The sequence below is a fragment of the Podarcis raffonei genome, chromosome 11 (assembly GCF_027172205.1).
Source record: "Podarcis raffonei isolate rPodRaf1 chromosome 11, rPodRaf1.pri, whole genome shotgun sequence".
Lineage (NCBI taxonomy): Eukaryota > Metazoa > Chordata > Lepidosauria > Squamata > Lacertidae > Podarcis > Podarcis raffonei.
This window is the reverse complement of record NC_070612.1, coordinates 42,339,677-42,590,453: the sequence shown is the minus strand read 5'-3', so window position 1 is coordinate 42,590,453 and position 250,777 is coordinate 42,339,677. Positions and strand designations below refer to the sequence as shown.

The 250,777-nt window shown below is 42.1% G+C and overlaps 3 protein-coding genes and 1 long non-coding RNA gene across 9 annotated transcripts; 1 reads left to right on the top strand and 3 right to left on the bottom strand.

Annotated features, from left to right (window-relative positions):
• Positions 1 to 10,203: 10,203 nt before the first annotated feature.
• WDR36 (WD repeat domain 36) lies at positions 10,204 to 42,832 on the bottom strand. Its single transcript, XM_053408020.1, has 23 exons — positions 42,596 to 42,832; positions 38,861 to 38,888; positions 38,245 to 38,345; positions 37,571 to 37,688; positions 37,336 to 37,468; positions 36,455 to 36,509; positions 34,148 to 34,280; positions 33,535 to 33,710; positions 32,532 to 32,652; positions 31,016 to 31,081; positions 30,511 to 30,594; positions 28,970 to 29,124; positions 27,421 to 27,535; positions 25,866 to 26,031; positions 24,640 to 24,748; positions 23,069 to 23,148; positions 19,723 to 19,830; positions 18,782 to 18,879; positions 15,671 to 15,813; positions 15,242 to 15,361; positions 14,374 to 14,455; positions 12,233 to 12,420; positions 10,204 to 11,218 (listed from the first exon to the last, which is right to left on the bottom strand). Exons 1-23 carry the CDS (start codon positions 42,758 to 42,760, stop codon positions 11,069 to 11,071), a joined length of 2,694 nt encoding a protein of 897 aa, XP_053263995.1. The 5' UTR covers positions 42,761 to 42,832; the 3' UTR covers positions 10,204 to 11,068.
• A 32,069-nt stretch (positions 42,833 to 74,901) lies between these two features.
• Positions 74,902 to 89,738, bottom strand: SLC25A46 (solute carrier family 25 member 46). Of its 2 annotated transcripts, XM_053408209.1 has the most exons (8): positions 89,372 to 89,738; positions 87,241 to 87,283; positions 83,434 to 83,491; positions 82,791 to 82,868; positions 82,446 to 82,546; positions 79,810 to 79,866; positions 78,058 to 78,115; positions 74,902 to 76,024 (listed from the first exon to the last, which is right to left on the bottom strand). In XM_053408209.1, exons 1-8 carry the CDS (start codon positions 89,607 to 89,609, stop codon positions 75,446 to 75,448), a joined length of 1,212 nt encoding a protein of 403 aa, XP_053264184.1. In that variant the 5' UTR covers positions 89,610 to 89,738; the 3' UTR covers positions 74,902 to 75,445. The 2 variants fall into 2 exon arrangements, with proteins under 2 accessions (XP_053264184.1, XP_053264185.1); XM_053408210.1 differs by lacking the exons at positions 87,241 to 87,283; positions 89,372 to 89,738 and adding an exon at positions 85,640 to 85,742.
• Positions 89,739 to 94,172: 4,434 nt separating this feature from the next.
• TMEM232 (transmembrane protein 232) lies at positions 94,173 to 239,977 on the top strand. 5 transcript variants are annotated; one of them, XM_053407638.1, is made up of 14 exons: positions 94,173 to 94,298; positions 111,056 to 111,203; positions 113,434 to 113,545; positions 116,717 to 116,822; positions 124,838 to 124,992; positions 130,345 to 130,444; positions 134,905 to 135,074; positions 139,541 to 139,719; positions 150,799 to 150,922; positions 151,414 to 151,633; positions 173,277 to 173,455; positions 188,146 to 188,393; positions 229,501 to 229,594; positions 234,158 to 239,977. In XM_053407638.1, exons 2-14 carry the CDS (start codon positions 111,070 to 111,072, stop codon positions 234,416 to 234,418), a joined length of 2,082 nt encoding a protein of 693 aa, XP_053263613.1. In that variant the 5' UTR covers positions 94,173 to 94,298; positions 111,056 to 111,069; the 3' UTR covers positions 234,419 to 239,977. The 5 variants fall into 5 exon arrangements, with proteins under 5 accessions (XP_053263613.1, XP_053263615.1, XP_053263610.1 ...); XM_053407640.1 differs by having other exon boundaries at positions 124,835 to 124,992; positions 130,399 to 130,444; XM_053407635.1 differs by having other exon boundaries at positions 124,835 to 124,992.
• On the bottom strand, positions 107,488 to 108,529 carry LOC128423008 (uncharacterized). The gene is made up of 2 exons (XR_008332644.1): positions 108,285 to 108,529; positions 107,488 to 107,815 (listed from the first exon to the last, which is right to left on the bottom strand). It is a non-coding gene; the product is annotated as an uncharacterized LOC128423008 (long non-coding RNA).
• Positions 239,978 to 250,777: the final 10,800 nt, after the last annotated feature.

Genomic DNA, 250,777 nt, shown 5'->3' with positions numbered 1-250,777 from the left:
GGACCTCCAGAACAAATTAAGTATGTAACCAGAGGTACCACTGTATTTAGGAATTCCTTTGTATTGATGAGGCAATTTATCGTTATAGCCCCAGAATTCCAGATAAGCTGAGACACATTTATGTTGGAGAGGTCAGCTGCCACCCCCAGTGTGAGGTGCCGTCACCTTGTACGTCGTAGACATACAGAGCCGCGTGTCACAACATCAAATAGGGAGAGGGTTCTGAATTTAAATGGTGCCCACAATCTGCTGTGAGATTAAAGGCAACAGTGACCACAGTGCTGACAAATCCATCATATATATAAATGGGCGATCGCAGATCATGAACCTGAGTTTCCTCCATGCTTCCTCCAACTTTCAAACCAAAACTGCAGAAAAATGCTTTCAGGTTTAAAAGTGGCATATTAAGTCAGGTTTGCTAAGCCAAAACTAAGCTTAGTAAGTGTGAAGAAATGTGGGCTTCTGGATAGATTATGGCCACTTTTCCTACTGCACTGAGCTGAGACATAGTTTGGCTTACTATATCACCTGAATCTGGACTCGTGTTTTTGCATTCCCAGACAAACAATGAGCAATTAACCATAGCACAAACCACGTTACAGCTTGTAGTTTGTTTGGAGTGAGACACTTCCATATACTGGCTGAAGAGAAGCAAGAGAGTTTTCCGATTGCTTCTCCACCCCATAGCCGATTGTTCCACCCGAAAAGTTGCTCTGGAGAATCTTCAGGACACCTGTAAGAAGTGGTCCTGGAGGGTGCAGAGGGAATTGCCTCGGACTGTATTTTCATTTCATTTTTTAAAATTATTTCTAACCCATTCCAAATCCCTCTTGTGCGTTCGCACTTTAAAACCACATAACAACAACAAACAGTGGGGATGGTTCAGCGATACTAATCCGCACAGTGGATAGGAATAAAAAGATTCGTAAGTTCTCCCGTAATGGCAGAACACAAAGATACACCACCAGAAGAAACCCGTGCTGCTGAACTGGCAGGCAATGGCACCAGTACTTAATTACCACTGGTGGAGCAATATCAGCACAATCAGTAAGAAGTGAGCATTGCAGGTGAATCTCCAATAGCCCATGTGGAGTATTATTAAGAGTGGAGAACTGACAAAGGCATACAGAATGGAGGAGTATATGGATGGTGGCACCTGTTCACATTGTGAATAAGCACCCAATCGCAACTCTTTATTTTCCATTCTTCTCACACTCGGTCCTGTGTCGCTGCCACAATAACCCATCAGAGCTTGGCGTCTGCATGTTGCCCATGGCTTTGCCATGAGGAACAAGCAAAGTTGGGGCAAGGGACCATTGCTCACTGTCTTCTGACTCTGCTCACGGCTACTACTGGTGTATTAAACCAAGCACAGGTCTACATTAACCAAACTGATACTAACAACAACAAAAAAACCCAAATGAAACAAATGTGAAGTTGATGGGATGAAGGAGGCAGTGGCAAAACAAAAGGCATTCTAGGAAATGGTTGGTTCTGTTACCTGAAATAATAGAATTGTAGAGTTGGAAGCGGACCACATGGGTCATCTATTCCAACCTCCTGCAATGCAGGAATCTTTTGCTCAACGTGGGGCTCAGACCCACAGCCCTGAGATTTAAGAGTCTCATGCATAGGCCATTGGTCCTTGAACGACTCCCTATGGTGGCAACACTGTAGGCTTAATGGCTATGCAAGAGCCTACCACTCACCCCAAGCAGTGGCAGTCATTGTCACCCGTCTTCTCTGTATGATTACCCAGGAGCAGTGAACTTTGGACAAAAGTTTCCAAAAATTTGCTATGTTTAAACTGCATCACCTATTCATTGCCAGCAACAGAATGGCCTTGTTCTGCACTATTATGTTCCCTGAACTGAAGGCTGTATGAAACAAAGCTGTGAGAAAACCAGCTTTCTCAAAGGTCCAATGTTTATTTCCTATATAATCACAATCACAACAAAGGAATTAGAGCGATTAAAAGAGATTAAACATTTCCTGGTAATAGCATCACACCGATGGCTTAAACACTGGCAAATGGAGTGTGCTATCAGTTGTAGCTAGCCTGGTGTGTAAGGGACAAATAACAAACTGCTTTTATAAACCATGAAATGGTATTGTTTGTGTTTTGACACATTGAGGTCAAGCTGGAATATAAGCATGCAGTAGCTAATAGATACTTCAACTCTTTAGAAATTATATAAAGCAGAGGTGTCAAACACATTAGCAGGAAGGCTATCTTCCCCATGCTGATACAGACATAAAATCTTCATCCGCAAAAGGCAAATGTCTCATTCCAGTTGAATTTTCAAGCACAGCAAAGCTAAAGAAACTATTACCGTGTCTTCATGTGCAGCAACTATTTGTCTGAATTTTCTCCCCCATTGCCTGTGACCCTGCTCATTTTTTATTACTATTCATTGCCTTGCATTGCAAACTTAAATATATAACTTGGAAGCATATCTCATGAGTTTCATTGGGGCAAACTTCCAAGTAATGGGCTGCAACCAACACTCCCATTCTGCTAGTGCAAGAGACACGGGCTAATAGAACCAAATTTTCCTTTTCTTTCCCTTTTAGTCCTATATGTATACATTTATTAGTGATTTGTATTAATGGATTTATGGTCTATTTTTGTGATATTTGCTGCTGTTCTAATTTTATGTACACTGCTGAGAGATAGGGTGTAGAAATGGCCTAAACAAATAAAACAATGCATTTGTGCCTGGAAAGGAAAATGAAATGTTTCGTCCTGTATGAAAACCTCAGAATGGCACTACCTTGGCTAAATACCCATAGCTCATCGATCCTTGCAGAACCTGAGCCAGTACAGTGATCTAAAGCAATTCCTCATGTAGGATGGAAGAGTATTGGCTTATCCAACCAGGGAATCCTCAATGCATGTCGTTCAGCAGTTGTTCATAGAGATTTTTGAAAGGACAAGACTGGCGCAGGGCAGAAGAGCTTCAGGCCACACAATCCTGGGCTCATTTACCCAGAAGTCAGTCCCACTGTGTACAATGAAGCTTGCAGCTTGGTCAGCTTAGAGTTGCAGCTTTCACTCTTTTGCAGCTTGGGCTACAAAGAATAATCACCACTTCCGTTGATTTATGCAGAAGTCATATTTGGTTCTTGCGCCAATAGCTTAACAACTGACTGTGGATCAAGAGGTAAACCACTTCCATCTTGCACCTGCCCTATTATTTTCCTGTTGAAAGTCCTGATTCCCCCTTTGGGGAGAATATACAATTATCCATACTTTCTTCCTTTTAAAATCCTCATCATTCTTGTGATCTTGCACTACTGAAAAGATGGGGGAAAATTTTTTTCTGGCTTATCAGTGAAACAAAACCCACCCATTTATTTTCAGAATAGACTACTTTTAAATAATTTAAATGCAAATTATTTCTTTTTCAAAACCAGAGCTTATAAAATATGCAGTATCTTTTCCTGGGCTTATTATGCACAATGGCAGAGAACAGATAAAAATACTGCAATTTTTAGTGTTGGCTTCTAATGATTTTGGTAAATGACTTTAATTGTATTTGTGTAATGCATCGAAAACCATTGCTAAAAGCCACTTAAATATATATTACATCAAGCCAATATTTATTTCTTCCATTTATTTCCTGTCTTTCTTCAGTTTTAAAGGAATCTATTTTTATAAAGGGGGGGTGTTAATTGATAAAAACATTTCTATACAGTCACATGATAACATATCAGGGTGGTGTACAACAATAAAATACAAATCTCATATGTGCACCCCACTGAAGAATTAGTTATTTTGTTGCATGATATAATTGTTCGTATGTTTTGAGGAAAGGGACATGGGTGGCACTGTGGGTTAAACCACATAGCCTAGGGCTTGCTGATCAGAAGGTTGGCAGTTCGAATCCCCACGACGGGGTGAGCTCCCATTGCTCGGTCCCTGCTCCTGCCAACCTAGCAGTTCAAAAGCATGTCAAAGTGCTAGTACGGTATTTTTCGCTCTATAGGATGCACTTTCCCCCCTCCAAAAATTAAGGGGAAATGTGTGTGTGTCCTATGGAGCGAATGCAGGCTTCTTGGCTTCAGCGATAGCAATGCGAAGCCTCCGAAGCGCAGAGGGAGTGCTCCCTCCGCGCTCCTTGGCTTCGCGTTGCTTTCACTCAAGCCTGGAGAGCGAGAGGGGTTGGTGCGCACCAACCCCTCTCGCTCTCCTGGCTTCAGGGATAGCTGCCTGAAGCCTTCAGAGCGCAGCGCGAGTTCCCACTGTGCTCCACAGGCTTCAGGTTCCTTTCACTGAAGCCAGGAGAGTCTTGCTCTCCCGGCTTCAGCAAAAGGAACCCGAAGCCTGCGGAGCGCAGCGGGAACTCGCGCTGCGCTCCATAGGCTTCAGGAATAGCCGCACACAGCCAAATCTGTGCATGGCTTCCTCTTTAGCCGTGCACAACCTCTCCAGCTGGGAGAGGCTGCACGGGGCTAAAGAAGCTATAGCCGCGCGCAGCCTATCCCTGCCAGAGGGGCTGCGCGTGGCTAAAGAAGCCAAGACAGCGAGCGGCTCCAGCCCCAGCAGCTCTGGGAGAAGCGGACAAGATTCCCCCCCCCTTGATTTCCCCCTCTAAAAACTAGGTGTGCCTTATGGTCCAGTGCGCCTTATGGAGTGAAAAATACGGTAGATAAATAGGTACCGCTCTGGCGGGATGGTAAACGGCATTTCCGTGTGCTGCTCTGGTTCGCCAGAAGCAGCTTAGTCATGCTGGCCCCGTGACCCGGAAGCTGTACGCTGGCTCCCACTTGGGGGCAGTGGTGTATGGTTTGCTTCTTATCTTCCTTCCTAGTGCACATACAAAATTAACTTGAAGAAGAAGAAGAAGAAGAAGAAGAAGAAGAAAGTGAAGTGAATCCTTAGTTTCAGTGCTTGTATCACATGGTCAAAACACACAGCTGTGAGCACTGTTTTGCATGCTACTACAATGGCATATGTAGAGCAACAGCAATTCAGTCAACCAGATAGGGTTGAGGACAACAACACAGGCCATGATCTAGCAAATATGACTTTGGGGAGAAGGGTATGGCAAAAAAAGTTGGGGAAAGGCATTGGGTGGGGAGAAGTCAGCTGATGGAAACAAAGGAAGAGTTGGTTATGTTGTTGTTGAGCAGTGGCGAGCTGAACTATTTTGCTGAATCAGCACCTCATTCCAGTTGAAGGAACGCCAAGGAAAACTGACCCGAACTTCAACAACTCAAGATTTCTAGCCAATTTCCCCATCTGTCCTGTTTCATTTGATTTTTTCTTTTTAAATGAATAGCTGCACATTTCTGTTTTAAATTTATTGCAAAACAGCCTTTCCAAGTCAGAATCATCTTTATTTAAAACTAAAATCAGAAGAATATTCTCTTTTCTTGAAAACTAGCTTTGGCAGAGCCCTCATTTGGCTAAGCCCTGCATGTTCTGCCTTTCTGAACGACACATATTAATAAACGCTGGGTTTTAAAATCTTGGCTTGGACAGAGAGTAAATAGAGAATAAGGGAGAATCCAAGAACAGCATTTACTAACCGCTGGGTTGTTTGCTTGCCAGGCCGTCTTCCGAACAAGATTTATTCATTCAGGTCAAACCTAATAAATTAAATACATATATGAAGAAGCAAGAATAGTTCAAATATTTGAAGTACAGGCAGATCTGGCTTTTCCATTAAAAAGTCATTTTCAGGCTCCTGAAACTGAGTCATTGATACTGATTATTAAAGAGGGGGGAGCTATGTAATAGTGGGGAATGTATTATCAATGTATGTACAAGTGGTATCCAAAAGTATTTCAAAGTCAGAAATGGTGGGAATGAAAAAAAAATACTGCTATTCACATAACAGCTCCATATTAATTTGCACAGTAATATTCTATATGCTGCGATTAAACCTTTTGGTAAATTATTATCATTCTGGCCTTCTGATTTCCTCCTGCCCAGCTACGCTGGAAAAAGGAGTGTACAAGCCAGTGGCTCATCCAGGTGTTGAATGGTGACTTTAAAATGTGAAGGTTCATTATTATTTCACAAGTTGTGTATGTCTTTAAGGGCCAGGGCCAGGGCAAATAACGAGACCTAGTCTTACAGCTGTGAAACATAGCAGGTGCTGCTGAGTTGTATTAATCAAGCTGTGTCAGCAATTGGGTATAGTATATAAGGAGCAGCACCTAGCTCTCCCATTACCCTGGGGGATGGGTTGGTGGTTGGGTCTGGTTTGTTGTTGATGTATTTAGTGTATAAGGGGTTTTTGTTTTTGTTATTAAAACCCTGTTTAAGTTATTTTTTAGTCCCTTTTTAATGTATGGTCTCCCCAGCAAGCTCTCTGCAGTGCTACTATACTGCAAATAGCCAACACCAGGTCCATTCCTGTAGCACTAAACTATGGTTTTAGCACATCATACAAATGCAGACCACGGTGTTTAATGAAAATATGTTAAAAGCCTATTTCATTCTATGTCCCTTTAATATTTGTTTTCATTTTGACATCTTGACTGGCACTCTCACATTGTGTCAGCAGGAAGAACTAAATCCATAAAAGATGCAGTCAAGTAAAACAATAGCAGTAGTCGTACCTCAGCTCCCAAACGCCTTGGAAGTCGAATGTTTTGGCTCCCAAACAATTGGAAACTGGAAGCGAGTGTTCCGGTTTCCGAACTTTTTTTGGAAGCCGAATGTCCGACGCGGCTTCCGCTATTGTTTCCAGCGTGCCTGCGCAATTGGAAGCTGTGCCTTGGTTTCTGAACTTTTCAGAAGTCGAATGGGCTTCTGGAACGGATTCTGTTCAACTTCTGAGGTGTTGTTGTTTAGTCGTTTAGTCGAGTCCGACTCTTCGTGACCCCATGGACCAGAGCACGCCAGGCACTCCTGTCTTCCACTGCCTCCCGCAGTTTGGTCAAACTCATGCTGGTAGCTTTGAGAACACTGTCCAACCACCTCGTCCTCTGTTGTCCCCTTCTCCTTGTGCCCTCTGTCTGTACTTAACTAACTGACCAATCACGTTGGTTCTGCCCCCCAAAAAAAATCCTGGTTACGCCCATGCAGTGAAGGCTGTTAATCAACCCCTACCTTGCTCAATCAACTGGGAATGGGAACAAAGTCTACGGAATCAAGTCAAAATGGAAGATTGGGTCTATGTGTGTACCACATGCCTTAAGAACGTATATCTCAACTCATTTAAACAAATTGTGCCCTTTTTGCATTTGCCCACTGGCTACACTCTCTTGAGCAATGAATGGACAGCCTGTTCAGCCCTCCTTCCTTCTGATTCATCAGGTCCGGACCACACCTTTCAAGTTTTTATTTTGTTTTGTTAAAGGACTGATTCCAAGAGTCCTGAATTCTATGCCAGACACGCCTTCTGTGCTTTCATAGTCCAACCACATTACTGTGGAACACACCTGGTCCTAGCAACCGCTTTCAAGGAGAGCTACTTGGATACCAAATGCAACCAACTTCAAATTCAGCACATGACCCCGCTATTTTAACAAAGATACTACTTGCTGTCATATTTGGCGAGATGGGTTATCACTTTATTCACAAATTAGTACCCATTTTAAAAAGCACTGTTTGGAACATTCCCTTCCCCTCATAATTGCCTATTCAGTTCCATAATGGCATTCGCAAAGAGATTCCTTTGAAGCCCAGATAAAGATCTTGTCACCATGATACTCATTTTCACTCAGTGATGAGAGCACTATAGTCAGCCTTCACTTTTAGGATATAATGGAAATTTAATTTCCATATCCATTTAGTGTGTGGCCTTTCCCTAAAGACTACTCATAAAAGTATTTTTGATGTCCTGAGGGAAGAGCTCTTAAAGCTCTTATTCTCAACTCTGCACTTCTGTACCGCTCAATTTGTACTTTTATTGCAGAATAGCGGGCACCTTTCCAGAGCCAAGGAAAAAGACAAAGGAGAGCTAACAGTACACAAGGGTTAGAAATTCTTAGTAGCCGCAGTGGAAGAGACTCAAATCATTCAGTTTGGAAAGAAACTGCTCAGGGGGTTGACATATGAAGTATGCTAATACTTTGCTTTTCCCTCGATGAGCAGGCTTTTCTGCTTTCTCTAGTCTTTAATTGACAACACTTCAAAGATTCCTTTTGTTCGATGGCGGTGCATTCTGGGATTCAGGGCAACGTTTTGTTTAGATTTATATTCCACCTTTCATCTTTTGTGATCCCAGAGTGGGTAACCATTTAAAAAGGTATAGCTAAAGAAAATAATTTACCATTACTATTAAAAATAATACAGCAGCCAATGACAAAAGTATATCCAGCAACATTACTCCCCATAACAATAAAAACGTTTTTAACTGGCATCAAAAGAGGGCCAAAGATGATGCCAATCATATTTTAGAGCCCTCCATTACACATTATGGCTAAAGAGCAGAAAGAAAGTGAAGCCCAGAGAAAGCAGCCATTTAAAATGCCCAAATCAATTGCTAGGTAAAACCAAATCACAAATTATTTCATTTTCTACATGGTTGGTGAAATTTTCAGATTCTCACACCAACTGCTTCACCCATCATGCAATACCAAACCATCGCTAAGCATGCAGGCTCCAAGAGAGACCATTGTGGCCACTTTGCTCCTTTCTCAATTGTGCTACTGATGTGCTGCACTAAATCAAAGTATGGCTTAGTGTGTGGACTAAATCTGGGTTCACGGTTTAGTTTTCCCAAATTGTGACTCATAAACCACAGGACAAACCTTGGCTACAGCTCACAATTAGTCTGGAGAGAGCTGAACCACAAGGTTGGGCTAGAGTGAAACACTAAGCCAAACCATGGCTAACTAAGTGATGCAGGGCTATCCATCTCCACCCCCAAAAAACATATACTGATGCCAGACATGTTATTTTTATGTTCAAAAGTCACTCTGGGCATGCCAACCTATGCCTTGAGATGATCAGGCTGACTTTCAGGATTTACAAATATTTTTGCATCCCTGCCAAGACACAGTATTATGAACTGGCAACCAAGTGAAAAAAACAACAACCAAAATATTATTTCCCTGAAGGGAAATACCATATTATGGTTTTTATAAATACCATATTAGGTTCAGATCTGGTTAACTGCAATAGCAATTTTCCCCCTTTTTGTAATGTATACATTATACTTTCGTTTGTTCTATTTTGGTTTCTACCTGGCTACTATTTCTTGTTTCTTCTCCTTTGTGTCTTCTCTTACTCTGTGCACTTGCAATTTTGTACTTTTTATAAAGAATATAAAATTAAAAAACCAAAATATCATTTTCCTGAGCCATTCATCCCTCGGACAAGATTCCACATATTTCTTCATAAAATGTTGAGTAGGACCACCAACACGCGTTGAGCATTGAAGCTGCTGTGCTCCTGATGTTTATCACTGACATATAGTTGAACACAGGACACTGAACCAAAATTGTAGCTAAAAGGATAGTCTAAGAAAGTCTTGCCCCTTCAACTGTAACAAAATGGCACAAAATGTAACAATTTCTAGTTACAAGTTTCACAGAGGCCTATTTCCAAGTTACTATTCTGAAGGTAAAGTATTAAAATAATGGCCCTCACCAAGTACTTCCTAGAACAAGCGCCTAAATATGATTAAAGTTTATTCAAAGAATTATGCACAAGTTTTTCTTCTTCTTTATTCAACATTCGTCTTATCAGCTTACTACAATTTGTAACCATTGGCTTAGATCCAAACTTGGTCCAGTTTAGAAAACAGCCCTTGAAATTAAGCCTTGACTAACAAGACCCATTTATTTCCAGGTTCTATTCACAAGCATGACAATCCAATTTGTTAGGTGCAAAAAGATCTAAAGACATTTGATCAAAGTTTGTGGCTACTCTAATCTGGTTAGTATTGGCCCTGCCTGAGAAGGCTCTTCCCATGGTGTCTGGATTATAATCAGTGCTTTGACTTAAACTTAGGGAAAATGCCCTGGGCTCCACACTTTTAAGGACCCCCCAAATCTTGCACAAAATCCTGTCTGCCTTGCCATTAAATTTTAAATGTAGCAAAAGTTGTTTTTCCACTGTAAATAGAATTCTGTGTAATTCTAGAGCTGGGTTTTCAATATTGTTTCCAAACAGTATTTTTGTATTACTAAATCAATATCCAGTGAAAAGTTTAAAAAGGCAAAGTACCTTCCATGGTTGAAATTCTAATGGCCTTTTTAGTTTATGAATAATGGACTGAATTAGTAAACACACAAGAATAATAAGAATAATAATTTTATTATTCGTACCCTGCCCATCAGAACGGGTTGCCTCAGCCACTCTGGGTGGCTTCCAACAAATATAAAAGCAAAACAAAACATCGAACATTAAAAACTTCCCTATACAGGGCTGCCTTCAGATGTCTTTTAAAAGTTGCATAGTTATTTAGCTCCCAGACATCTGTTGGGAGGGTGTTCCACAGGGTGGGTGCCACTACTGAGAAGGTCCTCTGCCTGGTTCCCAGTAACCTAACTTCTTGCAGTTATGTAACATTTAATTGAAACTTGCATAATATAGCTTATATGGCAAGTTTATGCTGCATTCTGTGATGTCTAGAATTCATGAAAACATCCAAATTGGTTTAAGGTGATGCACAACATTATATTTGTTAGTCGTTAAAGAAAATTAAATTTTGCAGCTATTGCAGACATCTTTTCAATATACAAAAAGTGTTTTTCAGCACACAGAATTTTGCATCTTTACCATTTTTATTATCCTACTCTTACATGGTCTACCGCTAGGTAGTGACTAGGACCACACCTGTCCAGCATCAATGTTCCCAAATAATTCATCAGACATCACCTCTTAAAATTTATTTAGATTTATAACTGCATATTGAGTGTTTTACCATATTGAATATTCTTAATTTTTGACAGGGAACTTTACTGTTTCAGCAGTCATTTACACAATAATAAAAGCACACTTTATCTGTGAAGGTAGCACAGATTCGTGTTTGAATTTGTACAAAATAAAGTTATCAAGTCAAGCTGTACAGTTACCTTTTTGAAACTTAAGAGAGAAAATATCGATTATTAAACTTGATTTGTACATTAAACTGGGCATTCTTATAGAACAAAAGGAATGTTACAACAAAGCAGTCTTCATGTAATTTAAAATGCAAAGGCTTTGGTTGAAAAGAGTCTGTAAATGCACCCACATTTCTTCAAGCTGGGGTGACAGTCTGGATAGTTCTGCCAGCAGATCTGGTTCTGATGAAAGGATTTTTAAGTGCAACTGAAATGGAAGCATAAAATGAATTACATAAATACATGAATCAAATTTGATGGAACTCATTTCTTAAATTTCTTGATTAGTGTGTTAAACCACCACATCACTTTTTTATTAGTTAATAAAAGTTGGGAAATATCCACCATAACACGATGCCAATGTTTCACAAACTGATCAAAGTTTTTTAAAAAAATTCCTTCCAGTAGCACCTTAAAGGTAAAGGTACCCCTGACCATTAGATCCAGTCATGACCGACTCTGGGATTGCGGCGCTCATCTTGCTTTATTGGCCAAGGGAGCTGGCGTACAGCTTCTGGGTCATGTGGCCAGCATGACTAAGCCGCTTCTGGTGAACCAGACCAGCGCATGGAAATGCTCCCGCCGGAGCAGTACCTATTTATCTACTTGCACTTTGATGTGCTTTTGAACTGCTAGGTTGGCAGGAGCAGGAGCAGGGGCCGAGCAACGGGAGCTCACCCCGTTGCGGGGATTCGAACCGCCAACCTTCTGATCGGCAAGTCCTAGGCTCTGTGGTTTAACCCACAGTGCCACCCGCGTCCCTAAGTAGCACCTTAGAGACCAACTAAGTTTGTTATTGGTATGAGCTTTCGTGTGCATGCACACTTCTTCAGATGAAAGCCCATACCATGCACACGAAAGCTCATACCAATAACAAACTTAGTTGGTCTCTAAGGTGCTACTGGAAGGAATTTTGTTTGTTTGTTTGTTTCGACTACAGCAGACCAACACATCTACCTACCTGTGATCAAAGTAAGTAACATATTAGTAACTCCCCTCAGATGAGCACTGTAAGGCCAAGCAGTGCTATCACACAGCAATAATGAAAGTTTCAGTAGGGGGAAATGCTATTGCAAAAAGGAACGGATGCTGCCAGTCATTCTTTATTCAGTGCCAAGTGTGTCTCCCCGCCCCCCCAGCGCATTCAAATTGGGGGCTTCTACAGTAAGCAAACTGTGCTGCACAGAATGTCACTAGCAATTGTATCAAATGATACACCTACCTTCAGAAACAAGGCAAGGTATGCCTGAGCCAGTTCAAAGTCACATTTTGTAGTCAGCATGGCCTCAATCATTCTTAGGAAGCTTTGCATCACCCTAACAGAGCCACCGCCATCGGGGGACATGCCTCTCAGTTCCGCCTCTGTGTTAGATGGCCCCATGTCCTTCAGAATACGGAGTGGAGATTTATCTGTCAAAACAGGAAGAGTATGGCTACAAGTTCTAGAAAGTGTTACAGAAATGGGGTGTGTGTGGGTATATATGTATGTGTGTGTGTGTGTGTATCTCTCTCTATATAATCTATATATCTATCTATATCTCCCCCCCCTCTATATATATCTCTGTGTTTTAAATAGTTATCCTATACCCTGCATCATTCAACAATTTGGTCATAATCCAAATCGTTCATTTTATGCAATTAAGAGAACAGCACAAGCTGGTGGAATTTTATTTGACCCTTTTTTGTGTGGGAAAAAGAAGATCCCTATTTCCCAAAGTCATGCCATTTGGAGGTCTTTAAGCAGAGGCTTGACAACCATATGTCAAGAGTGCTCTGATGGTGTTTCCTGCTTGGCAGGGGGTTGGACTCGATGGCCCTTGTGGTCTCTTCCAACTCTATGATTCTATGAAACCTTGCCTCTTTGGTAGCGGGAGGCTCTAGCTGTGCATATGAGCCCCTCTACTTATCGTACTTTTCCGTGTATAAGACTAGGATTGTTTCCTGAAAAATTGCGTTAAAAATCGGGGTTCGTCTTATACACAGATATTGCGTAGCGGTGACATGGGATTGGTTGCTGCTGTGAGTCGGAGATTGTCAGTGGCTATTTGGCGTGTTATTGGTGGCTGCGGCAAGGGCTGGCATTGATTGGCTGTTGCTACAGCAATATGGAAAAACAATGGAAACTAGCCAGTTAAACATCTGGCTGGTTCAGATGACAACCTTGAGCTAGGTTAAGAGCTTTGAGAACTTAAAGAAGGAAAGTCACTTGATCCAGGGACAGCCCACATATATATTGGCCTATTCCAACCTCTTTTTCTTAATGGTGACTGCTCCTGCTCAGGCTGCACAGAGAAAAAGCAACTGGGTTCCAGAAATCCATTCCGATTGTGCAGATAAAAAAATTAATCTGATACAATTCTACAGGATGGGGTATTAGTGTGTGAAAACAGTCCAGATCCAATGGTCTCAAGATGGTGGAGACAGCCCAGGCATTTTCTCTTGGTCGCAAGTGGTCAAAAGCCAAGTGCAAAATGAGCCTGGGACCAAGCTGCTTTCAAACACTGGTCAGAACAGTAGTAGTGGAGTAGTTCCAAATTATCACTGACCAAAGAATCTTGGTTTGCAAACTGCCCTAAATAAAAAAGTTTTATGAATTTATTCTCTGCCATGTCATAGTAACCTAGGTTTTCCTTCCTATCTGGCTTTCTTGATTAGCCCTTTAAAACCAGAGCACTTTACACATTCCAGTTCCCTGCTATTGCTTGCCTGCATTTTTTATAAAAGGCCTTCAGCTAACCTTTCGTCAGGGCAGAAGTTCTGACATAAACAATGTCAGATCTATACAATGGAATTCTGATATGCCCTAAAGGAATTTCCTAAAGGACTGAATGTTTCAAAAAGTCAAATTATTGTGAAATTGGCTCTGGGGTATGCTAGGTGTGTATTGCTTTGAAAGACTTCTGTAACTAGCTCGACTGTTACCACAATTAACAGGTCAACTCTTTCCCAAGGCATCCCAGGAACCGATGATTTAATAAGGATCAAAAGCATAGTAGCAGCACCATCACAACTTAATGGGAGTAATGGGGATTAAGAGGACCCAAGATATTTAACCTTTTTGTAATGTGTAATACCGAGTTCAACATATTGGGAGAATTTGTAATGCTGATGTCCCCTTAGGGGAATGCTCTTTTAAAGAAGCTAAATTGTTCTACACACACTGTACCATACTGAAATTGCATCCCCCAACAAGCCAAGATAAGGTATCCTTTCTCTCAATATCTATTTTGAAGACACGTTATTCCAGCCTTAAGAAGCCCAATTCACTACCACTACAATATATGGAGAAAAAGGAAATAAAGTACACCTTCTCCCTCCAACCTTGTCAGGATGCAAATTTATTCATTTCATAGTATAACTTACAGTCACTGTTTATCAGAGCTTCTTCAAGCTTCAGGTAGAACTCAGATTTTTGTGCCAGCACTCCAAGGTTTACTACTTTTGACTGAAATATAAAAAAGGTTGTCAATTGAATTGCATGAAAGACAACTTTTACAAATATATGTAGATGAAATTTTAAATGTAACACCCTTATGAGAATTAAAAGGGGGGATTTTGAATGTTGAATGAATTTAGTTCTGTACTCTTTAAATTACAATGCCATATTGAAGAATGGCATAATTAGGAGGAATCTCACCCAGGAAGATGAATATCCTTACACAGGCACTTCTCCTTTGAAGACATGCATGTGTACATGCATGCACATGGGAAAACATGCATCACATAAAAACAATGGAAGAAAGGGCATCTGGAGAAATCAAAACAAGGATTTCTATGAGGACTCTTCAGAAAGCTAAAGATAAATGAGGACTAGAGGTTCATCTATGTAATATTTAACAATGTATTTAGGATTAAACCTCAGTGAGAAAGCGGTCTTAGATATGACAGAACAGCAAGTTCTTTCTATATATGATGAAGCTGCCCAATATTTAAGTACCAGTTTCAAGTATTAGATTGAGGATAATTATCTACATACATCACTTTAATACCCAGTAATTGTGCAGTTGAGGTGCCAAATCTTTGTGCTTTTATCAAAGATGTTGTAAGTGGGAATAGAGAATCAAAGGGGGGGAAATGCTATAAAATACAGTAGGACCAGTTACTGCAATTCACCAGTGATTTAGCACCCATTACATAAGAAATTACTTCCAAGAAGCAGTCATAAATCCAGAGAGAGAGAGAGAGAGAAGTACTACATGCAGATGTTTTGTATCATCAGCTTTCTCTTTACCTGTTGTCCACCATTTTCATGTTCAATGGAAGCATATTGTGGTATGAGGCCAGGAATTGTGGGGATGAAGAACGGTGCAGATTTTGGCACTTTTGGTGGCTCTTTGGGTTTGTTCTTTTGCTGTGGATGGGAGATTTTATATCATCAGACAACTTCCATATTCACACTGTAACCCTAAGAACACCAAATGTATTAACTTTCCATCTGGGAAAGCGCTAGAATCTCAGCTGGTGTGTTAAATCTAGGTTGACTATGTGTAAAATACTTCTGATATTTGTATACCCTAAAAACAACCTAGATGTTATCCCAAACTATGAAGACATTTTGTCAAGTCTTTGTTGCATTCAACATAACACAACCACGTAAGATGTAAAATGAGAGCAACAGGTCCTGGTCAGAAACCTTTTAAAAATAGCATGAACACACTACCTTTATAATATCAAGATTGAGGAGGTTCTTCCATCTAGATTTTGGCAACATAGAAAGGGTCACTAATGCTTCTCCCAGCTGTTCTGGAGAATCGTATTCTATCATCTCATCACTTATTTCTTCTTCTTCTGTGACATCTACATCTTTAAAAACGGTAACAGACGGGGGGGAAAGTTTAGCAACGTTGGGAAATGTTCGAATGACAGTAGATCCTGAATGACATTCAGATAAACACAGCTGGTTAATTACACAAGCACATTGGGATGATATTAGATTCTGGTAGGCAGCCGTGTTGGTCTGATGCAGTCGAAATATAGAAAAAAATTGTCCAGTAGCACCTTAGAGATCAACTAAGTTTGTTCTTGGTATAAGCTTTCGTGTGCATGCACAAAATTGCAGTGTATCTGAAGAAGTGTGCATGCACACAAAAGCTTATACCAAGAACAAACTTAGTTGGTCTCTAAGGTGCTACTGGACAATTTATTTATTCTTTAATATATTTCGACTGGGATGATATGATAATGTTAAATCTGTGAAGAAAATACAACAGAAACAATTCAGATGCAATTGAACATAACAAGATGAACACAGCCAGAGACGATGGCCAAGGAGGCACATTCCTGTAGCATGAATGGAAAGCCATGCTTGAAATTCCTCACAATGGATGGTGTCCCCTTGGCTAAGGGTTTCGTACCTGCACTATGTATCAGGTTGTCTAACTAGCTTTCCTCCTACCCCCAATCTGTCAAAGTTGGCCTTTCAGAGGTCAAGGGGAGAAGGATCTGGTCTTCTTGTCAGAAAAGGTTGACCACCTCTCTTTAAGAGGCACAGTTATTCAATTGTACAAGAACTAGAATGCATGTGTGGGGGCTGGCAAAGGGTATCTCATCTGATTTAGCTGCTAAATCTTAGCTGTGGGAGCTCCCCCAGTGCTCTGAACGACACAGAATCGGCAGCAACGAAGACGTCATTTTCATGCCTCTTTTGAAAGGTATTACTCACAGAACATACAGCTGCCAATCTGCTTCAGGGAATGAATCAAAAGTAGTGCCTACACTTGAATCTGCAGGGTAGATAGGAAACTGGATTGCTTCCAGTTTCGTTACATATTTTGTTTGTGTCATTTTCTCACCATTACACAGTCAGATGATTCAGGAGAAATCATCCAAGTTATCGGAATGCTGACTGCACCATCAGCAACTGGAAGCACTGCCAGACATCTGCATGGACTCTAGACATCAGTGTCTCACCAGTGTCTCGCCTATTGCATGGGAACGCCTCTTGCATAATGTAGTTTCTGTAGTGTTTTGTACCAAATAAATATCTAAACGTGGCTCATTTTGTCCATATGTTAGAAATATACTTAAAAGCAGGGCCTGGATCGCTGCAAGACTGAAGTTCTGAGTTGACAGATCCTCTGACTAGTGGAAGGGAAGCCCCTTAAGTTTGCACTCTTAGCATGCTCTTGGATCTGCAGCTGGGCCTGGAAAAGCAGCCTGTGACGGGTTCAAAAATACCCTCTGCTAACATCAGCAGCTGAGGACTGTGTCGTCATTTTCTTTTATCTGATCTGAAAGCTTACACACATAACTGCTTAATACTAGATTACTGCAATGCACTCTCAGAGGAGGCTGGCCTTCGTGGCTGTGAGCTGGTACAGCTGGCTAGCTCAGTTGGTTAGAGCGTGGTGATAACAATGCAAGGTTGCAAGTTCGATCCCTGGGTGGGACAGCTATGTATTCCTGCATTGCGGGGTTTGGACTAGATGATCCTCAGGATCCCATCCAACTCTATGGGTCTCTGATTCTATGTTCTGCTTATGAGCTTCCCATAAGCATCTGGCTGGCCACTTTGGGAATCCAGGTGCTCAACCAGATAAGCCTTTGGTATGATTCAACAGGGCTGCCTGTCATAGAATGGACACCAAACATACAGCACATCAGTGTTGATGCCAGCTATCATCTTCCTAACACAATCCCATGCATGGTTTTAATCTGACAGCTGGAACCTTCATGGTTCAGACGATGCCTTTGCTATCATAATCGACAAGAGAAAATGAGAGCACCACCTTGACTGCATCTCTGCCAAGTTCCAAGACAAATTCCTCTCCCTAGAGGGTTGCCTATATAGTCTAACGTAAAATATATATACTATTGTTTCTCTATGTTGATTTTCAGGTTGTAGGCCTGTCCTATATTCTGTGAAGTGCAAACTGATGGCTATATTATATTCAGGCTGGCCTTTTGACAGTCGAGGCTGAGAGGATGTGGACCAATCAATTTTATAGCACATTTTACTTGGCTATTTTCAACTCGTTTTATGTTTTGAATTATTATCTGACCCATCCTAGTTGATGGAGAAAGATAAGGCATAATGAAGCAGACAATACTTCACAAGTTACTGTGATTTTTTAAAATATTGGATCAGATAGTTGCTGTTAATTTCTGATATGTTTTATCATGTTTTTATGTGTGCTGGAAACTGCCCAGAGTGGCTGGGGCAACCCAGCCAGATGGGCAGGGTATAATTATTATTTTTTTAATATTATTTATCATGATGCTACTCACTATCTGGAGTGAAAGCTTTCTAGATAAAGAGTGAGAGTCACCAAACAAATCGCGTCATGCACTCTGTGAAATTGGCTCTATGCGGGTTGGAACCCCGCCCCCCCCCCCAGAACAGAACATATGGGGAGGGCTTCATATACTGACATGCTTACAAACAGAATGGTAAACGTAGCATGACATTAGATCCACCCATGGCTTCAAATATATGGTCATTAGTAAGGACAACTGGTCACACACTCTAGTGAGGGTGAGGAACCTGTGGTTCTCCAGATGTTGCTGGATGCCAAGTCCCATCAGCCTCTGCAGTCTTGGCTGCTGGTCAAGACTGGTGGGAGTTGTAGTCTAGAAGCATCTAGGAAGCCATAGGATTTTCAAGTTGAACAATATGTCAGAACACAAGGGAGCGCAGAATCTTTCACAAATTCAACTTTGCACTGGCCTAGGAGCAGTATGCAAGCCGTTCCTTTGCGATTACACAAACAAGAGATTCAGAAAAAGTACACTAACGGCCAAAAAACCCCTCAGCAACTCCCTTCTCTAGTACCTTGAGCTGGACATGTTCCAGGAAGCGTTACTACAGAAGGCTCATAATCGGGTGGAAGCGGATGCAAAGAGACAAGCGAATACAGCGAACGGTTAGACCTGTAAAATCCAAGATGGAAGACATTGTTATTTTGGCTTGGGGGTGGGGGCAGAGGAGAAAGAAATCACGCCATGTTCTTTGTGGATCTATCTGCTATAACGATGAGCGATTAATGTAAGCTATAGGACTGAGTTGTTAAGAGTGAGAGATGGTAGACCAGAAAGAGAACATTTTGAAGTTAAATGCAATCGTCATACTGATATTTATGTAGAATATAATGCAAATGTTGATTAATATAACAGCTTTTTCTATGTTGTAAAATGTTAATGTATGTATACTGTATTTATTATGTATTTAGCTATTTGGTATGATTACTGTTTTCGATTTAATGTAGTTTAAATTAAAGTTTTTTTGTTTTTGTTTTTATGAACTAAATTGTTCGCAGTCCTAAGAATATTGATCCAAAGAACAACAACTACCCCGATGCCCCTAATAACGTTTTGAGCTTACTTTCTGGACAGCAGAGCCCCACCATGTCATAAGGCAAGCTGGTTCTGAAGATAAATACAATTTCAGAAGTCGTTTTTGACACAGGATAAAGATTACAGTTAAAAAGTGGAGGAGGGAAAATCTTACTTGATGTAAAGCAAGTTCAACTGACATAAACAGAACTCGCTTCCAAGCAAATGTGTCTAGAATTATATCATTATATTAGGAAAACAGTCCCAGTACACTTAACTGATTGGGAGGCAGGGGCAGTTACAGAGGAATTTTCCAAAGGGCAGAACTTGCACCTTTTACTCAAGTGCCATGGAACAATGCAGCAATAGAAATGGGCAGTCTGATGTCTTATAGTTCTGCTCTAAAAATGGAAATGCTCAGAAGACCACTGGAAGACTTACCACAGGTAAATTCCAATATCATCTACATGGGAAGAAGCTAAGAAGTCTCCCGTAGGAGACATAGTAATGCTTACTGCTGCTGAATCTAGCAGGAAACAGTCGACAAGGCTGCAAAGAGGAAAACAATACATCACATAACAGATGATATACAGTTCAGTTACCAGTTATTAAATGCATGAAACCACTACCAGTCATTATATTATTAGTCTTCTTATTCTGCTTTTCAGACAAATGTATAGTCTTCCCAAAGACGTTCACTTCAACGTTTTAAAAAAGGAGACAGGGCAAGTTCTTGTGTTCAGGATTACAAACTGGGGTGGGGGGGAGGAGAAGCCATATTAGGGAGCAAGAGTGGGGGGGAAGGGAGAGATGGGAAATCAATTTGAAAATGTCAGAATAAAGGGGCATTTAAATCTAGCTGGGCCAGGTTTGATCTGATGCTGGTGATCTCGCTTGGACAGAGGTGAGGCAACTGATCCAGCAGCCCTCAGTGCTCTGGATGATAGAAGGTGCCAGAACATTATTCCCTTCAGTTCTCCAGACAGTTGGAGCAGAGCGTTCAGAAGGTTGGATTTAAGAAACATGGACATCTACAAAAAACACACAAGGATAAACACATATGGTCTTTTCTAAGTACGACTGGGTTGACTGTCCTACATCATGGTTAACAAAACAAAAATAAAATATAATGATTAAACTAAAAACCCTGAAAAACACTGTAAAAATGACTTATAACTTCAAAAAAAAAGTTATCCAGTGTTTCTCTTTTCTTTTGCTTTTATACAATGCTTTAGTTTAGCTACTAGCATCCCCACAGTCTGTCAATCTTTTTACTCATTGTGGGGATAGTTTGTAATGTTTGATTTTTAGCATACAGAAATCAATCTGTAGGGATTGTGATGAATCACAATTCGTTCCCTTATGTTCCCAATAGACTAAACTGGCCATGTAATGTGATGACAAAAATATTTGGTGGGGGGAAAATACTGGGTGGTATTCAACGCAGGAGACTTTTATCTCCTCTTCCCTGCAGCTCTGTATGGTTGGGGGACCCTCTGGAGCATGTTTTGGGGACACAGAGGAGGAGAATATTGCAGAAGCAGAGTTCTGGCCATGGAGCATTGGATACACTGGGTCTAGTGGAGCCTCATAACTCAACTTTATCAGACGTGCCATTGCTCATTATGAGCAGGATGAACACAGGACTGCATGACTGGCAGCTACAACTGTATTCCAGACAATCTGGAACCAAAGCTACCCCTTTACCCTTTGTCGCTATGCCAGATGCCTCAAAGGAAGAAAACAAAGAACCAACTGTTGTAAGACCAAATGAAAGCAAATCATGGTAAAAGAGTTTAAAGTGTGTCCACTTGGTGGGCACGCACGCTCAATCTGTCAACTCAAGAAGTGTGCAATTGCGGTCAAGAATCAAATCTGCAACTGCTCATCAGGCCTATTCTTCCTGCAAATTGGCTGAAGTTCCGTTTGAACTTTAAAACATCTATCCTTTTTCCTTCCTGCCCTAGTTAGGCACAGAGCATCAAATACAAGGGTGAAGGGAGAACCAACTCAAACTGGACTCTTCAGCAGGGAGACACACACAATAAATCTGAATGAAAGCTACATTGGAAGTCCAAGTACAGGTAAATTGAACAAACCGCAATGTGTGTGTGGTTGTGTGCTCTGGATATTATTATTATTTTTAATTTATGAAATGCCTTTTACATATATCTCAAGGCAATGTACACTGCAGGCATAAGAAACCTTAAATGTTAGTCCAATTATGTCATGCTAGTTAACGTAATTGGTTTAGTATTGCAGTACATTCCTATTAAAATTGAAGTGCTATCAAACTAAATCAAGAGTTGCATCATCAGACTGTATAGTTTCAATGTATGCATAAGGAAATGGAAAAACAAGTACATTATGTACTAATCTGCATATGGACAACTCCTCTGACGTATGAGAACCATTTTGTCATTTCCATTTGACATCCATACTGATATCTGGAAAATGTTATGATAACAAGAAACTCTGAGACTTTTTTGGTGGGGCAATGTTGCAACATTTAAATGTCAGTGCATTCTAAGGTGAATGAGAAGAAACACAAGTTCAAACAAGACAGCCTGACATAAAAAGTAATGGCTCAGATGGCTAATTACTTCAAAGAAATCTGACAAGTCTAGGTTATGCTCATAGGCAAGATTTCAAAAAGGCAACAACACAGGAAATTTGAAATGGAAATGGGATGTAATACATCTGACAGAGGAAATTAAAGGAATACGAGACATGAGAAATTACACAATCTTGGGGCACCTAAACTGGGATTGCCAAGTAGACAAGAGAAACCATTTTAACGCAAATGCTTCATTAGACTGAAGTCTGTCCTGTTCCAGTAAAAAGGATGGAAATGCATTACAGGTTGTATACAGAAGAACTACAAAAACTAGTCAAAGACTACTAGCCATTAAATCTAAGCCATTAAAAAAGTCAAAGACTACTAGCCATTAAATCTAAGCCATTAAAAAAGTCAAAAACTACTAGCCATCATCTAAGCCATTAAAAATTCACTTTCAATTAAAGAAAGGGATTTTAAAAATGAAACATGTATTAGTTAGCATGATTAAAGTCAAGTTCTGCTGAAATTCAGGGGCTGCCCATTCTAACTTTAGTTAGAAGCTTTACCATATAACATAAGACATAATATTCTGTTTGGTCGAGTGGGCTGGATGCCCCTTCTCCTCCCCGCACTCGGAGCCTACACGTGATTAGCATCATGATAGAATTTTTCTTCGGAAAGAGGGCACTGTATTACATCTAGATGCCACTTCCCCACAGCAGATGAAGCACTGGGTTATTTGGGTGGGGAGTCCCCCGCTCACATGACTTCTCTTGCAAACTGCATCAGCCATTGCAAGCACCATTTTCTATTAAAAAAAAAAAATTTAAGGAACTCAAGCCCTCATCTACCTATGAAGCAAAGAAGTGCCTCAATATATTGCCAGCTGAGACTGGAAACAGAGTATGACAAGATATCATTCTTGTGTACTTTTGGAAGGCCGATTCAATCCTCAGGCATAAAGGCAATAAAACACAAAGAAATGAAGATATTTGCAAGTAGACCAGTTCATTTCTGTTCTTGCTTATTATGTATTTTGTGTTTTCATTTTCTATTTTTATGTTGTGAACCACCCAGTGATCTTTGGGTGAAGGCTGCTATACTAATTTAATACATAGTAAGAATAAGATAGAAAGGTGTGTTTTAAAACTGATTGTGCTCTTTTGTCAGTACACACATGTAACGTATCAAAGTAGCAGTTTCTCTGCAATCTCTAAATTTACTTACCACCCAGATGGCAGATCCCAGGTTCTAATGGTGCAGTCCATAGCTGCCGTTATTAGCCAGCGGCCATCAGAACTGAAAGCCTACAAAAAATTATGATTTGTCTTTTGAGTAACAGCTGCACAGATTCCCCTGACAATGTTACTAGGATATTTGGATGAATGGGTCAAGCGTAAGGAGCTAATATAGAATTTATCACTTGTTGCTAGTACAGTGTTACCTCGGGTTAATAACTCAATTCGTTCCGGAGCTCCGTTCTTAACCTGAAACTGTTCTTAACCTGAAGCACTACTTTAGCTAATGGGGCCTCCTGCTACCGCTGCATGATTTCTGTTCTCATCCTGAAGCAAAGTTCTTATCCCGAGGTACTACTTCTGGGTTAGCGGAGTCTGTAACCTGAAGTGTCTGTAACCTGAAGCGCATGTAACCCGAGGTACCACTGTATGTTTGTTGTGCTGCAAAAATGGAATAATAAAGCCACCAGCAACAGTGAAAGAAAGCCTGGCAAAAAGCGAGGTTGGCATAAAGAATTAATATGGCTGAAATATGGTAAATAAGAGAGAAAACTTGAATAGAAATGGAAGCCCTTAATTGAATTCATGAAGACTAGATACAATATAATACAGTCATACCTCGGGTTACAGACGCTTCAGGTTGCGCCAAAACCCGGAAGTACCCGAACGGGTTACTTCCGGGTTTCGGAGGTCGTGCATGCGCAGAAGCGCCGAACTGCAACCTGCACATGCTCAGACATGGCGCTTTGGGTTGCGAACGTGCCTCCCGCATGGATCACGTTCACAACCCAAGCGTCCATTGTATTGATTACAACCATTTATCTATGGAGTATATTAATATGTTATAATTTTTGGATTTATAATATTGGTATTTGTAGCTTCATGATACACACACAACCTCACACAAATATATATGGTATTACAGGAACAGGTATTTACTTGATAAATCCTTTCAATCATTGTATTTTATATTTTATAAATTATAATGAATATTTTAAAAAAAGAATTGGGATGATACTCTAAGCTACACTAGCAACAAAAAAGCATTTCAATGTTGAGTTGTTGAAACACTGGATATATTCAAAGCTGAAGACTACTTAGGAAAATGTTTATTCCTAAGTAGTCTTCAGCTTTGAATATATCCAGTGTTTCACACACTAAGTTAGCACATAGCAACTGTATCCATTCACATCATTTATTATAATTCATATTCCTGTTCTTCTTTTAGAAAGTTCAGTGTCCTCCATGGGACTCCCAGTGGTCTTCCATTCAGGTCCACATGCCCTTAGCTTCACTCTTGCTAAAGGATTAGGTGACCCCAAATCAACTGACCCACATACAAGAATATGCATTTGTTTCGGCACAAACCTCAAAGATCTAACATGATGGTTAGGGTAGGCAGCATAGTACCCTGTTGATACTGTGGGCTGCAACTTCCATTCTCCCTAACCATTCGCTATGTTGGCTGGGGATGATGGGAATTACAGTCTACAAAATCTTAGATGAACTCTGGCGGTACGTAACCTCTACACAATTGATAGTAAATAGATACAAACTTACCAGGTCATTTATCTGGCCTTGGTGCCCTGAAAACTTCCTTACGATTTTTCGTGTTTCTATATCCAGGACGCTAATGGTGAAGTCGTCCGTAACAATTCCCAGAATGCAACTGGTAAAAATCAAGAAGAATATTAAGTAGAATATCAAACACATGTTAAGGAAGAGGCAAAAAATTGCCTTCTTTGTTATTGATATTCTTGGAACACAAACTTCAGGGGAAACCCCCAATAGATGTTTAGAGTAAGGCTACCCTAAATGTTTTGACAGGGGAAAGGAAAGGCAAAAGCTGGATATAAGCAGGGCATAATGAGCAAAATGGACAGGTGACTGTGGGGGTTGGATGTGTAAAGGGTAAGAACCTAATTACAACAATAATTTTGTTATTTTCATCAGTTAAGATTATTCCAGTTATTTATTTGTTGCTTTTTACAAAGCAGCATAGGGAGAAATAAAAACAATGGAACGTAAGGCAAAATACTAAGCACTGAATGCATACAGACAACGAAAATGGGACCCTTTCTCTTAAGGAAAGGCCACAGTAAAGATTTTAAGGCAGGAGTGGCTCCAGATCCAGCCTGCCAAGCCAATGCCAGCTGTCTGCTAGCCCCTGGCAGACTCAGGCACCTCTTCACTTTGCAAATGTGTTTCCTCTTCTTCTGGCATCACTGTTAGGTCTTACAGGCCAGTGGGGCGGGGGCAGGGAAGGAAGGAGCACACTCTCCTGCTCATGACTGGCAAGATCTCCTAATAGTAGTGCCATGCCAGCGGGAAAAGAGCCATCTTTGAAAGATAAGCTGCATCACAGCAGAAGGAAATGGTTCTATTCATCACCTGTGTGCATGTGGTGTGTGTGCATGGATGTCTGGTCTGCATGTCTGGGTTGTTGTGTACTGTATCTGCACGAATGCATATGCTTGTGTGAATGACTAACCTTCAATGCAGCCCTTGGACCAGAAAAGGTTAGCCACCCTCTTTCTAAAGCCTTCTCGAGTGTCAAAACTGAAGAGGCCAAGTGAATTTTAATTGGAAGGGAGGCCTGCAGCTGCAGGGCCACCCTCAAGAAGACCCTGACTAAATGAAGAAACTAAGGAGGTGGCATGTATTTCAGAAATTAGGAGGGGTGAAACTCTTTTAGTATAACTGTGCTCTGCAAATATGAATTATGAAAATATCACCACTGAAGTAAGAGAAGTTATTAAAAAGAATACATCTTGCAATAATCCCACCTGTCTCTGTGAAGCAACATTTTACTTGGAGAAGAAGGGAGGTTAATAGAGTGAACCAATTTTGTGCTCTTGAAGTTCCAGAACTTGATCAATCCTTCACTTCCTGCTGTGGTTGTCAGCTGGTTTAATCCATCCACGGCTACTCCTCTTATAGAACCTTCATGGGCTTTAATTGCGAAGAAAAAGAGTCAATTAATAATCCACCACCTTAATTTGGCATCTTCCAACTATTTATTATTATAAAGTTATATACAGATCCTTAGCACAGCTCACAACCTAAGCACAATATAACATCCTTCAGGAACAGATAGATACCATACCACGGCTAATCATATTCACTTTCTGTCATATTTTTCCTGTAGTGCAGTACATTGTGTCCACCGTCGAACTGAGATCCAGAGTAAAGCTTCCTTCCTCATTCTGCATGGCTAAACCATGCCACCAAATGCACAAGGGACACACTATCTTATGAAATTGAAATCCCAAATTTGTTAATGCAGAGACGACTTAACTCACCGTGCATACAGAAGGCAGGCATGTGTATCAGAAGCATCTGCCTACTCCAGCGTGAAGTAACAATATGCACCTTTGTTATTGCTGGTTTATTGCCTTCATAATATACAGGCATGCAATGATCCATCTAGCTGTTGTCTGACCATAGCACGGTTATTTAACCTGTGGGCCTCCAAATTTTGCTAAACTACAACTTGCTCCATCCCTGACCAGTGGCCATAACTGTTGGGGCTGATGAGAATTGGAGTTCAACAGTATTTGGAAGGAGACAGGGTACCCACCCCTGAGCTATAACCAAGGGTCAGTGTTTTGCAAAAGCTTCCTGCCTCTTCTCTGCAGCACATCAAATCCAAAGGCTCAATTTAATCTGCTGGCAACATTCATACATTTGAAAATGCAGCCGGAAATTTGTCACACAGTATGTGCCGAAGAGGGCTCATTGGCTTATGCTCACCCCCTGCAATACAAAAGATTGTGCTTGCAGTCGGACATGTTCTCCTACATCCCTATATGCATATGCTTTCCTGGTGTACACGCATATTCCCAATCACATGGCAAATACTACAAATGATGTTCAGCGTAGGTGAGCGCAAACACAAGCCAGCACATCCCATTCTCTATATAGCAGTAATAGCCATATTGTTACAGGAGAGCATTCTGAGGATGTTTTTCTGATCCAGACTCTCAACAATACTGAAACTGTTGTTAAGAGGGTAAACTCTGATGCAGCTGTCCGCTCATGGAACAGCTTTTGATTCAGCTGAGGCACTCACTAATTTAAGATATGGGGAGGGAAATTTCACTGACACCCTGCCTCTCACTTGTGCAATCTTCCAAACTGTTATACAGGGTCCTCCAGCCTTCTAGAGCAGACTTTTGGTGGCCACAGAGAGCTGCAGCAGAGAGTAGGAATTGGCAAAAATCTCTGCCTCCCCCTTTTTTTTACACTAGCAGGTGCCTTGGCTGGATCAAAAGACATTTCGTGACAGAAAAGGCAGCACTGGATTTCAACCAGAATGTTTTCTAAGTGCCGTATTTTCACCTTTTTCTTTGCCATAACGCCCTCTGTGAATGCCAGACTGCATGTTGTATACATCCACATGTCCTGTTGAAAGTCCAATTACAGCAAAGTTTCCACAGGAACTGATATCTACTGCCTTTTGGGGAAAGAGAAAGAAACAAGTTTTTTTTTATAGAAGCAAATATTTGAAATCTTACTTCCAATATTTGTGATTAACAATGTCAGATTCTTAACAGACATTATTCAATACAAACTGATTCTACTTTCAAAAAATTACTGAGATGTTCAGATAAAGAATAATTCTTGCTATTATTTTTTAGAATACAGTGGAACCTTGGTTTCCAAACTTAACCCATTCTGGAAGACTGTTTCAGCTCCCGAAAAGTTCAAAAACTAAGGATCAATGGGCTGGCTGCAAAGTCAATGGGAAAAAATGAAAAGCGCATCCAAAAAACGTGTTCCAAAAATCGTTCAAAAACCAGAGCAGTTACTTCTGGGTTTTCGGCGTTTGGGAGCTGAAATGTTCCAAAACGGAGGTTCAACTTTACTTATTTGCACTTTATACTTATATTTAATACTTTGGCCACCTCATGAGAAGAGAAGACTCCCTGGAAAAGACCCTGATGTTGGGAAAGATGGAGGGCACAAGGAGAAGGGGACAACAGAGGACGAGATGGCTGGACAGTGTTCTCAAAGCTACAAACATGAGTCTGACCAAACTGTGTGAGGCAGTGGAAGACAGGAGTGCCTGGCGTGCTCTGGTCCATGGGGTCACGAAGAGTCGGACACGACTAAACGACTAAACAACAACAACAAATTTGCCACTTTACCCTAAAGTGTGTCAGAGCAATTTACAATGTAATAACAGAAGTTACCAGAAGTGGTAACTTTGAGGCAGGGGAAGAGACTGACCGTCATTGCCTTCCCAAGCATTTGCCTTTTGCTGCCGCCAGTCTCCTCTGGAGTTAGCATATGAGCGGCAGTTGTATGTCGCTTAGCCTGGTGAGAAGTCCCTTCCTCTCTGAGCTGTAGTTAAGCCAGGCTCCCTGATGTGCACGAAGACCAGAACGAGAACCCTTCTTGTCAGTTAACACTTGCTTTCTTTGTATTTATGTACTTAAATCTAGACTGCTTTTTTCCTTGTAATACCGAATTTAACAATCAAACAGCAGCAAATTGTTGATTTTTGTCATTTCTGAATTTACTGACATGCTCTCTGTATTTTGTATGCTTGCATTTGACATTTTGTATGTTTCCTGTAAGCCGCTTTGTGGAAAAGTGGCATGTAAGTACACTCAATCAATCAATCAATCAATCAACCCACCACAGACATACCAAACTGCCTTCCAATTAAGCCCTAAAGTCTTAGGTAAACAAGAATGGGCCCTTTCAGTGATGGCTCTCTGTCTGTGCATCTGGTTTATTGTATTTTAAATATATTATTGCTTTTAACAACAACAACATCAACCTATCTTGGTTATGTCATTCTGAATGATGAGCAGGTTTTTCAGAACACTTACAAACAACAACAGAACTATATCCTTCAATCGGTTTTTAAAAAAACCCTTACTGTTGCATATACACCAAGAGGTCTATTTTTGCTGAAGTTTTGTGGCGTCAGTTTATGAATTCCCATTGACCCTTTCTGATAATTCCAGGTAGTACAGGTTACAAATCCTTGATGGCAAGCAATGATCCCATCCCAGTCACTTTGACGGGCGACCTCTGTAACACAATCAAAATATGTTAAAAGGCACAACTCTTAATCAAGAAGCAATTGTCCCATGGAAAAATAGCTTTGCACACATTTTATAACAATTGTTTAGCAGTTGTTTAATTTAATACAGTGGTACCTCGGGTTAAGTACTTAATTTGTTCCGGAGGTCCGTACTTAACCTGAAACTGTTCTTAACCTGAAGCACCACTTTAGCTAATGGGGCCTCCTGCTGCTGCCGCACCACTGGAGCACGATTTCTGTTCTCATCCTGAAGCAAAGTTCTTAACCTGAAGCACTATTTCTGGGTTAGCGGAGTCTGTAACCTGAAGCATATGTAACCTGAAGCGCATGTAACCCGAGGTACCACTGTACATGGTTACAGTACAAGGGTTCCAGGTCTGCCATTATCCTAACTGTAAAGAGTCCGTCCAGCACAAGGAAGTCCGTCAAACGATGGAAGTTGCCCAGGAGGCCACCAACTATGGATGGCTTTAAAGGAGGACTGTACAAATTCATGGTGGACTAGCCATGACGACTATACTCTATCCCCTGCAGCTAGAGGCAGCAATGCTTCTGAATACCAATTGCTGGAAACCACATGGGGGGGAGTGCATGAGTGCTCATGTTCTGCTCCCTAGTTTCCCACGGGCATCTGCTTGGCCCCTGTAAGAGCAGCATGCTGGACCAGATGGGCCACTGGCCTGATTCAGCAGGCCCTTCTTATGGGAAACTACCCACTTAACATTTAACAGAATGAATATTGTAAGAACAACCTATAGTACTATTCTGAGGCTTGTAGAAAAAACAACTTAAGAGCAGCACTGTGGAATCAGACTAGTAGTCTATGCAGTCCAGTGTCCTGCTTCCAACATCTAATTGCAGCACACTGCCACTAAGTCTAGAAGTCCCATTTAATTGTCATAGCCAACAGCCCTAGATAGTTCCGCCCTCCGTGAATTGGTCTATGCTGCTTTTAATGTGAGGTCAGTCAACGCCCATCGCAGCATGACGTGGCAGCAAACGCCATAAATTAAATATACAAATAGGCTGATAGGAATTGCACTGTAGATTTCTGTACATATCCATTATCAGAGGAGCCTTTCATTTTCAATCTCTTCTCTATAATCACCTCCAACATGGGATTTGACCTTTTCAACACAACTGCACAGTGAGTTAGTGTTTTCACTGAGCCATCCACCAATTACTTTTCTGGATAGTCACAGCCACTTTGGTTCCCATCAGTGTGCATTGTTTTCCCCAATGCACGTCATTCTAGATTTACTCGGAATCTCATCAGCCACGTAAGATGCTATTCAATGGGGGCAGGGGAAGGGGGGGGGAAGACTTGATGTCGTATTACCTCATTCATTCAAGACAAGCGAAGAATTACGCACCTGTAGCAAATGTTGTAATAGGTGGAAGAGCCATTGTATCATACCGGAGTCCTTTCCTTTTTGACTTCTTTTTATTTATGGAACCTTCAAGAGATGAGAAACATGACACAAATGTACGGCAGGCACTGGCAGTTTGAACATATTAAGTCTTAGGGAAGGCTGTTTCCTAACTCTGCCACACCACCACCCAATACTACGTCAAAAGAAAAATTACACTGAAATTAGGATCAGGTGTTAAGTTTCAAAAGCACAAACAAACAAAAATTATCATAAGAAATTTCACTCATTTCAATAGAACTTTCTTTACAGAATATTATTTCCTCTGGTTCAGGATTGTTTACCAGTCATTAAACAACAAGAGTCTGAGCGCAAACAAAGAGCAGCTAGAAACTATAAGTAATCTGGGTTCACCGAGCAGCTACACAATATTTTAGCACCCGTACAGGTTCAATACACCAAAATACCTTCACAGACATTTGATTATGCATTGCATAGTCCCACTCACCACGTCCTAAGCTTTTATTGAATCGCTCATGCACCGTGGAAAATGATTGCAAGGTACTATCTTGTCCTACAGGAGAACATAAAAAAAAATATGTAGGTATACCTATGCATCAGTTCATTTTAGGCAACTTTTAAATGTAAACTGTCAGGGGCTCAGGAGCAGAAGCACAGGAGAGAGAGGAAATGGAGAGCGAAGGGGAAGAATCCGAGGGCAGCGTAGGGGAGTATGACAGTGACCCGAGAGATTCCATGAGCTTCTCCAGCGAATCAGAAGATTCCCAGAAGGGGGCGCCGATGGTCAGGGCAAGGGGGGTCCCAGGGGGGACGCACCAGAAACAAGGGGCCAGCGGGGACTCCCAAAGCAGCAGCAGGGGATCAGGACCAGCTTCCCCACCAGAGCGTAGTGGGGGGGGGAAGAGTCACATGTGTCAGGACCAGCGTCTCCTCCAGCGGGGAGAGAAGGTGAGTCAGGGCTGACCACGCCTCCATCGGAGAGTGGGGGAACGGAGGGGAGGTCAGTTCCAGCTAGCCTCCCCGAAGGGGGGAGCAGTGACAGCAGCAGTGCAACGGTTAGGAGGAAGGTCGCAGGTTGGGCACACGCGCCAAGTTCAAATGTACAGGCGCGCGGGACAGCAGGAAACCCGGATTGGGAACCAGGTCCTAAAGCCCGCCGGAGGGAGGGGGAAGACTCACGGGACTCAGCGTCAGAAGAGTCTAGGAAGGGCGAGACCCCGACGGACAGGCGGAACCAGAGGAGGAGAGAGCAAAGGAAGAGGTGGAGCAAGGCTAGAGTCTTAAACTGGTGTCTGGGGGGAGGAGATTCAGACGGAGCTTCAGCGGTCTAGAGTTTGAGACGTAGAGCTGCACGCTGCGGCTGTGAAAGTGCAACTGAACTTCAATAAAGACTTTTGTATTTAACAACGAAACGGCGTTGGTCCTTTGTGAGCTGGGACCTCGGGCAGCTCTGACATAAACCATTATAGAAATTGTTGGAGAAAACCTTGCTTTTGCATCCAACGTCTCACCACTGACTTGCCTCCCCCTCCTCTCTTCTCTGGAGGATCGTCTAACCCTTCTGAGTATATTTTTTTGGGGGAGGAGATGGGCTGCAGAGGAGAGGGAGGAATTCATTCCGCCAGCAGTGTGTCCTATTGGTTAATAACCAATCAACAAAGCTTGAAATTATCTCCTAATGCAGTGTTAAATTACATGGGCCCACAACTTGTGGGCTTATTGTATTACGTTATTTTGGACAGGGGCCAACTTTTACAAGAAAACCAAGACTTTAATTTGAAATCGAAACTCCTAGTATTTTTGTGAACTTAAGTAGCAGCAATTGAAAAAGGTAAAACTATGTTCAAGATCCAACCTGCATACTGGACCAAAACCAAACAAGTCAGAGATAAATTGGCTGGCCTATGACTAATCCTTAATCACGAGAAACTGAACGTCACATGACTTGATCCAAAAACAGTATTACTCATTTCAACATAACAGGAAGCTGGGAGAATTCCTACCGGCACTGAGAATTTGCTGCCCATTTTGTCCATGATATCTGATTTTCGTTGGAGGTGCACTGTGGCCCATTCGGAATCTCAGCAATCTACCACTTCCTCCAGGGCCATCAAAGATCCATACCTATTCAACAAGTAAACAAACACAAGAAAACAAGCGTAAAGGAAAGCAAGACTTGAAAATAAGCTTGAAGCAAAATAAATGCACAGTAATAAACCAATAAACTAGTAATATTCAGAAGCTCTGTATGTGGCCACACTCAAGGACATACAAAACCTTCTCCATTATTTTTTGCAAATAATAGACACTGCATGCTTCAGAATACCTGATTTTAGCATAGACGTATTTCCTAATGTAAATACTTGGATCCTAATCTTTGTTTTTTTTTGTAAGAACAGGGAACAATGCACACTAAGTGATTTTAAAATTTTTATCCAAGAACACAAATATGCCCTTTCTTGTTAAAAGAAAACTTGTAAAAAGACTGTTCTAGATTGGGGACAGGGAGAGAAGGAGGAAGTGATCCTCAACCAGATTAGTGATAGTTATATCACTAGTAATGACTGGTTTGGCAGAACTGTGCAGATTGCCTGCTGTTTCTCAAGAAATGAAACCTAATTCTGCAACAAAGAACATAAGAGGGCATCTTACAGACGCACCATAATGCTCTACCCGGAACAGTTTTGCACAACTACACAGTATTTTTGTTCCCAAGAACAAAAAGAAGGAGTATACATTGTGTTTCTAGGTGCATGAATTAAGTAATTAAGTATTCTATGTATATGTTTAAATCTACGTTTGGTTTTTGCTCCTATTTATTTAATAATTATTCGCTTAGATTTATACTGTTATGCTATTTATTCAGATGTTTTGCTTATGCTGGTCTATGACTGTAATAAAATAAAGTACTTGACTAGGTGCATGAATCATCTTAGGATCATCAGAAGGGGCAGGGGAAATCATTTTGGAAATGGAATATTAATTAGTTAAAGCCATATAACTTACCCTTATTGCATTGTCCGAACCATTGGTAATAAGAAGTGGTTCCCCTTGGACAAACGTCATACCCGAAATTGCTGTAGAATGGGCACCTCTCATCTGGCCCTGAAGTTTCTTTTCTTCTAGATCCCACAACCCAATATGCCCAACAGGACTTCCAGCAGCCATAACTGGGTGTCCATCTGATCACATGCAGAAAATAAACAAAACATAAATACAGATACCTTAAATCAAAACAAGTAAGACCGAAGAGCATACAACTGGGAAAGAAAGCCAACTAACATTAAAATAGATTGGGAGAGGGTGAGTGATTAAATCACTCATGCCACAATTTTCCTGTTCAGACATAACAATAAACTATCGTTTGATTAGACCAGAAAAATTTCCATAAAAACTGTGCATGCAAGGGGAGAACAGAACGTTCAGAATCATCTGTGATCTTCAAGCCATAGATTGGAGGACTGTCTAAATGCAACTACAGCAAGACCAATTACCTGTACATTTCAGTCCTGGCCTTATGATAGCTTGCAACAGGTGACAAGTAGCTTATACTTAAATTTGTATTTCAACTTAAGGCTTTAACTCATGTCTCAGGTTTCTAATAAGTGTTGAAGTGTACCTGTACGGAATGATATTGCTGTTATGGGACCCCAGTCTTGTTGAAATTTCATCAGCGTTTCATCAAATTTAATATTGTGCACTATGATGTAACCAGACACAAGACCTACTGCAATGACATCCACTGCTGGGGCCTGCAAAGAAAGTTATACTATTAAACAACAGCAACTTTTGATATTTTGCAACTGAGCATAAATAACCTATTAAGATTGGTAAGATTGGTAATGGTAAGATTCCATTAGAAACTTTTCCTGGGCACACCTGAATGAAATCACCAAGTTCTGAGTAAGCACACAAGTTCATTCTAATGAGGCTTTTGTTACTTTTTAGACAAGAATGAGCTTGCTGCATCAAAGACATGCTTTTCCAATTTCAAAGCTTGTTTACTGTCATGCATTTTTATTATTGCATACTGAACAGAATGAGATGCATGTAATCATTATTCCATGGCATTATTTCCCAGTCATCTTCTAATATTTCCAAAATGGAAGGAGCCTCAGAGTTCAGACTAGGTGAGATGCTAACTCCAAGATCTTGCCTGTTTCCTTCAACCTCCACAGAAGCAGCAAGAGAGGCTATCGGAGACTTCGGGTGATACAGTAGGTTTGGTCAGCTTTCATCAAAATATTGTCATTGTGGAGGAAGTGCAAACAAATTAGTTCTACACATTTTTCCACCTACTTACATCTTTATTTGGAGTGCGTTTCACCATCTGAAGCCAGGGCAAAAGAAGCTGCGGAAGCTGTAGACTAATACTCTCTAATAATACTCTCTTTAGCCAACTTTCACTTGGATTCAATGGTGTTCTGTGCACATACTCTGCACTAGTTTGGAGCGTGAGAGGGGAAGGGGGGGGGGGAGAAAGAGATTTAATTTGACTCCCCCTCCCAACTACAGCCCACCACTCCAGAGGGTCGTTCAGAGGTCTTGGTCCATGAGCATAAGTTTGCTTGTTTCATATGATTCAACCCTCTACCTCTAACTTAACACACTCTTTGATTATAACAGGCCACAGAACTTACTAAAGCCCAGTTTCCAACACCTTGCAAGCCTTTCTCACAGGCTTGTGCAAACCTTATTGTCTTTCATATCAAATATATGAATGCACAGCAAGGGAACATGCATTCAGGGCCACACCACTCACAGTACACATAACATTTTAATTACAACTCTTCTACCTAAGATTGGGTAAAACCTGCTAGTATATACAGGTGAAACTCAGAAAATTAGAATATAGTGGAAAAGTTCATTTATTTCAGTAATTCAACTTAAAAGGTGAAACTAATATATGAAATAGACTCATGACATGCAAAGCGAGATATGTCAAGCCTTTATTTGTTATAATTGTGATGATCATGGCGTACAACTGATGAAAACTCCAAATTAACAATCTCAGAAAATTAGAATATTAAATGAATTCAGCAAAACAAGGATTGCAAGCTATTTCTAATTATGTTCAAATAGAAGTGTTTAGAAGCAGAGCACAAGTAATGCACTCCATACAGGTTGAATTCTTAAAAAAAAAAAACCCAGCTACAATACACTGTCTCAAGATTACTACATTTTAAGAATATGTGATTTGTGGACCATGGTTTAACAGTCTAAACCCAAACATACTGCATTAATTTTAAAAAATCCATTAAATGGAACAGAACTTACTTCTAGATAAGGGTGTGTAGACTGAAGCCTGCATGTGACCGTTCCATTTCTATTCTAGTGCTAAGTTTTAGCATAGACTTTTTGAATGAATTTCAGATTGGCAAGAGCTAGGTTCATTTATTTAAAGAAAAATCCCCTACATATATATTGTTTTTGCAACGCCACTAGCAATATACTACAGCCCAAGTATACAGTGTTTTCAAGAGTACTGACATGTACATTGACTTTGCTTACTACAGTCTGTCATTCAGAATCCTGCAATAGTAGTAGTAGATCTGCTAATATGAACTAGAAATTAAGGGACAGGCTTAGCATTGTGAGCTATACTTATTTGATCTAGCAGAGAACATTAATAAAACAATCTGAAAATAACTATCAAGGAACAGTATGTAATTGTCGCTGGGTTGAAACCAGAGATAAGCCAGCAGAAGGTTAATTGCAGCTGCCACTCACAGAAGGTGTTTTCACTTGATTTTCCATCACCTTCCCCCTCGGTCCAAACTATTTAGAAGGGTTCCCCAAACCTAGGAAAAGCCTTTTTAGAAGGGCAGACCGGCAGGAAGAGGAGGTGCCAGCAAGCTCATTTTTTGCTCACCACCTTCTGCAGACTGATCTCTGGATCCAACCCTCTATACATTCACACGCTTACCTGTTGAAGGACTGTCACTCCTGCTCCCCAGCCAGGAAATGTATATAAAAGTTTGCTTGGGTAGTGGGGAGAGAAAGAGGTTAGTGAATTTTAAAGCCACGAAACAAAACTACATCAGAATGGATGTTAAACACAAAACCAGCATTTGCAGAAAAAATACTTAAAACTTCTGGGGTGCTATTTATTGGGGGGGATACTACTAGCATTGTATTAGACCCCAAGACTTAGACCCCAGGAAACTCCACTCATGCAAAGTGCCTCTGCCCAATCTTAGCCAATTCCCACTTCCCCAGGATCCCTCTGTCCTCATAGCATTCCCTTCAGGAGAGCTCCTTTCTGGTAGAGACCCAGGAGCCTGCATTGGGAAACAAGGGAGAAGAAAGCTACGGCGGTTCCATCTTCTCAAAGTTGTCAGGGCCATTGTCTCTATGCAAAGACACCCCTAAAACAATACTCATCAATGTCACCAATAGGTGCATAGTGCAAGTCTCATTTAAATAAAACTAAACAAGGAAAATAGTGCTCGTGACTTTGGCCCATATTTTTTAGATCAAAACTACGTAACCCTTCTACTGTCATAGAAACATAAACAAATTTCATGCTGACTTCAGATATTCTCAGTTATTTGAACAGGCTCATTGCTAAACATGTCCTTCAGTATAGCTTTAGTTTGAGAACCACTAGCATGCGATTGTTTCACTTATGGCCATATTTACAATTTAGTCTGTTAGAATCAAACAGCATTGGAAAATTGTCCACCTCCAATCCATCAGCGCTCTGCATTAATTCCACATTTTATGGGAGTAAATGACTGATAACCAGGCTAATACATTTGTAATTTGGGTCAGGAAGTTGGTTGGGGGAGAGAGAGATGCTCTTACTTGGATTTTACATTCCACAACTGTAGATTTCCTTGTTCACTACCAAGAAGAATTTTATTCAAATAGGTACTTGGGTGCATAATTGCAGAAACAGCAAACACTGTCTTATCAAAATTCATCTGCAAGTATTCTTCTGCAGGAGAAAGAAGAGCATTAGCTGCCATATATGCTACAAATATGTTTTAAAAATTTATTTCTCTGAATAGTTATTACTTTAAAAATGGTAAAATATTACCTTCTGACTGTACATCCCAAATAATGAGAATGTTATCACGATCAACAGAAATCAAATGATCCCCAAATGGCAGTATAAGGTGAACATCTGCTCTGTGACCTTTGTAAGTGTGAACCACCTGCAATTCAAAGTATCTCAGTTATTTCCTTAGAGGTATGAAATCGTATCTGGACATGAAGTGCCTTCAGCACTATTTAGCACAGGTATAGGAAGCCTGCGGCCCTCCAGATGTTAATACTTCAACTCTGATCAGTTCCAGCCATAGTGAGGGATGAAAGGAAAGGCACAGGTTCCCTGACATTGATTAGGTGGAAAGGTAGAATACAAGCATAACATACAGCCCAAACTAGATTCAAGTCATAATATGACCCATACAACATCCCAGCTGTACCAATTTCAGAATTAATATTTTAAACAATTCCAAATGTAAACCAGATATTGACTGTAACATCATACTAAGGTTTCAGAGCAACTCCAGCCCACCTTTGAGATATGCAGGGGCAAATCACCCAGACATGGGTACAGCACCCATATCCTGAATACAAATGTATACTCAAAAGCAAGTTCTATAGAATTCTGTGAACTACTCCCCGGTTTGTGGATACAGGTTTGCAGCCTAAACACTTTCAGGATCAGATACAAATTGGTATATCTTGCATAGTAATTATACAAACCTCTTTGTTCCGAGCAAAAGCATGGAGAAGACTGCCACAAGATGCAAAGATCAACATTCTGTCGGCTGCCAAACAGGTAATGTCCTGTGGCAAAGCATTGCCTAAAAGATAAGGGAAACAAAAAGAGCAAGCTCTGTCAATTTTAAAGTATATACAGTAAAGAAGACACATTGTGATGGATTGATAATTTCCCTCAACGTTGCAGTATACTGAGTATCAATTGCTACTAGAAATACACACACAAAATGTTGACACATGCTTAGAACTAAAACACACAATTTACTGTGTGCTCCATCAGTAAGAATGACCAGAAGGCACATTCATTTGAATGTTCTAAGATAAACAGGACTTAAAACACAAAGATTACTTGGACACAAGTTCCTCCAGTGCATGGTGGAAGGGCAATAAGTTTTAATTTATTATTATTACTCCCAAGTAGAGTCAGTTAAGATGTCCAATTAAACTTGGGTACAAAACACCCCATTTTGTAGTGGATTTTACAACTTTTAGCATGATTTTTGTACATAAACAGTATTCACCGCAACTTACAATTTGTAAAGAAAGATACAAAACTAAACCGCATATTAAATGCACATACATAGAACAATATACTTACTAACAGCAACTAAGCCTAGTCTCTTCACCTGCAATAAAAGCATAATATTTTTTAGAAAAATAGTTCAGTATTACAATTATTAGACAAGCTATAAATGTTTCTGGAGAAAGAGACTAATGTGCATGGAAGATGGGCATAGTTATTCATGAAATAACTGCTGTAGTTAGAAAAGTTATAATAGTAATGGAACTGGCCTCTTGTTAAATCTGTGGAAAAACACCCCTTTAATGAAATTCAGCTGCACTCTTTCAGATTTACACGCACCATGATATGAAAACATTTTATGTTACACAACAGCTGCAGTCCCATTCATTTTGGAAAGGATGTGAAAATGAGGATTATCTTGAGTGATATAGAATAAATTATTTTGTATAGCTGCAAGTCAAATGTTATGCAACAGCACAAGCCCCACTCCTTCCGTAAAGGATGTGAAAATGAGGATTATATTGAGCAGCACAACAACAAAAATCCAAGTCACATTTCTCGCTTCCGTTCTCAGTAATGTATTTATGTTCCCACTCCCACTCCTTCCTCTTCATTTAGAAATTACAGCCAATTTGGAAGTGCATCAAGTTGCTATGAATGAATTAATCTTTATTTGCGTCAGCCATCGGCCACAGCAATAAAAGAACAATGCAATATACAAAGAACAGAAATAAAAGTCAATTATATAAAACACACATTATGGTCCTTAATCAACAGTCAAAGAGTGGACCTTATTTTGATTGCCCCAGCTAAAAACCTTGCAACCTTTGCTGTCATCTGCTCATCTTGATCTGCCAAGAGAAAGGACACTGTGGCAGTGGTTGGGTGACCCGGAATGGACAATAAAAGAGGGGTGATAATCTCACTCTTCAAGTCTTTATAAAAAGTGCGTGCCACTGATTCAGTACTGCCATCTCCACAGGGACATAAGCGTTTTTCATGTGGAATCTGTTGGAATCATTCCACAAGAACTGCCGAGGGCTATATTTTGGAATTGCTAGGTTATGCAGATAGGGTGCCAGAAAGTCGAAATGGGAAGGTGGAAAATAGTCATACCATGGGCAAAATTTCCTTACTGTGGCCAAGTTGTTCTGACACTTGATATCATTAGGCACTGACAGATTAGACTGTTTGCTTTACTAAAACCCAAGGTGAGTGAGTAGCTATTGTGGTGATAAACCACAAGAGTGAAGTTTTTGACAGACAATTTTAGACCAGGCACTCTTGTGACAATCTTGTAGCACTAGGGATATTAGACGGGGGATTTGAGTGTCCTATGCCAGATCCGTAATTCTACCGATGGAAGATTAGCCTCTAGGCCAGGGGTCAGCAAACTTTTTCTGCAGGGGGCCAGTCCACTGTCCCTCAGACCTTGTGGGGGGCCGGACTATACTTTGGGGGGGGGGAGATGAACAAATTCCTATGTCCCACAAATAACCCAGAGATGCATTTTAAATAAAAGGACACATTCTACTCATGTAAAAAAAAAAAAAGCTGATTCCTGGACCGTCCGCAGGCCAGATTTAGAAGGCGATTGGGCTGGATCCGGCCCCCAGGCCTTAGTTTGCCTGCCCATGCTCTAGGCGCAATGACAGAAAAAATTGCCTTAAGAACTTTTGATTGGACAGCTTCCGTAGAACCAAGGTAAGTGCCAGTCCAAATCTGAGCCCCTTATAATAAATGTGCTAGAGGTTTAGCTTGGAACACTTCAAGGACTGTTTGCCACCTTTTGTGTGGAAAAAAGTGTCAGAATTTTGGTGCTCTTTCTTTTGTACATTTCTGGTTGCTAATGAAGAATGGCATGATGAAACAGCCTTTCACTATGGTTTCTCCTTTGTATCGGATATTAAGAGGTATGCAGCATCCAAACATGCAGGTTCCGTGTAGCCATAACCACTTTCACACTTTTCTCCTTTATGATTTTTGTCTAACCTTCCATAAAGTTGTCAGCTGAACGACACCATGCTTTGAGCAAACTACTACTACAAGTAGAACAAAATCCTTTCACGCCTGGAGCAGGCAAAATGCACTGGGTGTGCACCCCACTGAATCACGAAGCTCATTGGGTGACCTTAGGTCACACGCAGCTGCTTAGTGTAGCCTACCTTACAGGGCAGGGACGTGGGTGGCGCTGTGGGTAAAACCTCAGTGCCTAGGACTTGCCGATCGTATGGTCGGCGGTTCGAATCCCCGCGGCGGGGTGAGCTCCCGTCGTTCGGTCCCAGCTCCTGCCCACCTAGCAGTTCGAAAGCACCCTTAAGTGCAAGTAGATAAATAGGTACCGCTTTATAGCGGGAAGGTAAACGGTGTTTCCGTGTGCTGTGCTGGTGCTGGCTCGCCAGCTGCAGCTTCGTCGCGCTGGCCACGTGACCCGGAAGTGTCTTTGGACAGCGCCGGCTCACGGCCTCTTGAGCGAGATGAGCATGCAACCCTAGAGTCGGACACGACTGGCCCGTACGGGCAGGGGGTACCTTTACCTTACAGGGCTGTCGTTGAAGGTAAAACGGGGAGGGGGAAGAACCGTGAGAAGCCACCTCGAGCTTCTTAAGTGGAAAGGTAGGATGCAAATGTAAAAAATAAAAATAAAAGGTTTTCCTTACAAACTTCCCTTATTTGAGACTTTACTTGGAGGTTTCCAATTCTCTTATGAAGCTACCGAGGATAAGAACTGCCACATTTAGTGGCAGTGAACCCCATAAGGTAAATCGGCATTCGGTGACAAAGAAACTCTCATTTTTTAAGCTTCCCTTATAGCTGAACTCGAAGGGATGCAGGTGGCGCTGTGGGTTAAACCACAGAGCCTAGGACTTGCCGATCAGAAGGTTGGCGGTTTGAATCCCTGTGACGGGGTGAGCTCCCGTTGCTCGGTCCCTGCTCCTGCCAGCCTAGCAGTTGAAAAGCACGTCAAAGTGTAAGTAGATAAATAGGTACCAATCCGGCGGGAAGGTAAACGGCGTTTCCGTGCGCTGCTCTGGTTTGCCAGAAGCAGCTTAGTCATGCTGGCCACATGACCCGGAAGCTGTACGCCAGCTCCCTCGGCCAATAAAGCGAGATGAGCACCGCAATCCAAGAGTTGGCCACAACTGGACCTAATGGTCAAGGGTCCCTTTACCTTTATAGCTGAACTCAGTTGTTTGACTCTAAACCAGTGTTTCCCAACCTTTGGGGGGGGGCTATGCCCAACCTAAGCATCTCTAAAACCCATTTCACTGGGTGCCCAAGAAACTCTCCTCATTTTTTAAGCTTCCGTATGGCTGAACTCAGTTGTCTGGGCCTAACCAGTGTTTCCCAACCTTTTTTTTTTTTCTGGCCATGCCCCACCTAAGCATCTCTAAAACCCTGATGCGCACACACACCTGGTGACATATAATTCCTATTGTTCGAAAAGCAAACTCCTATTCTCGTGAAGCCTAAAAGGCCACTATTCACTGTTAATAACTCATTCTCGAATTGCCACCAGACCCCCCGCCCTTAAATATCAAATTCCCCCCCCTCTGTGGGGCGTGTGCCCCACGTTGGGAACCACGGGCAGCCTAAACAAAACACCTGCAACTCTTTCAGCCTCTCAACGAATGGTTTTTTTTGGGGGGGGGGTTAAGGGAAGCATGTTCAATTTATGCCCATCGACCCCGCCCCACTCTCCCCACACTTTCTGCCCCCACTTTCTGATTTCTGCACTTTCTGCACGCAGCAAGCAGGTTGAAACACGAAAGATACCCCCCGTGTCCGGTGTTTTGGGGCGGGACTCACGTTGTACGTGTGGAAGCTCTTCCCCACCGCGGTGACCAGGTAGAACTCCCGGTGGCGGCGGTGGAAGCGCACCACGTGCGCCAAGTGGTTGGAGTAGAGGCCGAGCGCGCGGAAGCCCGCGAACAGAGCGCTGCCCCCCTCGCGGCTGCTGCCCTCCGACGACATCGCCTTCCTTTGCGGGGCGGGGGGGAGGACGACCACCGGCACGCGACCACCAACCGCCCCGGAACACGCTCCTCGCTGCGCGCGCCGCACTCTCGGCGCGGGGAAAAAGAACCCGGCGTCCTCCGCTACTTCCGGCCCTTGTGTGCGTTTGCAAAAGTGGCTCGGCTTGGCATCACGCGCTGGGCACTTTAGTTCCCACCCCGAGGCGAGCGGGGTCCCCTGCTTTCCTAGGCAGTGCTGGGCAAGGATGCAGGGCAGACACGTTGCGTTTGGGTCCCGATGGCTTTTCCAATAAAGAGGAGGAAAAAAAGGGGGGGAGCCATTTACGCATAAGCTAAACAAGCTATAGGTTAGGGCCCCACTCTCTTGGGGGCCCCAAAAAAAATTAAAAGGGGGAAAAACTGGATGTACATTTCCAAAATATAAGATAAAAAAACAAAATAAAACCTACATGCAGCAACAGTGTTTTGTGTTGTGTAGGCTCCTGTGATGTACATATTTAGTTATGTGCAAATGGCTTTAGATACCTATTAAAGGTAAAGGGACCCCTGACCATTAGATCCAGTCGTGGCCGACTCTGGGGTTGCGGCACTCATCTCGCTTTATTGGCCGAGGGAGCCGGCGTACAGCTTCCAGGTCATGTGGCCAGCATGACCAAGCCGCTTCTGGTGAACCAGAGCAGCGCATGGAAACGCCGTTTACCTTCCCGCCAGAGTGGTACCTATTTATCTATTTGCACTTTGACGTGCTTTCAAACTGCTAGGCTAGCAGGAGCAGGGACCGAGCAACGGGAGCTCACCCCCTTGCGGGGATTCGAACCGCCGACCTTCTGATCGGCAAGTCCTAGGCTCTGTGGTTTAACCCACAGCGCCACTCGCTTCCCTAGATACCTATTATAGGTCCATAAATTACCATATAGCATATATTCAACACAAAAAACCAGTTGCAATTTGTTGTTGACAAAGGACAGCTGGACATATAAAGGGCCCCATTACGTTCAGTAGCTTAGGGCCTCATCAAATCTTAATCTGGCCCTGTAAATGACCATTCAGTCTTTCCAATGAGTTTTCTCTCTTTAGAATAATTCAGCCCATTGATTACTGAGTCAATATATACTGGGATCAAATCAGAAACTGGGACAGCTTCTGTAAATCCAGGAGTGTAGCAGGATGATAAAATAAGTTTTAAAAAAATTCTTACCTGCACTGATGATAGTCATTGTTTGGATGGGGGGGGGGCTTTTATCCATTTCCGCAGTCACACAATCAATCAAGCAGTAGCTGAGCTGAGTTCCACACAGTCACAAAAACAAATTAACCGAAAAAGCCTCAAAAACAAAAACGCAAAATAAATAGCAAAGACAAAAGCGCCAAACTTAATCCATTCTGGAAGTCCATTTGACTTCTGAAATGTTCGAAAAGCAAGGTGCGGCTTCTGATTGGTCCAGGTGCCCCGGAAACCATAGCCGATGGCTGCATCGGATGTTCAGCTTCCGAAAAGCATTCGAAAACCAGAACACTTTCTTCCGGGTTTTCAGCATTTGAGAACCAAAGTGTTTGAGAACCAAGGTACCACTCTACTGGTTTAAAGCCCTATATGGCTCAGGACTGAATCTCCCCATATGAACCAATCTGCATCCTGTGCGCTTCACTAGAGGACTTTCTCCATGTGCCCCTCTTTAAAGGAGTTGTGGAGGGTGGCCATATTACAGCAGGGCTTTTCACCCGTGCTCACCCCATCTGTGGAACGATTTCTGTGGAAAGATGTGCCTGGCACCATCATTGTCAGTCTTTGACCTTGGAATCTTTTTCTTCACTGAGACTTTGGTAATTAAGTTACCTCCTACACTGATGTTCATCTTTTAATGGGGTAAGTAGGGCTTATCCTTAGTAAATTGTTGGATAAACATTTTATTCATTTTGCATTGTTCATTGTTTTACATTTTTTTAAAAAAATAAATGACTTTTATTTATTGCATTTTATCTTGTTAAATTGTTTTGAGATGTTGTAGAAAGAAACTGACAAATGTAATAGTAATAACAACAACAACAGAGTCAAAGAATAGTTGAGTTGGAAGGGATACCAAGGGTCATCTAGTCCAACCCCCTGCAATGCAGGAATAACAGCTAACAATAATAGTAATAAGACAGATCACATGCACCAAGTGACGTAGAATGGAGAATACTACTACTAAACTCAGTGCTGGATTTAGGCATCTAAGCAGAAGCTCTATTCAAAGCACACTGTTTGATGCTGATGTCCACTGTTTGATCACAAAGACTAACCTGTAAATTTGTTTATTTGTTTTGCCTTCAATGGGAAGAAGCTGGTTTTAAAAAGGTAAATACAGGCAAAGTGGTTTGATTGACTCCATGGGTTTCCTTATTCCCTGACACAAACTGCACAAGATTATTCACAACTCAGTGTACTGTACATTGCAAAACATTTCATCAAAGCATTTTTATTTATAAAAATATAGACCTCTGACTCATACAGAAAACATTTAAGCAGTGTACAGCAAATATAAAACCACAACATAAGGCAAATATAAAAGCAAGAAACAAAAACATAAGTAGCTGGACACTCACATAAAAGTTATCCCACTGAATTGGTTGTTGTAACAGTAAGTTATCAAAAGACATCTAAAAATGGGTAACAACAGTGCCTGGAAAATTTCTATTAGCAGAGCTTTCCAGCTGTGGTAAATGCTCAATTTCTCATAGATATCATTTGGACCTCATTCACACATGGGTAAATTAACAGCATTGCTCCAGTAGATCTCAGTGATCAAGCTGTTGTTAAGGGCTTTGCACACTGATACAAGGACCTTGAACCTAGCCAGTAATTTACTGTTTGAAATATTACTATAAAATAAATTAACACCATCAAATATAAGCCTTGTAAAATGTATGCTGTCTATAAAAAAACCCCCACAGTTTGAAATGTTCACAAAGAATAAATTAACAGCATTAAAAAAATAAACCTTTATAATGCATAAAGTCTGAAAGCTTGCAGAGTTTAGTAGTGATTCATTCACTCAAGGTGATGTATTAACATTTCAAATCCGCATATAGCTGTTCCACATTTCCTCAAGTTCCTTGGATGTGTGAGTCCCACATTTCTCTTTTCTCTGCATGATACACTTTGTGGTGTTCCGAAATCTGACTTCAACATTCCGAGATCCATTGCTCTGTTGGGCAAAAAATCATATAGTATTAATTACTCATTTTTAATGACAAATGTAGTTCTTAGTGAACAAGTAGAACTGGATCCAGGAAGTGCTAATTTCTTTTTGATTCAGTAATGATTGATGGTGTACTGGAATTACATGATTGCTCTATCAGGTTCTCTTTGAAACCTTAATTGATATTATCCCCCTGTCAGTTTATTGTTAATTTAATAAAACATTGAGTAAGCAGCACATTCTTCTCTCCCTGGATATAAAATTATATATACAGTGGTACCTCGGGTTACATATGCTTCAGGTTACATACGCTTCAGGTTACAGACTCCGCTAACCCAGAAATATTACCTTGGGTTAAGAACTTTGCTTCAGGATGAGAACAGAAATCGTGCAGCGGCGGCGCAGTGGCAGCAGGAGGCCCCATTAGTTAAAATGGTTAAGAACAGTTTCAGGTTAAGAACGGACCTCCGGAACGAATTAAGTACGTAACCAAAGGTACCACCGTATCAACTTTGTCACAGTTTCTATGTTACAAACTCTTTCGGCTAATGGCTTATTCAACTATGGTTTGTGCTACTCTTTCTGGTGGCTAATATACAGTACAGTATGCAGAAAAAAAGACATCTCAAGTCCTTTACACGTCAATGTACACTCACTGAAAAAAGAAGAGGGGAAATGAAGTAAAGGAGGGTGCTGTCAAGTTTGTATACGACTTTTTCACCAAGATGAGCACAGTGACCCTTGTGGCACCTTAAAAGGTAAAGGTACCCCTGACCGTTAAGTCCAGTCGTGTTTGCGGCGCTCTTCTCGCTTTACTGGCCAAAGGAGCCGGCGTTTGTCCGCAGACAGCTTCCGGGTCATGTGGCCAGCATGACTAAGCCGCTTCTGGTGAACCAGAGCAGCACATGGAAACTGTTTACCTTTCCACTGGAGCGGTACCTTATTTATCTACTTGCGCTTGACGTGCTTTCGAACTGCTAGGTTGGCAGCAGCAGGGACTGAAGAACAGGAGCTCACCCCGTCGAACAGCCGACCTTCTGATTGGCAAGCCCTAGACTCTGTGGTTTAGACCACAGCGCCAGCCACGTCCCTGTGGCACTTTAAAGACTACCAATTTTATTATGGCCTAAGTTTTCATATTTATTATTCATTAATTTATATCACAATGCCAAAAAAGGCTTCTAGGCATTTACAAGGCAACGTGCTCAGGTGTTCCTTGACTACACTTCATCAGATGCATAAAATGTTACCCTGGTTTGTAAACAGTAGTACTGTAGTTAGCAAGGTGGAATGTTCACCTGGCTTTCCATCGGTGAGCATCATTGCCAGTTACCAAGAGGGAGAGGCAGTCAGGAGCTCAGCATGGTTTGGGCGCAGCAGTGAAGCCAATCCAATGTTCCCGCTGCCACACCCATGCTGCATTGAGCTCCCTGCTTCCTCCTTCTCAGTAACCAGCTGTGACGCTCAACATCAGGAAGCCACTTGAGCAACACGATACCACTGACAGCTACTGGTTGCAGGTATAATACCTGATAGATAATGCTGGAGAGGAAGCAGTGTTTGTGGGGCATGTTGGCACCAATGACATGGGGAAGGTTTGAGAAATAAAATTTACGTTACTAGAGAGAATGTTGTCAGCCAAGACTTTCAAGGTAGCTTTCCCTGGAATGCTACTGGATTTAGAAAGGTGCAGTAGTGTAGTCTCAATACATGGATGAAACAGTGGTGTTGAGTCTAGAGGGCACTGAGTCCAGCAATCTAGAAATTCAAAAAGGGGCAGACTTCTCCACTTAATTGTTGTGGGTGGTGATAATTTAGTACTGGGAGCATGCTATCATCCAGCTAACCAAAATGTTCAGGGGAGATTCTGAGAGGAAGAATGAAACCAAGGAAGCATCCAAAAGAGGAAATGTAGGAACATAGTGTGTGGTAATCACCACAAAGAGATAAAATGTCTACATATCCACAGTGCTGTGCCCTAGAACTGACTAGCAAGCTGTAGGTGCTTTTGAACTGATTGGGAACAATGAACAGAATGGACAATTGTCCCCAAAATCCAACATAGCCACTTTTGACTTTAAAAGCGGAAACTTCCCCCAAAGGGCAGGCCATAGGCCTGGGCCCCAGTTTTCCTATAGGCACCAGTTTTCCTATACTGTAACTTGATATTGCTGAATATGGGCAGGCCTATTCACTATGATGTGGGTGAATAGGTGCCAATGCCCAGGATGCTCGATCACCCACAAAATTTCCCATGTGAAGGGGCCACAAATTTTGGTGCCAGGGCCATGCACGCTGCATGGCACCCATGGATGCAGGGCCAAGCTGGCACTCCTGTGTGAGTGTATCACAAGCATACATACACTTGCATTTTTTAAAAGAGCAATCTAAGAATTAGCAGTTGATCAAAGCAGAAATTATAGAACACCAATCACACTCATAGCTGTCAACGTTTTCCTTTTTTTAAAGGGAAATTCCCTTATTCCGAATAGGATTCCTCGCAAGAAAAGAGAAAAGTTGACAGCTATGCACAGTAGATTAGAAAAGTGGTCTGTCGCTGTTGCGTGATTGTCCCTGGAGGGCTTTAACGCTCCTCCACCGCAGTGTATTTGCCCAAGGCAATCGCCGGATCATGCATGAGCAAACGTGGGTTAGCACGTTTCTGTGGACTTTATTTCCACGATTGGCATCAGTTACGCCCGGGCTCAGCCCTAACGCCCGCAAGCCAGTGGCGTAGCATGGGGGGTGCGGGGGGGGCCGGCTGCACCGGCCGCAACATCTGGGGGTTAGGGTTAGGGGGTGCACATCCACGGGTTAGGGGGCGCAAATTACTTGCCTTGCCCCGGGTGCTGACAACCCACGCTACGCCACTGCCGCAAGCACAGCTCCAAGCATCTTTGAAAAGAGAAAGCTTTTTCCCCCCCTTCCTCACCACAAATATTCCCTTTCCATCTGGGATTAGGAAGCAGGGCTCCTAGATCACACACCGTCACTTCCACGCAAGCCTTGCGCACCCGCACCTCTCGAGTCAGAACTTAAGCTCCAGCCAAAGCCCGGTCCGGTGCCAAGTGCCGTCTAAGCAGGGGGAAACAGCGAAGAACCGCGCGCTAGGGAGCGCGAACTGCAACCCCGCACACCTGCTTGCCCCAAGCGGAGTGTGTGTGTGTATGTGCCTGTCTGTCCCGTTCCCTGTTCTTACCTCGGAGTAGCCTCCGCAGTTTCCCTCCAGGAGCGCAACAGTCCCTTTCCAGAGAACTAGGTGCTGCTTGGAGACGCACGATTTCGTAAAGCTGTGGATGCAAGCCAGCAGTGCGCCCCGCTGCTTCCAGCGGCAGGAGAGAAAGCAAAAGGGAGAAAATTTGGCACGTTAGTGACGCAACGCCTTGTCGGGAGAAGGGAAACGGCTCATAGCTGCCAGCCGGCACCGCCTCCCGTCCGCGCCCTGGGTGCAGATCCTGCCAACAACTGCAAAGAGAGGTCCTTTCCCGCGGCGCATTGGAAGAGAGGGCGTCGAGGGCGCGTCATTCTGCGGGTTCAGGAAGAGGTCGGCGGTTTCAGGGCAAGGAGGGGATGCTTAGGGAATGCGGAGAAATGTAGACCATTCCCCCCCGTTTCTGAAGCTCGCATTTATTGCTCAGGTATTATTTCTGTTCTTAGAGGACCATCGAGGTGCGAAACTAATCTGGATACTTAAAGATGATGGCTGGGTTTACCGAACTGGAATCACAAGGATGGAGCACGTATTTTTCCTGCAGAGGATCCCAGGTGCAAGCCCGGGCATCGGGTGCAGTACGAGGACGATATTGAACAAGACTAGACGGACCAGTGAAGAAGTCTAGGCGTTCATAAGGCTATGCTTTTATCTTCGTGAAATGAAAACGTCATGCTGCTGAACTCTGGAGTTTTTCCTGTTTCTGTATCTTCCGCTCTATCTCATTGAGAGTGCAAGGAGGGGGGAGCTCTGATTCATTATAATCTCATGCTTTTAGGATTATTTTGAGATTTATTTATTTTTAAATATTTGACAGGGACTTTAATACTGAACCAGATAGATCAGGTTTGGCACTTGCAGCAACCTTTCAGACTTTTCACTCAACGAATATAAATACAGTAATACTTTCAACATAAAAAATTCCTTCCAGTAGCACCTTAGAGACCAACTAAGTTTGTTATTGGTATGAGCTTTCGTGTGCATGCACACTTTTTCAGATACACACGAAAGCTCATACCAATAACAAACTTAGATGGTCTCTAAGGCGCTACTGGAAGGAATTTTTTTAATTTTGTTTCGACTGCGGCAGACCAACACGGCTACCTACCTGTTACTTTCAACATATATAGTCTATTGTGCCTTGAGGCATAGTTGGAAGGAGAAGAAAGGAACAAATGCAGTATGTGTGTGGAGTCTCAATGGTTAGCAGTGCCATTTTCCACTTTGCCATTATGCCCTCCAGGTTGCCATAAAACACAATACAGTATTAGATTTGCAAGCTACATCTAAACATAGAGAACTACTCACCTCCAGCTCTGGGCAGCAATTCATAATGCGACCTGCCTGGAGAGAAATAATAGACCAATTTTGGCATTTGGAACAGCCCTAAAGTAGACTTTAAAAAGAGATAATTTTGCATGTGCATTATAAAAGTTTACAGACACATAACTTCACCCTAAAGTACGAAAGTATCCTGTCAATCTAGGTCATGGGGAGCCTTCTGAAACCTTTTAACTCAAAATTATTAATAATTAAATGATAAGATGCAATCAGAATCAATTTATTAATAGTTATCACTTCTATTAAATTGTGAATACAATGCATATGCATGAAAAAGTTTTATCTTGTTAGCTGCTTCTGTCCCTTCTTCTCCAGAAACAATTCCTTGCTCCCCCCCCATTCAAATGCTTTCTCAGAACAGTGGCTTCCATTGGATATTACACACACACACACACACACACACACACACACACACTGCAAAATGCTCACATTACAACATTGCACCCATAAAATGTCCACTATAAATTTGATCCAATTTTTGAGGGGGTAGGAGAGAAAAAGGAACAAAAGAAAACAAACCTTTATTTTATTATTGTTTCCCTTCAAGATAATCTGAATATCTTTCTGAAAGAAATTAGAGATGAATTTTTTTAAAAAGAGATGCTTACTGAACAGGTTAGAAAATGTAATAAATTCAACGCACTACAACTGAATGCTTTAGTTGTTCAAACTCCATACTTGTTAATTAGGGAATAAGTCCCTTGGGTATTGATGAGACTTATTTCCAAGTAAAATATATATAAGATTGGGCTGTTAGGCTGCAATCCTGTGCTCAATTCATAGGACTTACTTCTGAGTAAACATACATAAGATCAAACTACATTTCCGGGTTAGGGAGTGAGGGATCCGTTTTCAGCCATCCAAAATTTTCTGTGTCCCTACAGAAATAAACTTACTACATTTCAGCATTATAGTTTCACAGTGCAACCTTTATAAACAAGTCTAATAAAAAGTAAACCAGTTATCTTAGGTAAGTGAGTGTAGGATTGCAGCCTAATTTATTAAGAATTGATCAGTACATTTTCACTTCATAATAGGAAATGTCTTTGAGAGTAGAGGCATCGTTCTGTTCTTCTGAAAATACAACCTGAAGTTCAGAACTCTACAGTCTTTAATACGTTTCTGCCTTTTGGTTTATAATTACAGAGCTTGCCTAACACTAGATATTCTACCATCAAGCTCCCCCCCCCCACATACACTTTACAATCAAATGCATTTTAGTGCAATGCTATACAATACCTGGAGCAGACTCCGGTAGCCTCTGATGATATCCGTGTGGTTACATCTAGTAAAATTGTAAGCTCCAGTGATGTAGGAAGACAAATGTGCCAAGGCAGTGCATTGAAGAAAGAAAATAACCTTGGAAGAGCCTGTAAGGAAGTTGCAAAACATTAAAAGCTGTATCATGATGCTCTTTTGGCAGCTAAATTAAACTGAAATACCAGGCACTAAAAGCTTATTAGAGAGGGATGGAGGGATGAATGAATTGGTGCTCTGAGGGCTAACGCATTAGAAAAGCAAGTCCATATATTTACCCATGGTGTCCCTTGAGAACAGACTTTTGCTTCCGAGTTCCTTGCCTTGGTGTCTCCCTTTATATTTACCTTTTCACAAGCGTTTCCCCATTCCAAGCTTGTCAGATTGAAAGGATGCATCACCTGTCTGTAAATAAGTTACAAATTTCCTAAGAAGGAGATGGGGTGGTGGGTGGTGGGAACCCTTTGAAAAACACTCCCAACCTTGGAATCTTATCAAACATTTAGATCAGACTATTTAAAACATATTCCCCCAGGATCTAAGCATATATTGCCAAATTACATCACTAGCTTAAAAGAAAAAGCTAGGCAAGTATTAGACATCCCTACACCATAACAAAACCTCCATAAATTAGAGTAAAATGCCACACAAACAAAACTGACATATTGCATCACCTGTTACTCATTTTGGATTTTCCTGTTAAAAGTGGGTTCAAAGTTCACTTTGTCACTGAATCATACATTTTTACTACATTGTTGTGTGATCACCTAGCACATGGTTTCTCTTTTTATTTTAATTTTTTTTATTAACAATTTCAACATAACAAATTAGCAAAACGTATCATATTCATTATTTCCCCCCCTTTTCCCCACCCCCATCAAACCCTCCCTCCCTCGCCACCCCAAGACTTCCCTCAGCCCCTCTCTCTGATTTCTCAGCACATATTATTCTCTGCATACTGTAAAGTTGTATAAATCCTTATATTATCTGTCTACTATGTTAACAATCAATAAATTTGTGTATGTTTATTCAAAACCTGCCAAGGAGTCCAATTCATTTTGTTTTCTTTTTAGGTAATTTATAATAAGTTCCCATTCTTCTCTGAAGTCACAGTTGTCCTTATCTCACAGTTTGTATGTCAATTTAGCCAGTTCTGCATAGTTCATCAATTTCTCTTGCCACTGTTCTTTTGTCAGGGTTTCCTCATTCTTCCATCCTTGTGCTATCAAGACTCTTGCCGCAGCACATGGTTTCTAACATTTTCCCACGTGCTGCTTTAAAATGTACTTTCATGTTCTTAAAAATTACATATTGCATCCAGCTTTGCATGTGTCTATTAGTGGTCATATCTTTCTTAAGAAATTAACTAGAAACCAGGAAGGCAAACAACTATTACAGAAATCAGAATAATTACAAAAAGATAAAATTATCCACAAAAAGTGTCAACTAAGAACATTGATTACACTTCCATGCAAACTGTGCATGTTTTTATCGCAGAACAAACTCCTGCAATCAGTAGCATAACCCTGTACTGCCTAATTGGTTATTTACCTATTTATTTCAGTTAGTCATATCTCTCAATAGGTTACATCAGTTCAATTATAAATGTCAATAAGCATCGCACACGTTAGTCATGTTTTAAGCAGATGGAGACTTTCCCCTTTCACTAGCTAATGAAGCATGCCTCTCCAAAAGCACCAGCACCACAATGGCGCACCACCAGGCACTCTCAGTTCCGATTAATAGCTGCTGCTCTTGCTTTGTTTGCTACACAAATCAGTCTTCATGACAACACACTCCACCTGCTATTTTGCTCTTTAACTCAAGGCTAGCCACACCAGCACGACTGACATATGAGACAACTCAGACCACCAAGGATGGGTGAGTTAACAGAGATGTCTTTAGGGACCAACTCCCCCAACTCTTGGATAGTTAAAAAGACAAAGTCCTAGTTGAGAGCAGAGAGTCAGAAAGCTGGGGAGCCACAGAAACAGAACAATGCTTGGATTGAAGGCTGCAGTTGTGGGGGAAGCAAGGCCCCCTTGGGGTGTTAATGCTGTGAACCCATCCATCGTAGGCTCAGGTTGTATATATGTGTAAATAAGCCGTATATCCTAAAGACACTACAGTCTCCACTGGGCCTCATTCCAAAGGAAACACGAACTCTGGGTAAGTGCATGGAACCCCTGGAATCTCACACCACTTGGAGGTTGGGATGGCATGCAACAATATACTGCTGTAAAAGAGGAGACCTTACTGAATAAATTATGTTAAGTGTCATGGCTATCATTCTAGGGAGCAGTGCTGTTTTTCTAGAAAAAGAGGTTCTGGAACTCACTATGAACACCTCCCTTGTTCTCTTATAATGGCAATGGTACCCACCTGAGAAGGTGTTGGAACTGTGTTCCAGCGAGTTCTGGCTTAATACAAGCCCTGCTAGGGAGTAGGTATATTACAGGCACAGGAATATGAGAATATAATGGTATGAGAAGGAATGGTAGAAGGATATAAGGGAATGACAATAGTAGTTGTGTATACCCCAAAATTTTCACAGCGGGATTCCACTCCCCTGAAATTGGTCAAAGAGAGTGAAAAATTTAGGGAAGGGGAATTAATCCTTGCAGGAGGTTTTAACTCTGTGTTGGACCCCTATGTGGACAGCTCTACAGTAAGAGAAGTAAATATTAACAAGATTTCAAGGATTTTTTAAATTATGGTTAAATCGGTTTAGTGGGTGTATGGAGATTTGTATATCATACTATAAGGGTTTACACTTGTAACTCCATAAATCGTAATAATCCATATTCTGCAACAACTATATATTTATATTTTTAAGGTTACAGTGGTGCCTCGGGTTACAGATGCTTCAGGTTACAGACTCCGCTAACCCAGAAATAGTACCTCAGTTAAGAACTTTGCTTCAGGATGAGAACAGAAATCGCGTGGCAGTGGCGCAGCGGCAGAGGGAGGCCTCATTAGCTAAAGTGGTACCTCAGGTTAAGAACAGTTTCAGGTTAAGAACGGACCTCTGGAACGAATTAAGTTCTTAACCCAAGGTACCACTATATATGATTTAGGTATATGGAAATATAGATGAAAAAGCTGTCTCAAATCATTCTCCAGTGAGTATTGTATACACACAAGCAGGTCAAACTAAGGAAGAAAATATGGTGACTATTATTTTACCAAAGAGTTAGTTATTCAGGATATAAAGGCTGATACTGAACAATGGAAGAAAAACGTGGTCTTTGCTGGCCAGGAAAAATCCAGTTAAAATGAACACCTTACCCATATTTTTGTTAATATTTATTGCATTGTCAGTGGTTTTTAGCAGAAAATTTTGGACTGTTTCATTGTACAAGATAAACATACAAGAAATGACTCAAGTACTATGTGGGCCCCAAAACCAACAGAGAATTTAATAATTTATCATGAAACATTTGTTAACTTGGCTGAGGTTTTGCCTTTAGCATGATGAAAACGAAAGGATACATTGTGGGGGGAAATAGCAAAGGACAAGCCAAAGTGAATTGTGGTGGGGAAATGCTATCATGTTGCGGGAAATAGAATTGAGGAAACAACCTCTGAATGTCAGGGACTGGGCAGAGGAGGAATGATGGACATTTCCTCCCCACCCTGACCCTTCCAGAGAAGAGGAAGATAATTTAGAATTACAAAAGGGGTTTGAGGGAGGTCACAGCTCAGAAGCAGATGAGGGGAGAAGTTGGGAAATATTGGGGGAGGAGGAGGAAGAAGAAGAGGAAGCACCAGGCGGGGCGACAGCTGACGGACACAGAGTCTTTAGAAAGCATTCCAGACCCTCCCTCTCCAGAACCCAGCAAGCCTTGAACGTAGGAGAGCAAAGAGCTCAGTTACAGAGGGCACTCCTCAGCACCTGTAGGAGAGACGTTGAGCTTGACAAATGAGGAAGTGGGAGAGACGGGGGTGAGGGTGGAGATTCACTCGGGACAACGCCATTTTCCAAGAGGCTGGGTTTTATAGCCTCTCTCTGTAAATATTGAATAAAAAGCGGACGGTAAGAACGTTCCTCGTCTTTGTACGTTCCTGGGCAACCAGCCGTGGGAGTCACTGGCAGCAGCCTGACACCGAATCGCAATGGTTGAAATATACCAGTTAAGTCTGACAGTATGAGTGGTTCAATATAAATTATTAGTATGATGGCATCTAAGTGCTATGGACTGGCTGGATGCAGAGGAGGGGTGGGAGGCAACAGCTGGGGAACCCCCAGGAGAAGAGGACTCAGAGCCAGGGAATTGGTGGTGGGACAATGATGAGTGGTCAGAGGGGGGAAAGGTGCAGACTGGAAGGAGGACGTGTCGGAACCAGAAGAGGTATCAGGGTTGAGTGAGCAGGAAGAGGCTATGGCAGAGAGCAGTTCAGACTCTAAGGCTGCAGCAGAGGTTAGAGAGGAGTGGAGCCAAGAAGTTGAGGCTGCTGAAGAATCCAGGGAGTCTTCCCCATTTGCTGTGACCAGCTCCCCTCTCCCCGGTCTCCTAGAACACGTAGAGAAATGAAAATAACAGAACAGATGTTGATTGTGCACAGACTCAGTTTTCAACTGCTTGGGGAAGACAGTGGTAGGAAGGCAGAGACCTTCAGTCCTCGCAGTTGCCTCATTGGAGCGAGACCTACAGGGAAGAGTTGTTGAGATCACTAGGCCTGCGCTGGTTTGGTTTCTTTGAATAAAGAGTTAACAGCACTGACACCATACAAGGCTTAATAAACTCGGTTTAAATACTGGAAATGTTTGGCAGAGAATGTGGACATCTTGCACATGTAGTGGAACTGGTTTTAATTTCTAGATGTGATTAGTATTTCTGTTAATATTTGGAATACTTTGAGTTTAATCCAAAATTCATCATGTTTCATCTGACTGAGGAGAACATTCATTTGGATTCAAAATAATTGATTTCAGTGTTGTTGACAGCATAAAAATTGTGTGGGCTAGGAAATGGCAACTAATCCCAACACAATGGAAATATTCACTGAAAAGCCCAGAACTGTCAGTGATGAATAGCCTGACTGTATTGGTCCAAGGGAGAGAAGGAAGATTATGAAAGCCGAGAGATGGACTTATTTTGTTAATTATTGGAACGCAAGAATGTAAGGCTGGAAATAAACCCTTTGTGTAATGTTTAAGGAGGATGAATAAAATGAAACTAAGGGGAAATTCATATATTTTGACATTAGCTGAAATAAGTGATCAAATAAATTCAAGTGTATGTTCATAGAATCATAGAAATGTAGAGTTTCAACGCCCTGCAATGCAAGAATCACAGCTAAATATTCCCTGACAGTCGACCATCCAACCTCTGTTAAAGAAACCTCCAGTGAAGGAAAGTCTACCACCTTCCAAGGCAGTCTGTTCCACTGTCAAACAGGTCTTAACAGTAGAAAGTTCTTCCTAATGTTTAGTCAGAATCTCCTTTCTTGTAATTTGAATCCTAATCAAGACCTGCTCTCTGGAGCAGCAGAAAGCAAGTTTGTTTCATCTTCCATGTGACAGCCCTCAGATATTTTAAGAAGGCTATTACATCACCAGCCTGGGCTGGATGAATCCCAAACCGGAATTAAGATTGCCGGAAGAAATATCAACAACCTCAGACATGCAGATGACACAACTTTGATGGCAGAAAGTGAGGAGGAATTAAAGAACCTTTTAATGAGGGTGAAAGAGGAGAGCACAAAATACGGTCTGAAGCTCAACATTAAAAAAACTAAGATCATGGGCACTGGGCCCATCACCTCCTGGCAAATAGAAGGGGAAGAAATGAAGGCAGTGAGAGATTTTACCTTCTTAGGCTCCATGATCACTGCAGATGGTGACAGCAGTCACGAAATTAAAAGACGCCTGCTTCTTGGGAGAAAAGCAATGACAAACCTAGACAGCATCTTAAAAAGCAGAGACATCACCTTGCTGACAAAGGTCCATATAGTAAAAGCTATGGTTTTCCCAGTAGTGATGTATGGAAGAGAGAGCTGGACAATAAAGAAGGCTAATTGCCGAAGAATTGATGCTTTTGAATTATGGTGCTGGAGGAGACTCTTGAGAGTCCCATGGACTGCAAGAAGATCAAACCCATCCATTCTTAAAGAAATCAGCCCTTAGTGCTCACTGGAAGGACAGATCCTGAAGCTGAGGCTCCAATATTTTGGCCACCTCATGAGAAGAGAAGACTCCTTGGAAAAGACCCTGATGTTGGAAAAGATGGAGGGCACAAGGAGAAGGGGATGGCAGAGGACGAGATGGTTGGACAGTGTTCTCAAAGCTACCAGCATGAGTTTGACCAAACTGTGGGAGGCAGTGGAAGACAGGAGTGCCTGGCGTGCTCTGGTCCATGGGGTCATGAAGAGGTGGACACTACTAAACGACTAAACAACAACATCACATCACCTCTCAGTCTTCTCTTCTCCAGGCTAAATATATACAACTCCCTCAACATTTCCTCATAAGGCTAGGTTTTCCAACCATTTATCACTTTGGTTGCCCTCTGCACATGTTCCAGCTTGTCAACCCCCTTCTTAAATTGTGGTGCCCAGAAATGGGCACAGTATTCCAGATGTGGTCTGACCAAGACAGAATAGGGTGGTACTATTACTTCCCTTGAGCTATACATTAGACCTCTGTTGATGCAGCCTAGAATTGCATTAGATTTTGGGTGGGTGGGGTGGGGTAGCTGCTGCATCACACTGTTGTCTACTGTTAAGGCTGTGGTCTACAAAGACCCCCTAGATCCTTTCCACGTGTACTGCTGCAAAGCTAGTTGTCCCCATTCTATATTTGTGCATCTGATTTTTCCTGTGTAGAACTTAACATTTGTCCCCATTGGAATTCATGTTGTTAGTTTGGGCCAAGTTCTCTACCTGTTAAAGTTATATTGAATACTGATTATATATTCTGAAGGATTAGCTACCCCTCCCAGTTTGGTATCATTTGCATACCTGATGAGCAACCCTTCAATTTCTTCATCCAAGTCATTATGAAGATGATGAACAAGACTGGGTCCAGGACAGAACCCTGCAGGATTCCACTCGTAATCTGGTGAACTGGGTTCACGTCTCTGCTCCTCCACATGCAGCTGTTGGGTGACCATGGGCAAGTCACACTTCTCTGAAGTCTCTCAGCCCCACTCACCTCACAGAGTGTTTGTTGTGGGGGAGGAAGGGAAAGGAGAATGTTAGCCGCTTTGAGACTCCTTCGGGTAGTGATAAAGCGGGATATCAAATCCAAACTCTTCTTCTTCTTCTCTTCCACTTGCTACTTTTTTCTAGGATGATGAGAAACCATTGATGAGCACTTTTAAGTTTAAGCCAGTCAAGCTGAATCCACCTAACAGTAACATGGTCTAGCCTACATTTTACTAGCTGCTCTGCAGGAATATCATGGGGGACTTGGTTGGAAACTTTACTGAAATCAAAATACATTACATCTACAGCATTCCCCTGATCCACCAAACTCTATCAAAAAATAAAAAAGATTAGTTTGTCATCTCTTGATTTTGAGAAACCAATGCTGGCTCTTTGGGCTGATCCACATTTTCTCTGCATTTTCCACACTTCAAATCTTTGCGTCTAAGCACTCTCTCCTGTGCAAATCCTCTCTTTAAAGCTGAATAGAAGCAAGGGGCACTCCACGAAAAACCCAAATTGCCGTTTGTTGCACTTCAGCTTTAAAGAAAGTGTTTTGGGGAAGAAAGCTGGGGGCAAAAAAAAAGAGAGACCTGGGTGAGAGAAGTCACCAGAATTCCCAATCTGCTCACAGGCCCCCAAAGACTGGCAGCTCTGGCTATATACTAATATTGAACACATTCTTCAAGTCAGGCTCTTAATGTAACCAAAGCACCATCTTCCATTCCATACACAAGAAGGGGAAATCATCAGGTTTGAGGGAGCTCCCAAGGTTTGCAGAATTACAAAAATATTTGTTCCCTAAGTTTTATGGCAGTCGCACAGAATTTGGCCACCCTTAGCGTGATCTCTAGATCCTTGGCCTCTACCAGGAATTTTAGACATTGGAGTTCGGACCCATTTGGAGATTTTTGTAGAACAGGGGTGATAAATACTGAGCGTATATCCCCGTTAGAAATGGCAGCGTAACAAGACATGAGAGACAAAATGATTACGGTTTTAAATGGCAATTTTAGGTTGTAAGTTAGTGATCAAGATTTAATGTATATTTTTAACTGCTGTTAAATCTGAATTGTCTCTGTTAAACCCAATTGCAATTCAATGTATTTCAGTTGTGTTTTATGATTTTTTCTGATATTGTAAGTGAGCCAGAACTGGTCTGTGACCGTAATAATTAAATTCATTCATTCAAAAATATTTGGGGGGATAACCTTAAAGATCCTGCAGAAAGTCCAGTGAAGAAGAAGAAGAAGAAGAGTTTGGATTTGATATCCCGCTTTATCACTACCTGAAGGAGTCTCAAAGCGGCTAACAATCTCCTTTCCCTTCCTCCCCCACAACAAACACTCTGTGAGGCGAGTGGGGCTGAGAGACTTCAAAGAAGTGTGACTAGCCCAAGGTCACCCAGCAGCTCCATGTGGAGGAACGGGGAAGTGAACCCGGTTCCCCAGATTACGAGACTACCGCTCTTAACCACTACACCACACTGGCTCTCATGCTCATAAGAATGTAAGAGCATGCTGGATCAGGCCAGTGGCCCATCTAGTCCAGTATCCTGTTCTCACAGTGGCCAACCAGATGCCTGTGAGAAAACCTTCAATCAGGGCCTAAGCCCAAGAGCACTCTTCTTTGCAAGCTTTTCCCACCCTCTATATTTAGAAACATCACCTCCTCTTAGCGTGGAGCAAGTTAAGCAATCACGGCTAGCTACCATGGCTAGCCTTTTCTTCCACAAATTTGTCTAATCATATTTCAAAGCCATCCAAGTTGGTGGCCATCACCGCCTCCGGTAGAAGGAAGTTCCATAGTTGAACGATGCACTGCATAAAGAAGCACTTTCTTTTCTCTGTCCTGAATATTCCAACGTTCAGCTTCATGGGTGGGCCCAGAATGCTGACTGTTGTGTGGGTGTGCAGAATCAGGGAGAATAATGGAGTGGCATTTCCTGTAAAAGGAAATGCCTGGAATTCTGGACAGGAGCACTCTGTCACGGCTAAAAATAGGCTGCTGTTTCTTTAATGCGAAAAGAACAAAGTCAGAATGAGTCCCAGGCCTACAATGACTCATGCAACCTTGCACCTAATTGTACCTGTATATAAAGAGTGGTCAATGTTAGTGTTGGGTGGTGGGTTGCTGGATGGTAGAAAATTGGCTGAGTTTGGTGTGTGTAAAAGCTGTCAGTCATAATTGGAGGAGAAGATTATTTTATGAATAAAAGCAGTACAGTGGGACCTCAGGTTAAGTACTTAATTCGTTCCGGAGGTCTGTTCTTAACCTGAAACTGTTTTTAAGCTGAAGCACCACTTTAGCTAATAGGGCCTCCTGCTGCTGCTGCGCTGCCGGAGCCCGATTTCTGTTCTTATCCTGAAGCATAGTTCTTAAACTGAAGCACTATTTCTGGGTTAGCAGACTGTGTAACCTGAAGCGTATGTAACCTGAAGCATATGTAACCCGAGGTACTACTGTATTCTGCAAAGTACTCTTTCTCAAGGACTCTTTGTGCTGACTAGGGTCCGAGGACCAGGCAAAGGAGATCAGAACCCTTTTCCTTTTCAAACACTGACACACTCTCTGCCACAACATACCTTGTAATGAATTGCAGCCGCTGATAGTTCTGTCCTCCGCCAGGTCATCCTCTCCTGAAGCTGCCGGAGTCAGCCTTCATTGCCACATTTTGTCACATCAGATTTTCAAAGTTTATTACGCACAGTATAATGAAGTACAATGGTACCTCTGGTTATGAACTTAATTCATTCTGGAGGTCTGTTCTTAACCTGAAACTGTTCTTAACCTGAAGACCACTTTAGCTAATGGGGCCTCCCGCTGCCGCTGCGCGATTTCTGTTCTCATCCTGAGGTAAAGTTCGCAACCCGAGGTAATATTTCTGGGTTAGTGGAGTCTGTAACCTGAAGCGTATGTAACCCGAGGTACCACTGTACTTATGTGTTACACAGAGAACCTGCTCAGAGCACTTCCTCACAACCGTACGCCTTCAGCATCCTCTTTGTTATAAACATTCTAGTAGGCAGTGCAGGTTATTATTATTAGCTTAATAATAAACACACAATAAAAGTTTCTGATCCCTTGTCTTCAATGTGGGATGAGCCGGCAGGTGGGTCTGGGGAGGTCTGCTGTGGGAAGAGGCTTGGAGTCTAAAATGTTCACAAAGTCTTGCATCTCCTCCCATCAGAACCCGGTTTTCCACCCCACGTTGTTCAGGCCTCCCCACTCCATGACCCCCCAGAGGCCTTTCAAGAGATACCTTTATAGGCAGCTGAGGGAGGAAGGAGAGGATAGGAAGCCTTTTTCCCATTTGCCTTCTTAATATATATTAAGATTTCATTTCCTCAGTAATGGCATTCACAGGCCTGCCAAATAGCATGCTTTCTGAGGGTAGAACACAGGAAAAAGTAAAAAAAAAATTAATTGCAATACTTAAAAATGAAAAAAAACACCTGTTCTTTCTGGCAGAGAAACATGTAAAATAATGGCACAGATTTACAGTAAAACATACACAGGGAGACCCAGATTATTTAAATAAAAAAAATGAATTGTTTTAAGGGCTGGGTGAATCAAATGGTTCTGTTATCAACATTTGTCTTTCCATGCTTTCTTATTCTTTACTTGCAATCAATTGCTTCAATGCCGCCAGTGCTGAGAATCACAGAAGCTGAATTCTAGTTAAACATGACAAAGGGTGACTGGTGATACCAATTCTTGAAAAGAAATAAATATATTTGTTATTTAAAAAGAAACTTACCTTTGTAAAGATGCTTTTTTCCTTCATACAGGACTAAGGTTACCAGATTTTTTTCAATCAACCCGCGGACACTTTTCAACTTCAGTGGATTTTGTATGCTTTGTACATCCGACGATTGTTCCGGAAACAGGGACATTTGGTACCGTAATGCAGGATATCTTGTGATTCTAACCACTTAGTCATTGGACAGTTGTGATTCCCAGCATTATTTTTTAAAAAAATGCATAGCAGTTGCTGTAGGGGATGTGAGTCAAGGAATGGCAGTGGGGCTTGGTGAGAGGTTGCTTAACTCTGCTCATTTCCCTACTCTAAAACACCCTCCTGTACTGCCTTTTCACCAGAAAGAGAGAATTGGGGAAATACAGAGACAATAGGCGGACCTTCTGATTTTGAACTGAAATGTGCTCTGATCAATTTCCTGCAAAATATTGTTAGCTTGGAGCCTGGTCTTCCCCTTCCCATTAATGTCAGAGTCAGGATGAGGTCCAGTTATCCACCTGCAGCCTGTCCTCCTGCCTTCTACAGGTAGTTCTGGATCCCTCTGAGGATCCCTTCCCACTGCTGCCTTCCCTGATCCCAAAGGCCTCTCTCTGCCTGTGGGCAATCTGCAATGCATGATGCAGGGACCAACAGGCTCTGTGAAGTCTGAAAGATAGACTTCTCTGCCTGGGAGGGGCGAGGCCATTGCCAGTTCAAGCCAAGGAGGAGGGAAGGAATGGAAGAGACTTGGGAGAGCTTGCTTGCCTAGTCTATCTGCCCCAGCTGTCTCCCCCCCCCCCACTCACACTCTCCTGCTGATTAAAGTGCAGCCCGTACCACTACTGACCTGACCCTTGAGCTGGGGAAGGCTGTGCAACTGGTTGTTGACTCTGGGTCTGCTGGCTTTGGATTCTGGATGGAAAATTCTGGGAGGTGAGGATACTCAACAGCCCAGCACGTCAGAAAGTCCCTGCAAGTCTCTGCAGTTAGCAGAAGAAGGAAGTTCCAGCCAAATACAGGAGCAAAACAGAGGTCAGTAGACCACAATCTTTATTGTAGCGCAACAGGTCTCCACACAGAGTAAGAACCCTGAACATGGGTTACAAACTCTTTGAAGACCTTCCCTCCCTACCCAGAATACATTTCCAGAACCATCATTGATTCATCGCTGATACATCATCATGGTGTCACAAGGAGGGAGGGGTGTGCTGGTTCCGGGGGGAGGTTACCGTGGGGCAAGGTCCAGGACCTGAGTCGAGGGTCGGCAGACAGTCCTCCACAGGCGAAGTGGGGTCCAGAGCGAGGAGCCGGGCAAGGACAGGAACTCTGGGGGAACAGGCCTGGGTGCTGGCCGAAACAGCTCTTCAACGACGTTGCTCCTGCAACCTGGGACCGGGCTGACTGGCCTTTATCTTCTCTGAGGCCAGGGGCGGTCCCCAGGAGACCCGCCTCGCCTGGCCTTAAGGCGAGCACTCCTCCTGGGAGAAACCAGTTCCCTCCACCTCTCTGCCCTGAGCCTCTGCAGCTCAGGAGAGGCTGGAGGGTTACTGGACCCAGGGGAAGACTCACCTTACCCTGACAGGGCTGGGGGAAGCGCACCTGTAGGCACTGTGTCCTCATCCCCCTCTGGAGCCAGAGTGGATTCACCTGGTCCCTGCTCCTGAGGATCCGGCACAGGTGCAGGCGCTTCAGAATCAAGGCCCTGCCCCAGTTCAGCCGGCCCTGGAGGCGGGGACTCCTGTACAGGCTGGGATTCCTCCAGTTCAGCCTCTGAATTGGATTCCCAGGCCATCACAAGGGGAGTTGTGAGGTTACCCAAGTTCATCAACTTGTCCCAGTTATCAGATCAAGTTCCTAACACCTTAAGTACCCGCCACCTAAATAAAACTATCTATGCATATCTTTGCCTTTTGGCCTTCCTGAAGATGGGCTGTGGGAACACCTGGCCTCAGGAAACCCATCAACAGATTTTAATTGTTCCCCTCAAGGGAGGGGGTGCTCTGTACTTGACTGTATATCTCAAGATTATGGAAGAGGGTGGTATCCAAGTTGAGTATGTGACCTCTCCCTTTGAGGATTATGGAGGAAGGAGATGTCCAAGTCCGCCTTTCCTTTTGAAGCAAAATGTCATTGAAATGGGAGAATTGGTTATGGCATTGATTTTATGTGATTTTCAAAGGTTAGTAGTCCAGCATGGTCAAGTACAAGGGTATACAATTTTGACACTTTCTTGCAACAATGCAACAAGTTTTGCCAATAGAAACCAGAAGGGATACAATTTGCCAGCTTTCTACATTAACAGTGCAAAGGCTCATTGTCCTGGGGTTTTGAGGGAGGAAAGGTGTTGAGAGGTGACAAAAATGATTTTCAATAAGTGCCCTCCCTTTATTCCCCTCCCCCTATTTCCATAACAAGTCCTTGAGTCTGTACAGTCATACCTTGGGTTGAAGTAGCTTCAAGTTAAGTATTTCCAGGTTGCGCTGGTATCCATGAGATAGTAAGACAGGCAAAGCTGGGAAGGAAGTGGTTGCAGCACTATGGACAGCTCCCGGAGAACAACTTGCTCCAATGAAGACTGGAGGTGATGTGAGACCTCAAGAGCCTCTGCCTTAAGGTCTGTGCCTTGCTTGAAAGGTGGAAGTTCTTAAAGGGCCTCCTGGCTGGAAGATGCTAGTTCTCCTCTTTGTGTCCTCTCATCTGGAGTACTCTATGGGCAATAGGTAGATGCAGGAGTGCTGGAGGCACTTTATCTCTTAAGTGCAGGAGAAAGTGCTCACGAGGGTCCTGGATTTGGTTATTCAAGGCTTGGTGCTGGTTATGTGAGCATTGATTCTATGGAAAGGACATTTTTTATTTTTTAAAAATATATATACATATAAGTAGAATTGAGTTAGAAGTGCCTATACACACACAAGAACCATAGTCAATTTTGCCTTACAGTGTATGCACTCACACACTATAATGCAAAATTGACTCTCTCTCTCTCTCTCTCTCTCTCTCTCTCTCTCTCTCTCTGTATGTTTGTGTGTGTGATGTTGTACATTTTTGGTTCCTAACCAAATACTTAGTGTACTTAATGGAGCAACAGTTGAACTGCTGTCTATAAATAAAACATCAGTTTTTGCATTTGGCATCTTAACAACTGTTCTTATCAATCCAAACCTAGTGAAAGGTTAAAGAGCACAAAACTGTGGTTAATTTGAGCCATTATTGACTACTGTATAATCATAAATACGGTAATTTCTCCAAGGGGCATGGTGAGAATCCCAAGTATGTTTTAGGAGACAGAGGCTTACCAGAGTGCATGGGGGGCGGTTCCTCTGCCTTTAATCCCCCCCCCGCTGCTTTTCCAAGTGGCAGCATCAGCAGAGATATTCTCCACATCTCCAATAGTGCACCCCTGGAATAAACACTCTGTCATGTCATGCTGTAGCATTATTCCAAGGACATTGCTATTGGGCTAACCTGTGGGGGTGGAGAGAAGAACAACAATCAACACTGGTGTCTCACTACCCTTCAGATTTCTTCCTCTGTTTCAAAGAATCTGAGGCAGCAGAGCTGGAAAAACTGTGAAGCAGTGCTGCCAGGCTGAGTAGACCAGGGCTAGGCAACCTAAGGCCCATGGGCTGGATGTGGCCCAGTCGCCTTCTCAGTCTGGCCCACGGACAGTCTGGGAATCAGCATGTTTTTACATGAGTAGAATGTGTCCTTTTATTTAAAATGCATCTCTGGGTTATTTGTGGGGCCTGCCTGGTGTTTTTACATGAATAGAATGTGTTCTTTTATTTAAAATGCATCTCTGGGTTATTTGTGGGGCCTGCCTGGTGTTTTTACATGAATAGAATGTGTTCTTTTATTTAAAATGCATCTCTGGGTTATTTGTGGGGCCTGCCTGGTGTTTTTACATGAATAGAATGTGTTCTTTTATTTAAAATGCATCTCTGGGTTATTTGTGGGGCCTGCCTGGTGTTTTTGCATGAATAGAATGTGTTCTTTTATTTAAAATGCATCTCTGGGTTATTTGTGGGGCCTGCCTGGTGTTTTTACATGAATAGAATGTGTTCTTTTATTTAAAATGCATCTCTGGGTTATTTGTGGGGCCTGCCTGGTGTTTTTACATGAATAGAATGTGTTCTTTTATTTAAAATGCATCTCTGGGTTATTTCTGGGGCATAGGAATTCATCCATTTTTTCCCCTTCAAAATATAGTCTGGCCTGCCAGAAGGTCTGAGGGACGGTAGACCGGCCCATAGCTGAAAAAGGTTGCTGACTCCTGGAGTAGAGAATGCTACTGTCTGCAAGGGACTGAATCAGTTGCATCTGTTTCCTGATGTGCACTATTGTTTCCTTCTTCCACCATCATGCTACTACTCATTGCAGTAATAAAACAGCACAAAGGGGGAAAGCCAGATTGTGAAGCCACAGAAAGAGTGTTGTCAAGCTTCTTGTTGCAAAGGAATCAAATACTGTACCCTTCTTGCTGTTATTTGCAAAAGCAGCACTAATTCTTCTTTGACTGGCACTCAGGACAAGCTTCAGGTTTTTGCAGACCTCCTTCCCCCACCCACTCCAATAATATCAGAGCCAGCCTTCACAGCTCCTGCCAACAATTTCCAGACAGCTTGTGGTTCCTCCTTGCTGCTGCTGGGGAGGGGGCAGAAATGTATTCAACTTGCCTTTAAACCTACCTAATTCACACTCCCAAAGCCCTGAGTGCTCACTGGAAGGGCAGATCATGAAGCTGAGGCTCCAGTACTTTGGCCACCTCATGAGAAGAGAAGACTCCCTGGAAAAGACCCTGATGTTGGGAAAGATGGAGGGCACAAGGAGAAGGGGACGACAGAGGACAAGAGGGTTGGACAGTGTTCTCGAAGCTACCAGCATGAGTTTGACCAAACTGCAGGAGGCAGTGGAAGACAGGAGTGCCTGGTGTGCTCCAGTCCAGGGGGTCACGAAGACTCGGACACGACTAAACGACTAAACAACAACAAACAATGGTTTTCCCAGTAGTGATGTATGGAAGTGAGAGTTGGACCATAAAGAAGGCTGATCACCAAAGAATTGATGCTTTTGAATTATGGTGCTGGAGGAGACTCCTGAGAGCCCCGTGGACTGCAAGAAGATCAAACCTATCCATTCTTCAGGAAATCAGCCCTGAGTGCTCACTGGAAGGACAGATCCTGAAGCTGAGGCTCCAATACTTTGGCCACCTCATGAGAAGAGAAGACTCCCTGGAAAAGACCCTGATGTTGGGAAAGATGGAGGGCACAAGGAGAAGGGGACGGCAGAGGATGAGATGGTTGGACAGTGTTCTTGAAGCTACCAGCATGAGTTTGACCAAACTGTGGGAGGCAGTGGAAGACAGGAGTGCAGGAGTGCCTGGCGTGCTCTGGTCCATGGGGTCACGAAGAGTCAGATACGACTAAACAACAACAACCTTGTTGCCAAGGGGCCAGTTATTGTTGGCAGTACTGAGCTATTTTGAACAACGGTCTGTCTTGCTGTAAGGCAGCTTCCTATGGATAAGAGTTTTCCTGTATGAGTCAATTCCTCCCTCAGGATGCCTCTCTGCCCCTGTTCGCACTTGTTCCTGAGGCTGGATAAGTATTTGGAGAGGATGGAAAGTTTTCCTGGTTTCTTGCCCAGTCTGTTGCTTATTGATGCTTGGTTTTTACCTATCCATGACAGTTATTATTTATGTTCTACTCTGAGAAGAATGCAACACAAAGCAATGAACATTCATCAGAGTGGATGCAACCATCATTAAAACCAACTCACACTATCTTGGAATGCCTGGACACATGAAATATTAGGCTTGTTTGAAGAGCCACATAGACTGGTTGCCATTATGTACTAACTAGTGACGCAAAGAGAGGGAATGTATCCAAGAGGCAAATGTTTCATTTTTTACTATCACATGTGAGTAATAAATAAAATGACAGGTGATGCTGGAACAAAGGAAATTTCCTACTGCTGAGTCACTCCACTGGTTTATTTAACTCAGAATAAATAACAATTGCTCTCTAGGATTTCAGAAATGGGGCATTTCCAACCCTACTTGGAAATGCTTTGCGTCGAAACTAAAGCCCTTGGGTTTCCCTTGGGTTACAGACAGGAATGTTTGCTCCATTCTTCTGAAAACTGACAAGGGTGTTTTCACATCCCAAGAATGCACAGCGACTGAGGACTCAACACCCTTGGCAGAAGATGGGAAGAGCTTATCAGTCTGGGACGCTGGAAAAGTATGGTCAGTGCAAGTGTGGTGGATAATGGTATGCTTTGTGGTGAGGGCCCACCTGCATGCCTCCACTTAGCTGTAAATCTTTCCATGCATAACATTTCTTTGTCAGCCTTTATCAGGAGAGGGCATTATTACAAAAGTTGGGTGCCACCCCCACTCTCTGATGAGAGATAGCAAGATCCCAGGGGGTTCTTGGCACTTACCCAGGGTCTGTGTTCCTTTGGAGAATCGAGATACGGCGGAGACTATCGTAACTTTAAGAAATATGATTTATTCACCTATTTACACCTTCGTTCTGCATGGAGGGAGTCCAGATCTTATAGCACGGTCATTTCAAGAGGAGCTTGTCCCCCACAGTAGTGCAGCCATGGAGTCCAAGGCATCTCTCCCAGGCAGCCTTCAGCCAGCCTGCCTAAGATGGATCCGTGTCTTTTCTTTCTGCTTCTTCCCATAACACCTTGCTAACAAACTCTCTTTTCCTGCCACTTAAAGCACACACCCTATCACCTTGGCAACATCTGTCTCCCCAGGCCATACAACACCTTTTGTCATGTTAACAGATGTGATCTTCACGAGGCTGGTTTGCATAAGCCAGCCCAGGTATTCCTTGTCCAGCACAGTTCTGCAGCTTGTGCTTTCATCCATATCCCAATTAATCAAAATCCTACCATTTATTAATTTCTAGGGTTTGGGGGGGTCCCCTCAAATCTAAAACAGTATTTTTCAGTGCAGAATCCATCTGCAAATGGGGGGGGGAGGCAGACAGACTGAGAGTATTGAGTAAATTTTGCTGTTTTCTCCACTGTTCTTCAGTGTAACAGCAAAGGTACTCTGCAGATGAAAAGGAGATACGTATAGTTTGGCTCAGAGGTGTCTAATACATTTGAAGCAAACGACTTCCTCTAAAAAATATTGGGATTTGTATTTTGTTAAGGGTACAGGGAATTACAGTGGTACCTCGGGTTACATACGCTTCAGGTTACATACGCTTCAGGTTACAGACTCCGCTAACCCAGAAATAGTGCTTCAGGTTAAGAACTTTGCTTCAGGATAAGAACAGAAATTGTGCTCTGGCAGCATGGCAGCAGCAGGAGGCCCCATTAGCTAAAGTGGTGCTTCAGGTTAAGAACAGTTTCAGGTTAAGTACGGACCTCTGGAACGAATTAAGTACTTAACCCAAAGTACCACTATATAGCTCTATAAGGGGTAATTGACAGATCCTAGGATTTTGCAGGGGAAGCAATGAGCTTTAAATGTGCTTTAATCGTACGGTGTGTACGCAGCCTTAAAAACCGGGAGGTGAGGGAACAGGTGTTTTCAAACATACTAAGGTGGCCTATAGAGGCATGGGGGGAATTCTGACTGGGGGATGCAGAAGGGGCAAATTATATTTCTAGGTGGGTGAGCTGTGTCCCATGTGTTAAGATCTCTGGGGGAAAAATAGCAGCATATGTTAATGATAGGAGCCCAGCAATAGGTGGAGGGTGGGGAAAGCAAGTTCCATGTTGATAAGGGGCTTGACCCCATGCCCCCCTCCCTCTGGCACATGGTGGGTCATGGTGGCACATGGTGGTGGGTCATAATGTCACCGTTAAGGAACTGGGTGAATTGTCTATTGGCCTCAATCCTCATTAATCAGACATCCAAGCCCATCAGTCTGATCAGTATTGATGAAAAGGGCAAAACTGAAAAACAGACCCTCACATGAGTCAATAACCTTTTATTATGCTGATTCATCAAGTTTGTTTTCCTGCTGACTAAGATGGTGATAAAGAATTCTGAGTGTGCAAGAGAACAATTGGCCTGTTTCGTCAGCCGCTTAAGCAGGTGCATCACAGGTGCAGAATGAAGGGTTTTTATTGTATCCTTTATATACATCCTCTCAGTTATAACTTTGTACAAGGCATTGATGATCGATACTCAAGGTGCAGAGGGCAGAAATGACGCAGTAATGAAACAATGCTTTGTAACCTTTTCTGCCAGTCTTAGGAAAGGTGATTCATACTCCCACATGCTACTGATCAACTTTTCCCCCGAAATAATATTGGAAACGCTAAACTTCCCACTGAAAGCAACTTAGATGGCTATTTAGATCTATAGATACATAATATTTTACTGGGTCAAGGGCCCTGTTTGATTCATGTTGATTCATGTCCGCTCAGTTTATACAGTGGTACCTCGGGTTATGTACTTAATTCGTTCAGGAGGTCCGTTCTTAACCTGAAACTGTTCTTAACCTGAAGCACCACTTTAGCTAATGGGGCCTCCAGCAGTTGCCATGCCACCAGAGCATGATTTCTGTTCTCATCCTGAAGCAAAGTTCTTAACCTGAGGTACTATTTCTGGGTTAGCGGAGTCTGTAACCTAAAGCGTATCTAACCTGAAGCGTATGTAACCCGAGGTACCACTGTATTTCTTAGAGTACATATATGAACCCCTAGTTTCTCTTACAAAGAAAAAAAAGGAATAATCTGTTAGGATCTCATATTCTATCAATCATTTTAACAATTATGGTGCATCAATAAAACTGTTGGCACCTTTGCAAAGTCAAGCAGGGTCTGGTATGGTTTCAAATTGGATGGGACACAGTGTGTTTGGATGGTTGGACGAGATGTCCCCTGGAGCCCCTTCCAATTCTATGATTCTCTATGCTGCCACACCTCAAGATTTAGTGGTCCCAGGGGTTGTGAATCACAGCCTTCCCTCTTCAATGAGAAATAGTTTGATGGTTGTCTGCTTTTGTGTGTGTGTGTGTGTGTGTCTCATGGAGAAAGATTATTTCATAACCATTTTGACTTCAGAAAATCACACACCCATTCCATTTAATTACTGTTTCCAGGTCCCTTGCATCCCAACAGTATAGACAGAAAGTCCACTCACAATTAGTGCTTCCTTAGAAAACGAATGACAAGACAGAGTTGTCACATGAAAACCACGTGCCAATAAGACACGTGTATGTCTCCTGTTTCGGATGCCAGTCTTGTTCTGGTGATCACTTTGTGATTTTTTTCCAGTGTCTTGGAAACAAAGGGTTGGGGACAGGGGAAGATTCATGTGACCAAAAAAAGTTAAGACTTAACCACCACCACCACCACCTCCTGTCCTGGCCTGAATATACAGCAAGAATTTCCTTGCTGAATGAGACCAAGAGTCTGCAAATAAACCCACACACCAGAGTATTTTCAGCAACCGGCTCTCCCTCCTCTGGGAAGTGAATGAGGTGATAAAAAAGATTTGTCTTGCTGCTGGTTACAGTAACTGTGGGGAGAGGAGATGTGAAGCATCTGGCTCCTCATTCTTCACCTCTCACCCCCTTTCTCCACTAGCAAATCCATTGCTTTTCTTTCCAGCTGGCTAGGAACTCCAGGAATCTCTTAGAGACCAACGCTCCAACAGGCAAACTCAGTCTGTGGTTGAGTTTTTACAATTGTGGCTGAGTTTTTACAAAGAGGCTGGGCAGTCGGTTAGCTGATTGCTATCCCTGACAGTCATTAAAGCATAGCTGCTGATCCTGAAGGGGCGAAACCAAAGGGTGTTGGTCCCTTTGGGGCTGTTAACTGTTGCTGGTTCCGTGAAGCTACTCCACCCAAACTCAAGACCAAAGTTATCCGAATCAGGCATGTAAGGTTGTTGGCTGTATCTGATTGTTTCTCTGCTGATAGGCTATTTGATGCAGCAGAAGTTTCCATGAGCAGGTGGTGATTTTCACCAATTCTCCTCCCATCTGCTTTTCTCTCCCCATGTTTTCCAAAACATTGAGAGACCCTACAGAGCAGCATGAGGAGGCACGGCAGAAAAGATTTTGTGTGTGTGCAAAAGTCACCTTTTTGCTCACTGCATGTTCTACTGGATTAAGATTTTCAATAGCAGGCCACAATATCATATGTCGTGTCTTGCACTGTTTGGATAATTCAAAATATTTCATTCTCATTGTTCTTCCTCTTTGAGCTGAGTGGGCACATGTAGAACTGCCGTAATGTAGGCAGCCTAGCAATTGTTTTGCTTTAAAGCACATGTATTTAGTTCAATACTGCCTTCAAATTATTTTAAATGAAAATAAGGACTAAGTTTCCTGTCAGGGCTGTTTTATTTTATATTAAACCATATTTACTGTTGATTTGCTTTAGCAATGGTAGATTTATATATTTATTTTGCTCTTGAACAGCATTCCCCCCCAATGCACTTTGAGAATGCCGAATATAAAGGCAATTTCTGAAACACCAACAGCTATAACAATGCTTGTATCCTGAGAGAAGCTCTCATTGTACAAAACTGAGAAATTATTATGAACAAAAATCTGATTTCTGCATACAACCCCAGGAGTCAAATGTGTTCTTGTTGAACTTTAATTAGGGCTACCTCACATGTTGCAAAAGTCTAACATCCAAGAAAAAGTACAGTGGTACCTCGGGTTAAGTACTTAATTCATTCTGGAGGCCTGTTCTTAACCTGAAACTGTTCTTAACCTGAAGCACCACTTTAGCTAATGGGGCCTCCTGCTGCTGCCATGCCGCTGGAGAACGATTTCTGTTCTCATCCTGAAGCAAAGTTCTTAACCCGAGGTAATATTTCTGGGTTAGCGGAGTCTGTAACCTGAAGCGTATGTAACCTGAGGTACCACTGTACTTCCCTCTCCAATGATGAACCCAAATTAGCCAAATATGCATTGCACTCTCAGCTTGGGACACCTCTAATGTACACACAGTATGTATAAAGTTTAAAAAGATGATATGGCTCTCAACCAACAATTTTTCTGATTCTCCCCCTAATGTCATTAGCATCCTGTCTAGGTGAAACAAATTTATTGTGTTATCAGGACCCATGGCTCATCACAGTATTATGTTTTTAAAGTTTTATTTTAGTGCTACTAGTGCACCATCCTTTAAAAGCATTCAAGATCCCTTTAAAAGCATGAAGATATTACATCTACAACATACATTTAAAAGTCAATTCCCCCCTAAAATTCTTCTTCTTAGGTAATTTGTTTGCAGTATTTGCTTTGTTCTGCCAAACAGTCCAGATGCAGAACAGCTGAAGTTTTCCTCTGTCTTCCATCCTTATATCCAAGGGCTAAAGACACCCCCAAATGTTTGCTAACAGTGAGCAGAACAAATGCTTTCTTTCAGTGCTATTTTCATGTGTGTCAGAACAGTTCCATGTGTATGCAACAATTGCTTTCTATTAAATAAGAACATTTATACATAGCCTAAATTTGCACATTTACTAGATTCATACAGCTATACCAATTCTCTAATACCACTTGTTAATTTATGAGGTAAGCAGGAACTTTTCAGAACTTGTTTTCAGCATGCTAGTGAATTAGAAACATCCTTCTAAATACTTCCATTATCAAAGCAAAATAAAACATTTAATGATCGGAATTGGTTTTTAATAAAGCCAAAGTTTTAAGTTTAGTGGTGGTATATTATACTGACAAGCAACAGAGTGCTGCTCTACAACTACAACCACCTTTTCCAGAAGAATAATTAAGCAAAGAATAAAAAGCTGAAGTCACAAGTGGAAAGGACACTGATTGATAAGACAGGCAAACCACAGATTTCAGCCAAAATTCTTTAAAAAGAACTTCACTCTTTAGGGAGCTGGGGATGAGCAATGTTAAAAGGCAAGCTTTTTTATTATACTAGAATCAGAATAATCTTTATTTATTATTACGAGCCATAGCAATAAAATAAAATAAAATACTTTTGACTGGTATTTGAAAACATGATCTAATTAGGGCCATGATTGTGCTAACATAGAAAAAATAATAACACATATTTTGGGATAAGACATATCTTATTTAGAACACATTTATTTAAAATAAAATCCATCAGACTTCAATGGAATTTGTTTTCAAGTGTTCTTATGGTGTTTGCCTAGTAGTGGTCAGGCAATGTATTTATAAACTGCTTATAATATTTTAGAATCTTCACACTTTTCATTACCCATTAGCCTCACTGTCATTTGTAAATCAACAAGAATACGATGTGGAAAAACTGGAATAGCAACCACTTCTACATTCACATTCGTAACCATAGCAATTTTAATCCTTGTTACAGCAGTTATATGGCAAAACCCTTCAGCAGAGTTGTCAAAGTTCATTGGTTTTTGAGAGCATTCAAATGTAGTCAAAATAATTCTACAGACAGAAGCAAAGGCACACAGTCCTCAGTGCAAGTCCCTTTGAGAAGTGACAAGACTTTAAGAACAAGATCACAGCTATCATTCATTTCAAATTGAGTTTGTGCAGGATTTATCAGCAATCGGAAAATCACACTCTACACAGCAGATACAGATTTACAAAAGATGTTGCAATCATTTATTTACATTTCAATATTGAAAAGCCCTGGCCTGTATAGACTTCCATGCTTCATTTATCTCTCTCTCTCTCTCTGATTAAGTATTTCATAAAGGGCCTGGGACAACGCACATCTATTTACACAGGAACATTCTAGGTGGCTGGCAAGGAGAAAACCATTACTGTAGATTCTAAACTTGCAGCTTTCACTTGCTGACCTACTGCCTGAATACGTGGACTTTTGAGTGGCCACACCCATCACCTTCTAAGAAACATTCTGGAGCAGCGTCGAGTAAAGAATTTTAGTGAACTGCAGAACAGCAACGTGTAAGGTGTACTGTACAACTACAGCCCCAAACCCTTTGTAAAACCCCAATATTCCTTCTTCGCGCTTTATGGTATTGATACAGTCTCTCATTCCTTCGTACTGGGTGTTGATGGGGAGGACTTCGTATCCCAGGTCCGTATTGTCAATGATGGTGCGTGTCCCTTGGATATGAAGACGGTGCAAAACTGTCTCCAGAGGGTAGAGCATCACATCAGCGCAAAGGCTGGCAGCAAAGCTGGCAATAAGTTCGGGGAAATAAGCATCCAGCATGTTTTGCACAGAACTCGAATTCTCAGCTGGAAGGCTGGGGGAATTCTCTTTCTTGAGGAGGAGCAGGACTAACTTTTGAACAATGGAACTGATCACATAATGAAGAACTCCGTGTAGAACAGTCGGAAAAGCCAGGGCCAGGAGAGGGAGGAGCCGCTTGCTGTGGGGCACTCCAAAGCCCATTGCTCTGCCGATGCCCTCTTTCAGACAATCTAAAATCCCAGGATTATCCCGAATGATTTCGCTCTGTAAAAAGAAAAGAAAAAAGAAAAAGCACCACAGTGTTTCCAATGAACAAACGTCCAGAAGTTGTGACTGTTGCCATTTTTAATTTTTTTTTACTTATAAACAAATTATGCATAACCAGCTTCAGCAACAGGATCATAATATACATTTGCAGGGATACTCTCAGCATAGTCTCCCTGCAGCAAGAGGCATCAAAAAGGACAAGGAAGTGGGGGACTGACCACCTTTACCTCACTGGATCTGGCTGGGGAAATTAGTGTTGTGGAGTCAGATCTCCTTTATGAATATTTCTTGCCACTACAGTTTAGTGCAGTGGCAGGAGGCCCATTTTTCTGTATTAGCACTTACCTCCCACCAGAACGCACCCTAGACGTGGTAGTTAAGATTTGGACCGACCTAACAAGTCTAGACAGCATCTTAAAAAGCAGAGACATCACCTTGCCAACAACGGTCCGTATAGTTCAAGCTATGGTTTCCCCAGTAGTGATGCATGGAAGTGAGAGCTGGACCATAAAGAAGTCTGATCGCCGAAGAATTGATGCTTTTGAATTATGGTGCTGGAGGAGACTCTTGAGAGTCCCATGGACTGCAAGAAGATCAAGCCTCTCCATTCTGAAGGAAATCAGCCCTGAGTGCTCACTGGAAGGACAGGTCCTGAAGCTGAGGCAGTGCATAACCACACTCCCTTATCTCACTCACACGTAAATATACAGATACACGCTAACCTCTCCATATGTGTATTGAACAGAGCAAATTAGATGCCAAACAATTTAGGTCATTGGAAACAGTATGAACTAACGTTTCCTTGAAAACCTATGGGGATTTGCCAATACGTTAGTAGGTGTTTCCAATTATATCTTTGCTAAATGGCAAAGGAAAGTAGCGGTTTGAAGCTATTCCTGCTAACTTGACATTATGCCTCTAAAAGATATCACACCCATTTCGGAAAAGGAAGGGAGGGAGGGCTGTTTCCACCCACTTGCTATTTTTTTTAATGAACAAAGGGTTTCTTGAACTCTACTAGGCTGTATAAAACACAAACAGAAATTCACCAGTATTAATAATTTTAAAAATCCGTGGTCAGGATCCCAAGAACCTGACTAGTTCTGTGCATCTAAAGAGACTACGGGCATTTATCAAAATACACCACGCCACATGAAGGGGTATTTTTTAAAATCAATAGGAGTTTTCCATGTGGCACAGGGGGCTGCAGAAAAGACTGAGCGCGTGGAACAAGTTGCACAGTTCTTGGTGTCCTGGGCTCCAATCCTGATCACAAGCATTTCTCATGATACCAAGAGCCATTTCATTCCTCGTTTAAGAGAACGCCAAGCAGAAAGAAATAAGCACGTGCAGGTTTTTAATTTCACGTTGTAGTAACAAGGGAAGGTGATTTTTCAAAATATGCAGACGAAAACCTCAAAGGAAATATCACACACACAGAGAGAGCTGCACTACTGTGGTTAATTGAACACAGAAATGAACCAAACCAAGTGGCTCAATTTCATCCTATGCTTCAAACCCCCAAGCCAAAATTTTTTTGAAGTAACTGGTGCGCCACCAAGTGGCTTGGAATGGCACAAACTGAAAAGCAGTAAACTAGAAAATAAACTTACTGAGCGATGAAATGTGCAAGCTCAATCAACTTTGACAGGTAGTTCAATACATTAAGAGAGTTTTCCTCACCATACAGTTCAGATGTCATTCCCTGCCCATTGATACAAGCTTGTGGCACCTGCTAAAAACCTTTGTGTTGGATTTTCCAGATCCAAATAAAACCATTTAAAGAAATTAGCTGAAATCAGCTCTTGAGAGGTAGGAATTATTTGCTGTGAATTTAAAAATAACTAGTAATACAAAACATGATATTGCTGTGTATCAAATACTTTTAATAAAGCAGAATATCTCTTCTTCCAGGGACAATGCAAATAAAGACAGAATACCAAAGCTCGGGCCAGCTGATGCTAGGATACTTTCACCTCTGATTCCCCAAATAATGTTACCTGACAGCAGACAATAAGCATTTAACTTACCTGCACTGTTTCAATCAGACTTGCAGAATAAAAAGGCATTGCTATCAAGCAAGTCAGCCTAGAGGAAAGCACAAACAAACACTTATCATTTTGATAATGACATGTTTTTTTTGCTACAGTTTCAAACAAACAGCTCAGTCAATAGTCCATCTAAACCAGGGGTCAGCAATTTTTTTCAGCAGGGGGCCAAGTCCATTGTCCCCTCAGACATTGTGGGGGGCCGGACTATATTTTTTTTGGGGGGGAAACCCCAATTCCTATGTCCCATAAATAACCCACAGATGCATTTTAAATAAAAGCACACATTCTACTCATGTAAAAACACGCTGATTCCGGATCCGGCCCCCAGGCCAAAGTTTGCCTACCCATGATCTAAACTGAGGCTTTAATTTAAATCAGTTTAGCCCTGTTTCTAAGATTTAAATTATTTGGCTTAGGTGGGGGAACATGCTGTTAAAATCCTCCTAATGGTAAGATGAATCCACATCCAAGATTAATTTAGTAGTTACGGATTCTTATGGCATTACTTCTCAATATGCATATTAAGTGAAATATTGTGGTACCTCTGGTTGCGAACGGGATCTGTTCCGGAGCCCCGTTCGCAACCTGAGTGGAACGCAACCCGCGTCTGCGCGGGTCAAGATTCGCAGCTTCAGCGCATGCGCGTAACGTCATTTTGAGTGTCTGTGCATGTGCGAGTGGCGAAACCCAGAAGTAACCTGTTCCGTTACTTCCAGGTCGCCGTGGGACACAACCTGAAAAGATTTAACCTGAAGCAAACGCAACAAGAGGTATGATAGTAGATCATATTCTACAAAACCATTGGTATGATATTTCTGTGCAAATTCATTAGTGGGAGTCTTACAGAAATGACAGTTCAATTCCAAAGGCCTCATTTCTAGACATTAATGCAGCAATCTCCTTAGATGTACTCCTCGGAGCAAGATGGAGACACATGATAAGACTTACATATATAAAGATTAGGCGATTTGAGAGTTCTAAAATTTAACTCAATTTGAAGTTGTAGATTCATGTATGCTAATCATCTGCATACTATCCCTTGCTTTTTCCTGTAGGACTAATTAAGTCATTACCAGACGTCAACAGGTTTACCAACAGGTTTACCATACCCACTGAGTCAATCACCCATCTCCTACTACCCTCCTGAGAAAAACCCCACCCCACCCTCCCACTACAGTGGTACCTCAGGTTACATACGCTTCAGGTTACATACACTTCAGGTTACAGACTCCGCTAACCCAGAAATACTACCTCGGGTTAAGAACTTTGCTTCAGGATGAGAACAGAAATCGTGCTCTAGCGGCGTGGTGGCAGCAGGAGGCCCCATTAGCTAAAGTGGTGCTTCAGGTTAAGAACAGTTTCAGGTTAAGAACGGACCTCCGGAACGAATTAAGTACTTAACCCGAGGTACCACTATATATATATAAGGGTCTGGTGACTTCTGTTTCAGTGTATCTGAAGAAGTGTGCATGCACACGAAAGCTTATACCAAGAACAAACTTACTTGGTCTCTAAGGTGCTACTGGACAAGTTTTAAATTTTTTTATATATTACAATATGAAGTTGACATACTTCAGATTGCTAAAAAAAGAGTTATTGCCATGTTTCTAATTAATCTTTTTTTTTTTGCATATTTGAACTATTAAGTTGCTCTTGGTTCTTTTTTCAAGTAGTATAACAACATCCTTCTGTACTAAAAAAAATGGGAGTAAATTTAACACATGTACGTACCCTTTCAGCATAAGATGTCCTCCTATCTGCTTGGGACTCCACTTATATGAAAGTTCTCTACAAAAAATAAAGCAGTAATTGGCAATAAATGGTTACTAACCAAAATTCAAAGACTCCTTTATATCTTATGGTGAAATGACTTGCACAACAGGCAACACCCAACAGCAACAGTCTGCTTGCGGAACTGATTTCTGCTCATGTGATGGAAATTCTTCTCCTCTTCTGCCGGCAGCCCTCCTTGTGCAATGGCAAAAATCTGTTCCAGAGGGTGCAGGGGTGAAGGGGAGATGGCGAAGTTGTTTGTGCAGGGTTGGATAGTGCTCATAATCTACAGGTTTTCATAGACACAGGTGCCTACAAAGCTCTGCCTGAACAGTGCTATGTTATGCATTTCTACATCAGAGATTAGAACACATATAGGAAAGCCACTGCATGTACAGAACATTTCCCGCAAAAGAAGAAAATCTTCAATAAAAATACATTAAAAAAAGAAGAAGAAAGGAACAGAAGAACCTGTTTCTGTGCCTTTTTCAAGTTGAACCACGAAAGGCTACAGAACCTAAGAACTTAATAAACCTAAGAATTTAATAAATTTAAACTTCTGTAATATAGTGGTTTTGTTCCATAAGTAATTTTTAACAGTTGTTTTGAATGACACCAAAACTATTAATACAGATTTCATAGATTTTTAAGACACTATCAGTGTTGGCACCAGGTACAATCTAAAGCCAAAATGTGCAGATCCTTATAACTAGCTGGGCAACTGACTGGGGCGCAAGGTAAGGGAAGAAAATGGCTTGAGCAAACCTCTGCAAGGATAATTCATTACCTATCAGTAGTAACAGGCATTTATACCTTTTTGAAGAGTTTTATAGCTTCCTACTGAGGATTCCTTTAAACCCAATCTAGTAAATTAACAACTAAAACAGTGCAATGACTGTGTTTTATGGCTATCAGAATATTTTTTAATGCAATGTTTTTATTGTATTGACTTATTTTCATTCATTTTTCAATAATCAGCATGTCAATGAGTCTTCCTTTACTAACTACTGGCTAGTTACATTTAAAATATTGCTTTATGTTCCTTGAGGTCATGCAGATCCAAGTAGTGACTCTCCAATACAGCGAAGCTCATACTCTCAAATGCTTTACATAGTTTGTAATGCCAATTTCCATTCTGTTATTTCAGTAGCAAAAAGGCAGCAGACTTGGATCTCTACTTTCGCTAAAAGACTACAGTTACTTTACTTTGGGCTTACGCCTGGATTTCAAAATGCTACTGCCAAGATAACAAGCTTACTCTTTGAATGACACACACAGTAATCAGCTTGTATCTACTTAACAGCTAAAACAGCTCATCTTAACTGGAAGAGACACTGGCCAACAGGAAAAAAAAACTACTAAGAAATGGTATCAGCTGCTCAAGGTCAAATAGTCTTCAATCTGGAAACATAGGGAGCATTTGAGACTCTTGAGGTGTATTTAGCTTCCAATAGGAGAGGAAAACAAGTGTTAAAGAAGAGCTCTAATTCACAGGAAGACTCAGTTACTGTTTATACAATTAACACCCCACCAGAAATATATCCAGTTTCTTAAAGAGGTACACAGATCAGTTTACAGTGCAATCCTAACCGTGCCTGTTCAAAAGGCAGCTCCACTAAATTCAGTGGAGCTTACTCTCAGGACTGGGACCAGATAAAGGGTCTATTGAAGACACCATAGTCTAATTTTGGGGCTCTTTAGCAACCATCTTCTATAGGCAAACGTACCCCACAGCTTCTTGGCTGTTGATCTCACCCATGTCATCATGCTCATTTCCTTTCCTGCTCTTTATGCCACTATTTTCAACAATGCCTTCTATAATTCTACAAGGAGGTTCTACTATTATTCCAGGAATATTCCCAAGTATATCATCACCTCTGGCCATTCAGATCTGCCATAATAGGACTAATCCAAGCCAGCTTTTATATGTTCTTGGAAACATAAGACTTGCAAACAGAATTGCAATGCCACGTGCGTGGCACAAAACAGGTAACTAAGCATATTCCGCTGCACAGTTCTACTAATGCAAACGTTGCAGCAATTGGTCAGACCTAAAGTGGGTGGATGAAATCCATCGGTGTCTGTCCATTAGTAGAACAGATACTGTTGGCAGAACCGTGCGCCTTCCAGAGGGTTGGAACAAATATTGCCTGGAGCAGAAAGGGGGTTGCTGAGGGAAGAGAGGAAGGAAAAGGCTGCTGTGTGAGTGGAAGTCCACTTGCATGACATTAAGAACATAAAAAGAGAGCTGCTTGATCAGGCCAGAGGCCCTTCTAGTCCAGCATGTCATTCTAATGCTGTATTGTTTTTAACACTTGATTGGGAGCCACCCAGAGTGGCTGGGGAAACTCAGCAAGATGGGCGGGGTATAAATAATAAATTATTATTATTATTATTATTATTATTATTATTATTATTATTATTATTGCAGTGGCCAGACAGATGCTTATTGGAAGCATGAAGGTGGGACCTGACTGCAATGTCGCCCACTTAGTTTTACTTTAAACTGATGCAATCAACTTCTGAGACGATCCCAAAGAGGTATGATGGACAAATACTGCTTTTACTTAATGTAAGAGAAAGATGAGAATTACCTGGGCAAGGGTGTGAATTCACTGATGATGCCCTCTGCTCCAAGGGTTATGCCTTGAACAATGAAAGTGCTCCCCATTCCTTTCCAAAGAGCTCTGGGCCCCTGAAATTTAAAACGATAGCTTGAAGAAAATATCTACATAATCTAACCCAGTATTTGATGTTTCCCTGCAACTAGTATTTCTATACAGTGACTTCTATGCGTATCTGCAGTTATTATCTGCCATATTTTTATACTGGCCAACTGCATTTGGGGGACAGGGGCAGGAATCAGACTTAAAGTAGTATATAACTGGTAGTTTTATTTCATTTCTCTTTAAACAAATCTGTAGACACCAAATACCTACCTGGGCCTTATTGATGCTATACATAATGTTGACAATTGTAAATGGAGTGAGATGATAATTCCTGGCATGGTAATTAACCTGCAAAAACAAACATACATACATACAGTTACAAACGTTTGTAAATGGTATAATTAACATGTTATAATAACATATTGTAATTGACTCCACAACACTATCTCAATTGTTTTCCTAAAGACTTACAGGATCACTCAAATACAATCCATGCTGAAGTGCTATTCAAATATCATATTTTAACTGCAAGGAAGTGTCTAATCCAGGAGAGGGTAACATGTTGGACCGTAAATCCCACTATACTTGCCCACTGGCAGGAATTGGAGTCCACATTTGGAGGGCCACTAGTTAGCCAATCAAATCCAGTATTTTCTGTGACATTAAAATTAAATGGGCTGTATCCAAATACACCAGAAATTAGTGCTTATGACAAATGTAGGCCCAATAACTTCATCAGGTCTACTGTGAGTAGAACTTAGTTGGATACTAAAAGCAAAAGCCTATCCATGTTTACTTGGCAGTAAATCCCATTTCTGTTCAATGGTGCTTACTCACAGAAGCATATGCTTAGGACTGCAGCCCAAGTGAGGCCAACAAGACACATTTGAGAGAGCAACTCACAACAACTTACCTGGCACTGTCGACGCAGAACAATGCAAGGATGAGCCAGCACATTTTCTGTAAACAAACTTTGGAAAAACAATTATGTTAAACACAGAAGTTTCATCCACTTATTACTATTTATTTCATTTATGAACCACTTCCTATGAAGCACCTCAAAGCAATTTCGCAATACAATAAAGCATACATGAAACAATTGCATATATAAAACCCACTATGTATATAAAAAATAATTTTAAATTCAGTACAGATACCAACTGGGATAAAAATCTCTACTTAGAAAGCTTGTCAAAAGAAGAAGGTCTTCAACAGATGCGGAAAAGACAATTGAGATGGCACACTAAATAAGTGTTATTATTATCTTGTTTTAGTAATCAACATAACTCTGAAGGGTTATTAAGTTACAAAATGTTATTAAAATGCTTTAGTACTCTAAGGCAAGGTGGTTATCTATCAGAATAATTTGTATAATAGCAAGAACTAAAAAGATAAACTTTACAGAATATCTTGAAATCACTCAGATCTCACGAGGTTGGATGTAGACTTGCCCTTTCAAGAGAAGGAGATCTTTGCAAAATTTCCCTTCCTCCTCTAGTCCACAGTGCTATCTCCCATGGTGTTCCAGAGGGTCCCACAATCCTCCGAAATAGGTTTTCAGGGGACTATGGGAGGCTGCAGGGCAAACCATGGAAAAGAGCCTCCCGCTTTCTACCAAAAGAAGGGTCAAGTTAGCAGAGTTCCATTCCTGGCAAGTCTGGATCCAACCCTCCAAGTTCACTCACAACTTTTTATAACTAGCATCTATGAGCTGCCCAAGCAACTGAGACAACTTATAACAACACTGATACAATAAGTCATGAATGACACTTAAGCAGAAATTTAAACAGCCTAAAACCTCATTTAAAGCATTCCATTGATAAAAACAGAAATAAAAATGTATGTGTCTGAATAATAAGAATAATACTCCTTGCATCTGGATGGGGTAATAGGCAAGCGGGAAGGAAAATAGTAAAGGCAGCAGCACACCCAACAGCAGCGATACGAGCAACAAAACAGAACAGCTGGACTATACAATTCTACCCAACGTCAGCAAAAATGTTTTGAAAGAAAGCTGTAAAAAGCTGGTGGAAGACAAATTAAAGGCATGACTAGGTGGGCTTCCTTGGCAATTAATTCCACTGTGTGGAGCATGGATGGGAAAGGACTTTTCCCTTCTTCATACATCTTTTGGGGGCAAAAGGCAAAGCATGCCTCTTTCTCCATTACCAAGGTATGCTGAACTCAGGCTATTCAGGACTTTAGAAAAGATCACCATCACCTTGAATTGGGTCTAGAAGCAAATAGGCAGCAAATGCAACCAAGTTAGAGCTCTCTATATAGCCCGGTCTTATCAATAAGATAAGCCACATAATTCTGCATTAGATTAAGCTTTCAATCCATTTCTACATCTCCAATGTGGTGCATATAGTTGCAGTAATTTAGACAGGAAGTTAACAGTGCTTGGATAGTGGCGGCCAGATCCTTATCTAAGAGGAAGGGAATGAGTTAATGAAGCTCATAAAAAGCTCTCCTTGCCACTGTTATCACCTGAACACCAAGCAGCACACGAGTTCTGCCACTGTAACAGCTATTTAGTACAGAAGCCAAACAGTAGAGCCAAGTCTTCACAATATTTACTATAAAGGTAAAGGGACCCCTGACCATTAGGTCCAATCGCATACGACTCTGGGGTTGCGACGCTCATCTCGCTTTATTGGCCAAGGGAGCCGGCGTACAGCTTCTGGGTCATGTGGCCAGCATGACTAAGCCGCTTCTGGTGAACCAGAGCAGCTCATGGAAATGCCGTTTACCTTCCCACCGGAGCAGTACCTATTTATCTACTTGCACTTTGACATGCTTTTGAACTGCTAGGTTGGCAGGATCAGGGACCGAGCAACGGGAGCTCACCCCGTCGTGGGGATTCGAACCTCTGACCTTCTGATCGGCAAGTCCTAGGCTCTGTGGTTTAACCCACAACGCCACCCGCGTCCCCAATATTTACTATGCAGAAACCAAATCTGACAGATACACGTGGCTTGAGCTTGGACCTAGAGAAGATTCTGATGACGTGACGCATTCATTTCCCATGCAGCCTGCGGCAGTTATGCAATAAGTTATAAAGAGGAAACAAACAAATTGGCAGGAAACATTTAAGGCCTGGAGAGCAGACATTTTACATTAGGATCCGTTGCCGAAGCTTCATCAGTCACCCCTGCCCCTGAGAAGAACCAAGACCTGCGGAATGCCTTGACCAGTAGGGAGCAAAACATCTTGTGTTACCTGATGCTGGTTGCTAGGCAGCACACTTTAAGGGGGAGGGGCTACTCTCCCTTAAGGTAATAGTAGAATCTTTGAGGAGCAGAAGTTAAACAGCCACAATGATAGTAGGCAACTGGAAAGGCCCACCTCAGAGTGCCTGGTTTGCCAAGCTTCGCCAAAGAGGGAATTCTCCCAAGTTTTATTCACCAAATAACCAAAAATCCCCATACAATGAAGGATTCTGTGTGTCAGTTCTATCGGACCAATATACTGGGTCCTTTGTAACTGCGTTTCAAATGAACGATACTGTTCTTGTTTGTACAGAAAATTCTGGCTCTATTTAGAGCTATACCGCCAAAGAAATAGAGTTATATAACATCGCAATTTTCTGTCCTTGTGCTTCATACAGCTGTCAAGTTTAGTTAGGGGAAGCGCATGGGGAACCAACTTGAGAATCGTGGCAGAAAACTTATGCTAAATCTGTCTGAGCACACAATAAAGCTCATTTGCAGGTCTATGAGGAGGTGGCGGTGGTGGTGGCAGCAGCAAATAACTCTTTTTTCTCACCCTCAATTGAATCGAGAAGGGTCAATTAAGCCCTAAGGTAGAGTCTCTGGAATGCAAACCAACAGCGGTTCACTGCAATGCCTCTGCCAGATGCTTTGCTAATAAAAGTTGCTCACATTTGGTCTGACTTAGACACAGTCACTAGGAGAGAATCTAAACCGCAAGCATCAGATTCAACTGCATGTCACTACTGCTTGGATCATTTTGTTCTACCGTTCCTGTAAAAGCAACAGGAACTCTGTCCATTAAAGCTTGTAGCTTGTGGAAAAGAAAGCCTTTAATGCTTCTTTTCAGGAAAGTGAGCTTCCTCCAGTTCCGAACAAAGTCTTGTGGCACCTTAAAGACTAAGTTGTAATTGTTTAATCTTTTGTGATCAGGCTACAAATTTGCTTCTGTACTCATTTCAATGCACTGGCTTTCATTTATAAAGCCTTACTGAAACCCTCATATGACAATTACTCTTCCCACCTCCTATATAAGCCCACTTGTCTGACATGAACAAGTTGTAAGGCTTTGCTTCCTTTATAAGAAGTGTAAATATTGATAGCTTAGAATAGAGATGTTGTACTTCCAAGTTATGGAACTTTCTATCAGTACAGGTTAGGACAACTACTCCATACATTTCTTCTTGTAAGAGCTGCAACACCTTTTTTAAGAAGTTACCTTTTGGCTGAACTCTTTCGATGGCTACTGAGTTTGATAACTGGATGCTGCTGATGTTGCCTTTGTATTACGGTATTTGTTACTTGCTTGTAAAACCACTTTGGAAAGTATATAAATATTGTAATGAATACATTTTTGAAATGTGGTAGCAAACTCTGCTTATGCTGAATGACAATATTAAAGCATTTAGTTGCATGTGCCACCTTAACACACATACAGATATATGGATTTGGAAAAAGTGGTTTTGTGTTTATTAAAAATGTTATGAATTACATAATTGTGATATTACCTTGCCAGGCCAATCCCAAAGCCTGCAAACCTATTCAACTGTTCTGAAAGACAAAAGACAACACAAACAACTGTTAGTTTTAATCAGCTACACAACAAAACACAGGGAGAAGGACCCTACTCAAAATTTGCATTAGCCTGGTAAAGGCACAAATACAGACATAGATATTTACAAAATATAATAAATGAATAACTGATTGCCTTAAATTTCTCAAGTAAGCTAATATAATTTGTTCTAAAAAGGTAAAGGTAAAGGACCCCTGACAGTTAAGTCCAGTCACGAATGACTCTGGGGTTGCGGCGCTCATTTTGCTTTACTGGCCGAGGGAGTTGACATTTGTCTGCAGACACTTTTTCCGGGTCCTGTGGCCAGCATGACTAAGCCGCTTCTGGTGAAAGCAGAGCAGCACACGGAAATGCCATTTACCTTCCCGCCAGAGCAGTACCCATTATCTACTTGCACTTTGACGTGCTTTTGAACTGTTAGGTTGGCAGGAGCTGGGACTGAGCAACGGGAGCTCACCCCATTACGGGGATACGAACCGCTGACCTTCCAATCGGCAAGCCCTAGGGTCAGTGGTTTAGACCACAGCACCACCAGCGACCCTATAATTTGTTCTAGTCTATGACAAATTTGTTCTAGTCTATGACGCGGGTGGTGCTGTGGGTAAAAGCCTCAGCGCCTAGGGCTTGCCGATCGAAAGGTCGGCGGTTCGAATCCCCGCGGCGGGGTGCGCTCCCGTTGCTCGGTCCCAGCGCCTGCCCACCTAGCAGTTCGAAAGCACCCCCAGGTGCAAGTAGATAAATAGGGACCGCTTACTGGCGGGAAGGTAAACGGTGTTTCCGTGTGCTGCGCTGGCTCACCAGATGCAGCTTTGTCACGCTGGCCACGTGACCCGGAAGTGTCTCCGGACAGCGCTGGCCCCTGGCCTCTTAAGTGAGATGGGCGCACAACCCCAGAGTCTGTCAAGACTGGCCCGTATAGGCAGGGGTACCTTTACCTTTACCTATGACAAATTTGGGACATACATTTGCTTAATTACAACTCTCACTGAGCCATGATCCTAATTTGGTGACCTTGGGCCAACATTTCCTGCTTGGAGACATAAATAGAAATATAAATAGACCTAGCATCATAGGGTCAACACTGCTGGACAGCTGCCAAGACCACAGTACCTTTACCCAGCTTCCCAAACAGAAAGGTGTCAAAAAGCAATAAGAAGTAACAGCCTTTTCTTACAACTACCACTTGCCTAGTTCTTTGCGGTTGCACCACTGAGAGGTGTGGGATGAGTGATTATGCAAAGACTTCAGAGCATTTACCTCCTCATCTCATTGTCAATCTCCCTCTAGCCTGTGTGGCAATAAATATTGGGCCTATAGGGGACAAACCACAGGTGGGCCCAATCCCCATTTTTGTCTCACCCAGAGGAAAAGTATAGGCAAGTAAGTGGACTAGCTGCTTTTCTGAGCAGCATTTGAGTGGGGTGGAGAATATATTGTTATAGATTGCTAATGTTTTCCTAACAAGCACTATTTTTTCTAGAGAGTAAAAGGAACACGTACCACTTAAGAAAAGAAAAAACTGGTTCTAGAGAGACTGGTTTGCAAAAACTGGGTAAAGGGAAGGATTGTACAACATCCTGAGCTCTTAGTGAACAACAGGTTAGGAGAACACTTGTTCTGGGACTCACACTGATTGCTTTAAAAACTCCAAATCGAAATACAGTATGAACCAACCGTAAGGAGGAAGAAAATTAAAAAGCATACAGTACTAAGCATGCCTCTGGCTCATCACTCTGGCTAGGAAGAGCCTCACTTACAATCCAGCACCCTCGGAACAGTCCGCACTCCAAAGAATGCACAGCACCAAACTGTTGCGGGCCCAAAATTTGCCAGAAAGAAGGGAATTCTGTTTCTACGACAGGCGAACAAAAACGTCCAGGAGCGTAAGAATCTGCACGTTGGCCTTTTGCAAGCAGAAAAGGCGATTTTTTGGGGTGGGGTGGGGGGGACATCCAGCGTGGGAAGCAAGAATATATGCGACCCACGGAAGATGCTGGGCTTTCCTGGCCCCCTTGGTTTTGGGGCCCGGGCCCCGTCTAGCCTCTCCTGCTCCCCGTTATACGCACCGGAGCCGGCGGCCACGCTCCCTGCGTAAGAGTCCTCATTGAAGCCCGCCGCCCCCAGCGGGGTCCCTGCGGCGAACTGCGGGGTCTTCTCCCCCCAGTGGAGGTTGCGGCTGCCGGGGATGTCAGGCGGGGTGCTGACCCAGTGGCCGAGGTCCGGCTTGGCCACGAAGCCCCCCGGCTCCTCTCGGCCGCCCCGGTAGCCCAGGCCGTCGAAGCCCTCGGGGCGCCGCGGATGCATCGGGCCACAAGCGAGGAGAGAGCCGGGAGACCCAGGAACGTCAGGCGGCTTTGACAGCAACAACAGGGAAGACCTCGCCACTGCGCCCTCAGGTTCCCCCACCAGGCTTCACTTCCGGGTGCCAACCGGAAGCAAACCCCGCCACCCCGAAGCATACTCGTCTCCATGGTGTGTCATGTGACGCGGGCGGGTTCCCGCCCCTAAGCCTGATGTTATTGGGGGGCGTGGCTCGTTTTGCCAGCCCGCTTCCTGCTAACCTAGAGATAAGAAAAAAATAGAGCGTTTCGTTGTCCCTATATTCTCCATATTTACTGGGAAAAGCTGTTTTTAAATCCACCGGACAATATTAGGACCAACCAAAATATTTTTGTTATTTATTTATTTAATTTGTGTACCGTCCAAATCCACAGGTCTCACCTGCTGGAAATGTAAAGAAAAGTAGAAGTTACCTTTTACCATATGTGGCAGTAGTGTAAGGTACTAAAAGCATTCTGGGAAATGATATACAGTGGTACCTCGTGTTACATACGCTTCAGGTTAAGAACTTTGCTTCAGGATGAGAACAGAAATCGTGCTAAAGTGGTGCTTCAGGTTAAGAACAGTTTCAGGTTAAGTACGGACCTCCGGAACGAATTAAGTACTTAACCTGAGGTACCACTGTATAATGAATTGGAAAAAAATGTTTAAAATAACTTTGGTTAAAAAAAAAGAAGAAGCCTTTTTATTAGGAATTGTAGGTACCGACATCCCAAAGGAGCTGACTTTTTATGTATGCGACAACAGCCATATGGATGCTACTAGCCCAGAGATGGAAAGAAGAAAAGTCCCTCCCAGAGAGGAATGGCAAAGCAAGCTGTTGAACTATACCGAAATGCCAAAACTGATTGGAAAACTCAGGAACCAAGAAGACAAAAACTTCAAGAAAGAATGGGGGAAATTTATAATTTATTTAGGAGACCGCTGTAAGCAGATGAAAACATTAGCAGGAGTCTAATAACACTTGTCATGTAACAAACACTATGGACAATATGGACGGATACAAAATACAGATTATGAAATAATATGCAGTTGAAAATGTTGACAATATTACCCATGAAGGGGATGATGGGAAGTCTCGAGATTCAAATAAATCTGTTATGTATGGATATGTATTTGATATTGTTATAACTCTACACTTGTAAAATCAAATAAAAATGATTTCCAAAAAATAAAAAAAAATCCACATGTCTCAGGGTTGTTACAACATAAAATCACAATATGAAAACAGCATGCAATAAGACCTGCACCAGAGGCTGGAGAAGAGACTTGTCATTCTTGCCTTCCCTTACATTTGCATTTTGTTGCTGTCAGCCTCCTCTGGAGTAAGGACTTTGCTAGGTGTTTGCAGGTATTCAGGTTACATGCTGGGATGAAGAAGCAGTGGTACATCCCTGTCTATGGAAACATAAAGCTTAGCTATTACTCAGGTCGGCTTCACACTTTCAGCAAAACATACAGGCTCCTGGCTGGGTAGAAAAGAGAAACATGGCAAAGCCCCAAATTGACGGAGCAAAGCAGACTCCTAATCCACCATGCTAGAGGGGGTTCGGGTGAGGCAAAGGTGTGCCTTTGTTGCAAGGCATCAAACCCTATTAAAGATCCCTAAGTCTGGCCAATGAAATTCAGGAGCCGGGAGATGATAGAGTTCAGTCATTTTATTACTTAGGAAGCAATAGGTTACAGTCGGATCGTTCTGCAAGAACTGTAACTGCATGCCCAGTGGTCTGGGCAGTAGTATTTATAAAGTTTCAAACAAAGCATTTCAATTTCCACCAATCATATACATCACCTTGGCCTGGCCTGCAATCTGCCTTTGCCAGTGAGGGAAGCCGGTCATCAGTGGAGCGCCTATTGCAGGAACCCAAAGCATGGGTGGAAGTTACTGCTGGCCCACTGTATTTTCCCCAATGGTAAAATAAGAAGAGGCTGCTGGATCAGACCAATGGGGTATCTAGTGCAACATCCTTTTCTCAAAGTGGCTAACTGGATGCCAGAAGCTGGACCCAAGTACCAGAATATTCTTTTTTCCTGCAGTTTCCAGCAATTGGGTTTCAGAAGCATTAAGGCCTCCAATCACCGAGTGAGAGGATACATAAGGTAAAGGGGACCCCTGACCATTAGGTCCAGTCATGGCCGACTCGGGTTGCGGCACTCATCTCGCTTTATTGGCCGAGGGAGCCAGCGTACAGCTTCCGGGTCATGTGGCCAGCATGACTAAGCTGCTTCTGGCGAACCAGAGCAGCGCACGGAAACGCCGTTTACCTTCCCGCTGGAGCGGTACCTATTTATCTACTTGCACCTTGACGTGCTTTCGAACTGCTAGGTTGGCAGGAGCAGGGACAGAGCAACGGGAGCTCACCCCGTTGCGGGGATTCGAACCACCAACCTTCTGATCAGCAAGTCCTAGGCTCTGTGGTTTAACCCACAGCGATACATAGCTGTCAACTTTTCCCTTTTCTTTTGAGGAATCCTATTCGGAATAAGGGAATGTCCCTTAAAAAAAGGGAAAAGTTGACAGCTGTGAGAGGATAGCTGTCATGGCTAGTAGCTATTGGCAGCCTTATCCTCCTTAAATTTGTCAAATCTTCTTTTAAATCCAACCAGGTTGGTGTCTATCACTGTGTTCTGTTTGAGTTCCATAATTTAACTATGGGCTGTGGGAAGAAATGCATTCTGCCTGAATCTTCAACAGCTGGTGTTTGGTGGTAACACTCAAAATGGAGCATGGGAGGGAGGCAAGATTTGCTGGATCCTGATCTTCCTCTGCTGTGTGACATGAAGGCAATCGGCCTGATCCACCCAGGCCACACTGCTATAGCAGCCTAGGAGTTGTATGGGGGAAAGGCATTCTTCCTGCCCCATACTTTTTGCCCTGGTTGGCATGAGAAATGGAGCTTTGGGTGTAGAGTGAACAACACCATTAAGCCCTGCTGCTTTGCGTGTCAGTGAAAGAGTCAACTGAAGCCAAATTGTGAAGTTTTTGGTTGGAGGGCAGTTAACCTTAAAAACGCTATGTCACTGTTCAGGTGGTATAAAAGAATCTTCCTCTGGTAGTAGATTCCACCCTGAATGGCTACCTATGATATCTTCCAGGCTCAGAAGAAGAAATAAGTTCAGAAAGCTAGCCATGTTAGTTTGTTTCAGCAAAAACAGTAGTCTTGTGGCACCTAAAGTCTAGCAAATCTATTATTGTTTACTAAAGCTCGCACTAAAAACAAGCTAAACTAAACCAAAGCTTTTTGGTCCAAAATCCACAAACCAAAATGTTACAAGATAATGAGCACAACATTACAAATCCTCCAGAACACTTTTATCAGGCTAGACGGTACACAAAACATGTTACAGGAGGGAAGAAAGAGGTGTCTAAAGAAATTAATGAAGAAACCCAATATTTTAGTTGGGGCAGAGGCAAGAGAAGGTTAAAGGACCACTGTGGTGCAGTGGCTACTGAAATCAACTCTATTGCTGCACTCTGTATAAATTTAAAGCACATGCAGACACCTGAGTGCCATAATCTACTTCTCCCCCCCATTTTTTAAAATTGATTTTCCAAATTAATAACAAACACAAACAAACAAACAAACAAAAATCCTAACTTGTAATAGTTCCACTTTTGTTAACATTGTTAAGTGACTTCCTCGAATCCCCCTGGCTGAGTTTCAGTGTATATCATTATAACAGTTTTCCAAAACTTAATTCCTCATAAAATTTACTTGTTCAATTTACATCTTTCTTTCTTTTCATATTTAACTTTCAACATATTATTCTACAACGTCACATATTAAAATCCTTAGCCAATCTGGTACTTGCAAGTATTTCTATTTAAGTTATCTTAGCATATTTAGCTAAAAAGTCTTTAAATTTCATCCATTCCTCGCCATAATCTACTTCTCGCAGGGAGCTACAATTCCCGGCACCCTTAAACTACCATTCCCAGAATTATTTTGGTGCTTCACTGAGCGATAATTGGGAATCAGCTTAATTCACCTCCCAGGGTTGTTAAAAGGATTAAAAGGGGTGCAGTGTGCTCCTTGTCCTGGGATGAAAAGCACCACAGTGGTCCTTTAACCTTCTCTTGCCTCTGCCCCAACTAAAATATTGGGTTTCTTCATTAATTTCTTTAGTCACCTCTTTCTCCCCTCCTGTAACACGTTTTGTGTAACGTCTAGCCTGATAAAAGTGTTCTGGAGGATTTGTAATGTTGTGCTCATTATCTTGTAACATTTTGGTTTGTGGATTTTGGACCAAAAAGCTTTGGTTTAGTTTAGCTTGTTTTTAGTGCGAGCTTTAGTAAACAATAATAGATTTGCTAGACTTTAGGTCCCACAAGACTATTGTTTTTGCTGAAACAAACTAACATGGCTAGCTTTATAAGGAATAGAGAAGGCGCTTTTAAAATAACCCGCTTCTCCCCCAATTATTCAGCGCCTTTTCCTTTCCCCTTCTTTGGTCTCATGAAAGGGGATGAGGCGGGAGGCACGGCATTATTGCAGCCCAGCCGAGGGGCCACTGGGTGGAATCCGGGCCTGGCCGCGTCCATAGCAACAGCTGCCAGTAGAAGCACCTGAACGCCGAGACAGAAAGAAGGCGGCCGAGGCGGGCAGGGCGCGCGCGCTGGGCACCCATTTGTCCTTCCATCCAGCAAGCAGGGTAAGCGCGGGGCTAAGGCTGCTTCAGGAGGCGAGGAGCAGAGAGAAGCCGAAGTATTATTAATTACACGGGAGTTTCTCAATCTTCTCAAGGGGCCCCTTATTGCCTCGAGAAGCCCGGAAACGGGCCCTGCCTGGGCAGGGAGTTTGTTGGCTGCGCCTTCAGCTCGGGTTACTTAACTGTAGGAACTGCAATGGTTTTACTGTAATGGAATTTGGGGACGAATTTCAAAAGGAAAAACTGGCAACATAAGAACTGGATCAGGCTGAAGGCCCATCTAGTTTCTCCTGTGTGTGTGTGGAAAATGTTTAGGGGTACTCTCATTTTGACTCAAGAAAATCACCATTTTATAGTTCATATCGGGAAAAATAAATACAGTAAATGGACAAAAGTACAAAGATTCACAAAATGTTTAGGGGTATGCATACCCCTGCGTCCCCCCAGAAAAAAGCACTGTATATATGTTTGTGTTTGCGTGTGTTTGTGTGTGTTTTCTATTTCTGTTTAATCACTTTTAAATCACTATCCTATGTTTTTAGCTTTTTCTCTTTTTTATATTTTATTTATGATTTTCAGGTTTATACATTTCAGTAATTTTACAGTCATTTTAGCGTTTCAAAACATGACTTCCTTCCCCCTCTTTCTGCAGTTCCTTAAATTTATTTTTAATATTTTCTGCATATCCAAATCTACTTACTATGTTCATTTATTCAGTCCCTTTTTTCTTAAAAAATGTTTAGGGGTACTCTCATTTTGATTCAAAATTTTATAGTTCAAATCAGGAAAAATAAATACAGTAAATGGACAAAAGTACAAAGATTCACAAAATGTTTAGGGGTAGGTGTACCCCTGCATCCCTCCAGAAAAAAAGCACTGCATTCATTCATCTACTTTAAATATATGCTCTTATAAAACTGTTGCAGGTTACTGTATTACAATAATCCCACCAATGTTCTTACCAGTTTACAATTTGTTTGTAAACATTCAATAAACTATTTCCATTCTTTTATAAAAAGTTTGTTATGTTGATTTCTTATTTTTCACCATTTCTGTGTATTCCATTAGTTTTTGTATTCATTCTTCTTTTGCTGGGACGACTTCTTCTTTCCATTTTTGGGCAAGTAACAGCATTCTTGCTGCTGTAGTAGCATATAGGAATACATTTCTGTACAGTTTGGGTAGTTCTGTCCCTATAAGTCCCCAAAGGGAAGCTTCTGGGTCTTTGTTATAAGCGTTATTTTAAACATCTTTTTCAGTTCATTCTATATCATTTTGCAGTAAGCTTTAACCAGTAAGCCGCCATGAATCCTGGTTCCTGGAAACTGTGGGATGATGATGATAATGATAATAATTAGTTCAGCATCATGTTTTCACAGTGGCTAACCAGATGTCTATGAAACACCCACAAGGAAGACCTGAGTGCAAAAGCGAGTGTGGTTAGGGAGTAATGTTAACCTGGGGCGCGCTTTCAGCCCCCAAAACTGTTTGGGAACCCAATCCTTTTTATTTTTATTTTAAAAAACCCATGTATATGGATTATTACTGCTGTTGTGAGTGACCCACGTAGATCAGGCTGCAACCCTGTCATGGGGCTGGTCTTACTCCAATAGATGGATTGGCTAGGGTATATACAGGCAACCCCCCCCCATTTACGTGTGTTGATTATGTGTGTGACTGTGTACAGTGGTACCTCGGGTTACATACGCTTCAGGTTACATACGCTTCAGGTTACAGACTCCGCTAACCCAGAAATAGTGCTTCAGGTTAAGAACTTTGCTTCAGGATGACAACAGAAATCGCACGGTGGGGGTGCGGCAGCAGCAGGAGGCCCCATTAGCTAAAGTGGTGCTTCAGGTTAAGAACAGTTTCAGGTTAAGTACGGACCTCCGGAACGAATTAAGTACTTAACCCGAGATACCACTGTATACCTTTCCTCGCATTTCCTTTCAAGCATTAAGCAGAGGTCGCCAATTATTCCCAAATTAATAATTGTGGGATGTGAATGTGGTTTTGTGTTTGTAACACCCGAGAAAGACAGAGGCTCAAATCTTCATTTCTGAGTCCTTGGGGCCAATATTCCTTATCCTGCAGGGCACTTCAAGATTTAGTTTTTATTTTATTCAATGAAATTTATATGTTGCTATTCTAAGAAAACCTCTGAACAGTTTATAGAAAACCGACAAAACGTATGTAATGTTACGCTAGCTTTAAAGTATTTTTCCTGTTCTCCCTGATGGGTTTGAACTGTGCAATGTAATCCATTTGGAAATGTTTCTTGCAGCGGCGTAGTTAGCTGCTTGGGTGCCTGAGGTGTAGGGCAGCTGAGGGGGAGGTGGCGGGCAGACACAAGCCCCACACTGCCGCTTTGGGCAGTGGGGAGCCTGCGGGGGCCTGAGCCACTGCGTCACTCCCAGTTACCAGGCCCCAGGGTAAGCGCCACCCCTGCAGTGTGGCACCCAGTGTGTCCCACCCCCAACTCCCTAGCTACGCCTCTGGTTTGTTGGTTGTTTACAATTTTGCATAGATTTAAAAGATTCTTATATCAAATGACCCATTGACTCTTGTTCCCCTGCAAAAAAAGAAAAAGAAAAAGCCCTATTATCCAAGCAACTCTCATTAGTTTCAGTGGAACTTGTGGACTTTTTGGTGGATAGTTCCCAGAGTCAAATAGGTTATTTCAGTAAAATTGATTCATACAGCTAATCAAATCTAACACAGCTTTCAAGCAAAGATAATTTGCTCTTTTCCACATCTTCAGTTCTTCTGAAAATATCTTTTCTGGCATTTTCAAAGTTTTTTCCCCCTTTTTTTTGCGGGGGGGGGGGTAAAGTTGCTTAAATGGAGCTAGTCCAAGTTTGTTGGGCTAAAACAAAAATGCAATCTTTTTTAAAACAATTGTTTTGCAGTATAAGGGCTTGGTCATAAAACAATTCTCCACTTCTGTCTTTTTTTGTATCTTGTTTTACCAGAGCCACTGGATTGATGTATATAAATACTGTCATTGGGGAGGGCAGCTTATGATAAGTTATGTGAGGTTGTGTTTGTGAAACATGAATCTGGAAACACTTATGTGTCAAGTTTGCTTCATTATCTAATAAATTGTGTCATTTGAAACCCCCACCCCACCTCATTTATAAACTAGTGGACGGAGGGACTGTTTCTGCCTTATTGAGTCATGGTTTCTGTACTATGAAAAGTTAAGCATAAAAAGTTTTTGGGAAGCTGGTGTAGCACAGTGGCTTAAGAGACTGAGCAACAAACCAGGAATTTCCTGGTTCAAATCTAATCTCTACCTTGAACTGATTGAGGTGCCCTTGCAAGGTGAACTCATTAGGTGGCCTGCAATATATGGGAAAATAAAACTGACCGTGCTTATTACAAGGCTGATACAATTGTTACTATTTTTAAGACAACAAGTTATAACACAAGCAATCTGTTTTCTTCTGCCTATACTAGGAGCTGATGCGCAGCTTTTCTCATTACTGCAGGACAGTAGAAGTAGCATCTGTTGAGCTCACCCCTATTATAAAAGTTATGAGAGCCACTGTTGCACTTCTTGGGGGTCATGACTTGACATCTTTCCTAGCATGCCTTCCAGTGACATTGTCCATATATAATTTCCAGAAGGGCCAGCCACTCCTTATAGTTGCACAAAAATTTGCAATACGGCAAAGACTTAACTATAAACGGACAGTAGATGGAGCACTCTGCCAAGCATATTGAGTCTTTCGTTGGGCTACTACAGATACGTACAGTATTGTGATATCTGTACGCCTGCTGCATATGCTTCCATCTACTCTTACCCCTTAATCAAGAAGTGAAAATGCCATGCTTGTGTTTTAATTTGTTAGAAAACCTTGATCTCTGCATAGTTCCTAGAGCAGAGAGCTATTAATTTTGGTATTTCGAGCTACGTACATGGTTATTATTTTAGTTCTAGGGGCAACTTTCTTATATACAGTGGTACCTCGGATTACATACACTTCAGGTTACATACGCTTCAGGTTACAGACTCCGCTAACCCAGAAATAGTACCTCGGGTTAAGAACTTTGCTTCAGGATGAGAACGGAAATTGTGCTCTGGCGGTGCGGCATCAGCAGGAGGCTCCATTACCTAAAGTGGTGCTTCAGGTTAAGAACAGTTTCAGGTTACGAACGGACCTCGGAATGAATTAAGTACTTAACCTGAGGTACCACTGTACATTTATAGACTTGGCCATTATGTACGGCTTTATATTTCAACAGGGTGTTAAATCCAGGTGAGAGGAGATAAGAAAGGGCTTGTGCTAGGGGTGAGAGCAACAGAAGGAGTGGCTATGCAGAACAAGGGGGATTCTCTTAGGAGGAATTTTGGGTTTCAGACTATGTCCCTATCACTGTGTGTGTCTGTATCTATCTGTATATCTCTGTGTGTGCATATATATATATATATATATATATATATATGCATATAGATACAGATATAATGTTACCTATCCAGATCTAGAAGGATGAGATACCAGCCCCTTTCTATTGAGACAAACTTTAAAACATTTCACTATTTTTCAGTGGATGTAATTGCAAGCCAATTTATTTGTGACATTAATCATGTGATTTGCCCTTGAGTGCAATATTTCTTTCACATATAGCCAGAGCAGCACCCCAATCCAGATCAGGACTCTAGTTTGGCAGGTGGGTAGGTGACTCTAACCTTTTGTCTCTGCTGCATTCCCCAGTGTCTGCTATTTGCTTGGAGAAAAAAAGCTCCCATTAGCTTCAGTGCATTTTGGGGGCATTTGGGGATCATGGGGAGGGGGGAGGGGGTTACAGACTCCTACTTCCAAAACCGAAGTCCACCCACACCAGACTTGGTGGCAAGTATTGGTGGCTATTGGTGTAAGAAAAATCCTGCACTTGAAGGTAAACCACATTCAGCTTGGCCCTGATTCTGGTTGAATATGAAGCAAAACCACCCCGTTTCCTTTTTCCTCCCACTTTGAGCACTGATCCATGTCAGCATTTGCTTATGTGCATATGTAATATTAATTCTCAGGCTCAGTTATGCATCTATAAAATTGAAATAATAGTTGCCTCCTCATGGGAGTTTAGATGAAAGACTTGCAAAATGGTTTTATGTATAAATAAATACATGGTTCTTATTCATAATGCTGTCACTCCAGATGCCTCTCTGCAGGACAGTCTTATTGCAGATGCTATAATTTCCAGTGCTCAGATCACTGGGTACTCTTCCCCCTGCAGTTATCTTTACCGTTACGCTTGCTGTTGCAGCAGGCAATGATCACACTCTAGGTATCAAGTTGAGGCTCGCATGTGTTTGTGGGAGAAATCCAGACTCTTATCAACTGTAAAGACATTTAACATTGCAAAGAACTTTGCATAGCAAACATTTTAAGGACCTTGTGACCCAGCCAAGTGAGCTACCATGGGCTTATGCCAGGCATTCTCAGAGAGTTGCTGGTAGGAATTGTGGGGAGGGGAGAGATCCAGTTCAGTTCACATTTAAAGGGCAAGCCCACCTAATTTGCCCATTTTGAAACCTTCCAAATTCGCACCTGTCCCATGTTTGCAATGCAGCTCTCCGACCAGGGTTAGAGAAGATTGTGCATAAATTAAAACTGCATAAATTACTGAAAATAACATACAGAAATGCATTCTGTTGAGAGAAATTGCTTGCAAAAATGTGTTTATTAGAAATTCACCTGAAAAAGCTAAAAAAGTTCATGAAGATTATACAGTGTTTTCAAAAAGTGATTATACAGTCGTACTTTGGATCTCGAACACCTTGGCTCCCGAACAAATTGGTTCCCGAACGAACAAAACCTGGAAGTGAGTATTCCAGTTTTTGAACGTTATTTTGGAAGCCGAACGTCCAACAGGGCTTCCACGACTTCCAATTGGCTGCAGGAGCTTTCTGCAGCCAATCAGAAGCCGCACATTGGTTTTCGAACATTTTGGAAGTTGAATGGACTTCCGGAATGGATTCCGTTCGACTTCCAAGGTACGACTGTACATCTATGGACAATACCTATATTAGGTGTATAGTTACTTTTCAAACACCATAGGTGAACTGAAAAAACTTAGAGAACCAAAACTAACTGATCATTGCATTCCTAGTTGCTAGTGTTCCCAGTACCTTGGCAGAGCTCACACATTCTCATATCTCACCTGGACCTATGTGCCAGTGTTTTATATTTCCCACAGTACCCCTGATGTACTGTCAATCTGGAGCATTGTGGCAAATTTGAGACAACAATCTACTACAGCTGTCAGATAAGTTTGTAATCTGCCAGTGTATAAGGGACATGGAGGGGGGGCTTTGAGTTGCATGGTTAGATGAGATATAAGAGGTTGTATATTTTTTCTCAACCCCCTCACCCCTGGTTTTAATGGATAAGCTGTACATTTTAGTGAAGGAGCAGGTACATGGGGTCATGAAGAGTCAGACACGACTAAACAACAAAGTATGGGAGGAGATGGGGTTGCATCTTGTCTCTGGCAATGAAGATCCTGTTTTGCCAAGTTTGTGAGGTCCTTGAGCAAGATGCCCTCCACGAGCCCTACATACTGTCTGTCCGTTCCTTTCCCTGATGCCTGCCTGGCTGATCTCCTGACATCCCCTTCCCCATCTTTCTTACAAAGTGGGGAAGCAGTAGAAGTCTTCATGGTTTTCTTTCTATCTTTCAAATTAATTTGAACTATTTTTACCCAGCCTTCATTGCAAATCAGTACCAGTGCAAGATACAGAAAAATGAATAACTGTGCCCTCTGTAAAATGTACAGATTTCAGGACAGTGGTTGTGGCACCATTGATACCCAACCCCAGTGGCTGCAGGGCCTCTGACCTGCACCATTAGATGTTGGGATGGCTTGGACACAAACAACTCTCTTTATTGATACAATCCTTCATACAGTTGTTGTCTCTTTTTGGTCTTCTTACTGTTTCCCTCTTGCCATGCCTTCCTCTTCCTCTTATCTCTTTCCTCCAGGGTTCTCTGTGGACAAACTTGTAGGGGAGAAGAATAATATGGGAAAGGACTACAACTACAAGAATATGAGAACTGTGTACCTATAGGAATACAAAAACAGCTCTTCACTATTTTTCACTTAAAATTCCCTCTCCCCCCATATGCATTTTCTCCTGGAGGGAATAAGATATGGGTCCCTCTCAATATGGGGGAATAAAATTGGGGGATGATTTTTAGTGGGAAAACAGCCAGAGAAGAAAGGCAGTGCTCTATTCCTGAGAGTGGTAGTGAAATTATTAATGATTTTCTGAATTAGGATGATAATCAGAAACAGCATGCCTGCATGAATAAAATATACATTTATGTTATTCAGATTCCATTGAAGTTCTTATAATCAAGGAGAAATACACAAGATTTTGGCAGGGGCAAGAAGACAGAACTGAATGAGGTTTGCATGTGAAACAATGCTACAATTGTTCATTCATTACGCTTTTGTCAGAAGTGCAAAGATTTAGCTGATGGGAACCTCAGACCTGATTAAAAATTGTAAATTGCCACTCTACTGAAGCATTTTATAAGGAATAAAAATTTAGATGTATTTGGAATTAACATAGGCAGAATGGTGATTCATCATCCTCACATTGCAAAGAAATCAGACTGATATTTTCAGAAACTCAAAGTAATCTGCTCTTTCATTATGTAGAGCTTTTCATTCCCATTTGCTTATGCTTGCAATGGGCGAAGATCGATGGTAGATTAGATTTGGTAAAAATTTAGTCCTTGAATATCTTAACACCTAGATTATTCACCAGACTTGTTGGAGCAGCTCTGTCTTAACACAATGTCATAACCGCCAGAGCTCAGAGCACTATTCTGTTTGAGTTCTGTACTGCATTTGAACATGCTGCAGAATAAAGTGATGAAACAGGCTTTGTTGTTGTTGTTGTTGTTAAGTGCCCTTAACTGTGATAACATAGTTCAAGTAGTTCAAGAGTTGTGTGTGAGCTATAATCTGCATAAGAAATTGATGAATATGAGAAGAAGAAGATGAAGAAGAGTTTGGATTTGATATCCCACTTTATCACTACCCTAAGGAGTCTCAAAGTGGCTAACAATCTCCTTTCCCTTCCTCCCCCACAACAAACACTCTGTGAGGTGAGTGGGGCTGAGAGACTTCAAAGAAGTGTGACTAGCCCAAGGTCACCCAGCAGCTGCATGTGGAGGAGCGGAGACGCGAACCTGGTTCCCCAGATTACGAGACTACCGCTCTTAACCACTACACCATACTGGCTCTCTTGAGAAACAATACCATTCTGCAATTTCATCTATTTACTATTTGTGGGATGTTTCAACTATCTTACTAGAAAAAGACACACCAGAGATAAGATATATTGATGGAGAACACAAATTGGCCCAGTTCAGACACAACAGAAAACCATGGTTTCCTGTGTTGTGAATTGGTCTGCTTGAGCCTTATTAGAAACCACAGTTTGATCCTGCCTTGTTCTTAGTAACTAGCTTTATGCTACTGTATTGAACCAGGTTTGTGGCTTTACTGTTAGTATATAAACTCCTAAACAACTTGGAACCAAATTACCTGAAGGACTGCTAGATTACCCCTGATGTAGCTGCCTTGTCTATACAATGACTAGGCACGCCCTTCTAGTAAGTACCACATGCTCCTGAGGTCTGCTCCATGGTTACCTGGAGCAGGGCCATTAGCTTTGCAGCACCATCCCTCTGGAACTTTCTTTTGCCGTAGTGGCCTGTGCAGTACGTAATGTTGATGGATGTGGTCTATAAAATACTGGTTTGTGGTCGGGAGCCCTCCAGTACTTTATTGTACAACAAGGAAGGGCCATGGGCTGGGGTATTTGTGTAGGGCAGACATGTTCAACTGGTCGACCGCGATCAACAGGTAGATCCCCGGTTGATCTTGTTTGATTGTGGGATCCTTCTCGATCACAGGATTAAAAAAAATAGCAGAATGAATATCTCCACCCCCTCCCCCCTCTATTTGTTCCTCTGTTGCGTCTAGTGGGCGTTGTTGTTGTTTTTTTGCGTTTGTTGATTCGAAAGGGGATACAGTGGTTGGTTTTAGCGGTGCGTGCATTTGTAAGCTGTGGATTGTTCTGCAATCCTTCCCCCCAAAAAACTCAACAACTCTGGTCAGTCTTCCCCTTCCACCCACCCACCCAAGTCATCCTCCCTCCAATGGCAATGGGTAGATCACTGCCAGGTTTTCTTTTTCTTTTAATACTGGGAATAGATCACAGTCTCTTGGGAGTTGTATGGGAAAAATGATTTTATTATCCGTTCCCCATTTCTGAAGATTCTTCACACCCTTGAAGGGTCCTAACAGTGCCACAAGACTTATGTTGTGGCTGCTTGTGGCGTCAGCTGATGCACCCTGCAGTACCCTATCTTGGAATAAAAATTCTCACAGAAGTGGGCCCCAGGAAAAACAATCTGAGAATGACTTTTCTTTGGACATATCCGGTAGCTGTTATTGGCTGAAGGAACACTTTAACCAAAGCATTAAGTTGGAAATACTATTATTTTAGCTAATATCAGTAGGAATTCACTTACCTAAGATAAAAAATGTGGTGGGAAGCTGTTTAGAAAAAATACACTATTACCTTGATAAGGCTGAATTGGATCAGCTTTTAGAGCTTTATGTAATTATAAGTTTTATTTTCTCAAATTAGCTGTTTCTGTAACAAACTAAAATTTGTGAAATTATCTATACCTATATCTATCTACATATCCCCCTTCATGGATCACTGCCTTGCCGTGGCGAAGGGGCTTGAAGAACTCAGAGAAGCTATGAACTACGCCGAGCAGGGCACACAAGATGAACAGGTCATAGTGGAGAGTTTTGACCAAACGTGATCCACCTGGAGGAGGAACCGGCAAGCCACTCCAGTATCCTTGCCAAGAAAACTCCATGGACAAAGACAACAGGCATATAAAAGTTATGACGCTGGAAGATGAGCCCCTCAGGTCGGAAGGCGTCCAACATGCTACTGGGGAAGAGTGGAGGGCAAGTACAAGTAGATCCAGAGCTGATGAAGCGGCTGGGCCAAAGCCGAAAGGACGCTCAGTTGCGGATATGCCTGGAAGTGAAAGGAAAGTCCAATGCTGTAAAGAAAAATATTGCATAGGAACCTGGAATGTAAGAACCATGAACCTGGGTAAGTTGGAGGTGGTCAAAAATGAGATGGCAAGAATAAATATTGACATCCTGGGCATCAGTGAACTAAAATGGACGGGAATGGGCGAATTCAGTTCGGATGACCATCACATCTACTACTGTGGGCAAGAAACCCGTAAAAGAAATGGAGTGGCCCTCATAGTCAACAAAAGAGTGGCGAAAGCTGTACTGGGATGCAATCTCAAAAATGATAGAATGATCTTGATACGAATCCAGGGCAGACCTTTTAACATCACAGTAATCCAAGTTTATGCACCAACCACTGGTGCTGAAGAAACTGAAATAGACCAATTCTATGAAGACTTACAAGACCTTATAGAAGTGACACCAAAGAAGGATGTTCTTCTCATTATAGGGGATTGGAATGCTAAAGTAGGGAATCAAGAGATAAAAGGAACAACTGGCAAGTTTGGCCTTGGAGATCAAAACGAAGCAGGGCAAAGGCTAATAGAGTTCTGTCAAGAGAACAAGCTGGTCATCACAAACACGCTTTTCCAACAACACAAGAGACGACTCTACACATGGACATCACCAGATGGGCAGTATCGAAATCAGATTGATTATATTCTCTGCAGCCAAAGATGGAGAAGCTCTATACAGTCAGCAAAAACAAGACCTGGAGCTGACTGTGGCTCAGATCATCAGCTTCTTATAGCAAAATTCAAGCTTAAACTGAAGAAAGTAGGAAAAACCACTGGGCCGGTAAGATACAATATAAGTCAAATCCCTTATGAGTACACAGTGGAAGTGACGAACAGGTTTAAGGATTTAGATTTGGTGGACAGAGTGCCTGAAGAACTATGGATGGAGGCTCGTAACATTGTACAGGAGGCAGCAACGAAAACCATCCCAATGAAAAGGAAATGCAAGAAAGCAAAGTGGCTGTCCAATGAGGCCTTACAAATAGCGGAGGAGAGAAGGCAAGCAAAATGCGAGGGAGATAGTGAAAGATACAGGAAATTGAATGCAGATTTCCAAAGAATAGCAAGGAGAGACAAGAAGGCCTTCTTAAACGAGCAATGCAAACAAATAGAGGAAAACAACAGAATAGGAAGAACCAGAGATCTGTTCAAGAAAATTGGAGATATGAAAGGAACATTTCGTACAAAGATTACCATAATAAAGGACAAAAGTGGTAAGGACCTAACAGAAGCAGAAGACATCAAGAAGAGGTGGCAAGAATACACAGAGGAATTATACCAGAAAGATATGGATGTCTCGTACACCCCAGGTAGTGTGGTTGCTGACCTTGAGCCAGACATCCTGGAAAGTGAAGTCAAATGGGCCTTAGAAAGCACTGCAAATAACAAGGCCAGTGGAAGTGATGGTATTCCAGCTGAACTATTTAAAATTTTAAAAGATGATGCTGTTAAGGTGCTACACTCAATATGCCAGCAAATTTGGAAAACTCAGCAGTGGCCAGAAGATTGGAGAAGATCAGTCTACATCCCAATCCCAAAGAAGGGCAGTGCCAAAGAATGCTCCAACTACCGCACAATTGCACTCATTTCACACGCTAGCAAGGTTATGCTTAAAATTCTACAAGGAAGGCTCAAGCAGTATGTGGACCGAGAACTCCCAGAAGTGCAAGCTGGATTTAGAAGAGGCAGAGGAACCAGAGACCAAATTGCAAACATGCGCTGGATTATGGAGAAAGCTAGAGAGTTCCAGAAAGACATCTACTTCTGCTTCATTGACTATGCAAAAGCCTTTGACTGTGTCGACCACAGCAAACTATGGCAAGTTCTTAAAGAAATGGGAGTGCCTGATCACCTCATCTGTCTCCTGAGAAATCTCTATGTGGGACAAGAAGCTACAGTTAGAACTGGATATGGAACAACTGATTGGTTCAAAATTGGGAAAGGCGTACGACAAGGCTGTATTTTGTCTCCCTGCTTATTTAATTTATACGCAGAATACATCATGCGAAAGGCTGGGCTGGATGAATCCCAAGCTGGAATTAAGATTGCCGGAAGAAATATCAACAACCTCAGATATGCAGATGACACAACCTTGATGGCAGAAAGTGAGGAGGAATTAAAGAACCTTTTAATGAGGGTGAAAGAGGAGAGCGCAAAATATGGTCTGAGGCTCAACATCAAAAAAACGAAGATCATGGCCACTGGTCCCATCACCTCCTGGCAAATAGAAGGGGAAGAAATGGAGGCAGTGAGAGATTTTACTTTCTTGGGCTCCATGATCACTGCAGATGGTGACAGCAGCCACGAAATTAAAAGACGCCTGCTTCTTGGGAGAAGGGCAATGACAGGCCTAGACAGCATCTTGAGAAGTAGAGACATCACCTTGCCAACAAAGGTCCGTATAGTTAAAGCCATGGTTTTCCCAGTAGTGATGTATGGAAGTGAGAGCTGGACCATAAAGAAGGCTGATCGCCGAAGAATTGATGCTTTTGAATTATGGTGCTGGAGAAGACTCTTGAGAGTCCCATGGACTGCAAGAAGATCAAACGCATCCATTCTTAATGAAATCAGCCCTGAGTGCTCACTGGAAGGACAGATCGTGAAGCTGAGGCTCCAGTACTTTGGCCACCTCATGAGAAGAGAAGACTCCCTGGAGAAGACACTGATGCTGGGAAAGATGGAGGGCACAAGGAGAAGGGGGCGACAGAGGATGAGATGGTTGGATAGTGTTCTCGAAGCCACAAACATGAGTCTGACCAAACTGCGGGAGGTAGTGGAGGACAGAGGTGCCTGGCGTGCTCTGGTCCATGGGGTCACGAAGAGTCGGACACGACTAAACGACTAAACAACAACAAAATCTACATATCAGCCGAGCTAATTATGATTTAAATGTGTTCTTAAAAAATTCATGCAAGACTGCTTATTGGCAGACATTAACACAGTCTTCTAATAGCCTTTTGTTTGATGTATTATGGTAATGGTTTCATACATCACATTTATTCTCAAATCCTTTTTATTTATTTCGTTCCGAGGCAATTTATAAACCAGAGACAGAATGCCAAGAGTAATAAAAAAAGAACAGGTATAAATCAGCTGTTAAAACATATGGCTCTATTTCATCACAACAAGGTATTCATTATTCACCAGCTTTATCAGTTGTCACTGCAGTTTACATGTCTTCAACTTCATTCTTCCTGTCACTGGCCTTCAGAATTGTTCTCTCCTCTTCAGGCTTCCTTGACATCTTCTCTAGTTTCTCCTTCTGGCTCTCTGATGGGTAGAGCAGTCCAAACTCCTGATCTCATAGAGGTTGGTATGGATGAGGTGGTGTCCCTCTGTCCAGCTCTGCTTGGCTTGGCTGCTCTCCATTGGTGGGGAGCTCCTTTACTGCAGAAGTCCTTAATGCGCCTGCCTAAACTGTAAAAATATAAGTTTTTTTCTTCTGTCCTCCTTCCTCCCTGTCCAGAAGAAGCAGTGGAATGAAGGAAGCTCCTCTGCTGCCCTGGTGGGGTTAGGATTGCTTTCTAATTGTCTCCTTAAATAGATATTATTTTCCCATCTTCACAATTGGACCAAGCCTTAGACCTTTCTTACTCTACACACATATTCACTTGGGATAGTTTCCTTCAAAGGTACAGTGCCGAGGGCCTTTTGGCGGTTCCCTCACTGCGAGAAGTAAGATTTCCAGATGTCGAGGAAATACACAACTATCTGACTTTTAGAAGACATCTGAAGGCAGCCCTGTTTAGGGAAGTTTTTAATGTTTGATGTTGTCACTTTTTAAATTAATATTCTGTTAGCAGCCACCCAGAGTGGCTGGGGAGGCCCGGCCATATGGATGGGGTATAAGTAATTTATTACTATTATTATTACTGCACATCAATACCTGCATTTATTTTTGCAGCTCAGAAGTTTTGCTTTCTGTCCTGCTGTCCAGGCCTGATATTTCCTGCTGGATGTCCTACCACTAGTGTGAACAATGGCAATTATAGTAACTGACCCATTATAGAAATGGGAGGCAAGTGCTAGGATCCATGCTTCTTCCCTTGCCTGTTCCTAAGTGTTTCTCTAGTTTGCAATCCTAAACACACTACCAAGGGAGTAAGCCCCACTGAATGGTACCTGCCCCACTGTCACTAAGCAACACTGAATGATGCCTGCTTATGAGTAAATATGCATTCTGTTCTCACAGTGGCAAACAGATGCCCAGGGGCAGTCCACAGTGTGAATGCAGTAGCACTGTCCCACTCATGACCACCAGCAACTGGGATTCATACTGCCTCTGATACTGGGGGTAAAATATACTCTTCATGACTACTAACAATAGATAATTTTATCCTCCGCACATTTGTCTAATCCCCCTTTAAAGCTATCCAAGTTAGTAAATGTAAGGGTAAAGGGACCCCTGACCATTAGGTCCAGTCGTGGCCGACTCTGGGGTTGCGGCGTTCATCTCGCTTTATTGGCCGAGGGAGCCGGCATACAGCTTCCGGGTCATGTGGCCAGCATGACTAAGCCGCTTCTGGCGAACCAGAGCAGCGCACAGAAACGCTGTTTACCTTCCCGCCAGAGCGGTACCTATTTATCTACTTGCGCTTTGACGTGCTTTCGAACTGCTAGGTTGGCAGGAAACCAAGTTAGTAGCCATCTTCTAATAGTGGCCACAAAGACTCTCCTCCCTGGAAGAGAGGGGAGTGGTTGTGGGCGGGAGCCCGAGCTCCGCCCCTGGCCGGGGGCCTTAGCCCCCGCCCCTCCTCACCTGGCTGGTGCCCACGCCCACCGGAGGCAGCCAACCAGGTGTCTCCGGGGGGCGTGTTTAGCAGCTTAATGCTGCGGCTCCAGCTCCGCCTCCTCCTCAGTCGTCGTCGTCCCGCAGCGAGTCACCCACCCTCCACTCCCATTTAGCTCAGGGTCTAGGTTTTTTGGCCTTGCTATGGACCTTAGGTTGGTCGCCCCGGTTGTCTGGGGGGCCTGGTAGGAATTTTTCCATTTGGCATTAGGCTTTTTGGTTTTTTCGCCTACCTCGTAGCAATCGTCACAACTTTTGTGGTATTGGTGGGTAGGTTAGGCATTGGATTCATGTGTGTCAAGGGCTAGGTGTGGCCATCGCCTATGCTATCTACCGTGGGTTATTCCGTTAAAGGAATCTGGCGGTCGTGTATTCCGTCCGATGCCTGCTTGGCGGGAGGCCATGGCACGACCCTCGGTGACATCAGGGGGTGAGCCTATAGTTGGATTAGCATCAACAGGCTCCACCTACTGTTGAATAAACCCACCTCCTATAGTCATCCAATGCCTAAGCCAATACCTTTTCACTGCTGTAATCAATAAAGTTGTGGCCTTTTCTTGCCCATTAACCTTATATCACGTGTCCTTGTGTGTTTATTTCACATAGCGGGGGTCGGGCCCTCGATCCACAAACTACTACTGTAAAGGTGTTATCAAAAACACATTTACTAGTGAGTAAGTCCTGTTGAACTCAGTGAGGGTTGCTTCTGAATAAGCATACTTCAGATCGCTTTGTACACCCTTAGATAATAACAGCCTATTAACAGATAATGGAACATCTGTCATGCAGTGAGTTTCTATAACAACTGAACTTAACTAGAACCTCTAACTTCCTGCACTTTATAGTGATTTTTTTCCATTTTCACACGATCCATTCTTATAGGAATGTTTGTAATTTCAAGTTTTATTACAGTATTCATTGAGAAGCCTTATGAAATGAAGCATGAACACTACATTGATTTGCTAAGGTTGCATGACTAGGAAGTCACAGTGGGACAACTTCTGTGTAAACAGTCTTAGGATCCTACTACATGAGCATGGAAAAGAGAACAAGACTGAAAGCACCTGTGCTAATGAAAATTGACTAATTTCAATATATCCCTGCAACTAGGGCAGTTATGTTTCTTCATGCAGATTATGCCTACAGTATTCCCTTTAAAGAAAGCTATTGAGGAAGAGTGTAAGCCACATTTTCATCTTTGCTTCTGAACTTTCATTGGCCAATAACCCTACATCTGTTTACTGATATTTAGAATTTTAGTTCATAATTTCTCAGTTTTATTGATGTTTCATTATCTTATTAATGCTGTTTTAAGGTTAGTATATGTTTTTGATTTCATATGGTCAACACAATTCCAATAATTAATACAATTTGATTTGATAAACTTGGATTCGGCTACTCCAGGCTGTGAGTTTGGAGAACTGCTGCATAATTCCCTGATCAATAAGTAGTTACATTGAAGTAGTGGGAGTGAAATCAATGGAATAAATTGGCTTGAATCCAAGTGCTTTCACTTAACTGTGCTGAGGAATGGTGTGTAAATCAATAAGCTTAACCATACTGCAATTATACTTCAATTATTCTATTTTGATTTTATTTATAGCTTATTATTGTTATTCATTATTGTGATCTAATAGAAATGGACTTTCCCCAGTAGAACCATTTAGATTGCATATTCAAGGTTGTTACACAGAACTTACCATCCAGGGGCCTCCAGATTACTTTTTCCTGTAAGGTAGAAGAGAAAAACATGGCAGAACACACTTTATCTTGCATTTTGACTGTATATGGTGGCTTTCTGCCTAAGGTAAGAAAGACTTAAGATTACATTTCTATTAGGCTGCAACATTCTGTCTTTTTTTTTTTAGATTGATTTTACAACATGCCCATCATAAAGGTGCCAGTGGTCCACAAATTTGGTATTGTATGCCATGATGAACATAAAAAACTTCAGCAGAGACTCTTGGCTAAATATCTGAAGGAAACATTACCTGCAACCAAGAAAAAGAAACACGTGTAAGTTTAAATAAACACAAAACAATATTATTATATAATGCATACTGGCAAGCGGACAAAGATTTTCAGTGTTTCTGGTGAAACCTGCAAACATGTTAATGAGAGACTTGGGAGCATGGAGGAAGATATAGATAGGAAAAAGTGGTTTATGGGGAACTCTAACGGAAATGACAGCAGGAAATAACCATTTGACTGGGTGGGTACACAAGGAGCCAAAGATGCCCCCCAAATTAAAAGATTGTTAGACAGAACAACAGAACAAACAATACTTCTCTCAAAATAGTATGAGCTAGGTTACTACCTGCCATTCTGTGACTTACTGGAAACTGTTTGCTTAGTTGATAAAGGTAAACGTAAAGGACCCCAGGGTGGTTAAAGTCCAGTCAAGGGCAACTATGGGGTTGCAGCGCTCATCTTGCTTTCAGGCCAAGGGAGCTGGCGTTTGTCCACAGACAGCTTTCCGGTTCCAGTGGCCAGAATGACTAAGCCGCTTCTGGCGCAACGGAGCACCGTGATGGAAACTAGAGCCCACAGAAATGCCATTTACCTTCTCGCTGCAGCACTACCTATTTATCTACTTGCACTGGTGTGCTTTCGAATTGCTAGGTTAGCAGGAGCTGGGACAGAGCAACGGGAGCTCACCCAGTCGCGGGGATTCGAACCACTGACCTTCCAATCAGCAAGCCCAAGAGGCCCAGTGGTTTAGACCACAGCACCACCCGCGTCCCTTTTTTGCTTAGTAAGTGGAGATTAGATGTATCAAAGGCATCTGTCAATCTTGCCTTAGGCCTGCTGCTGACTAACGTGATATCAATTGGTTGCTCAAACGGTATACTATTGTAAAAGTACAATCCATATTAAGTCTCTTTTAACTCAAATCCATATTTTTGGATGCAAAATAGAAGATGTGAAATAGTGTAAGTCATTTTTAGCAGTGTCCTATTTTAATTTAAAGAGATTTTATCATTACTGTTTTCCTTTTTAATATTATTATTCCTTTCATCATGTCACATTAAGTTTTTCAGATGCATTAATGCTCTGATTGGGAATCTTTCCTATGAAGCTTAAAGGTAAAGGTAAAGGGACCCCTGACCTTTAGGTCCAGTCGTGACCGACTTTGGGGTTGCGGCACTCATCTCGCTTTATTGGCCGAGGGAGCCGGCGTGCAGCTTCCGGGTCATGCGGCCAGCATGACTAAGCTGCTTCTGGTGAACCAGAGCAGTGCACGGAAATGCCATTTATCTTCCCGCTGGAGCGGTACCTATTTATTTACTTGCACTTTGACGTGCTTTTGAACTGCTAGGTTGGCAGGAGCAGGGACCGAGCAACAGGAGCTCACCCCGTCGCGGGGATTCGAACCATGACCTTCTGATCGGCAAGTCCTAGGCTCTGTGGTTTAACCCACAGCGCCACCCACGTCCCTATGAAGCTTAGTTCTAGAGAAACTAAGACAGCAGATGTTTAAGAGGCCAATTTAGAGAAATATCAGGTAGATTTCTATTTAAGGGAGGGGTAGTAATTTCACTTAAGTAATCAGTTCCAGCTCAGAATTTATGTTTACCTGCTAGTATGTATTGATTAGTCTAATTCAGGCATAGACAAATTCCGGCCCTCCAGATGTTTGGGACTACAATTCCCATCATCCCTAGCTAACAGGACCAGTGGTCAGGGATGATGGGAATTGTAGTCCCAAACTTCTGGAGGGCTGGAGTTTGCCTATGCCTGGTCTAATTTCTTCACCAACAATCATTCAAAGGGCTAATATTGTGAAGAGTTAACTCTTTCCAACATGATGAAATTCTTATATGGAACTGTCTTGTAATGTGTTGTGTATTCAGTGAGTAAATACATGCAGATGTTTTTGTAAAGCATGATGGTTTATACATAGATTATTGGCTGTTTCTTACAAAATACTGCATTCCATGAAGAAATGTCAATAACTTGGAAACAGCATAATGATGAACCGTAAGTGCAGTGTTTAATAATCAATATATTTCTGTAATATTCATAGTCTATTGGCTGCTATTGAAACAGTCTTAATAGCATTATCCAACAGATAAAGTATTGTAAATTAGAAACACAGAACAATGATCTACACTGTACATTGAGTCAAATAGGACTTTAAAAATTAAATTAGCTGTCTATAGTTATCTTTCATACACAAAATTTTGATTTCATTTACTGATGATGTGTCAATTAAACTGAAATTCTTCACTGGATTCTTTATCAGAAACCCATATGAACTTACAGAACAATTCGTTGAGGATTTCAATTACGCACTACAAACAGAAAGTAAAGGAAAATTCATAGAGCTGGCTAAAAAAATGCTTGCAAGATGCAAGGTCTGTATACGTAAGGATTACTGGATTTCTAAAGAGACATTTCTAAAGGCTATCTCTTGATCTTAAATTTCTACAGTGGTGTTTAATAGTTAAGAATTAATTTAAATATTTCTGATGCAAAATGTTCATTATTTACTTTTTGAAAGTGACCTTTATATTACCATTTTCATAGTGTTTTCCCCCCTGTTCATTTTGCAGAAATAACGCATTAGCTGATAGAAGTCAACAAATTCAACCTTGGCGCAGTTATATTGATACCACAGGCTCCTAGTGAGGGTTGGCAGATTTTGGATAGAGATTGTTGAGATTATTGGTAACATCCAATATCTGTACTGATAAAAAGTCAATAATGAACACATAAAAATGCAAAGGGCAATATAGTTATTTATGTTTAGTACAGTTGTTTATGTATGCTTATGTTTACATAACATGCCTTCAACAAAATTCCAAAGTCTCACTGAAAGGTTGAGTGAAGAAGGTTTTGAAATATTTTGTAGAGGGAGCTTGGCTCAAGCTCATAAAGGCTGCCCTTGGGTACAGAACTGCATAATGTGAGAGATGGGACTGAAATGACCCTTCTGTGCCACCTTGTATTATCTGAAGGTAATACCTTGTGAAGCTAAGCAGCTCTGGGTCTGGGTGGTACCTGGAATGGTAACTTGATGACGTCTTGGGTTCCATGAAAGGTGGAATAGAAATGTAAGAAAACGAAACAATAAATAAAGTTGTCATAATGCAGAAATCACAAATGGTCCTTTCTCATCATTTATCAGAGGAGGAGAAATATATGGCGATTTGCTCACATTTATTTAATAAACTCCCATTACTGCTTGATTGTAAACCCCACTTCCACTTACCTGAAATATTTTTTCCAAATATTTTGTTCCAATGGTAAGTTGGATGGAGATGAGAGATGCACTTGTAGCCAGCAGTTTCTACTGGGTGAAATCAGATGCTAGAATACAAAAATCAACCAATGGATTAAGCATGTCCCATTGTTCATACTGAGAAAAAAGGACCTAAGCTCAAAGTTCTTTCGTAATGGAAGCAAACAACTTCATCGGAGGATTCTTGTAACAGAATCTCTTTAGGGCTGATATTCATCAAATGGTTTGTACAAGACATATAAAACCATTAAGAAATTTTTTAATGAAAATGATTAAAGTATTTGATTTCTGGGATGTTTTTGTGGAAGTGGTAGGAGAATCAGACCTACATGCTTACAGTTTTCTAAAAAGAAGTTTAGGATTGGAAAGACCATCCTTTTTTCCCATGCAACCTTTGCTGTTTTTAATCTTGCTGCCTCTTCTGGTAAATTGGGGGAGGGGTGCACAGAATGACCTGACGGAAATGATGTAAGTTTACAAGGGAATTTTCCATTGATCATTTGGCATATGCTAATTTGTTTAAATAAATAGAAATACAAATGAATAGTACAGAGTCCGAAAAGGAGTGTTTTGCATGTTGATGTCCCCAGGCCACCCCAAATAACTCACACAACACACAGAATTTTTGTTTAAGGTTTTTGGCATAATTTTGGCCACTTTATTAAAATACAAAAAATGTGAGTGGTTGCTTAGGCATTGGTTGTGACTATCTGCCCCCCAGTGGGGGACAGACTGACATTTCGCAAGCCTGCGAAAGTCAGAAAAGGGGAATACATTTTGGGGTAGCGACGGAGCAGGGAACCTGCCCTCAAGCCTTCCCCAAATGCAACCAGGGGCTCTTGTGTGGCCCTAGCCTCTTGACAGGGTTCGGACAAAAGCAATAGCGAGCCCCTGTGTTCCTTTAATGGAATCCCTTGCAGCAGCAGCAGCATTAGAGGGGCAGGCACAGCTAATCCATGCCCCTCAACCAACCAAACCATAAACCAATGCCTAACTGCAACCTTACAAGTTGTGACGATTTGCTACGCAGTAGGCAAAAACCAAATGGCCCCAACCAATCAGCCAGATGGACAAAATTCCTACTGGGCCCCTGCCCCAAGAGCAGACGACCCCATGACAGGCATAGCAAGGTCAAAGCGAACCACCCTAAATATAGGCAGGGGGGGGATGGGCAATCCGATGCACGGAGCGAAAAGAGGAAGCTCTATGCCTTGTGCAGAGAGTTTTAACATTTCTGGCTGTCAGTCATCAAATGGCAGCATTAACATCTTCCCAACAGCAAGGGAAGCCCAATTACAACAGTGGCCAGTGATCAATTAGCCCGCCCCACAACTTTGGAGGGTCCTGTCGGCCCCCACTGCAACACGTGCTCTCCATGAAGGAGAACACGCTTTGTCTGAGTGGTGACATGCTGTGCGTGTGACCAAAGAAGAGCATCTGTGAGTCCAACCAAGTTAGTTTTCAAACTGCAGTCATTCAAGAGTTGCCTGTAGAACAGGCTTCCTCAGCCTCGGCCCGCCAGATGTTTTGAGACTACAATTCCCATCACCCCTGACCACTGGTCCTGCTAGCTAAGGATCATGGGAGTTGTAGGCCAAAAACATTTGGCGGGCCAAGGTTGAGGAAGCCTGCTGTAGGACATGAGACACATTTTGGTGGGATTGACTAATTGGATTCTATCCTACTGAGATGCTAGCACAAGAGTTCTCTTCACAACTTGGCTCAATTTATTACTGTGATGCGGAGCTAGTAATTAATTGCTTTTGTTGCAAGGTACTTCAGGTGGTAATAACAGTATAATTAGACCTAAGCATTCATCTTCTTATTTAAGTGTTAACCTGAGGGATTAAACATTGCTACCTTGTTTTGTTGTTGTTGTTGTTTAGTCGTTTAGTCGTGTCCGACTCTTCGTGACCCCATGGACCAGAGCACGCCAGGCACCTCTGTCCTCCACTACCTCCCGCAGTTTGGTCAAACTCATGCTGGTAACCTCGAAAACACTATCCAACCATCTCATCCTCTGTCGCCCCCTTCTCCTTGTGCCCTCCATCTTTCCCAGCATCAGTGTCTTCTCCAGGGAGTCTTCTCTTCTCATGAGGTGGCCAAAGTACTGGAGCCTCAGCTTCACGATCTGTCCTTCCAGTGAGCACTCAGGGCTGATTTCATTTTGCACCAGCAATAACACTTTCTTTAAATATGTAGAAACGTCATTCTAAGTATATTAACTTTTGAAAGGATTTTTAAATCTCAAGTTTTGTCTTATTATCTTTTATGTTCCAAACAGAGGCGATCAGGTCTTAGCACATTAGGTATTGGGAAGTATGTAAATCTCCCTGTGGCATGGGCTGAGGCAATTCTGTTATTACAGTGTAAAGGAGAAATTCACGAAGGTAGGTTTCTTTCAGATTCTTTTTTTGGTGCCCCTTTCTCTAAGCAAGCACTGCAAAATTTATAGACACTGGAAAGAAAATAAAGCTATTCTCACAAAGAGACTAATTACACAATATATATAAAATACTATTTTTGTTTCTGCTTTGATGCCATTCTGTGTCAACTGACTTGGCTTTTGAAATTATTCTTATGGATATAGGCATGCAATAACATTGGATGAGTATAACTAAAGTTGAATATCCCTGTCCTATAAGACCATTAGTGCAGTGCTGTTGCAAAATTTTAGATCCAGCCTGGACATTTACAAGAAAAAGCTGATAACTACATGGTATTTCCATTTGACAGCTGTGATTAACATCCTGAAAGCTGAAGCCTCAATATTGGAAAATCACAGATTTCTCTCTGGTTAGATAAAAGCAGGGTATCTCTGAAACTGAAGAGGCATGCTGGAAAGTAAAGAACCAAACTGAATGTTCTTGTACTCAGAATCATCAAAAGAATACAGAGAACAATTTTTGATGGGATTTTAAAACCAGAGATATTGGAGTACTTCTGTGTTTATCATGGCCATCAAAATAGTACTACTTGCAATTCAGCTTTCAATTCTAAATGTCTGGGAGAAATGCTCATTTCACAGTTTGTTCTAAACTGTTTTTAATGTTGTATTTTATATTGCTGTACCCTGCCCTAGGACCCTCTGAAGAGCAGATTATTATTATTAATAATAAAAATAATTGCTCCTTTATATTTTATAACCTTGTTCATTTCACCTTATTAACTTTAGTCATGTTTCATAGATGACAAGTCAGTAATCTAAACACCAAATTGCCAGATGAGTCATTTCCATGGTGCACAGTAGCAACCCAGACATGGCGCTGGAATATCTGGGATTCCAGGCCCCATTGGGACCTGAAGGTCTATATGCAAATGAGCAGATTGTGTTCATAAATGCAGGAGGGACCCCTGTTGAGCAGCTGAAGACCCAACAAGTCACCAGCCTGAGACAGCCAGGAAGCCCTATTATCACTTGCCCCAAATCGACTTTTCTTTGCCCAAGACCGGTCCAGGAGAATATATAATGTGAAAGGAGTGCTAAACTCTGCCAAAGCAAGTCTACTCTTCATGAAGCTGGAGGCAGTTTTGAAGATCATGTATCTGATGGACATCTTAGCCCCGTGCAGATGATTAAACTAGAAATGTGTGTGTATGTATCTGGAGAAGAAAAACAAAGATTATGTGAGGCATGAATATCAAAGTTCTATGAAGAAAGGTTGAGGGACTTGGGCGTGTCTAGCCTGAAGAAGAGGTGATTAAGAGGTGATACCATGCCATCTTCATATATTTGGAGAGCTGTCACATATATGATGGAGCAAATTTGTTTTCTGTTTTGCTCCAGAGGGTAGAACCTGAATCAATGGTTCAAATGACAGAACAGAAAAAAGAAAAAGATTTAGTCTAAAAATTAGAAGGACCCTCTGGATGGCATGAGCTCTTTGACAATGGTCACGCCATTACTGGTGTTGTAGTAGTGGATTTCCTACATTGGTAGGCAGTTGGAGTAGATGACCTTTAGGTACATTCAGACTCTGATTCTATACCTGCTGGTCCCGCCCAAGCTGCCGCACATTAACTGCATTTTTTGCACAATGCACGTAGCTGTTGAAGACACAATCTGTTCACTCCATTTTTGCAGCATATGGGTTGCATGTTCAGAGTCGTTGCACACTGCAGTGTGTATATATAGACCCTTGTGTAGACAAAATGATCAGTGTGTGAAGGCTTGTGGGCACAACCCTGACCCTCCCCCACTCTCAATTTCTATGCCATTTAACAATTTTCACAGGCCTTTTGTCTTGCCTCTTGCTATTTCTGTTGGACCTCTGCTGTTGGCTGTTGTTTCCAGTTTGCAACTGCACGGCTGTGCCCTGTAGGCTTCAACTGAGCAAGACAGACAGAATTTGGCTGCTCAAATTATTCCAGAAACCACTTCACAGATGAAAAGCCTGCAGTAGAATTAGCACTTCACCTAATGCCTTGCATTTCGATACTTAATTTTGTGCAATTACAAAACCATGTATATTCAGCATTCTCATGATTTTTTTCCAAGTAGCACTGCTTTATAAGCTCTTTCTAAATTTAGACATTAATTGGGTGTAATTTAAAATGACATTTAAACTTGTGAAGTAATTTGCCTTCAATAACGGCATGTTTTAGGTTTCCCCAATTATTTCTATGAAAAAGCATGATATTGTTAGTTTCAAAGATTTAGGAATAATGGAACAAGGTTTAAAGTGTCCCTCCTGCAAATCACCCCCCTCAAAAAACCCAAAGAATGAAATACCTCGCTTTATAAAATTTGATGAGGATAAAAGGATAAATGGACCTTGCATATTATCAGGGCTTTTTTCCAGCTGGAATTCAGTTACGGCACCTCTCAGGTGGGCACCATTGCCATTCTAAGAGAACAAGGGATGTGAGTTCTGGCACCTCTTTTTCTAGAAAAATAGCACTGCATTTATTATTATTCAATTCATCAAATATCCTTTATTAGGCATAGCAAACAAAACATTATCAAACAGACACCGTATACAAATTGTGCAAAATACGAGCTCAGCATAACAAGGTTTGTCCCATATTCAATTATTATTATTCCTTTCTATCTTTTGACTTGAGTGAATGGCAAGTGGAATGATTATAGAAAGGGTCATACACGAAATAAAAATGACAGACAAAGATCAGTGATCTGCAGATTAACATGACTGATTCAAAGGTTGAAGCAAAGTCATTTAATATATGCCCCCATTTTATATATATGGATGCTACTTTAGCGCCCTTCAGCCATTATAATTGGCCATGTGAGTTTTCAACCAAGAGGCCCCCTCCCTCCTTTGTTGCCTCCCTGATTTTGCAGGGCTCTAAATCTCATGGGTATTTACATGAGTACATAAGAAGCTACTTGTTTCAAGAAGTTATCCCTTGTACCCACCAAGGGTGATGGGGAGAGTGATGGGAGTTGGAGCTAGTCTGCTTACCCCCCCATATTTCCCTTTTGCATGTGGATATAATACAGAAGTATAACATCGGAAGAGAGCTTAAGTTGATGGCCGCCAGACAACTTGTGGAAGCAAATTCCACAAATTTAGATATATGAAGCAGTGCTTCCTTTAGTCTGGATTTCCCACCATTCTGCTTCACTGGGTTACATTGGGTTCTAGTATTATGAGAGAAAGAAAAAACTCTGTTCCTTTTCTCCACAATGTACATAATTGTATGCTTCTCTAGCGTGTCACCCTTTGGTTGTTGTTGTTTAGTCGTTTAGTCGTGTCTGACTCTTTGTGACCCCATGGACCAGAGCACGCCAGGCACTCCTGTCTTCCACTGCCTCCCGCAGTTTGGTCAGACTCATGTTGGTAGCTGCGAGAACACTGTCCAACCATCTTGTCCTCTGTCGTCCCCTTCTCCTTGTGGCCTCAATCTTCCGAACATCAGGGTCTTTTCCAGGGAGTCTTCTCTTCTCATGAGGTGGCCAAAGTATTGGAGCCTCAGCTTCAGGATCTGTCCTTCCAGTGAGCACTCAGGGCTGATTTCCTTAAGAATGGATAGGTTTGATCTTCTTGCAGTCCATGGGACTCTCAAGAGTCTCCTCCAGCACCAGAATTCAAAAGCATCAATTTTTCGGCGATCAGCCTTCCTTATGGTCCAGCTCTCACTTCCATACATCACTACTGGGAAAACCGTAGCTTTAACTATACGGACCTTTCTCAGCAAGGTGATGTCTCTGCTTTTTAAGATGCTGTCTAGGTTTGTCATCGCTTTTCTCCCAAGAAGCAGGCGTCTTTTAATTTCGTGACTGCTGTCACCATCTGCAGTGATCATGGAGTCCAAGAAAGTAAAATCTCCATAGGTAAATTTATCCAGACCCCATATAATTTAGGTTGCCCTTCTCTGCACCCTGTTATTATTGTAAAATGTACATGTTGGACAGGTATTAGGAAAATTCAGCAGCAAATAGTACATGCAAGCTAGGTACACAATATCACTATCATATCCCAACATTCTTGTACAGCAAAATGCAGATTCTGTTTGGATGAGTTCTTTAAGCCCTTTCCTCACTCCACCCGTAGTAATTTGGGCATGACATCTGGGTAAATCTCAGATAGCTGGCCTTTCAAATCTCATTGCACTGATTGCCTGCTAATTTGTATTCATTGTCGTTGTTAACCATAAGGTTATAAAAAAGAAGGTTGTCTCTCTGCTGTGCACAATGACTGTAACAGATGGAATAATAAGTTCAAAGGGTTTATTTGAATTTTAGTTCCATCAGTCTCATCTGTATTGTTCTGTGAGTTCAGCTATGAGAATTTGTCCAAAACAAGCAGTTTGGTCAGTTAGCTCTTTTAGCCTTGATGTTGTTTTTTGTTCTTGATTTTGGGCCAGAAATGGTCCCTAATGGTGGGTTGCGCAAAATATTAAAACGTGCTGAAGAAACGCTTTAATTCCAGGCACATGCCCATACCTGTAAATGACTCATTTGCATCCATGCAAACAAATCCATACTCCCAGCTCTTTATATCGAAGTCTGGTTGACCCGAATTAGTTTTCCACATCATTTTAATTTGCTGGATAAATGTAATTCTCAGGGACAAGTCTAGTTCTGAACACCATAATGTTGCTCTTATTGATCATAAAGCCATATTTTGACTGCTTGGTATATTAATTATGGCATTGATAAACAAACCCTTTATAGATAACAGCCCTGTTTAGGGAAGTTTTTAATGTTTTATGTTTTATCACATTTTTAATATTCTATTGGGAGCCACCCAATAGAATAAATAAATATTAAAATACACAGAGAAATACTGGGACAATATAACATCATTTTATCCAAAAATATGAATTCATGCTTTGTCAATCAAATTATCCCCAAATCAACAAAAATATACCAATGTTACTAAAAATTAAGTCTGAGAATGTTTTATTTATTGTTTGTGTATTATAAGCTTATGTTCAGAAAAGTTGTAATGACCACTTCATAATACAGTACATTATAGTACACTATGATGAGCTATGAGTATTATAGATAAATAATACAATTCTAATTTTTAAAAATTATCTAATGCTCTCTCTTTTTTCTGAATGTCATATAAAGTCTCTTCAAATATGCATGTTTGTGCTGCTTGCTTAGAGAAGTAATTTTCTCCTTTATTGTTTGCTAACATTTCCCCTATTCTTTGTACACGTTTCCTGCTTAATCATAAATTATTTAGTATGAGCCTTATGGAATGTTAATAAAAGTTTAAACATTTAAAAAGTTCACAAGGCTAATTCTCTGTGGCTTTTACTATATACTCTGGTTTTGAAATATAAGATTATCTACCTTCCATGTCAGTGGGCTAAATCTTCCGTCTTCAACTTCAGACTTTAGTGCTATATTGGAGAATTCTGTGCATATATTTTACAGTCAGCTAAAAGATTTTTTTAAAAAGCAAAATATATTGTTGAGAATTTTTGAATAAAAAGGTTTTTTTTTAAAAAAATATCGATTCAGGTTTTGTTTTTTTTTAAAAAAACCATCAATTCAGTTATCAAAATAGTTTGCAAGCTTAACTTAACTGTTAAGTCCCACTGAACTCTGTGGGACTTATTTCTAAGCAGTCATGTAGGGTTGCATTGATCCATGATGCCACAACTAAGATTAAACTTAATTCTGTAGAAAATAATTTTTGTCCAACAATAGGAGCACTGATTGATGGTAAACTATTCGCTCCCCCGACTTATATTTCCATTTTGTCTGCATGCATCTGTATGTACATGCAGCCACTTAGAGACTATTACTTGAAGCTTAATCCCTATTGTTAATTCCTCAAGTTTTTACAATTGGTGATGCAACATTAAGTTCCTGCTTAATATTACTATCTGATTACCGTATATGCCTGTCTTCTATATGCACATTTCTTGCAGAAATGTGTCACCTCTTAATTAAGAAAAATAAAAGTATTTTTCCTGCCTTTTAATAGTTATAGTCTGTTTAACTGAGATTAATTTTAATAATATTGTCATTCTTTATTTTAAGTATTACTAAAATTCAACCCACCTATGAAACGGTTATCACCTACTATGAAAATGAAATTATGCAGTTATGGTAATAATTCTGTGGTAATTAGTTTAGAATTTTTGAGGATGAGGCCCGTGCATCAGGACTTTAATTACACTTGTAATTTCTTTAGCTTTCTCAACAGTTTTAACTTTATTTCCTTTTTTTCAATAGATAAGTCATTCAAATGAGATAACCAATTCTCTTCATTTAAGCTTAACAGGAAAACTTGGAGCTAATTACATCATTATAGTAAACAAAGTATCTTGGGGCACCCTGTAAGACTTAACAAATTTATTATGGCATATGGTTTTGATAGTCTTTAAGGCAGGGCTTTGGGTCTCCAGCTGTTTTTGGACTACAACTCCCATCATCCCTAGCTAGCAGGACCATTGGGCAAGGATGATGGGAACTGTAGTCCAAAAACAGCTGGAGACCTCAGTTTGGAAAGCTCTGCTTTAAAGACTCTTTGGTTTGCTTGATTTTCGGATAACCCTCTGGAAGTTATTACCGTATTGGCCCGAATATAAGCCGCACTCACAAATAAGATGCACTTTTAAAATTCAAGGGGGGGAAAAGAAAAAAAGACAATACCCGAATATTACCCACTCCCTTCAATTCTGCAGGCGCTCGCACCCATAAATGGCAAATGTAGAAGAAAATCCTATGGATACTAGAGAGGACTCCTGGCACTGTTTGCCTGCAATCCCAGCTGCATTCTGGGTGGGAGGGGGGACGAGCCTTGCTGTGTTGCCGGCGGTCTTCCCCCTCCCCCATGTTCTTTCCTACCCAGCTTTGGGGGAGTCTGGGAGCGATATTATAGAAGCCAATTTTTGTAAGGTCGCAAATTTAAGCCACCCTTTAACTTTTCACGGTCGGAATTTGGGAAAAAAGTGTGGCTTATATTTGGGCCAATACGGTATATCTTTACAGTAGTCCCATTTACCATTAGCCACGCGGGTCCTGGATCAGAAGGTCGGCGGTTCGAATCCCCGCGACGGGGTGAGCTCCCGTTGCTCAGTCCCTGCTCCTGCCAACCTAGCAGTTCGAAAGCACGTCAAAGTGCAAGTAGATAAATAGGTACCGCTCCAGCGGGAAGGTGAATGGTTTTTCCGTGCGCTGCTCTGGTTCGCCAAAAGCGGCTTAGTCTTGCTGGCCACATGACCTGGAAGCGGTACGTGACCCGGAAGCTGGCTCCCTCGGCCAATAAAGCGAGATGAGCGCCGCAACCCCAGAGTCGGCCACGACTGGACCTAATGGTCAGGGTCCCTTTACCTTTAGCTTTAAACTGAATAAGCATGGGAGATTGAACTGGCAAGAGAGAACCTCTAAGCTTCCACATCACCCCAAACCTTAGAGATTTAATGCATCTTTGTCTAGATTCAGCTTCATTTGGTTTATATGTTTCTTGGTAGTTGGAGACTGAGGATGCACAGGGATTGTAGATTTGAAAAGCGCAGAATACAAAGAGACTGCAAACCTGCCTTGTACACCCTTCTTCAACTTGCAGTATGAAAAGCAAAACCATCAGTTGCACTAAGCAAAAAACTGGCAGGAGAACAAATGTTACAGATTACCTCCATCATCAGTGTACATTGCACATTCTTGGTAGCTTGTTTAATTTTATTAATTTAGATGGCTTTATTATGCAATAGGATTTAATTCATAGTCTAGCATAAACATTTCAGCAACTGTTGAACAAAATTATGAAAGAGACGAGCCTTAATTACTTTTTCATCAAAGTGATAATCAGAGAAGGCAAACAATCTGGGGAAAATTTGATGTAACACTTGTTTTATTTGTTCATTACTTGGCAAGCGTTGTGTTGCAGGTGCGATGAGAGTACCGTATGAAATATTAAGGCTCTGCAGAGGAAGCTGTTTATTGAATTTATCTGTCATTTTCTTTTCACTTCAGAAGCTGTTGAAATACTTTTAATTTCCTTGGACCATGCGCCTCTTGTTCCAGACCATATCCCCGTTTTATTTTTCCTCGCGGAATCTGTTTTGTATAGACTCTGTTATGATACAGTGGAGAAGCCGCATCTCTTCTCATGTGAAATCAAGTTGTCCAAGGTATGTTGTATTTTTCTTGAGAGTAGCTGTCCGCATCCTGATACCCTGATATATACCGTATTTTTCGCTCTATAACACACACCCGACCATAACACGCACGTAGTTTTTAGAGGAGGAAAATCCGTAGGCATGCCACCCGTAGGCATTCCTTCCATAACACGCACAGACATTTCCCCTTACTTTTTAGGAGGATAAAAGTGAGTGTTATGGTGCAAAAAATACGGTATGTTGTTTCATTTCATGGCTACTTAAGTGCCACTCTAGGCCTTGTGTACCAATCTTGCTATACTGTGATCTTATGCCATGAGATTCTTTGCTCTCTTCTGACAGTCTGTGACCGCTCAAGGTTGTAGATGTGGAATGCTGCCCCATTGGAGGTCTTCTAGGCTACAGCTGCATCCATCTTGAGACAGCCATTAAAGATTTTGTCGTCCTTTTGGCCTTTAAGAATATGTTATTGTTTTTTTGGAAGGGGGATTAAATGTTTATATTGATTTTTGGTTTAGCTTAATGGTGTATACTGCTTTTGGTGATGTATAGCATAAAGTTGATGGAGGGAGGGAATAGTCATAAAGGTAGTAACATTTAAATACTTCATTTATAAGATCCATAGGGGCGCTTTCAGATCTATGGCATTGTTGACAATTTACATTACCGCAAATAAAAGCAGATGTTCAATTTGCTGGAATGCATGCCGTGACTGTACTAACGACAGACAGCTGTTTCTTCTAGATCCCAACTCATAATCTTTGCCATGGAAGCGAGTTATGGGAGCTGCAGTTTATATGGTCCACCTTTTATTGGAGAAAGTAATTTGCATCAACATGTTCAAGTGAAAGCAGTGCAGTCTTCTTTTATGCTATCCTCATTATAACTCATTTTATCTTGAATTTTTATCTCTCTGAATTCACTGGTTTTGAGTATTCCACAGTTCAGCTTTCAAGTGACGCTTTAATGAGATGCTCTAAAATACATACAAAAATCATCGGGAGGTTTTTTTTTTTTTTGTTCTCAATACATATGGATAGCTTGGATTTTCTAATAATTTCCATGATCATCTTGCATAATGTTCTTCTCACTGCTTAAATGATGTGACCTTTTTATTCTCCCATATGGATTATCATTAACTAAGATGTATTATGTTAGGTCACATAATCTTAAAGTACCAGCAAGAGATTTATGCATTCAAGAGAGAGGACGAAATTGAAGCCATGTAAATGAAAATGTCCAAATGAGAACCTTTTGCTTCTGAAAGCTAAGTAAGACCTGCAAGATAAATGATGGTACCAAATTGGACTTCAATCTTGTACCTCTTTCCTATGATTCATAGATCCCTTTCAAACAACACATTTTTGTCTTGATCACAGTGATTTCTCTGCTAAAACTTTATGATCTTTTGCTAACCACTGAGCACCATTTTTTTTACACAACACAAGCTGTCTATCACTAGGGTCCTCTTCCTCAGTTCCCTAAATTGACACGTGCACACACATGTGAGCGAAGTTGTTGCAGTGCAAACACACCCGATGAGCCAATCCAGTGCACCCGCTGGTGTGTTTGCACCGCAGTGACCTTGCTGATGCATTGCCTATTCCTCTCTACCTTCCAGCAGGCAGCAGTGATGTGACTGAGCAGATTTTGGGTGAGTGGCGGTGCTCCATCAGGTCTTTCTCTACTGGGGAATTGAATCTGAGCCTCAGGAAATATGTGTTGTGACTATTATAAAAGTTAGCATTGCGCAAAAGAAAAAATTAGCTGTAAATGAAGGAGGTTGAACAAGCACAATCTTTAATGGGTGCGGGATGAAATGATAGGGAGTTGTCCTCCTACATTAACCTTGCACAAAAGTTGACAGAAGTTACTAGCCCACAAAACAAATTACTGGCATATCCATTCACATATAGTTAAATTAATCACTTGTGGCAAATCAATTTCCTGAAAGAAAAAAAGAACCTTGTATCTTCCGATTTTCTCTTTCTTTCTTCCTTCCTTCCTTCCTTCCTTCCTTCCTTCCTTCCTTCCTTTCTTAGCTTTATTAACCTTTATTAAAATTCTTCTGTAGTCTTCTGGAGGCAACTTTTTCCACGGACAAAGTAGCATTACTGGAGCAAACCTGCTCTAGTAATTTTTGCATAGATCCCGCCCCCCCCCGGATTTAAAAAAATCCTTTCTGTGTATTAAGAGACTATATTGTATTAAATATTTTCACTGCACTCAGGCCTGTTTCCAAGAAAAGCAAAGACGTTAAGTATTCCACCTAGTCTGGTGAGCCCAATTATTTTGACATCTCAAGTTCTAATATAGTCCCCAGGACTTCTGTTGTCTTGTTTACCACTTTATTTTCTTTAATGATGGCTGTATAGAGAATATTAACTTTCTCAGGCATTATTGGATTCTTTCCACCAGTTCTTCTGGTTTGGCTGGTATATTAAATAAGAGAAAAACAAAACAAAACTGATTTGCCAAGCAAAAGATTTGTTGAAAATTGGTTTTCGGTTAACGAGCGCATCATGGACAATATTAAAACACATTTCATATGAATATCTGGGATGATTCCTTCAGCTGTATCTGTTCTCCAGCCTTCTTATTCCTCTGTAAGGTATACTGCAGCTCCTATAATTAACTTGGGTTGTTATTAGGTTTTCGGGTTCAAAGAGAAAGGACCCCCCCACAAGCCCCTTTCGCTATAAAGCTTGAGGCACACTGAGTTGGATCCAGACTTCAATTCGCTTTGGTGCAAGGGAGCAAGCAGGCAATTTTCACTTCTTCCTTTCCTTTGCGGCTTCTGGTGCCTTCTGAAAATCTGCTCCAGAGAGTTGTGGGACAATGGGGCAATTGATGTTTATTGCCTCCCCTGTTCCTTCAGAGGGAGCCGCCTCCAGATTTTGTTGCCTGCCGTGAATGGTGTTAACGGAAAAATCCAAGGGCTCCCTTGGACAAAAACAAAGACACCAACCAGGATTACTTGGAGCAAAACAGCAGCCTGTAGGCTTGGCCTTTATTGATCTGTTGCAACAGGGTGCTCCCCTCACCTGCAGGAGAGAGGAGAGACCCAGAAAAATGGTGTGCAAGGCCTTATAAAGACCTTTGAAATTGCCACCCTGTAGATCAAGACCACCCCTCAGATACATCACACCTACATCACAGAAAAGGCGGTCTAAAACAGAAATTTGAATATTGTTTTTCTCCTGTTGTTGTTTATCTCCTGTCTGGCAGGTTACTTGATTGGATTGCCTGGGGAGCCTGGCAAGTCTTTTGTAGTGATAAATACTTATTTCCTGGGCCATGTCATAGGCTCACACCCTATTCAAACACAGACATACCCTTAAGACAGGATTTGTGAAGGAAAAGACAATGGGGAGGCTTTTCCAGTTTGACCTTGCAGAGAAAACATTTGCTCAGTTTAGGAATCAAAATGGTTCCAGGTTGGCCTTCCTGTGCTGATCTATGTATGTGCTTGGTTGGTACACTTATGAACATTACCATATATCTAAGACCATAAAAGTCCTATCACAATGGAACTGGGCCCTTTCATTTGCCGAAAGAACCCCACCCTCTCATTCGCCTCTTGTAAGAAATCTGGCAACTGGGACCAGCCACCTCTCACCCTGCACCACTATAGCAGCTTGCAAGCAGGGGACACTGTGGGGCTGAATGCTTCTGCAATGCAGTGCCAGTACTGCAAATAGCTGGAGAGTGTCCTGTACTTCTCTGCCCAGCAGAGATCAAATAACACAAGAAGCCAATAAGATTCCATTTAGACCTGTAAAGCTACTGACTTTGACCTGGCCCCTAAGTCCTTGCTTGATTCCCCACCAAACTTCTGCTTGCCTCTGTATTGAAACAAATGCTTGACTCCAGGCCACCAGTCCCGATAACTTTATTTTCACTCCCCACCTCTTGAGATGCATTTGGTAGTAACCCAAAACAGCACTGCTACTCTTTTCTCCCCATCTAAGTTTTTTTTTAACCTGTCTCTATACATTTCCGCAAGCATGCAGCGTAAAATATTAACTTTTAACAATGGCATCACCATGTGGTAAATGCAAGGGAGGCCTAATAGGTCATTGGTGCACATTCCCCTTTGTCAGGAAGGCAGCAATAACTAATGTTCAAAGGTGTTTAGTACAATTTCGTTTTTGAAAAAGGCTGGCAGATATCCAAAATGTTTAGATAATTGAGGTTTAAACCAGTAGAAGTGTTATATTTATACAAAACAATGCCTCTGAAACAATGCCTCTGAAACCGCCTGGAGGCGGTTGGAGGTTGGATGGCGGCTAACAGATTGAGGTTGAATCCTGACAAGGCAGAAGTACTGTTCTTGGGGGACAGGAGGCAGGCAGGTGTGGAGGATTCCCTGGTCCTGAATGGGGTAACTGTGCCCCTGAAGGACGAGGTGCGCAGCCTGGGAGTCATTTTGGACTCAAAGCTGTCCATGGAGGCACAGGTTAAATCTGTGTCCAGGGCAGCTGTTTACCAGCTCCATCTGGTACGTAGGCTGAGACCCTATCTGCCTGCGGACTGTCTTGCCAGAGTGGTGCATGCTCTGGGTATCTCCCGCTTGGACTACTGCAATGCGCTCTACGTGGGGCTACAACTAATCCAGAATGCGGCAGCTAGACTGGTGACTGGGAGCGGCCGCCGAGACCACATAACACCGGTCTTAAAAGACCTACATTGGCTCCCAGTACGTTTCCGAGCACAATTCAAAGTGTTGGTGCTGACCTTTAAAGCCCTAAATGGCCTTGGCCCAGTATACCTAAAGGAGCATCTCCACCCCCATCATTCTGCCCGGACACTGAGATCCAGCGCCGAGGGCCTTCTGGCGGTTCCCTCACTGCGAGAAGCCAAGTTACAGGGAACCAGGCAGAGGGCCTTCTCGGTAGTGGCGCTCTCCCTGTGGAACGCCCTCCCACCAAATGTGAAATAGAACAACAACTATCAGACATTTAGAAGACATCTGAAGGCAGCCCTATTTAGGGAAGCTTTTAATGTTTGATGTATTAGAGGATTTTAATATTTTTTTGGAAGCCTCCCAGAGTGGCTGGGGAAGCCCAGCCAGATGGGCGGGGTACAAATAAAAAATTATTATTATTATTATTATTAAGGAATCTTGATTAGTATGTTACCTGATTGCAGGTTAAAAGTCTTAGGGAAAATGTTACAGAAAGTGTAGAAAGAAAATTGCCTTTCTGGGTCATAGATTTGAGGTAAAGACAACTTCTGGGTCCTGAACATAAAGTTACGTTAATGGATAGAAAAATTTCAAGTTTTGCAAAACTTTAGGGGGCAACAACAAATGAATGGAACACACATGATACTAATGGACGTGTTTTGTGTTTCTTTTGCCAGCTTGGATTTTTGGTCTTTTTAAGGCTTCTCCTGTTCTATTTCTTTGGTTACCAGGGGTTTTCTGAAGAACACAGATCCCGGCTTCATGTTGGCTTGAAAGGTAGCAATTATTTCTTTCTAGTTATCTAGCTTTACATATTTTAGATTGTAAGCCTGAGGGCAGGGACTGCCTCACCACTGATCTGGGAGCTTTTTCAGTTAGAGAGCAAGGTAAAAATGTTTCGGATAAATGCGCTCATAAAATATTTGTGACACAGTTGGGAATCCGGAGCATTTAGCCACCCCATTTAACTAACCACCCCAGGAGTGCTGTAGAAAAACCTGCGCTGGATGAGAGAGGCTGCATCCAGAGTTACCTCTCATTCTGTTTCCCAGCTTTGCTGCTGGCTATGCACTAACTGTAGAGCAGCGCTGCCACTGTATTTATTTACCCTTTATTTTAAACCAGGACTGCTTGCTGTTCCTGAGTGTCACTTCTACGTTTGCAATCCCTCTTCAGTCTGAAAACAAGTATAACACCTCATATCATTAACTTTTAACACAAGATTCCAATTGTCAGAAACACTGTACTTAAATCAAGTGTTTGTTTTAGGGAACAATGTAATGGTTACTGGTGTGAAGCACAAGAAATCGTTATCTAGCTATTTTAAAGCTCTTTCCTCAGATGGTGTCTTAATTAAGAGCAGGCTGTTTAGCATCCTTGACTTATGTAAAGTTCACATGAACTGTTCTTCATAAGTAGTCTGGGGCTTGTGATAGGGGGCTGTGATGCCTTTTTTGTAGCTCAACGTTTGTGGAAAATGTTAATTGTATTCCATTCCTAAGGAGAGAGAAGTACTTATATATCAAGCTACTCAGTACTTTTCCTGGTCATCTCCCGAATGCTATTAATGGGGAAGCGAAGCCCAGAGGGTTCTCAAAATCAATTAGAAAATGTTTCTCAAGTATGCCCATAGGCAATCTTTCGTTTGCAGGGAGGGCTGGGTGAATAGGCAGAAGAACAGAGGGAAAGCCCTGTTGGCCCTGTTGGATCACATGAAAGGCCTCTCTAGGCTACGAGTTCTTACAGTGGCCAACCAGATGTCAGTGGGAAGCTCACAAGCGAGACATGACTATAACAGCACTTGCGGCACTTAGGAATCTCAGAAACAGTAAAGACAAAAGATAAAGGGACCCCTGAACATTAGGTCCAGTCGCGGCCGACTCTGGGGTTGCGGCACTCATCTCGCTTTATTGGCCGAGGGAGCCGGCGTACAGCTTCCGGGTCATGTGGCCAGCATGACTAAGACCCTTCCGGTGAAACCAGAGCAGTGCACAGAAACGCCGTTTACCTTCCCACCGGAGCGGTAGCTATTTATATACTTGCACTTTGACATGCTTTCGAACTGCTAGGTTGGCAGGAGCAGGTACCAAGCAACGGGAGCTCACCTCGTCGCAGGGATTCGAACCACCGACTTTCTGATCAGCAAGTCTTAGGCTCTGTGGTTTAACCCACAGCGCCACCCGCGTCCCTCTCAGAAACAGTAGAAGTAGAATATAACCATTATGTAACCTTTCTTCATAGGGGAGTTGCTCAACCCCCTTGGTCATTTGGGCTGGCCTTTTCTGAACCTTTTCAAGCTTTACAATATCCTTTTTGAGGCAAGACGGCCAGAACTGTACATAGTATTCCAAATGCAGTTGTATGGACTTGGGAGCATATCTCCTCTAAACTGGGTTCAGCGGAAACAGGTGTCTTTCATTTGGCGTTAGGCCACAAGAAACAAACTGGCTAGGTTTCTTGAGGGCTGGATAGCAGCCAATGTAACACCATGAAAAAAAAAAAGGATCCGGGGTGATCTGGAAAATTATAGGCCAGTAAAGCTTAACATCTGTTCTGGGAAAAGTAGTGGAAAACGTTGTTAAAATATGGTCATTTGATCACTGTTTCTGTTTTTACCTGCAACTACTCATTATGTTACAGACATCTGAACTAGGCAACAAGCAGTTTATACTTGAAACATGGAGATTTAGGTGAATAACACCTAATCACAAGTTTTTGGTGAAAGTAGATGGCATTTAACAAGCAAAACAAATACAGACGTGGTCTGTTTATATTGGGTTAAATCCTACCTCAAAGGCAGTGGGATTGTGCCATTTCTTTTAATATGGTAGCAAAGCCAAGATGAGGAATCTTCACACTGCTTCTAATTCCCACCTGCAGTGGATTTCAGGGAGTTCACTTATGTCAAAAGTAAGCCTGTACTGCTTAGCCAAGCTTCTTCTATTTCCATTTGCCAAGGGCCTGCTGGTTCACATACCTTAACCCAACTACTGGAATAAATACCGTCCAGAAAAATGTTGGAAGAACATTTCTGCTACGGAGTCTGGCTCTCATTGATTCGAAAGCCACCCGTTATTGTTCCTAGGCTCTTGACTAACTAGAAATAAAATTAGTGAGTGTTCAAAACATATGGCAGAATCTATAGAATCACTTCTAAATGGAGTTTGATTAATGCGAGTCATTCCTGAGGGCTTCACGCTGCCACGACTTAGTATGTGTTTCAATAGAAAGAGGTTGTTCCAACAAACCTAACGATTTGGCACTGCAAAGTCTTCCTGAAGATTTCCCTCAAGCGTGGTTCCGATACACAGCCTGATTCTGCATCAGAATGCCTCACGCAGGCTATGATGTACAGAGAGTGAGACTGCAGAAGAAGACAAGAGTGCTTGATATAATCAGATCATTTGTCACTCATCCACAAGGCCACTGTTTCTAGCAAACCAACCTAATGTCAAACGCCTTCCCAGCACACGCTTTTCGGCATATATGTACACGGTATGCAGTGACTCAGCAGGCTGTTGCTGTGGTGGTAAGACTGCAGAGGTATTGCAGTCTTGCTACTGTTATTGGTTGTCATGGCCACAAATTCATATACAGAATGAAGAAAACAGAACCAGACAATTAGAAAAATCCTGATATTATATCTGTATCCTTTCCTTTTTGAAAACATGACTCATCTGCCGCATCCAGATTTAGAAAATATATCAGCTTCAGAAATAAAAGAGCCTCTCTGATTCTCATTCTTAAGGAATGCTGCAATAATATATTGTAAAACTGCAATGGAAAAAGCAACCTGATCCTCAAAATTATTTCTTTGGCAATCCCAACTCACTCATTCCAGTGGGAGAAATAGGATGGGTTTCAGGCTTTGGCTGTTACTCTCCTGTTATTACACCTAGGGAATCGGTGGGAGATTGCTGTTAAAACAGTATAAGCTTGGAACACTTCACATCTTACAATGTTTTTCGAGTATACTACACAGAAAAGAAAATTCATATCCGCTTTGCAGAACAAATGATCCAAAGTGTGTCAAGTCTTTAGACATCTGGTGTTTAAGATGCATTAAGGAAGAGGCCATCAACCTTTTTGGGGGCTTGGGCATATTCGCAAACCAAGAGGAACTGTTTTGAGCACTGCATGAACTCCACAACCAAGTATGCACTGCAACCTATTCTATTAGCTACAATAGAATGCTTCTTTGAAGCCTAATTTCTGTGGGGAGAAGAGGACCTTTGGATGTGTATGTGCCCACCAGCACTATGTTCTTTACTTCCATTAAGGCACAGTAATCCCACAACTTACATGGGGGTTACATTCTGGGGATCACACCTAAAGCAAAAGTTGTGTGTAGTCAAAATCCATTGGGTTCAAGGTTGGGTGGATTGCCAAAGTCGTTTTTCCTGGAACCCTGCCCACTTCCCACCCCATTTTAATTTATTTCAATTTTTTTTTTGCTGCGCATGGAAAGCTGAATGTGCACATTTAAATGTGCATGAGTTGCGGGTTTACTATATATAAAAAATATTTCTGTTTAAAGTTAATATAAATGTTTGTTAGATGAAATCAGCTGGCTTACTGATGGAATTCCTCCTAATTTTGTGCAAATATGCCTATATCTTCTTATAGCATCATGTTAGCCATCATGTTTGTATCTGTCAGGGATAGTTTATTTTTCATTTATTTAAGAACAGAAAATTAATTAATTGCACTTAATCAGGAATACAGCCACCACAGAAAACTTCTCCATACGTAGTGTGTGGGTTACCGTATTTTTTGCTCTATAAGACTCACTTTTTCCCTCCTAAAAAGTAAGGGGAAATGTGTGTGTGTCTTATGGAGCGAATGCAGGCTGCGCAGCTATCCCAGAAGCCAGAACAGCAAGAGGGATTGCTGCTTTCACTGCGCAGCGATCCCTCTTGTTGTTCTGGCTTCTGAGGTTCAGAATATTTTTTTCTTGTTTTCCTCCTCCAAAAATAGGTGCGTCTTGTGGTCTGGTGCGTCTTATAGAGCGAAAAATACGGTACATCAGCTCTTGCCTTAGAATCATGCCTGTAGTCTTTTGTTACACCACAAGGGGTCACACAATATTTATAAATCTGCCCTGGAAAACTGCTCTGCTGAAGCTAAACAGTAACAGTAGACGTTGTGTAAAAAACGAAATAAAAACTGTACAGAACAAACTGTAAAACAGTATGATAAACGTAACAATTATTTTTTTGGGTGTGTGTGTGCCATAGCGCTAGCAGCTTCCGAGGTCAGCTACCAACCGTACCCAAACATCCTTTTCATGGTGCATTTTATGCTGAAGGCTGGAGAAGTCATCTGTGAAACATCTGTACTTTCTCAAACATCATTGGCCTCTGATGCAAGTTTGCAAGAAAAGCCGGCTAAGTCTTTTTCTGACACAGTAGGTAACACATGACTGAATTTTATATATAATACACCAAATAGTGTCCTGTTATTAAATAAGCAGGCTTGGTGATTCAGGCATAATGACTAAAGTTGAATTGAACTAGATAGATTGACATGTGCTGTTGATAGTGGGTGTGGCAGCATTGCTTTAATGAATCACTTTCAGGGGAGGGAATGTTAATTAGAACTGTAGCAACTTTTTCCTTTCAAGCAATCCTGTACCTTTCAACATTCTCAAACTTTGTTAAGGGAGTTGAATCCGACATTTTCCTTTCTCCAGCAGAAAAACCATAGCTCACTGATATAGCATATGCTTTGCATGCAAAATACCCCAGGTCCAGTCCCTGGTATCTGCAGCTGGAGCTTGGGAATCCTCTTGTCTGAAACCTTGCAGTGCTGCAGTCAGTCATTATAAACCAGGCATAGCCAAAGTGATACACCCCAGATGTTGATTCCAACTCCTATCAGCTCCAGCCAGCACGATCGGGAGTCAGGAATAGTGAATGTTTGTAGTCCAGTAACATTTCGAATGCGGGTGGTGCTGTGGGTTAAACCACAGAGCCTAGGATTTGCCAATCAGAAGGTCGTCAGTTCGAATCCCCGCGACGAGGTGAGCTCCCGTTGCTTGGTCCCTGCTCCTGCCAACCTAGCAGTTCGAAAGCACTTCACAGTGCAAGTAGATAAATAGGTACCGCTCGGGCGGGAAGGTAAATGGCGTTTCCGTGCGCTGCTCTGGTTTGCCAGAAGCGGCTTAGTCATGCTGGCCACATGACCCGGAAGCTGTACGCCGGCTCCCTCAGCCAATAAAGCGAGATGAGCGCCGCAACCCCAGAGTCGGTCACGACTGGACCTAATGGTCAGGGGTCCCTTTACCTTTACCTTTAACATTAACATTTCGAAAGCATCGCTTTGGCTACCTTGATTGAGAGGGACAAATGGTCTGACTCAGTATACTCCCAGTCTACTCCCAGTTATAAACTGGCAGTGATCTACCCCCTTTTAGGGAGGAAGCCCCGTTTTGGGGGGTGCAGAGCTTTTTTTAGGGGAGCCGAAGTTGTTTAGCTTCTTTGGGGGGAGCCAGTGATCTCCGTCCAGTGATCTACCTGTTGAACGTGCCTGCCATAATGGCTGTTAATGATGATTATTAAAAAGTAGGACATACAGTTTCATCATCAGTACATCTATCATCAATACAGCTGAAAAATCATAGCTGTGATGGGGTAGGCTACCCTTTTAAACATTGCCAATGAACCATCCAGTTTGGTTGGAAATTGAGGTACTCGGTGGAAGCAGGCAGTGTCATGTCAAAGTCAAGAGCAGATAAGGACAGGACCTTGGAGAGCTCCTAGGGGACAGTGGTGGCTGAAGCATTATTGTCCTGAGGTATCTACATGAAGAGGCCTGGATCGAACTAACCCATTAGATAAGCAAAAGCAGGGGCTCCCACTAGTGTAGTGAGGCTTCCTTCTCCTTCCCCTGAACGCTCTGTCCTCACCGCAAACCTGCTCCAGGGTGTTTGGCTCAGGAGAAGCCCCAGATTAGCACATCTCAGTAATGGCTGCCTCCAGGGGGGCTCCTGAAGAACTGTCCTACCCTGAGGTAAGTGGAGAAGAAGCAGATATGGATTATTCAAGGGCAGCTGCTTGTCCTTTCTGTTTTATTGTACAGTTGATGCTTTTTAAAAAAATGTAGAAATGGTATAAACCACTTTGTGAGATCACCCCTCCTTGCTATACTCCTTGTGCACACTCACACACAGGCGTACTGGGCATTGAACAAGAATACTATATTTCAGGGGTGGCCAACTCTCAAGAGACTGCCATCTACTTTCAGAATTAAAAACTGACAGCGATCTACCCCCTTTGGGGGGTTCAGCTCAAAATTGTAGAGCTTTTTTATGGAGGAGGAAAGCCTCATTTAGGGGGGGGGGAGTTCCATTTTTTGGGGGGTTAAAGGCAAGGGACAAAGGGGCAAAGTCACTCACAAAAATATCACTATGGATCAAAACAGCAGCACAGAGAAAGCGCCCTCTTCCCTTCCAGAGATCATACAACAATGGAGGGTGGGGTGAGGGGGCGTGGCAGGAGTCAGTTTTAGCACGCAAGGAAAGGGAGCCAGAGATTGACTGCGACCTACCATAACCTCGCGGGGATCTACCAGTAGATCACAATCGGCCTGTTGGACATCCCTGCTATATTTAATAAACACCGGCATTGCAACTAGCTTGTCCATTTCGTCAAGGCCATCCTGCCCTAAATATTTCCTTTTGGTAAGTGGAGTGGGGATGGTGCGGAGGGTGCTACTCAGAGAGCAAAGAGTGAATGCTAATGGGCCAGCTTGCGCTCTTATTGTCCTCTCTTTCTGAGCCCCTTGAGTCTTCTCTTGGCCCCACTGTGCATGAGTTAATGCAGCTCAAGGGCTGCAGCAACTCTCCTGCATATTCTGAGCATGAGCCAGAAAGAAAAGCTCAAGGGGGTAGGATATGGGCTGGAATTGATTTTGTTTTAAATTACCCAGGGCTCCTCTTAGAGAGCTTTCACTCATCTTGGTTTGCTGGAGGGTGCTATAGAGATGTACTCCTCAATTTAGAAAACCTTGAGGAATAATTTATTGCACGGCTCAATTAAATATATTATAGAGACTAAGCTCCATTAATAGTAATTGAATCACCACCCTGATATTTTTAGCTGTCTCTTCTATAATGTCTCTGAAATCTTTTTTTTCTGCTCTGTTACTTTTTATGGAGAGATTCATAGCTATGCCACAGAATGGCAGCTCTTGAAATAAGGAAAATAAAAATAGGCATATAAGGAGAGACTGTAATGTGTGGCTGAAATGTGTAGGTGGATATCATCTATAATTTACTCAGTGTTGCTGTAAGGACATGCAAAAGCTTCAGAAGTAGCTGGGTTTGAGAAGACTTTCCTTTGTGTGCTGAGCATTAGAACTCTGTTGGAATCTCTTGTACAGGATGTGTCAGCTTTCCAAATTCTAGCACTTTTTAAAAAAGAAATTGGTTTCATAGGACAAGGAGGAAGCCTTTGTATCAATTCAAAGGCCCTGTTTCCCCCTTAATTTCTTTTCTCCAGTGATTCAGACACACCTTGTTGTCTAGTAGACATCATTGTTATGACAAAGGCTCTATCTTCTTCTTGTCTCCCTACTTGAGGCGAGAACTTACTTAGAGTTAATGAGCCAAATTAAGAATTCTGGCATCATCTTCAATCACAGCTTTTCCATATGTTGGCTGTGGTCATGATGAAGTGAAGCCAGAGTCTGTTTTTCCCATTCATACACACACACACACACACACACACACACACACACACACACACAGTATTCAGTATTCAGTATTCAGCAAACACATGAAAAATGTAGGGAGCAAGGCTGGACCACATAAGGGGGAAGGTCTGCCACTGTGTGTGTGCGCGTGTGATTGCAGGTCTTTTATATTAGTTTCATTTCATTCATCATTTGTGTTGCACTTTTCTGTTGAAATAATAATTGAAGTGGCTTACAGCAAAATCAATACTGTCTGATTGTGCTGCTTGGTTTGAAATGCTTGCAGCTCAGAATTTGTCTTACATTATTTGTAAAAGGAACTGGAGGGAATTGTACCCATAATGTAAGATAAGTGAATATGTGATGTTGGAACTGTAAGACATACACTTGGCATATCTCGAACCCTCATATATAGCCTAAGTAGTTGCTTGAGGTGGCGCTGTGAGTTAAACCACAGAGCCTAGGACTTGCCGATCAGAAGGTCGGCGGTTCGAATCCCCGCGATGGGGTGAGCTTCCGTTGCTCGGTCCCTGCTCCTGCCAACCTAGCAGTTCGAAAGCACGTGAAGTGCGAGTAGATAAATAGGTACCGCTCCGGCAGGAAGGTAAACGGCGTTTCCATGCGCTGCTCTGGTTCGCGAGAAGCGGCTTAGTCATGCTGGCCACATGACCTGGAAGCTGTACGCCGGCTCCCTCGGCCAATAAAGCGAGATGAGTGCCACAACCCCAGAGTCGGTCATGACTGGACCTAATGGTCAGGGCTCCCTTTACCTTTACCTAGTTGCTTGGGGTGCAATATATTTAGGAAAAGAAATGAAGTACAGGGTGTTCTGAGAGTTGTGCTCCAATAGCCCATGCAATATTGCAAATATTGCCTAGGATACACTATGCAGCTGTTTAACATGGTATAGTATCTTAGGACAAAGATCTTGCAAGGATCTGTACAACAAAGCCACTTGTCAGCAGTGGCTCTTCTCTTGACTGTGTCCCAAAATGTCTTCCCTTTTTAAAAAAAACACATTGTGAGAGCAAAATGACATGTACTCTGCATGAAAATGTAAAGCTGATAAAGTCTAATATTATGATGGAAAAAATTGAGATGCAAGTCTATGCAGAAAATTGCCAATTAACTTTGTATTCACAAGGTCTTATTAACGGATTTAACTTATTTTTTTTTTAGTCACCCATGGGTACTGGCGGATCAGTTGAATTAAATCCTGAACAAAAGCAGTTCAAAATTAAGCCATTTCTTTGGCACAGCCTTCTTGTTTGGGTTTGTGTACAAAACAGCTGCTCTAATATAGATGAAGTACTCAAGCATGTACTATTCTATAAGGAAGAGCTTCATCAGGAAGACTGGTAAGGACAACCTCATAACTTGATATAATCTTTATGGAAATAACCTTTGTGCTTAAATGTTAAATAACCTTTATGTCTAAATGTTAATCACCCCAAAGTTGCCTGTCAATGAGATTTATATTTTTTGTACCAGAAGGAGAAGCAATTCATGTACTTTGTATCGCTTCACATTATCAATAATTGTTCTTACCTTTTTGGCAAGGAGCACATATCAGTTTACTTTTATTAAATTATGCCTGTTACGGATAGGAACTTCATTTCAGCATTTCAAGACAGAGTAATTTTCATATAACTAAACAGCTGCAATGAAGTGTGCCATCCTTTTGGGACAGGTACTTGGCTTAAATTTTGGGTGCTCTTTATATGCAAAGTGCAATACATTCTAATTTTGAATGCCTATAATTAATTTTACATTGGAGCTGTCTTCTTGATAGCTTATGCTAATTGAAGTTTCAACAGGTTTCAACTGCGGATTGTACTCATTGCTGTTCTACAGTATGCTTAATTTTAAGTAATTTTTGCCAGGAATAAAGTTCTTGGATAGAGACAACATACATGCATTTAGATTACAGCTAATGATAGCCGTGTTAGTACTACAAATTTGGCCTGAAGATCAGATCAGGATCTTCTTGAGATTTGCAGAGGTTCAGTTTGTGTAATCCTAAAGGTGACTAGAATAACGGTGAAAAAACAAGCAAAATTTGGCATTATTATGTTTAGCAAATGAAATAATGCCAAGCCTGGGTTATAAGCTGATTGATGATCACTGGAATCTGGAGTTGACCATGGAAGAAATTAAGGCAGCCACTCATTGGCCCAGTTCTAAAGCTTTGATTAAATTATGGTTTGATGTGAACGAGCAGCTTCCTTGTTCTTTCAGTGCTTTGGGGTGGGGATTGGGTTGGAAAACAGAGCCTGACTTACTGTTATGTGGAAACCACTTCTTGTGGTTTGTTTCTCCATCAACAAACAATGGGCATTGGTTCACCTACAACGGAAAGCTAGTCTCTGGTTCGTTTCCTCCACAGCACCCTGGAGGAAGGAGCACCCTTTGAGTAGCATGCACCGACATGTTGCCCTTTCACTTTTAGTCATTGTTTAATTTAAACCATGGTTTAAAGTCACATGCAAACCAGGCCATTGTGTTGTTTTCATTTTAAAGCTTCCTCCACAGTGATTGTAGCTGTATGGGGAGGCTTATGGTTTCATCTGCACTGACACAGAAATGTGCAGCTCAAGTCCATTTTCACATGGTTAGAGCCACCAGAGGAACTCTTCAAAGTGGCAACCATTTTTTCTATACTTGGTTTCAAGTCCAGTGTAAGGAAAGTGTAGAATGAGGTGAGCAGGTCTGTTGGAAACACCTCAGCTGTTCGACTCTCTCTAATTTCAAATCCTATAAATCAGCTTAATCTGTAGCATTGCTCAGTTGGCTAGAGTGCTCAGAAAGCTCAGTTGGCTAGAGTGTGGTGGTGATAATGCCAAGGTTGCTGTTTCGATCCCTGTATGGGACACTTGCATATTCCTGCATTGCAGGGGGTTGGACGAGATGATCCTCATGCATGATCCTCATGCTCCCTTCCAACTCTATGATTCTATGATATCACCTGAAAGAAAGGACAGAGCTGGCCAGTTCATCTTTTAGGAAAGGCTGACCCGCTTCCTCGCTTTCAGTTTCTGTAACACTCTTATCCTAAACCAGTGATGGCCCTCCAGCTGTTTTGGGACTACAGTTCCCATCATCCCTGACCACTGGCCTTGTTAGCTAGGGATGATGGGAGTTGTAGTCCCCAAACAGCTGGAGGGCCAAGTTTGGCCATGCCTGTCCTAAACATTTGTGCCAATACATTTGCTTAGTGTTGATACAACACCAGTGTAATTCACGCTGTTTGTCAAGGTGAATAGTTACAAAGTATCATGGAGCAAGGGTAGAAGTGGGATGTGAAATCTGGTCCTGTCATTCCAGTTGTTTGGAAAATTCAGAATATTCTGACTTAAACTCTGGTAGTTCATCGCTATCATGGAGAGACTATTCCTGAAACTGCCGTGTGTAACTTGGAGTAATGTATGAAATTTATGTAGTGATACGTTACCAGTGTATATTTAAGGCACTGTTGACTTGGACCAGAGACTCTGGAAGGAAGCCCAGAGGCCTTAGTCACTATGTCAGTGTCTTGGCAGGAGGAGCTGCTGGCCCAATTTCATTGCAATGCAGCATCACCGTCTAGGTGGTCAGAGGTCAGAACTACAGCTATCAGCCCAGCAGGGATAAAGTCACGCAAGAAACCGATAAGGTCCCATCTGTTCCTATAAAGCTGCCAATTCTCACAGAGCAACTTGTTGCTCTGGTACAGACAGCCTACCTCTGCTTGACCACCTGCTAAACCATCTGTTGCTTCTGGGCCACCTGCTCTATAGGGTCTTATGACAGTAACACCTAGGAATCCATAACAATAGCGAGCATTCTTAGTAAACACAGCTTCAAGATAATAAGGTAGTTCTCATGCTTCCCCCATATCATGTCTTATTAGACTGTAAGCTCTTGCCTTACAGTCTTTTTGTTACTTTTTTGCTTTGTAAAGCACAATGAATACTGGTGGTGCTATATTCATATATTTATTTATCTATTGAGCTACATATGAGAAATATTTTATATACAACAAACAATTCAGAGAGTTTTTATTTATGTTAATTTGGAATCTGTAAGAATATACTCTCACTCATTCTGATCTGCTGCCTTATCAGTACAATGTTATATCACTGGTATTTTGCTGAAATAAAAATGATGGACCTTGATCTGTTAATCTGCAGTCTTAAGATGATGATTCTGAAAATGATAATATTCATGTAGTGTTCTGAAATCAAGGGGTCTAACCATGAATGGATGTTTTCAGGATCTTGCGCCTAAGGATATCCTAGGGGTTATTAGATTATTAATAGGAATTCTTCTTATCTGGGGCAGTGAGCTTAACCGTAGGCAGCAGCATAATAGAGCAGATTTTTTATATATATTTTTGCTAAATACGTGAAATGAAATGAGCTTCAAAAATATAACCATTTCACTGCATGCCTCTTCTGTTTTTCTTTTTCTTTTTTTGTTTTTCTTTGCTGCCTTTCAGTAAGTGCTAAACCCTTAGGGACGGTGTTTGAGCTGTGGTACCCTTTTTTCTTCTTTTCTGCCTGTGAAGCCCAACTTAAATCTGCTTTTTAGTGAAGACAGTGCTAAAACTCGCTTTTAATGTGAGGTTCACTAAATCAAACCGTACGTCTGGTTTTTATTTAACTTTTCAAAGAGTATCGCTTTTGATACTTGAATAGGACAATGAATGGGCAAAGAGAGTGGAGAGCCTGCTCCAGACAGAACTGATGAAAGTTTAATAGAATGTATTTCCATTTTTCCTTAAGCGTTCTGCATAAATTATTTAAAATTTTTAATATTATGGAATGCCCCTTTGCCCAATCAGATGACATAGTGCTTGATGAAGCTATAATTGTGCAGTTCCCTTTTCCAAAACAGTACAGTACAGCTAATACACCATGAAACATAATGTCATTTCCAAATATATTGTCTTTGGTAAAACTCAGTTGAATACCACCCATCATTTATTGTTATTGTTTAGTCATTTAGTCGTGTCCGACTCTTCGTGACCCCATGGACCAGAGCACGCCAGGCACTCCTGTCTTCCACTGCCTCCCGCAGTTTAGTCAAACTCATGCTGGAAGCTTCGAGAACACTATCCAACCATCTCGTCCTCTGTCACCCCCTTCTCCTTGTGCCCTCCATCTTTCCCAACATCAGGCTCTTTTCCAGGGAGTCTTCCCTTCTCATGAGGTGGCCAAAGTATTGGAGCCTCAGCTTCACGATCTGTCCTTCCAGTGAGCACTCAGGGCTGATTTCCTTCAGAATGGATAGGTTTGATCTTCTTGCAGTCCATGGGACTCTCAAGAGTCTCCTCCAGCACCAGAATTCAAAAGCATCAATTTTTCGGCGATCAGCCTTCTTTATGGTCCAGCTCTCACTTCCATACATCACTACTGGGGAAACCATAGCTTTAACTATACAGACCTTTGTTGGCAAGGTGATGTCTCTGCTTTTAAGATGCTTTTTAAGTTCATTTATTACTAAATAGTAAACTACTACAGTGGAACCTCGGTTTTCGAATGTAATCCATTCCGTAAGACCGCTCGATTTCTGAAACTTTCGAAAACTGAGGATCAATGGGCAGTCTGCAAAATCCATTGAAAAAATGGAGAAACGCGCCTCAAAAGTCGTTGGACTTCCAAGGCGCATTTGAAAATGAAAACGTTCACTTCTGGGTTTTCAGCGTTTGGGTTCCAAATTGTTCGGCTTCCGAGATGCTCGAAAACTGAGGTTCCACTGTATATGGCTATGTGCGCATGTAACACTCAGCCAAACTATGCTTTACCCCAAATGTGCTGGTTCCCCAGGAGGAGATTGCAGCTGCTTTGCTCCACCCTGGTTCTTTTGGCAGAGGAGCCGAGGTTTGGCTTAATGTGTTGTCCAAACACTGGGTCACTGTTAAACCCTTTCTGTGATACGCAGACCAGACCTGTATCTGTTGCTGTCATTTGTCTGAGGCTGAAACTTGGAACAAAGTGTTATGGTTCAGAATATGACGCGGGTCCTATAATTTATATCATTAAATTCAGTTCTGATGTGGCAAGCTAAAATACAGGAGTTCTTGTTGGATTGGTAAATTAATGCAAGACAGAAAAACACACACAAATGCAAATCTGGCAGATATGGGCTGGGCTGGGCTTTTTTTCTTCAGTCAGATAGGGTGTTTGTTTGTTTCTTTGTTTGAATTGAGAGATTGTCCTGTCCATTTTTAAAGAACCCAGTACTTTCCCCTCAATAATCAAAGCTAGCTGCATATCTAAAATAGAATGTATTTACCCTCCTCAAGTGAGAAACACAAATGTGAAACACTGCTTTTATCCCTTGACTGAAATAATAAGGGAAATAGGGAAATGATCGTTATACTTCCAGTGTAAACACCCTTATTCAATTCAAGTTTGAGTGATGCACAATTTTAACCTAGTGGTCTTGGCTCATACCGTATTGCCAATTTCAGCAAGCTGTGTTCTTATGTTAAACTACATTAAATGAATGCATCTAATTCTCTCTTAGAATTTGATGAGTGTTTTTCAGCTGGCTCTAAGAGCTTTTCAGGGGAATATGATACAACATTTTTGTGTCGCTTGTTACATTTTCCAGGACATTGGCTAAAGCTGTATCATATATCCATTGTTGTCAGTGAGCCCTCCTGGAATCATTTTTCATTTCTTCACACAGTCAGAGTTCTGTTATTTCTAAAACATTCCTTTCTTAAGTCTATATGTGAGCTAATGAGATCTGGTTACTATTTCTGAAAGGACATTTCCCCCCCTGGATTCTCAGCCATATAACTAGGTCTGAAAGAAGAGAAAATGTTGCCAAAGAACCAATAGTTTGACATAAGGTTGTTGACATTGATGAATCATTTTTATTCATATATCACAGAGGTAGCCTTGGGGTAAACTAGCAAAATGGAACTGAAAGTCATTTAGAAAGAGGCCGTTTTAGGGTTGCAGATAACGTCATAGCAATAAAGAATATCATCTGCATTTTCTTTGGGCTGACGAGATTTTTGAAGGCAGCTGTCCCTAGAATTAACGTGCAAATTGGATATTTAAAGATCAGCTTTATTCTTCATAATGTCATGATTTTGTGAAACCCAAGACATCCCTTTGAACATAGTTTTAATGCCATTTTGCAGGAGTAGACAACTTATCTATTGTTTGCTTAAGAATCATTAACTTAGCTAATGCACAGTATTTTGTATAATTTTATTAAAGTCATGTGTTACTGCTATGCTCTGTCGATGTTTTGATGACATTTCTGTACAACTATATTACTGTATCTCGGGGTTTTTTTAAAATTTGAAACCAAAAAAATGTATGTTAGAAAGAGTTCTGTTTTATAAATACCACAGACCATTGTTTGTTACAAGACTTACATGATTCGGATTGGCTGTAGCTTACATTATCCATTAAGATTTGAGTTTAATGTTCAAAATATGGATATCTGAAGAAAATTCTCATATATGGCCCATCACCTGATTAAATAAATCTTAGTTGTTGTTTTTTGTCCAGGGGTTCCCAAACAGTGGTACAAGCTTCATTCATGTGGTCTTTTGTGTGTCTGTGGATTTGTGGTTGAAGACAGGTGACGGCACATCCAGTGCATTAAATATTTATATTGATTTTTAATTGTATTTATATTGCTTCTTTTATTTCTTACATTGTACGTGCCAGTTTGAATTTTATGAAATTCATATTGCAATACAATAAACTATGATATATAAGAAATAAAAGAAGCAGTAAAAGATATAATTAAAAAGCATAATGCATCTAGCACAGTGCATTACAATTGCTCCAGCGGGTAGAAAAACATAAAGCTGTGAGCCGAGACCCTCAGGGATTTTCAAGTGGTCAGTGAGAAAAATTGTGGGTGAATCACTGTAGTAGAGAACTATTGGTGCCCCGCTTTCCACTGTAGTTATGTCTGTGAGACGCCCAAATAGTCCCCAGCTTGGAAGGATCCAACCTTTATTTTATTTTTCTACCTCATATTGCAGTCAATGGGAGGGAAGTGGTCTGTATTGCTGACCTGGTTTAGTTTTACACTCTGTTTCCAGGCCTCATTTAGAATGTTCTTGCCACCTGCAGTTTTTATAAATACTCGTTTGACCTTTTTATTTAAAAAATCTGCAGCTTTTAAAGTTTGCAAAGGCCAAAGTTTCAAAAAAAAATCAAAGGTATGGTAATTGATCTAGCCAATTAATTTTCGTAAATGTTGTACTTAGTTATTTAAATGTTGTTACATAACTTTGACAAATTATAATTTTCATATCCTGCAGCCCACTGGTCACATAAAATTTGCCAGGAACGGCCTTAAGAGCAAATTAGATAGTCTAAGACTTATATAAGCAAAACCAAGCATCTGCCATGAGTACAAAGATATGGAACTGGGGCAACTTCTTTGGCCTTGTCTTTAATAAGACCATTGGCATCTCCAGCCTCTAATACTGTACTTGACTCTTGGCAGCTTTCCAGAGCTTCCAAGCACTGCTACCTGTGATCTTTTAACTGACAGTACCAGGGATTGAGGGACGCGGGTGGCGCTGTGGGTTAAACCACAGAGCCTAGGACTTGCCGATCAGAAGGTCGGTGGTTCGAATCCCCGCAACTGGGTGAGCTCCCGTTGCTCGGTCCCAGCTCCTGCCAACCTAGCAGTTCAAAAGCACGTCAAAGTCCAAGTAGATAAATAGGTACCGTTCCGGCGGGAAGGTAAATGGCGTTTCTGTGCACTGCTCTGGTTCACTAGAAGTGGCTTAGTCATGCTGGCCACATGACCCGGAAGCTGTACACTGGCTCCCTCGGCCAATAAAGCAAGATGAGCACCGCAACCCCAGAGTCGTCCACGACTGGACCTAATGGTCAAGGGTCCCTTTACCTTTACCTAGGCTACACTTTGCTTCTAGAATGTGTGGTTCCCTCCAACTAGGATGGAGACTAAAGCCTGCCCTTACCGGGGATTGAACTGGTGGGTGGGGTGCTTATACGTGAAACGAATGGCCGCTCACCCCTTCTCGGGTGGGTGGTGGTTGTGGACCTTACCCCTGTCCACCATCCCCAGCAGCTAGGGCCTGGCAGAATTAAGGTGTGGGGATTCCCCACCCAATGCCAGCTTCAACTGGGCCAACCAGAGGCCCTGCTGGTTGAGCAGTGCCCTGCAGACTGGCTGGGCATTGTCTGCAGGCTCTCTCTGGTCAGCTGGCAGCCTATAAAAGCCACTTGAGCCTGCCCTCTGCAGCACAGTTGGCTGAAGAGTACTCTGTTGCTGAGTGTCAGCAGTCAGAAGGGAACACACTTGTCAGGGAACTGCCATCGGAGCTAGAGGCGGAGGGAAGGCTCCAGAGGGATGCTGGAGAGGGTCCCAGTAGGGAGAGAGGCAGCCCATCTGCTGGGGAAGGAAATCAGCGTAACACCAGTGGAGAAGGGGGGGCAGATGGGGGAATCGGAGAGGAGGCTCCAAGACTCCTCGCCGGAGACCATCGGAGAGAGTACGGGTACTCCGCTGCCCACACCCTCCCTGCGCAGAAGACTTCCGCGCAGGGAGAGTCGGAGGAGACTTGGCGTCAAAGAACTTCTTTGCTGGAAGAAGTTCAAGAAACGCCCACTGACGGATTCTGCCAGTGACTGAGACAGCCACAAAGCGACAGGCTGTCCAGACAGAAAGGGCTCAACCAGGTAACCTAGCCAGGAGTGGCGGCAACTTATGCAGCAACCCCTATAACCATTACAACACTGAAACAAAGGTGAGGCTGGAAGACTGTTATTGTTCAGGCAAAGTCTCAGCCCTTGTCTAGGAGAGGCCATTGGGCAGCCTGAATCTTCTGGGCCACTCCATAGCACCAGAACTCTTCACCAACTTGAAAGGTGTTCCACCTCACACTTCTGATGGCTCACCACACAGGGCAGCTGCTCACAGAGCCAAGAGCCCTTGGTTAGCTCCAAAGGGTTCTGGCACCAACCATACTTTATAATGTTATCAATACAGAAACAGATGGAAACCAAACCATAGCATCTAGAACATAGCTCGGTATTATGCAATCTGCTTTTCTCATATTGCATTCTAAAATCATAATTACATTTGCTGATTTTCCCTTTCCCTCATTCCTTATAATAGCTCTCTCCCCCCAACTCTGACCTTATTACCAAATGACTAAAATATGTATTATGTGAATAGTCTTTCTATTAAGTGAATCTTTGCTGATGTTTTGTGAATTTATTAGCTTGGTGTGTAGTTTCTCCCTAATGGACAGGCGGAATTAAATGTAATAGCATTGATCCCACCAATGTCCTACTGGTCACCTTCTCCTGTGTTCTTCTCAGTGAGCACTAACTTTTGATTATACAATTATTCATTTAATTATGGCACATCCTCACTTTACTTCCCATCTAATTAGCTAGATAACTCCTCTGTCATCACATGAATAGTATTAGGGTTCATAGATATTTAACCTAATGTTTTCCATTGGCTCTAGTGTCTATATGACTGCCACATCACGTTAATTAAAAAATAGCATTAGGCACACAGTAAGTAAAATGGAGGAAATAGACAGAAGTGAAAAATAAACAAGATTATTGAGAGTTGGATCAGACCAGAGATTAATGCAGTCCACCATTTTATTTCTAAGAAGAACCAGCCAGACGCTGGCTTGATAATAAGGCAGTTTAGCCCTACTAAACTACCTGCTTGCAGCAAAAGCCCACCCCACAAATACTTGTGATGGAGTATATCTTTTGTCAGTACAGTTTTGCAAAACATGATGCTATCCAATAAAGTTTTAGATAGAATATTCCAGTATGGCAGGCATTTACACTTGTACCATGATATGAATGAACCAAAATCCTTCTGTTGTGACATAACTGGTTTATCCCTCACAGTGTTAAGTTTCTGTTTTTTTGAACAAAACACAAATGGTTCAGATACAGCAGTGCCCCAACCATCGAGTCTTTAGGAACAATATCATAGTTAAATAGAGCCAGTGAGGTAGTTCATCTGGAAGAATTTGTGCATATGCTATATATATTTTTTTCATTTCAGTGGAAACTTACCCCATCTAAGTGGCTTGGTGAGATGTTGTTACCAACATTTTAGAGCACAGAAGCACTTCTATATAATCCTATCTTTGGAGGGAAAGGACCAACTAAAATGCCACATGAAATTAAATGATACACTGAAATTGAGATCTTTTTCTAGATGCTGCCTTTTTCTCATTGGAGCACTACTTTACCACTACTCCACCCAAACAACCTCACCTTGCATCACTGTCTTATTGTGGGTGAATTACTTTTTACCAGTGCTCAAACTTCTAACTGGAGTAGCTGATAAATATCACTTCTTGCCCCCAACAAGCACCAACAACTCCAAATGCCAGATTTCATAACCTTTGGTGTGCCTAAGTTTCACCAGTGGGGATATAGGAGCAAGGGTCATCCATACACCATTTTGAATTACTTGTCCCAGTCCCACTTTTTTTTCTTTTTGGAGGCTATGAACTCACTTACTCCATTAATCAAGCATCCATCTCCTACAGTTTTTTAAAAAATGTTTTGCCCTACTCTTCCTAATAGGTTTTGTAATATTGCTCTTCATTCATTCATTCATTCATACTCCACCTGTTATCCAAGGAGCTGAAGGTGACATACTTGTTTCTCCAGTATAGGCTGGAGCTGGGACAGAGCAATGGGAGCTCACTCTGTTGCGGTGATTCGAACTGCTGACCTTCTGATCGGCTAGCTCAAGAGGCTCAGTGGTTTAGACCACAGCGCCACCTGTGTCCTGCCAACCTAGCAGTTCGAAAGCACGCCAGTGCAAGTAGGTTAATAGGTACCGCTGCGGTGGGAAAGTAAACGGTGTTTCCGTGCTCTCTGGCTTCCGTCACGGTGTCCCATTGCACCATTGCTGGCCACATGACTTGGAAAGCTGTCTGTGGACAAACACTGGCTCCCTCAGCCTGAAAGTGAGATGAGTGCTGCAACCCCATAGTTGCCTTTGACTGGATTTAACCATCCAGGGGTCCTTTACATTTAACCTAGGCTAAGAGATAGTGACCGGCCCAAGTTTTCCCAGTGAGCTTCTTAGCTGAGTGGTCCTAGTCCAACACTCAAAGCATTACACCACACTGGCTCTTGGCAAGCTCTGATGTAGTGGAGTGGCCTCTATGGAAAAGAACCCTTGGTCTGGCAATCTAAGTCTTTACATTTAATGCAGGTATCCGAGACCCAATTTAGCAGAAGCTATGCCACATGAAAATATACTCTGTATATGTTCATGTTACTGGTACCTCTCCGAAAGAAGTTAGCATTTATGAATAAAAAGTAGTTGGGAGTAAACACTGAAAACAACTGATCCTAATGCGAATATAGTTTTCCCGTTGGGGAAAAATATCAATTTATTCTTCTAATTTGGACCAATGTTTTTCTTTCCTATCCTGAAACATCTAGGTTGGAATCAGTGTTGGGCCTGATGGTCCTTGGAGAGACTGCCAAATTAAACATGTCCTGCCTGAGAGTTTTAATGGACCTAGTGAGAGATTTTATTTCAAGCTCTCTGCCTCTTCAGAAGCAGGTAACACCCAAGCTAATTTAGATGCAGGGAGGGAATGTGTTGAAAACCCTAAATGGAATAGAAGCAAAGCATTTATTTTCTTTACTGTTTGTCTGTGAAGTTTATGTTGGCGCCAGTATTCCCCGTTGGGCAACTGACTAAGCAACCAGCTGTTCTAGTCGAATAAACCTGAAATCTGTAGCCCAAAACACCAGCAATGTCTGATATGTTCAACAGAGGAAGCCACTTGTAATACTTACTTGGGAATAAGCCCCATTGAACACGATAGGGTTATCTGAGTAAGCATGTATAGAACTCAGCTGAGAGGTGCACTGTAAAAAGTGCAGTGCATTTATCTGCCTGATGCATAAAATGTATTTGGTTGTTTAAATGTCTATCTACCACTGTTCAACCATGTTCCTGGATATATGTAGTTCCTTTCTTCCTTTAGAAATGTAATCTTGGTGTCACTGAGTTGGTACATGATAGAAATTTCACATTTCCTTCTACAGAAAAAGATCTACAAGGGAAACTTCTCATGCTGGCTTTGGCCTGTGGGATACATATATACCAATCTACTCAAAGAAGTCTGTTTACATGGCACTAGTGCAGATTTGCAAAAAACGGCTTTTCTTGGATTCTGTGATTGTGTCAAGGAACATAAAGGTGACAAAAGATTAAGAGGGGCAGGTTTACTAGATCTCTTGAGCTACCGCTCTTCACCTGATGACCGTAAGTACCAAAGATTCAAATTTCCTCCTTCATGTTGAGTGTATGTAGACATAAGGAGCTGTATCCTTAAAGCATCATGTTTCAGTTGATCTAATATAAATGAGCAAAGTTACTGCATTTGCACTGAAACACCTAATTGTCACCTATGCATTTATGAGTGATAGTTCCTCCTTCAGAAAGTTCCAGAACAATGTCTTATTAAAGGAAAGGTTGACTATAGAACTTTTAAACCAGAAGAAGCTGAGAAATTTCCTGATGTATCATACCACATGAATTATGAACAATGGCTTTCATTTTTCGTCTGTTAAATGTAAATACTGTGTTGTATATATACCTTTGGCCTACATATTACTTGTAATTATAATGATAAAAATACATTTTTAAAAAAGTGCTCCAAATTTCAGGATTATAGTAAAAAGGTATTGGTCTTGTTGGAAATCAATATTACAATATTGAACACACTAGGGATTTAATGGGGCTTGTTTCTAAATAAATATACTTATGATCAAATGAATATTCAAATTACAGCCCATGCTACTTTCAGTAGGAACATAATAACTTCTAATTAACCACTTTAAAATATGCCCTTAAGTAACATGAAAAGTTGGTGTGTCATGTCTTCTGGAACAACAGAAAATCCTCTCCATGCTTTTACATACTTAACAAATCTCAAGCATGCATTAATTGAACAGGAAATTTACAATGTTTACTAGCGCTACCAGACAGAAAGAAAAGTCCAAGCATTTTAATGCACAGCTGATGGTACAATTTATTTTACAGGATAAAGTTAAAGCATTTGTTAGATGATCAGCTGGGATCAGTATGTTTGGAAAACGATATGATTTGTCTGTAGTCAACTTTAGCTGTGGAACTGGTCTGGCTGTCATCTTGCAGTTCTCTCTTGGGTGCCATCTGACTAAGCAAACTATGAGTTACTGCAGGGGTGTTGGCACTGTGAAAAAACATTCAGCTACATATCTTAAGTTACTGGGATGCGGTGGGTGGGTAGGAGAAGGAGCAGCTTCTCAAATATCCTATGAGATTTGTACAAGATCACAGGCAACGATCCAATCTTGAAGTAAAGTTTACTACTTAGGGGGGGAAATTGGTTTAAGCCATAAGAAAGTTTATTTTAAACTAGATGATCACTGGCACAGAGTCATCTGGGATCACAATCAATCTGTTTTTTTGTAATATCCATGGCACATTATTGATAAAGAAGATGTGATATTCGGAAAGTCATTTTAGCTTATGGAAGGCTAAAAAAATAGGGACTTCAACACCTGTGATTTCAAGACAAAGGCTCACTTTTGATACTACTTGTCTCTATTTTTATTTTTAGGATTGCAGTAACAGTGACATCTGGACTGAAGCTGAAGTTCAGATGCACAATTATGTTATCAGCAACTTCTATATAGTGTGAAAATGTGCATGTGTTAAAGTCAGTAATACTAGATGTGGAATGACAAAATTCGATTCATTCAGTAACATGGCAGTAAGAGCCATTCATTACCGAAGCACTAAGCCAAGTTTGGCAATTTACTTTGTTCACATATGTTAAGTGATATGATGGCACTTGAAAGCATAATGAGCAATGGAAATGGAAGGAATACATGCTTGAAACCTGCTGAGTGAGGGGAAGTGGTATAGTGGCCATGTCAAGTGGTGCTGTTTGTTTCATTAAGGGTTCGTGCAATTTGACTATGGTAAGAAGGAAATGTGAGATTACTTATAGACTGTTTAACAACCAGCTAACTCTAAGTAGGATTATGCTGGGCTTCAGCAGTCACAGCTTGAGGTCTTCCATGGAAGCCCATTTCTTGGATAACTCTGTAATGTTATATTTCATTTGGCTATTCAAAGCCTTTAGGTATCCTGAAGTGCAGGCCAATAACAGTGCTTGCATTTGCTTGTGAAAATACTTTAGGGAAGTTTCTCCACCCCTGCTTTTATGCATAATTTATTTATTTAGCACCTGCAGTAAACATGCAAGAATACAACATGGCATAGCCGCCCCTCAAAGCCAATATCACAAGGAAATTACAATTTAAATTTTGTCTGTGCAGGGAGATAATAGAGGAACAAGGAATGGAAGGGATAGATTAGGGTACAGAGCAATCAGGATAGAGGAGGTATGGGGAAAGGTCAGGCTAACAAGGAAGGAATAAATACAAGTGAATGCAGTTCTATTTTAGACTTCTTTCAGTTGTTGGTGTGGGTTGTTGAGTTACATGGAAGAGGTAGCTGGGGAACGGGGAGGGAGAGAGAGGTGGCACCACACAGATGAGAAGGACTTCCTGGGTTATGAAGCAGAAAGGGCAATGGGCAGAATAAATTAAAGAAGGAGAACCCCAGAATTCATCTATTATTTCCCGTCACTTCAACACAGCCATTCTAATAGTTGATCAACTTGACAAAAACTGGTTTTAAGTAGCATGTGTTGAAACTGAGTCCATCATATCCTAAATGAACTCTATAATGTGTGATTTGACATAGTAATAATATTAATTTATTATACCCTGCCCATCTTGCCGGGTTTCCCCAGCCACTCTGGAAAGCTGCCAACAGAATTAATGATGATGATGATAATAATAATACGATAAAACGATAAAACATCATACATTAAAAACTTCCCTAAACAGGGCTGCCTTCAGATGTCTTCTAAAAGTCACATGGTTGTTTATTTCCTTGACATCTGATGGGAGGGTGTTCCACAGGGCAGGTGCCACTACCGGGAAGGCCTTCTGCCTGGTTCCCTGTAACCTCACTTCTCGCAGTGAGGGAACCGCCAGAAGGCCCTCAGAGCTGGACCTCAGTGTACCTAAGCACCTTTTCTCCAAAGTGCACATTTCCTGATACCTTCCCAGGCATTCTCCCTTTAATCAGAAAATACTCGTTTGCACAGGTAAATGCTACAATACATTTGTGTGCCGTGAACATGAAAAGTTCAGTAATTGTACTAGAAATCTGCCACCTCTGTGGCAAGGTATAGACATTTTTTGTGACCTGGATAGAATTGCAACAAGAACTTGGAAGCCAAGCTGACCTCAGAAAATCAATCTAGGATAAATTATCAGCTCCTTGTTACCTCCACTGTAGTCAATAAGAGTGCAGTGACTACCTCAGAAACCTCATTTAGGTACATTCAGACTGCCATAGCACTGAATATTTCCCAACCCTGCTCTGTGAACACCCACTCTGCTGTAGCCGTGGCAAACACTGGGATTGATTTAGCAAAGTTATTCTTGCTGGTATGTGCAATTTATTTATTTTTTGCAAGTCAGGGTAAAAACCTTTGGCTTGGGAATAACCTACCTGTTGTGCAGGAAAATCATGTTGGTCAACCCTTTCCTTTGAGGGTAAATAGCAACTTTGGGGGAAAGGAAAGGAATGATTTTGCTGGTGTAGGGTGAAAGAGTTGAATACCTCCTTCCCTTTTGTGTGTCACCACCTTCCTGGCAAAAATCAGTCCAGAAGTGAATGAAAGCTCTGAGGAAAAAGAGCTGTTGCCGGCCCAAGTACTTATGGGGTTCAAGGGGAGTTCACAGAGCTTACAAGCACACATACGCCACATCAGCTAGGAAGAGGCTGATCTCAAGGATACCATCAATTCAATGGAACCTATTCTCTCATGGCTACAGGCATGCCAAGTGTCACGGTCTGGTTTACGGGTGATCAAAGTCCTGGTTGAGGACGTCGGGACCAGGGGCAAGATGGTGGGGTAGGAGCAGGAACGAGAGTCCAGAAACCAGGAGTCAGGAAGCCAGGGGTCAAGAAGCCAAGGGTCTGAGGGTCAGGAAGCAAGGAGTCACAAAGTCAAGGGTCTGAGGATCAGGAAGCAGGGAGTCAAGAAGCCAAGGTCCGAGGATCAGGAAGCAAGAAGCCAAACGCAGCAAGGCAGGAAGTGTGTTGCTGTGGCAAAGAGCCGAAGGGAAATGCTGACCTTATATCCCTTCCCGGCTCTTGCCACCAGGTGCTGTGAGTTACCAATCGGCCTCACCTGTGCGGCTGCGCCTTGCCTCTTCAGAACAAACTTAGGAAGGCCCCAGGCCTGCAAAGCCCTACTGGTCACAGGGCCTGGCTCCTGCACGCACTCCTGACACCAAGATGCTCAGGAACAGAGGCAGTATCATTCCTATCTGGCAGCTCTCATTCATAAGCCTTAATCCAGAGGATGGCAGATTCCTCATGTGCTCCGATGACATTCCAGGAATGTTTGGAATAGCAGAACCAGTTATAAATCTCAGTTGATGCCAAGAAAGCCAGTGCTAAAACAACATCTCGTGTTATGCTGCTTGCAACTCTTTGCTGGACAGTTCCCCTGCTATCGAGGACCTCTTGATCTCTGAATCTTGGACAGCTCCTTTTGCCTTTCTGGTTAGGCAGAATTTTGGACCAAACATTGGGGTTGAGAATCAGTGCTCTCATCTAATTGGGATTCCCTTGCAGCTGCATTTTATTTAGTGTTGTTTGACCCTTAGATCAGGCTTCATTGCAATAATCAGGATATATGTCCAGGTCAGTAGAAAACATTATATCTCATTTTTGTCCTAAATAGATTTGGGATCAGTTTTTGTTTGGGATAGTTCAATTGAAGTCTACAAAGAGACAATTAATCTTGTTAATTCTTCCCAAATGTAGTCCAGAGCACACATTTATTTTTATGTGTTGAGCTTGATTTTGTGCATAATACAGGAATACAGTCATTGCTAGTGAAAGGTCATTATTGTTTTTTCCAGTCCATCGTAATATTTTGCTTGTGTACGTATAGTCCATGGATAAGTGGGTCAAAATGCCCTTTACATGCTCTTTGTCTTTCATTTTTGGTAAGGTAACAGGCCCCTTGCTCTCCTTGTCAACGCTGAGATGAACTTTTCATCCTTTTCTTCTGCATCTTAACAAGATACATACTGCACGAAAAGCCTATTATTAACCTTCCTTTTCCCTCTAATAGTTGTGTGCATCTTAAATGATCTTCCCACATAGCAATGTCGATGACATCTGTCATAAAAGCTGAGACAAATATATGTATGCTTGATTTTAAAGGCTGCTTCTAAAAAGCATTGCCGCCACCACTGTCAAACTTCAGAAATGTTATGAAAAAAATCAATGTCTTTGCAGTGCATCTGACCTCGATACATACAATTTTCATGTTTATCTTTTTGAGGCAGCCAGGAAACTTAAGTCTCAGCAGAGTTGAAGGGGAGCAGGGGTTTGGGAGCTTATCCAAACAATCCTACTAAACACGTCCCATCTGCATTTCCCTTGAATTGAATGATCCTGCCAAATCCTTTGGCAGTGACAGCTGTGATGTTCCCCCTCCGTAGTAGACACAGACGAAGATATGCCTGTATAGAAGGCAGCCCAGCTTTTGGAGGGAGGATAGGGCTGTGCTGTGTGTGCTCCTGCCCTCTTTAAAAAATGGTGCCAGGTTTGTGTTTGCCTACTGCAAAGGTACATTTTCTCATTCCCTGCTGTGCTGGAAGTAATCAGAGAGCTAGGTAAGAACTTTGTCCCTTTCACTAGCACTATCAAATGCAAGGAAGTGAAATCAACAGAACTCGCTCGGAGGGCTGCAACAGAGAACAGAAAAATCACCAAGCTTACAAGTGAGGAGGAAAGATTGGAGTGGTTTCATAAAATTGTGAGGTTCTGATGCTGTTTCTCACTACAGTTGTTGTCATTTGTCTGAAGACTATTAGATCAGACTCATTTGTAAGGCTATCTTAGGGTGTAGTTTAAAACAGAGCATCTTTGATTAGTGTTGGGAATGTTCTAATGTGTTATATCTGTCTTTCTAATTTAAAAGCCTTTGAGGCTGCAGCTAGAACTTCATTAAAGGGAATGGGGGGAAAGTACAAGGGAATTAAGAAACAGCTGTAGAACTATTTTTCCTTCTTCGTTAGAGATAGTTAATCAACTTGGACTAAGCCATTAAGTTATGAATTATGCACTTGAGATAAGTTGTGGGGGATGGTGAATAGGGATGGTTGTATCTTCTACTTTCTGTCAGTTTCATTTTTTTGGGTCTTCGGTTCTTCACATATCTGCATCTCATTTATTTGCATTTTTGTTTTAAATCCTCATGAAAACTCGTCAGCATTTTAGTGTGAATTTCTCCTCATAAACAGATTTTTGAATGCCGTTTTGCCTGATGTACACATTTCTGCCTGCAAATCCCCTTAATTCAACACATTGTTACGTATCTTTAGGTACCTGGCAAAAACATTCCTTTTTAATCCTGCCTTTGACTTTAAACTATCTATGGCCTTTTCACATGCGTGCAATGTTTTAATGTAATTTTAAAAACCACAGACAGAATGATTGTTTAGAGCAGGGGTTGTCAACCTAGTCCCTACTGCCCACTAGTGGGCGTTTCAAGATTCTAGGTGGGCGGTAGGGGGTTTTACGGCACAAGCTGAATCCTCCTTCTATCGAGCATTGGTGGGTGGTAAGGAAATTTTACCATCAAGAAAGATGCATTAGTGGGTGATAGGTATAAAAAAGTTGACTATCCCTAGTTTAGATCATCCATCTACCCTTTACTCTGGCTTTAATATATGTATGTGTTTGCTTTTTGCTTAAAATACTATAAGTCACTTTGAATTGCCGTGGCAAAAAGTGACCAACAAATTTAATAAATAATGATACAGTGGTACCTAGGGATGCGAACGGGATCCATTCCAGAGCCCCGTTCGCATCCAGAAGCAAACGTAACTAGCGACGGCACATCTGCACATGCGCGCGTCGCTTTTCGCCGCTTCTGCGCATGGGTGTGAAATCATTTTGAGTGTCTGCGCATGCGTGAGCGGCGAAACCTGGAAGTAACATGCTCCATTACTTCTGGGTTGCCACGGATCACAACTCGAACACGCTCAACATGAAGCATATTCAACCCAAGGTATGACTGTAATAATTTATATATGATACATTGAACAAATATATGCATTTCAATGCATACTTTCTCCTAATGTGTGCATTTCGGTACACATTATTTGCATCACAAAATTTGGAGACGCATGAATTTCGAAGGGCAGCTGGGTTTTGATTCATAAATGGTTTCAGAAAATGAGAATGATAGATTCACATTAAAATTCAAAATTAAATGAATTACTCCCCCCCCCATCCCTAGTGGCAAAATGTTTGGTTAGCATCTGTGTGTCTCAGGATACAATGGAAGAGTGCGCCTTTGTGGGTGAAGTCAAGCCATGGAGAGTTACAGCACCTGCTGTGGCTGTAGAGATGGATATGGGTGTGTTTTGTTGCAGCTGGGGCAGATGAAGGCATCCACTTCTGCTGACGCAGGAGTACCATGGTGTTTCTTCTTTCTGTGCTCCTCCCAGCGGTCATTGCTCTTCTGGTCACTGCTGTGGATACATGGCCTGTCTCCAGGTGCTGTGGTCATCTGCAAGGAATTCCCATATGGCAGGATTAATCTTGCCAGCCCTTAATGTCACATTTGCAGGCATCTTTGTAAAGCAGAGTGGGTCTGCCAACAGGCCTGGTTGCCTGAAGCCAACTCCCTGTAGAGCACATCCTTGGGGATCTCGCCATCTTCCATTCTGTGGACACTTCCAAGCCAGCATAGACATCACTGAGCCAAATAACTTTAATACAACAACCGCTTTACATCTTATCTGTGCGGTGACATGCATGAAGATCCCCAAGAGCACTCCAATAGCGCTTATGCTTAGCTTCAGTAGTGATTCATAAAGGAAAGAAACTGACTCACCAGTATGCGCTTGGTTTTCCCTAAACAGATGCTGTCAAATTATTGACCACTTCTGACCTTGCTTAGCTAATTAGATCTGACAAGATCACAGCCCAGGATACTCTGTCTGTGGCTCATTGCGACATAGATCTTTTTGGGTTGTCTGTTTACCTATGGTCATGCCACTGCATGCAGTGGGACCGAATAAAGCCTGTCAGAATTCCCATCACTCTACAAAATGCTTGTCTTGCTCCTACTTTGAAGAGTTCAGTTTTCAAATTTTGCTAAAAGTGACAGGTCTTTCTGCCATTATCACTGTCTCATCAATCACATCAACAAAAGCTGAGCTCCCATGGAGAGCTTATTAAAGTCTGGGTTTAATATATTTCTTCTGCATTTATGTTAAAGATATTTACGCACGTACACAAGCAAGTGTATGTGTATATGTATGTGTGTGTGTGGACGGGAAAGAGTGTACGCGTACATGTGTGTGTCCGTATGTGTATATATGAAAATACGAAGGGAAGCATTTGCAAAGCAGATAATAAATGTAGCTGTGCTTCCAATTTATGCTTTACCCACGGAAAGCCATTCACATAAAATGAACATATTAAACTTTAATGTAGAATATTACACAAACGGGAGCTCCTATTGGTGTCTGGAAGGTATTATTACTATTTTATTTCATTTATGAATTGCCATGAAGCATCTCGAAGCAATTTTGCAATACACTAAAACCCACATACAAAACAACTGCACATATAAAAACAATTTCAAATAAATTCAGATAATGACTAGAAGAAAAGATTCCGCTCGCTGAAAGAGAAAATTCTTCAACAAATGCCTAAAAGGCAATAAAGACAGTGCTTGTGATAGGTAATGGGAGAAAGTTTCAGAGGGCAGGTGCTGCCACACTAACAGCTGAGTTCTGTCATTGTCAACCCTACAGGTTGTCCTGTCCTGCAAAATGTAGTGATTGGTTAGTTGCGGGTGGCGCTGTGGGTTAAACCACAGAGCCTAGGACTTTCTGATCAGAAGGTCGGTGGTTCGAATCCCCATGACGGGGTGAGCTCCCATTGCTCGGTCCCTGCTCCTGCCAACCTAGCAGTTCGAAAGCACGTCAAAGTGCAAGTACATAAATAGGTACCGCTCCAGCGGGAAGGTAAATGGTATTTCCGTGCACTGCTCTGGTTCGCCAGAAGCGGCTTAGTCATGCTGGCCACATGACCTGGAAGCTGTACACCGGCTCCCTTGGCCAATAAAGCGAAGTGAGCGCCGCAGCCCCAGAGTCGGCCACAACTGGACCTAATGGTCAGGGGTCCCTTTACCTTTAACTTTATAAGGGATGAGAAGATCTTTTAGGTATCCTGGCCGCAAGCTTTATGTCTGTGTACACCACAGCCAGCACCTTGAACTCAACCCAACAGCTAATTGGCAGACTCTACCATTCTTTCAGCTGGGCGATGATCGTATTCTGTCTCGGTGAAAAATCAACTAACCACAGTTTGCACTAGCTAAAGCTTCTGGGTCACCTTCAAAGTCAGTCCCACACAGAGTGCATTGCCGTGATCCAGACTGGACGTTACTAGCCCATGTATGAGAGTGAATAGGTTGTTCCGGTCCAGAAATGGCCACAGCTGTTTTACCAGCCACAGCTGATAAGACACTCCTAGCCACTGAGATCACCTGGGTCTTTAGTGACAGAGATGGATCCAGGAGCACTTCCTGATGAGGACCCTGCTCCTTCTGGGAGTGTATGATCTCATAATTGCAGTTAACCAATTATCTGCACTCGGGGACCAATCACACACAGCACCTCCATCTTGCCATGATTCAGAGTCAGCTTGTTAGCCCTCATCCAGCCCATGACCGAGTCCAGGTATCAGAGCTTGCATGGTTTCAGATGTCACAGAGGAATAGAGCTGGGTCCCATCAGCATATTGATGACACCTTGCCCTAAGGTCTGTACTGTATCTAGGTAAAGGTAAAGGGACCCCTGACCATTAGGTCCAGTTGTGACCGACTCTGGGGTTGCGGCACTCATCTCACTTTATTGGCCGAGGGAGCCAGCGTACAGCTTCCAGGTCATGTGGCCAGCATGACTAAGCCGCTTCTGGCGAACCAGAGCAGTGCACGGAAACGCCGTTTACCTTCCCGCCGGAGCGGTACCGATTTATCTACTTGCACTTTGACATGCTTTCGTACTGCTAGGTTGGCAGGAGCAGGGACCGAGCAACGGGAGCTCACCCCGTCATGGGGATTCGAACCGCCGACCTTCTGATCAGCAAGTCCTAGGCTCTGTGGTTTAACCCACAGCGCCCCCACGTCCCTAAGGAATGCCTAAATAAGTGACCTTTTTTTAAAAAAAATAAATCTGTGCCAGTTTATTCCAATAAGTATTCTCATATATCAAGCCTCTGGTTCTGTTGAGCCAAATAAGGTATGATGGAATATTTCCTCAATCTAATTTTACTATCTAGGATCCTTCCCCCTCTTTCTGTTTTCGATAAAGATTATTGACGCTATGGACTGATATCAGTACAAATATTTTTGTGACAGGACAGGAGCCATAAAGTTAGCTCCTACAAAAGAGGCCACACGTTCCTGCTAGAGGTCCTGTTGCCTGTTGAAGAGGGTTACACCGCAGCAACAAATTCATCCTTATTTATTTTAAGTTGGGTCAATGCATGGGAGGAATGCTTTATGTTCAAAATGTCTTAGTCCTGACGCTGGTGTTGGAGAGGTATGGGAGAGGTGGGACACCTGCAGCATTACTAAATACATTCTTGTTTCTCACTGGTTGCTCTATTAGCAGCGAGCAGAAAACTTGAATTAGAATATGAAAGGAATCGTTTTCCTTTTCATATTCCTTGAATACCTAATGGATCTTTCTTCTTTAACTTTCTTTCTTTTCAAAGAGCTTTTGTTGCGGAGGCTTTTTATACCCTACCCTCCACCCCCAGCTTATTCACTTGCTGAGCTGTCAAGGGCATATATGTCTTCCAATATATAAAGCAACATTTTTGATAGCTGTCACTAGGTCATGCAAAGCAGAACTGAAGAGAGAGCCTTGCAATACTGCTGGGGACCCTGGATGACTAGTTTTGTAACAGATTTCTCTCAATGTCTAGACATTATTATTAGATTGCAGCCCCCCCCTTTTTATGACAGTCCTAACATATTGCCATCTGTTTGTTTCTGTAAGCAGGAATAAATACCATTGATTGATTGATTGACTGATTGATTGCAATAAATACAAGCACTTCTATAGTACAGGCCCTCTTTGTCAATCTTTTCTATTCAGGAATAAGTAATGTAGTTTAATTCAAACGGGAAAAGAGCTGTATGGCTAATGATGAGTGGATTTATGAATCCATTTATGAGTGACTAGAATATAGTAGGTTTGGTCTGCAATACTTGTAATTTCATTGCATGGATTTCGAGATAGGTTGTATGTAGGCTGATGACGTCTCTGTTGTGCTTGCAATAACCTGTCATTGACTCAGCAAAGTTCTTTTTTTTATTATTCCAAAGGCTGTATTTACCTTTAGCCAACCCACAGGAAGTGACATGCTAGGGTTGAGGGTGGTCACCCACCCTCTTGCATGTACAGTGGTACCTCGGGTTACCTAAGTACTTAATTTGTTCTGGAGGTCCGTTTTTAACCTGAAACTGTTCTTAACCTGAAGCACCACTTTAGCTAATGGGGTCTCCCACTGCTGCCACGCCGCCGAAGCACGATTTCTGTTCTCATCCTGAAGCAAAGTTCTTAACCTGAAGCACTATTTCTGGGTTAGCGGAGTCTTTAACCTGAAGCATATGTAATCTGAGGTACCACTGTACCTACAAGTCCCCCCTCTTCAGCTGGTATACCAGCAAAGTGGGGGGGGGGGACTATCACATTGTTTCTTTTTTTTAACAGCTGCTGTCAAAATTGGTGGGATCATGAGTGGGGCAGGAATTTGCTTTGGGACCAAACTCCTTCTTTAGAGTAAAGATGAATCGGGGATAGTTTGTAACATTTTCACCATCTTTTGGGTGAAGCCTTGTTGGGAGGAACTCCATATTTCCCTGCTAGTTTTCAACATATACAAGGAGTGTTGGCATTCCGGGAAAATGAGATTCTAGCTTTGCATCTGCTGTAACTTAGAAGGGCAAGGAATTCCTCTAATGGGAACACTTCAAGGAGCATCTCCACCCCCATTGTTCAGCCTGGACACTGAGGTCCAGCTCCGAGGGCCTTCTGGTGGTTCCCTCCCTGTAAGAAGTGAGGTTACAGGGACCCGACAGAGGGCCTTTTCGGTAGTGGCGCCCACCCTGTGGAACGCCCTCCCATCAGATGTCAAGGAAATAAACAACTACAGTGGTACCTCGGGTTACAGATGCTTCAGGTTACAGACGCTTCAGGTTACAGACTCCGCTAACCCAGAAATAGTACCTCGGGTTAAGAACTTTGCTTCAGGATGAGAACAGAAATTGCGCGGCGGTAGCGGGAGGCCCCATTAGCTAAAGTGGTACCTCAGGTTAAGAACGGACCTCCAGAACGAATTAATTTCTTAACCCAAGGTACCACTGTATCTGACTTTTAGAAGACATCTGAAGGCAGCCCTGTTTAGGGAAGTTTTTAATGTTTGATGTTTTATCGTGCTTTTAGTTCTGTTCTATTATTATTATTATTATTATTATTATTATTATTATTATTATTAAGCTATCCAGGCCATTATTAAATTCCTGTCTATCTACTGTTTATAACTGCAAAACAGTGTGACAAGTGTGAGTACATTTGAATATTAAAACCACAGTACACTAAATACTCCTGAAAGATACCACAATGCAAGGTGTTGTCAGGGTCATTCCATATCAAGTGATCCAACTTTTTACCTCCTCTCATCCAGTTTTCTTAATATTTTGTATACTTGTTGAATGATCGAAACTGAGTTTAAATCTAAAATTTTAATTTCTTAATCTCATCCCGTTTGTGAGTTATGAGGGTTTGAAATTTCAAAAAATTGACAAATTTGGGCTTTGGAACACATTTTAAAAGAAAAGCCTCTCTCGTCAGATACCTTGGATGACATGAGGTAAAAAAGTTAGATCACTTGATATGGAATGCACATCAGTGAAACACAATTTCCTGCCATTTTTTAAAATATTTTTTTAAATTAAATTTTCAACAAAAGTAGCAACAATAAAAACAACAACAACAACAAAGAAAGGAAAATATACACAAAACAATATCAAATCCATAAAATGGGGTTCTCCAAATCCTGTGACTTCCTTCCCCCCTCCCCGGTTCCCTAAATTTTCTTTTCAATTGCATATCATTTCTACTCCAAATTATTTTTTTACCTTAAATTTCCTGTACTATCTCTAAAATTACAAGTGTTCTTAAAATATGGCCAATGTATTAATCTGTTTACAATACTTTTGCAAATACATAATAAACATTTCCTATTCTTTTTAAAAATTTCATCTTTATTTCTGAGCTTTCCAGTTAGTTTCCCCATTTCAGCGCAATTTCCTGCCATTTTGACTATCTCTCCAGCATCTTGGCTTCAAAAAAATCTCCATTTTGCCTGTAAGAGGCATTCTAAGCCGAGCTTCCTGGGCCCTAAAGAATGAAAACAACATACAGGAAGCTAATGGGTAAAAATGTATTAGCACCAATTAAGGTTTCTCTCAATAGGTGTATGTGAGACCCTTTGGAACAGAGATGACAGAGGATAAAAACTTACACTCTGTGAGTCGTTAGTGTTTTTAAGCAGTTGGTGGGTGTCATAGCAAGGGTAAAGAGCTCTTGTGATATCCAGAGAGTCCTGGCTGCAAAATGGTCGTTTAGAGCAGCCTTTCTCAACCTGTGGGTCCCCAGATGTTGTTGAACTACAACTCCCATCACCCCTGGCTAGCAAGGCTAGCTGATGATGATAGGATGATGGGAGTTGTAGTCCAACAACATCTGGGAACCCACAGGTTGAGAACCGCTGTTCTAGAGGGAGTGGTGTTGGATACCATGTTCAGTATGTCTTAATTACAGTAGTAGTTTTGTTCTGTTGGAAGCCTGGCCTGACCTCCTCTACTGTCTGATTGCTTAATCAGAGGACTCTTGTGTGTGCAATGTTATTTACAGCAGCCTTCCTCTGCAGTTTTGTTCCACTTACCTCTTAATAACTCTGCAAAGTTGCCAAGCTTTCAGGATTTAGTCTGCTTTATTCAACCACTTCTCACAAACCCCTCTACCACCCTCCAGCCATGACTGGCGTTTTAGAAGCATCACATGGATGCTGCCAAAATCAATCAATCAATCAATCAATCAATCAATCAATCAATCAGGAGAGACACAAGCAGCTCCAAATTCACATTGATCTCCAGTGTGGATGTGCCCTTGGATGCACATATGCACAGTATAGATGGACATGTCATGGACAGTCATGGACATGTGGTAACAAAGGAGAGGCACTGGTGAAAATTCCAGCCCTTTCTGACCTTTGGAATCATTTTAGAATTATAGAATTGGAAGGGACCACAAGTGTCATCTAGAGATTAAGAGTCTCATGTTCTACTGACTGAACTCTCTCTCTCTCTCTCTCTCGCTTTTACTTGTGAATTTTGATGGGTGATCACCAATGCTGGGAAGATGTTAAATGTACTGATGAAAACTTATGGTTGTCAATACAGTGGTACCTTGGTTCTTGAATTTAATCCATTCCAGAAGTCCGTTTGAAAACCAAGGAGCTTCCTGCACTCAATCAGAAGCCGTGGAAGCCGCGTTGGATATTTGGTTCTGAAAAACGTTCGCAAACCAGAACACTCACTTCCGAGTTTGCGGTGTTAGGGAGCCGATTTGTTCGGGAGCCAAGCCGTTCGACTACCAAGGTACCACTGTATTGGGAGCTCAACTCTTTGAACAGCCCAGTCAAGATCTCTCTTGAAATTCCCTACCCTTTCTTAAGTTTGTGTATTGTTCATTAAAAAATTGCCACATCTTGAGCTACCCTATGACTCCAACAAAGGCTTTAGGGCTTCCATTCTGCTGCTGCTTCCATTCCCTTAAGATTACATGCAAGCATCTCCTCTTCTGCACCATATTTGTTTAAATGGACTAGGAATCTATTTTTACAGGCAACTGTTGCTTTGCACTTCTCATTGGGGAAAGGGAATAGAAGGTGATCTTCTCCGTGTTACCAGGACAAATCATGTTGAGAATGTGACTCAACTTACAAGGTAGGCATGTGCTGAAGCCTTCAGACTTCATCACATCTCAGAGTTTACGTACATATTCCAGTCTATGTTATCAACTTGATGGTTTCATCCTGTAACTAACTTGGCCCAGGGTTTTAAAAATGTCCTTACTTGAAGTGTTTTTTTTTAAAAAACCCAGCTTCTCAGATAGACTTGACTTCATATTTGCATCGGCATCTTGCTTATCAATTTCCATTACATTCCAGGTATAAATGTAGCCCCATTTCTGCCCATTCGTTGATGTAACCTGGCTACCTCTGGTATGTAATTCTTACCTGAAACCTGGACAATCTTGGCTTCACTTCTGTGAAAACTGTATCCAAACAAACATACAGTTCCCTCTGCTTTGACTCATCATCTTGCTGTACTCACTCTTTAGATGCAATTTTAGGACTTCAATGCTTGTATCACAATGTCCAAAAGCATTTCAAGATTCAGTCTGGATGAAAGTAATTTGGATTGCCTGCCAGGCCTGTGTGGCGCCATTTCCTCATTCATATGCTCAGCATGAACTCATCCATTCTTGTCTAATTAATCTTCCACAATTTTTTTTTATCTGCCTATGGTTGTCAGTATTTCTATGCTTCCTTGTTCTCTGTATATTATCTTAAAAGTAAAATATCACCTCCTCAGCCAAAAGACTGATTAAATGCCATCTCTTAATAGTTCCCTATTAGGGCTGTGATCTGCGAACAAGATGAGTGAAGATTTTCAGGAAAGGAAGCTGCTGTATAGCTTAAACCTATCCATTTTCACTCAGTCCTACTGAGTTCAATATGTCTTCAAGTAATTATGCATTATATGCATTGTATTTAATGGAAGCCTTACATTTTGATTCTGTGCACATTTACTTGGAAGTAATTCACATTGCATTCAATTAGGCTTACTCCTAAGTAAGTGTACACAGGGTTTCAGCCAGAGAGCAAGTTTACTAGGAAGCAAATCCCATAGATTCTAACTGGACTTACTCCCTAGTAGTGCTTAGAATTGCAGCCTTGACATCTTTGGGTATGACCTACAATCTTTTCCTGTAAGAAAAGATACCTGTTCCTTTCAAGCTTTCTCAGGATTTTCATCTCTGAAAGATAATTGAGAGAACCATTACTGAGAACTCCTGATATGGAAGATGAGTCTGTGGTGATCATGACCAGTGACTTTTTAATGTAACACACAGGCTTCATTCATTTCTGAAGCAGCCAGCTAATGTATTTAATGTCTAAAGATTCACATGTAAATTGTGCAAGTTATTAATGCAGTTTCCCCCCAAGTTTTATTGGCTCTCACATAGTTCACAATGGAACTATTGTGTACACAGTGGGTAAGAAATGGAAAAAAATGCTCAAAGTGATATGCTATGGGCTTTTTGTTTGAGAACATTAACAGCTGTCAGTTGCTTTCACACCTTGTTTCTGGGTTTCCTTGTGGTCACAGGAGTGACTTATCCACTGGAGCAGAGTCACAATAGTCTCCCAGCAGCAGAGTTGCTCCAGCTTACAGGGAGGGCCAAGGCGGTGAGAGCAGAGCTGCTGGGACACACTTGTGAGAGCCCTAGATTGGCTCAATGTGATCTGGAAAGCCACAGTTGCAGTGATGCTATTGTTGTGTCTCTGCCTCACTCAGCAAGTCACTCCTGCTTGGTCATCTGGTTGGCCATTTGGAAAAGAGTGGGTCGGACTCAATAGGCATTGGGCTGACTATGGTTTCATTTATGAAGAGTTTGGGTTTGATATCCTGCCTTTCACTCTCCTTCAGGAGTCTCAAAGCGGCTAACATTCTCCTTTCCCTTCCTCCCCCACAACAAACACTCTGTGAGGTGAGTGGGGCTGAGAGACTTCAGAGAAGTGTGACTGGCCCAAGGTCACCCAGCAGCTGCATGTGGAGGAGGGGAGACGCGAACCCGGTTCCCCAGAATACGAGACTACCGCTCTTAACCACTACACCACACTGGCTCTCAATGTCCTTATTTTAAACACAGTTTGCCTTCCTGCCTTTATTCTCATCCTCAAGCTATGGTCAAGTATGCCTCATGAAAAGATCAACAATCCTAAAGGGGGAGTTCTATGGAAGTAAAAGGCTTGTTAAAAAAGAAAGAAAGATGGCAGCCCAATAAAATCCCACTGTTGGCTTGATTGAGCAAGAATTCATATCTCCTGATCAGCTGTTGACCGGGCAGACCCTTCTTTGGAGTACTGCTAGCTGAAATATATTTACATGGAGGATGCGTTTAAGGAGTAGTCAATTGCTGCATACGAAGGCAGGCTTCCTTTTCATTTCTATGAAGGGGTTTTGTTGTATCTGTGGATAGGATTTCCAAAGATGTGTTATTACTATTCAGTCATAACCAACAGCACTATCAGGAGAAGGCATTTTTTAAGTGATAGCAGGGCCCATATGACAAATATGGTAATGACAAATATGTGGTACAAATTTGTTGCATACAGTGGTTAATATTATAGGTAGGTAGCCGTGTTGGTCTGCCGTAGTCGAAACAAAAAATAATATATATATATTTAAAAATCCTTCCAGTAGCACCTTAGAGACCAACCTAGTTTGTTATTGGTATGAGCTTTTGTGTGTATCTGAAGAAGTGTGCTTGCACACAAAAGCTCATACCAATAACAAGCTTAAAGGTAAAGGGAGCCTGACCATTAGGTCCAGTCATGACTGACTCTGGGGTTGCGGCGCTCATCTTGCTTTATTGGCCGAGGGAGCCAGCGTACAGCTTCCAGGTCATGTGGCCAGCATGACTAAGCCGCTTCTGGCAAACCAGAGCAGTGCACGGAAACACCGTTTACCTTACCGCCAGAGTGGTACCTATTTATCTACTTGCACTTTGACGTGCTTTTGAACTACTAGGTTGGCAGGAGCAGGAACCGAGCAATGGGAGCTCACCCTGTCGCAGGGATTCGAACCGCTGACCTTCTGATCGGCAAGTCCTAGGCTCTGTGGTTTAACCTACAGCGCCACCCACGTCCCATTAGTAACAAACTTAGTTGGTCTCTAAGGTGCTACTGGAAACGGTTATTATGTTTTTTGTATCTTCTGGGTGTAGATGCTCTACCAAAAGAAGCAAAACCAAAATGCCACAATCCTCTATATTCCTCTTGTACAACCTCAACTGAGTGCAGGGCAACCCTATACATGTCTGTGCAGAAGTAATCCACATTGAATTGCACCAAGTTTTCAGGTTCAATCCCTGTATGGGACAGCTGCATATTCCTGGATTTCAGGGGATTGGACTACATAATCCTCAGGGTCCCTCCCCTACGATTCTATGAATTTAGCTGCTTACTTCCAGGCAGGCTTGCAACCGGCGTTGTCTATATACGTTTTAGAATGTACCTAACCGCCTGATTCGGTATGGTGAAGAGAACTTCCTCCAAGCGAAGGGGCATGCTTTAAATTGCCATTGACATTCATAAGAATGAAAGATGTGGAGCTCCATTTCTGGAGACAGTCAGCACATTAGAGTAGCAGGCCTCTAAAGAGATGACTGATGTTTCCTCAACATTTGTTATATTCCCTGTTCTAATTAGGAGGGCATGTCGGGAATACTGCTAATGACAAGGTAACATGATGTAAGGCAGGAGGAGAAAATATTTTAAGGATGAGCACAGTCATTTAACATACTCTCATCTTTTTGACACTTCAAATATTGTTACATTTGTGTGTGTGTGTTTGTAGCATATCTGTTTTCAGCTGGAAAGGGAAGAGCTATATTTTCCTCTACAAACGGAACAATTGCATGCTGAGAAGCCCTGGGATCAAACCACTTTCACAAGCCTAGCATATTCTTCACACCTAATATAATAGCTGCATAAACATAAATATTGTGTACAAGCATCTTTTCATGAAAAAATAAGCCAAGGCAGCTTCTTTTGATATCCTCCTAATCTTCTTTCTCCTTCAGCTACTTATTTATCTTTGACAATATCCTTTGTGCCACCTTCAGCAAACAAAATCCATGAACTGAAAGATTTTATTATTATGTTTCAGAATTAAACACCTGGCAGCATGAATTCAATAAGCCTCTGTTCCCTGTATCCAGGGCTGGCTCTACCATTTGGCAGTGTGAAGCAACCACCTCAGTCACTTGATTTTGGGTACAATGGTACCTTGGGTTAAAAACACCTCAGGTTACAAACACTTTGGGTTACAGACTCCGCTTAACCCGGAAGTAGTACCTCAGGTTAAGAACTTTACCTCAGGATGAGAACAGAAATTGTGCGGCGTCAGCGCGGCAGCAGTAGGAGGCCCCATTAGCTAAAGTGGTACCTCAGGTTAAGAACGGTTTCAGGTTAAGAACGGACCTCCGGAATGAATTAAGTTCGTAACCAGAGGTACCACTGTATTATAAAAAGGCAGTTAATCATTAGTTATTTAATTTAAGGTTCTTAAGTTTTTACTCTCGGGGAGAGAGGGACTTGTGGAATTTTCTGTCTCAGATGTTAAAATGGCCAGCTTTATGGACTGTGCACCTTGGCTTGAAAATGGAGAAGCCATTTGTTGGTCTGATTCAGGCAGCAAAATATATTAGGCTGGCCCTGTCTCTGTCTATGTGAAGACCTAAGCCATGGAGGGGGAACCTGTGAACCTCCAGAAGTTGTTGGGTTCTAGCTTCCATCAGCCACAGCCAGCATGACCAGTTGTCATGGATGATCAGAGCTGGAGCTCAACAACATCTGGAGGACTAAGGTTCCCCATCCCTGATGTGTGTTTTGACATTACGTCCACAATACATAGATAAAGCATATGGCTTTTCCCAAAGAATCCTGGGGGTTGTTTGTTAAGGCAGCTGGGAATTGTAGTTTTGTGAGGGATAAACTACAGTTTCCAAGATCTTTGGGGGAAGCCATGTGCTTTAGATGTGATCTGGGTCACCTCATAAAGCCGATGAGCATGTACAGAAGCAGTCTACTATTCAATACAGTGGTGCCTCGCAAGACGAAATTAATCCGTTCCGCGAGTCTCTTCGTCTTGCGGTTTTTTCGTCTTGCGAAGCACGGCTATTAGCGGCTTAGCGACTATTAGCGGCTTAGCGGCTTTAAGAAAACAAGGAAACAAAGGAACAAAGGAAACAAACTCGCAAGAACTCGCAAGACGTTTCGTCTTGCGAAGCAAGCCCATAGGGAAAATCGTCTAGCGAAGCGACGCAAAAACCGAAAAACCCTTTCGTCTTGCGCGTTTTTCGTTTTGCCAGGCATTCGTCTTGCGGGGCACCACTGTACCAAATTCTGGGGACAAACTAGTTTCTTCCACACTATTGCCTTTTAGCGCTTCTTAGGCATTGCTTGCTCACAGTCAGCTGAAAATTAAAAGAGTGGTCCCAAACAGAACTGAGTAGAATACTTCAGTCCAGCAATGCCTCTCCCAGTGGACATGTGTCAGGTGTCTCACTCAAGTGTGTCACTTTTCTTGTTTTTCTGTGGTGTCACATGAAGTGTGCTTGAGAAAACCCAATCACACAGAATCAAAAAGCACTTATTCAGTGGACATAGTATTTTTTTTCCTGTTCAGTAAACCTTTGGTCCTGCATATTGATGATGGTTTTGGTGGTGATAACAGTAATAATAAGCTATGGTTTTTATTTTCAATGAGAAACAGTAAAATTATATTTAAAAGTAAAAATCCTGTTAAAATCTTGTAGAAGTAAATATTGGGGGAAAGCTGCAACCCCCCCCCACATTAACTTTAAATCATACAACTAAAAACTAATGCTAATGGTTTATTGGATGTTTTTCTTACCCCATCAAAAAGCTTGCAAGAACACTGTCCATAATTATAAAAATGTCCCAAAACATTACATGGATTGTGCCAACCTACTCACACTTCCTTGGCGTTCCTTTACCATTTGTTTGTGAGAAATCTATGGATTTATTTACTACCGCAATCTGCTAACATTGGTTGGGTTCAATAGTATACCACAAAGGTATTTCTGGGGGCATTTTATGTCTTGGTTCCAACCCTGAATCAAAATGGTAAGTGGTAACTGGCTGGAATTTGGGGATGTGGTACAGGCAACAATTTGTAACAGTGTCATTGATGGACTACCCTGTGGGTGTACTACTACTACTAATTTATTATTTCTACCCCGCCCATCTGGCTGGGTTTCCCCAGCCACTCTGAGTGGCTTCCAACAGAAGGTAAAAAATACATTAAAACATCAGTCATTTCAGTCATTGTGCCATGAAAAGTGCGCCTCACCTCGCCTTGTTTGAGTCAGGCCTGAGCTTTCAGAGGCATTAGCTGCTTGCTATTTGGAAATATATATATGATAAAGAATAAGGGACGTGGGTGGCGCTGTGGGTTAAACCACAGAGCCTAGGACTTGCCGATCAGAAGGTCGGCGGTTCAAATCCCCATGACGGGGTGAGCTCCCGTTGCTCGATCCCTGCTCCTGCCAACCTAGCAGTTCAAAAGCACGTCAAAGTGCAAGTAGATAAATAGGTACTGCTCCAGCGGGAAGGTAAACGGTGTTTCCGTGCGTTGCTCTGATTCACCAGAAGCGGCTTAGTCATGCTGGCCACATGACCCAGAAGCTGTACGCCGGCTCCCTCGGCCAATAAAGCGAGATGAGCGCCACAACCCCAGAGTCGGGGTCCCTTTACCTTTTTAGATGATAAAGACTACATAGATCTGGTTGTGTTAGCAAAGGCATAGAATGCTCACAGGACACTGAAATATTTTTTGCAGGTCACGATCCATTCTGGGTTATTCGTTATGGTGTGGTCTACAATCTAGTTGTCCTGCGTAGTGAACTCGCTGGGGATGTCACTCGAGAAGGATTAAGGAATGCTGTATGGAGATCTTTACAGAAACAAAAGAACATTGAAAAGGACAGCCATGTCCTGGAGGCTCTAAGAGTCGCAGAGGTAGGTATGGAACCTAGTAGTCAATATATGCCATTGCTCAAACGAGATTATTACAATAATATCATTAATTACTTTTAGGAAAGGACCCTGGTTAATATTGGCATTCTCCAATACTCTTCTAGCTTGGCTTGTATTCCGTGTTGAGGTTAGTTCGAAGGCAGCAGCTAGTGCAGAATGTGGTGGCCAGGTTGCCTGTTGGAGCAAACTGCTGCCAGCAAATAACACCTTGCTTGTGCATTTTGCACTGGCTGCCACTGAGACAGGGCAAAATTTAAGGTTTGGTACTAACACAGAAGGGATGCGGGTGGCGCTGTGGGTTAAACCACAGAGCCTAGGACTTGCTGATCAGAAGGTCGGCGGTTCGAATCCCCACAACGGGGTGAGCTCCCGTTGCTTGGTCCCTGCTCCTGCCAACCTAGCAGTTCGAAAGCACGTCAAAGTGCAAGTAGATAAATAGGTACCGCTGCAGCGGGAAGGTAAACGGTGTTTCCGTGCACTGCTCTGGTTTGCCAGAAGCGGCTTAGTCATGCTGGCCACATGACCCGGAAGCTGTACGCCAGCTCCCTCGGCCAATAAAGCGAGATGAGCACCGCAACCCCAGAGTCGGCCACGACTGGACCTAATGGTCAGGGGTCCCTTTAACTTTACCTTACTAACACAGAAGGGCCCATACAGTTTGGAACCAGGTTTCTTGAGAGACTGCCTCATCTCTTATACCCCAGTGGGTCACTTTGTTTGGTAAGAGAGTTCTAAGATACTCCACAGTAACTTAGAGAAGCACTTTTATAATAAATGTCATAATAATTAAATTTATTTTATAACAACAACAATAACTACTACTACTACTACTACTTTTCATATGATGCATTATGTAGTTTACTGTTATTTGTAAGTCACTGAGACAGGGAGAAGAAAAGAAAGTTCACAGGTGAGACCTGGGAGGGTCCAACACTGTCTGTGGGTGACAAAGATAAAGAGTTACTCTCAGAGTTACCTTTGAGAGAGGCCTCTGTGTTTTCTCTTTCTTTCTTTCTCTGTTTTTTCCCCCGTTCTATTTTGTTCTATTTCATTATGAAAAAGCTTTAATAAAATCTTATGAAAGGAAAGAAGATGTTCAGGAATGCAAATCTGCTGCTGTTTCCTTGAAGGTAGAATATTTAGTATTTTCAGAAGTTGGCATTATTTAGATATGTCTATAATGATAGATGAAAGCACATAAATATTAATAATATTGCTGTTTGTGCATACCTTGATTTTTTTTCATGCCTGGTACATGGACAAATGTCCTAAAGAATGCTTTAACTTGTCCAAAAACCATTTTGTTTCTTTGAGAGCCTCTCCAATAACTTAAATTGAGTTGACCCCAACCCTACAATAATATTCCAGCCCATTGACTGAATGTTCAGAGTTTGGATTTCAAATAACGTAGGGAGTAATCCAGGATTACCGTTACTGTCAGTGAAGTCAGTAACAAATCACTGATTTCAGTACATCTGGGTTATATAAATGCAAAAGTGGAACAATGGGAGCACATTGGTACATGTCATAGCTCGTATACTATGACGCATTATGTCTTGCAAAGAGCTTACATTGGGTAATATGCAGCTAAATAACTGCTCAAGACACAAGGACTTCCTCCCTTCTTGTCTCCCTGCAGCATCCCCAAATTTACTTGGAATAGTTGAGGGAACCCCAAGTATTTAGGGGGACATGGGGGTGGGATGGAGAACACTCCATTGTACAAAGAGAAATCCTTGTGCTACATTGATTACAACCCAGTGTAAATCACTTTTTTGGGGGTGTAGAAACATATACGTATACATATAGACACACAAAACTAGGGTTGCCATATGCCTTCTTTTTCCAGGACACATCCTCTTTTTCATGGATGTGTAAAATGAGAGTCTTCACAGCAATCCATAGTTAAAAGTAGAAGTCGGCAAATGTGTCCTCTTTTTTGCTCTTCAAAATATGGCAACCCTAACACACACACACACACACACACACCCCACATCTGCATCAAGTACAGCATACAAGCTAAGACAGGGGTTGCCCACTTTTTGGACCAGTGGGTAAATTTTGAATTTTGTTTTTTTTTTAAAAAATATTTTTATTCAAAAATTTTTCCATATAAACATAACATACATAAACATACAAAAACAAAAACAAAAACAAAACAAAAAACATGTACCATTTCATATCCTAATTTCTTATACCTTCCTTCCCCGACTTCCTCATGCCTCCCTTTTCTGTATTCCAAATTCTTATCAATTACTCAGCAAATCTTCCCTTATTTTAATTTAAATTTAAGCTAACCTCCCTTATTCTCCTTGTCTTAACCATTACTAATAGTAACCATTTACTTTCAATCCATCATCATTCTAGCTTTCATTAACTTTATGATATTTCTTTAAATAGTCCTTAAATTTTTTCCATTCTTCTTGCGCTGTTTCTCTTCCCTGGTTTCGGATTCTGCTCGTCATTTCTGCCAAACCCATGTAGTCTATCACCTTCATCTGCCATTCTTCCAGTGTGGGTAGATCTTGCGTCTTCCAGTACTTTGCAATGAGTATTCTAGCTGCTGTTGTAGCATACATAAAGAAAGTTGTATCTGTCTTTAACACCCCTTGGCCGACAATACCCAAGAGAAAGGCCTCTGGTTTCTTGGTGAAAGTATATTTAAATACCTTTTTAAGTTCATTATAGATCATTTCCCAGAATGCCTTAATCTTCGGGCACGTCCACCAAAGGTGAAAGAATGTACCTTCCTTAAATTTTGAATTTTGAGAAAGTGTTATGGATGCCATTCTGATTATTTATTTTAAAGCTAGATTTATTCTACATAAAGAGTCATCAATGGATACATGACTAATAATGTAACGGCAAGGGGAAACAGTGCATAGTTGATTGAGGGGCTACATTTTCTTCCCCCAGAGCTGGGTAGTGTCTCTGGGTTTTAAATGTCTGGCATTTTGAAAGCATATAAATATTCTTTGAAATTAGATTCCATTCTTCATAGTGCAGAACAGGATTACAGAAATAGGCTTTAGAATTCAGACAGGTAAGGAAGATGAATTTGGTATAAGCAGTGTCTGCAGCAAAGTTAAATTATACATTAAACACTCTGTCCATTCTTATTATCTTAGGAAATTAGATAAGAAAGCCTGATTTATTTAACTGAGTTGGAAATAAGCTTAGGAGATTTAAAATGCAGTTCTGTGATAGCCTAGGGAACAGGGGGGAATTTTGCCGGTGAGCATAGTAGGTATTCTTGTCTAAATATCCCCGGTTGTTTGTCTTTGGCCAATTGAATAAGTGCAAATCAAGAGCTGAACCACAGCTTATGCTATACAGTAGTACCTCGGGTTACAGACGCTTCACGTTACAAACGCTTCAGATTACAGACTCCGCTAACCCAGAAATAGTACCTCCGGTTAAGAAATTTGCTTCAGGATGAAAACAGAAATCACACGGCGGCGGCAGCGGGAGGCCCCATTAGCTAAAGTGGTACCTCAGGTTAAGAACAGTTTCAGGTTAAGAATGGACCTCCAGAACGAATTAAGTTCTTAACCCGAGGTACCACTGTATAGGTCTCTATTAGAGAAGGGGAGAGAGAAAATGTTGAGAAGATACTAGGGGTTTTGCCTATCCAGTTTCAAGGGAACAGTACCACTGAGGAGTCAGCTGAGACATAATAGGCTCAGTGGTTGGGAACCTTTTTGGCCCAATGGATCAGATTGTCACCGGTGCCCACCCCGTGGGACAACCTATCTGTCAGTCACCTGGTGTGTTTTCCTGTCCGCATGTCCAAGTCCCTTGCTCAGTGCTTCTCAAGCTCCGAGTATAGGACTGACAAAGTTGAGGAAAATGTCTTTGTGGGTCAAATTTGACCCATGAACCAGAGGTTCTCCACCCCGGTCTAGGAGGTAGGTTACTCTCAGTGAACCTAACGTGGCATGGTCTTGGTCACTCCCTGGGTGGGAGACAATCCGAGAACTTCATCCACCCAAGAAACCCAAGAGGAAAAGGTGGGATATTAAAAGGAATACTATTTTGTGTTCATGGATTTACTTCCTGAAGCAATCTCATGAATGCCTACTCATTTGGATGTTACATGGGAATCATAACACTTCCCAGATCTCATTAGCAGGCTCCCCAGGTCCTGTCTGGTGGTTTTCGCAAAGCATCTGCAGAAAAATATACGGGTATAAATTCTTCTTTCTTGGGTTTGTGATAGTGTTTTGAAAATTGTCATAACCACATGTGGAGTTATTTCATGTACATAGTGTTTCCTAGGGTGATGCATTTTAAGTGGCTGTCTGCCTCTTGAGTAAGGCAATAAGATATAAATTATCATGCCACAAAAAGGGACATTTTATGGTGTGTTAATAGTTCTGTTTGAGGTGTCAGGCCCTTTAGCAAGATTTTGAACAAAGCATTGAAAGGGATGGAAGGCCAGCATAAAGGAAAAACAAACTTCTACCTCTACCATATTATTACACAATAAATATCCAATTACTATATTGTTAGAAAGTGTATGCAGTTGTCCAGGGTGTTTCAAGTTTTCCCCATGACTCTTCTTAATGAATGCCTTTATTATGCTGGAAAGAAGGACCCTGTCTTCTCTCTGCCAGTCCATGTAATATGGGAGCCCTTGTGTTGTCTATCCGTGTTGGGTCCATTGGTCATATCAGTGTGCTTCCAATCAGTTTCCCCACCCAAGCCCTTTAAATGTGATAACAATACAACCTAATTTAGACATGGGTGCAATTCTTTCTTACCAGTTTTGAGTCTTATCTTTTCTGGTTCCTTTCCTTTACTGCTGCACTGAATACATTTATACATTCACACAAATTAATACACACACAGTTTTTCAAAAACTCAGAGGTTAAAAATGGCATGCATCTCTAACAAATGTCTTATTCTGGTACACGGAAATCTTGTATCTTAGCAGCACTAGTGAATATTCCTGTATATTTAACATTTAAAAGCCACTTTGAAATACTTCAACATATCAGGGACTGTGTAGCTCCTAAATACATAAGATCCTCCTGAGAAAAGAGGGCAAGCACATCTATTCTGAATTGTTTGCATTTTATGCCATAAATTTCATACTACTTTGGAGGTTTTAAAGCAGCAGATTCCAGCTGAGCACATTCTGGCATATATTGTAATGTAGAAAGGAGACAGTCTGCTGCTAACTATTAGAATATATATATATATATATATATATATATATATATATATATAAACACACACTATTCTGAATTAATAGAGAAGATGCAACAATATTTTTTTTTACACACAATTTGATAATGTGAGAATGGGAATTTTATTTCCACCCTCTCTTTTTCATTGCTTTTGTAGCTATTCTTTATAATATGCCAGATTATATATATCCTATATATGTAAAATGAGATATATTAAGTGGATTCCAGCATAAACATGGAAGTGCCTTGGGCAAGAAAGCATCACTGTTATTGACAGCTGTTTTATCTCTTCATGGAAACTGGGAACATGTCTAATACAAAGAAAAGTTCACATTAGTGCCAATCCTTAAGATTTGAACAAGATATTGTAGCAGTTATGGTGGTGCTTCTGAAAGCACCTTTCTCATGAAACCTCTTCTTCTCCTACTGTCACATCTGGGGAACTCAACAACTGATAAGACATTATTGTACTGCAAGCTCCGCAACCCCACTCCACCGATGTGGCTGCTGTATGCAGAGAACATACCACACAATGACCTGATTGACACATCTTGCTAAACCAAATGGCTTACATCAGTGATAGCCAAACTTGGCCCAGCTGTTTTGGGACTACAATTCCCATCATCCCTGACCACTGGTCCTGTTAGCTTGGGATGATGGGAGTTGTAGTCCCAAAACAGCTGGAGGGCCAGGTTTGGCCATCACTGGCTTACATGAATGAGCTCCTGGAGTGATCCTGATTGCTTTGCGCCTCCCTGATCATTTTGCTGCTCTTACAAATTCATCCAATCTTGGGCTCATCGTTTAGCTCTTATCATCAGTATGTCCTGTAATGCATCCTAAGTGAAAGGGAGACATTCTAGGCTATATAAATTCTATTAATAATAAATAAATAAGCTCTGGCTCGTTAATGTATTTGCTTGCAGGTAAGTCTCACCTATTTAACTAGAATTTCTATTTTAATAAGCTTAGATTTTCAGTCTGTGATCAGCAAAGTGGCATCCAGTTCAAACCCAAAGTTTGAAAGCAATTAGCCTGACATTTCAAAAACATGGTAAGGTTGGTCATAATCTCTTTGAATTTACATATAGCCATGTGGCTACTCACATTGTATGATGTGCATAACTTTGCTACATGTTGGCTGCCTGATTAAACATAACTGACCAGAAGCACAAAATGAATAGCAAGAATTTTCGTCAAAGTAAAAAAGCTGGAAACTACTTAACTTATGGCCTATCTAAAAAACAACAACAACAAAATTCATAGTGTGATAAAAGAGCATGTGTGACTTGTTTTGTGCAGGGGATGCAGGAATATCTTTTGTCAAGGAAGTGGTTTTTTGTTGCAGGAGCATCATGTATCCAGCATTCAAAATACAGCACAGTCGTACCTTGGTTGACAAACGGCTTAGTTGCCCAACGTTTTGGCTCCTGAATGGTCAAAAGCTGGACGCGAGTGTTCTGGTTTTTGAATGATTTTCAGAAGCCGAACTTCCAGCGCGGCTTCCGATTGGCTGCATTTCTGAACGGACTTCCGTAATGGATTCCGTTCGACTTCCAAGGTACGACTGTATCTGGAAAGGGTCTCTGAGCAAAGAACTGTGTTAGAATGCTCTTAACTGTCTCTCAACATAGTTGATTCCAGCATTTTAATGAGTCTTTTCTTAGCAAGTTAGGGAACATTTTTGCAAACCTCTATCAGAAATGCAGCTGTTTACTGGTCAGCGCACCTCAGGCACTTCCAAAGGTTTGAAATCAGGTCTGCATAGTCTTCAAAATTGTGCAGTGAAATTAAGCTGCTCTGAGTAATTAAATTTTGTGGATATTAAGCTGTGATAATACAGCATTTCAGACTTAATTTGGTTAATGAGACTGAAGGCTTATTTCCTCCCCAACTAATTTCTCTGGAGGTTGTATATTTTTATGATTTATTTTTCATCTCTGTTGAAGATTAATGTTCTGATATATCAATGCCTGATTCACTGGAACAGTGGCTCCAGATATCTGGGATATTTCCAAGCAAGTCCAGTCGACTTGCCTCTTGTGCAAAGGTTACATTCCAGAAATGACACATAAATGCAAAACCATGTATAATCAACACAAACACCCCAGACACACACACGTGCAACCACCCTTGCATGAGCAGGCTCACCTTTCTAGAGCCGTGTTCCCAAGCAAGGCAGAAAGCTTTTAAGCCCTCCGCCTTGCTTACCGGACTCTGGAAGGATCTTGCAGGGCTGGCCCAAGTTTTCACGAGATCTCGCCAGAGCCTCCCAGAGCCTGATAAGCAAGGTGGAAAACCCTGCGCAAAAAGAGCTCTTAAGCTCTCCACCTCCCATGCATTTAATTTGTATGATTTCAACCGGTCAGCCACCAAGCGTGAAAAGTTCAAAATGTGCAAGTTAAACACGCACAAGATGCAAGTCAATTGTATATGGAAAATTGCACCCTTTTTGATCAGTCTCCACCAGCATAAGGGAGAATTCTTTAAAAGTCATCCCTCAATAGTATTTTACCCTGATGCCTTGATCTCAAGTTACACGATCAGGATTTCTCTTCTGCAGGCAGGACTGTGGGGTGTGTGGGTCTTGTTGGCACATGTGGTGGAGTTGTGCTGAAGTTCATAAATTTTGGAAACAAGTGATTACATAAATAGTACAGTTATAGGTAAAAATGTGACCCTGGACCGTAAATCATGCATTTTGTTTATTTTTGATAAATTCAGGTTTTACAGTGGTACCTCAGGTTAAGTACTTAATTCATTCCGGAGGTCCGTTCTTAACCTGAAACTGTTCTTAACCTGAAGCACCACTTTAGCTAATGGGGCCTCCTGCTGCCACCACGCCGCAGGAGCACGATTTCTGTTCTTATCCTGAAGCAAAGTTCTTAACCTGAAGCACTATTTCTGGGTTAGCAGAGTGTGTTACCTGAAACATATGTAACATGAGGTACCACTGTATATGTAAACAGTTAACTGTTTATTTTCTGGTTAATAATCACTGAGGGATAGAAAGACTCTTCATTTTATATCCTATGTAAGTGGTTCAAGAAAGTTATGTTTATTGCTATTTCAGAGAAATTGACATGTCATATTTGAGTAGCTGGGGTGACATTGATCTTTCTGATTTCATCTCCATTTGGGGTTTATTTATTAGATATATGACGTTGCAGTCACACAGGTGGCAAATCCCTTTGAAATAATGATTTTATTTGACGGCATCTACAGGGAAGACTTTTTTCTTTTTCTCTACTTGATTGTACGGTGCAAATTGTGTTTTTATACCCCATTTAAAATTTTATAATTGTGTCCATTTCACTTTGTGTGCATTGTCCGTTTTTGTCGTTCAGGAGAATAAAAAACAAAACAAAATTGCACGGCTCATTTGTCATGCAATATTTTGCACTTCCATGTCAGTTTAAAGCTCCATTTTTTCCTAATAAGAATTGACACAGTCTCTGATTAAGGAAAGGATATGGCTGTCATGTACCTTGGCCTCCAAAGAGCGATAATTCAAATGCATGTATACTATTCACAACTGGAGTGAGACAGGCGCATATTGTATTTTGTTACTGGGGTAGAACAAAATATTCTGCAAGAAATGCTTTTGAGTCAGTCATTAAAAGGACCTCTGACTGATAGAACCCATTAATTCTTTAAGGTGAAATAATGTGGTCTAAGCAGGGTGAGCTTCAGATGAAAATGTCTGTCCAGCTCTCTCCTCAGTACTTATGTGCTATAACCCACTTTAATATCCTCGCCATATAAAGAAGAGCACTGATTTGTATTACAGAGCTCTGAGTGATCCACAATGCCACAGGATGCCACCTAAAATCCCAGCATAGTGTGGTAAATAAGAGCTACAAAGCAACTGAAATATGCTCTGCCACATTCTCATTGAGAAAAACAGCAGGGCTGTTGTTATTGAGGCACAGAGACAGCAAAGCCCCAATGCCCAGGTACACAAAAGAGACAGCAAATGACAAAACAGTAAGAAACAGTTTGCTTTAAGAAACAGGCTTTTTGATTCCTGTTGACTTGTCATATAGGACGCAAAAGCAACATTAAAGACCTGCCTTTGCATCACAACTACTAAATGTGTCTCCTTTTTGGATTGTAAACAGTTTCAAGTGATAGTATTTTTTTGCACCATTTTGTTCATTTGTTTACAGCCTCCCTAAATTATTTATTTATTAATGTGTGGCTCTATTAATTCAAGTAATCGTCATCACCATCATCAGCTGAAATGTTGCCTATATGCTACTGTGTTTTTTGTATGCTGATGGAATCTGAAGCTGGTACAGAATGCACTGGCAGAACTGGGAGCACATGGTAGCAATACAATTTGCAATGTCTTCCTATAATCTTCCAGACTGGGTATTTCCTTTGATCTATAAAGTCCTAAAAATCATGAGCCATCTATGTTCATTTATCCTCCTCATCTAGGTCACATCATGAACACAAAGATCATCTGATGATGATAATATCCTCTTTGCTATGGGTAGTCACAGTTGGGCCCAATTTAAATCTATATGAAAGATTACTTAAGTTCCATTGAGTTAATGGGAACTAGGTGGAAGTCGCTTGCATCTATATCCAACCCTAGGTTTTTTGTGCTCATGCAGTTTTGCATGCAGTGGAACCAAGGTTAAAGTATATCTACCTTGTGGTTATCTGAGAAAGGTTCTTCATTTAGTCATGCGCGCTTGAATATATGAGTTTGATGTCTTTGCCAAAGTTCAGGTGCTGAATTGGTAGCTTGAGTTAACTCAGTGCAGTCTCTGAAGCATAAGTGGCTAACGTGTAATTCTCCAAATGTTGTTGGACTCCAATTCCCATCAGCCCCAGCCAGTGTTGCCAAAATTCAAGGGTGCTGGGAGCAACAACTGGAGGGCCACAGGTTAGCCACCTCTGCTCTAATTTGTTTCTGCGGGTGACCAGAAGCCATAGCTGTCAACTTTTCCCTTTTCTTGCGAGGAATCCTATTCGGAATAAGGGAATTTTCCTTAAAAAAAGGAAAACGTTGACAGCTATGCCAGAAGCTGAACAGAGCTGAGAGTGAGGAAATGAACCCTGGCATAAGTAGGTTAGCCATTTTACATGGAAAAGATCCCTATCTCTTTAGCTGCAATAAGAACCCACACCCCTACATTTGCCACCTAGTCATAATAGTGTAATAAACATTATTAGTTCATGATGGTTCCTTGGAGATTGTCAACAAGAATGACTCCTTTTTGGCTGCCCTAACATATATGCCTGAAAACTGAAGGAGAAGCTTCATTTTAAGTGCTTTCTGCCATCTGCCTTGCAAAACATGAAAGATTTTTTTTTAAAAAAAATCTCACATTTTTGCTTCAGTGTAAGAGTTCATTCTTTGCGTATTTGACCTCCTGCTTTTCTTATTGTGTAGAGCTTCTTTTCAAGCAAACCCTTTCACCCTTTCATCCTTCCACCCACGGTCACTGCTGAAATATATTTTGGTAGTCTTTTTTTTTTTAATTGAAAGAAAGGTATCCTAATATGCTCTTTGCACTATGTTCATGACTTTATAGTTTGTCTTCCCTAAGTCAAGACATGTCAGCCATATTCTGTCTTAATATAACAAAGTCTGCAGTAGCATGTAGCTCTGCTACAGATTTCTTAACCTTGCTAGTGTTGAACACTTGGACTGGCTGTATGCTAAAGCCCAGATTGTTTCGAATATGAAGCAGAGAGTAGCAGCTTTCTAGTGTGCTTTATTTCAATAAGGAATATACCTGCTTGCCATGTTGTTGTCTACTTCTGTACAGGCCACCACCGGTGAGCTTGCAATATTGGGAATATTTCCCATTTACTTCTCTGTACAGAAAAGATACAAAGTGCTGTCTTCTGGTGTGTGAGATCCATATTCAAGAATTGGTGCCCTTTCTGACGTGTGTGCTTGCGTTGTGGACATAACATCAAGAAGGAGCACTGCATTCATATTTGGCATAGATTACTTCAATGGAATAGCAGGAAAGCTGGTCCAGATGTTACACTCAACATGTGGCCCAGCATCCTAACACTCCCAGTCACACAGCTAATAACAATTCATCATGGGATGCTGATGAGGCTTTCATGTGTTGACTTACCCCATTCTTCATGGGTAAAAAAACACCACTGATGTGGACCACTGGCAGGAAACTGTTCTCTTTCTGGTAGGGGTTGCAGCCAGCTGGTTGTTCCAGCCCAAACAGAAGTTTCACCAGGAATCCTGGTTTAAGGCATGAGTTCAAGGCAGCATCCCAAACAGTTCCAAGTGACGCACAGGCTGGAGATTTATGCAAGCGGGTTCATATGTTAGTTCAGCAGTAGACAGCCTTAGGCGGAGACTTAAATAGAGCTGCAGCTCAGTTTGCCGAGGTAGCTCCACTTCTAGCTGCAGGAACCCTTACCTGTTTTAGCTGTAAAGGTAAAGGGACCCCTGACCATTAGGTCCAGTCGTGACCAACTCTGGGGTTGCGGCGCTCATCTCGCTTTATTGGCCGAGGGAGCCGGCGTACAGCTTCCGGGTCATGTGGCCAGCATGACTAAGCTGCTTCTGGCAAACCAGAGCAGTGCACGGAAATGCCGTTTACCTTCCTGCCGAAGCGGTACCTATTTATCTACTTGCACTTTGACGTGCTTTCGAACTGCTAGGTTGGCAGGAGCCTGAATCTTAACTGTATTGGCCAGACTGTGGCCGTGCTGTGGTTTCCAAGGATGGCAGCACAACCTCTTTATACTGGGGAGCCGGTGGCAACATAGATGTGAATGGCTTTGATGACATAGGTTGGTGGGCATTGAGCCAAAGGCATTTTCTTATATAAGGGGATGCTTGCACCAATTTAAGCTGCTACTGGAGGAGCCAGGATGTGAAATTTAAGCTTCTGCAACAGGAAATTCTGGGAAAGTAGCACAGTGAGCCACTGAGTCCTTGTGAGCAAAGTGACTTTTGGACTTCATTCACATGCTATTTTATCCAGCAGAGGTAATGTTCATGCCAGGAAAATTATGTAAAAATCCATTTTGTCTGCTGCGCATCTATCTTGTTCTCTAATGTATGTTTTTGATAGCTGTTGCCACATCTTTAGGAGGGGAAACAGACCTTACATCTGACACTCTTTTCTGGACTTGGGTTGGGAAAAAAAACATGTGAGCTAGCCTTTTACTTTTTGTAATTTCCTCTCTTCAGAGGCTGAATTAAGGCTGAGATTAATGTCTTGATAAACCATTCTAATTAATGGAGCTGTACCCAAACATGCCCTTCAGGTCCACAATTTCAAACAGTTCTTGTTTGGTTCTCAGATCTGGTACAGTTCTTGATCCTCCCCTGATCTATCAGAAGATTCATTCACCCTCCTGAACTCCACACCATTGCCTTTTTATGGGAAGGGAACATAGCTCAGTGGTGGAACATTTCCCTTGCATGCAGAACGTCCCAGGTTTCAATCCCTCATCTCTCCAAGTAGGGCTGGGATTATATCCCATATAAAACCTTGGAGAGTTACTGCCAGCCTGTGTAGACAGTAGTACTGAGCTAGATGGGACTAGGGGTCTGCTTCTATATAACACAGATTCGAAGGGACGCGGGTTGCGCTGTGGTCTAAACCACTGAGCCTCTTGGGCTTGCTGATTGGAAGGTCGGTGGTTCGAATCCCCATGATGGGGTGAGTTCCCGTTGCTCTGTCCCAGCTTCTGCCAACCTAGCAGTTTAAAAGCACACCAGTGCAAGTAGATAAATAGGCACTGCTATGTCGGGAAGGTAAACAGCGTTTCCGTGCACTCTGGCTTCTGTCACGGTGTCCCATTGCACCAGAAGTGGTTTAGTCATGCCGGCCACATGACCCGGAAAGCTGTCTGTGGACAAACGCCAGCTCCCTCAGCCTGAAAGCAGATGAGCACCACAACCGTATAGTCGCCTTTGACTGGACTTAACTGTCCAGGCGTCCTTTACCTTTTACCTTTTGCCTCTGAGGGCTGGATTCAACTAACTGGTCCCACTTGTGGAAGCCTGCACAAAGACTTCCACTATCACAACAGGCTTCCCCCGCCCTCACACCTCCTAAATTGGTTGTGGGATGGGGGAGGGCAGGAAAAAACCCCAGTATAGCATGTGGGGGGATGAGAGAGGAGATTGTTTCACCAGGCAAGCAGAAATACTTGCAATAAAGCATGGTAGATGGTTAAGGTTTGCTGGGATGTCATAACTCTGTGAGGGTAAATCATAGCGCCCATAATTCTTTGAGAGAATGCTCTCTTTCTCTCTGTGATTTCACCTGGCTATATTATTATTACCCCATAGTTGCCTTTGACTGGACTTAACTGTCCAGGGGTCCTTTACCTTTTCCCTTTAACACAGATTTGTATATGGCAAGGCCTCTTCTCATCCCAATCAACCAGCTCCTGTTTCCCTGCTGGATCTTAGTTTGGCATCCAAACCCATGTGACCGACCTTCACCATTTAAAAGTTTGAGGTACGTTCTATAATAAGATGAAATCTGAAATGTTTTGAGTGTTATGCATGTGGAGTACGTGGAGTTTTCCTTTCTTCCGTATTTGAAAAGCACATGCATTTTGCTGTGGAGATGAAAAGGTACAAGGCTAAGCCAGGAGGGTGTTCCCCTGCCATCTCACTCAAACCTCTGAAAAAGCAGGTTTTAAAGGGAATGGAACAAAGCCATCGCTGAGCAACAACACAAGCAGAAGCTGCAACAGCAAAGATTAAAAACGTTACTACATCGGCCAATTAAAACAGGGGATATAGCTGCCTGATGTCATTAATAAACATGCTGCACATATCCAGATCTCATTAATACTGGAAAATACATTTGACATTCAGGTTTCTCCCCCTTTATTTTAGAATCTCCTGTTCCATCTGTGTGCTGTTACAAGTACTAATGGGCTTATAAAATGTAGTCGGACTAATAAAGGGTTGCTTGAAGATTAACTGTATTCACCAGTTGTCACTGATATTTTAACGCTAAATCGAAAGGATTCAATATCCTCTTCACTTCCAAGAAAGAAAAATTGTCTTTTGAACATAAAGGTGGTTGATTGTGACCTTGCGTGGCACTGTTTTGAGGCATATGGGTCAAGTGCGGACTGAAAGCTTTGAGAATGCCTGCTTGTGAAAATGCTGGATTTTTCCAAGCTCCTTAATGTTTCTATCCATTAATATTTCAATGGGCATTTCAATTATTAGCACTTGAAATCTTGTTTGTGTTCCAAAGAAGGGAAACGGTGCCAAAGCCATCTTCTTTCCAGCATTTCATTCACAACCTTGTTTGCAGATTTCCTTACTACAGAAGGATCAGTGAATCAAAGTGGATTGTGGAGTGCAGAATTAAGCACGAAAATGTCTTATTTGTAATTTCCTCTGTTGAAGTTTTATAGATTGGTTCTGTCATTACCTTGTTTTAGGTAGTAGATCATGCATACTTGGCTTTTGTCCCCCCCTTCCCCCCTTTCCCATTCATTTCTTAGGCTGAGTCCGAAGGCCCCAAAGACCCATTCATTGCATCCAAAGAAAAAGGTTCATCAATTCCCAGCAAAGCGCCTTCTTCTCAGAGCATTGGGTGGAGAGTCGCCACTTCCATGTGCCATCACTTCTTGCCACCTATCGGTCCAGACATCCCCTTGCCACGTCCGCCTATACAAAAGCCACCATTGATCCCGCGTCGAGAATCGGAACTGTCTGTTAAAGAGAAGAAAGCCAAACGCCTGACTTTAAGGTACTCGATTCCTAGGTCTGCGTATTGTTTAGTGCGATTTGCTTTAATGTTCTTATAAGGCTTATAAGCCTTTCTCCTTCCATCATTCCCATGTCTGATAAAGTTTGGTACGCACACAAAATATTCGGAAATGATTTAATTTATCTGAATTCTAATCTTCGGGATGAACCATTTTCTTCTCCGCTCTGCATCAATACTCCTCTCTGTTTCTCCCTCCCTCTCTCCCTCCTTCCTTCATGTCCTCTTCCTCTCTGTGATTTCACCTGGTTACATTATTATTACCGAGTTAAAAATAAGTCTTTTGATAAGGAAATACCTTGCACAGCAATGTCATAAGATTAAAACTTTTGAAATTTCTTTTGAGTCGGGTGCTATAGCTAGGCCAGCTCAAAGAAAAGTTGTTAATCAAAGGTAAATGAGATGATTCAATAGTATACACTGGGTGTAAATGAAGCATTTACAACTCAGCTCAGGCCCCCAAACGAGGTTCAAACGTACCACTGTGTGTTTTAATCCCAGGAATTAGGAGGATAAGATGACTTTGTTAATGACTGCACCCATTCTCCCATTCTGTCCATGCTACAGATGGAAAGTTGAGGCTGAGACATAATGGCCTGCTTAGGGCCACATAGCGAGCACTAGTCAGAAGCAAGATTTGAACCAACAACTTTGCACATTGCACTTCTTGCTGCATTATGGCCTTTGGCTTATGAAACAATTGAATGAAAGATGGATTACAATGTTAACATCAGATAGAATAGTGCAATATATTCTTGAGGACTTCAGAAAACATTCTCAAAGCTATAAATATTCTTGACAGCCTCTGCTTTCCCCCCAGGAAATGTATGATTGACCAACAGGGGATAATGGGAGGGAAGAGAAGGGAAGGAGATGAGATAGTTAAACATAAAATAAATCTAATATCCTGGAGTCATATTAAAAATATTGATGTATGTCAACAGGCAGAACATGTTTGTGCGCACGTATATACAACAGCTTCTAAATAGTGTTATTTTGGTTTCTCTAATACTGCCCTTTGAAGCCTCTCTAGAAAACTCCTAGGCACTGCTTCTCTCTCTCTCTCTCTCTCTCTCTCTCTCTCTCTCTCTCTCTCTCACACACACACACACACACACACACACACACATTGGCTCTGTCTTCTTTTGGAAATAGCAATTTTTATATGCCAACCTGAGATTCTGCCAACTGTGCAAATAAATGATATCAGAGAAAACCCAGGAGAAACAAATAGATTTATACTTATTTACAGTAAATGAAGATCTGGCCAGTGGCCTAGGTATCATAAGCACTCCAATAATGACTTTAATGAAGAACTAGCATGCATGGTTAAATACACTTCAGATACAATACTGGGAATATGTAAAACTATTGTATGCCGATGATGAATACTGTATATATGAAGTTTGAGATGCAATTGCTGCATGTCATGGTCTTTGACTGGCTTCTCAGTTAAGTGAAAGGCATATTAACTTCCTGATCTCTTCTCCTACCCAAGAAAATATGCCTAAGTAAAACAATAAGTCTCTGCCAAAGAACGGTAGTTAGTGAGACATTCTCTTCATGGCACATCCCCAAAATGGCAAAATACTGCAGCCTACAGTCTACAGCCTTTAAAAAAACAACTGCTTGTTAATTCTTTCATTTCTGACCATAATTTGGCTTATGCCCTCCATTACACCATGCCTCTAGAAATCCAATTTCATGCACTCACTTCTGGCATGGTACGTTTCTGTGCAAGTACAATTTGGTGCCAGCTATACTATCACAGATTCAAGCCTCTTTGAATTCTCATTTGCTCCAGATTTCCCCTTCCTTCCAGCCTTCTAGATCAGGTTTCCTCAAACTCGGCCCTCCAGATGTTTTGAGACTACAATTCCCATCATCCCTGACCACTGGTCCTGCTAGCTAGGGATCATGGGAGATGTAGGCCAAAAACATCTGGAGGGCCGGGTTTGAGGAAGCCTGTTCTAGATAATGAGGTTGTTCAATCAGTCTAGATATCAGGATCTAGATATCTTCACTTTGGAGCTTTTCCTGTGACTGGGATGTCACATTTTCTCAGCACTTGAAAAAATGTAGATCCTGATAACTGTGAGGGGAAGAATGCTTCTGGAAGGAGCTTCTGAAAGGGCCTTTTCCTGTTCCCCTTCGATTCCCAGGGGGTTAGGAACTGCAGCAGGCAGAGGGGGATTTGCCACAATTAGGTGGAGGTGCATTGTGCACGATGCTTCTACCTGATGTTGGCCAGTTGGCATATAGGGCCAAAACAGGCATGCCATAAAGGCTTGCTCAGATATGTAGTCCTCAGGCACATACAAATCTCATAGTTGTGGTGGCTCACTGATTGCAGAATGCTCTTCCCAGGGAGGCTTGCTGGGCACCTTCGTTACATATCTTTAAAAGGTAAAGGGACTGCTGACCATTAGGTCCAGTTGTGACCAACTCTGGGGTTGTGGCACTCATCTCGCTTTATTGGCCGAGGGAGCCGGTGTACAGCTTCCGGGTCATGTGGCCAGCATGACTAAGCCACTTCTGGCGAACCAGAGCAGCACATGGAAACGCTGTTTCCCTTCCCGCCGGAGTGGTACCTATTTATCTACTTGCACTTTGATGTGCTTTCGAACTGCTAGGTTGGCAGGAGCAGGGACCGAGCAATGGGAGCTCACCCCGTCGCGGGGATTCAAACCGCCGACCTTCTGATCGGCAAGTCCTAGGCTCTGTGGTTTAACCCACAGCGCCACCCGCGTTCCAAATATCTATAGGTGCCAGGTAAAAAGATTCCTTTGGTTAATTAAGCAATCTGTGGCCTTTTAAGTGGGGGGCGGAGTGGTATTGTTTGTGTTTGTTATTATCATATATATGTTTGTGTTTTTATATTGTAAACCACCCTATGATATTCGGATGAAAGTCAGTATAGAATAATGATGATAATGATAGCAGTTACGTCTCATGTGAGTTGGCCTCTTTCTGCATAGGTGTCAGGGACGTGGCTGAATCGAACGCCTGGTAAGAGTCTGACTCTGGAAGCGAGAGATCGCAGCCACAGACAGGGCAGGAGGGGGTTAGTGCGGCCCCCCTTTATCAAGAGTTCCCAGACTCAGAGAGCTCACAGGCAAGAGGGAGGGGAGGAGATAGAAGACATTGAGGCGGTTGCTATGCAACCAGGAGGGAGACAGCATTCAGAGGAAGTGTCATTTGAAAGCGGGGAGGGGAGAGTTCACCCACCTTTTCCCTAAACCAGGAGAGCTGAAAGTGTTAAGATGCTACAAAAATGCAAGAGAGGAAGGACTGGACTTTGGCACCCTACGTGTTGCGATAGGGGCGGAGACTCAGAGTGCCCAACTTGTAGCAAAGGGCAGCAGGCCCGGAGCTGTGCTCTGGATGTAATTTGTAAATAAACGAACTGTAAAACTGCCAGAGAGTTGTTAATTCTTGCCTGCCTGAGATCATTACAATAGAGTTAGCATGTCAGTGATCGGTGGACATCATAGGTGTGTTGCTGGTTCATCAGCTCTGACTCCTAGCAGCAAAAAGGGAGTTGTGGGGTGCACATTATTATATAGGCAAGTACTTATCTGTGGACATCATTGCATATGCTTTGGCCCTAAGCAAACAAAGAACAAGCAAATGAAATGTTGAGGCTGAAAGATGTTCTTGTTATCCCTTCCATTATGTAAGAGCTTTTAGCATCCAATTTCCTCCCATTCACTCATTCATTGCTGCTAAATCAAATGGAGATGTATGGCTATCCAGAGAAAACACTTCTTGGATTTGGCCATTGATGAAATGCTTTGTGTGTTTGCTAAAGCTTCATGTAAGATCATTATTCACAAAAGGAAATTCTCTTTGAAGCCAGACATGTGCTGCACCCCAGAGTAGGGCTTGTTAATTTTTTCTACTTTCAAATTCCAAAAATGAGAAGTGCAAAAAAGTTGTGACATGACTTGGGAATTCAAAATATATTTTGGTCAAATTTTTATAATTTAGTTTTGCTTGGTACATGAAAATAATGATTTTCTATGTTTTGTGGAACATTCAATGGTTTTAAACTTGTCTAATTAAAAAAGTGCATAAATGCGCTATTACTACCAACATCCTAACCTGTGGGATTTACCAAGCTCAATGATTTACCAGGCTCAATGTTGTCTAATCACAAAAATAATAGTAGATTTGAATTCCTCACCTCCAAAAAAACATATTTTTAAGACTCCCTTACTGAAGAAATTCACAAAAATTAAGTTTCACCCCCTAAAATTTAAAGATATTTGGAATTAATTTTTATAAACAATAGATTACGGTCTGATTAACTACAATAACAAGTCCTCTTCCCCTTTTTTGTAATGTACACACACAAAAATTCTGCTTTGTTTCCTACATTTGTACTATTTATTGTTTCTTTTTTTTTGTCTCTGATTCTTGTAGTTTTGTACTTTTTATTTTTCAATAAAGAATATATAAGTTTTCACCTCCTAAAATGGCACACCCTAATGCCAGAGCTCTAAACCAGAACAAAAACCAAGTACCATTCAAACTTGCTGATGGAGACATGGTCGTGCACCAGTTGTCTTCTGAGATGGTCCTGTTCCTCTAATGCAGGGATGGGGATCGCTCAGCCTATGGGGCATCTTCTTCCAAGCTTTGCCCAATATCCTGAGCCCTTCCATAGCCCCATTTCTTCCTAAAAGGTAAAGGTACCCCTGACAGTTGGGTCCGGTCGCGGACGACCCTGGGGTTGCAGGCTCATCTCGCTCTATAGGCCGAGGGAGCTAGTGTTTGTCTGCAGACAGCTTCTGGCTCATGTGGCCAGCATGACTAAGCCACTTCTGGCAAACCAGAGCAGCACACGGAAATGCCATTTACCTTCCCGCCGGAGCGGTACCTATTTATCTACTTGCATTTGATGTGCTTTCGAACTGCTAGGTGGGCAGGAGCTGGGACCGAACAACAGGAGCTCACCCAATCGTGGGGATTCGAAACGCCAACCTTCTGATCGGCAAGCCCTAGGCTCAGTGGTTTAGACCAGAGTGCCACCCGCGTCTTCCTTGTTGTTGTTGTTTAATCGTGTCCGACTCTTCGTGACCCCATGGACCAGAGCACACTAGGCCCTCCTGTCTTCCACTGCCTCCCGCAGTTTGGTCAAACTCATGCTGGTAGCTTCGAGAACACTGTCCAGCCATCTCGTCCTCTGTCGTCCCCTTCTCCTTGTGCCCTCAATCTTTCCCAACATCAGGGTCTTTTCCAGGGAGTCTTCTCTTCTCATGAGGTGGCCATAGTATTGGAGCCTCAGCTTCAGGATCTGTCCTTCCAGTGAGCACTCAGGGCTGATTTCCTTAAGAATGGATAGGTTTGATCTTCTTGCAGTCCATGGGACTCTCAAGAGTCTCCTCCAGCACCATAGTTCAAAAGCATCAATTCTTTGGCGATCAGCCTTCTTTATGGTCTACTGTTTAGCTCACTCCCAGCCAACCAGCTGAGCTGTGCAGTGGGGGAGATCACAAGGGAAGGAACTTGGTTTCAACCTCACCTCCTCACTACTTGTCTTCTTACCCAACATACTGCTCAATTGACTGGAAGCAAACATCAGTGCAGTTTATAGCTACTGCAAGTCTCAGGAAAACACAAGATGGGTGAAGGAATGAGATGACAGGAGACATTTGCTCAAATGGCACATTTTCCTGCACACCCTGCCTTTACAGAATCTGGCTTCCTTTTCCTGACATTAGAATCCTTAAACAGTCAATTTGTTTAATTGGATCGCTGTGCTTGGAACACTTTCCCCTTGAAATACAGATACAGTAATTGAATATGTCTTCTGGAGATAAACCACAATAGGAATTTAGGAATACAGTGCTGCGTTACTTTCCCTAAATAGAAAAAAGATGATTTCCATAAACTCCCTTTCCCCTCTCCGTCTGATATTTTAATCATATTTTTCAATTGTTAATGCACCCAGGCACTCTGTCAAAGTGATATACCCAAAGCCTGCATTTTCAAAGATGTTCAGCTTCCATTATGCCTGGTAAACTGCTCTTCAGAAAATCTGGCTGTAAGTTGAAACCATTTGAAATTCTGGATGCTCAGTCCTTTTTAAACACGGGCCTCAATCCAGAGAACTGCATGACTAACTCTACATACCCAGGGAGCTTTTGACATCTTTATAAACAGCAGCTTCTCTGCATTGTGTGGCGCATCTCAGAGGGAGCTCCCTGGTCCGTGGCCATTGCCCCAAGTTCTGAAAGGAAAGCTATACTTTTGGAATACCTTTCTCTGAAACCAAGAGGGCTTCCTTCATTGACGTTGCCCCATAAGCCTGCCCCACTTTGCCACACACACATTATTTGCCTTCCACAGACTTCACTGCTAACCCCAGTGTTGCCTACAATATAGCCTCTGAACAGTGCAGCCCTAACTGATATTTATTTATAACATTTTAATAACACTTCATATAATAAATATAATTGATATTTATTTATAACATTTTAATAACACTTCATATAATAAAAAACCTTGGTTTACAAAAAAACAAATTAATAACATTCAATAAAAAATTCTAAAAGCAAGATAAAAACAGAACACCAATAAAACTGAGCAATATACAAAACCAGAAAATTAAGAGCCAGAGTCCAGGAAAGCTTCGGTAAACGTAAAAGTTTGTAAGAGGTCTTTAAATGTCATTACTGTCTCTGCCTCACATATTAGCTGGAGAGACCATTCCAGAGGGTGGCTGGTGTGACCGAAAAGGCCCGTTTCTGCATTGTTGCCAAGTACAATCTACTGAATACAATCTACTGAAGTACAATCTCTGCCTCACATATTAGCTGGAGAGACCATTCCAGAGGGTGGCTGGTGTGACCGAAAAGGCCCGTTTCTGCATTGTTGCCAAGTACAATCTACTGTATCTGAAGAAGTGTGCATGCACACGAAAGCTCATACCAAGAACTAACTTAGTTTGTCTTTAAGGTGCTACTGGAAGAAAATTTTTTTTTTGTTTTGACTATGGCAGACCAACACGGCTACCTATCTGTAACTACAATCTACTAGTCATGGCATGACCTACAAGGCTTTTGTAGAAGAGATCCACTTGGCCTGCCCTGGGAGGGGCTTTCTGCTAAGAATCCTGTTCTCAAGTTGTTTAGGACTTTAAATGTCAGCAAAAAACAAACCCACCTTTTCATTTAGTTAGTAGCTCATTGGCAGCCAGTGCAGATTTTTCAAAACTGGTGTAATAAATGCAAAGTCCTATGCATGTTTACTCAGAAGTCAGTATAGATTGCAGGCTAAGGGCTCACCCCACTTGCTTTTGTGCCATGCATTCTAGGCACAGGTCTGGGATTTCCAGGTCTGTGTCCAAGCAAGGTTTCTTTTGTTTTCTTTTGTTTTTTCCTAGCACATCCCCTGGGGAAAACCCAAATTTTACTGATGAATCAGAGCAAACGGCAAGTAGCTTTTCAGTGGATTGCTCTGATTCAGCGGTAAAACACAGGTTTTCCCTGGAAAAGCGCCAGCACAAAATAAACCTCAGCCACCACCATCCTGAACACGGACTTAGAAATCCTGGACCTGTGCCAGAAAGCATGGCACAAAAGAAGGTGTGAATGACCCCTAAATATCTCCAGACTTTGCCTGTGTCCTTTTGCAGAACTTTCCCCCTTGTCCTCTCTGTGAAACCAAGTTGTTTTTTTAAATAGCAGCATCAAGTGTCACCTTCCTTACCTCTAAAGCGAAGCATCTTTTCAAAGCAGTTCTTCATTCCAATGGCATGCCAGCATTACCCATTTCCAGCTAAAATGTTCTGTATATTGTAGCTCCCCTCCTGCACTTTGGCACTCTATTACTTGTCTCCTCTTTTCAAAGTCACGCTAATCCATTGCTTCTTGCTTAGAGAGCACCGCAGCATCAAGCACTAACCATGTATCTTTAATAAATTGTCATATTCATTTATCTTCTTGAGCAGCCTCCACATCCCTCTCCAGCTGCGCAGCTGCAATTTAAGATTAGTAATTGTTTAACATCCATCATATGTAAAGAGAATTGTTTTTGCACACTTAACTCTTGACCAGAGAGTAGTAGCCGGGGCTTGTCACTTCCTTTGTGTTTCAGTCGATGTTTTGTGGATGTGTGAGAGCAGATAAAGAATGTTCAGGCAGAGGACCGCCTTTCTTTTTTTTTAACGAAGGAAGCAAGCCATACCTGATAGTACCTAGTCAAATATACAGACAGAAACAAGCTAGACACAGAGATAAGGAAATCCAAAGCATGCACAGTGTCAGAAATGGATTGAAGAGTCCTAAATTGCTTATCTGCTGTTTCACTGGGCTGCCTTGTTAATTTCCACTGCTCAGCATCATTTTGCTGTCTGTTCAGTTCTTAATAAATTGATGTAGTACTTCTCATAAATGCTTCATGTGTACTACATTCTTAGTAATTCTTACAAGAACATTGTAAGAAATGTAGGCCAGTATATTATCCCCATATTGAGCTGGGGGAACAACAGTGGGAGAGGTCTGTTGCCTTTGTTTTCTAGTTGTGGACTTCTTAAAAGCATCTCGTTGGCCACTGTAGGAAACAGGACACTGGACTCGACAGGCCTTTGGTTTGATCCAGCAAGGCCCTTATCTTCTGTCAAGGAGTTGTCAACAAGCCAGCTCAACCACAGGGCAGGCACACACAGGGAAGGCACAGAATGCACGTAGCTCTTTATTAACAGAAAGCAACAGCACAGCAGAGTCCTCTGGCCTGCCTTAATCCAGTTAAGACATTGCTGAAACTGACCACTACCTCCACTTCCCACCCTCTGGCCTTTCACTCTGGATCCCTCCCAAGCAAACAAAGGCTGTGTCGAGGGGGCGAGCTCCTAATCTGGGCCTTTCTTGCCTGTTGCTCAGCAACGTGCAGGACTCTCCTTGATAGAAGAGTCAGAGGCGAGCCAGCAGGACTGGGACTGTCCTTCTGATGCGTAGCAGGGCCAACCTCTGACTTCTCTCTGTCTGAATCTGTGCTCACACTGTGGTTCTCAGCCTCTAACCCTGTACTGGGAGGCCCTCCTTCTCCTGACCCTCCTTGATCACTCAACCCCCCTGTTTCTAGCACCTCCCAGCTTGTCCCAGCTTGTCTCTTCAGTGTCCCACCACCAGGATCCGAGATCTAAGTTGTCATCTTCTGTGTTCTCCCTGGGGGCTCTTGGGCAGGAGGCTCCCGCCACTTTTCCTCATCCAGCCAGTCCCTGACATCTTCTTATGGTAATATTGCAGCTTACTCAGTTCATAGCTCATGTGAGCAATTGAGCATATGGCACAAATAACTCACGGTAAAATCCCCGCTTGCGGCGAGATCGCGCTTCCGGCTGTGGATGATTTCAAGAAAAGGTTGGGCAAGTATCTGCTGAAAATGGTTCAAAAGATATAGGATGCTATCCTTCAGTAGAAACAGATTAAGGGTGGTAAAGAAATTTAATAAACAAAACAATAATAATAAACAGCATTTTCTTCTGCTCTCAGTGTTTACAATCTCTGTCTTCCGCATCATGTGTACATGTATCTGAAACTTAGGATAACACCTCATAAATCTGATGAAGTGGACTGTAGTCTTGAAAGCTTATATAATCAGTTCATTAGTCTTTAAGGTGTCATGAGACTTTGTGGTTATCCACCCTTCCTCCTGTCCCGCTGTTTCCCCCTGTGGAAAACGTCTCTTTAGTGCTCAGTCGGAGTAAACAGCAATTGGGGTTTTGCACTGATTGCCATTTGTTCCGATTTCTCACTAAAGAGCAGGCTTTCCTTTGGAAAGGAGCGGGACAAGGGGGAAACCGCTCAGACCCTTGCTTTCTAGGTACAGCACAAGTGGAAGTGTGGACAAACCCCCTTGTTATTCTAATCATGGCTATCCAATTAAACAAGCTGGCTGTTAATCATTGCAGTGTCAAAATAGAAAAAAAAAATAATCGGATTGTGTTCTGCACCAGCTCACTTTTGCAATGGGTGGGGTTGATGCAATCTGTATATTATCCTGTTTCTCTCACAGATTAATATTAGTGTCAGCTAGCCCCCCACTCCTGATGCTTGCTTTCTGTGAAAGCCAGGATTTGGCCAGATGGTAGTTTTGCTCATGGCTGTTTTTCTCTCTCTCCATCTCTCTCTCTCTCTCATACAGAGAGACAGCAACCAGCATGGAGTTTGAAGGCAGCAGTTGCTGTTTTATATCCTCCCCTCAGCGCTGATCCTAATAGCACCGAGACAACAGTTTGGACTATCAGGATCAGCACGGAGATTGTGTTTCATGTCTTACAGCTGGTGCATCCCTCCGCCTCCATTATGACTAGTGAAGAAACATTGCTTCTCATTCTCCCCTCTGACATTGTTGTTTTCAATATACATTTGTAGATCATTGCATGACAAAACACTGGTTTTCACTGATGCTACAAGAGGATAACGCTATCAAATAGCAGAGTAGTAGCCAGCCTTTGGCATAGCTGTTCTGAAAGTGCAGTTGGGATTGGCTTGTGATGCTGGTGGAAGTGTACCAGTTGTGGTTCATTTACACTGGGATCATTAAACTGAGTCCTAGGGATCATTAAACCCAATTCCACCCTCTTCCAACAGCCCTCCTGTACAAGGTTCAGGACCTTCTCCCTCCACCAATGAAGCTTTCAGGGGTGCAGATGGCAGGAGATTGGAGAGAAGGAGAAATGCTTCTTATACGAACAAACATGTGCAAACATGAGAATGCAGGCTCCCAGAGAGATCATGTATGTCCCGTCCCCCCAAGTTATTCTGCTGCTGCACTAAACTGAGCTACGTCATGGTATGTTGCTCTGCTGGACAAACCATGAGCTGAATGCCATAGGTCAAATCTTGGTTACCCCTCATGGTTAGTCTGGAGAGAGCAAAACCACAAGCTTGGGTTTGGACAACATGCTAAGCCAAACCATAGCTTAGCTCATTGCAACAGCAAATTGGCTGGGTAGGAAGGAGAAATGTGACTGCAAATTCCTCTCAGAGCTCACCAGGCAATTCTCCATAAACCACATGCAGTGATAGGACATTGCTATTCAACTGTGGGAGGACTACCACTAAAGTTTTGTGCTCAGGCACAAAGATTTGTGCTCAGTCAGTAATTAACATTTGCATGAGAACAATAAGGGAAAAAAAATATGAATAATGGTTTCAAACAGAAAAGGAAAAAGCAACTAGGGCTCCTGAACTTTGCAAAAATATTAAGTGGGGAGCAGTTTAAATACAGCAATGTAGGTTTTGTTTAGGTACCTGGAATCACATCCTGCTGTAAGAAAATGGGCAGCAGAGCTGCTCAACCAGTCAGTATAGAAACTAAAAAGTGTTAAACAAGAGTTAATGAGATTGGTTGGCATCCATCTGTCTCAGGAGACAATGGAGGAGTGCTCCTTTGGGGTTGAGGTCAAGCTTACAGCACCTGCAGTGGCTGTAGAGACTGATGCAGGAGAGACATGTTTTGTTGCAGCTGGGGCAGATGAAGGTGTCCTGTTGTGCTACTGCAGTTGCTCCTCTGGTGATTGCTATGGATACACGACTTGACTGCCCGTCTCCAGGCACTGCAGTCTTCTGCAAAGGATTCCCACACGGCAGAGTTGATGTTGCCAGCCTCTGTGTCCCATTTGCAGACATCTTTGTAACACAGAGTTGGTCTGCCAACTGGCCTGGTGCCAGAAACCAGCTCTCTGTAGAGCACCTCCTTGGGGATCTTGCCACCCTCCATACTGTGGTAATGAGGTTTCAGTTCTATACCTAAAATACAGCCAGGTTAGTTGTCATGGCAGAGAAGTCACAAGGTGTTCATTGTGCAGGAATAAGCTGAAGAATAGAATGTGGATATATTGTCTATTTGCACACCTCCAGCTCTGTAACGAAAGGTGGTATGCTGTCAGTATGTTACTTTCTGAACCTCAAAACCAAGATGCCAGTGACTGGAGTCTTATGAAGAAGTTATTTTAATTGGCAGCAGGAAACCAAACAACCATGCTGTGTTCATCAGGGCCAAGAATATGAGGGGCTAATAATGAGGAAAGGCTGCATTTAGCAAAACTAATCACGGTATTCTCTCCCACACCCCCTTCTGCTATAGGACTTCACACAATCTGAGAGGAGTTAGCATGCGCATGACCAAATTATTTTCTCACTTCCACAGTTGTATTCATTTTGCTCACAGTAACCTGGGGTCTGTCAGCATACCAGCCATAAAGCTGCTAATGTTAGGAGGTGATAACATTTACTGCAGGCTGAAAACATGGTATATGAAACTTGTTCTCAGGAAAAGAGATTGGTTGTGCTTTCATTTCACAGCATTTTCATGCAGCACTTTTTGAGCCTTAAGAATATATAGCCATTAGAAGCAATTTGAGATGATTACTTTTTCTTCTTTCCATTACGTCAATAACAGCTTAGTAACTGATATTTCATTTTTAGTTTAAGTCAGGTACATTTCTCCTATGCGCTTAATGTTTCCTATTCCATTTACATTTATCTTTGGCACAGGAGGGGGAAAAAAATAAACATGTAATAAAAACAGCTTAGACGGAAGGGGGAAGGGGCTGAGTAAAGCAAGCAAGCAAGCATTCATTTGGTGATCTAAGCCAGCTCCTTGGTTGACTGAGAACATTTTGATCTGAATTGCTTTTTGTTTTGTTTTTTTGTTTTGTAATGTTAATGCTGGAGCAGTATTTGGAGAGGAGGAAAGAATTGCAGGATGCAGCAGTGCTGAAATAACAAGGAACCACTCTTTTAATAACTCAAGATGGCAAGCAGATTTCAAGGGGTAATTTTAATTAAAATGAAGTCAAGTTTTTCCTACAGAGGAAGTTCCAGGCATAAGTCCTGAAGAAAAGGAAGATCAAAGTCATATCCAGGCTCCGCGAGCCAAATAATAAATGTTTGATCTCTTTTTGTACCACATAGTCTATCTTTTGAAAACGTTCAAGGTTGTGCCCTGTGGATATTTATTTATTCATATTATTTCTTACCTGTCCTTCATCATAAAGTTCCAGGGTGGGTTACAATAATATATAATACAGTTATTAAAACAAGTGCATTGGTTTATACTAGTGGTTCCCAACTGGTGGTCTATGGACCTCATTGGGTCTGTGTAACCATCCAGGGACCCCATTCACATAACAAAAACTACCATGGAGATATCAAGATTTTCAAAAGTAAGGGGTTCATGGCTTGGCTTTTGAAAAGTAGGGTTTCTGCAATACTTAGCTAACTGGGTACTACTGGTTTATACAGTTAAAAAAACACACAAATTAACGCATTCAACCAAAACAGAGCAGTATAAATTCAACAACAGAGGTGGGCCCCACCAAGTTCCAAGTATGTTTCCGATGGTGATGTCAGCTGATGGTTTAATCCTGCATTGACTGCACCAATCAGTTCCCAGGAGGGAACAGGACCACGCAGCCTAGGTAGCAAGGTTTAATCTCTGCTCATTAGCAGCCCTGCCCACCTGTCAAATCTGGCCTGCAGAGCCAAAAAGTTTTCCCAGCCTTGATCTAGAGCAACAAGAGTGCCAGCGTTGTTCGTTCCACCTATGTCAGCAGCTTCCTTCACTCCATGCGGCATCTTGTTTATGAGGGGTTAACATTTGAGTTTGACAATCTTGACAGAATTAATTTAGGAGGACACTTAAATGTGTCTCTAATAGCTGTGTATTTTTTCTCTGCTGCTTTTTTTATTTTTTAAAAAAAGATTTACATGACATGGAATTTAATTTGTTACACCAGCCATAGGGGAGCCCAGCATGATAAATCACTAAATAGCTATTAAGGCAGAGCAGAATCTGGTTTGCATGTGGGATTTCAGGATGTCAGTATCCAACAGCAGGCCCAGAAATGTCCATCAAGGGAAAGCCAATGGTTTCTGCGCTCCCTTCCAAGTGAAGGGCGCTTGACAGTAGAAAATGACTTGTCGATTAATTTAGGTGCTGGTTTAAATCTGTCTGTATGTGAGCCAAGACATCAATCTGTCATGGAGTTGACCATGTGAGCTGATAACAGGAGTGGAAAAATAGAAACATAAGACCTTGTTCAGGTGGCTCTGGAATCACTATAGATAAAATAGGGAAAAAATGGTAGATTTCCTATTGAGAAGATGGTAAGATAGAACCTACATTTCAGCCTTTGGTAAGAGCACAAAAAGTAATCCTGATCTGTTAATTCATTATATATAGAGAAAATGGAAAACCTGATTTATTTATGTTTTAATGTGATCAGCAACTATTGCATGATGAAACAGGAATAGTATGCCTGTCCTCAGAAAGGATTGGTGGTGTTAAGATTCAAGCTAGAGAAGAGTCCAAGAGGAGGCGTGATTAGGTGAAGTGTCAGCAATGCAGCAGCCAACGTATTATCTGCAACCCGTGGACATGGAGAAGCAACCGCTTCCTTCCTGATAGCTGTGTTTGTTTCTGACACGCTGGGTCATGCATTACCATTCTCCATGCCAGTGTGTCATCATCAAGTGTCGGAGACCCTGATATGCAAAAGCTTTCAAAGATACGGACAACTGCAGATTTCTTGAGACTCCCCTGTTGTGAATGTTCCCTTTCGTTGGTCGAGAGGGTTAGGAAGTACATGATAATCATCCAGTGTACATGATAAAAGCACGGAAAGGATAAAGGGGCACCAGGTTTTAAACTGCACCTTTTACTCTGTCCTCATTCTGTAAGAACTCCGCTGCTTTTTACTGAAAGGTCTTTTGTAGAATATTTAATTTTAGAATTGGTGTTGTGGGTGACTCCTAGATGTACATGGACACTGAAGGGTTTTCTACACATTTATGGGGCAATTCTAAGCATGGTTAATCAAAATAAAGCCCAACTGAATTAAAACAGTATAACCCCCTACTAAAAAATCTTTTCCTTCCAGTAGCACCTTAAAGACCAATAAGTTAGTTCTTGGTATGAGCTTTCGTGTGCATGCACACTTCTTCAGATACACTGTGCATTCAGAAGTGTGCATGCACACGAAAGCTCATACCAAGAACTAACTTAGTTGGTCTTTAAGGTGCTACTGGAAGGAAAAAAATTTTTGTTTTGACTATGGCAGACCAACACGGCTACCTTTCTGTTACTAAAAAATCGTAAGAGTACAGTCTAAATGGCTCAAATGAAATATTATTGCTTTCTTAAGTAATCAGTACTTTCCCCCTTAGGCCTTGATTCACTACGACATTATGTGACGAATTGGAATAGGCTTCCTTCGGCCCCCACCCCATTAATCTGGATTTGTGGTGTTTACATGATCATTTACATAGACTTCCCCTCACCCTGCCTCACCTTAGAATGTTCTGTAGGGGAGATTCCTCTTCCATTGGCAGAAAAGAGCATATCCTAGTGTGATACTTCTCTTTCCTTCGTGGATTCAGAGAGCACCATTAATAAAATGATTGTAATCTTTCCACTGACATCCCCCCCCCCCCGCCACTGGAAGTCTTAGAAATGAAAAAAGGAAAGGAAAAAACCTCCAAGAGGCACTGGCGCTCTACCATGCAAAGTAACAAATGCATTTCATGCACACTCTTTGGATCTGCGCATTCAGGCTATAATCACTGGAAGAGTTTAAGTCCCATTGAATTCACTGGAACTTGCTTCAGTGTATACTTGTTTAGGCTTTCCCTGCAACTGATTCTGCTAGTTAGAGCCAATGACATGATAAAATATGAAGCCTTAATGATTGTCCTTGAATACTGGAAGACTTTTAACAGGGGTAGAAGAGTTCCTGAGGCTTACCATTAAGCAACTGCTCACTACTTTTGTGCATTCCCCCTCCCCCTTGAATCTTTTAGGGTGTTTCTAACCTTCCTTCAGTTAATTTGCTCTGTTCAAAATGCAGGGAACATTTAATACAGCAGCCATTTAATAAAGGACACTGTTTCAAATGACATAGGCTGATTCAGGCGCATGAATCACTTTTCATGCTTCTGAATCTCTTAAAATAATATGCAATGGCATTGATCTTTCAGCAAGATCCATTTGTTCCAGGAGGACTGTGGGTGACAAATCGTTAATACTGTTCTGAATTTAACTTTGAATAACAGAATTCTGTGGCACAACAAGTGAAGAAGTCCTTTGAAACGTCCCGTTGAAAATAACATCCAGCTCAGCACCCTAATTTTATTGATAGGTGATTATTGTTTCTCACCCTTCTTCCATACTTTCAGAAACACTGTAATTCCAGCATTTCTTAATGACTATTGCTGATATTCAGCTAAACTGTATTCAGAGTAGACCTATTGAAAGTGATGGTCTTAACTTGATTATATTCGTTAATCAGGTCTACTTTGAGTAAAACTTAGTTGCATACTGCCTTAACAGTGCAATCTTAACCATGTCTTCTCAGAAATATGTCCTATTGAATTCAGTGGGGCTTTATGCTAGGTAAATAGGGTTAGGATTGCAGTCTTAGGTTTATGCTGAAACTGTGTAACATTGCATACCATGAATTCTGAATGTCTAACACTCCTATAAAGCAAGCATGTAGAAATGCTGGAGGTGACAGTCCTCAACATTTTTGCAACCAAATTAATTCTAGACGTTTAGCTCACCTATCTTTAAAGCTCACAGCATATGATGTAAATCCTGGCTTTGTGGTCAAATCCACACCATATATTTAAAGCACATTGTTTCCCATAAAGTGATAAGGGATGCGGATGACGCTGTGGGTTAAACCACAAAGCCTAGGACTTTCTGATCAGAAGGTTGGCGGTTTGAATCCCCGTGACGGGGTGAGCTCCCATTTCTCGGTCCCTGCTCCTGTCAACCTAGCAGTTCGAAAGCATGAAGTGCAAGTAGATAAATAGGTACCACTCCGGCGGGAAGGTAAACGGCGTTTCCGTGCGCTGCTCCGGTTCGCCAGAAGCGGCTTAGTCATGCTGGCCACATGACCGGGAAGCTGTACGCCCGCTCCCTCGGCCAATAAAGCAAGATGAGCGCTGCAACCCCAGAGTCGGTCACGACTGGACCTAATGGTCATGGGTCCCTTTACCTTCCCATAAAGTATCCTGGGTACTGTAGTTTATTTAGGGTGCTTGGAATTTTAGCTTTCTGGGAAGTGAACTACAATTCCCAGGATTCTCTGGGTGAAGCCATGTGCTTTCCATGTATGGTTTGTGATTCCCTCTTTACAAGTGGACTATTAAATTGCTCAAAGCTACCCTTTCGCTCTATAGTTGAGTTTGTATTTGAACCCTAACGCTAAGCTCAGAGAATCCAGATAACTGAGCCTATGGCGAGGCTCACATTCACTTTGAATGTGGACCAGTGAGAGCTCTTAAGGCTATAGTTGTTTTTTGTTTCATAGATCAGGTTGTATCAGCTACTAAGTATTTTTATTACAGTGATCACCTCTGGGTATTCCCATCCTTCTACAAACTCATCACTTTACCCTTGCTTTAAAAAATGAACACTGTGTGATACACAACTAGTATGTTAAGCCAATACTATATAAAGCTTTTCCCACCTTGGAATTTAATAATTCTGTTGAATTGTTGGCGGTATACTTGCTTACTGTGAAAGTATATTGCTTTTTGAAGAAATTCCACTGTTGCTGTCGTCTCCTCTCTGTATCATTCACAACCAATTCTCAGTGCCTGGCTAAGGGAACATTTTATGTGCGAGACTCTATGAATGTACCTCTGAAGACAGTGCTTAGTGAATCATAAACCTTTATTATAGATTGCCTGAGCCATTGTGTAGAAAAGTTCTAAACCTGGTTTTCAGACTAATGTGCGCACTCTCTCTCTCTCTCATACACACACAAACACACACACCCATTTATATATATGTAATGTTTCTCTGACCGAATAAAATTAAGTATGAGCTATGAACTATCGGATGTAGGTGGTGCTTAATCGCAGAAGACCAGTGAGAAAATAATGAGAGAATGAAAAAGAGCATTATATACACATTGCAGTAAATCCTCTGAAAGGGCAAATTAGCTCACAGCTAAAGGGTAAGATGCATTTCATGTTAATGTACCCTCCTTTCTTCAACTATCAAAAAAGGAATTATTTAAGAATATATAAAACACGCCTTGCTGGTTGCTTTCACACTGACTCCCCCCCACCCCAATTGCTACCCTTTATTCCCTCACCTGTTATGGAGAATCCAGACAACTTTGTTGCAGCCAGTCCACTGCATTCTACCTTCACCTTCTTTCTAAAAGGAACAGACACCTGGTTCTTTGGCTTTTAAACACAACTGGAAAGCTGCTCTGCCTTGAGTGGAAAGGTGTCAAGATGTTGAGAGACCATGTGGTAGGAATGGTCTGCATTTCATAGTTCCTTCCTATATTACTTCTCAGCAAACTTTTGCTGATGCCAAGGAGCTGCTGGGGGGGCGGGGAGAGATGCCTGGTGTGGCTTGGTGTGCTTTAAAAAAAATATTTAAAATGTGGAAGCAACCTGTTAATTGTCCATTTAGGCTGCAGTCCTATACGGTGGTACCTCAGGTTACATAGGCTTCAGGTTACATACGCTTCAGGTTAAAGTCTCCGCTAACCCAGAAATATTACCTCAGGTTAAGAACTTTGCTTCAGGATGAGAACAGAAATCGTGCAGCAGCGGGAGGCCCCATTAGCTAAAGTAGTGCTTCAGGTTAAGAACAGTTTCAGGTTAAGAACAGACCTCCGGTACGAATTAAGTACTTAACCTGAGGTACCACTGTATTTGTTTAGGACTGAAAGTAGACCCCATTGAACTCAGTGGAATTTTATTTTGAGTAGAGATATGTAGGATTTCAGTGTTTATCTAGCATTGGGTCTCCACCATTGGTCATCTAATAATTTACTTTGCTCCAGTTTTGATAACAGCCTTTGTTAATGGCACCTATTCCATTCAAGTAATACCCCTTCTGTCCAAGACAGATAAATGAATGAGAAACAGATGGTTTATACATAAAATAATAAAAAGGTACTGACTGTACAAAGCAGATCACCAACATCTTCACATAAAGTAGATTTAAAGAAACCAAACACACAGATCCCAACAAAAATCTTAACAAAACGCAAACATCTTCAGGCTCCAAAGGCTCCAAAACCATTTTCTAAATACCCACAGGGAAGTATTCTAGTATACTTCCTCAGGGAGGATATTCTTTCAGTATGAGTGGCATTGCCAATAGTAAGATTCCCTGTTACCTGTGTTGTTCTTCAGAAAAGTGGGTATTTGCTACAAGATTCTGGTTGTTACAAGAACCTTGCAGTTAGTGTTTTGGGATGTTTCATCCCTCCCAGTCCCTTTCTTTTTTTGTTGGGTCTTTGCTTTGTAATCCTGAGGGCAGGGAACTGTCCGACTGATCTTTGTAAGTTTCTCTGATCAGGGTAAATTCTTAAAACATAATGATGATGATGATGATGATGATGATGATGATGGTTTAACCCCCCCCCCCGCCCAGGTGATATCTTAATTCTCATTTACTTCAGTATGATTGGGATTCCACCTGTAATTAGGGGACAGGTTGTTGTTTTTTAAATGAATATTAGGGAGATGGATGCTTGCCAGTAGCAATAAATTCACATTCAGTAATGAACACTTCTCTATCAATTAAACCAGGGCCATAATATTTTGTTTATTCTGAGCTAGAGCTAATCCTCAATAGATACAGCTAGAGCTGACATTTCATATTTTTGCAGAAGAATATTTTAGTGATTTACATTTATCTTAATCTCCCTGAAAGATTATGAGTCTTGTATCTTATGGCAGATCAATTACAGAGAGCACAGTGGAAGCAAATTAAGTTCACATCAGAACCTGCATCAGGAAAGCTCAAAACACAGTTGATCTCGCAACAAGCTTTGCCTAAATGTTGTCTAATCTACATATTCATTTATCATAGTAGCGGGGTAGCAATAACAATAATAACTAGCATAGTTGTATTATTTACAATCCTTCCAGTGCTAATCCACTGATACAGTACATATGAGAGGAAAGGAGCTGAATGCGGGTGTAAAAGAGAAAAAAAAAAGGAAGAGAGAGTCCATGCTTAGCTAAAATGACTCTCTTTAAAAGAGTTCAGGATCAATAGCAAGTACCCTGCGTAGAGATGATGCAGCCTTGACAGTGCACTCCAGGGAAACTCTGTAAAGACTCATCTACCTGGGTTCCACTATAATCAGCAACCTCTCCATTGATGCTGAGCTGAACAAATGTATTGGCAAGGCAGCTACATCAATGGCTCACCTCTCCAAAAGGTATGGGGAGAATGTGATGCTAATGACCAATACCAAGATCAAGGTCTACCAGGCTTGTGTGATGAACATGCTGTTTTATGGAAATGAATCGTGAACAGCTTCCATCCACCAGGAGCAATGCCTCAACGCCTTCCCCATGCGCTGCATCAGAAAGATTTTGGGCATCATATGGCAGGACAGAGTCTGAAATACAGATGTGCTGTCCTAAGCCCACATTCCCAGAATGTCCACACTCTTTTCTCAGTGATGTCTACACTAGCTTGGTCATGACTGTAGAATGGAAGATGGCAGGAACCCCAAGGACATGCTCTATAGGGAGCTGACTTCCGGCACAAGGCCTGTTGGCAGACCAACACTGTGCTCCAAATATGTCTGCAAACAAGACATGAAGGTTGGCAACATCAACCCTGCCATGTGGAAATCCCTTGCCACAGTGCCTGGACACAGTTAGGTTGTGGGTCCACAGCAGTGACCAGAGGAGGAATGACCATTGGGAGGAGCACGGAGAGAAGAATCACCATGGTGTACCTGTAGCAGCACAACCAGATGTCTTCATCTGCCCTAGCTTCAACAAAGTGTCTCTACAGCCACAGCAGGCGCTGTAACTCTCCAATGGTTTGACTTCACTCTCAAAGGTGCACCCTTCCATTGTCTCCCAAGACAGATGGACTGATGCCAATGGCAACTCTACCCAAAGGACAAGAAAGGCCACTGTCTGTTTGAAGTATTTTCTTTGAGGGCGGGGTTGCACTTATTTCCAGCAGCCTTCACAAAGAAGAAACTCAAAGGAATCCAAACAGATATACTGATAGCTGTAAAGTTCTTAGTGCAAATTTCCAATTATAAAGCAAGTGGGAGGATTCCTTTCTTACGCTGTCTGTAGCTGTTCTGCAACTCGGAGCCGGATCAGGGCAGTTGCTCATGTAGTCCAGTGTCTTGTTCTCACAGGGGACACCCAGATGCTTGTGGGTGACCCCAAAACACCGCAACACTGCAAAACACTGCAACACTGCAACAACACTGATTCTGGTATTCAGGGGCATTTGATTCTGGTATTCAGGAGCATACTACCTCTGAGGGCTGGGCTATGGGACGCAGGTGGCACTGTGGTCTAAACCACTGAGCCTCTTGGGCTTGTCTATCAAAAGGCTGCGTTTCGAATCCCCGTGATGGGGTGAGCTCCCGTTGCTCTGTCCCAGCTCCTGCCAACCTAGCAGTTCAAAAGCACATCAAAGTGCAAGTAGATAAATAGGTACTGCTGCATTGGAAAGGTAAACGGCGTTTCTGTGAGCTCTGGTTTCTGTCACGGTGTCCCGTTGCACCAGAAGCGGTTTAGCCATGCTGGCCACATGACCCGGAAAGCTGTCTGTGGACAAATGCTGGCTCCCTCTGCCTGAAAGCAGATGAGCGCCGCAACCCCATAGTCGCCTTTGACTGGTAAAGGTCCAGGGGTCCTTTACCTTTTATCTTTTGCCTCTGGTCCCACTTGTGGAAGCCTGCACAAAGACTTCCACTATCACAATAGGCTTCCCCCACCCTCACACCTCCTAAATTGGTTGTGGGATGGAGAGGGCAGGAAAAACCCCAGAATAGCATGTGGGGGGATGAGAGAGGAGATTGTTTCACCAGGCAAGCAGAAATACTTGCAACAAAGTATGGTAGCTTGTTAAGGTTTGCTGGGATGTCGCAACTCTGTGAGGGGTAAACCACAGCGCCCAGAATTCTTTGAGAGAAACAATGTGTTTTGAATATGCTTTATAGTGTGTACACAGCAGTCCCTCCTTTCCACATTCTTCCCAGATAGTTCTGTATCTTTTTCCATCTTCATCCTGACAGATTCAAACGCTGTAATCATGAAGGTTCTCACTTTCATGAGAGGTGTATTTTAATCAATGGCAGGGTGCTGAATTTCTCAGAGTTCCTATTCCTGCAATGAATTTACCCCAGTAACCTTCCACAATATTAATTGAAAAAAATAAATCGTGAGTCTTTATGTTTATGCGGCTGCATGAAGTCCCCCTCCCTTAAGAAACAGAGAAATGTGCAGAAATATTCGTGAATTAATCATCAAGGGTGAATCCTATGCATGTTTGCACTAAAGATAAAAGTGATGCCAAAATCATATTATCTAGAGAAGCTTAGCTGTTGACTTTGGTATCTTTTTATTTACCCAGGGGTGTGTGTGTGTGTGTGTGTGTGTGTGTGTGTGGTATTGTAGCCTAGGGGGGCAATTCTATGCACACTTACCTAGGATTAAATTAGTGGAACTAATTTCCGAGGTAAACTTGCTTAAATTCATGCTGCATGGCAACCATCCTAAACAAAGTTAACTGGAAGTGGTGCCATTGCAATAATGAAATTTACCTCCAGGTAAATATGTTTAAGATTGTGGTGCAAGATATCCAAGACTATTAAAGATTATTTGCCAACAAGACTAAAGAGAATAATTGTGATTAGTACATACATGTCAGAAAATTAAGAACAAGCAATTGTTAATGGAACCCCTCCCAATAAATCAGGCTCAGCTCTTTGAATTAATCCTGTGAATATCTTTGTAGAGTGGGTAAATACTGCAAGTCTCATTTGCAGATGATATGAATTAGATAAAAAGAAATTAAATTATTTCTCTAAGGTCAGATCTGTTGAGCTGAATTACAAAGGTGCCATTGTCATTAATTTAACCCCCTGCTTAGCAATTTTTACTGATTTTTTGTTTAGCCATGTTAATTACCTTGAGATCTGCAGATCACATCTTGTTTTGTCATATCATAGTCAATAATTCACCATATGCCATTATTGTTTTTCACAGTGTAACAAATGACTTCACTGTAAAAATTTCTCCTAACCGAATTAGAGTTGCAAAATCAGTTTTGTGTGTGCTCTGAGTACATCATACACAGATTGAAATACTTGTTTGCAGCCTCCCTAAAAGGGCCATGGATACACTAGGAAAATTCCTATTGCCACTGTTAACATTGTTGAGATGCTAGAAGACTTCTCTGTCTCTTTCCTTCTGCACATTCTGTTGTCCCAGAGAACTGCAGTCCCTACCCCCCTTCATTCACCTATGAATAGAGTTGTCACCTTTTCTTCTGTCAGGGTTCCTGACTGTGTCTTCAGCAGTAGCATGGCAGCCAGGACTTTCCATCATCATATGACAGTTATGAGGCTGTTAAATTTATATGGAGGGTTACTGTTTGAGAAGCATGTGTCCAAAACACCCGTCACTCAAGGAATTAATTCTGTGGCTCTTTGGATCCATTCCATACACAGTTGTGAAGATCCTTGACACTAACAGTTGCTTTTAATGATAAATTCTTTGTTAGGATTCTTGCTCCATGATTGCAGTCATGGGATTGTTTTCTATCACATGACGGTGTATGTTTTCATTCCACAGTGTGGGAAGTGACGGAGACAGGATGTTTTGTGTTACTGTGTTCCGTGATGTGGGACTATTGTCCTTTGTTCTTTCTCTTTGCTGTCTGATGAGAAAGAGGAAAGAGCTGAGTCAGAATGCTCCAAGTGTATGATATGTAAATAAAGTAGATTAGCCAAAATGCTGTGCTACTGAGTTTGTTACGCAAACTGCCAATACTCTGCAGGTTCCTAAGAGTGCTAATGCCTCTTGGTATTAGTCGCTGTGATGTTCGGGCTGGAGAAAGCTTTTGAAGCTCCCAAATGACCGACCAGGAGGGAGAGAACATGCCAGTCAGGCATGGGCATGGGCCAGGGCCCTACATGTGAGTAGGGCGATCCTAACATTCTTAACATGGACATCTTATAATCTAAATTATACATTGTTAGAAAGCCAGCATGTTGATATGATTTAATTCATTTTGTTCCATCCTTCATCTAAATAGCTCAGGGTGACCCCTCCATCACAGCAACCTGGTTGAGAGATCATGACTCACCTAGATTGGCCGAGTGAGCTTCATGGCTGAGTAGAAATTTAAACCCTAGTTGGCTGTTAATAAATTCAAATGATGATAAATACTTTTTTTCTGGGTGGACGCAGGGGTACACATACTCCTAGACATTTTGTGAATCTAAGTTTGGCCTCATTGAGGGGCAGTATTTCAATATGAGTGGGAAAATGAGAGTACCCCTAAACATTTTTTTAGAAAAAAAAGCACTGCCTTTACCCTAATGAATTAGGAATCCAGTTTATAATCTGAGGTCATGACTCTACCTGAAAGACCACTTGAGGTAAAATAACCCTACAATCTACAGTGTTGGAATATTTTGAAATAGGAGATTCATGAATGGATGTGACAATACCACAATACTACAAATAGAAACGTCTTAGAAGGTCAGTGCAATTAAGGTAATTCAGGCTATGTCTCTAGTTCAAACTGAAAGCATTGCACAACCATCTTCTCATGCAACTGAGGTCTAAGGTGGTGTATTAAATGCATTCATCAGGCTTCTTATATACAAAATTAAAGCACCTGTCTTAGTTAATCATAATGAACTATTCAATAACAGTGATGATAATAGACAGTAGGTGTATATAAATAGATAGCTAAGAAGCAAAACTGTGTTGTAGTGGTGGTAAAATTATATGCCTAACGAGGACTCCATAATCTGCTGTTTCACAGAGAGAGAAAAGAGAGAAAACCATTTTTTTAAAGGAAAACTTTGTACAGTATTAACTATTTTTTTCGTAAATTCTTGTTTACAAAGCAGTGTCTTAATCCATGCCAGGTACAACAAAATCTACTCACTGACCTAACCCCCCTCCAATTCTACTACCCAACCATATATAAATATGTCTTACAGTTTAGAGTTGCATTTCATGCATCTGATGAAGTGGAGAGGAAATGCCATATTAAATTGGTTAGACTTTAAGGTGCCACAGTACTCTTTTTGTTGCTTGATGGTCTAGAGCAGAGTTGGGTTTGGGTGGGGACTAATGCAGCCTGTAGGTGTCTTTCTTTTATCTGTAGGAATCTCGCATGAGAGCCAGTGTGGTGTAGTGGTTAAGAGCGGTAGACTCGTAATCGGGTTCGCATCTCCGCTCTTCCACATGCGGCTGCTGGGTGACCTTGGGCCAGTCACACTTCTCTGAAGTCTCTCAGCCTCACTCCACAGAGTGTTTGTCAAGGGGGAGGAAGGGAAAGGAGAATGTTAGCTGCTTTGAGACTCCTTCGGGTAGTGATAAAGCGGGATATCAAATCCAAACAACTCCTCCTCCTCCTCTTCTTCTTCTTCTTCTTCTTCTTCTTCTTCTTCTTCTCCTCCTCCTCACCTTCCCAGGCCACAGCCTTCACTGGTCCTGCTCTGTGCTGTCCTCAGGGTTTTTTTGTTTGGGTGGAATGTGTCCCTTAGTTGTGCTAACATCTCTCTCTCTCTTTTGCCTTGATGGAGAGTGGAGAGACCTATTCGTGCGAGAGTGTATGCAGAAACACCAGATTACTTGCTCCGCAAGCTAGCTTTTGTGGATGTACTGTCCGTCATTGTATACCTTCTTGCTGTTAATGAACAAGTTAATAAAGGTATAGCTTTCCTTAAAAGAACTGTGCTCAAAAGATCTCAGAAACCGCCAGGTATATTTTAGTCTTTTTGATCTCAGTTCAAGGGAGAGAGTTGCCTATCTTGGTTTTTTATATGCATGGCAGCGGCTATTGTTTGTATAGTTTCACAGCTATTTTACAGAATAGGGGCTCAGATATTGCTTCCAATACATTCATATTCACAAATTACAGTTTTAACAGATACTCTTACACAGGTTATTATGTTTATTTACAAGATACCAGGTGATCCATAGCAATTCATGCTATTTATTCTGTTGCACGCTTCTGAAAGATCATTTACATGCAGCAGAGAAGTGCATGTTCTGCTTCAAAAGCATGTGAAACAAAGCAGTTGCTGATGATCTTTAATAGTCCTGGTTCTGTTGGTAGAGATGCACAAGTGTTCAAGCTTCTGTAATCAAATATGTTTGCATACCAAAGGAAGTTCAGTACAGTGGTACCTCGGGTTAAGTACTTAATTCGTTCCAGAGGTCCGTTCTTAACATGAAACTGTTCTTAACCTGAAGCACCACTTTAGCTAATGGGGCCTCCTGCTGCCGCCGCACCGCTGGAGCATGATTTCTGTTCTCATCCTGAAGCAAAGTTCTTAACCTGAAGTACTATTTCTGGGTTAGCGGAGTCTGTAACCTGATGTGTATGCAACCTGAAGCGTATGTAACCTGAGGTACCAGTGTATAAGATCATTGGCAAATCTCCCCCCCCCAAAAAAGATACATACTTCTGCTAAAAATAATTTCTTAATCAAATGTGTGAAAATGTTATAGTTAGAAAATATTATTTCTTCCTGCTTTGTAATGTGAGAAAATAATTATAATAATAATGACTGCTCCCCACATTAAAAGGGGGCGCCCTTTGTGTGGTCGCGTGCAGCCCCCTGGACCCTATGCAGCATCATTCACACAGGCTTGGCTTCACCTTCCCCTGGTGGGATACCAGAGGTCTCCGCCTACCTCAGCCAGTTGCCCAATCCCGCCTGGGGAGGCGTTCCCAAGGTGATCAGGCCAGGTAGGGGGAGGGACCACCCTACCCACACAATAGGGGAAGGATCTTACCTGGGAATCATAAGTTGGCTCCAGAGCGTCTCCCATCCTACCCCCCTCAGTTAAGACTTCTTTTGCAGGTTAACCTTTTCTCCACAGGTACGCGGGCGCTGCTATGTCAAGGTTGCTGTTGAAGGGCCGGAAAGGAATTCTCCTGCATTGGCAGGTTTGCCTTTCCCGTAGCAAAACGTCACAACTTTGGCGGTATCAGGCCTTGGGCAGAATCCTTTAGTCTATCTTCCCTAAATTGGGGGTGGGCATGTAGCGGTGACTCATGCCCCCCTTCTCTTTGTGGCGGCGATACCAGGGGTCCCTGTTAAAGGGGTTATTTTGAGGGGAGGCTTTGGGAGTAAGCTGAGAGGTTGTCATTGCTCTCCCCTGCGACGGCGGCGTAATGGGGGCGTATGTTCTCCAGAGCCAGCCTACCTCCCCCCACTCTGGATAACCCTGATGTTCCCCTGGCGGGGGACTGGGAGGGATAAACGCCCAATGCCTGAGCCAAGGTCTACCCACATCTGAAACATAATAAAGTTGTGGCCAATTTTAATCCCATAGCACATTGTCTTGAGTTGTTATTCCACACGGGGGCTGCCCAGGGTTTTGGGGGACTCCGCCTGTCCCCGAAATAATAATTCATCCCATACAGCCTGTGATGCAGTTTTATAAAGTAAGTTACGTACTTACATTGGGAGGGGGGAGAGACAATCTAGCATTGGGGTGTTGTTGTTTTTGCCAGTTTGAATGGTGTTTTATTTCACATTCGGTGGAAGTGTAGCATGAATAAACAACAGAGTGTGAAATGTGTTCTCCAAATCTTACATTATGCCAAGATCTTTATAGTCTCTGCCACGTCCCATAAATTGTGTAAATAAAGACATTTTAATCTGAGCACAGAATAATTAATTCTGTGCCTTGCTTCAAAACAGAATGCAAAATTCCATTTTTGTGTCTGCAAGGAGACTTTTTAAATTACAGCAATAGGAAGATTTGTCTAAGGAGGAAGAGGAAAGGGTGGGTGCTGCATTCAAATAGGGTTGTTTGAAAGCAAGACTGTGAATTTCAATTGTATCTGTTTAATGGCATTTTTGAAGACCATGTTAGCACCTGCCTGGTAGAGGAAAAGCAAATTCTATTATAGGAAAGTTTGAAAACAGTTCATGAAGGGAATGTTAAAGGCATCAAAGGGGGGAGGGAATAGGAAGAATGGAGTTATTATATACATACTCCCCCAAACGTGACAAATAATCTGTCGGCTCAGTTGTGCATCATGTGTAATTTAATTGCTTATAGAATAGTATCTATCATCTATCTATCTATCTATCATCTATCTATCTATCTATCTATCTATCTATCTATCTATCTATCTATCATCTATCATCTATCATCTATCTATATCTATCCTTTGTGATTCATTGATGAAGCACTGTGGATCAGGTGCAAGGATTCTGTCTGTACCAATGCAGTACAACAGCTGCTGATTTTACACTGGTGGCTTGGTTCAGCTCTGAAAATTGTGCTGGTGCTGTTTTTAGGGCATCTAGGTAGCCTTTTGGCTAAGAGGTCCTGCAACCCCAAGGTTGCATAGGTGTATTGGAAGCATACTTGTTGCATGGTACTATCTCTTCTTACTTTGCTTGGCATTCTAGTGGCCAACAAGACATGGAACCCTGGCTGCTTTCACCTGGGGCAAGGAGCAGCTTTGAGGGGATTTTTTGATGGGGCTGTGCAGGGCTTTTCCCCCACCGGAACTCACTGGAAATCAGTTCCAGCACCTCTCATGTGGGTGTCATTGCCATTATATAGAAAAATAGCACTGGAGCTGAGGTGTGGGAGGAAATGATTGTGGCCCTTCCACAAACACCACATTCCCAGTCCTGTTCCCCCTCATTGCTGCTTCTTTTTTTTGGAGGGGGGAGAACTAATTACCCAGAAACATTAAATGTGCTCACACTTAATTTAGTATGAGCTTTGACCCTTCAAGAAAAGGTTCTATGACCTCAACATTTCACAGAAGGACAATCTTCAGAAGGTTTCAGATAGAGGTTGTAAATAGGTTTTCCAGATATTGCAAACAAATCCTTGGCAACAGTTCCTTCCCCTTCCCCTCAACTTACTCCCCCCCCCCTAAAATGATAAATCTGGATTAAATGGGGTTGAAGGAGAGATAAGGGATGGCGATGCCAACATGTTGTGGATGCTTCAGATAATTTGTGAGCATACAGAGTCCCCATCCCAAGATAAACACTGGGCAGGATTCAACAAATGAATCTTGTCAGCGGAAGTCCTGGAAAGGGGCTTCTGGCTTCTGCAGTGGGGCTTTCTTCCCACTCCTGAAATTGAAGAAGGGTTGGGGGAACCCCTAAAACAGCACATGGCGGGAGGAGAAGGGGGATCATTCCACCTGGCAAGCTGAATTGGCAATTGCCTTAGTGCAACGCTGAATTCCTCCCACTGTCTTGAAACATCCCCAGTAATACTCCTGTCTTCACCCCACAAAATGCTGCCTGACCCGCCCGCCCCCACCCTAACTGTAGAACTTAAGAATTCTTAATAGAATGTTTAATCTCATTCTGGTTTTATGTATTATATAATAGTTGCAGCTTCAGCATGTTCAGGGATAGCTCAGATAGCAGAACATGAGACTCTTAATCTCAGGGTCGTGTGTTCAAGTCCCACGTTGGGTTGGACTAGATGATCCTCGGTCCCTTCCAACTCAGCAATTATGTGATTGTATTCCAGGACTTATTGGGTTTTTGTGAATGTTCATTATTTGGACAGGTGGTTGTGGGGGAGACGAGTAAAAACCAGCTCAGGATACAGTGTCAATCTCTGTCATTTGTTTGGTGTGTCCACATTCTGTGTAAATGTATTTGCATTTATAATCATCTGCCTTCAGAGGTTTTTAGTGGGATTCTATACATACATACTCAGAAGTAAGGCCTATTGAGTTCAGTGGACCTTTATCCTAGGCACAGTGATGCTGTCTGGGCTTGATAGTCTAGTAGTCTAAAACATCTGGATGGCACCATGTTAGGGAAGGCTGCTCTAGATTTTAATTCAAGGGTGCAATCATTATCTCGTTGACTGCAGTCTGTGTAAAGTTCAGTGGGAGTTATATAAATGTCCATTGATACAAAGACTGGCTTTGAAAGAAATGGTGGAATGGGGACAGTTTATGCAGCAATTTCCATCGATTTACAATTAGAGCTAGTCGTTTTAACAGTGCAGTCCTTCAGTGTGTTCACTGCTGCTTACTCCCATGTAAATGGTTAAAGAATTGCAGCCTAAAGTGTCATTTTTGCATTGGAAAATCTATCCCCAAGGAAGTGAAAGCATGCTTTTTGGTAGGCTTGTTTTTTAACCAGTTTCTGTGACCCCCCCGCAAAGATTATTCTGTCTCTAAAAGAGAAAAGCACATACTGTTTAAAGCAAGCCAGAAATTACTCATTTGCAAATAATCCCTTGGATACTAGTGAGGCTGCTTGTGAGTAGTCATAGGATTTAGATGCAAATGCATACTTAAGTGAATAGTGCATGACAATGACGTTAATGTAGAAAAACTCAGATATCCATTTTTCAAGAAGTTTTCGAAAGGAAGATGTCCAAAAGCAATATAAAGCAGGTAGCAATTGCTGTTCGGATCTCTTTAGACTTGCAAATGGGTCCCTGCTTCTTTATTCTTTGCTCCTTGGAAGATAGCGACAATATTTGTACTGCTCTTGAATTGTGAAAAAGAACCTTTACCATGGAGCAGCAACTGTGCCAGGGAAAATGGAATAGAATGACCATAGCATGCTAGCTTGGCTCCCAAATCTTCCCTGGAACATTTGCAGGTTTTAAGTGACCTTTTCAGCTTAGATCATAGAAGCATAGAATTGTTCAGTCCTGCAATGCAGGAAACTCAACTAGATCATGCATGACAGGTGGCCATCCAACCTCTGCTTAAAACTTCCGAGGAACGAGAGTCCATCATATCTAGTGGGAGGCTGTTCCACTGTCAAAACAGCTCTTACTGTCAGAAAGTTCTTCCTGATGTTTAGTCAGAATCTTCTTTCATGTAACTTGAGGTCATTATTTCGGGTCCTACCCACTGGAGCAGGAGAAAACAAGCTAGCTCCATCCTCCATGTGACAGCCCTTGAGATATTTGAAGATCATATCTCCTCTCAAGTCTCCTCTTTTCTAGGCTACACATACCCAGTTCTCTCAACCATTCCTCATAAGGCTTGGTTTCCATATCCTTTAATCAAAGCAAGCAGAGAAGCAGGTGAAAGGCACTTTTAGCCCCCGAGGCTACCTGAGTCTCCAGTGTCTAATTTATTGGACATGGGGACCACTCTCTCACAGTGCCTCTGCCTTGCCAAGATTCAAGCTCAGAGTACTTTCCTTCATCCATCCCACCGCTGTGCCCAGGCAACAGTTCAGGGTCTGCCCAGCTTCTCCTGACTCAGGTGTTATGGAGAAACAGAGCTGATGGCATCTTATCCCAAAACTCCTAATGACCATTTCCAGCAGCATCATGTACATATTAAATAGCATTGGGGATACAATAGGACTTCACCCTGGTCAATCTGTCATACCTGTGGAAGTTTTCAGCAGAAAAGCAAAAAGTACAAATCATGTATGGTGAATCCCAGTTTGCTGCAGTATAAAGCTAAATTATATCCTGAAATAAGCACAGATGTGTAGATAGAAGTGAAAACATTTAATTTTTTATGAGGGTTTTTAATGTGGAAGACACTGCAGTGTAGTTTTAAAGCCCCTCTCTTTTTCATATGTGATTTTTCTTACATTTTTTACAACATACATGCAGGCATATTTTTAGAATTTGGCGAGAATACACACCTAATTTCTACTCACAAGCAAAGGATTGCAGCAGGAAGTTACAACCTATCAAGGCCTGATATAGCCCAGTTCCTGTTCATTGCAAGCCCCGTTTGCATCAGAGGAGGTTAAAGAGTGCAAGTGTTTCTTGAGCTGCACCTTTTGTTATTATGCAGCACGATTACTTATTATTCCTGCCCAACAAAGCCGAAAATGTGGTTATTGTATAAGCATTTGTTTATCACAGTTTAGCCCATTAATCGGAACAATGCTTGGAATAAAATCTGCTTGAGCTAATTGTATTCCTTAGTGACGAACCATTCATCATGTTTTTAAGTATGAGTTTCTTCATCATCCCCACCTACTTAATTTGATACCTAATTATTTGTGGGAGTAGTACGTTCACTTTCTGCTTTATATTTAAGGGGCAAATCTGTTTGTTCTTCATAGAAATGCATTGCAAATCTGTATTTTTTTTTAACATAAGAGAGAGTGAGCTTGTTCTTTAACTAGAAAAATACCAACAAAATTGTTGATCTTCGGCTGACTGCGCTGCAAAGGCTACATGCAGTCGGCCTTTTATGTGTTCTTGCCCGGCTGGCCAGCAAGAAATTTCCCCATAACTTGGGCCCTGATTGGTCCATTTGAACCCAGCTTACTGGCCAGGCAGTCACGCCCCCATGGCCGTGACAGCCAGGGGAATTCCCCATCAGCCAGCAACCATGGGGTCCAGCTGCCAGGAAGGAGGTGGACAGTGATGATCTGCAATTGACACCCAACTGGGAAACGGTGAGTGTCCTAAAATGTGAAACAGCATAGCAGAGATAAAACTGAGAAAACAAACAGGTTTTTGCCTGCCACAGAAATGGCATCAGGGAAGATGGCATGTGAGCTTTTCTGGGAAGGGCATTCCAAAGTCTAGGCCCCAACATTGAAAGCTCACCACTCTCTGCCAACCTGCTATGTTTCCCTTGGCTGGGGCACACAAGTAAAGGCCTCTGATGAAGTCATCTTAGGTAGCATCCATTGATAGCCTTATCAGTTATGCCAACATGAGTGCAATTGTTATATCGATGCCACCATAGTGTTAGCAGTTGACTTAAAGTTTTATTGGTATAATGAAACCATTGTAGTCTTAACTTCACAACCCCAATATTATTTGGACGTATGTTAGCTGCAGCCCTATCCTTGACCTTGTCTAGGTAGTGTAATGTGAGGATAGCACTGTACCGTAAGATGTGAACACACTTGTTAAGGGCCACGGAAGGCTAAATATCCATGTTTTCATGTCAAGAAAGATTAAATGGTTTTGCAGAAAGGGAGAATACCATTTTGATAAGGACGGTCTTTTCTAAAGTGAGTGCAAGACCCTGAGAATTGATTCTCTCCAGCCATCAGTAAATCACCAACCTGCTGCTCAGGGGAAATACCTGTAAGAACAAAACAGATCGCATATCCCTAAACTGGTAATGGGAGCTTCTTGATCTATGAAGCAACAATTGAAGATACAAATTCTTGTATTTCACATTCCCTGTAGCAGCAGCTACTCACAATTTGCAAAGAAATGGGAAGGATCCTGTATTCTACTGGGTAAAACTGAATAGACAAAGTCATATCAGAACAATTTTCCTCTAAGGGGCTGAAAACTGTTTGTCTACAATATCTGCATGCCCTTGAAAATCTTTTATATTTGTACTAAGAAATTAGGAAATGAATGCTGTGGGAGTATGGGGTGTCGGCATTTTGTCAAATGGGAAAAATCCTGTGAAAATGCAATGAAGTCCCATTGAAATCAATACATTTGAAACTTGAAAAATGTAGCAGTTCAGTTTTAGTTCCATTGAACTAAATGGATTTGGTGCATTTAAGAATTGAGGTACTTGTTCAGAATAATCACACTGTAGCTTTTTCTGGACCAGGCTGTACATAGGGAATTGCTTAGTGCCACACATATAGAAAATTCAGGCTGAAAAGGTCCAAACCTGCCACCAGTCAGCAAAAGTTCAGGTAAGTGCACTTAAAGATTTAAGACACTAAAAATCCATTTGAATTTAACATCGTTAAACTAAGAAGTTGAAATATGTTGGCTGAATAGAGATCACACTGTGGATACAATAAATATTTTAAAGTTCTTCTGATGCTTTCCATTGAAGTTACTGTCCTGTTTTTTCACAGTCTGTAACAAATATAAAAGTGTTGGCATCTGTCTCAAGACACAATGGAGTGTGCTTCTAAGGGTGACGTCGCTGTGTTAGCAGCACCTAAGTAACCTCCCTGGGGAGCAAGCCTGGCAATGTGTATGGAGGTCCCTAGGCTGTCTAGACAACAAATAAATAATAGAAGCCACTATATTAGAAGGATGGGACGCGGGTGGCGCTGTGGGTTAAACCACAGAGCCTAGGACTTGCCGATCAGAAGGTCGGCGGTTCAAATCCCCACGACGGGGTGAGTTCCCGTTGCTCGGTCCCTGCTCCTGCCAACCTAGCAGTTCAAAAGCACATCAAAGTGTTGGGATATTTCCGTTCCACCTTAAAAGGGAGCAGGCTTTGTGAGTCACAGAGTCTGTGTATTTCCTGTTCACAGGATGTTTATGTTTTCAGTTGCTTTCGTTTCCTCCTTGTTGCCTAAGCATACCGATGCAGGCGGTCATGTTTTTCTTTGTTCTGACCAACGCTGAATAAACTTGGAAAAATGCTCTCCTGCTGTGCATCTTTTGCTGTGTGAATTCTGCTGATAGAGTGTGCACCAGCCTAAGAATGTGGCAATCTATTCTTGAGGCTTCGTGTCGCTAATTGCTGATACTGCGTGTCTACGGGAGATCGATGGATCGTCCGGCAGCCGGCTTGGGGGCTAAGATGGACTTTGCCTCCCTGGCAGTATCCCAACACAAAGTGCAAGTAGATAAATAGGTACCGCTTCGGCGGGAAGGTAAACGGTGTTTCCGTGTGCTGCTCTGGTTCACCAGAAGCGGCTTAGTCATGCTGGCCACATGACCCGGAAGCTGTATGCCAGCTCCCTCAGCCAATAAAGCAAGATGAGCACCGCAACCCCAGAGTCGGTCACAACTGGACCTAATGGTCAGGGGTCCCTTTACCTTTACCTTTATTTTAGAAGGAAGAGTTGCAAACAGTGGTGGAGGAAGCTGCTCGGGTGCCTGGCGCGGCGTGCCCAGGGGCGGGGTGAGTTGCCCATAGGGACGGGGTACACGGCAGGGCCTTTGTAGTATGCCTGCCTCCTCCCACTCAGCCACCCTACAGCTGGGGGGCAGGCAGCGGGCAGACCGTTTGGGCAGGAGAGACGCATGGCTTGGGTGCGCTGCAGGCTCCACAGTGAGTGCTGCCTGGCATTTTGTCACCCCCCTCAGTGCTGACACCTGGGGTGGCCTGCACCCACCGCTCCCCCCTTACTCCACCCCTGGTTGCAAGATACTGGATAACAAGGACTTAATAGCAAAAGAGCAATGTACGTTTGTAAAGGTCTTTCACTGACAGCACATAGGACCAGCCCATTCTCAAATAGGCAGAAACCTCTGCAAGGCAATTCTGTATAGTGAAAGCCTTCAGCTAACCAGAGTCCCATAACAGCTAAGATGCAGCTGGGAAACAACTGAACCTGCAATTAAGGCTGAGGTAAACATGACAGTGCTGGTATCAGGTATTGTGACCTAAATAGCATTTCCCAGTGGTAGACCGTGTGGGAAATTGCAGAAAAGTTAGCAATGCTTCAGTAGCTTATTACTTATGGGCTGTTTTATGCAAGGTTTAGTGACAAAAATGCCATGGGTTACAGCTATCTGCTCTTGTCCATTAAAAGCAAACTGTAATTTATTTATTTATTTTAAAAATGCAATATTAGTAGTGAGGCATGCATCACTTTACATTAGGCGATGTCAAGCCTCATCACCCCCATATTGTTTAATGTACATTAGCCTCATACTGTGTATGCATAGTGCCGTAGTACAGATTGAAGGAGTTATTATCTGACACTTTCAACATAAATAAAATGACTTCAATTACCAGCCTAGCAGGAAGTCAATATCAAGTCCTTCCTTGAAATTAAAAAATTACAATTCAGCACATCTCTTGGTATTAAGAAAAAAAACCACCCTCTCATACAGTGAAATTCAGCTACAACAAGCAATCATGAGGGGCTCAGGGAAGCATTAATCTGCAGGCACAAGCCCAGATGAAACAATCAAGTATCTGAATCCAGAAACTAGAAGCATAAAATATACTAGTTGATGATGTGGAATTGAGATCATTAGAAAGATTCCAGCATGAAAAAAACAACAAATATATTTGACAAAAACAAAGCCCAAAGCCTATCTAAGAAAACAAAGTGTAACAAGGAACAGAAAGGAAACAGAACTAGTTGCAAACAATAGGGATGTGCAAGAGTCTTTTGCTGATGTTAACAGTTGCTGCGAAAGGAATCTGATCTAGACTTTGTGCAGAGCAGAAATGAATTTGAGCTCCACCACAAGAATCGAGTTTCAAAGCTTTACTGCAGAACAGTCTTTAAACAGTTATAAGTAAAGGTTACAAAATACTAAGTACAGTGACACATTGCTCTTAAACCACAAGTAGTGCAGTCTCTTCTTTAAGTTCAGTAATACAATTCAGTGACTTTTCTCTCTGGGTCTAGAGAGAAGTCCTTTGTAAGCATCTTGCTTGTTCATCATCACTGAGCTTTGATGACCATCAAAGACAATGAGTTCTCCTCAGGTTTCATTTCATGCTAAGAGAGTTCTCTGCTTGCGTTTCTGGGAGAAGTCAGTTAACCTGAACATAAACATTCAACTTCTTCTCAGTGCATTTGCTATAGACAGACCTCCTGTCCGATGCAAAACTCTTCATAGCATTTTAAGTACAATGCATTCAAGCACAATGGTTTATTTTTTATTAAACTTCTTTATTTAACATAGCAGCCTTGGAATGCATTTAAACCAGGGGAAAGTTGGTAGACAACAAGAAGTTCTGGTGGACTCAGACCAGATGAGGAAGTGGAACCACAGAAGGAGAAAGTGTTAGGGTGAAGGGGAGTCTATGGGTCTGGGATATAAGGCAGCTGGGGTTCGTGGGGAAGAAGGAAGAGAGGAAGAAGAATGGAAATCTTCTGAGGAGGAATGTGAAGGCATCAGCCAAGAGTTGAAGGTAGCAAGGCGACTCACAGCAATGGTTAAATCCCCAATGTGAACCTTTAGCAGGAAGAAAGGGTTCAGAGTTACAAGAGATCAGATGCTGCGAAGCCCAAGGTTTAAGGAAATGTAAGGTAAAGAGGTGACTTGGCTGGTGGGATAAAGTCATCCATTGAGACCTGAGAAAGTAACCCAACTGACTCAACAAAGGGACTATTTCAGTTCAGACCTGGTGCAACTGTGTTTTTTTGAACAGGAGACTGAAACATGGAGCCTACAATGTTGAGGTGCCCCTAGGGTAGCCCTGGCACGACAGTAACCAGTATTTAGAATAATTATGATTATAGTTTCCATTTCTATATTATACTATTCTCATAAAACAAATAATTTGGTATTGACTGGGTTTTCTTGAATATTGCACTGCTTTCCTACTTTTTCAGCATTGAGAAACAATACCAGATTTAGCCTGCATAACTTTTTTCCCCGGTACAAAACAAAAGGTACACAAGCTGGATAGAGGAATGAGAGGAAGTCTGAGGTTTAGTGAGGAATGAGAAGACGCTGTAGCACCTTCTCCTTTTAGGTCAGGGATAGCAATCATAGGACCCAGCCCCAGTGGTCAAGGATAGGCTCTGCCTATTCTAAGTCTTGGATAGGAGAAAAGCCCTCCATAAGGAAGGTGCAGAAAGTGTAGCATAGAAGTGGAAGTTGTTTATCCCTCGTGTTGATCTGTGATAGTAGTGCACTTACACTTACAACACCAAGCAAAAGTTTATGGATTAATTGTTTAAAATGGCAACTCCAGAAGAGGATTTGACTGGAGACACAAAGCCTTCCCCCCCCCCCTTTTTTTGCTTCACTTGAAATACTGCAGTTCTCCCCTAGTTCCATGCATGGGTCGTGATGTACTGGATCAGTTTGTGCTTGCCAGTCTCACTTTAAATCAATTCGAAGCTATTTTTGTGTGCACACTTAGCAAACTACCGATTGCACTCCAGGTGCCGCAAAATCGATGCCAAGGAAAAGCTAAGCGATTTAGATGGCTTCTCCTGCCGAAATGATATTGCACAAAATTCAGAGGGAGCTGACACGAACTAAGAGGCTGAAAGGAATTTAACCAACCAAGTAGTCAAAAACTCTGAAACGCTGGCAAGATCAGATGCCATACATGACACAAGTGTTGGGTTAGGTTTTAATTCCAGTCCTTCTCCTTCTGTAAGAAAGGTTTTATTGGAATGTTGAAGAAAATAGACAAAATTCAAAAGCTTTTTCCTGCAGAGCCTTTTGGATTTCTTTTCTTTTGTGTGTGTTAAAATAGTTTTTATGGAACTGTTTTGTGTTACAAAACAGATAAACAGGGAAAGGTAATCTATTGTCTCCACTTTTAATTCACAGCCTTTTTCACAGCCTGTTTACATATAGCGAGAGACACTTTTGTCAAAGACATCTTGCAGTTGGGGGAAGAGGGGCAGGGAGAGAGATGGGTGTATTGTTATTTTGTCCTATTGTTATTTTGTCCTGTTATTAGTGTAGGGTCTGTGTCAGCATCATGTGGGTAGATCCTTTGTTTATATATTTATTTATTTTTATTGATCATGCGAGAGATTGAGGGGTCCCAAGCTTGGTTGGTTGCATTCAGTTGATTGAAGTGTGACTTGTTTATATGTGTTTGTGGGGGTGGGATTAGGTTGTTGGGTCAGATTAGCCATATCAATTCATATGCAGTTGGGGGGTGGGAATAGGTCCTTGTCCTGTTGTGTTGTGTATGTGATAAAGGGGAACCATACCAGGATGAAAGCGTCCTCAGTGGGCCGGCAGCTGTAACTACTTTGCTTTCATCATTATAATCTTGCTATCACACATGGAGGGGTAAAGTGCAATGCAAACTCAGAAAACAAAAGATACAATAAAATTGCTCCCCCTTCAAAATGGACATGACGAAGCAGTGATGCCTCTCCCCAGGGCTCTGCATGCAGATTAAACAAGTAATCTGTGCACAAAGCCCTAGGACAGGCACACCCAAACTTGGCTCTCCAGGTGTTTTGGGACTACAACTCCCATCATCCCTAGCTAACAGGACCAGTGGTCAGGGATGATGGGAACTGTAGTCCCAAAACACCAGGAGGGCCGAGTCTGGGGATGCCTGGCCTAGGATGAGCAAGGCCTACCTTTAAAGCCCCAAACAACCTGGGCCTAGGATGCCTAAAGCAGGGGTGGGGAATCCCCCAAGCCTCTCTCTCAGGCCCTTAGGACCAACCTATCCATCTTCTCTGGCCATGCCCCTGTCTCTAGTATAGTGTACTGGTTAGCATATTGGAGTAGGATCTGGGAGACCAGGGGTTCAAATCCTCGCTCAGTTATGAAGCTCCCTGCGTGGCCTTGGGCCTGTCACTGCCTCTCTGCTTAACATACCTCATGGGGTTGTTGTGAGGATAAAATAAGGAGAAAGAGAACTATATATGCCACCTTGGAGCAAAGGTGGGATATAAATCACTGCGAGAAGTGACATTACAGGGAACCAGGCAGAGGACCTTCTTGGTAGTGGCGCCGGCCCTGTGGAACATCCTCCCGTCAGATGTCAAGGCAATAAGCAATTATCTTACTTTTAAAAGACACCTGAAGGCAGCCCTGTTTAGGGATGTTTTCAACGTTGAACGCTGTATTGTGTTTTTAATATTCGGTTGGAAGCTGCCCATCTTGGCTGGGGAAACCCAGCCAAGATGGGCAGGGTATAAATAATAAATTATTATTATTATTATTATTATTATTATTATTATTATTATTATTATTAAGCTTTTGCCTGGCTGGAATGTGTGGTGATGTTGCTTGCCTGCCTAGATGGTGTATGTGTGCAGAAACCTCTGGCTTGTGTGTGTGTGACTGGCATGTAGCTTACTATACAAAGGTAAGAGGCTTGTTGGTTGCACTGTTTGCTTTTGCTTCTGGTATGACCCACCACTGGGATGTGGCCCAGGTTTCTCCAGGAAGGATTGCAGTCCTTAAGATGAAAAAGGTTCCCAACTCCTGAGCTGAAGCATGGTCTCCTCCCATATTATTGTGCTTGTCCACTGGGAAAATAAAGAGAGACCTAAAGTGTACTGAGCTCCATTCGGAGGCATGGCTGGTGGGAACAGATCAGAGGGCTTTCTCAGTGATGGCACCCGCTTTCTGGAAGTTCCTGCCTGTCAGATGCTGGTGGTGGTTGCTCGTGAGTAACCAGGCAGGACTCCGACCTGGCTTTTACAGGTTTTATTGTGCAAACTATTTACAGTGCAGATCTACCAAGTTCATGTCCTTCTCAGTCACTTGCAGAATCTGGGAGTGGCCCCTTCCGGCTTCTCCCCCAACATAAGAACTTCAGCACCCCAAGCCTCCTCCTCCCCTCCTTGCGTTTCACCCTTCTGCACAAGCTGGGCGATGGAAGTGGCATGCGTCCCTCCTGGCCAGCCTGGTGAGGTGAGGCGCTGGGGCTCTCAGCAGCATCCTCGAGCCCTTTCCTCGCTTGGCTGGCCCCTTCCCTCTCTTCTCCACTGGAGGTGTGGCTTTTCCCACCGCTGGAAGAGGAACCGCTCCTCAGGAGTTTCGGAGGCTCTCTCTATCCCAACGGCCCCCCTGCCTCCCTTCCCTTTTCCAATGGCAGTCCCCTGACACTGCCTGAGGAGGTCCACATGATGGCACAAAACCTTTTTGCTTGCCCTGCATGGTGGTTTATTTGTCTGAATCTCTTCTTTAGTTTTTCTGGTTTTGATGTTTAAGTTTGTAGTCCTGTAAGCACTTTCATGTGAGTAAGCCCCACTGAGCTTACTTCAGAGTAGAAATGCATAGGTCAGAGATGCAGTTTAAGGTTTTTTCCCCTTTCCCCTTTGAAAATTAAACACCTTGCACATGTTTGGCAGGAGAAGACCTCCAGAATACACCTACCATCCGCATGTGATTTATTTTAGTCACAAAGCTGCAGCATCTAATGATCTTTATGATTATAATTATAACCTGCACTCAGCGTAATTATAGAGCCAAGCATAACTGCTGAAATAAATAAGTGATAATAGAGTAGAATGGCTTTTTAAAAAACTGAACATAGCAACCAAGAACTACATGGAACAATGTAAAGCTGTGGAAACCTAAGTCAGATTTAAATCTTCTGCAGGACAACTCTAAGCAGTTTTCACTCAAAAGTGTAATAGCTGACCTTCCGGAAAGGCCTCAAATAAGCCTTTTTCAAGCCAATGGGAGACTTGGCATCATTCATTATTTCAATAAGGGTCCTTTTGTAGGGTGGGCTTTCCTACAAAGTTACAGAACTAAAATCTAACAGTTTTCTCATTTCTTTCCTAAAGGGAAGAGCTTTTGCTAGCTGGTGTACCAAAATATCCATATCCAGATTACTTGACCCGCACAGAAATAGCTCTAAGGAGAATAATTGAGACTCAGGTAAGAACAGTTATTAAAATGAGTATTTGCTTAAGTATAATTCTGTGTACAACACACCCAGAATTTGCCAATATGTGATTAAATACCACCTGAAAATAACGACGGTCTCGAAGTACCCTTGGAGCCACTTGGGGCTATAAAGGGTATCCTAAAAAATATTAATGAGTGCCCCCATTTCCAGTGTAGAGGAAGAATGCTAATTTATTGAGCAGATGAAAAAATCTGCTTCACGGTATTCAGGTATCACAGCCATTTGCTAAAAATACACTAGTAGACTTCACATTTTTAGACGTGAAAAATAAGCAACATGCCCTTGTTACTTTCACAAAGCTTGTTAAAAGGGTCAGCATTACTGCCCTAACACTAGAATTTATAAGGTAACTTGTTGTGTATGCAGTTAAACCACTTCTCAGGCCTATGCAGTCCAAACTTATTTTCACACAACCAGTTAAGTGATTTGTTAATCACAGTTTTCTGCACATTTGCACTGAGAGCTAAAAAAAAATTTCTCACAAAATTATCCTCAAAAGTGCCCCCACGTAAATTTTATTGGTGAATATTCTCAGGGTACTTGCCGAATATTCTCCAGGTGTGTATATTCAGCACTATCATCTGACAGCCAAATATTTTGTAGCTGGGCTCAACATTTTGAGGTATCTGACAGCTGGCATGGAGAAATAGCCATCATTGTTGGAAAAATCAGTACTTGACAGTCTTTCACAGCTGACATGTGTTAATAATCAACATTACAGAACTACTGACAGTTGACACCTGGAAGCAGTCGGCTGCTATGGGGTTGCAGGATGTGGCAGTGTTTGACAGATGACTTGCAACAGAATTCAGAAAATTTTATATGAACGGCATTCATTCGTGTAACCCATAAAACAATTTGAATTTTGCCATTAAATTTCAATTTCAACCATCACACACACACACGCACACACACACACGCACACACATAATTAAGGTCAAATTTCAGCATCAATTTCATTGGACTTTGAAACCATGCTTGTTTCCACTACAAATTTCATAACCGGCACGTGCAAATATGAGATCTACCGGTATATTAAATATTGATATTATATATTCTGCAGTTTAAATAGGTTCCCTACTGTATGCGTAGCCTCACTTTGTCCCAGAACATTTGCCACTATCTGAACCACTTAGGGTTTCCTGGTGCTACTTATTTTAAGAGACACATTTGAACGCACTGCTCCAGGGCCTGCAGCTGCCACCCTCTATTTCAGAGTTCCTTCAGTTCAAAGTATTGGAGATTTCCACATCATATTTTATTTTTAAAATTTTAATCTGGCAGCCCTCGAAGCAATCGGGGTAGAAGGTAGTAGTGCTGCTTCTTTATAAGTATTACATCAAGCCATTTCTCTTTCTGACTCTAATCTTATGGGAATAGGATGTTGGATGGAGAAAAGAGTCCAATTTTATTGTGGAGCCAAAAACCTTCAATTCCCCTTTCAGCTTTGAATTTAGCTCACTGGTTTGCCTAGGGCAAGTTGCTCACTTTCTGCCTTAGCAACATCCTGGCACTTTGGTGGGGAAAGAGTAATCAACATTATCATTAATGATTAGAGTCCTTCAGAACTTGGAGATGTTCCATAAACATTTGGGTCTTGAGGTTTTCTTCTTCCCATCTTTTGCATAACTGGCTGGAACATTCTTTCTGAAAGTGTTTAAAATCTGCTATTATTAAGCCAGTTTGGGGAATGAAAGGAAAGGAATATACGTTTTCTGATACATTAAACAAGCTTTTAGAGTTAATTCACCATTGAGTTCTGACTCTGGAGGCAGTGAAAATACTAAGTGCACTGAAATATATTTTATAACTCAGAGCAGTTCTGCCAGCTGATAATAATCGTAACCATAGCAAAAATGCCCACAAGCTACTAGTTTGCTTACAATACTCTGTTAGAAGGAAGGCATTTTATTATTTAAGGTTAGCCAGCCCATAATGTAATTGGGGGCATCCCATAAAAGCAATCATCCCCCCTAAAAAAACAACACCAGTTTTCTCAGACTCTGAAATCTTTCCCCCCATGTTTAAAAGTCTTATCACTTCTTTTTAATGCAGTGATTATTTCTAAACCCTTTCTCCTTTTTCCTTTTTTAAATCCAAACTGCCCTTCTCTTTAATAAACGACACATTTTTATTGCTGTTTTATTCTAAGCTGCAGTTTCTACGCATAAGACCATACCTTCAGGGCCTCCATTAATGCAGTAAGGATGTTATCATCGAGGCTCAAAACAAGATGCGAACTTTTCCTTGACTACAGTCATAAACAGTTTTAGTCTTTCTGGTACATCATTTGTACCCCTGACATTGTCTATTTTCCTTTGTAGAGGCTGTACTTTGTTCCATACGCACACCCATTTTCTTGTGCTGGACACGTGGTCAAACAGTGAGCTTAGGCTGAGAAGATCAATGCAAATATTGCTCCTTTACAGAGTCCGTCTTCAATGCGAAGAGTTTCATGATAAAAACTTAAGCTAGGCTAAGGTCTTGCCACTGATCCATCTTCTAACACAGCAGCTTCTTCACACAGCTAGTGCAATTCTTCCGCCTTTCCCATCCATTGTCGTTGCTTCTTTTTCTTCCCTCTTGCTATTTCATCTCTCACACTCTGATAAAATCATTTCTATCCCTTTTCATATTTCTTTGGCCTTCAAATACACCGCTGCATCCATCTTTCTGTCTCTTGTGAGGAAGATTAATTCTCATATCATTTTCTCGAGTGGGCTACTTTTTTGTGAGGTGATTTCACCACACTATTTCTATGTGGTGACCATGTCATATGAATGCAGCTTTTTCAGGTACTAGGGAGGCATGGTTTTTTCTATACAAGGGAAATGTCTCATGTTCATAGCTTTCCTTCACTTTATATGTACTACAATTCACTATGTGATCACCTCAAGATCACCTCATGAAGTGAGGATGACAGAAGGGATCAGGAGGCGGGCGATGGAAGCCCAAAGGCCAATATGGTGCACCAAGAGGGGTGCTGATGGGTTTGTGATATAAGTTGTCTATCTCTGCTCAGAGCCACTTCTCACATTTCAAAAATTCCCACATGATTTTTTTTTCTTGGGGGGGGTGTGTGTGGAATTAATATGGAACCTGCTTAGAGATTATCATGTGATGTGCAGGTTTTTCACTAGCAAGCTGTGAATATACATGTGTTTATGTTGATTGTACATACATACAAACATTGAAAAACTCACAGATGTGATCATCATATATGAAATTAACACATACAGTGTTAATGTTGTGTGTAAATTTCTACAAGGGACTTCTACAACACTTGAGAGTTTGTTGCAAGTCAATAGCTCTCAGTGCAATCTGCCTCACACAACTGTTGTGAGGACAAATGAGAAAAGAATGGAAAACATGCTTTCAACATATGAAATAATGCAAGAGGTTATTAGAGAAGCGATGAGAGGTTAATATGCAATGTACTGTTATTTCCAGAACATGTGGAATATACTATTATTGATTTAAAAATGTGGGACAAAGCTTGCCCTCCCTCAGAATTCACACTGCTTTTTCTCCATACCCCAACCTCAATTTCCCCCCTAAAGCTGGCACTGTTAATAAGACCCCATGCTGAACTTCTAATTTATTAATATACTTAAGAGTTGGGTGGGATTCTCAAGTCATAGTTTCTGCTATTTGAGATTTAAGCAGGGTAATGTCAAATCAAAATCTGTATCAGTGAATGATTCCTTTTCTTTCAGAAAAGTAACGTATTTCTAGCTTAGAAAACTATAAGAATTGAGCAGGGCAGGAGTTTGCCTTTTGGGAGATGCATTCTGAACTGGAGCATAGCGGATGATTTACACATTTTAATGTGCATAAAATTAATGTACAGCTTTCTTGCGATATGCATATCTATGGTGCTTGCCAGCATTTGTGACATTGATAGCGCCCACGTTGTGTGCCTTTTGATGCGGTGCCTTGTTGCATCTCACTTTCAGGTAACAGATCCTGGCATGTTGGGAAGTGTGGCCATTCCTCTGTATTAGCTGAGGCTCCTGCTAGCTGGCCATATGAATTCCATGTGTGTGTATTTTCTAATATTACAAAAAATAATGATATGAAATTATATCTGAAGACATGTGGTTCTCACACCTGCTTTTAAAATATTTGATCATCACATTGTCAGTGAATTCTGCAATTTGCTTGAGACGGGCATTGAAACTTGCCATTCTGAGCTCCCGAGGATCCTGTCATGAACCTACAGACCCCACAACAGCACCATAGGAAATGAATACACTTTGTAGGGTATACCTTGGCCAGACCAGTGCCCCCCAGATGTTGTTGGACTACAACCATACTGACAGGGGCTGATGGGAATTTCCAACATCGGAAAGTGCCCAGTGCCTGTTACTCCTTCGAATGAAGTTGCATGATCCATCACTGACTCTCCCAATGCCCAGTTCCTAAATTCCTGCCTTTAAGTTATCTACATTTCCTGCCATTGAATTGAAGTGTTTTGTTTTTACACACACCAATATCACTACTAAAGCCACTTTTTCTTTCCTTTGCAACAGTGGGAGAGGGAATTGGAGATGAGGCTGAAACTTGAAGAAAAACTCCTGGCGCTGGAGCTTAAAGAAAAACAGAAGTTGGAAGAAGAACGCTTCAAGAAAATAATGAAATGGCGATTAGAAAAGCTGAATAAGACAACTAAGCCCTATGAGCTTCCTCATAAACAAGCAGAGGAGGAGGAGGAAGAAGAAGAAGAAGATGAAGAACTGACAGAGTCATGCAGCAGCACTCAACTGTCAAGTGCACAACTGTCACGAGCCTGAACACCAGCCCGCTAAGGGGTTAACTTACACATTACAGGCAAATGCATGCAATGAAGCCCAAGACTTTAGAATGAAAAGCCTTAGTGGAGGAGTAGGGAAGTGTGTGTGCTCTTAAACCATTTCCTGCTAATGGTTTTTTGCTCAAAATTGCTCCCACCTACTTTTTCATCCACGGTGTACCAGGTGTTTATGAGGCTAAACCATGCGGCAGCTTAGGACCAATTTTGAGGGGGTGGGGAATGCCTGAGATGAAGACTTTAAGCTCCTCTTCCCACCTCACTGCTTCTCTGCTCAAAACTGTGGCCTCCTGCAGCAAAGTGCCATAGGGGAGGAGTAGAGCAGCCCTCCCACCCATTGGTGGCGCTGTGTTTGCCAGGGTGATGTGGCGGTGAGGTTTCAAGAGCTCTGTGTTGGTGGCGTTGGCACCTTAGGAGCCGCCAGTACCAACCTAGAGCTCCCTCAACCTCGCAACCACCTCACCTCTGCAGTATCTTAGGGTGTGACTGCCCTGCTGCCAGGAAGATGCTGGTGCTGCTCTATCCCACCTCTTCCACCGCTGCTGGTCTCCTGGGACTGCTTTTCATGAAAAGACCAAGGTTGGGTTTCATAGCACTCATTTCCATGTAATGTGTCATCTGCTCTTATATCAAATTTCCTCTCCTGAAATACAATGGTTATGGGAAAGCATTTTCTGAATTTTGTCTTGTTTCTTAGCACACTCAGGTGTTCTATGCGAGGTCAAGAGAAGCACACTGAAGATGCTCAGGGACAGCGAACCCTCTCATTCTTGTTCTCTTTATTCCACCTAATCATCTGTTTGTGCCTTGTAGAATTTCCCCAAAGTTTGTTTCACCCAGAGGAGCCAATGTGGTGCCCTACAGGTGTTGTGGGCTACAACTCGCATCAGCTCCAACCGGTATAGCCGCTGGTTAAGGATGATGGAACTGGAGTCTGCAGCATCTGAAGGGCATAATGTTGACTATCTGTGGTCTACATCAATACCTCCCGTCCATTCCTGTTCCTGCCCTGGTTGCTTGTTTTGCTACTGGTTCTGCCTCTTTCCTCAAACCTGTTCCTGCTTAGTCTTTCTGTTGATATTTAGGCCTTGCTTACTGCCTTACTCACTTATGCACATTGCTACATCTCCTGCTGTTTGATGTACTTATTTAAAAATAACACAGTGGCTCTTGACTTGCTGTGACTTTTGAGCACATGGTTGATGCAGTCCTTGACTATGTTGAATTCTTGGTTCCACAATTGCATGGCTATTTCCGTCGACTCAGATCTGCATGTTAAAAGCTACTTGTGACCTCCATCATTCACTGTGTGTTGATGTCTGATAACGGTAATGTTGAAACCTTAACCCTCTACTATAAGCATTCTATAACTAGCTAATACAGCTGAAGAAATGCAGCCCACAATCAGACCCCCTAACTCCAAGGTTGAAATATGCTGCTTCTCTTTGAGTGTGTCTACACGTGAGATGGTTGAGGTTCAGCTGCTGCACCTAAAGCAGATGATTGAGAAGTGGTCTCTGCAAAAGCGTGGAAAATGTGATGCAGAAGAACCTGATCTTTACTGGGCACCACCAAGTGCCTCACATGGGCACTGCAGTTCCCTCAACTGATGTTTACAGTTCCATTGTGGCATGGATTGTGGTTTACTCAGTAAGGATTGAGTAAACAGAAAACAGCCGTACAATTGCTCCGTTGTGGCCAGTTCCGTTCAACCCACATTGCTAGTCCATCAGTTGATGGGGAAGGTGGGGAGCCCCATAACGGTAGCAGAAGTCCTTGCGTGGTCTTCCACTAGCAGGGATTGTTAGTTGAAACACTCCCTATGACTTCTACAAGCCTCCAACCTTACCTATTCCCTTCTCCATCCTCCTGGCAGTTTCACACTTTCTTCCACACTTCATTCAAATAACTCCTCCTCTTCCCTTGCCACGACTGGAAACGTGGAGCTGTAATATGAAAAACCAATGTGTCGAAGGTCTTTGTGGAAAGCTTAGCCCCATGGCTCCCCCCCCCCTCTGGTCACGGAAGTCTAATCTGATCTAGGTCACATTCTCTTTATTGGGTGGAGGATTTTGAAGTCCCAAAGCTCTAAAATGCCTCCATACCAGTTTTCTCTTTCTTTTCCAGAAAGGTGAGAGCAGGCTAGTCCTTTGATCACTGGGCAGTTATGTCCTAAAGTGGTGTTTCATCACTGTGTGTCATCACTGCAATTAGGACTTGCTTCCTTGAACAACTTTTGAACTATCTGCGCTGACTCTTACATACGAAAAGTACAAGGCAGTGGGGGAGGATCTCCTGGGTTCCCAAGTCATCATTGTTCTTCTTGCTCCTCTTCACCACATACCAAACATTTCCATACTTATCAAGATACCACACTAACACCATTTATTATTACACATTATTCCATTGTGAATCACTTCCTATGATTTCTGTCTCTCTCACACACACACAAGCATCCCTAAGGCATCTTCCTGGCAAACAACTTGCCAGTGAGGACAGCTACATCTCTGATCAGAATTTTGTGCAAGTTTTCACAGTGGAAAAGCTGCCAGTCTTCGCCCTTCCTTCTTTGACTATTTTGAGGGATGATTTGAGGAAAAGGTGATTATACCCATATCCTCTAGCAGTCCCACTTGAGTAAATTTTTAAAAATGGTTTGATTTGCACTGTTCCCAATTAAACTGACATATATGACCACACAGCACTTGTTTTTAAACTTTCTAAACAAGTAGTTGAGATTCATTACTCAACAATGAAATATGAATTAGTGGTAAATAATTGATGAGAACAGTTATGAACCACCCATTGGAAAAAAAGAGAATAGGCGTCAGCTCTAGTTGTGCGAGAGAGAAATCTGGAAATAAACATGAGGATAGAGCTGTTTTCATACCGGAATAATTAACATCAGCATAATCTTCTCAACAGACGGGTATTAAAAATGCATATACAGTCAGCGAATGTAGATCTCTAGAAACATTGAATCTCATATTAATATCTTTGCTTCATTTTTGGAAGTAGCTCCTCAATATGTGGTAGAAGTTTGCGTCTACTGCATTGCAACTTTACCATGAAAGAACACCCTTAGCTTTTTTGCACTTACCTTGTCATAATTGAGCCTCAGAGTCAGCTTATGTATGGGGTCATCAGATCCTACCCAAATCAAGGCTTGATGCAGGAAGATTTAAATGAGTCACAGCCCTAACACCCATCTGTGGAACATGTGGACTCACCATTCAATTACCTTTTAAAAGTGATAAATCACTCCATATTTTAACCAGGCTACCATAAACACACTTCATTTTAATGTTGTGTAAATCTTGAAATTGCTGTACCCTGAAATTATAGGACTGTATCCTTTTAGAGACTGGACTTTTCCCACTTGAGAAAACAGCAGTTAGATGTTCCTGTAGTGTTTTGTTCTGCTCTGAAAAAAATATTGTGATTGTACCTGCCTTTCAAAGTTCCTTGAAAGTTGTTTTTAACATGGTTACCTTCAGTTTTGTTCCCAGCAGTTGTCCTGAAGGTTTGACTAAGCTTCTTCCAACTAGTCGTAGATTAACTTGGAGCTGGCTTGCAGAGTTGAGGACCTGCCAGACCTACGTACAGTTTCCAATATGTTGTAGGTTTGAAACTCTTCTGGTGCTACAAATCTTCCATCAAAATCTGGCTGAAAAGAGAATTTGGAAGCATCTTTAGGTGCGGTGCTGAACATCTCTAATGGCCCCATGATGGCTGAACCCAAAACCAGACTTCTTAGAAATGAGTACTAAATCTTGGTCACTTATTGGGGACATGTCACTTATTGGGGACAAAAGATTGGCTTTTGGTGTGGTAAGTGAAAGAAATATATCTCAACCGGCTCTCAAGAAGAGACCTATTGGACCAACACAGTATTTTTCGAATCTTCCTAGTCTTATATATAAAGGAGAAAATACGATGTGTGGTCATATATGTTGATAATTCAATTGGAAAGAATACTATTCAAAGGAAATTTTAATAAGACTTTAATATTTGTGTGCTCATATTGATAGTCTATCACCACTGGAAGACATCTTTATCAACTTAATAGGTACGATTGTCTCCCATGCAGGTGTCAGACCTCAACCAAAAAGGTTTAAAAGGAATAACAAACCTCACTCAGTCACATGTCAAAGTCTCATGTTCTAGCTGTTGAAGCTCACTCCAGCAAGAGAAGTAAGCCATTCTGCTATTTAAATGAAAACTATTATTTCTACATTGATTTCTAGGCTATTTTACAGAGAATCTTGCCTACTAGCCATGACTAGTTGCCCTCTGAAGTTCTTTAATCCTGTGCTCCACACAATAAGAGATCAGAGTTTTAAGATGAATCCAAAAGAATTCCATCACATTTGACTGGTACTTCCTGTGAAGGGGCTTTTGCAGGATTAATAGGGCATTAAAAATATAGGAATGGCCCTACTGCTCCAGCTTAGGTGTGTTCCAATAAGAGTATTAGAATGGTGACTAAAATGGAAATGGTTATCCTTAAAAAAATGGAATATGATGCAAGAGAAATTAAGATTAGGATGCATAGGAAGAACGCATCCTTCCTGAAAAAGCTGGTTCATGTTTTGGTATAACTAGCCTTTCCTGGGGGAAGGTATTCTGTAGTTTAACTGATAGGATCCAATCCCCTACTCATGTTTTACACTTGTGTATCCAATACGCTTATTTAAAAAAAATTTTTTTGCATCAGTGAGAAGATTATCATAGGGGTAAACTGCCTTCAAATTGAGCTGCTGCTCATCTCTTTCTTGGGGGACATGAAAAGCAAGTGAACCAACAACCATATTATACAAATTACTCATTTATGAGCCCACTGCCATCTGTTAAAAACAGGAGAAACACTTATTAAACTTGGAATATTTTGTCAGAATACAGTGTTGGCTGCAATACACTTCACTGTATCAGCTCCTTGAGAAAGAATTAAGCTGGTAAATATATGTGCACTACATACGAGGAAAGGATTTCTGATGGATTGAGCCCACGTCCCCCCTATGTAAGCCATAGGTTGGCCACCTGAGACTTAAAAGCATTTGGTAGACTCATTACTAATTCCAAACATCTTCCCTGATATACTGAGTATGTTTAGAGCTTTATTTATAAACTGCAAAGCTAATTTGGAAATGTCAGGTTCTCTAACACAAATTCAAATATTTACATAGTTTGGCAAGTTTCATTGACAACTCTGTTACTTTTGAGCAATGTGCATTTTTCACAGTAACAACAGATTTTACAGATAATTTAACATAATACTATTCCCTTGCTTAACTGTGAGGCTATTTTCCGTATTACCTGCCACTGTATTGATTTCATATTCCTACTTCGTTGGAAAAATATTGTATCCCTCAGATTGTTATTGTTGCCACTGTTGTTGTTGTTGTAACTTATTGTTATCTGTCTCAGAGGAAAGAAACATGGTGGATCTTTGGTCACCTAGAAAACTAGGCTGTGGCTTTGAACCATTATCTCTGAGATAGGAGTTTGTAAAATATGGTTTGATAAATACTTTTTAAAGTGAGGTAAAGTGTTATGTCATTGTGCTATTCTGGGATGGGAACATCCATGACATTCTCTGGAACAATGTCATTTATGATTTATGGGAATAAGGGATTTCCCCATAGAACTGAGGGTGCCTAGGGCCAGCCTGAGACCTATGGCGCCTGAGGTAAAACGTGCCACTAACACTTCCCCCCGAACACAGGCCCACATCCCAGTGGGTTGGGAAGAGCATGCCGCCTGAGGCAGATTGCCTCAAGTCACTTAACTGGCACACCAGCCATGCTGGGGCAGCAAGCTACCTTAGGGGTTGCAATGCAGACCACATGGTGTACCATTCCAACCACTTTCCAATAATAATAATAATAATAATAATAATAATAATAATAATAATAATAATAATATATTCATACCCCGCCCATCTGGCTGGGTTCCCCCAGCCACTCTGGGCGGCTCCCAACAGAATATTAAAAATGCAATAAAACATCAAACATTAAAAACTTCCCTAAACAGGGCTGCCTTCAGATGTCTTCTAAAAGTTGGATGGTTGCTTCTTTCCTTGACATCTGATGGGAGGGCGTTCCACAGGGCGGGCACCACTACCAAGGCCCTCTGCCTGGTTCCCTGTAACCTCGCAGTGAGAGAACTGCCAGAAGGCCCTCTGAGCTGGACCTCAGTGTCCGGGCTGAATGATGGGAGTGGAGATGCTCCTTCAGGTATACTGGACTTAGATTGGCCCTCTAAGCAGCTACCTCACTCTGCTTCATGGTAGGGCCTGCCCTGAGCTTTGCCATCATTGTAAATAAGTGTGGAGAAATACCTAATTGGTACAAAGGGGCCAATTCAAACTCGGTTCTCTAATGATTGACTTGCATCCTTTTCCATCCCTTCACAACTCCTTGCAAGTTCCCACCTGTCTGTACTAACTTATAACTGCAAAACACTGGCTTCTTTAGGCAGAGGGGCTAGAAATAGACAGCTACATCTCTTCAGAAAGGGGCAGTGATTTGTTCTTGTCATCTGAAATGAAAGAAACACACTGTGCTCAGTCTGTCACATCCTCTAAGGTGTCTGATATGTGCAAAAACATGCTTTCTGCCTGGCATCACAGATGTAATGCCATTGACAAAATCTGGACACGTTCACTGTGGCTGCTGTGATTTTCTACAGAGATAAAATCAACACACACTTTCCTCCTATTCCTAGCTGATATTTATTTGTGGATCTGCAACACGGGAAAGGAAGAAATACAAATTAATATTTGTTTCACAGGCAGCACTAGCAAGTACATCAGTAGGGTGAGCTTGGGGTCTGGGCAAAATCTGTTAGCTCTCATTGCCTGTTTCAAACATTTCTACACATTTCTATTCATTATGTAGGGAAGCAATGTTTGTACACTGTGCAGGGAAGATTGCCATTGATCTTTTTTTCGACAAATAACCAGTGTAGGGCATATGTGTCCTGACCTAGATTGGGACTCTGACATGTCAGGAGAGGTTATTTAACCCTTTGCTCCCACTGTAGTCAATGAAAAATAGGGACATTTGGAGGGTCTGAGATTGGGATTGGCCTTCCCTCCCAATACCTGGTATTTGCAATGGGAGTAAAGCTACCATTAAGCACGAATGGGAGCTTTCCTCCCATTTTACCCCCCCCCATAGACTTTACTTCATTATGAATAGCAGACTCGAGGAGGATTTTGATAGGGACCATGGGCTCTTCCCAAGCTTCACCTCTCCCCTGTGCTGGCTATTTGTTTAAGAAGAGTCGAGCTACATCTAAAGGTAAAGGGACCCCTGACCATTAGGTCCAGTTGTGATTCGAGGACCCGATCCCCGCTTGGGGAATAAAGACACGTGGACACAGAATGTAAGGTTAATGGGTAAGGTAAAGGCCACAACTTTATTGATTACCGCATGTGAGAAGGTATTGGCTTAGGCATTGGACCACGGAACATTAGACTCCACCCACTCGTAGAGGGGTGAGTCTGAGGAGGGGTTAACCACCAGTAGGGGAAGCCTGTTGATGCTAATCCAACTATAGGCTCTCTTCCTGATGTCACCGAGGGTCGTGCCATGGCCCCCCGCCACACGGGCATCGGACAGGATCCACGACCGCCGGATTCCTTTAGCGGAATACCCAAAATTGCCAGGGAAGGCGATGGCCACACCTTGCCCCCCGAAACACCAACAACACATTCCAATGCCTAACCGCCAAATACCACGAAAGTTGTGACGGTTGCTACGAGGTAGGCGGAAAAAACCAAGAGGCCGGGCCAATTTAGCCAATTGGAAAAAACTCTTACCAGGCCCCCTGATTAAACAGGGCGACCAACCAGAGGTCCATAGCAAAGTCTCAGGAACAGCTAATCTAAAGGGAGTGGAGGGTGAGTGACTCGAAGAAAATGTGTGTGCAATGGTGGGGATGGCTGGTGTGGCTGCGTTTGAGCAGCAAGCCACGCCCCCGCCGAGCTTCCCTATTGGGTGCCCAATCGGGGAGGGGCGTGGCACGCCAGCCCTGGAGTTGAAGCAGGGGGCGGAGCGCCCCCTGCATGACCCAGGAATCGTCTCCCGATCACAACCCCTTCCCTTCCTGGGAGGAGGAAAGGCTTTTTGACTGACTCTGGGGTTGTGGCACTCATCTCGCTTTACTGGCCAAGGGAGCCGGCGTACAGCTTCCAGGTCATGTGGCCAGCATGACTAAGCCACTTCTGGCGAACCAGAGCAGCACATGGAAATGCCGTTTACCTTCCCGCCGGAGCAGTACCTATTTATCTACTTGCACTTTGACGTGCTTTCAAACTGCTAGGTTGGCAGGAGCAGGGACCGAGCAACGGGAGCTCACCCCGTCACGGGGATTTGAACCGCCAACCTTCTGATCGGGAAGTCCTAGGCTCTGTGGTTTAACCCACAGTGCCACCCACGTCCCATCAAGCTACATCTAGTCTGGGGCTTATATGGTGACTTTAATGTTTTAAGGATCCCGGGAAATTAAAATATTTGCACTGCACCAAAATGAGAGCAACGTAGGTGCAAGATGAAGCTCTACAGGGAGAACATTCCAAATTTGGGGCACTATCACCAAAAACCTTTCTCCCTGGTCACTGCCCACTCTACTTCAGATAGCATAGGTGTTGCCCATACAAGAGCCTCAACTCACCATCTCAGTAATGCTCTGTCTCTACAGCCAGAAGCCATATGCTTCGGAATGCTAGTTGCTGAAAACCACAGAAAGGAAAAGTCTTCTTGCCTTCAGTTCCTGCGTGCAGACTTCCATAGATGTTTGGCTGGCAAATGCAAGAACAAGATGCTGGACCTGGTGGGCCTGATCCTGCAGGGTCCTCCTGTGTTTCTTCAGATACAGGTGAAAACAGGCAAGTCTGCAGCCAAATGGGGGGTTAAGGTAAGCACTGCGACCTTGAATTAGGGTTGGGAAATAAACTGGGAGCGGCTGAGGTTGTTTCAGTACAGGTGAGATATAGCCTGACCCTGATAAGCAGCTGCATTTTGAACTGATGCCCATTTCTGAAGCATCTTCAGGGGCAGCCCCACATGAAAGTTACCAGAGAATAGATACATGATTAGGCTCTCTGGGCCACCTGCTCTTGAATGCAACTTGGAATATAACGGATAGCCTTTCCTTTACTATGAGTAAATTATACACTTAAGTTCTAAGGAGCTGGTGTCTTTTTCTTATATAAAAGAGGGACTAGGGTGTCATTCTGGAGATTGCTATAATTTGGGGTGGCAGCATACTTTTCACTTGGCATCGTACTATCATGCTAGGGTATAAATCAGCTCTCATGTGGGGCTCAAATGAGGTGTATCAGTGATTTGGGGGACTTTATCCCCCTTCCAAGTAAAAATGTAATGCTAGTAAGCCCCCTTAAGTCTCAGTCTCAGTCAGTTTTATTGCACATAGCCAAAGGCTGCCGCAATGTACACAGAATTATTTGACAATTAAAGGAAAATATACTGAATTGGTAAAAAAGACTTAAAACATTTATATTATTAAAACATTACGTACTCTAAACAAAGCTATAAAAGTACCCCAATGTACAAATAAAAACATTAAACAGTAAAATTCATAAGCTAAAATCATCACATGGTCACGAATGTTAAAAACAATATCAATTAATACAGTGTGCAATTTATACTCAGAGTTTGGTGACAAAGATAGAGCATAGCCTGAGGTAGATAGATAGGATCAAATAAATTCATCTCCTTTACAGTTAATGGCTACCTTGGCTATATAATTTGCTCTAATTTTCCTAGCAGCAGTTGCAAAAAGTGCTACCCGCCAGGTCACATACTTATCTGTGTCTGCAAGGAGATATAACATCATATCAAGGGGGTTCTGGCCAGGGGACCCTGTCATTATAGGTACCAAAAATCTTTTTCTTGCATCATTATATAACGGATAGTGCAAGATATAATGCATAAGGTCCTCTACTTCAGAACATCCCCTTATGCAAACACGTTCGTTTTTTGGTATGCCTCTATGTCTCCCATCTCTATAAGCAGAGCTTATTGTATTTAGTCGTAGCTCTGTAAATGCTTTTCGGAGCTGTGCAAAAGTCAATTCATTAAAATAAGAGATGTGTTCATTGACCTCTCTAAGTTTAAAATACAATGGGGCGCATGTGGATGTGCACATAGAGTTTTGATCGTTTTTAGTTGCCACTGCCCTTATGGTTCGTTTAAAAATATTTTTCTGTGAATATAAGGGGAGTTCTTTAATCTCAGTCACTGAGAGATCATATTTGCCCATCAGTTGGGCAGCATGATGTACCCAGTTTTTAAGGGGTAATCCATTTGAGAGCTCAATCAGGCATTTTTTTGGTAGCCTAGTGTTATCCATCTGTTGAACTCTAAACCAGTAGCAGAGAATTCTTTTATCTATTTGGCTCTCTATGCTCAACATGCGAGTTTCCAACCTGACCATGGCAGATTGCACGTCTTTGGGTAAACCTAAAAGAACTCTTAAAAAATAATTCTGTGGGGGTTCCAGACCGGAGACCTTTGAGGTACCCCAAACCTCTGCACCATATAAAATCTGGGCCATTGTTTTTGCTTTATACACAGATAGAGCCGGGTTGACCAGATTTCCACCTTTACATGCAGCGAATTTCAGAATGGCTTTTGCTGATTTAAAGGCTTGCAATTTAATATTGGATAGCTGTGTATTCCAAGATGCTGTTTCTGAATAAATCAATCCCAGATATTTAAATGTATTTACTTGGTTTATGATGTGTTCATCCAGGTGCCAAACATGCTTTTTAGAACGCTTCCCAAATACAATGACCTGCGTCTTATCATAGTTTATAGATAAAGCATTCTTCTTGCAATATGAACTTAATTTTGCAAGCAGCCGTCTCAGGCCCACCCTGGGTTCCCCCTTAAGTCTGTTCAGGGGCCCCCATAAAGCCTTGTGTTGCTCTTTTACTCCATTTCCCTACCATATGGTTCTGTTTTATTATATATATGTCCGTGTTCCTCAAATGTTGCCTGCAGAGCAATGAAGAGCTCTTTTTTTTTGTCAAAAAACAGCAGCTAAACTCAAAAGCGTTGTCTATGTGTTCTACAAGAAAAGCAACATATATTGCTGCGCTCTGACAAAAACAAGCAAACAAACCTCAGAGCTCTTAGCAATTCCACAGGCAGCATTGTAGACAGCCTCACATTGTAAAGGCCTGTTGGAAAACACAAGGACGCACCAGATAGGAAAGGCCAGTATGAAGCTGCACAATTAAGGGGAAAAATCTAGAGGTAGTAATAAACACCACTTGGCCACTTCTTAATTATGCTAAAGTATGAAAGAGAAAAAAGGGACGCGGGTGGCGCTGTGGGTAAAAGCCTCAGCGCCTAGGGCTTGCTGATTGAAAGGTCAGCGGTCGAATCCCCGCGGCGGGGTGCGCTCCCGCTGCTCGGTCCCAGCGCCTGCCAACCTAGCAGTTCGAAAGCACCCCCGGGTGCAAGTAGATAAATAGGGACCGCTTACCAGCGGGAAGGTAAATGGCGTTCCGTGTGCTGCGCTGGCTTGCCAGATGCAGCTTGTCACGCTGGCCACGTGACCCGGAAGTGTCTGCGGACAGCGCTGGCCCCCGGCCTCTTGAGTGAGATGGGCGCACAACCCCAGAGTCTGTCAGGGCAGGGGTACCTTTACCTTTACTATGAAAGAGAAAGAAACAAACCCCTGTGGTTAAGAAAGCTCTAAGGAAGATCATGATACACGGATTCACGTAAGAGGAGTCAATCTCTCAGGTAGCTGAGTCCAAAGCTGTTTAGAGCTTCATAGGTCAATGCCAGCATACTTTCAAATGTGTCCAGAAATGGCTGAGAACCAGTGTGTTCCATTTACTGGTCCCAGTTAGCTACAATTGCTGAACAGCCTTCATTAATATAGTTCATAACTTATTCACTTGACATAAATCAAAGAAACTTTGGGAATATCTGCCACTTCAATCAAGCTAAGCACTTGATATAGATGCAAAGAGGCTAGACTGAAAGTCTAGATTGAGATCATGAGAGTCCGAAAGTGAATTATGTGAGAATAGTGTAGTCAATTGTAAAATACATCTTGGGTGCATAACAAGAAACAATTTCTGTCATCGCTGTCTGCACAACTCTACTCTTGGTGTGTTCAGCTTTGTGTTATGGCATTTTGAAATGTCTTCAGCATAGGAAGATCAGTATAAAGCCAAATTCACGTCACTTTAAGTTTAGCTGCATTAGCATAATTCTCTGTGACATCCTATTATAATTCTTTCCTTCAGCAGAAACACTTGCTTTTAAAAGCAAACTTCACAGCAAAGTTGCAAAGTCAGAGATGTGAAACGTTCAAGAAGCTGATGGCCCCTATATTCTTTCTGAAAAATTAGATATCTAGACGCCGAGAGTTCACTGACAGAAGGCGCTGGACAGATCAGAGAACAAATATGTGTTCCGGCAAAAATTACAATTAGCCAGAAAAAATTGGAGGAGGAAAGGGCCTTCTATATTTGAATTTTCTGGATTTGAAGTATATAGCAGCCAGTTTTGTGTCAGCTAGTTACTTTCACACTTGCGATCCACTTTTCTTTACATTTAAAGAAAATGAATAGAATCCCTATCCATATATGTTTTTTAAAAGTATGTGTGTGTTTATGCATGCATGAATTTAGTAAGCATGCTGTAACATACTTAAAGCAAGAGTGTGCTGCTGTGCTCATGTTCAGCTTGTGGCTTCCTTTAAGCTTCTGGTTGACTACTGAAAACAAAATGCTTGTCTAGATACATCTGTTGTCTGATACAGAAGAGCTCTCCTTATGTTCTTATGTGAAATACTAAAGACATACAAGCCCTTTGCTGAAATTATCCTCCACACATTCAGCGAATGGGCGCCTTCTGGCCTGCACCTCCTGGCCCTGGCCCTGATATTGCACAACCTGCTAGTTCTGCTCCCAACATCCATGTGTTCAGCATCGACATCTGCATACCCTCCAACATAGTGAGTCTCAAAACCAGAATTGAATTTATTCTTTTGGTCACAGACCTGTTCCAGCCCACATACAATATCAAGGAAGTCATAAAACACGAAAGGGATACATTTGAATTTGCAATTAGGTATAACAGGGACAATACAGATATAGGAACAGTTTAAAAATATATAAATTAAAACTTAGTCAAAACCAGAATTGAATTGAATGCACATCTTTCCATCTGTGCTCCCAGCTGAGTCATGTGACCCATGTGAGATCACAGAGTCCGGAAGACGTGTTGTTTTTCCAGGGTCATGCTTTCATGGCAGCCAAAAATGCAAGTTTTGGGGCGTTTCATGAGACTGCGGCACTGAAAAAAGTGCTTTTTTAAAGGGCAAGATCTTGGAACGAAATTGCACAATATCACACTGCCCAAAATGACTGCTGTGCTCTCGCGGGGGGAAACAAGGTGTCCTGGTTTTTCTGGGGTATGCAAAGGGGTACCAACTCACAATCAGCTGAATCTCACACACATGCTTTGTAGATGTTGGGCTGTGGCTTGCATCTCTGTTTCCTCTGATATAAGAAATGTAAATCCAAATGCACATGCAAATTAGAGGATTGCTAATCTATTGCACAAGCTACCTGTGTTGCAAGCATGCATTGGTTTCTGTAAGTATTATTAATTTAATTTTCACACACATTTTAACAGCAATGCATGTGGTTTTAGACGCTAAACTCAATAGTCTCCCCCTGCCCTTTAGATGGTAATATGTATTACTTCACTTACTTTATGCCTCTGAAATACCAGTTGCTGGGAATCACAGGTGGCAGAGTGCCATTGCGCTCATGTCCGGCTTTCCAATCTGGTTGGCCGCTGTGAGAACAGGATTCTGGACTAGATGGTCTGCTGGCCTGATCCAGCAGGCTCATTTTATTTTCTCATGTTCTTACTTCAAAATGTGGCAAACCAGCTCCACAAAGATCAAGAGGACCCTCTCGATCTTTCTGCTTGAGAAGACGCCCCAAAGCTCTGCTGAGAAAATCATTGTTTTTTTAAGATTGCACGTGTTTCGCAACGCAATGCTGTGCTAAACTCTGCCAGAGAAGAATGTTTCATTTTCTCCCAGCTGATAGGCACATTTGATAGCAGGCAACCCCCAGCTTGCTAGGCACAGAGGATGGAGGAAAATGCAGTATCCTTTGCCCACAAAAAGAAAGCACTAGAGAAGAGACTCCGCCATGCAGAAAGGGCGCTGAGGAGCAACACGGTTCCCGAATCCTTAGCTTGGGGTCACTGTTAATCCTATTCATTCTTCACTCTTTTTATTACACATGACAAGACTAGTAGCCCTCTCTTAAAACTAGAACTCCCAGGCCTAAGATAGACATTATTGCTCAGACTTGTTAGTCGGACTTTAGTCGCTCTGGACAGGTAGTTGCAGAATACATCAGCTGCATTTAGATCCAGTAGACGGGGACAGAGAAGTGCCGGCCCCCTCGCATTGCAACTGCGCTCAAAGTTTCCATAGTGCTGAACTGGGACTTTTATCTAAACGATTTCTGCTAACAAGATATAGAAAGGAAACGAATATAATGAATGCCTCAGGTGCTTTTCTTGGCCATTCTTGGTTTTATGCCAGTAACTGGGGGGATTTCTTGAGCTCTCCACCATGGGAGGCCTGGCTAAGTCCCACCCCGGAGGAACTATTTTGTGAATAGTCACATTCACGCTGTAATTAGATTTCACAACCTAAAGCTGCTTGTATGCCGTGGATGTTTTCTCCCTTGGAGATGTGCACAGCAACAAATTAGCATTTGTATTGGTTATCCAGCTCAATGGGCTGTTTTATGTTCATTTAGTATGCTACACATCAGAAATAGTCCAAACAATTTTAAACACATTTTGAGTAAGGCATTGCAAAAAAAAGAAAAGAAAGAAAAAGTCGCACACATACACACAAACACTCTGATGCATTTTAACTAACCAGGCAGCACACCCATTAAATACTTCTCATCCTTTAATCTAAATAAAACAGAACTGTATTTATTAGGTACATCTTAAGGTAGGCATGTTTCATAGGATGCAATAAATGAAGCTCAGTTTAGAGTATTTTAACTTCCCTTTCACTCCCTCAAGGCAGAGTTCATATTGGTGACCGCTGGCAATCTTGGGCTTGCTTTAATGATGGAGAGAGGATGGTGAACAGGTTGTAATGAAGCTAGATTTCAGCTCACGAAGAAGTGGGTGGGGTACAGGGAAGCAATGCTTTATTTATCAGTCGCTGTGTTAGGAAACTTTCGTCCTAGGCCAAAGAATGGTAATATGCAATCATAGTAAAGATAAGAAATTGGCACTCAAAGAAACCAGTGAGCTGCAGTGGGTAGAATATTGGATTTAGGAGCACAGGAGGTTTCTTTATACTGAATCCAAACGCTGGACCATCTAGACCAGAATGGTGTATTCTGAATGGCATCACCTCTCCAGGGTTTCAGAGAAGCGTCTCTCCAAGTTGGGATGTGGGTGGCGCTGTAGTCTAAACCACTGAGCCTCTTGGGCTTGCTGATCAGAAGGTTGGCAGTTCGAATCCTCATGACAGGGTGAGCTCCCATTGCTCTGTCCCTGCTCCTGCCAACCTAGCAGTTTGAAAGCACACCAGTGCAAGTAGATAAATAGGTACTGCTGCGGTGGGAAAGTAAATGACGTTTCCGTGTGCTCTGGTTTCTGTCACGGTGTTCCATTGTGCCAGAAGCGGTTTAGTCGTGCTGGCCACATGACCTAGAAAGCTGCCCGTGGACAAACGCCGGGTCCCTCAGCCTGAAAGCGAGATGAAAGCCACAACCCCATCGTCGCCTTTGACTGGACTTAACTGTCCAGGGGTCCTTTACCTTTACCTCTCCCAGCCTGACCTGAAGATGCTGAGGATTAAACCAGGGACCTTCTGTATGCAAATGTTCTATCACTGACGTAAAAGTTGTGTAGCTACTTATTTCCTTGGCACCTGGTGGAAGGGTGTTCCACAGGGTGGGCGCCACTGCTGATAAGGCTCTCTCCCTGGTTCACTGCAAGTTCACTTCTCACAATGAGGAAGCCACCAGAAGGCTGTTGGAGCTAGGCCTCAGTGTCTGGGTTGAATGATGGGGGTACACAGGACCAAAGCCATTTAGGGCTTTAAAGGTCAACACCAACACATTGAATTGTGCTCGGAAACTACTTTGAGCCAATGTAGGTTTTTCAGGACCGGTGGTATATGGTCCCACCAGCCACTCCCAGTTGCCAGTCCAGCTGCTGCATTCTGGGTTAGTTGTATCTGGATTAGTTGCTTCACCTCAGTGGGATAGTATTGCCCCAAAATAAATGGA

Coding starts and splice junctions, on each gene's coding strand:
- SLC25A46 (XM_053408209.1), bottom strand. CDS start 89,609: ATGCATCCGCGGCGCCCCGAGGGCTTCGACGGCCTGGGCTACCGGGGC. Junction 82,869..83,433: donor TTCTGCGTCGACAGTGCCAG/GTAAGTTGTTGT, acceptor TTGTTTTTGCAG/GTTAATTACCATGCCAGGAA. Junction 79,867..82,445: donor GAATTCACACCCTTGCCCAG/GTAATTCTCATC, acceptor TATTTTTTGTAG/AGAACTTTCATATAAGTGGA.
- TMEM232 (XM_053407635.1), top strand. CDS start 111,070: ATGCCCATCATAAAGGTGCCAGTGGTCCACAAATTTGGTATTGTATGC. Junction 113,546..116,716: donor AAATGCTTGCAAGATGCAAG/GTCTGTATACGT, acceptor TGTTCCAAACAG/AGGCGATCAGGTCTTAGCAC. Junction 139,720..150,798: donor GAGCTTCATCAGGAAGACTG/GTAAGGACAACC, acceptor TGAAACATCTAG/GTTGGAATCAGTGTTGGGCC.
- WDR36 (XM_053408020.1), bottom strand. CDS start 42,760: ATGTCGTCGGAGGGCAGCAGCCGCGAGGGGGGCAGCGCTCTGTTCGCG. Junction 37,689..38,244: donor CTTTTGCTCGGAACAAAGAG/GTTTGTATAATT, acceptor TTTGAATTGCAG/GTGGTTCACACTTACAAAGG. Junction 19,831..23,068: donor TGGGATCTGCCATCTGGGTG/GTAAGTAAATTT, acceptor TCCTCTTTGCAG/CCTTGTCGACTGTTTCCTGC.